Source organism: Pteronotus mesoamericanus, unplaced genomic scaffold (assembly GCF_021234165.1).
Source record: "Pteronotus mesoamericanus isolate MK-2021 breed Mesoamerican mustached bat unplaced genomic scaffold, CSHL_Meso_final contig_22, whole genome shotgun sequence".
In the NCBI taxonomy this organism is placed as follows: domain Eukaryota; kingdom Metazoa; phylum Chordata; class Mammalia; order Chiroptera; family Mormoopidae; genus Pteronotus; species Pteronotus mesoamericanus.
In genome coordinates, this window is record NW_026555090.1 from 9,295,004 (window position 1) to 9,557,500 (window position 262,497).

The following is a 262,497-nucleotide window of genomic DNA, read 5'->3' on the forward strand; positions in this document are numbered from 1 at the left end:
TTGGGGTGGTGGTTTGGCCGGACTCGCTCAGCCCAACTGGGGCCTGAGAATTCACAGTTCTCCTCACGTCCCCTTCTCCCTAACCACACACGGGCCGCAGGTGCGGCCCCTCCTGCGCGGTTCTGCGCCAGTCCCTGGGGCCCAGGTCAGTCTGCCCCGCCCCCGCCACGGCGACCCCGCCTGGCCCTAGGGAAGCGCGTCCCTGCTCTGGAAGGAGCCCGTGAGGTAGCTAAGTCTCGTCCTCATTTCTCCAGGGCCTGGCCTGCTGCGCACCCCTCCCGGAGCGCGGCTCCCGCCGGAGGCGCGCAGGGTGGGGTGAGGGGCGGGGCCGCCAGGAGAGGCGCCGCCGAGGGCCCCGCCCTCGTGCCGGCCGTGGCCCCGCCCCCACCCTCCCCCCACCTGGGAAAGCCCTCGCGGGCCAAGTCCACGCCGCTGCGGTGGCGCGCCGCGCCCGCTTGCGCTCGCCCGGCCCGCGCCCCGCCCGCCCGCCCGCCCGGCGCGCTGCTGCCTCCGCGCTAGGCCTTCTTGCACTTGCCCTTCTTCTCGCGCTGCTGGAACTTGCGCAGCCGCCGCGCCCACGTGTCCCGCCACTGGATCACCAGGCTGCTCTTGTCCGCCACGATGCCGCTTTGGTCCGGCGAGTCCTCTGCGTTGCCCAGCAGCAGGTACTTCTTGAGGGGCTTGATTTTGGGGCACTTGCAAGCGATGTCTCGCGACCGGATCCACAAGCTCTGATCACCACGTCGAATGCGGCTCGTGCCCTGCTTGTACACGGAGATGATGTTCACCGTGAACTTCCACCAGTCCCCCGCCTTGTCTGCCTTCAGGATGTGGATCTGGACGGCTGCAAGGAAGCACAAACAGGCGGTGGGCCACGGGACGGGCAGTGCCACCGGAGTCCCCAGCTCCTGTGGCCAGGTCAGTCCTGCCTGCCTGCACCCTCTCCGAGGCTGATGACGGGGCAGCCTGTTTGATGGAGGAGGAAGACGAAGCGCAGAGCTAGGAAGTGGCTGCACAGGCTGTCCCTCCGAGGACTGGCTGAATGGTGGCAAAACTAAACTGGAACCCACCGCCTGATACCTGGGCCAAGGCCGCCACTTCGAGAAGCCTTACCTCATGCCTATTTTGAAGGTGCCACCTAGCACTGCCTTTGGGGTCAAGCCCCCCTCTTAGGGTCCAGGAAGGCAAGAAGAAACCTACAGAAACTGCCCCCCACCCTCCAGCACTCCGGGTAGAGTCCATCTGCCCAAGGCAGGTGCCCTCAGAGCTGTGTTGGGTATTGGGGAAGGGGGGACAGAACACAGGACACCGGACCTCTTCTTGTCCCCACCCCCCTCGACATTTCCAAAGGCCCCAATCACTTAATACCAAGCCTCATGATACCTCCAGACACACAACCTGGCACTTGACTCAGTTTCAGAAAACCATAATGGGATCAGTGCCCAGGCACAGTGCACCCCGAAGGCGCCCACAGCACCTCTTCCCGAGTCCAGAGGTCTCGGACTGCCCGCTTCCCATCCCTGCCAGGCCGCCCGCCCGCCCCCCCGCGCCGCCGCCCCCCGCACCTCCCAAATGCCCCAGGCCGTTCCCCTTCCTCCCAATTCTTCACCAACAGCTCCCCTAGAACAGGGGGGCTCTCAGACCGGAGGTCTTGTGAAAGCATGAGCTTCTGATTCAAAAGGTCGGGGGAGGAGCGGGGAGAAGCAGCATCTCTCACAGAGTCCGAGGCGCTGCTGAGGCTGCCGCCCGGACGCACTGAGAGTCGTGCCCCGTCTGTGCTACCAAACGTTATTTCCGCAGGAACGTAAGAGGTTTCGTTGTTTTTTGTTTTGTTTTTTTTTTATAAAGGGGGAGGAAATGCTTTAGAAAAACAAAAAGAAGGGAAACCTTGCTCAAATATATTTTTCAAACTGGATTAAACAAAGTCAAGGAATTTCCTGACTGCAGGGCTTTTCAGAGCCTTCAATCTATGAGTGCGCGCATGCGCATGCACGTGTTGGCTTCCCAAACAACCCTGACTGCGGAACCTTTTGGTTGGTGCACTTCAGGTCACCAGAGCCCCATGGGGTCTCCTTGGGGGACTGCCGGTCGGGGGACAGCCGTCCAGGGGATAAATGGAGAGGCCTCTGCCGCAAAGGCCTCGGTGCGTGGACTCAGACCCTGCTTTCCTGGGGTCCAGGAAGACTTGTGCAAGGCTCCAGGGGCTGACCACACCCCCGGGTCAAGGGCTGTCCGCCCACGGCCACACGTCCCACCCCCCTGGTCAGAACAGAGCGCCTTCCCCTTGCTGAGCCCACCCAGCACACCCTGTACCCTCCCCGCCAGGCCAGGCCCAGGACTGCCCTGGCCGCGGAGTGGGCTGGAGCCCTCCTGGGAACGGAGCAGCGGCTGTCGCTCCGGATTGCAGGTGAAGACCCTGGGTCCCAGGCAGGCTCAAGGGCCTCAGCAACCAGGAGGACATGTCCCCAGGGAGCGTGTGGAGCTCACCCCCTGCCCACCTGCGCCTCCGGCCGCCCGCCCTCGCGCTCTGGCCGGTTTCTCCAGGACCCTGGGGCCACTCCACGCCCTTCACCCCCAGGGCCCTCCCTGTCCCCCTCCTGCGCCCGGGGCTGGGGAGGGGCAGGGACGGCTGGGCCCAGGGGAGCGGCAAGCGCAATCCAACTCATCCTTCTGGAGTGAGGAAAGTGGCAGATTTTCCCATATTTTCATTTCAGCTGTTCCTGGGCATCCTGAACTTTGCACTCCAGTCTGAGGGCTCCAAAGAATGGCTGCCATGGCAACCGTTTCCATGTTTTTGTCACCAAGGGACTCAACACTCAGTGTGAACTCTGGTGGGGGGTGGGGAACCCTCCAGCCCAAGAGAAGTGGCTGGGTTGTGTGTGTTTGACTGTGCAGACAGAGGTCACCGTGGCAACTGAGTGCCCCTTAGCTAAGCAACGGGGAGCCACCCCCCGCTTCCCAGAGAGCCCTGGTTTCCTCTCCTCAGGACTGAGCTGAATACAGAATGAGCCTCCCTCAGGATGAGGCTCTTTCCCTGCATGGGACCACAGCCCCCCGGTCTGGCCAGTGTCCCCCAACCCGGGTGGGCAGGGGTGGCCCGATGAGGATGCTGCAGAAGGCGCCTCTGGCTGGGGCCCCTGGGAACTTGGCCTTGATCTTAGGCACTGAGCATCTGTCGGTGTTATGTGCTGAATTGTGACCCCCTCCCAAATTATATGTTAAAGTCCTAACTCCCAGTACTTCAGAATGTGACAGTATTTGGACATAGTCTTTAAAGAGGTGATTAAGATGAAGTTATTAGCATGGGCCCTAATCCAATATGACTGCTGTCCTTGTAAGACGAGGAGACGGGACGCAGACACACACAGAGGGACCACGTGCAGACCCAGCAAGAATGTGCCATCTGCACGCCAGGGGGAGAGGCCTCAGCAGCAACCCACCCTGCCGGCACCGTGACCCGGTACTTCAACCGCTGTGTCTGTTGTTTAAGCACCCCAGTCCAGGGTGCTTTGCCCTGGCAGCCCAAATAAGCTAACACAGTTGGAACCAGTGACGAGATGCTGGGCCCCAGCTGCAAGCCAGGGGGCGGGGGCAGACCTGGTGAGGGCCCCCAGCCGTCCTGAGGAGGCCCGGCTGGGCAAGGCCAGGCCTTCTTATTCCCTGGACTTGCAAGAACATGGCCTTTCACAGGACTTGACATCCGCTCCACCTTCCCTGGTCTGAAGCCCCCTCCCTTGCTTCAAGGAACGCCCTGGAACGCCAGGCAGGGCCCAAGGCGGCTCCCGCCCCACTTCCTCAGGCTCGGCCAGCACTGGCCAGAAGGGTAAGGGTACCTGCTCGGCACTGAGCACACAGCCCAGGGCGCCCACCGCGGACACTGCGCTGTTCTCGAGAACCCCGGGGTCAAAGCAGGGACGCCGGTCAGTTGGGACAGAGCGCTGGCCCTCGTCCTGCTCCCGCCCCAGCCGCCCCTGGCAGCTCCCTCGCCATAGGGTGAGACAGCACAGGCCGGGGCAGGGGCAGGGGCGGGTGGTGGTAGAATTCGCGTGATTACTCTGGAAAAAATCCACATTTCCGCTGCCCTTGGCAACGCCTCCGCACATTACACAGCCCACCAAGTATGAGCTGCACACGCAGTGCACGGGCCAAGTCCCCGCAGTGCACATACAGCTGAAAATATTCAAAATACACATTGAAACAGTGACCTCAGGCAGAGCGGCTCAGCACGCGGCAGGCGCACTCAGCACGGCACAGCGTGGCCTTGGCCAGCACCGCGCCGGGGCCGTGCCACCGCCGACGGGCCTGCTGGGAGCCGGGGGCAACTGAGCTCTCCTGGCGCCGTGCGCAGTGACCTTGGCAGCTCTGCCCGCCCCAGGACCACGGCCCCGAGGGCGGGGCCCTCCACCCACACCACATTCACCCCAGGCCAGTTCGTCTCAGACCTTAGGACACCTAAGCCCCCGGGGCTTGATGGCCTAAATGGACCCCACGAGGCCAGAACATGCGCTCGGGGAGGGTCCCCCAGCCTGCATTCAGGGTGAGGGAGGTGAAACGGCCCTCAGGAAGGCCAGTTACGAGGTCAGACGAGGACAATGACAGGCGCGCTGAGGGCCCTTAGAGACTGGTCTACAGGAAGACCGTCCCAGCTCGAAGGCCAAGTGGCTGTCCCTGAAGCAGGGATGAGGGAGTGCCTGAGGCAGACGCTGGCCAGAAAGGTACGCCTGGGCCCCAGCCTGTGGCTGCTGTGGGCCCACCCTGTCCCCTCTCAGGGTCCACACCTTGAAGGCCCTCCCTGCCTAGGAGCCCTGGTCCACATGAGAAAATGAGGCTCGGGCTGGGCGGCGGCTGCCTGTGTCCCACAGGTGCAAGCAGGCAGCGGGGCGCGGGCACTGGGGCCCAGCAGGCGGGATGGCGAGGCTGGCCCCAGAGGGCCCAACAGAGCCGTGGTGCCTGGGAGCCCCAACAGGCTACGGAGGAGGCGTCTACAGGACTGATCAGACACCCACAGAAAAGCAAGAAGAGAAGTGGCAGCTCTGGAGAGCAAGGCCTCCGGGGCCCAGGGCCCGGCTGCACGTGTCTCCCGGCCCGAGTTCCTGAGCTGCCTGTACCTGTGCAGTACATGCTCTTGTCCTGCAGCTGGGTGGCCACACAGCCCTGTTAATGAGACTGCAGGCCCACCAGGGCAGCAGCCACCCGCCCCCAGCAACTCTGGGGCTCACAGGAAGGCCTTGCATGCAAGTAACCCTCCTCCGACCCAAGCAGGGCCTGAGGACCGACATCCCCCGCTCTAACTGAGGCCTGCCGCTCTGGCTGGCAGGAACACACGCCTCTCTGCCCCTTGGTGGAAGCCTGTGCCTGGCTCTGGAGGGACGCTATGATCCCAAGAGAACAAGATGGGGACTGAGGGCCAGGCCCATGGAGGCCAGAGTCCACAAGAACAGCCTGTGCCAGTGTGGGGCGGAGGGGCAGGCGCCCAGGAGGCAGGCACCAGGCAGCCTGGGGGCCTTGCCCAGCGCTGGGGGTCCTCTCAGGTGCCATTTACTGCGCCCCCCGCTGAAGTGGGAGGCACCTGTTTGTCTTTCTGTAGCAGCAGACCTCTGGCCATCCTTCCCAGGGCGCCTCCACCACAGCGATCTGAGAAGGGGGAAGCTCCAGGCCCCTTTCTGTGCTCGGATTCCTCTGAAGTGGGACGTGCAGTCCTGTCTTGTGCCCCGTCACTCAAAACCTGCCGCGCTCCTGCCCGGCCCCGCCCCGGCCCCGGAAGCCTGGGGCCTGCTAGCTCCGGGCCCTCGGAGGACCTGGCATCGCCGCCACCTTGGGCAGTTTAGTGGCAGGAGGCAGCTTCTAGCAGACAGGGGTGCCCCTGCAGATTCTGAAGACCTCCTGCAGGGATCAAGCTGCGGCCCTGGGGCCAGGTTCTGGGAGGGCTGCTAGGCCGGCGAGGAGTCCACGGTTCCCGCTCATTCACCGTCTGCTGGCCCACCTGAGACAGACGACTGGCTGGGGACAGCCTGGGGGCGTGGCCCTGGCACAGGCCGCTGGGGGCTGCCGCCTGCGTCCCTCTCCCCGCAAGCCGGAGTGCTGGGACACCTCCGCAGGGAGGCTTCCTGCCTCCTGGAGGTCTCCTAGATTTACAGTCTGCTTGCAGCGGGCCCCCAGGGGCTTCCCAGCAGCTGCCCCTCCCAGGGAGGCCTGGGTGGTCAGCCCCCGCCCGCCCCCGCCATACCTTCCTGTTGGGCCAGTCCAGCAAGGGAAGGCTTGTCACCCATCTGCCTCAGAGACAGCGGCCAGGATGAATGGGGGGAGGACACTAACCCCACAGAAAACATTAAAACCATGCAGCCCCATAAATCTCCCGGCACAGAAAGCACGTCATGAGCTGCAGCTGCTTTCATAAAACGCAGCTCTGACCACGTGTTTCCCAGTCCCCTGTGAAGGTAAGGAACTGCTGAGCGGAGCCAAGTCTCGTTCTCGGGGAAACTAACGTGCCACGGGGCTGGGCCGGCTCCCGGGACGAGCAGGCCGCACGCACGAGGCTTGCGGGGCAGGGCAGCGCCGACACGGCTGCGACGGGGGTCACAGCGGCCCCCGCCCAGGTTTTATTCAACGAAGGAGAGAGCTGGAGGCTCACTGTGGCCAGGCCCAGCCACCGGCCACGCGCACCCACCCCTGGGAATCCTCAGGAATCGGAGTGGGGGGGGGGCTGCCACCTCCTCCCACACCCCCAAGGCCTTCCCGCACACCCTCAACAAAGTGGGGACACCCAGTTTAGAGCTGGCTCAAGGTTCCCCCCTTTCCCCCCAGCCAAGGGAGAAATGGTAGGCCCCTGTCTCTCAGGACCAACAGGACCATGGAGGCTGCCTCATTTCCCCTGCCGGGCCTGGCGCTTAGGCTCTGCTCTTGGGAGGGGATGGGGTGAGGTGCCTGAGCCCATCCAATTGCAGGGGATCCCAGGGGAAGAGACGGGATGGGGGGCCAAACTCAAAAAGACATCAGCGCCGTTCCCCGGGAGACAGTCGTGGTCTGGCCACCCGGCTTCGCCAAGGGCTCAGGTAGGACAGTGGACCGGATGGGCCCTGTCCTGCCCCAGCGAGGCGCCCTCATACCCGGGGCTGGTCCCTCTAGGAAAGCAGCCCAAGGGACAGAGCCTGCCACCTGGGAGGATCTGAGACAGCCTGAGGGGCTCCTAGTCCAGTGCTTGTCCCCGCCCCACCCCCCACCGGCATGGACATGGCCCATAGGAGCGAGACCCCCCCACCCCAGGGCCTCACGCGGTCTCAGGAGAGGCCCCGCCACCCACCTCTGCCTCCCATGCTGGCTGGAGCAGCCCAACCTGCTCCCCACCCACCCACACACAGGGGGCAAGGCCCACCACCAGCTGGGGACCGCCAAGCTGGAAGGGCAAGCCACATGTGCCCCCCACCCCTTAGCGTCAGTGGGCTCCCAGACTCTGGAAAGGAAGGCGAGAGGGTGGGCTTTCCCCAAGGCAGCACCAGTTCAGACCCCGACCCCCCCCACGCCCCTCAGGGCCCCGGCCTCCAGCGCTCACAGAAAGCCTGGGGCAGCACATGCTCCTGCTGCGAGCCTACACCTGCCCCGTGGTGGGCGTGTGGCCCATCCGAGAGCCCCCAGGCGGCAGCTCTGGCTGCGGCCCATCTCCCCAGCAGGCCCCCGGCCTCCAGGGAGCCCCTGTGCGGGACAGCGACCAGCAGCCCCTCCTCCTGGCTGGGCTGGCGCATCCAGCCCCCGCCCAGGACACCCTGCATGCACCCGGTGGCCCCCTTTGTCCCCTCATTCACCCCTGAATACCACACTCCACACTCAGCTCTAGCTCCTCACAGTCAAACCACCCCCAAAGGATGAAACTGCTTCTCCGCGGGCTTCAGGTCCAGAAACAGAAACCAAAGCAGGATCCCAACCAGATGTCAGCACTGCTGGGGGCCACAGCCCTGGGGGTGGGGGATGGTGACCCTTAGCCGCCACATTCACCTTGGGGGGGTCCACTCAGGTGTCTGCACGCACTGGAAAGGTGCTCCGGACCTTGGTCACACCTCCACAGCTCCTGGCTGCGGGGACGGGGGGGCCGGTGTGGTGCCTGCCCCTAGCATCTCCCGCCCAGGCCTGTGCCCAGCATGTGGGTGAAGCTGACAGGCGTGTGAGGGCTGCCTCCCAGGTACAGGCAGGTCTCGGGGAGGACACTCCAGGAACAGTGACTGGGGAGCTGGGGCCCTTAGCGCCCAAGGCACTAGTCTCAGGGGGGAGGGGGCACCTGGGCCCAGAAGACCCCCCCCCCAGGGGAGCATGCCCGTCCAGTCCAGCAGGTGTGAGAGGTGCTCTGTGGCTCCAGAGACAGGTCCTGGTGAGCGGGGAAGAGGACACATGTTGTCTTGCTGTCAGAGAAGCATGACCTGTGTCCCCAGCCCCAACAGCACCAGCTCTCTGGGCACCCTGGACAGATCCCCAGCTCCCCCAGCCTCACTCGGAGCCTCAGTGGCCACATCTGTGAAATGGGAGGAGATACCACTCATCAGATGGCTTTTGTGGCCCTTTAACGCCCTCCCTACCCACTCCTCCTTCCTAAAAACAGGCTGTTCAGAGTGGGGAACAGAGACAGGAGGACGCTCTAGAGGACAGGTGAGGGCTGGGAGCAGCCAGACCCTCAGGGCGGGCCTCACTGGAGCCCCCTGCCCCCCTCCCCGGAGCCCGCTGGGAGGGGCAGAGGCGGGAGCCGCTGTGCTGGGAAGGGCTGCAGTGCACCCCACCTGCCGTGGCAGAAGGCCCGTCAACCCAGCGCCCCGCGGGCTTTTATGTCCCGCCGCCACTGGAGCCCCCAGCCCTCCCTGCCCAACCTGGTCACCCGCATTCCGAGACCCTGGGCTGACTCAGGCGGACCCAGCTCCACATCTGGCCTCCATATGGGGCTGGTACTCCCAGGGGGCGGGGGGAGGTCACATCTGGCGGGGAAATCGGAGGACCCCAGGGGAGCAGCGACCCCCAGGAAAGGGTCAGGGAGCCGCTGAAACACCACGCCACGTGCTGCTGGCTGGCCTGCATCCTGCTCCCTGGAGCTCCGGGCACGGCTTGGGGGTAGGGGCTGGCCTCCGCCAGGGTCCCGCCCACCACCCGGCCCCCCAAGCAGCCCTCCCCTTGGGGGCACAGCCCCCGAAGTGCTCCTCTAACACCCGTACTCACACCCCGGCCCCAGGTCGCAGCCTGCTGCGGCCGCAGGGACTCCTGCCTCTAAGTCGAGGGTGGTAACCACCCGGTCCTCCACACTTGAAGCAATCGGTCTTGATCAGCATAGCCACTGACCCCAAGGTCAGGAAAAGGAAGGGGAAGGGGTGTAGAGAGGAGAGGCCATCCTTTGCTGAGGGGCCCCCTGTGCCCGGGGCTAGTTGGAGAAAGGCAGGCCTGAGTGGGAGGCTCTCCAGACCGTCGGGTTCCCGGTCTGAGTAGCTGAACAAGGGCTGGGCAACATCGGCCACCTCCACCAGCGTCGCGCCCGGTAACCCAGGACATCTCCAGGTGCTCTGCCGGCACGCCCACCCCAGCCCCTGCCCGCCCCCTCCGCTCGGTGCGCTCCTGGGTGGTTCTGCCCAGGCCCCTCCCCTCCCCCAAAGCCACACCCCTCACCAGGAGGGCTGCGCCAAGCCCACCTCGGCCACCACCCCACCACCGGTGACACCCTGCTAGGAAACCCCTCCCCTCGACTCATCATCTCCCGCGGCCTCCCCGCCACGACAGTCACCTCAACAGCACGGAGGCCCCAGTGAAGCGGCCTCCATGGCCTCCACAGCCTCCGCTCTGAGGCTCCCCCCGGGGCGGAGCGTCAAGGGTCCCGTGAGGGAACCGGCTCTGGGCCTCCTGCGGGCCGCTGTGCCCATGCTGTGCTGCCGAGGGCTCAGGGCCCCGGCACAGGGGAGGACGACCTTGGCCCGGGGGGGGTCCCGACCTTGGCCATGTCATTTCATCTTGTTGAGTCTCGACCTCCCATTGACAGAATCCAATTCTAGCCTCACAGGTGTTTCGAGGGCTCAGTGGGGATGAAAATGAAGGTATGAGGTGCTCGGTCCAGGGCATACGGGGGAGGGACAGTCGCTGGTCTGGCGGGGCCTTTCTCGGGCCTCTGCTGCCCGGGAGGCACGAGGGCACACAGGTTGCTACAAACCGGGCTTCCCCGTAGTCCCCAGGCCGCCTCCACCACAGCCCGAGACAGCACACACGGCCGCACAAACCCAGCTTCTCCCCACAGAACTTCTTCCCCTTTGAGCTGTATCCTCAGAAATAATCCTTGTGGGATCTCAGGAGGAATACTTGAGACAAATCATCTTGTGAAAGGCATTCTGATTTTTCCATCTGGTGGTGCCAAAATGTCTTTCAACAAAAGGGGTGACTAATAAACATTTCTGGGAACGAATAATTTTTCCAAGAACTGGCAAAAGTGAGATGATCTCACCTTTCAGAATGTGAGCTGTCTGTCTGTCTTCCCCCCTTTCTGAGTCGCAGAGAGCGAAGAGGCAGGCGGCGGCACCTGGGGGAGCGGGTGGGAGCCACCGGGGCTAACGGGAGCTGACCTGGCCTGCGCCGGTCAAAGCACCTTCTGGACTTCAGCACCGGTCCGGCCGCCGGGGCCCACGCTGGCCTCGCCCTGGCCCCACTGCGCACCCGGCACCCCGCACTCGCTCTTCTCCCTCCCCCAGCCTGTTTCTACTTCTGTGCTTGGAGACCTTTCTCCCTTGGCCCGGGAGCCCTGCTTTGCCCAGTGAGCACTGGCCACTGTGGCTCCCTCCTGCAGGAAGCCCTCCGGCCCACCCTGTTCACAGGATGGTCTATGTCCTGTTTATGTCCGCCTCAGGCTGGACCCCGGCCGCACATCTGCCTTCTGTGTTCTCTCCCATGCGTCTGTGCCCCCCCGAGACTGTAAGCTCCTTGGGGGCTAAGCCTGTGTCCCCTCCATGTCTGTAAGCTTAGCACCCAGAACAGGGCGGGCACACAGAGGGCAGACAGCTGAGTTTACAAGGAGGGAAGGAGGACTGGGGGTGGGGACGGGTGTGCGAGGGAGCAGGACTTCTGTGGTACGCGCTGTGCACGTGTGGGCGTGCCTATGCACAGCGGCCGTGCGAGGTGGGCGGACGCTGTGCAAACAGGAGTGGGTGAGTGAGGACTGGACGGGGCACCTCTGAAGGAGCACAGGGACAAGGTGGAGTGAAGAGGAAGGAAGGGAGAAGGGGAAAGAGAAAGTCAGAAGGCTGAGGGGCACGGCGGGGAGGAGGGGGAGGGGGCCTGTGGGGCCAGTGGGCTGGACGGCCCAGTCGGGAGGGGCGGGGGCGTGAGGCTACTCACAGTGGAAGGTCAGGGGAGCGGGAGGTCAGGCCCTCTTGCCCCCTTCCACGGCACACCAGTGGGGAGGCCGCAAGGGGGTGTTTCCCACGCCAGCCAAGGTGCCCAGGCCTAACCAAGATGCTTGGGAACAAAGTGTCATCTGTCACCCTCGTCACCTTGACTCTGTGGCAGAGGGTCCGGAGCCCGGCTTCCAGGCCGTGTGCTGCAGGCAGGTGATGCCCACAGAGAGGCGCCCTGCCTGCACGGAGCGGCGCGGCGCAGGCTCTGTGGGAGCACCACACACTCACGCGCACGCGGTCGCACAAGCACACTCGCTCGGGGCTCATGCAGGGGGAGCGCCTGTCCGAGGCCGGGTTTCCTGAGACCGTGGCAGGAATTGCTGACACACTTGAAAATGATAAAAACTGCCTTCCGTGGACAACCGCCCAGCACTTGGCATTCTCAGGGCGCCAAATGAGGCATTTGCAAGGTGAGCTGATTCCCCTAGAGGGCAACAGAGGGCTGAGGCGGCCCCAGGAGAGGTGGGGTTGCGACGGCCTGTGGACCCCTGCCCCTGGCCCCGGGCATGGTAGAGGCGTGGCCTGTCTCATCTAGAAGGGTGGCAGGTCCCCTTGGTCACACCTCCATGAGGAGCCTGAGGCCCAGGCTGGTGAGGCTCCCTGACCAAGTCACAGAACAAATTAGGAGTCCGAGTCCACGTTCCAGGGCCAGTGCCCCGTTCGCTCCAGACAGAAATGGGACAGGCCTTCCTCCTGTCTTGAGGTCTCTCCCGACAAACGTGGGCAGCACGGCAGGGTCCATGCGCCCCCCCCCTCCACCGCCACCCTAGCGCCTTCTTGCCTCAGTTGCCTCTCGCCACTCCAATCCCACCCAGGCTGGGCCCTCCCTCGCTGGCAAACGTGCCCGAGAGAACACAGGACAGGACCTGCCCACCGCAAGCCAGTCCCGGGCACTCCTCATTCTCCCACTTCCCCCAGCCCTTCGCCCACTGGCCACAGCCCAGGTCACAGGGCCCCCACCCATGCTCCGCAGCAGCACAGCGTCAAGACTCAAGAGCTGGCCTTGGCGGAGGGGCCTGCTCCTCACCCAGCAGGGGCAGCAAACCCAAGGTTCCAATTAGCAGCTCCCGGAACATCCAAGTGCCCTGGCTGTACGTGAAGGAAATGTGTTTCCTAATTGGCTCCCCGCCGGGTGTCAGTCAGAGCGCCGAGACTGCGCAGCCCTCCGACCGCCCTCCCTGCCGCCTGCCCGCCGTGCCTGGCCTGCTCTGGCCGGCTTCACCTCCTCGCCAGCCCCCAGCCAGCACCCGCCTCGTCCTCTTCCTGCTCGTCTTCCCCCGCTGGCCCAGGCCGGCGCCCCGTGTGGGAGGGACACCCCTCCTTACACAAAGGAGGGGGACTAGGGTCCCAACAAGATACAGGGGAGATTCTCCACCAGGAGAACCTCGGACCTGAGCCAAGGCCTGGCCCGCGGCCTCAGAGCCAGGCCTGCAGCCGCTGCGGGGCTGACCCTCTGCTGCGCGCGGGGGCCCAGCCCCGACCCTGGAGGCGCCCCCTTCCTCCGCGAGCCCCTCTGGGAGGCCTGCCCACCCCGCCCTGCTGGGCTTTGTGAGCCACGGCCCCCGCAAGTCCCTGCGATCCTCTTCCTCATACCCCTTTGTCCTGCCTCCTGACTGAACACACAGGCCTAGATCCTGGGACGGGTGGGGATGCTCCCCAGCTTTCGGGCGATGCCAAGAGTAACAGGGACAGTCCTGGGGACCAGCCCTGCAATGTTTCGGGGGGATGGGAGGGGCAGTGCCAGTCCTGGCCTTGGGGCAGCAGGCTGGGGGGCACGGTGAGCAGGACAGCAGAGCAACGGCACAGCGGCTTCAGGCCTCGTCGGACCACCGCACTTCTCTCCCGCACGTGCTGCTCCCCGCGCCTTGCCCGGCCCAGGAATGTGGAGCAGCCGCGCAGTGGACAGGTAGTGGGCACGTAGTGGGCTGGGACTCCCCTGGGGCTAAATGTGGTGTGGGGAGGCGGGGCACCCAGGGAAGGACCTGAGGAAGGAGCAGGAGGCCAGGCCACAGTCCCCCGTGACAGGAGGGAGCTAAGCTCCGCCTCCTTTCACACCTGCCTCATTGTGACAACCCGCGGGGGAGGCAGGTGTGAGGGGAAGACAAGGGCTGCGTCGTCGTAGGAGCCCAAAGACTGTGCCCCACCAACCCCACCAGCGGGAGGGGAGGGCCTGGGGCCCTTCTGGGTCCACGAACAGAGAGAGGGGCCTGCCAGCTGGAGGTGAGGAAGCCAGGGGAGCCCTGAGGGGGCCCAAGTGTCCCCAGGAATATCGGGGTGGGGAGGGCAGAATCCCACGGTGGACAAGACGCCAGAAGACAGCAAAACAGGACCGAGCCAAGTGGAACCAGGGGGAAAACAGGATCTATTTGGGTAACTGTTAAATCAAAGTCCAATTTTCTCTTTTCTTTGTTTCACTAGAAGAACAGAACGGGGGCAGCGGGGCAGCGCCTCACAGAAAGACTGCGCAGCCTGTGCCCTCTCCCAGCCCCTCTCCGCTGCGCCTGCTTAAGGATGCTTTGAGACTAACATTAAAACTCCCCTTCCCCACACAGGCCCCCGGTTCCTTTCCCTTCCTGCCCTGTTCTGGGCGGGGGCAGGGGGTGGCGAGGGGAGGTGTGGCAAGAGGCCGGGGGCTCTCCCCACGACCCCGGCTCTCTGGGCCTGCAAGGGCCCGTGGCCCAGCCGGCACCCCGCCGGGACGTGGCAGGCCCCTCGGGCTCTCTTGCCTGAGTCCTCATCCCATGGGGGGTCACCTCTACGTCCCCAGCAAACCCGCACGCCTGGGGCTGGGACGACGAGGCCCTGCAGCTCGGGGATACACGAGCTTCATCTGAAACAACCTGGGGCCCCTCCGTGTGGCTGTGGCTCAAAGACAGGGCATCCTTTTGCTTGAAGCCACTTCAAAGTCTGTTTTCAAAATCAAGGCTTGTTTTCCAGAGGGAGCTGGAAGTGTCTGCACTGCCACGGGAGGCGAACACTTTACGCGGCCTTAGGAACTGCTGTGGAAGCCCAGAGGGGTCTCAACAGGGATATACGTGATTTGGCCACTTCTGAACTGGTGTGAAAAGCCTGCCAGCTGGCCCAGCTTCCCTCTGCGGGAGGCCAGGCAGCCAAAGGGAGCACTGGCCCACTGCGATCGACTGATGGGTCGATCGATGGATCCATCAACCACGCCAGGGCGTCAGAGTCGGGTATGTGTGTGCGCACGTCTATCCACACACACGTAGTAAAATGGGAAAGTTTTAGAAGTTCTCAAAATTCCTTTGGGTTCCTTTGGGCCTCATCACTCATTTCACTCTGCTAAAAGGTCCTAACCATTGTCCTTATTAAAGAAAAAAATATCCTTACGTTTAGTTCAAACAGCTGGCCTAGTTAGGACCCCCGTGGGGCCAGGCTCCCAGACCCCTGAGTCAGGAGGGATGGAGTGCAGGACCTGGGCGACGGGGCATCTTCAAGGAGGCCTTCCTTCTCACCTCACTTGTTCCACCTCCGTTTCTCCTCCCTCCCTCCCTCCCCGCCCAGCTGCCTGTGGACAAGTGAGGTCGTCCACCCTGGGAGCCTATCAGACACCGGGCCTCGTGCTGGGCGCTTCCCATACATGCACAGTAGGTGCCTCACATCTGTGTTACAGACAAGGAAACAGAGGCTCAAATAAACAACTGATCGGAAAGAGCACGACCAGGGCAGACCTGGAAAACTGGGCAGGAAAAAAAGAGGCCCCTCCACTCCACTTTCCCAGACGAGGCCAGAGGGATGCTGGAATTGGCAGGGCCATGGAGACCTTGGTGGGGCATTCACCCCAGGGGCCAGCTGGAGAGGGGACAGGTGAGACCTGGCAGCATCCAGCTGGAATGAGGAGGTGGGCAGAGTGAGCTGTTGGGGGCTGGAAGGAGGACCCCCGCCAGCCCCATCAGCCAGGCCCAGCAGGTCAGGGAGAGGGCCCCCGGCGTCAGAGCCGCTCGGCCTGCCTCCAGGCCATGCTCCTTCCCAGCTGGGTGACCGGGGCCGCGGCTGCCCACGTGGACACCCAGTCTCTACACGGGGCCTCCCAGCTCTGCCCGTGGACGGCGGGGCGGTTCTCCCGGGACCTCCGTCTGCCCGTCCTGCTCTGAAGCGCCCCCTCAGCTCTTCGCACACAGCTGCGCGTGGGTCGGTAAGGCTCCCAGCCGGGCACCTCCCACTCGCCAGGAGAGAAGGTGTCTGCTAGTGAGAACACTCTCAGGGACCGGAAACCACGAAGTGGACGCCTCACCCCGCACTGGCACAGCAGGCACGAGGGGATTCTCAGCAAGTGTTACCAAGGGGCAGGAAAGGGGGCTCCGCAGAAGAGGGGTGCAGGGGCTTGCTGTCCCCAGGGTCCGGGAGAACAGCGTAGAGTCAGAGTAGTAAGTGGACAGGACACTCCCTTCCCAGTCTTGGGATCCTGAGGGCTCAGGTGACAGGGAGTCTCAGCAGGTGGCTCCCATGGCTGTCGGCCCCACACCTCTAGGCTGGAAGAGTCCCAAGGAGACACCCCTTTGGTTGTGTTTGGCCTTCGGGTGCATCAGAATTACCAGCGAGCTGTCTGAAAGGCAGGTTCCCCAAGCCACCTCAGCTCCTTCTCGAGTCAGCCCCCGAGGAGGTGGCTGCAGGGATCTGCACTGTAAACATGCCACAGACCAGATCTTAAGCAGCAGAGGCTCAGGCTGGACGTCCATGGAATGTTCGAGGGCACTGCAGGCCAGAGACAGCCTGGGAGTCCAAGCCAGGCGGCCCTGCTGGCCAGGGTGCCGCCTGCAGGGCTGGGGGTCAACCCGCCCTCACACCCCTCGGGCCCCTTGCCCCCAAGGACCAAGGTGGAAGAGATGAGAAATTCCTGGGCATGCGATCTGTCCAGCTCAGCTCCTGTTGGGTCACGGGGACTCGGTCGCCCACTCCCACACAGAGCCACGTGCACCCCAACTCCAGCTCCTCGCAGGTCCCGCGGTCCCTCCCCGCCTCCCCAGACATGGGGACCCTCACTCACCATAGTCCTTCTTGCAGTACTTTTTCATGTTAATCTTCAGCTTCCCTTTGGAGGCCTTGCAGTAAGAATCACAGTCTGCAGGGGAGGGGAGCACAGACAGAACCTAATTAGGCGGGCGCTGAATAGGCCGGCGGCGGAGGGGGCTGCCTCCCCACACACCCAGAGGCCTGTGATACCCACGGGCCAGGCCGGGCGGGCGGCCATTCAGGGCAGGCCTGGCTTCTAAAGAGGCGCTTGGGACAAAGGCCTCCGCCTGAACCGCCCCCGCCCACGTCTGATGAATCCTTTAGCTGCTGCCCGCAGCCCCCTTGGCCTCCCTGAGGGACTCTGGGGGCTCCCATTTTGTGCCACCCAGGGCTTCTGAGAGCCACATAAATTCCCCTGTTCTTAAGACACAACTGGGCCTGATTAAAGCCGATAGAGGCCTCATTGTCACCCTGCGCCCCGGGTCTGTGTCAGCCGCTGGCTTTCACGGCGCGAAGCCTCTGGCTGGGGTCAGGCCCTAACAAAAAAGGTCACGGAGGAAATTAGCAGCCCATGAAGTATTAGAAAACCCCTTTGGTGTCCACTCTACTGGAGTGTGCAAATAAAATGCCCCCCGAAGAAGAGTTCAGTTCTAATGGGCCCTACTGCTGAGACACGGGGCTGCCCGGCCTGCGTCCGCCAGGTATCACTTTGGGAGCTTCCCACAGTCCAAGTGTGAGCCAGGCAAGGTGTGGAGGGCCCTGGGGCCTGCTGCTCCCAGGGGCAGCCTGCGGCAGCCCACCAGACACGCACCTCCGAGCCCCGCCCACCTCTCCCTGCCAGCTCTCTCTGCTCTTTAGATGAGGTGGTACAATCCTTTCCCTAGGTCCCCACCGGGCGGCCGGCCCACCGCAGAAGCCCAATGAACCATCCCAGCCTGCCTTGCGTCCCTACTCGACCACATGCTGGATCTCATTCAATTCTCACAGCCATTCTTTGACATGGGGGTGTCTGCAGATATGAAAGCTGAGGCTGCCTGCCCAACCCGCCCCTGATGGCTAGCACCGAGACTAGGCCTTGAACAAGGGTCTGGGGCGTCAAAATCACTGCATCCGTGATTACGCCTGCTGTTGCTCAGTACACACCAACAGATTCCCCTCAGTGAGTCAGGTGTTAGGCTCAGGGCGGGCAACAAGGGACAGTGTGTGTCCCAGCAACTCCGGGACTGCTGGCGGGGACCGGACAGGCTGGCCTGGGCCAGGGAGAGCCCAGCCTGTTCTCGGAGCAGGAGCAGCACAGGGTTTGAGGAAGCGGGCTGGGTATGTGTCCTGGTGAGGGGTGGGGACAGGGGACTAAAAAGGTGAAGGGAATACGCATGTACACGCGCACGCACACGCGTGAGTGCCCAGGCAGGAGCAGTCGCCAGCCCCTAATTCTGCAGCATGGACAACGAAGGCCGAGTCAGGGGGAAGTACTGATGTTTGTAGGAGCACAGGACCAAGCCAGGGCATGAACTAGGGCTTCCCAGTGCCACCCTCCCTGTCCCCCAACCCACGGCTGAGGTCTCAGGGAATATTCAGAGATGACCCCAAGGTCATTCTCTGTCCCTGCAGGAAGTTGCTACCTCCTTCAAGGTCCTGAGATACGCTGACTGGAGACGCAATTAAAGTCACAGCAGCTCCATCCCATTGCCCTGGGAGTCACAGCCTGCAGCGCCCTGTGCCTCTGGAGCTGGCTTCCTGGGGGACCCGGTTAGGAACCAGTCTCAGGAATTGAGGAAAAAACAGCCCTCCTGCCTGCTCCCCTGTGGTCTGAGCCCTTGGCCCCACCCCCACCCCAGGAGGCCCTGCCCAGGAGCACGGAAGGCTACAGAGCCAGTCCCTCCTGCCAGCTGGACGGCTGGTGGGTTGGCTGGTTAGTTACTGGAGGAAGAGCCTCTTGGAATGCAGGGACTGGGTCGTCCAGGGAGAGCGGCCCGCCTTCTACCATGGCCAAGTCCGAGGGGTCGAGCTGAGAGGGGGTGGCAGCCTGGGCACACAGGTGCGTGGCACCGGCACCACCGCCGTCTCCCTGTACTTCGCTGTCGGAGCAGCCACTCTCAGCCACGTCTCTGCCAGCTCAGGGGCAGATGATGCTCACAGCAAAGCCGCTGCTGCGGCGCAGCCCAGGTTGAGCGCAAGTCCCCGTGGTCCTCCGCGGGCCGGCTGGAATCCCGCCCTGCTCTCTCCACTTAGGGAAGCGAGATGGAATGCAAGCGGCATCGGGTGACATTATTGCAGGGACAACCTCAAATCCACGAGCGCCGCTTGTGTTATTTTTTATGAAAGCCATTGGCCCATGTCAGTATTTGCATTCTCGTTGGGAGGAAATCACCCCCACCCCGCTCCTCTGCATGGGCCAAGCCTCGTCGCTGCGCCAGCCCCGAGCCGTCAGCCATCAGGGCCTCACGGCCGCCCCGCAAGGGAGGGACTGCGTCCCTCTGAAAGACAAGGAAACTAGAGGCCAGAGAGTTTCGCAGGTGCCCGTCCCACGGGAGCTCTGCACTGCGGAGCCAGAGACGAAGCGAAGGTGGCCGAGTCCTGCGACGACCTACCCTGCCCCTCCCGCTCCCCCTCGCTCCCCTCCCGCTCATCACCCTCCCAGTAACATCTACAGCTCTTCTTTTCAGAGCCAAGTACCATCCACCTGAGACAAAAACCGTACGTGGCTTCCATCACTGCCTAATTAGCACGAGCTCCAGACCCTGCCTGACGAATCACAGCGGTCCCCACCAACGTCCAGTCCGCACCTCAGGAACGGCAGCCACTCACAAGGCGCTAACAAGGCATGGAGAGCGGCTCCTCCCTGCCCACCGGCCAGTCCTGCAGAGGCGGCGGCCTGGCCGCAGGGCCTGCATGCCCAACCCCCGGCTCCCAGCCCGGGCTGTGCAGTGGAGCTACCCAGGAGCTGTGAAACACGCTGACACCCGAGTGCCACCCCCAAGACGTTACCGGGGAGCCCGAATATCCAGGTTTTTAAAGGTCCCCAGGTGACTGATTCTAACATGCCGACAGGGTTCGAAACCACTGTCAGAATCAACTGTAGCTGTGGGAGGAGGGGACAGAATCTCTGTCCCCATGACTCGCACAGAGCTCCCAGAGCTCTGGCGGAGGAAAGGCCAGCTAGGCGAGTGTGCACACAGACAAAACTGGGGGGCGCTCTCATGAAGAAACTCAAGCCGGCCGCCCCTGCACAAAACAGTGCCAGCCTCTGAACGTCTGTAGTTGCGATTGTGTGTGTGTTGCGGGGGCGGGGGGTCGGGGGGCGTCCTATATGTTTCCTTTCGGTCGGCCACAAATTCCTGTCAGGTCAGTGTGTTTTGTTGCCGTACAATGTCCCCATCTCACTTCAGATTTGCTGTTCCCAATGTAGCTCTGAGCTAGGAAAGCGGGAGGGCCCAGCTCGTTGGGATTACATGCAAGATAGGGGTGAACAGACTTGGAATAAGAGACCAAAATGCTCCCCTTTGGGTAAAGTGAATAACCTCCAGAACAAGGACACGGTGGCAGCTATCTGGCTGCGTGGGGACACTTTGTTTTGGTTGTGTTCCAGAGAGCTGAGGGCACTGGACAAGTGGTCCCTGGATAAAGAAAGTGTTCCTGCATTTCCTTCTTTTATCAAACACACACGGAGCTATAGACTGTTTCAAGATGGACAAACCGCAGCTTTAAATGCAGCTCTGACTCCTTCAAAATGGCATCTCCTTGGCAGTCACCCATGCAGCCCCTCCTTGTTTTGTTCCAAAATAGCTACAAAGACAATGAAAAAAAACTCACACTAATGCCAAAAACTAAACTGATAGATGACCCAATGTTGGAATCTGGGAGCAATCTCTATTAATTAAAGGCAGATGGCGGAGCAAGCTAAACCTGTCCAGGTTTTACCACCGGACGCAGTTCTTTGTCTGATGAGCAGAAAGGTCTTCAAAAAAGGCAAAACGACAGAGAGACAACAACCAGAAAACAAAGGGCAGGAAGCGGGTGGGGGCACCAGTGGCAGTGGCCTCCTCCAGGGAGGGGACGCCTAAGAAACGGGAGGTGCTGGAAGGACAGTGTTTGCAGTAGGTATTCGAACCTGCACTTTCCCCTAAGTCACAGACACAGAGAATGAGACAGTCAGGCAGCGGAGAGAGAAAAACCCCCCGTCCACAGAGCAGAGGTGAACGGAGGGAAAAGGCAGGCAAAAACTAGGAACTGGAGATGGAGCTGCACGCATTCCCCTGCCATCCAGCTTGGCGCTAAGACAGGGATCCAGCTGTCATGCTAGCCCAGGGATCTGTGATTTTTTTTTTTTTTTTGCAAAGTGCCAAAAGTAAATATTTTAGGCTTTATAGGCCATACGGTCTCCATCACAACTATTCAAATTCTGGTGCCATAACTGGAAAAGCCATAGACAATATGTAACTGAATGAGGATGGCAGACTAAAAAACTTCCAACAAGACACATCCTCTATGAAACGGGAAGAAAGCCATAAGGGAAAACTAGGCTAAGCTGAAAAGGTCCTATGACGACACAAAAAAGGTGACATACAAGAGAAAGAAGAGCTGGAAAAACCCCTAAAAACCCGGTAGCACAATTAAAATCCACTTTGGAAGCAGTAAAGAAAAATAATACTGTAGAAAACTGTCAGAAACATAAAGAATAAATTGGAGAAATTCTCCCGAGGTTTAGAGGAAAAGGGTAAAGACATGAAAACTGTGGAAGAGAAAATGATAGGGGTACAAGGAGGAGAGTGGTGAGGTGACATATAATTGGGAGAGAACTGCAGTGCAGGCCAAATGAAACAGAAACAATAATCAACGACAAGATTCCTGAGCTAAAGACAGACCTACATACATACAAGAGAAAGACGCACTGAATTTTTTTTTAATCAAGGAAAAGAGGCCAACACCCAGACACATCTTTGCAAACATGAAATACTAGGAGGAGGGAAAAAAAGCATACAGATCAAAAATCTCAAAGAAGAAGCTTACCAGATGACCATGGGGCCATGTCCATAGGTCTTGAGGTGGGAAAAGTTTGTAACCCAAGAATTTTATACCTAGCTAGACTATCTTACACGTACACAGGCCATGATAAACAAAAGGCATTCTCAAGTGTGCCAGGGTTCTGAAAACATTATCCTTTTAGAGAAACACTTGATGATGTTTTCCAACTATGAAATGCATCAAAAGTAAGAGTTTAAGAGGCAAAAGTCAAAGTATGAGCATACTGAGTGGTGAGTACTTAAACCAGAGAACAGAGAGGTTTCAAATTTGATTCTTAAACTGAAGACCAATATCAAAGTAATTTAAAAATGTTTCAAAGGGAACATTAGACAATGTATGTGTATGTATAGTAACTATAAAAATTTACTATACTAAAAATTACTAAATTTACTATTACTAAAAATTAACTATAACAAAGTTAATGTGATCTAACTATGATCTGAAACTTTAGATATTAACAAAGTTTAAGAAGTAAAATGAGGTAGGAAATACAACTCTTTGTCCTAAGTAGGTAGAATGCAAAAGATGCTATTTCAAGCTTTACTCTGACAAATAAGAGCTATTAGATCAAATAGTGATTTTTGAAAAAAACACAAAACACCAGAGAAGATTTAAGTAAATTATAGGTTATATGCCAAAAGGAAAAAAAAACAACAGGAAAAATAGAATATATAAAAAGCAATTGTGATAAATTAGTATTATAGAAGAGCAACTATCTAAAAACAAAACAATGACTATAAATGGATACAAGTCGATTGAAAAACTGATCAAAATACATTAAATAACTTTTTCAGAGGGACATAACTAAATAAAGCAAATTATTTAAGTTTACAACTTTTTTTTCCTAAAAAGAGGGGAAGGGAGAGAAACACAGATGTGTAAGAGACAGGTTGACTGGTTGGCTCTTGAACGCACCCCAGCCAGGGACCAAACCCGCAACCCAGGCATGTGCCCTGACTGGGAATGGAACCAGTGACCTTTCGCTTTGCTCTGGGGTATCAGGGCTTTTAAGTTTACAACTTTTAAAGAAGACGTTTTAAGCTTCTTTAAAAAAAATTTGTCACTAGGTAACAAAGAAGTTCATCTAGAGATTAAAAAAAAAAAAACCCATTTTGTGTGGAATAACATTGAAATATATTAAACAAATACTGTTAGAAATACAAAAAGGAACAGACAGAAACACATAAGTATGAAAGAATGCTAAATTAATTCCAAGGAGCTGAAATTGTACAGGCCACATTTCCTGACCACAATGTAATAAATACTATTTACTTTAAGCATAAAAAGAATGAAAATAAATGAAGTGTATTCAATTCTAGAAGTTAGAAATGAGCAAAACAAAAGATCTGAGGAAAGCAGAAGGAAAGAACTGATAACAGATGTAGATATTAATAAAGTGGAATACCGAAAAACCCAAAAGTTATAAATACACCCAAGAATTGATTCTCAAGACCAACAAACCAAAAACAACAACAGCAGACAGACAATACACTGTCATGTCTACTTATGAATAAAAGAAAACATGCACATTAGGGCATAAGGTTAAAAAGCAGAGCCACAACCTAAAGTTTTATTAATGATGAGGCTACTTTATACAGCTTTAGGCTGAAATCTTGGATACCTGAATGGAACACATCACATACATGACCAAGCTGAACTAAAGAAGAGAATCACATCTGAGTAAATAATCTTACGAGATCCCTGGATCCAGGCAGTTTCAAAGGCTGAGTCCATGTGAACATTTAAAAGACACATCCTTTTCATGCCCTTTGGTCTGGTCAGAAACAGAAAAAGATGGAGAGCTATTAGGATGAACCACATGAAAGTGCCCAAAATCAATCACTTTTCAACTTAAAAAAAAAAAAAAAAAGCAGTTTCATACGGTTCAACCCAAATATAAAAGCTAACATAAGCTATGCACACAGACCCTGCAGATCAGTTGATCGACCTCATTTACCAAATGGGGCCCAATATTCGATGCCCAGCAGGTGCCCATCCGTGCTGACCCGCCTGCCCCAGATCCACACAGGAGGGGGGAGTCGGGGTGAGCAGGAAGCTCCCTGCCCCCATGCTCTCAGGGGACCCTCTGGGGCTCCGACCAAGGTGCAGGTAAACACTGGAAGCTCCGCAGGGGCCTCTGCACAGCGTCACCCTCCACTCCCACCTTCCCCCCTACAAGATGGGAGCTGCCAGGAAGGGACGCAGGGACCGCCTGGCTCCCACTAGGACGGCTCCGTCCCGGGGCGAGCCGCTGAGGCCTGGAGGCCGCCATCTGCAGCTCGCAGCAGGCCCATCCTGGCTGGCTGGCGTCCTGGCTCCTCCTGGGAGCGGCCAGCCCTCCCTTTCGTTCCCCCCACCTGCTCCGCTGACCAACCCACAGCCAAGAACCAAGAGGGGGCCTTGCAGGCCCAATCCCAGCGGCCAAGCCCTCCCTCCTCTTCCTCCACCTTGGGTAGCGGGCCCCTCCGCTCTGCCTCCTGTGCCCAGGTGCCAAAAGTCCTGCTGGGCGGGCCTGCTCCGCAGATCGAAGCTCATCTCTGAGCATATGGCAGGCGGGGCCCAGCGTGCCCTGGTTGGAGCCAGGGGCGCTGCATCTGGCACCTCCCTTGGAGCAGGGCGGGGAGCTGGCCAAGGTCTCGCTCGCAGCAGCACCCCTGCGTCTCTGCTTCTGGGCTGTGGGACGCAGGAAGGCGGGGCCGTGCGGGTAGCGATCGAGGAACGCCCAGGGCCATGGTCCCTCCCAGGACAGAGACCTGAAGGGCTGGGTGGGTGTCAGACTCTACTGGCTGCGCACACGGGAGGGCTTCCTGGTCCCCCCCACCCTGCCCCACCCAGAGTAAAAGACCTCACAGCCCTGGGGCTAGGAGGGCTGCCCGGCTGGTTCCAGCCATTTTGGCTGGGCAGCTCTGCCCACCAGCAGGGGACAAAAGACAGGTTAGGTCAGTCTGCCCAGAGAGTGTTTTGGCTCCGTCGGACGTGGGGCCACCGAGCTGCCTGGAACTCCTCAGGCCAGGGTCCAGTTTTCGGTACATGCAGTTCTCAAGCTGCTGCACGGAGCCACAGACTCCATCCCAGCCACTGTGGAGTGAGGGGGAAGGAGGCACTTCCTGTGAGGCCGGCTCTCATCTCTCGGTCCCAGGGTACAGGGACCCTCGCTTGGGAAGACCACCCTGTTAGCACACTCACCCCCAAGCACTTTGCCCTGGACACAGCCACCACTCTGGGAGGGCGGGGGTCCCGGCGGCTCTTAGGCAGCCATGTCTCCAAGCCTGTGCTGGTCTCACCCACCCGCTCTACTGCCTGCAAGCCCTGAGCAGCATTTTGCCCATTTAACTCCGGGCTCTGGCACGGAAAGGCCGAGAACCCCCGCCTCCAAATGAGGCAGCCTCTCGCAACATATTGGCAGAGCAGCTGGGCGTGTGGTGCCTTGCAACCTGTGGGGGCAAATGACTGGAAAAAAGCCCCAAAGCGTTTGCAACATAGATGGCAAAGGACTAGTGTCTTTAATATATAAAGAGCTCTCTTGAATCAATAACACAAACAAGTGATCTAAAATTCAAAGGAGAGAAACAAGCAATTCACCAAAGAGGAAAAAAGGGGATAAGGAGAAGTAAAAATATCTAATATCAAATAATCAGAGAAACTCCAATCAACACAGGGCTTTTGTCTGGCAGGATGGCAAAGGCAAACGCGCTTGGACGGTGTGGCTCGGACGAAAAGTAATACGAACCCCCCTGCGCGCAACTGGCAGAGAACAGAGCAGCCCTTCCGAAATGAAAGCACTGAGCAGGCAGGCGACCGGGAGCAGCAGGTGAGGCGGGGGAGGAGAATCGCTTCGATACGAACGCCAGGCTTAGGAGGCGACATTTAGGACGACAAGGAGACAGTCCTGTGAAACACCCGGGCCAGGGGAGGGCCAGGCAGGTGTGAGGAACCAAAAGAAGGGGAGCCTGGGGCTGGTGAAAGGGGGGCCCAGCCAGCAACGAGGCTGCCTGATTTGCAGGGGTCCCTGGGCTTGCCAACCACGACAGGGGTTTGGATGTTACTCCAGAAATTGAGTAACGCGACATGTTGGATGGTGGGAGTCTTGTCTCCTCTTCACACTGTTGTTTTGCCTTACCTACCTTTTTAATTTTACTGCAATGAGGATACAATGTTGTGTTTGAAACCCTGAGGCGTTTCTTCTTCAGTGAGGATGGGAACCACACCCTTAAGGGTGGTGGGGGTGAACCCTACAATGAGATGCTGTCTGTATTCAACAAGGGGACACTTGTGTTCCTAGCCCATGGGGTTTCTGCTGCTGAGAAGTGCTGTGCGTACGTGCAGCTTCGCCCTCTCCTCTCCCCCCCGCCTCACATTAGCACCGAGGGGCAAAGGAGAGGTGAGTTGCCAGCTGACCCTGTGCACAGCACGGTGACATGGCGGGGAGGGAGGACGCTGCTCCAGCTGGGGAAAGGTCCCCGAGGAGGTGACCCAAGAACTAGACTGAAACAGCGCGGAGGACGCAGGGCTAAGCAGGTCCGAGGCCAGAGGGCTCTGAGCAGAAAGGGCAGCCCGTGCGGAGGCCTCACGGCAGGATGGGGCTGGCACAGCCCGCGGACCGGACGGAGGCTGCAGCGCGGCAGAGAGCGGGAGCACACGGCCTGAGTGGGCCGTGGGGGCTGCGTGCGGTCTGGATTCTACGGTGAATGTAACGCAAAGCCACCAGGGAGGCCTAGCCGGGCCGGGGTCACCCGGGCGGCAGGGGGCAGGGGCTTTAGTTGTGTGGGCTATGGGGGGCTTGCACCGTCTCTCTATCAGAGATGGGTGCCCGGGCCGCCCAGGCCCACCTCACACCTGAGGCTACGGGAACGTGGCCACCCCTACGCTGTGCTCTGGTTCCGAAGAACCAGTCTCCAAGCCCTTAGAAACCTACGTTCCCTGCTGCCACGGGAGCCTCAGCCCTCCTCGAGGACTGCGTACAAATGCTCGGGGGCAGACGTCCGACGTGGGTGCTTTCTGCTGGTGAACGGGACGCTCTTCCCGCACCCCGCAGGGCCCAGCGGCTCGGCTGGTCGGGGCAGGGGCTGGCACTGGCTGCCCAGTGCTCCCGTCTCACCCCTTCCCTCGGGAGCTGCTGCTGTGACAGCTCCAGGCATCGGGCCTGTGTCTGAGGTGGCGGCTGTGGCTGCCTCCAATTCCATCCTCCTCTCTTCCCAAAGAGCAAACTTCCACGTTCCCACCTCAAGCACCCTTCCTCAGAGACCCCCTGCAGCTCACCGTGGCCACGTCCCCACTGCGGCCCGAGGGTGGGCGTGTTGGTCCACTCAGAGAGGCTCCAGAGAAAGGGGTTGTTTCCTGTTTACACATCACCAGCCTATGACCTGACCGTTTGGAGCTTCAGTTTCCCCATCTGTGAAATGGGGGCAGTGGTAATAACAGCTGTCCTCCCTCTTCATGGGGTTTAGGAGGAAACAACTCTGGCGCAGCAAGAGTGATGAGGGACATCAGGAACGGTCTCCCCAGGAGATGACCTTTCAGCTGGGACCTGAAGGACGAGGAGCTCCGGCTAACCGGGCAGGGGGTGAGTGGTGGCAGAGCAGCGGGGAAGCGGGGCCCCCCAGCAGGCCTCAGGAGGAGGGGGAGCTTAGATCTGAGGCGGCGCGAGCTGGCCCACACCAGGAGGCGGCTGCTGTCGTGGGGGCTGAGCACTGGAGCTCCCAAGAGAAATACATCTGTCCCCGAGATCCTTTCTGGGCTACACAATGGACCCAGAGCCGGGCAGCGAGTCAGAGAGCAAGTGTCTGGGACAAGAGGTCATCGGATCCACAGTCGGGACCCTGTCTGTGCCCGAGGCCCAGGGCCTTGGGACATTTACACCGTATCTTCTCCACCGTTCCAGTGAATGGTGCCGGAAGCACACTGTCCGCAGAGTATCTGCAAAGAACAGAACCATGGCCCAAGGACACACAAGACGCCGGAGACTCTGGAGCGGGCCACTCGCAGGGTCAGCCACCCATGCCTTTCCCCTTGGCGACCTTCCTCGCACGCAGCCCACTCCTGGGTCATTTCCCTGCGTGTGCGGCCTTCCTCTCTGCTCCCGAGCACAGCCGGGCCCCTCTATGTTCCCAGCAGCCTCTGTCTGCCCGCCTCCTCTCCCAGCAGGGAACCAAATTCTGGTCCCTGGCACAGGGTGGGGTCACCCCTGGAATGTGAACTCTGGGTCCCACGAGCATCCATGAGTACAGTGGTGGGAGACAGGACAGCTGCTCGGACCAAGGAGCCCCCCGAGACAGACTTCCAAAATGAAGGACACAGCAATTGTGGGGACACCTGCGAGAAAGCCCAGGGGAAGGGCTTGGGCATCTTTTAAACCTGCCCAGCTTTCTGACAGCAGAGGGCATGATCCGGAGAGGACTCGAGTGGCACTTGGAATCAGGAGGCCCTGACACCTGTGTCGGGCACACAGGTGACACCTGAAACGCGGCACCCTGGAGCTGGGGACCTCACGGCTCCTCTGCATGTTACAGCTTGCTGCGTGGGGGTTCTGGAGTGTCCGCGGGACAGACGGCTGTACATGGACCCAGGACACAATTCACTGCACCGGTGGGAGGGGTCGGTCTCGCCCAGTGCTCCCTTCTTACACCTCCGCTCGGGTGTGACGAACTTCCACAGCGAGTGACAAACTGTGGGCCTGAGGGTGCCCGGCAGAGGTCGGCAGGCAGGCGACGAGGAGTCCAGGTGCCGGTCCCGTGCCCGTCGAGCTGTGTACCCGCGGGCACACTACCGCACCTCTCTGGGCCTCAGACTCCTCACTCATCAAACAGAGGTTAGAGAGTGCAATTATCTCAAGTTCCAGCGAGACGAACTTGACGTGGTTAAGCTCTAAAAAATGTCAGCAATCCTTACTTTTACTATAATTTATGAGCCATGAAAAGGAAACCAATCTCACTGTATGCCTGGCACACCCAAATAAAAAAAAATTTTTAATTCGTCACTCAAGTCTGCGCTGACCGACCTCTGGCTGTCCTGAACGGCGAGCCCGTCTTTAGGGGCTGCGGCCTCTTCCCAGCGCGTGTGGCAGGGCGCAGGTATGCATCTTCCAGTTTGGTTTATTTTCTGCCTCCCTCCCTGAAGGCAGAGGCCACACTGCCTTGCTGACTCCCCAGGGCCCTGGACACACACAAGCTCTCAAAAATATCTGTTGAATGAGTTGACCAAGAGGGGGCTCGGCTCCACCACTAGCCGCTGGCAGAGACCTGTGGCCCCCGCAATTCCTTCACTGCCTTAGGCCAAGGGCAGAAGACGCCAGGCCCTGCACGGGGCCTGCCCAGGGGAGCGGGTCTGGATCCACGGCAGGAAAGCCAGGGCCCGAAGCAGGACTCTGAGGAGAGGGCAGAAAAAGACAATTTTGGAAAATGCTGCGAGACAAAAAGCTGACACTTGGGGAGAGCAGCAGGGGCTGAGAAATCTCCCCTCTCCGCGCAGGTCTGAAGGGCTTTGGTGTTTTGTTTGGACTTCAATAACACAGATTCTAAATCGCCTGCCTTATTATGAAAAATAGATTTGCAGATTGAAAATACTGGGCCTGGAATTCTGAGGGCAGCTCGTACAGGAGGAGCCAGAGGGCCCTGAGCTGGGGCGGCCCGGGGAAAGAGCGGTCCCGCCCGGGTCGCTGCCCTGGCTGCCCAGCCTGTTTCAGCCCTGCCTGGCTCGCTGGGCCTCCGCGAGGAACAGGAACGGGCACCTGGGCCGGGCTTTCTGCAGGGGGGACCAGCAAGCCCGGTTTTTCCTCTGGAGCGGATGAAAGTGGCGGACCGCCCCAGCACCCTCCTGCGGGCCAGGGAGGCCGGGCCGGGAGAGGTCAGGGCAGCACTGGCCACGTGAGGCGGGACAGCAGCCCCCTTCTCCCCTTGGAGCCAGAGGGTGCCGTGAGTCCCCAGCATGTTCTTTCTTCTTGCTGAACAAGATGGATTGGAAAACAAATTGGCTCAAATAAAGCATGTAATTAGATTAAAGCCTCTTGCCCAGAGCCTTCGGGGCTGCAAAAAGCCCTCCTGACTGGAGGCAGGAGACCTCGGTGGGCTGAACCAGCTCCTGGACATCCAGAATTTTCTCTGGACCCTCGGCCGCCCACCTCAGCCCTCCCAGCCAGAGAGGATTAATTCTACCACAAAGGCGGGTGCAGACACGGCCCCGCCACGGGCCACACGAGCCTTGGGCTCACCCTGTTCCCTGCCTGCAGAATCCGCCTCCTCTTCAGAGGGAGACCGTGTCCGATCCACGCGGCCCAGCTGGCACTCAGCCTATCTCTCGGGGACAGTGATGGGTCCACACCTGGGCGGCCCTCACCTAAGCACTGTGCACCCACAGCCCCACGTGAGCAGCACAGGGACCTGGGAGGAGGCCAGCCAGGTAGTATCAGGGCCACCCTGAATGTTCAGCATCCAAGGTCACCTGCCAGTGGGGGCAGTTTTGCTAACACCAGCTGCCCTTCATTCCAGATCAGGGCCACCCAGAGGGGTCTTTGTCCCCAAAGCCATGGATAACCTGGTGACCATTAAGCACTGACCTTTAACCTCCCCCCACTCTAATGCAGGGGCTGTCCCCTCTCCGGGGACCTCCTCTGGGCTGCGCATGCTCAGAAGAACCTCCCCCTGCCCTCCCCCCACCACCAGACTCAGCCTGAGATCACAGGCTGCCAGGGACAGGGAGGGGCAGGGATGCCACTCAGGGTTCCTACTCTGAAAGGCTTGATGATGAGTAACTTATCTCCGGGTGGAGGAAAGATGGTTACCTAAGGAGATGCTCATCGGGAGCGAGTGTGGAGGCAGGAAAAGCAAACAGGCAGCACACAAGCCACCAGACTTCCCGACCAAGCTCACGGCAGACATTCCTCATCAACCTCAGGGCCCAAGGGAGCCCGGAACTCACCGAAGCGCTCCTGGGCGACCGTGGGAAAGCTGACACATTCTTGCCATCCCTGTTTACTCTGTCCTTTGCCAGCAGCTGATAGCCTGGACACAGGCCACGGAATCTGCCTTCTCGGAGCTGAAAGGGTGCGTGGGGGCCGGGCCTTGCTGGCGGGGCCTCGCCAGTGTCCCCCAAGGTGGCCTTGGTCCCACCTTCTGGGACAACCCAGCAAAAGCCTGTTTAGCCAACAGATCAGCCCTCAGGACTTTCAGAGAAGGTACCCGCCCCCCCCAGCCTTTCTGGTTCCCCGAGATCCAAGCACATGGCTTTTAGAACCCCCAGTGGGCTGGCCGCTCTCCTTAACCTCTCTGTTCCCCAGTCATCTGACGTGAGAATTGGAAAGACGAATCCTGTCTCCCCTTTGCCTGATAGACATCTATGCTGAGTACGGATAAAATCCTACCTAACCGGAGGCCACTTACCTGCTTCTCTCGAGTCTCAGGAACACAGGTGAGGACCAGGAAGGAAGGGGTCTGAGCAGCCAAACTGCCATCACAAAGGAAAGCCCTTCAGGCTTTCCTTCATGGCTCTAGTATCCAGGACTTACAAACACTGGCAAAAAATGTTATCGCCATTCCCCGAACATGGTGTCTTACAGTTGGTCTGTGTACTTAAAGAGTAGAGGGACTCTCCAGATTGACCCACTGGCTGAAAGAAGGAATCTTTAGCAAACCGAGGACAAAGAAGAAGCAGAAAACCATGGAACTGCGAAGACCAGACACAGAACACCTACGGGCCACTTTGGACACAGGCAAACGGAACTAGAGCAGCTGAGCGAGCTTCAGGACCGTGACCGTGTCAGAGCCCAGGCTGTTGTTGCAATGGCTATATTATCCTAACGGGGAATCATGCTCCGTGCGCACAGCTTAGGAAGGTAGGGGAACTGTGGTACCTTTGGGAAGGATTTCCACCCAAAATGGTTAAAATAGAAAAAGGTACATGGCAGTCAATGAATTACGCCTCTGGTGTCTGAAAACAGTTATTTGTGGGGGCTGCTCACTCCACAACAAGAGCAAGTGGCAGACCCTGAAACCCCCTGTCCCAACTCCACTACCTTCTCACGCAAAGAATAATGGCACTATGTTTGCTCTGCAAAGTAAAGGATCCTCTACACACTCCAGGTCGCCACGGACCCCAGGCCCCACTGCAGAAGGCGTGAGGAGTCTTCACATTCCAGGCAGGGCCTGGCTGTCCTCCCCGCGAGTCGCCGAGACACATCCTACGAGATGGCCAATGGCATCTTTTCCATCAGTCTTCCGTTTCTTAACCATCTCTCCTGTCTCCAGGATCCCCAAACACAGGACTTCCAGCCGGTGCTCCACGAGTCTCCCAGTCTTAGGGCCACCCTCAGAGTCAGTTCCCCGGACTCCCACCCACCACGCACAGACGGGGCATGAGGGAACGGTGTGCCTACGGGGCTCAGGCCCGGCTGTGCGTCCCACAGACGCCCCGCCGGTGCTGCACCCGACCTGCGGCAACAAGGCTGGCACGCAGGCCGCCTGGACGGGCTTCCACGCCAACTCTGGACACAGGACTGACCAGCTTCTACCCGCCAAAGAGGCGGCAGGTGTGGGAGGTGCCATTTAGCCCATTCCCAGTGCCCAAAAGCACCAGCTCCCATTAGAAACTGGGGAACAGCCACCAGGACCTCTGGGACAAGTCACCCCCCCGCAAGCCTCTGCCCTTGATCCTTACGGTAGCCCTGAAGTCCCCGCCAAGCCCCTTCATCCACCTCCTTGCTATAAACGCTCGTCGGAACCTTGAGCCATAGCGCAGATTCAAACGTCTGTTGTCAGAGTCAACGATCAGAACCCTTGCACCGCACCCTGTGAACGTCAGCGGAGGCACGGACAGAGGCTCCTGCTCACTGGAGACAAGGCAAGCTGGGCGAAGGGTGTCTGAGGGGGGCGGGGTGGGGTGGGGGGGTCCTGCCTCTACGAGGGAAAGACACAGAGTCCGGATCTACATCAGAGCCCAGGAACACAGTCCCCTAAGCTTCCTTCAAGATGCCGATTCTCCCGCAGAAGACAGGCTTTGTAGAGGTTGTGCTGCTGGACCCCAAATTATTTCCAGCTTCGGCACTGGCTCTCCTTACCTGCCATTAGGCAACAGCAGCCTACTGGGAGGGCTGACGAGCCACCGTGCACACAGAGCTTGAGTGGGGGCAGAACAGGCAGGGCCGGCCCTTAGCCAAGCCTGCCACTAGAAGGCCACGTGGGCATCTGCCGACGCCTGCTCATAGCATCTGCTTTAACAGGGGACATCTGAATTAGAATAGCAGTTGATGCTTTCTTCTTGCTTAGTAAACCATGGGCCCTTGAACTCAGGGCTCCATGTGTTACAGCCATCTCTGTAACCCCAGCACCTAACACAAGCCCTCAGTAAATGAGCAACTGATGAACGAATGAAGAGAAAACGGACAGACAAGTGTACAAATCCTCGGACCAGAATTTCCAAGGAACGCTGGGAGCTGGGTCGGGAGGGGTGTACTCAAAACCACAACCAAGCCTGGATGAACAAGAAATCCCCATTTTCAGCCCATAGCCCAGATGAGGCCAAGGGAAGGATTTACAGAGCACAAGATGAGTATTTCATAAACCCGTCCAAACGGCAGAAAAGGCTGCACCTGCCTCCGTCAGTCTGCGGCTGCTAATCCGCTGTAACAGCTCTGTGCCCTGCATTCTGTCCCCGCTCAGAGGGCAGAGTTAGCCTGTGTATTTGCCTTTAATAAGCTGAAGCCATCCGGGCGCTGTATTCACTGGTGTCTGCTCCCACAGGGCCAGCCCCACGGGGTCTCCTTGTCGGCTCTCCAAGTGAACAGGGGATTTTGTGTTCAGCAGGGAAAACAAAGCTGTCCCAATGGGGATCCAGTTGGCTCTGGATACGCTCTTCCAGCGAGAGCCAACGGTGGACACAGCCTAGACTTGCTGTCAACACTACGGGGTGGTTCAGCGAAGCGGAAGAGAGGGAGACTAAGCTGGGGCTCGCTGCGAAGGTCATGAAAGACAGGGATGCTTGTAGCCCTGTAGCGTCCACCCAGCTGCTCGGTTGGCCAGTTAGCCCCGCTGGTTACGCCAGTGCCAACGAGGTAATGCCTTGGAACCCAGTGTCACCTTTACTTAGTTCCCTGGGGGCCTACACCCCCAGCCCAGGCAGCTGTCATGCAGGATGCACATCCCTCAGCCAGGACTGCTTCCTACACAGAGAAAAGACCCTCAACATTCACCATCCCCTTCTGGTGCCAGTAACTGCGGCTCCACAGTGAGAGGAGGCCATAGATGCCTGTGGAGTCAGCAGAGCGAACAGAGAGGTCTACGGCGGAGGCTGTATATCATTACCAAACTCCTCCCGGGCTGACAGACTACATTACCCAGCATGCGTTGTGGTTAGCTGTGGTCATGTGATGCAGTTCTGGCCAACGGGACGTGGGGAGAAGTGCGTGACACTTTCAGGCCCAGCCAGGAGAAGTCCCCAGTTTATTCCCCTGGGCTTCCTCTCTCCGCACCAGCAAGGAGTCCAGGGCCCTCAAAGATGGCAGAGCCACACAACAGGAGAAGCCCGGACCCCTGACTCACTGCTTGGGAGGGAGCCACCCAAGCAGGACACCGCGATCCTGTGATGGCCACTGGGCCGCGTGTTACACACGTAGCCTGCGCCTGCCCCAGCAGGGGTGCTGAAAAGCAAGCAGAGTGTGACTTAGGACACGGCCAGCAGCGCCGTGCGTGGCAGTGAAGAGGGTATGAGCGATATCCTAGGACTGTCATGGCTGAGTGACTGGCTGGACAGCAGGGGAGGCACAAGGGGCCCCAAAGAACCACCACCGGCCGGGTCTGTCTACAGCACAGGGCTGCGGGAGAGCGGACAAATGGGAATCCACAGATGGTCTCTAAAGCCCAGTAAAACTTGCCTTCCCTCAAATGACTACCAAGGACAGCAGATGTGGCTGGTGCCCCGCCCGGGGCCCCTGTGCTGGGCCCGCACGCCCACCTCCAGCTGCTGCGGGCCAGGGCCTGCGGCTCACGCTTGCACTTCCGCTGAAGGCTCGCCCTTGGCTGATAACACATCCCCCTCCCCCGGGGGGCAGTCCATAGTCAACGGCCAACAGCATGAGCAGGTAGAACTGCCCAGCCCTCTTGCTTTGAAGCAGGACCGCTGTGGCACAATTCACTCTCCAGCGCTTCCCACGGGATCACGCTGAGACCTGACTCCCCCTGAGCCCCCTTTCCCAGCCTCCTCCCCTGCCCTGTCCTGCGTCCCTCACTCCCTCACTAGTTTCCCCTGAGAACACCCCCTCAAAAAATCATCTGCACAGGAATCCCTGTCTTGGGGCTCAGGGCCCCCAGTATTGGAATTTCACGTCCCGTCCCATCCACAGCAGTACATCTGCCACAGAGAGGAGGTAGGGCAGGGGTGAAGTCCAGGCCTGGGGCAATCGCAGACCATCGGGCCTAAGCAGATCACCACCTTCTCGGACGTCTCTGCGTCCAGTGAGGATTGCGGCTACTGTACTGACGTCATGGCCTGCAGGGGTGACCTCAGGGGACAGAAAGGAAGCCTGGCCAGGCAACCAGGGAAGTAGCGTAACCCACTTGGTGCCGGGGGAGGGGAGGCAGGATGGCAGTGGGCGGAAACCTATCCCAGTTTGGCTTGAAGGAAACTCTAAAGTAGCTCCCCTGAAGGTGCTGCCTCAAACATTCATGAACTTCTAGCCTCTCTTCAGCAGGAGGGATCTTTTCCAAGCCCCCAGGTCTGATTTCTCTCCACAACCTACCACTTGAAAGGATGCTTTCCCGAGGCACTGTGGGTAACAAGGCTGGGAAACTGGGTTCTCACAGTGCTGCCATCAGCCCGAGGGCAAGTCACCATGCTCCTCCGGGCCGCGTCTCCCCATCCGTCAGGTGTGGCGGCCATATTGTATGAACTCTCTCTGGGTTTCCTACTCATATCAAGATCCGAAATCCCACTCCCAGGATGCCTTTTGGGAGAAATGCTGAGATTTATTTAACAAGCAGCTCTCTGGGAAGGAAAGCGTTGATTTATAGCATGTGCCAATTTCTAAGGTGTAAATATTCCCGTCGTGTCCAATAGCAAACTACCAGCACGGTGCCCTGAAGGCAGGGCGGGGAAGAGATGCCCACAGCCCGCTCTCCAGGGTCAGTGTGGGCCGGCGCACGCTGGCTCCCGCACACCCCAGGTTTCCAGATACCTCGCTGCCCAAAACACATTCATTTCAGACCCTGGCTCACTTCAACCCCTACAGACAAAAAGGCTTTCTCCTTTCCTCCATCCTGCAAGACACTTTCCTCTTGAACAGAGACCGCAAAGCAGTACAAATGACACTCGCCGCCACCACCTCCTGGGAGAAGCCGACCTCCCGGGTGGAAGGAACAGGAAAGGGACACGGCCCCTCCCGAGACGCAGACCCGGGGCTCTTACTGAATTCAAGCTCCGTGCTCTGTCCTGGGGGCAAAAGCACCAGGGCCACAGTCTGCAAGGTCACGCCTTGGGGCAGAGCGGGGCCTTGTGTCATGTGGGCGTGACACAAGGGAGCACCGGGACAGTGGAGAGGAGCGCTGAGTTCTGTTCAACAGGAGGTGGGGCTGGGGCTGGGGCCAGGGCCAGGCTGAGCATCACACGTGACACGGTAGGAGGCAGGTGGTAGCCTCCCGGCCTTCAGGCCACGCGGGCCCTTCCAGCCCTGGAAGCCCACGTCCACAGCAGGAAGGACACCTGGTAAATGGGCAGAGAATGTCCCCCGTCCATCCCCTTCTCCTTCCTTCCCCTGCGTCTGGGGACCCTTCGGGGCCCAAATCGCCCACAGACCCCTCAACACAGCCTGAAAGAGTCCCTAGCGGGGGCATCCAACCTGCCGGCGACTCCCGGCCACATGGAGAAGCGTCGTCTTGGGCCACGTGTTAAATACACAAACACTAACAAAAACCGATGAGCAAAAAAAAGGTTTTAAGTATATTTATGAGTTTGTGTTGGGCGCAGAGCCATCTGGGCCGCATGCTGGACACCGGTGCAAGGCAAGGGTTCTGTGGCCACCAGGCCCTGTAACCGGTCGGCCTCCCAACCAGCGAGGACCCAGGGAATTCTGAGATGGGAGGGAAACAAAGAGGCCATTTAGCCCTACTCTCTCTTTTCACTGAGATGGCTGAGCCCAAAGCTACAAGTGGCCTTCAGGACACTTTAACTGGGGTGGGGGGAGGGTCATGAGATACTCAAAATCCATGCTCTTAAGTAAATGGCTAGATTTAAGATTGCTGCTATCGCTGCTTGCTATGGGCAGAATCGTATCCCATCAAAATGCCTCTGTTGAAGCTCTACCCTCCAGTGAGATGGTATTTGGAGGCGGGGCCTTGGAGGTAAGCAGGGTTAGATGAGGTCAAGAGGGTGGGGCCCAGGAGGAAGGAATTAGGGCCCTCGGCAGAAGAGACCTGAGAGAGCTCTCGCTCACCCCCAAGGACAGGAAGGGAGCGGGCTGCCAGCCGGCAAGGGCGCCTTCGCTAGACCCCAGCCACCCTGGGACCCCGGCATTGCACTTTTCTCCAGAACAGTGAGAAAATAAATGTCTGCTGCTTAAGCCACCAGCCTGTGGTGTGTTGTTATGCAGACTGGGCAGACTCACATAGGTTCAGTCTGGCTGGGTGTTTAGGAAATCGGAGGGGCCACTGCGGGTGCTGCCCAACCCCCACCGCTGGGCTTGGGGACGTCACGCACGACCGTTCAGTGGCCACTGAGGTCCCAGCCGAGCCCGACGGCAACCCTAACAGGAGAGGGGCTGTCTGTGCGCCGAGGGCCAGGGGCCGGGGAGCCTGGCCCAGCCTGCCACGGCGCCCGGCCTGCCCAGGATCTCGATGGGAATCCCCAAAACGGGGTCAGGCACATCCTCGGCGGGGAGGGGCCATTCTGGGGGGGGGCGTGTCCCCGCATCCACCCTGCCTCAGCCCAGTTCTGCAGCCTGCACTCCTCTCTCCTCTGCCACCAAGGACCTTGAGACAGTGTGTCACACGGGGGCGGGTCCTGTGGATTCCAATCCTCTCACTGACACCTGTCACTTGTCCCATTCCCATCAGCCACCCCTCTTCAATGCCCAGTGGGAAAAAGCGCTAAATATTCCACCCCTACTCGCCCCTCTGGCCTCCCGGCTCATCCCTTTATCCTCCTCCAGGCGGGTGGCAGCTCCACCTGCAAGCCCCCCACCCCCGGCAAACAATGGGGGGCCTGGGACACGCCATGCGAATGGTTCCTTTGTGCTCCCTGGGGTGACCAGGCCCCTGGCAGGGGGTGGGGGCCGCTGAGCCCTCCCAGCCCTGCGCAGCCCCAGCCTGACCTCTGCCCCGGCCCTTTGTGCAGCCCCCACAAAGGGGAGAGGAAGGGGGCGGGGAGGGGGAGTGAGGGGTAAGGCAGGTGGTGGAGGGGCGTGGAGAAGAGAGACAGGGGACGAGGACACAGGCGGGCAGAGTTGGAGAGAGAGACAGACAGAGAGCGAGGAAGGAGAGCGGGGTCCCCGGGCCCAGGGGCAGTCAACAGTGAGTCGCATCATGTGAAACAGCCATTTTTGTGGGTCACAGTCGGGCAAATAAAAGGCAATTCCATTCAGTCCCACCTAAGAGATATGGGATCAGCCTGGTCCCCAGCTGCGGAGTGAGCAGGTCCCACGCACCGGCCCCTCGTCCCCCTGCCTCGGTCTCTGGTCTCCTTCCCTGGGGCCCTCCAGGGGACCCGGCGGACGTCAGGCAATCTGAGGGCGGAGGCTAGAGACGCCGCACAACATCCCAAATGCGCAGGACAGCCTCCCTCAAAAAACTAAGGACCCCCAGCCCCGCCACTAGCAGTGCCAGGGTCGCGAAACCCTGCTTCCCACCCTGGATGTCCCGTCCCCATCAGCCATGATGGGCGCCTTAAATCGCTGCTGGATGTCCTCCGGCTTCTGTCCCCTCTGCTCCCCCTGGAGAAGTGTGGCAAGGGTTTACTGCGGTGTCTCGCTCCCTTGTCCCCTCTGCTGCGGAGGTGCCCTGCCTCTTCTTTAAGGGCATGAGACTAATGATGATGACACGTAACATGTGGGTAGCACGTTTCGTTTGACACGCCACTCCAGGTGCATTATATCCTCAAAAGCAGCCCGCGCCTGGGAACCCTGATGCACGTCCACATCCAGGGCTGTGTGGAGCACATCGCTGCGCAACGCCTTAGTAATTAAACTCTCGCACAAACCAGCTGTAAAAGGCATTTGGCGGGTAACCAAGAACGTTTGACGATGGACTGGTGTCCAATATTAAAGAACTGTTCGTTTCGTTAGGGGTACTGATGCTGTGGAGAAGATGTAGGAATATGTCCTTTTTCGGAGATGGCGTTCTGAAAGATTTAGGGGTGAAATGTCACAATGTCAGCTTTTCTTTAAAATATTTCAGCCAAAAAACCTGTTGAAGAAAATGGAACACCATGTTGACTGTTAAGCCCAGGTGAGAGGCGTAGGTGGGCCCCCCACCCGCCGCGACTCTCTCCACTTCTCTGAGAGTTTTCAGAGTAAAAAAGTTAAACAATCAGTTACATCAAATTAATTCAAAATATAGTAATTCATAGTAAAACTCAGAATTTGGGATAAATTTCCTTTTAGGGTGGGCTAAGTTTCGCCATGGAAAAAGACCAGGCAAACATTTCCTGTGTGAACACAGAGTTTCCTAGGGTCACATAGAAATTGCCTGCTGATTTGAGAAAACACAGCTTTCTAAACCCTCAGCTACATCCGTTTCCATATAATGCGTAACCCACAAATGATCTGGTTATCTATGGATATAGTGGCATCTCGCCTTAGTACTTTGAGAGAGAACACAAAGACTTTATCCTGTATAAATATACAGTTTCTCAGCCTCAGCACTAGTAGCACTGGGGGTCGGACAATTCTTTGTTGTGGGTGGGTGGTCCCGTGCGTTGCACAGTGTTTAGCAGCGTCCCTGGCCTCCACCTGCCAGATGCCAGTAGTGCCTTGCCTGAGTTGTGACAATCGAAAATGTCTCCAGAAATGGCCAAGTGTCCGTTGGAGGCAAAACAGCCACTGGCTGAGAACCACAAAAATATATGAGCATAGTAATTTATTTGAAATACTCTGTAAACCAGTCTTTTCACCATCCCAAATTGACCCGCCATTTGTAATCTGTTGCGTAATCTGCTTTGGCAATATATTGCATATTTCTATTTTCTCCAACAACATAATTTTATGGATCTCCCATAATTGAGTAAAACTCTCCTGAAAGACATTGAGTTGTTTTGCTCTTTTGTTATTGCAAACAATGTTGCAGGGAGCAACTTTGTAGCTAAACCTTGGCACACAGCACTGTTTCCTTAGCCTAAATTCCTAGAAGCAAAACGATAGGGTCAGAGATACATCTTGATACAAAATGTCAAATCACCCTTCACAAAGGCGGTATTACCAAATTACCCCTCCATCACCAGAGTACCTGAGTGTCTCTTTCTCCAACTCTTTCAACACTGGGAATGACTGTTTTCTAAATAGTGTCGCTCGAATGTTTTTTTAATGGTATTCTTGCCAATGTTATTTCTTTACTACTAGATGCTACTGTAATACTTAAGATGCTAATTGCCATTTGTACAAATTCCCTAAATTTCTAGTCCATTTTCTCAGCCTAATTTTGTATTAGGAGCTGTCTTTCTTATTGAACTGTAAATGCTCTTTATTAAAGATATTACTCTTTGGTCATCCACATCACCGATATTTTCCTCCGCTTTTCACTTGGCTTTCATGTTTGTAATAGAGATTTTTGAAGTATAGAAGTTTTTTGTTTCCATCTGCTTAAAATATTTCCCTTTATTATGTCTGACCTTTGCATCATATCTAGAAAGTTTCCCTCACCCCAAGATTACATTAATGCTAACATGTTTTATTCTATAACTTTTAAGGATTCATTAAAATATTTCCATTGGGATTTATGTTGGTTTACAGCATCAAGTAGAAACCTAATTCTGTTTTTTGGAAATAGAATGACCGGTTTCCTCAGCACCATTCACTGTTTATCCCTTTCTCAATCTGTCACCGCTTTCTCACACTAAGTTCTTAGGTTTATACTTGAATCTATTTCTGGCCTTTTTACTCAGCTTTTGTGATTTCTCTATGCCTATGCAAATATCACAGTAATTTAAATGCCCTGTTTACAATATTTTAAAAATCTGGGAGAGCAAGTCACCCTTTATTACTCTGGTTTAACAAAAATTCTTGGCCGTTCTCACTCATTCATTTTTCTAGCTGAATTTAAGAATCCTGTCCATCCAACTGGGATTTTTGACTAGAATTATGTTAAACTTATAGATTATTTCAAGAACTGACATTTTACAATTTTAGGTCTTGCTCTCCCTGAACATGGTAAGACCTTCCATTTTTTTCCTGGTCTTCTTTAGTGTCCTTGGGAAAGTTTTATCCTTTCTTTTAATATACATTCTGTACTTTTATTGCTACATTTATTTGTGTGTAACTGATTGATGTTACTATTCTAACTGGAATTTTGTTTCCATTGTAATAAAAATGCTGTGCATTCCCTGAGCACTTAGTACAGGCCAGGTAAGTCCATCACATGCTTTTCTGTCGCTAAGACACCGTTTTCTAACTAGCTATTGCTGACGTTTAAGTTCCTGGCCTTCATATGTTAATTTTGCAATGGCCGCCCTGCAGAATTCTTAGCAATTTCCAGCTGACTCTCTACAGGCGCGTTTTTACAGTGTGAGGGCTCTCCTGCGTGTGAAGGAGGCACCACGCCTCTCCCCCTTCCACCCTGCCTCCTCTCACTAGGTGTCTGGTATAAGCTGATGCATCTGCCCTCTGTCTCTCAGCTGCCTCATGACCAAAGGGACAGGGCCCTGCTAACTGGTCCTCCCAAGCCCCGGTGCTGTGGCCTCAGCCAGGCCAGCCCCACATACCAACCAGCCTCACTCCCGGGAGCCACTTTAGCTGCACCTGCTGAGCACACTGGCTTTTAACTCGCTGCCCCTTGTCTCTGCCGTGGTTTCAGGTCCCCTGTGGACACATGAGTTTGTCCTGGGAGGACATTACCACTCAGTCAGAAATACTAAAAAATGATCCCAAACTGACCAACCCGCGTACCTACTGCGAGGCAGAACGACACAGAGGTCAGTGCCGTGCACAGACTCTGAGGCCGAAGACCTCGGCTGGGACCCCCGCGGCGCCAGCCATGTATTGTCAGGGCCCGCTGACCAACCTGCGCCCGATCCCCGGAAGGCAGGGACGAGAGGTGCCTGCCGCGTGTGGGAAGAAGAGACGGCTGCGCAGCTAATAATGAAGGAGAGTGGCTAGCAGAGAGCAAGCAGTGTGTAAACGGCATCCCTTCTCCTTCATTTAGCCAGAACGATCTACTTCTCTTTTATCGTGGGTCTGGGTATCTCCTCAGGATAATAATCACCTGATGGTCATTTCCTGAGCAGCTGATGCTGGACAGCCTAACATCCTGTGTCACGCCATGCTCTGAAAACCAGGCCTCCGCCAACGAGCAGCCCGCCCTCTCGCGGGAGGCCTGGGTAATCCGCACGATAACCCAGCGGTCCCCGCTCCAGCCAGCAGCCCTCTCCCCACCCCCTGCATGGACCCACAGGCCCCCTTCTCCTATGCCAGCAGTGCCCGTGACCCGAGAGGGGGACGAGGCTGTAGGCTGTGCAGCCGGACCCCTTCTTCTTCACACAAGGCCACATGGCCCCTGCAACGTGTCTGGGAGACACAGAGGATGCCGGCCACTTCCTGTGCTGGCTGAGCCATTCTTGCTGAAGATGGGATTGGGGGATGGGGGGTGACGCTAAGAGACATCCCTGCCCTCGAGGCTCTCCCAGTGACAAGGGGACAGGAGGTACGGCCGTGCCCCAGCCCCCTGGCCCCATCGCTGCGTCTCTTCACTCACCCCAACTCAACAAGCCAAATTCACTTCACCCTTGGTCTCTGGCCTCAAGCACTTGACTTTTTAGCTGTTTTTAAATAGTCCAATTCACTGGCATTAAGTACATTCACAATGTGGCACAATACGTTACCCCTGCCTAGTTCCAGAGCATGACCGTCACCCCAAAAGGAAAGCCTGTGCCCATCCCGCGGTTGCTCTCACTCCTCCTTCCTCCCAGCCCCTGGCAACTGCCAATCTAGTCTCTGCCCCTGGATTTGCCTTCTCTGGGCATCTCATTCTCTGTGGCCTGTTGCACCTGGCTTCTTTCACTCGCATGATGTTCTCAAGGTTCATCCAAGTGGCAGCGTGCGTTGGACCTTCATTCCTCTTTGTGACTGAATGCTATTCTATTGTATGAATACGACACACTGGGTTTATCCATTCTTCACTGACGGACATTTGAGCTGCTTCCACCTTTTGGCTGTCGTGGGTCCAGCCCTTGACCTTTAATTGATTTGGGCTATTGTGAAGCCCAGCCTTTGACCTTCAATTGATTTCTAGTCTTCAACTCTCTGCTGGATTCAGGTCTAACATCAGCTGCTGGGAAGGAGGTGACGAGGCCACAAGCAGTCCCCTCAGCTGCCCTGTTCCCTCCCAAGGTCTCCTCAAGAGCTGCCCACTTCTACTCTGCACACTGGTCCGCCTGCTGACCCCTCCCGCTGCCAGTGCCACCTTCCCAGCAAGGAGGTGACGGAGACCTTAACTCAGCTCAAACCCTCGGTGCCCTGTGGCGCCTGTGCTTTCCATATGGGTCCATTGGCTTTTCTGCTGGGTTTTAATTGAGCATTTACGGTAACCCCATCACTGAACAAAAGCTGCATCTGATCATCCCATCTAATCCCACAACGACCCTACAAGGCAGGGTTATCATCACCCTGTTTTAGGGAGGAGGGACACCATGAGGCAGAACTCAGGTTGCCGGCTCTGACTCAGTGTCCTCTCCGCCCCCATCCTGCACCCAGCCTGCCCCCCAGCACTGGCCAACGCTGCATACAAGTCTCATCAGCTTGTTTTCCGTAATCACCCACCTATTCCTTATCCCGGAAAACAAGAGTCTAAAACAAGAATAATTCAAGCTTAACCAGGTTGCAGGTCTCCATAAACCCAATTTTCTTCCATGAAAAAACATGGAGGCGCCGAGAGGCCACCAGGTGTGACATCTGTAAAGTCCCCCCACCCTGGACCCCCAGGGTGGGGCACAGGTGGCAGAAGGCACAGCGCAGGGCCCCACACGGGGTGAGTGCCACAGGGAGACAGGCCCAGAGAGAGGACCCAAGACACTGCAGAGAGAGAGATGGGAGCCCCGGAGCTGGCTCCTTGCTCTCACACCTTCACCCTGAGTCTACCTTCCACTCAAAAGACAGTCGAGCGCCTGGCACCAAGGGACCCAGTGAAAGACCAACCACCTCGGGCCGTGCTGAGAGGAGCCCTTCCCCCCTTGCAGTTTCGTGTCCCTACGCCTACGCTCCATTTCCGGGGAAGCCCACGGGCAGTGCTGGGTGGAGTCGGCTCACATGGGCTCCAAGGGCCAATCATACGAGTCTCTTCCCAACCCTACATTCAGTGACATCAGAGGGGGCATCTGAAACCAGCCACAAAGGAGCATTTACACCAGGGAAAGTGGCAAATGCTAGGCGTCAGGCCCTACCCCAGCCAGGTATTAACCACCCACCAGCGCCTCTGCCCACAGAGACCTGTGCAAGGGACTGTGGGAGAACTGGGCATCGGGGGCAGAGGGGAGCAGGCAAGCACTTCTGAAGAGGAAGAAAGCTTACTCGGGGGCGAAAGGAGTCATTCCTACCCTCAGAAGCAGGGCCAGGAAGTCATCACCCCACCCTGGGGAGAGAAGGGCAGAAAGGAGAAGTCTTTGCCGTCGGAGGCCTCACAGCCAGTAGAGAAGCAACCCTGGATCCCCTGGCCCAAACTGGGGCTCGTCCCACTGAACCAAGCAGCTCCACAAACCCAAACAATGTGCGATCCACGGCTACCACGGAGCCACTGAAGGCCAATGGGAGGAAGGAACTCTCTTTTAGCCCAGAGGGTAAAGGGCTCTACAACCAGAAGTGGGTGGGTTTGGAGTGTGTGGTCCCTATTGACTGTCTTCCAGCCGGTCCCCATCCTGGCCCCTGGCCCCAGACCTCCCACGGGCACGGCAGCCTCGCCTCCCGCCCGTGACGGGGCTCCAGCCAGCTCCGACAGCAGGTGGACGGCATTCCCTGAGTGAGCTGGCCCTTCAAGGCGATGGGTTCAGGGCGAGGTTATGTCCATCAGCTTTCAGGACAAATTCTCGGTTTATTAATTCTCCTCTGTTATGCAGGCAAAAGTAAATAAGCTTTTCTCAGGCACCCTGGCACAGAGGCCTTCCCTATTCAAACACTGCAAGAATTGACAGGCTTGCAAGCGCTGTGCTCCCAGGCCTGGCTTCCCAGGGGCCCCCTGGCCTCCTGCCCGCATTGTCCCGCCTCCTGAGACAGGCGAGTCCCGGTGGCGGCAGGCCAGAGGCCAGCGCTGGAGGCCCAGGCATGGCCCTATTCCCTGGCGTGAGCGTCCCGAGACCCCGGCATCCACAGACCACAGAGAAGGTCCCAAAGGCTCCGGGCAAACCTCTAAGCATCATACCTGCTCGCTTAGCCGGTCTGTGAGCAAAGTGCTTTGTGAGGGTTTGTTTACCGCTTACTTCCGTTTAAATCATGTTTTTAAAGCTTCAGAAGGAAAAAAGGAAATAAACAGTAGCAATACCAAAGGGAGTCAGAAGAGTTAATTAACTAGCCAAGAACTGCTAGAGAAGGCCGCTCCAGGGGGATCCTGCAAGTGTCCGTAAGGACTCGCTCAGGAATCTTTCGCCTGGTGGAACGAAGATCGCCGCGTGCTTTCTACTAACTTCTTGTGGCCTATACAGCAATCTCCTATTTGTTCTTCTTGTCCCCTCTTCCATTTTCCTTGCCCATTTCTGATTGGCGAGGGAAACAGCCAAAAACCCCTGCAAGCAATCGGAAGTGAAGTTGCCTGGACTGGAAAAATGGGAGCCGAGAGGGAGGTGACGGAGACCCACCTCGGCCTCGGGGGCGCTGGAGCGCTGCCGCAGGGGCCCGCCCAGGTGAGTTCTCGCGAGACCGATGTCCCATCAAGGAAGCGAGAGGCCAGCCTCCAGGAAATGGAAGTGTCTTCTCGCTTCAAAACTGCTCTACCCTAGAGCTGAACTGGGAGAGCTTCCTCATCCCTCACGTTGGCTTCCGTCACCCCACCTCCCAGGTACCCGCGAGGCGGCTTCCCCCACCACCATTTCTCCTCTAAGCGTCCCTTGAAGCTCACCCAAAGGTGACTGAAGTCCCTTTGTTGACTGTGCATACACGCAAGTTTGAAATCTTTTTCCTCTCAAGTTCCCAATGTACTGCCAATACGCAAAAGTTCGAGTCTCTATTCTACAACAGTCAGGCAGCCACACAGGTGTGCATGACACCTCCGCACCTCCCTCCAGGCCTCCCTGGAGGGGAGGAAAGGGGTCCCGAGAGCCGGCACTGGTGTCCACTGGGCCCACGTCACTCTTCCTGCCCCCACCCCCACTCCTGCTCCCACTGCTAGTACACAAGGCCGGTGGGGCCCCCGGCAAGAACACTGGGTACCGGCCAGCCTGCTCTCCCCAGGGCGCCCCGGCCAGCCAGGCTCTGAGCCCTGTGTAACCTCTTTTGTGCCAAGGGTGGGTGACACCCATAGACCCTTTCTCACAGTAACATCTTTAAATACAAAAATAAAATACATGGGGTCCTGGCAGGTGTGGCTCAGTTGGTTGGAGCATCATCCCATAGACTGAAAGGTCACGGGCTCGGTTCCCCATCAGAGCACAAACCCAGGTTGCAGGTTCAATCCCGTCGGGACGCATATAAGAAGCAACCAATCGATGTTTTCCTTTCACATTGATATGTCTTGTCTGCCTGTCTTCCTCCCTCCCTCCCTCCCTCCCTCCCTCTCTAAAAGCAATGGAAAAATGTTCTCAGGTGAGGATAAAAATTTTTTTAATAAAATAAAATACATAGGGCTACTGTGGATGAAAGAGAGACCACACACTAAATCTGGCAGTTCAGGGAGGCCTGCCTGGTGGACCTCACAAACCCAGAGACCGAAAATAACCATGTAGGATGGTCCAGATGAACATACGAGTCCCAACTAAAAGCAGCTCGTGGGAGGCAGTTACATCCTAGGCCCGTAGCTTCCTCGATAAAGATCAATTTTTACCTTAAGCGAGCCCGTCTATTGTCTGTCCGCACCTAAGGCAACGGCCCTCAGAGCTGTCGGGGTGACCCCTTTTCCAGACCCCTCAGGGCACACTCGCCCCCAGGGACCACAGAGCCCCTCACTGTTCTGTGGTTCACGCTGTACCACCTCCGCGTGCTCTGCGTGCTAATTATTAGCTGTCCTGCATCCACCCATGTAAAAGTACGTGTGTCTCTGTTCTACTTCTCATCCAGTCCCAGAGACTTTCCCCCGTTTGCTTTCTCCTGGCCCCTTAATCTACCACCAGTGGATTTCATGTGTCCTCGTTACAACTTCTTTGATTCTAATGTATAACATAGGCTGCAAAACTGCCCTTCTCCAGAGCATTGGCATTTTGCATCCCAGAGACTTGTCGTCAGTTCGGCTCAAATAAACTCTTACAGGACTTTTTCTTAGGCTGGACAGTCTTTCGCCGGCATTACAAAGGAAACTGATACACTAAAATATTTTGAAATATTTTCAAAAACTGAGATTTATGGAACAGTTACGCAATGTGCACACTCTTTATTAATGATCAGAAATCAGAATGTAGCCGCAGGCCTGGGGGCTTCCGTAATGTGGAAGCAGCAGTAGACACACCCGCTGGATTTCATGGCATCTGCCCCAGCTCTGACGAGACATGGACACAGCTGTGACCTCTGCCGGTGGCCACGTCGCAGGTGCAGCTGGCCCTGCTGGGGTCCGCGGGCCACCCCCGTGGTGGAGGAAGTGCTCCACTCCCCAGGGAGGTGAGGGACAGGGAATGCGTGGCTCTCTCCCTGTTCCAGGTCACTGCCCCCTACCGCCCCGATTTCTGGTGTTGGGCTGGCAGGCGGTGTCCTGCCTTTGGTGGGCAAGCAGGAGGGGCAGCCCTGCGAGTCCAGGGCTCGGGAGAGACGCAGCCCTGGGCCCGAGTACGCCCCTCTCATTGCTGGAGGCGGCCCACAGGAAAATGCCCTGGGGCACCCCTCAGGTCCAGCAGCGCCCGGAGGGTGGTTCCAGCTGCTACTGTCCCTCCCCTTCCCACCATACCGCCCCCCGCAACCCACCCCCAAAAAGCAAGAAGTGAGCAGGAAGGGGAAAGTCTACCTTCTGGCTCCTCCACGCTGCTGGCTGCGGTGGTCGGTGGTGCCACAGGGATCTCTGTGCGGTTCAGGGCGGGAGGAGGAGAAAGCAGGTGAGATGCTGTTATTTTTGACCTTAGAGAAGCATGAGCCCACCACAGCCCCCTCCCAGCCTTCTTGCAGCAGCCCCATGGCCAGCGCTCCAGAGGCGGAGGGGCAGGGGGAGGGGAAAGCTGCACACCTCCCCCACCCCCGTCTCCTATGGGGGCTGTACCCCCGTCTCCTATGGGGGCTGTCCCTCCATGTGGCAGGAAGGGCGACACTCCTCGTTGTTGAGGAGGGATGAAGGGACGGGAGCGGGGAGAAAGCAGATGGGCAGCCGGCGGGGAGAGTGGGCCTCGCCCAAGCCAGGGCCGGCTGGGAGTGTGTGTGAGCCCCGGCCCCACTTCCTGCCCGGGGCCTCTCCCCCAGGCCCCCTGCTCATCAGGTGTGGCTGCCTAGGCCCTGCTCAACTCTGGCCTCACTCACTGGTGGGGAAGGTGCCCCCAGCAAGAGCAGCTTGCAAGGGGGCTGGGAGGTGCAGAGCAGGGTCTGCCCCCTGCCAAGGCTCCCCCGGGCACTCGTCATGAGCTAAGGCGCCGTCTCGCTGGGCAGCAGAGGCGGACGGTGTGGAGGACCACGGGGGGCCGACGGGAACGTGCCCGTATCGGAATCGCTCCGTGTCTGCCGAGGATGGCCGTGAGCACCTGCAAGCTCTGGCTCCAATCCCGTGCTCCGGAAAGGGGAGGGGTTCGGCCAGCCTCCGGGAAAGGCCAGGTATCACAGCTCCGGCTTCACCTCATCCCTGAGAGGCGGGGCCCCCCTGGTGAGGGACCGCATGAACAAGTAGTCACAGAGGCCTCCAAGCCCAGAGGATCCTGGCTCCATCTGACTGTTGGAGGCGAGGCCGCCCTCGGAGCCCCTGCTCTGGACCCGCGGGGCCTGGAGCCCTGGTGGGCAGAGATGGACGCGCAGGCCTGGGGCAAACCTCAGTCACCAGGGCGGGTGCCTTCAGGAACGAGCAGGCAGAGGACCCAGCACTCGACTGAGAGGCCAACCTTGCTCTTCAGGGGTTTTGCCAGCCGCACCCACAGGTGCCCTGTTGCAGCGGCTTGTTAAAGAGGCCAGACCTTACACCAGGCTCTCTCTTGGTCCTTATGAGCCACCTGGTCCCAGCAGAAACATTCCAGAGGGAACATCGGAGCAGCCCAGCCTAATCCTGCGAGTCCACAGGTGGACTGAGGCCAGTGGCCATGGGGCCACGCTGGCCATAGGCCTGGCACCGGGTGTGCGCCGAGGGCCTGTGGCTCCCAGGGCTGTGACAGAGCCAGGCACGAGCCCCCAGGCACTGTCAGGGTGCCTGGACTGGGACCCTCAGGGGGAGCCCAGGATGGAGACCCCAGCACCCCGGTTAGGGGAGGGAAGGTCCTCCGGGCAACCCCCGCCCTCATGGGAGGACGGGAGAAGGTGCAGGGCGCATCCGGGAACAAGAGCTCCTGCTCCCCAGGTCTCTGTCTCTGACTCGGAAACATCAGCCCCCGTCCGAGGTCTGCCCCCCACGGCTGCACAGGGTGGTCCCCGCCATTTCCAAGCAACCTAACAGCCCTTGACTCCCTTCAAAAGGGGGGCCTCTTTTTCCCCCATATTCATAACCCCAGATGGCTGCACTACACAGCTTTTTGGATGAATGGAAAAGAAGAATTTTTCCACTAGATGTAGTTGGGTAAACCATTTCACCTTCCCTGCCCTGGCTGAAGACTGGGCTCAACCTCTCGAAGCCGGGGTTTGGGTAACCTGCGGTTCCTGGACCCCTGCAAACACCGGCGGACACATCTGGTTCGGAAACCAACGCAGCCCAGTGTGTCTGGAAGTGGAGGCCACACCCAGCTGGGCGGGTGAGGCGCAGCGTCTAAAGCTCCCACCAGGCGTCGGTGTGTGTACGGGAAGGGGTTCCCTCCAAGGTCCCCATGGACCATTCCAAGGACCCCAGGGGCTGCTGAGGTGAGGGACTCTGGCCTCTTGCTTGTGTCTAAGATTGTCAAGTGCCTTGCGACTGACCAGGAAGCCGGCGCCCTCCTGCAGCCAAGGGGCGCCGAAACCCTAAAGCGGGGACTACCGGCTTCCGCAAAGCGCCAGTTGGAAAACGGTTCAGGCTCTGCAGGTCACAGGGCCTCTGCCGGGGCCGCTCAGTGCGGCGGCTGAAAAACAGCCGTAGGTGCGTGTGAACAGCAGGCACGGCTGGGTCCCCATAAAACGTTACTCATGGACGCTGAACTTTCATATCGTTTTCACATGCCATGAAACAGTATCCTCGTGTTTTTGTTTCAATCGATTTAAAAAAGTAAAACAAACAAACAGAAACCCCACAACTTTGAGCCGCGCAGGACCAGGTGGTGGGCCAAGCTCCCAGGCCAGGCGTGCTGACCCAGCTCTAGGGGAGCAGACTCCCCACGGGGTCTGCCCCCCTTTCTGGGTTTGGGCCAGCCCCGCGCAGAGCACCCGCAGGCCGAGGCTGGGGCTGGCTCGTGGCCAGGCCTGACTTCCACCCAGGGCTGTCTCTGCTCATGACACCCGCGTGATCCTACCTGTTGTAAGGTATCAACACCGTCCGAGTTAAGGCCCGAGTGACCCCTGCCTCCTTGCTCACCCCCTTCCAAGTTCCAGCAACTAAGAGGGAATGGCTGGCCCGAAAGGGCCTCTGGGGCCCTTGGGGACGCTCCCATCCTTCCGAAGGGCCATCGGAGCCCTGCCCAGCTTCCCTCAAAGGCCATGTGCTGTCGGTCCTTCCTGTTCTCGATCTGCCAGGGGCAGCGGGGGCTGGAATTCCCACAGCAATGGTGGTCCTGGATACAGGCCTGCCCCAGGTCCAAGGTCCAAGATCAAGGTGGCATATGGAAACAGGACCCAGGCTTAGGCGGGGGCTTGCTTCCACCGAGGAGCAGGAGACTTGCTTTTTGTCAGGACAGAGAGTCACAGACAGGCTGGCTCTGCTGAGCTCTAGCTGCTTCTGCAAGAACCCCACAGGCTGGGGGTCCCCCACAGGTTCCCACTGTGCGCCGAGACTGGCATCCACAAGCGCCACACTCACTGTTGTCAGTGACTGACCTCTGGAAAGGGGCCTCCACCCGCGCCCAAGCCAGGGCCCCGAGGAACAGGGGCCCGCACATACTTATGCAGGGGGCGATGGGAGAGCGGCTCTGCTGGTAGCCTTTGGCGCAGCGGTTGCAGGTGATGCCGGTCACGCCGTCCTTGCAGGGACACTGGCCAGTGGTTTGGTTGCAGGTTTTGCCAGCAGCGCCCACGGGGTGGCAATCGCAGGCTGTGGAGGACACACAACAGGAGGGTCAGAAGCCAGGATGGGGCCGGTGCACACCCACCTCGGGGGCCTCCCCGCCCAGCGGCACCCCACGGACACCACCCCAGGGGAAGGGCATGGATGGGGGAGCAGGCCCAGCCAAGCCCGCACACACTCCAGAAACTCTGGTGCCTGGCCACCTGCCTACCTGGAAATGGGGAATGGAAATCACAATGGACTGACTGGAAAGGACTGTTTGGCAGCGGCACAGTGAAGGTGGGGAGCCCTTCCAAGAACCAGAGAGGAAGGCGACATTCAAGTACGTTTTCAGGAGCGCAGAGTCTGGTCGTGAGGGCAGGAGTCAGAACTGCGGGGTGCCCTGCTCTCCACAGGGCAAGTCTGCACCTTCTCATTCCTCCAGCCCTGCCAGCAGCTGGCCCCCAAGTGTCCTTGGGGACCCTCTGGGCAGGAGGCTCAGGGTTTGGAGCCTGACGGAGCCCTGGGGTTTGCCAGGCCAACGGGGTCACCAGGGAGGTGCAACCCTCTGGGCTGCCACCCCCGTCTGCGCTGCCCGCCCACCCTGTGCGGCCGGGCTCAGGCTTCTGGTCACGAAGCCCAGGGGCTGTAGCCCTGGGGAGAGTCACAGTCATCACTTATTGAAACGCCCGACTAAATGTGCAAAGGCTGGGAGGTGAAGGAACCTCCACCAAGGGTCTCACAGAAAGGGAATGGCCAGGCTCGGCAGGCAAGTGAGGCCCCAGGCCTCAGACCAGCGGCCGCTGCATGGGGGAGCATGCCTCACGCCCACCCTGCTGGCGAGCAAAGGGCTGGAGAGCAGGGGCTGCCCATTCGTTTGGTCATGCTGCATCCTGAAGCCCCTCCCTGTGCCCCAAGGACCCAATTCCAGCAAAGCAGCGGCCAGAGGACACTGGGGGGTGTCCCCACTGCCGTGGACTGAATGTTCGTATCCCCCCAACTCATCTGTTCAAGCCCTAACCACCAATACAACGGTATTGGGCAGCAGGCCCTCGGGAGGTCATTAGGTTTAGATGAGGTCACGGGGTGGAGCCCTCCCGGAAGGATGGGCTCCTCTGTGAGAGGAAGGAGAGCGACCTCCCCAAGCCCAGAGCAAGAAGGCAGCCAGCCCTCTGCCAACCCAGAAGCAGGCCATCACTGCACCCTGAATCCGCAGGCACCGCAACCTTGGACTTCTCAGCCTCCGGCACTGTGAGACGTACTGTCTGTTGCCTAGCTCTCCCAGTCTGTGGTGTTTTGTGACAGCAGCCGAGCTGACCAAGACACCCACCAACTCCTGATGCTTGGTCAAGAACGGCTTCACCCAACACAGGGCCCCTGAGTCCCCCGCTCGGTGCGGTGTCCCTGAACCCAGGCAGTGGACTCGGAGTGGGAGCGGGAAGGGATGCCAGCACGACGCAGGCAGTGTTTTGCCCCTCCCCTTCCTCCTTCCCCCTCATTCTCCCAAGGAAAGGGCATGTGTGTTGTGGGGGGCTCTTCTCTTCAGGGAGACACCCCACAGCAATTTCATTTGGTGCCACAAGCTGCTCTGTGCTTCTGTTCCGAATGGGAAAAACATAGCCAAGGAAGTAAATGAAAAAGGAGCTCCTCGGAGAGCTGGACCGGAGCTCCCCGGCCAGCACCGCTCTCCGCACAGGCACGAGCCTGCCGCTGGAGCCCCGCCGCCCACAGCCAGCCCTGCGCCGGCCGGCTGATGAGAATTAGGAAGAGGAAGGGGGCGGGCGGGGAGAGCAGAAAGGACAGGAATGTGAGGAATTGTTTGTTGAAGTTGGGTCTGGACATGTGAGAGCTTCCCAGAACTCTTGGAGGGGGTGGGTGCCTTGGTCGTGGGCGCTCCCTGACAGGTGAGAGGAGGACAGAAGGCCCTGGGTGCCGGCCGGCGGCCTGGCGGGCCTGTCGCGGGGTCTCACACCGCCAGACCCATGGAGGAAGATGACGTCCCAGTCTCGCCGCTGGAGATGGCAGTTATTCCTTCTGGTAGCAACTTGTCTTCTTAAATCTACCCCAAATTCAAGGGCCTTCCCCATTGTTTTTTCTTTTTTTCTCAGTTTTTGTTGTTTTTCACTCAGAAAAAGACTAGGCCTTGGTGTAACTTACGGATGATGTGAGGAGGGGACGGCTGGGGAGTACAACACCGCTGACCCCTCCCTCCGGCCCTCCGACTCCGCCCCCAGATCGGACGGCCCATCAAGCAAGGGCAGTGTCCCTCACTCGGCCACGAGAAGGCCAAGGCCACAGCACGGGCTCCTGCTGTCCCCAGGCGCTGTGGCCTCCCGACAGCCGTTGGCCAGCTTTCACATGCCTGCTGGTGATGCTAAGTGCACACCAGGACGTCCACGCCCCACCCCTGCCCAACGACAGAACAGAGTTGCACACCCTTAACCTCAGGACCCTTCGGCTTGGCTGGATGGAGGTCACCAGAAGATGCTTGGTCAAGGAAGGGTCTCAGCGAAGTCGCCCCGGGTACCACCAAGGGTGCAGGTCATCCTTACCATGACGGGCTGGCCCAGAGCAGAGCTGAGGGAGCAGTGGAAGGGCTGTGTGTCCCTCCCTTATGGCCCCTCGCAGCTGGTGACCTCTCAGCTGCGCCAGCTGAGGTCGGATGGAGCTGAGGGCCACCCTCTGCGACGGTGGGGCAGCTCTGTCAGCTGAGGGGGCAGGTGCTTCCCAAGGACCCACCCTTTGATGCAAGCTGGGGATGCTTTATCTTGGTTTCCAAATCTTCCTCCTGGGATTCTGCAAAGACTGACCAGCTGGCCTCTCGGCCCGGTCTACGGGGAGCAGGCGGCTAACTATGCTTCCACACAAATCGGTGTTCCAGGAAGAGAGGCCATCAGGGTGCCAGAGAGGGGGTGTGGAGGACAGTGCTCTGGAAGCCAGTCACGTCACCTCCAGGACAGTGGGGCCACCAAGAGGAGGAGAGTTCCCCCAACGTAGCGCCACCACCCAGATACCTGTGCACACCTCCGCGCGTCCACATTCTCATACAGCTGTCAGCCCTGGTCCTCACGCCTGCCCGGGAAACTCGCGTAACCTCACAGAGGATGAGTGTGCGGACTGGCAGGGAAACTGCAGGCAGCCCCGGCCACTGTGGCTCAGCGGGCTGCGCATCATCCCGCAAACTGAAGGCCGTCGGTCCGATGCCCAGCCTGGGCCCGCGCCTGGGTTGCGGGCCAAGCCCCCTGGCTCAGGATGTGCCAGAGGCAACTGATCAGTGTTTCTCTTGCACACTGATGTTTCTTTCCCCCTCTTCTCCCTTCCTTCCTCTCTCTCTAAAAACATTAATAAACTTTTAAAAGAAAACAAACCCTGCAGACAGACAGAGGCCACGTGGGGAGCAGAGAGGCTCAATCTCTGAGGAAGGCATCATGGAGCCCTCCCCTTCTGCGGAACGCCCCCCACTTCCTTCTTATCCTGCAAGGAGACATTCATACTTAAACCTGTTGAAACCAAGGCTACATGGGTTTTGTTATGCACAGTCAAACACAATCCTAACAGACAGACTTGAATGGCATTTAAAGTAAGGACTTTTCCCAAAATCCTATTTATAAGGAAAGTCCAAATTATCCCTCTCTGCAGAGGAGAGTGGGGAGAATGGATGAATGGCAGCATCCTATGGTGGGTTCCTCTACACCCTGGGACGAGGGAATCTCGCACGCAGTGTGCAGGGCGGGGGTCTGAGCCACCCGCCCGAAGCCAAGGGGGCCCCAGCCCTGACCCTTAGGGAGAGACCGCCCAAGGGATCCTGCTGTGTTTCCTCAACACGAACACACACAGAGGAACACACGTGAGCGCAGACTCACATTCACACAGTAAGCGGCGGGGGGCGGGCGGGTGCTGAGCTGAAGAGAACAAAGGACCGCGAACTGCAGTTGCGTGGAGGTCTTCCCCTTTGCAGGGGCTCTGGTGAGGGGACGAAGAGAACCTCCCTGATCCTGAGGACGTGGTCTGGCTCAGAGCGGCTTCCGCCACAGGAAGCCCAGTGCCGCCTCCCATTTCCCTGGAAGTCAGCCACCTTTTCCAGCAGAGGTCAATCCCTTCCAAGGCAGGTCACCGCGTTTGCACAGAGCAGGCAGCACCTGGTCATGGGAAACACTCTACCCCAGGGCTTTCCCATCAAGAGGAAGGTGAGACCAGACGGAAGCCCGGGGCCCTGAGAGGGCGGCAGGATTAAGTTTCTCAGGAACGAGGTGGGCTGGAGGGCCTCCAGGTGCGGAGGAGAAGCCCAACCGTCCTTGCTCTGGGCCACCAGACAGGGGCAGGGGCTCAGGGCACACAGACGGCTTTAGGTGGCGCCAGGAGGCCCACGTCTGGGTCTGTACTGCCAGTAAGGCTGTGTGACCGTGGGTGGGTGCCTCGCTTGCTCTCGGCCTCAGGTGGCTCACCTGTTAAGGGCAGAGGTCTACTCTCCCACTATAGTCACTTCCAACGTGACAGCCTACGGCTTGGTGTCTCTATGGCGCCAAGGACCCCGGGTGGTAGCCTGGGCTGTGGGCCTTGGCCCGCGGCGGCAGGGGAAGCGCCCGCGTACACTGCCAGGACACGTCAGGGCTTCCGCTTGCACCCACTGACCGCCCTGCCCAACTGTCTACCGAGTAGTGCTGGGTCACCTCGCTGAGACTCGGTGTCCCTGTCAGCTGGGAGCAGCACATCCAGGGTTCCCGAGAGCCCTGGCAGAGCCGGCCCGGCAGGCGCACAGCCCTGCCCCCAGGCTGCTGGTTGCCGGCAGCTGCCCCGCCCCGTTCCCTGGGCCGCTCTCTGTCCTGGGCTCCTGAGGGCCCACAAGCCCATCCAGGGATGCACCCTGAGACGGGCCCCCCTCACCACGGCTCACGCCATGGCGTCAGGGAATCCATCCTGGGCTCCTATCAGGAGGTCTGGCTGCTTTTCCTGAAGACCTGGCTCTAGGGGCCTTTGGGGTCAGGCAGGACCTTTGAATGGCAGTCATCCCAGGACACATGAGAGGGGAGCTGGCTTGGGCCCAGACCCCCCCGAGTAGCCTCGGGCAGGAGGGTGGGAGATGGAACAACCACAGCACCCATCCTCACTTTGACATCATCCAAGGCTGCCACCCAGGCCGCCTGCCAGGCCTGAGGGATAGCTTTGGGCCTGAACGCATGCTGTGGACCAAATCACGTCCCCTGCCAGAATTCAGGTGTTTCAGCTCCTAACCCCAGTGTCTCAGAGCATGGCTCTACTTCAAGATAGGGTCTTTAAAGAGGTTATTAAGATAAAGACATTGGGGTGGGTCCCAATCCCATGTGATCAGTGTTTCACCTGCCCTCTAAGAAGGAAGTGCCCAAACACCAGGTGGGGTAGGCAGTCCCTTCCCTAGCACGGACCAGCGGGGAGATGCCCTTTCTGGTCCTCCCAAGGCCTCCAAAGTGCAGAGGGGCCAGGCCAAGAAACCACCTGGCCCTGAATCCTAGGACAGGGCTGTCAGTAAGTGTGCTGCTCCCCGGGGCCACCCCAGAGGCCTCCTGGGACTCCTGGCCTGCAGGTCCCTGCGAGGAGGCGCATCCACCTGTGTCACTCCATCAGGGGCAAACACCTTCTCTGCTTTGGGTAACACTGACCTGTGCACTTGGACCCCAACCACAAAGAAAGCAGGAGTATGCCACGGGCTCGGGGCAAACCCGGCAACCCCACATCCCACCTCCCTCCCGCCACCCCATGAACTGGAGCCAAGGAGGTGGAATGAGCAGGGAAGATCATCCCCTCACCTCCTAGATCGACCGGACTAGGAACACTGCCCGGCTAAACTCCCCTCACCAAGGACGGAGAGAGAGGCATTCACATCCACAGATAATCCGCGGACTGCATCTCAGCCGCCTGCGTCAGCCTCCTCCGCAGCTATGCTTTCCTTTCTCCCAGCAGTTGCTAACGAGGCACAAAAGAATAAATGTTTCAAGTTGCACGACCTCTCCTTTCCCCTGCCACTCTCGGATCAAGGTGCAGACAGCAGGAAGTGGAAGGGGAGGGGAGCCCCATAATCCCAAACTGGGTTATTTGACCCTCCTCATCTAGTTAACTATAGTCTTCCTGCACCTGATTTACAGCTGAGGGGAAAGGCACAGCTCCTACAGAGGGTTCCCAAGGGGGGCGGGGGGCGGGGGCGGGGGCGGGCCAGGGCCGGGGCCAGGGCGTGAGTCTGCAGGCACAGGCCGCAGATGGGCAGAGGCCAGATCTCTCTCAGCGGCACGTTCACAGCCACGTTTACACACACGCAGCCCGTCCCCACCTCTCCGCTCCGGGCCTCCACAAGCAGCTGCCAGACACTCATCTCTGCCATTCAACTCGTTTGTCATTTTTGCTCCCAAAGTGTGTAAATCCTTTATCCAGATTGTGCAATAGCATGAGGACAAATCCCCGGGGCCTTGCCCAGTCCTGTGGGAATCAGTCTCAAAGTCCAGGCTACAGCCAAACCCTTCAAGCGAGAGGGGCCCGGTTCTCCTGTGCTCCACCGCTCGCTGAAAGAACCCAGGCAACTGGAGAGCCCAGGGAGCCGTCTCTGCCGTGTGTGGATGCTGGCACGGCAGGGCCTTCCGGTTAGTACATTTTCCTCTAATTGCACAAGTAATCCTAGCAGCTAAAAGGTATGGAGTGACGCCACGTGCCAGGAACCTCCCCTACATCATTTCATTTAACCTACACCATAATCCCAGGAGGCAGGAGGAACTATTATTAACTCCATTTTCAGATGAGGAAACTGAAGCATCCAAGAGTATGCACCTTGCTCAGGGATGGAACTTGAATGAGGGACGGGTCATGTTTAATTCCAAGATCCCTGCTTTTAAAAGCTATTCACCCCAGGGCTGTTGGCTGGAGCCCACCTGCTGCTCTTCTGGTAGCAAAAGCTCTTTCCCAAGTGAAATGCCCTCCACTAAAAGAGAGGCTCGAGATCTGCAGGCTCCTCCGCTCACGACCGGGGAACTGGAAAGAGAGTAGGCTTCAGAGACAGGGGCGTGGCACCAAAGGGTGAGGAAGTGGCCAAGGATGCCCAGGGGAATGAGACAACGGGCTGGCCCTGAAGATCCAACTTTCGAGCAGGGAGGGCCTGCGTGGGCCGGGTCACAGGGCAGGGGCTCTTGCTTTGTAAGGAGCTTTGAACAAAACCACCTCTGCCTGAGTTCGGCCAGCTTGTCCAAGGTCTCAGGTCACAAACTTCCCCGACATCAGACACTTTCCTGCTGCATCAGCGACTGACAAAATTTTCACTGTTTAAAAAGGACACATGGCGTGTGTAACGTCAAAGCTGGGCGAGACTCATAGATGAGGAGACTGAGGTCCAGAGAGGTCACGTGACTTGCCTGATGCTCTATAGGCTTCCACCCTAGAGTCAAACCTGGAGATCAGATTTCTGAATCCCACCCCCCTCCAAATCCCCAGGGAACAGGAAAAGGATGCACCCCCAGAGGCCGCAGCGGGGGCTGAGCTTCCATGGGGATTTTCTCATCTTCTGACTTCTTCTCTCCAGGGGCACCGGCCTTCACTGCGCCCCAACAGGGTCCCCTTCTTGGGTCATGGTCTCCGCCCTCTGAGCTGAAGCTGCTCCAGCCACTGAGTGGCTTCCCTGCCTAAGGTGACCGGCCCTTTTCCCTGCACCCCAGAAATGACAACAGGAAATGGAAATGTGACAAGAGACCCACAAAGTGAAGGGGCACTCCTGACTCTGAGGCTTTTGTGGGCCTGTGGACGCCACCTGGGAGTCAGGAAGGGGAGCAGTCCCAGGTTCCCAGCTCTGTCCTGAGTAAACACTCAGACGATCAGACCTAGACACACGCACGCGTGCATGCACACATGCACACACGCACACGCACGCAGTCCAGCAGCCATGTCCACCCACGCTTCCATCTGGATGCTGGAACATCAGGCTGCACTAGCTAAGCTCCCAGCCTTACCCGGCAAGACTTAAATCTTTGAAAAATTTTAAATACACACCCCCTCCACTCAGTTTTCATCAAGAGACCCATAAAATTTTTTTTTTACTTCATTGATAATAAATGTCTCCCCTCAAAAGAACAAACCCTGGGGCCTAGGCCGCCTTTCTCGAGCCAAGAATGGCTGACTGCCCTCATCTCTTATTCTGCCACTGCCCTGGTTCTCAGCCTTGGCCACACACTGGACCCACCTTGGGAAGCTTTTTAGGGCCTCGGGACCCAAGTCTCACGGGAACCCATGAACTGAACCAGCATCTCTGGGGGCAGGACTCAGGCCTCAGCATTTTTGAACCTCCAGGGGGTTCCAAAGTACAGCCAAGGACAAGAACCTTGCCCAAGTTAGAGACCAAGGCACACACATCTTCGATAGCTTCTGCAACTTTAAGCAAAATGTGCATAACGAAACCATTTTTACTGGAGGCTAATTGATAAAAGCAAGTTAAGTTCCTAGGACATCTTGTCAACCTACCAAAATGAAGCTGAACGAAATGCATATTCGAGAACCCGCTGTACTGAGGATGCCCAAATGTGAAGGAAAAGAATTGGGAGCGAGAAAGAAATGTCAAGCAGCACACAGTGGGCAGGGAGCTGCAGCGGGGAGCCCGTGGTGCTGGCTTCCTCCCCGACCCCGGGCCGAGCTGCCTGAAGAGCCGGGGTGGGTGAGAGGCACAAGTGTGTGCACTGGCCAAGACGGCGAGGACCATCGCAGGCCTCTGCTCCGCCGCAGCCTGCATCTTCCAAGGACTCTGCACCTTCTTGGCAGCCTGCATTCAGCCACGTTGACTGTGGACTTGAAGGGGGCGGGGCAATGAGTGAAAGGAAAAGGCTGCTCAGTGGGATGGAAAGAAAGCCCTTTGTGCGGGGATGCTAGATGTGGTGGTTAATTTCTTCATTCTCATGGCAATTCGGCTCACGGAAGACTCCTGGAATGTCTTTATCCATCACAGATGGTTTGGGAAGATGATAAATTAATATCATTTAAATGGAGGCATGGCTGAAATGGTTAAACGGCAACGTCTTCTTTGCTGGCTCCAAAGAGAAAGCGCCCCCCAGTCCATAAAGAAGACAAATGGTAAACAAAACCGCCTATCTTTTGACAGATTCCAAGACGAGTATCATTCACAAACCATTCTGCGGAGAAAAGAGAGAAATTCATCTCATCTGACTCTGTATAGGACAACAGCCCACGCCATAATGAGGCCGTCCCAGGGCTGTGAAATTGCGCTGAATAGCCGGAGAGTGCAGCCGCCTGTTCCCCGGGCATGTTTATTACAGCCCTTTGTACACACCAGCCCTGCCAGCCCCGGCTTGGTTCTAACCCACGGGAGAGGAGAAAGAACCCAACAAATTTGTTGCTACGAAACTTCCCAAATGGGGGACTGCATAACAACACTTGGAATCTAATGCCTTCGCTCCAAGCAGTTCTTGTCTGGGTCCACCCCTGCTCTAAACTGAACAAGGCTGGGAGCTGGCCAGCCCCCAGGAGTGTATGGGTGGCCTCAGCCCCCTGCCGGGCTTCCCCCACCGCCCACCCTGCCAGGCCCTGGGAAGTCGGGCGGTAAAGAGGGCCCCGAAGCCACTCCTAACCTTCCTCGGGTCAACTGCCACCCTGAGTCAAGAGCCACAGCCCGTTGTGTGGGGTGCCCCGTGAAATGCATCTGGAACAGAGCGAAGACGTGCAGCCTTCAACTGAGGGCTATGATGAAGCTCCCTGAGGTCAACCCCAGGAGACCAGGGCCTCGGGGGTAGCTCCTCAGCTCCAAGAGTTTGGAAGCCTCTAAGAGCAAACCATGAGAGATCAAAAGACTGGGCCAAATGCTCCCAGCAAAGGAACCATTTCCTGAAATCGTCCAACTCTGGGAAGACAAGACAGCGGACTCCATGGAAGTGAGGAAGAGACCCCTGACTGAAGATCTCAAGGGCACACACCCCCCAGCTGGCATCTGAACTGCGGCTGGCTCCAGACGAGATCTCCGGGTCTCTCCTTGGTGAGAAGTGTCCTGCGAGGGATCCGAGGATTCAAAGTTCCCACATCCCCCAAGGGGGTGACACCGGGCAGAGCAGAGCAGAGGGGAGAGATCTGGAACTTTCAACAGATGCCGTTCCTCACCAGTGAAATGGCGGGACCTTTCAGGTCACCTTCTTCCTGCTCACCACTCAGACAGCAGCTCTTTCAGGCAAGGTCTTTTTTCACCAATCGTGAAGCAGGGCCCTTCGGGCAATGCTCTTCCTCACCAATCAGTGTTAGGACCGGCCAGGTAGTGTTTCCCTCACCAACCGGGTGGCAGGACCCTGGAAGCATTGTTTTTCCGCACCAGTCGGGGCGTGCTGGGAGTCCCACCCTTTCCTGCCACGTGGCCCCTGCAGGATCCGCAGGTACCCCTCCGAGCAGAATCCGTGCACGCACGTCTCCTCTTCTGTGGGGCCTTCTCCCAGTGTTCCCACCAAGGCTGGGGGCAGCTGCTGCCCAGGGCTGAGAGGGAGGACACAGCCACCAAGGCTGGCCACAGAGCTTGAAATAATAAAGCAGGACCACACCCTTGTGTGCCTGTATCTCTTCCTTCTGGAGGCTGGGTGTCTCCACACCTTCTAACCAGAGTGGCAGAGCCCCAGAGGATGATCTACAGGTTCCCAGAATCCTGCAGATTCTCGACATGTCCCTCATAGCGGTAAGAGGCCACACCTGGCCCTCCCCCTCCCCCTGCAACAGCGGAGAGGGAGGGGGGCAAACGGCAAGATGGCCAAAGCCCTGCTCCTTCCTGTCTCTTCAGGGGACAGGCCTTTCCTGCAGAAACTGACAGGGCAATACATAGCCACCACCCTTCCACAGAGCCTGGACCCTCTCACCCATTGGCAGATTTCTCCATTTGGCCAGCTGAGTGGCTACTTTTGTTTTGTTTTTAAGATTTTATTTATTTATTTTTAGAGAGAGGGAAGAGAAAGGAAAAAGAGAGGGAGAGAAACAGCAATGTATGGTTGCCACTCATGCGCCCCCAACTGGGGACCTAACCCACAACCCAGGCATGTGCCCTGACTGGGAATCGAACCTGCGACCCTTTGGTTCCCAGGCCAGCACTCAATCCACTGAGCCACACCAGCCAGCGCAGAGTGGCCACTTTTGGTTAACATTTCTTGGCCAAGTCCTCAAGGACTCTATGTACAAGCAGTTGTTTACAAAACCCTGTCTTCAATTTCTTCCGTAAATGAACCATAATCAACACTTGGGCATAGGTGAAGGAGCTGGACACCTTCCAATTACATCCTCTGAAAACCCAAAGCCCTCTGTCCCTGGTCATGCGCCGGCTCACGCCTGCTTGACACTGTAGGTGTTTCTTGGGTCCCTTTGCCCAGGCCACCCTTCTCAGTCCCTGTTCAGTCTCCTGGAAGATTCTCACCTGCATGGATTGCTTTTTGGTGTGGAAAAAGCCCAACTACCTTTATGCTTAAATTTCTCTTGACAACCACCAGAGGCAGCCTTAAGTCCACAGATCTGAGAGGAGAGCCTGCTTGGAACCACCTGTTCATTTGGAATTGAAGGGATTTCTCCCGGAAGACGCAGACTGGGAACCTGTTTGCTTGGAGCAAAGTGTTCCATACAAGCAAGGCCGGCTTCAGGGGCCCCGTGCTCATGAGGACACGTGCTTGGCTGACGCTCTGCTGTGGCCATTTTGAAATTCTTAGTAATTCTTGAACCAGAAGCCCTGGCGTTTCATTTTGTTGGTCCTACGCACAAGTGCCCAACATCTGGTGGACTTCCTGTTAGGACGATGATCCTTTGGCTTCATCCAAAGGCTAAGCAGTGGCCACAGAAGGGCTCTCCACTGTAGCTCCTCATCTGGGCCTGAGTCCACCACGGCTTGGGTCTCTCAGGCGTCACCACCCTGTCCACGCTGGATTGTGGCCCAAGAGCCCTCAGAGACGTCGTCTTGGGGAGCCATGCTCACAGCAAGCCCTGGCTCCAGGCCCCCGATTCTGCGCCCACAGAGCCCTGATTCCTGGAACTCCCAAAAGCTTATGTGGGGTGGAGGGTCGTACTTCTCCCCCAGCGCCATTGAGTCCCCGGGCTTTGCAGCAGCTGCTCTGAGGCACCGCACCCGCGCTTCACATTTGTCAGTGGGAGAACACGGCAGAAAGCTAAAACATTAGTGCTTGCTTCAGTGAACGAAAACAGAGTCTCCCGGCTCCCTTTAATTTTTTGTCCTGAGAAGTAAAGCTGTTTGCAGGTGGATTAAATGTTCCTTCTGAGACCCTGCCCTTGAAGCTGCGCCTATGCAGCGCCTGTGTCTGCGCGGCTGTCGGGGCTGGGTGGGGGGAGGTGCGTGCACACAGCCAAAGAAATCTGTCTGCCTGGTTTTGGTAAAATAGAGCCCTTTGTGCCACGGTAAGCCTGGTGAACGTGACCCCCGCCCTGTGGTATGCGGCACACCTGTGCGGAGGGACCGGCAGCTGGGAGGGGGCGGGGCGCCGGGCCGGGCGCCCTGCACCCGCGCAGAGATCACACCTTCTCCTTTCTTCTCCTTGGAGTCATTGCTCCATCGCCCCTTTGTTTCAGCCCACACCTCCGAATACCAGGGGGGCCGTGCATGTGTGTGATCGTCCGAAAAAGAAAGAGAAGAGGAGAAGCGCTGAGGAAAGAGAGGGAGGCTGGTGTGGCCAAGGCCCCGCCCCCGCCGCCTACCTTTGCAGGCCTTCCGGTGGGTGATGGGCTTGCCCATGTCGCGGTAGTAGCCCTCCTTGCAGTAGTGGCAGTGGCGGCCGGCGGTGTTGTGGCGGCAGTTGAGGCAGACGCCCCCGCTCTTGCGCCCTGACAGCTTGTAGAGCTCCATGTTGAAGCGGCAGCGTCGGGCATGCAGGTTGCAGCTGCAGGCTGTGAGGAGGCAGGGAGAGCCGTCAGGCAGAGGCACCGCGGGTGAGCCAGGGAGACTCTGCCCCCCAACCCCGCTCCTTCCAGCAGGCCAGGGCGAGCTGCTCTTTGGCTCCCCTGCATGCATCTGTACCCTTATTGACCACCTGGCAGTACCTGAGCCATGGCTGAGGCTGCCGCTCCCTCCCAAGTGGACATTTCATTTCCCTCCGTGGAACACACCTCAGAGTGGGGAGGTGGAGCTGGCATCCTCGTTGTGCCCAAATCCTGCTTGCTGGGGGTTAAATCGTGCCCCCCCATTCATATGCTACCCCAACCCCAGGACCTCAGAATGTGACTGTATTTGGAGACAGGGCCTTGAAAGGGGTGATGAAGTTAAAGTGAAGCAGTTTAGGTGGGCCCTCATCCAATCTGACTGGTGTCCCTAGTAGAGGACATCTGGACACAGAGAGATCAGGGGGACACACGCGCAGAGAAAAGACAAGCGAGGACACAGGGAGAAGGTGGCTGTCTGCAAGCCAGGGAGAGGGGCTGCAGGGAACACTGGCCCGGCCACCACCGTGGCCTCAGACGGCCTGCAGCCCGCTCCTCCGCCCTGTCCCCTTGCACGCTCCTCAGGATCCAGTGTCCTTTCGCTCTGCCCCGACACCCTCCAGGTCCGCTTGCGGCCACAGGACGGCCTTTGTGCTCCTGACTCCCAAGTCCACATTTCCAGCTCCCACTTCGGGGCCTGCACTTGGACCCAGAGGCGACTGCTCCAAACGCAGCCACTCCTCTCCGGGCGGCCAGGCCTGGGCTGAGCCCTGCAGGCCTTCTGAACGCCGCAGCCAGAGCGCGTGTTCTGAGCACCAATCTGAGGATGCCCTTTACCTCCGGGACACCTTCCAATGGCTCCCAGTTTTCTTCTGGATTAAAACTGACATCATTTCACACGGCCTGCAAGGCTCTAAACACCTGACTCTGCTTCCTCCTCTCGCTCGTGCACTTCAGCAGCAGCAGACTCCTTCCAGCCTCCAGAGTGCGCCCTGGGTGACGACCCCTGCCTGCCCCTCCATGACTTGGCTTAGCCTCCTAGGTCCCTCTTCTCCCAGGCCCCCTCCTCATCCGCCTGCACCCTTCTCACCCTCCAGGTCTTGGTCACCACGTCACTTCCATGCCCACTTGCACCTCCTACCAGCCTGGCTTTGGCCAGAGGGCTGCGGGCTGCCCCGGCGCCCAGCGCAGCCGCACACAGGCCTCCTTGCACCCGCCGGAGGCCTGCCACTTGCCTCCTTCCTTAGATCTCTGACTGCAAGGCAACCCCAGCTTGGACGGGGCCAGTCCTGCTCACCCTGTAACATGATTTGCCCTGCTTCTGCACTAAGCTTGTTTTAAATCCCACTTTTGGGTAATATCTAAGGAAATACATGTTTAATGCCAGACACTTGAAAAACCAAAGCAGAAAGGAAAAAAACTGCACTCAGATTTCCACCAACTGCTGTCAACACCGGGGTCCGTCCTTGCGGGCTTTAATTAACAGTTGCTCAGCCGTGGAGCGCTTTAATTCTTTCCTACAGATAAGGGCGACACTTGTACATCTCAGGTTCATAGCCTGTTTCCTCATCACGGTGACTATTTTTTAGTGTCACATAACACTCTTCATAGTTTTGAAACATGGTCTATCGTACCAGTGCACGGGCATGTGTGATGAGCGGCTCGGATCCACTGTGGGCGCATTTAAAAGCAGGGCCTGCCGGGTTGGGTAGTTAGGTTGTTTCCAGTTTTTCACAGTTATAAACAACACGTTGATAAACCACCTTTGAACTCACGAATTCGTGCTCTGTTCTGATGGTTGCTGTATAGTAAATTTCTCACAACAGAACTGGTAGTTATATTTGGGGTCTACACGTTTTAAATTTTTAAAAAGTATGTTTATTTTAGAGAGAGAAGAAGGGAGGGAGGGAAAGAGAAACATTGGTTGGTTGCTTCCATACACACCCCTGCTGAGGATCGAATCTAAAACCTAAGTATGTACCCTGACCGGGAATCAAACTCCCAACCTTTTGGTGTATGGGAAGATACTCCAACGATCTGAGCCGCACCAGCCAAGGCGGGTCTACATGTCTTAACTAGGGATCCAAACTGCCAAATTCCCCTGCAGGAAGGCTGTCCTAGCTTACACTCCCATCAGCAGGATATGAGAGTTACTATTTCAACACACCCTTGAAAAGAATAACTATGCATTTGGTATCAGCATTCTTTTTTTTCCCCCAATCTTTGCCAATTAGTCTGGAAAACACACACACATACACACACAATTTTAATTTGCATGTCTTTGATTACCAGTGAGATTGAACATTTCCCCATGTTTGTTTTTCTATTCATATTTCATTTTTTGTGCATTGCCTGTTCACGCCATTTGCCCCGTTTTCAAATAAGGTGGTGTGGGTTTTTTTTTCCATAGTGTCTGGTGCTCTTAAATATAATGGATTAAAAACCGTTTGTCTTTTCTACTATTCAAGCTGCAAATATTTTTCACCAGTGCTTTATATATTACATTTTTGGTTTTAAAAAAACATTTGCCCCTTTAGTTTTTCTGTGATGATATGAGCTTCTTTAAATATTCTTCCTAAATTCACCTCTAAACCACGCACCCATTAGTCACTCAATTTACAAGTCGAGATGGACAAGTGCTTTAGCGGAGGCTCAGTAGGGAGCTGGCAGACTCAGCTCACGCCTTGAGTCCGGAAGCAGCTGGACACCACCTTAGGCTGTAGCCCAGGACCAGAACCCAGGCCTTTGGGCTCCTCTTCTACTGCCCCAGAGGAAAGGGCCGCACCACTGGAAGAAAGAGCGGCTGGGCCTAGAGTACGGGCTGGAACCAGGTCTTTCCTACTAGCACAGGAGTCACAGGGCCTGACACACCTGCCTGGGGACAGGGATCCAGAAAGGTTAGCCAGACCTCACTCCCGTAGGCCTCTCTTGTACTGGGAAAGGCCTCAGTGGCAGCATCTTCTTGGTCCTTCTTGGAGACAGATGCTAATCCTATGTCTTCTTCTCTCAGGATGGCTCCAGCTGTCCCCCATCCTCCCAGCAGGACCACCCCAGCCTCCGGGCCCCTCCTGGGAGCTCAGCCCCCATCCCCATCCCCAGGAAAACCCTGGGCTGGTATCTCTCTTCCACCTTCCACCGACAAAAGGTTCTTCCCAAACAACTGGTCACACAAAAGAAAACTCAGAGGCTGAACATCAAAAGGCAGGGCTCTCTCCCTCCCCCCTGCTCTCGGAGCTGTCAGGGGACATCAAGTGGCAATTGCCCACGCTCGACCTTCTGCAAAGTATTTTACAGCTTGTTTTCTTTTCTCTTTGTTTTATTTTCTCTGCACAAATGGAAAAATGCATCAGGCAAAGCCGCTCACATCTGGATCCCTCGGCTCCACACGAAGATGTCACCCAACTCCCAACCCGTCCCTAGCCCCTTTCTCAGAGAGACACCTTAATCCCTTGTGCCTTCCTGTTTATCTCCTGCCTCTCTTGGAGGCAAAAATATTGGGTATTAGTTTCATTATCAGATTTCAAGGCGGGAAGGAAAGGGCAGCTTTGTGAGAACAGAGAGGTCAGCCCTGGGGAGAGGCGCGGGGGCGGGGCAGCACAACTAACTTCTGAGGAACCTGCGTGGGCCGCCCTGTCCCAGGTTCCCCAGCCACCCAGAGCGGGCTGGCCCGGCCTGGACCCCAGCTCTATGCCCCACTTGACTGCCATGTGGGGATCACCAAGGATGCATCACGTGTGGCTGCATTTCAGACCCAGGGCCCTGACATGGGGCAGGAGGGAGGAGGAAGAGAACCCCGCACGCACACACACTTCTTAACCGGAAACCTGACAGGAAATGGGGCCCAAGAGATAAGGATCTATTTTCTTCTCCCACGAAGAGTTCTTCTCGGTCCTATTTTGCCAAACGCCGGTCACCACCCTTCCTTAGGCTTCTCCAAACCTCTTCCACCTGCCCAACACCTCACCACCCACAAGCCAGTTCAGTTCAACACACAGGGGGCCCTCCAATTACACGCCAGGCCCTGCGCCACGAGCCATGCCGGAGACAAGGGTGGACGGTGCACCCTCGGCTGTCCAGGGCTCCCCTCCTCATGGAGGGTGGAGGGACAGGTGAGCTCTCTCAGCAGCAAGCTCTTCGGTCAAGTGGCTCAAGTGCCCTCCTCAGCTGCGTGGGTTCCTGGAGCACAGGAACAGTGACTGCCCTTATATCCTCCAGCCCAGAGCAGACCTCAGTGTGTTCTTGTGGCACAAATGAGGGAGAGAAAGAGCAAGTCAGAGAGAACCTGGATGGATGGACGGATGGATGGAGGCATGATGGGTGCGTGGGTGGACAGATGAGTGGATGACCCATGGGTGTGTGGGTGAATGGATAGATTGGTGGGTGGGTGGGTGGATGGATGGATGGATGGGTGAGTGGGTAAGTGGATGGATGAGTGGATGGTGGGTGGCTGGCTGAGTGTAGATGGACAGGCGGATAAATGGGTGGGTGGGTGGGTGGGTGGGTGGGTGGATAGATGGATGGATGATGGATGGGGGAGTGGTTGGATGGATGGATCATTGAATGGATGAGCAGGTGGATGGGTGAATGGGTGGGTGAATGAGTGGATGGGTAGGGAGCAGGTAAGTAGGACGAAGGGCAGATTGCGTCCTCTGCCTAACCTACATCTTGACAAGGCATGGTCTTGTGATATGTGACATTTCTTTTATTGTTGCTTTGAAGTATTTAAAACTTGTTTTGCTACTTGAACTCATCGATTCAGCTTCTGCTGTTCGAGTATCCTGCAGCGCTTCAAGGAGAAGAACCCACCTCTAGGGTGCCCGAGCTCCTCCCAAGACCCTTGCACACAGTAGGGACTGACTCTGTATCCATGGGCTTGACGAGTTTACAAACACCGGGGTTGGCCCTCACCCAAAAGACCCTAGCGACCTAACCGCCAACCCCTCAGGGCTCCCCTAGGCCCAGACAGAATCCGCAGATGTGGTTAAGCCATATCCTGGCCCTGCCCTTCAGGATATCTGGGCCTGGCTCCTCCAAATGCCACGTGGAACAGGCAGGTCATTGGTGACGGGTTTCCTCAGGGGCCCTGTGCTTGGCCCGGGGACGCTGCTCCGGCCTTCGTGCGCACAGGACCACCCCCAGCACCCTTCCCTCCTTTCCGGGGCGGTTCTTTAGAGAAGGCCGACCCGGGTTATTTCTGCAGCGTTATCAGGGAGCTTTGGACTGACACATCTGCAGCTGAACTGTCCAAAATAACTGGCGCACATGTGCACCATCCACATGCTGGGAGCTCTGTGTGCCGGAAATCGGCCCCAGTCCCCGGGGTCCCTGTGCCCCCCAGTAATCACTGCTGAGGCTGCCATGGCTGGTGACCCATTTCCCTGCATCCAGGCCACAGGGGCAGGTCGGCGCTCAATGGGCACTCGCAGGCTGGGGGCGGGTGCTGCTTCTCTCACCAGTTCTTTTGCTCCCTTTGCCTGTGGCTGCTGAATTAAGGACCAAGAGGCCTGTTCACCGCAGCGTTCACAACTTCCGGGGGGCGGGGGAGTGGGCGGTGACAATTAGAGCAGTGGTTCTCAGCTGGGGGCGACTGTGCCCTGTGCAAACTTCTGGCAGTATCTTTAGTCACTCTCATTTATCACAACTGGGGGAGGAGGCGCTACCGGCATCGGCATCGAGGGGACAGAGACCAAGGATCCGCTCAACATGCACAGAACGGCCCCCTACCACAGAGTCATCGGCCCAAAGTGTCGACAGTATCAAGTCTGAGAGGCCCTGACATCACCCCCCCACCCCCGCCCAGGATGTGTGAATTTTTACACCCCTTCGTTGGGGTCTAAGGTGCCCTAAGTGCAACCCCAGCAGCTCTGAATGCAGCCCAGGGAGGTAGAAGTTTTCAACTTCCACAAATGCTGACTGCAGCCTTTGCGGGGACCGCAGGCTGGTGCCGAGTGCAGAGGAGGCAGCGGCGAAGGACAGAGGCCTGCCCTCAGAGCACGCCTGTCTCAGAGGGAGGGCGCGTGCGCAGCGCCTTAGTAACCACACAACACGTCCGACCAGGCCGAGAGCTGTCGGGACTGACAGCTCGAGAGGCCATTCCTCTTTGCTCCACTGGGGACAAGGTAGTGAGGACGGGGCCAGAGAAGAAAGTCAGAGCCCAGGCGGGACAGTCTCACCAGACCTGCTCCAACTGCAACGTGCCCAAGGGTCGCCTTGGCATCCAGTTCAAAGCAGATCCTGATTCTGGAGCTCTGGGCTGGGGCCTGGGAAGTCCCCGTTCCCAAAAAGCACCCAGGTGATGCTAGTGCTGCTGGCTGGCAGACCAGCGTAGGTTGGTGGCATTGGAACTAAACTGAAAAGGGCTCTCTGCGGTGGGAGTCCCCAGGAAAGTGAAGGGGAGAGTTTACGGTGGGGAGTCTGGTTTTAAAAGAAACGTCTCCTGAATAATTGTTTCAGAATAGTAAAAACATTTGAGAGTTATTTTTTAAAGTTTGGGGTCGTCTTTACTTCCTTTTAGTTATTACTTAGTTACTTTATTTGGTATACTATTTATTTAGAAATTGTTTGACCCTTGTTCATCAATTTTAAGAGACCCAGTGGGGTCTACTCTATACCCAGTTTTCAGCTTCTCCTGAAATGACTGAGCTAATCAGCCACCACTCCTCACGCACCTGGCTCCTGCCAGCACCTGGGGACACTCTGAGCTGGGCTCTCAAAGGACTCCTTTGGGAGAAGGGCTGAGGAAGGAGTGGCTCAAGAATTTCTAGGACCTGGGTCCTTTTGTATCTGCTGGCAAGCTGGGCAGAAGAGAAGTAAGTCATACATGTGGTGCATTTGCAAAGTCCACTTTACAAATGGCAAAGTGGTAGCACGTGGGTATATCTATTCATTCAACCAATATTTGCTGAGCACCTACTATGCTCCAGGCACTAGCCAAGGCACTGGGGATATAAGAGTAAGCAGGACAGACGTGGTCCCTGCCCCCAGAGAGTCTTCGGAGATAGTGGCGTGATAAAAGTCTGGTTAGCGCGCTGCCACTGACACCTCACTCCCAGGCCCAGCCCCACTGCCGAACACGGGGCTTAACGCTTGTCACTGGGGGCATCACCCACCCAGATGCAATACGGTGGTGACCAGGCAGGTAAGAGGCTGAGAGACCAGAAGCATCAGCCAGGGGCAGTTTGGTTCTAGTCAAGGCTCTAGGGTTTGCAAACATTTGAGGGATGCTGTGTCAATTTTAATTTTAAAACAACTGTTGAAAAGCATCGCCTGCCACAGCCAGGAGAACTGGACAACTCGTTTGTCTGAAAGAGGAGTCAGCAGTCCATGCTGAGTGCCCAGACGAGGTGAGCATGTCCTATGCGGCTGGCGGGGGTCCCAGAGAACATGTAAGGAGAGATATGGCGTGAGATGGGGCCACTGTGACATCCCCAGCAGGACCCGCCTCTGCATTACACACACACACACACACACCCCTCCCCCCCACCTCCCCCCACCCCCGACTAGCGAAGCACGGCGGCTCCAGGGTCAGCAACCCCCACGTTCCTCTCTCTCGGAACTCTGTTCCCCCCATTCCTTCTCTCCAGTCCTTCAGTTCAATTCAAGTAGCCGTTCACTCCCTCCGCAGACCCCAACATGTGATGGTTCCCAAACTCCGGCGCACAGAGTCACCAGGAGTGCCAACCAAACCATGGAGCGCGGAGCCCCGCCCCCAGTAGCCTCCGGCCGCAGGTCCTGGTGGGGCCGTAGCAGGGCCGTAGGGGGGTCGTGGGACTCCGCGCTGCTAACCAGTCCCAGGTGAGGCGGCGCTGCCTGGTGAAGGGCCGCGTTTTGGTAACAATAACCACTGATAGCGCAGGAGGCGGGCGGAGGTGGGGGAAGATGTCTGAAGATAAGGACCTCGGAGCCCACCTGTGATGTAATTATTAATAAATAAAAATCGAACGGCACACAAGGCAGCAAGGCCGAGAGGAGCGAGAGCCAGACCTGGTTTGGGAGACCCGGGACCTGGGCGCTACCCCTCGCCCTGTGCCCCGCCCACGTGTGAGACCCTGGAAAGCCCACAGGCCTCCCTCAGTCCCCAGGTTCTCATCTGAAAAACGAAAACATTGGGTCTGATGACCTCTGGGTTCTGTTCAGGCCTACAAGTTTGTAGCTGCAGGACGCTGCCAACTCCGGGGAGGTAAGGGTCGGATTCACGGTAAGGGTCAGGGAGGCTCTGGGGGCGGGGGCGGGGCGGACCTGGGAGTTCAGGAGGGGGGCGCTCCCAGCGTGAACACGCCACCGGGGTGGACTAGGCAGGCAGGTGACAGGGCCGAGCACCATCAGCCCCGGGAGTCAGAGGCCGGCAGGATGATACCGTGGCCCTGGGGGGGCATCCTGTAGGCTTCTGATCACTCCACGTGAAGGCAACACGGCCCACATCCCCGCCCCCCCGCCCCCGCCCCCCTCGCCCCGCCCTCCCGCAGAAAAACAGCCTCAGAAGGGCAGTGGCTGGCAGAACTGGTGACGCCTGGGTCTTCCAGAAGGACAGGGTGTGGCAAGGATCCCCTCTAGGGTACTGGGCAGAGGAAACCCATCTCAGGGAGAAAAAAGTAGTCCCCCTTTTAAGCATGTGGGGGGTGCTCCCAGGGGGGCTTGCTGAGAGGATTTCCAGGAGGTCAGTTAACAACCAGGAGCGGTCCGCTGGGCCTGGGAGCTCCTGAGGCCGAGTCCTGGAAGCGGGGAGCCCGCTGACCTCTCTGAGGGCGCCTCCTCTCTCGGGGGACAGAGGCCTGCAAAGCCGCAACCTTGTTTTTAAAAACTCCAACTTGAACACAAAACCTCTGACCCCAACCAGTGCTTTATCTCTGGTATCAGAAATAGAATCAACAAGAGGTGGATCAAGGTGGTAGGGAAAATGGATAAAAAAACAAAAACAAAAACGGGGAAGTGCTGTAGCAACCCAGCCCGGGCAGGCGTGAGTCAAGGAGGCTGGCGCTCCGGCCTGGCGGGCTTTAGATGGTTCCCGATAAAATCCTGGGAGATAAGTGGCCTGTGTTTGTTGAGGGCTTAGGGAGCTTTAGCCGAGTCCCACACAAAGGGGCCCTCTGTCAACAGTCCTTCAGGCCACTAATAGGGCTGAACAAACACTAGGGTAACAAGCTCTTCACACCTGTGGGGCTTGGGAAAGGCCTGACCCCTTTGTCAGGATGTCAGACAAAAGAGCCCGGACCGAGCCAGGCCCTCTGGGGCCTCTGGAGAAGGGGCTGCGGGTGGATCTGAGGCCTGTGAGTCTTGCCTCCCTCAAGCAGGTAGATGCGTGAACTCCATCCGGGCAGGGAGACCGGCTGACGATACTACGGTCCATTCGCGGGGCTGGGATCGGGAGGAGTAAGGGTAGCCGGGAGCCTCTATGGCAAACCACAGCCACAGCCACAGCCTGGTGGCTTTCTCTCGAGCTCTGTGGGGTGACCGGCCCCTCCCTGGTTGACGGCAGGACACCCTCCCCCCACAGTCCCCGCGTCCCGCATCGGCTTGACCTCACCATCATATTTTCCACTGACTTTTTTTCTCTGTAAACATCTCAGCCTTTCCTTTCCCCTACCCTTTTTTGGCCGCTGCACCGCCCCCTTCCCCCGCCCAGGCTGTGAAACAATCCCTTTCTAACGCCTCCCGGGCCTCTCACTGCGGAGGGATAACTGAGGCTCCTGCTGCGCGCAAACGCCCTGCTCCCGGCGGCGACGTCTCGCCAGGCCCAGAGCGCTCGGTGCCCCGTCTGCAGCGTCCTCCCCGCAAGGCCGCCGCAGACAGCCAGCCGGGGGTGGCCCTGCCCTGTCACCTCCCCAGGGACTTCAGCCCCCGCCCACTGTGTGGCATTCCCACTCCAATCTCCTCCATCCCTGGGCCCTCTTCAAGCGCTCCTCTCACCTCGGCACTGCCCTGTTCTGGAACTTTCGGTGGCTGTCTACTGACTACTAGATGTAAACGCTCTTGCCCTTGAGACTACTGGTTTCCACATAAAGGTTCAGACCTGGGTCTTGCTTCGTGCGTGTAACAGGACCCCGAGGAACAGCCCTGCCCTCTCCCATCCACACCCAGCCTCCTCAGCCAAAGGGCGGAAGCAGGCTCTTGGGCTGGGGCAGGCTTCCAGGGTGTCCAAGTTTATCCTCTTATCGAGGGAGAGAGGAGAAAAACGAGGCTCCAACAGTCAGAGCGACCTCGCCAAGCACCTGGCACGAGCGGGGGCACTCCTCACTCGGGGGCCCCAGAACCCGAGCACAGCAAAGTGAGGCTGGCGTGGCTGTGGGCAGAAGGAAGCTTGATAAACCTCCATGGCTGCTGGAATCCATTTTGGAAGGCCCAGAATTTTCCAAGTACAAGAGTCGTCTGAGCAAAGCTCCCCCCATGGCTTGCATTGCCATGAAATCACACTGCCTATGACTGGCCCACCCCTGCCCAGATGCCTGTCTGGCAGCACGCGGCTTCCTTCCGGCCATTTTCCCCAGAGGTGGCACACACTCCCTGTGCTTTATTAAACAGACCTACGAGCGCTGATTTGCCAGCCATGCCGGCCAAGCCTGGCCCCTGGCTCCCCGGAGTCAGTTCCCCTCTGTAAGGGGTCCCATTACTGAGCCCGGCACCGGCCAGGCTGGAGAAGCAAGGCCAGACTCCAGCAGGAGAGGGAGAGGCTGGCGGCGAGGGAGGTTTGATGACTCGCTGTCGGTTCTGTGCCCCTGGCCCCAGTTGGGAAAGCATGTGACTCCGAGGACACCGTTCCCATTCCCGTGACCACCGTCTCACGGCAGAGTCCCTTTCCACTTGACCAGTTATTTAATGCAATTCTTCAGTTAACTTTGACTTGGGCTTTCCACTAAGAGACAAGCTTCACCTGCAGCCTAAACTTCTCCGGAAATACGACTCCACACACACAGCCCGGTTAGCCCCAAAGCCCGAGGTTCTTGCCCGTGAATGGGGACAGGTGGAAACCGGGGTCCCCTGAGCCACTCCAGGTCAGCACTGACACGCCTTCTCACTTTCCCACTTCACTTGCCCACTGGGGTTGCCAGAGTTAGCAACTAAAGAGACAGGACGCCCAGTTACATTGGAATTTTAACAAACACTTTTTAGTAAAAGTGTGTTCAAGTGTGGCTTGGCAATCCTATCTACCAACACCGCGTAGACCCCGATCAAACGGGGGCTTTGCCTAAGATCTGTGATTTTACATGACGATTTTTAATTAAAGGGAATGCTAATCTCCTCAGCACCTGAAAGCCCCAGAAGAGGCAAAGAGGGCCCCCAGTTCAGCAGCACCAGCAGGGAAGAGGCCTTGAACGGCTCTTCTGAACCCCGAGCGCTATCTGATGCTCCAGTTCCTGTCTGGTCAGTGACACCTTGTCCTTCCTTAATCACTTTCCTTTCTCCACGCGCCCAGTGGGAACAGAAACCCCCGTCTGAGGCCACATGGAAATGTGAGAGAAGGGGATGCCCTGCCCACCTAAGGGCCCCAGGAGAGCTCTCCCGCTGCACGCCCCACCTCCTCGCTGTCCCCGGCGGGCTCTCCGGGGCCCCGGGAGCCCCCCGAATGCCTCCATCCCACACACAAGGGCCCCCAGGTGGAAACACACTGCTGTTTAGGCAGAAACAGGAAGAGGAAGGCCGTTATGACTAGAATGGCCCAAAATGTTTACCCAAAGAAGGCCATTTTCATCAGGACGCGCTTTGTGGTGAAACTGATCAAACTCGGGACCTCAGTTCTGAATCCAGTTAATTTAATCAAACCAGTAGGTACAATTTATTTATATATCAGTAAAGTGTTTGTGAGATGACAATTAATTATACATCACCCTATCACTGAAGAAGGCAGGTGGCCTGCCGCAGAACTGAGAAAGTGACAGCGAAAGGCAGATTGCAGCTGACCAGGAAGAGCACGGGCCACCGTGAGAGCGATCTTGCTGTTCCCACAGGCATGCGAGCAGAGGGACGCAGTACAAACTATAAAGTCCCTTCCATCTCCGAGAGCCTTCAAAGAGACACTGTTCCGCCTCTGGGCTGTGAGAGCTTCTAGGTGCGAGGCCAGGACTGCCCTTGTTCCTGTTCCTACACCCGAGTCTGTGGAAGAATCCTGGGAAGTCCTCCAGCCCGTAAATGAGCCCCTGTCCTGGGGGCAGGGGCTGTTTGTGTGGGGAAGACAGCAGGACTTACCTGTGGGCAAAAGTGGGGGATTTATTTGGAGAAAACAAACCAAGTGGTCCTTCTGGAGCGATGGCCTAAGTTACTGGCCAGAGTAAGAGGGCAGGGCCTGGGGACCACAGCCACCACTTCCTCACAGCAGAGTCCGTGCAGCCGCAGCTCCGACAGCAACAGCAGTGGGTCCGTTTAAAAACTAGCCAGTCTTTCTAGGTCTCAAAAGCTTTTACGGCAACAGTGCCCCAGGAGCACTGTGCGCCGAGGCACCTCTGGGGGCTCCGAGAAAGAGGGCAGAGCGGAGCCCAGGCACGGCCGGGAGGCTGAGGCGCACGGGCGCTGGGGAGCAGAGGGCCGAGGCAGGAGGTGAGGGCAGGGCTGCAGCTTACACCTGGCCGTCTCCGCCCACTGCAGCTGCCTCACAGCAGTGACAGGCGGCCCACCAGGGGCCGTCTCTGTGCACCGAGGTGAGCCCCGGACACGCAGGATCACATCTGCGCTTCACAGCCTCCCCGGAGGCGGGGATCGCCAGCGTCCCACCCTGCACCGTGCTACCGCCCTGTCTGCCCATCGTGAAGCGTCACCACTGCCCCCAAGGTAAGCCACAGAGACGGGGGAGGAAAGGCTGTGGGGCCTCCCGGAGCGGGGAAGGGGCTCCCGACTCTACACTGTGGAAGCCACCCTACCTGTGACTTTAGAAACCCCAAATCCTACCCGCCCCCGCCGCCGCCTTGGGAGACAGATAGAAAGCTGGTGCAAACCCATGTGCTCTCATAAACACCCCGCACTGCACAGCTTTACACGATTCTCACCCAAGGAGGACATTAAATTAAAAAAGCGAAGGCACCGGGGGCCTACTTTTAGATACGACATCCTCCCAGTGTGGTCACCGACAGCGGGCGAGGAGGACCCTGTCACGCCCCGTTTACAGGTGAGGACGGCGAGGCCGCTGGCTGCACCTAGACAGCTCTCAGAGGGGACTGGACTGGACTGGACTGGACCCCGGCTCGGCTCCGGCCCGGAACCCTGGCCCGGCGCTCCTTTTCCGGCTGCACACCGCGCGGTCAGCCCTCCCCCTGGACCTCCGCTGGAGACTTGGTTGGTTATGGAACCAGAGCAGAACTATTTAAGGCACAAGCTGGGCCAGGCAGGGGTTGTTTTATGGCAATAGTTCCCCTCAGGTAGAGTCTTTGAAAATGTCTTTTCTTGCCCTAAAATTAGGGGCTTTGGGAACCAGACAGGTTCCTTGTACAAGTGTGTGTGGGGGCAGGGGGAACCCACATGTGAACGCCCCACATTTCTTGGCCCTGGTACTTCTGCCTGCTTTGGATTTGGTTAATTCCCTGGGCGTCCTCTGTAATTCCACAGTAATATGGCTTTAATTGTCCCCAAAGCGGGCCATTCTCCCTTTATTGTGCAGTAAACTTCCCTCCAGAGTTCAGATTTCATTTTGTGCGCCTGCCCCAGCCAGGGAGCAAGGAGCCCAGCCAGGCTCCCTGTCCTCAGGGTCAGCCTCTCTTCTGGCCAGCTAGTCCCTACTTGTCCCTAAGCCCAGGACTAGGACACAGAGATGGCCTAGGGCGGATGCTAGGGCCCCCAGGGGCGCGGTGCACTGGGAAGGAGGCAGGGACACCGAGCTGTGGTTCTGTCTGGAAAACGAATTAACTTAACAAATGCAAACAAGCTGTAACAGCAGGATTCATTAGGCCCAGTGGGGACTTGGTTTCATCCATTTGCTGGTCTGTTTCATCAGCAAATGCCACTGAGGCAGGAGCAAGAAGTGTCAAGTGGGGGATCCAGGGCCTGTTAGAATCTTCCACCTGTTTGACCTGACCTCTCCCGGTGTCGAAAGAAACAGTCGTTACAAGCACCCCTTTATCAGATGAGATAAGGCTAGTAAAACGCAGTGCAGAAGGTAAGCCGGGAGCTGGGTGCATGAGGGGTGCAGTCGGGTCTGTGAAATACTAGCACAGTGAACTTGACCTTGGGCAGGACAGTTAATCTCTCTGTGCCTCCCAGTTTCCTTAGCTGGGAATGAGGACAATCATGGTGCCCACCTGTCCACAGCAGCTGACACAGGGGACAGGCACCGGGAGCCACTGTTACCATTCTGACAGCACAGGTCCAGGCCTCTGGGGAAGGCCTGCTGCGAGCGGACGACACAGGGCTGACAGGGTCTGTGCCCGGGATGGACCCCTCACGGGGCGACAGACCCCAGAGCAGGCAGCAGTCCACTCAGGACGCTCTGCTGGGTGACCACGACGAACAAGGGCACCTCGGGGAGACCCCTGACCTCCGTGGGCCGCCATCCCTGGGAGAGCAAGGCCAGCCCCGCTCTGAGGCCCTGGCAATTTAATATGCAGCTGACACGGTTGGTACCCAGAGTTCTAAGGGCTTCCCAGTGCAGCAATCTTTCCTTCCTAGAACCGGAACCATCCAGAACAGAGCCAGAACAGTTCGGAAGGGGAAAAAGTCTCTCTGAGCAGCCAAAGCGGTGGTCACCGGGTTTCCCCGCTGAGGCTGATGCTTTTAGCCCCACACGGGCCGCCTCCCAGCTCTCCTCACTCTTCGTTGGCACAGAATTCCAGCACAGCAAGGAGGGGGAGCTGAATGCGGGCAGTGACGCGGGGAACACAGGCAAGAGGCAGGGTTAGACCCGCACACAACACACAGCGTGGGGGCACCGTGGCAGGTCCCCCCGCGGCTCCCCTCTGGAGGCCTCCGCTGCAGGCGGGGGGCCTGGCGGAGCCTCAGAGCCCATCCCCACACCCCCGCATTCCAGCCCAAGGAAACAGCTTCCAGGGCATCTCTTCCCCCACCTACGGCCCAGGCCCTCCCCTGAGCCAGTCACCTGGCCACACCTCTGCTTTCTCTCCGCTCTTCACCCCGCTGCCTGCCCTTGTGGGCCACACCAGCATCCATCTGAACAAGTCAGTCAAGCCCCAGGCCCTTGGGAGTGTGGTGTCTTTATCGCCAGGACCTTCTCCCCTCTTCCCTACGCCCAGCCAACGCGGACCCTTCTGGAGGGGTCACGCCACCGGGAGGGCGGGCACGTCCATCAGTCTGCGGCCAGAGCCTCTCCAGCCCCACTTCAGCCCCTCGGCGCCTTCAGGCCTTAGCTCAGGGGCCCCTCCGTAGTGAGGCCTGCCCTGAGCACTCACCGCCACAGCTTCCCACTCCTCGCTTCTGCTTTCATTTCCACCATTGCATTTGTCATCTTCACGGCATGCACATACTTTACATACTTTGCTTAGTATATCATAGCCTATACTTTACATATTTATTTACTTACTCTGCCTCCCTCATCTAGAATGTAAGCTCTATGAGGGCAGGGAATTTTTCTTTTTTTTTGGTCTTTTCGTTCACTGATACACCCCCGGGGCCTAGACCACAGTGGCTGGGACACAGGAGGTACTATTTGTGAGTGAATGATTGAAAGAAGGAATGGATTCTTAAGACTTGTCAATGCTCCCACTCCTTGGAACGATTCCCTATTTCAAATACTCGCCACCCTCTTTAAACCTCCGGCACCTCTGCAATTGCAGTGTGTGGCCTCACCTTCCATCTCTCAGAGAAAACAGAAGTCATTAAATAAGAGTCCCTACAACCTGCTGCTCCCAACCTGGAAGCTGCCTTCATTGGGGCCAGCACAGCCCCGTGTAGAGAACCAGCCCCCACACCTCCGACTCCCCGCCGCCCCTTCAGGGAAAATCAACCATTCCCTAGCCCTCCTCACTCAGGTTCTCATTCTCTCCCTTTGTCCCCCTTCGTCCGCCCCTTCTCCTGGCAGTTACATTCAAATCGCTCCTCTTTGGAAGCCCTCCCTGCAGCCCCCTTCTCGCCCCAGCCACCCTCTCTCCTGGCCTCCCAGCTCAGCTTCTCCATTGCCTCCCCCACCCCGCTCCCTCCCCAGCCTCACCAGCTCTGCCTTCTCTGTGCCAGGATCCCTCCAGAAGAGCCACACTAAGGCCACCCGCACCACAGTGTTGCAAACTTCATCGGCCCTCTTAGGCCTCTCCGCAGTTTTGAGAGCGTTCGCCACATCCCGTCTGCAGCCCCCGCTTCCTTTGACGTTCCTAGCAGCCCTCATACCTGGCGCCCTCATACCTGGCGCCCTCCCTGCAGCCCTGCCTTCCTTCCCTGCTTGCCCTCAGTCAAAGCTGGAGTTCTTGCAGGGGACGTGGGCCTCCTCTCCTCTTCTTTGACTGTCTCCCTTGATAATCTCGCCCACTATCTCCAGTCCAGAAATCTGCTTTCAGCTTCTGACACACGTATCCAACTCAGATCTCTCAAAGGCACTTCAAACTTAACCCGGTCCAAGATCAAAGCCATGATAGTCCCTCCCAAGTCCAGGACAGCATGCTCCCATTCATCCACAAGTGCAAGCTGGAATCCTAGACGTCGCCTTTGTCACCTCCTGCTCCCTCAGGCCTGGTAGCCAACCCATCACCGAGTCCTGTTTACTTTTAAATCCCTAAATCTCTCCCGTGTCTCTCTACTCTTTCCCTAGTCCAAGTCACAAGCAGCCTTGAGCTGCACAGGGGTCATGAATGTGGGCTTTAAACCCATCCAAAAGCTGGCTCATGGTCCGGAACTCTGCAGACCGCCTCCCCCTCCCCGCCGCCGTCCAGCGAGAAGGTCAAACAATCCCGTGGTTGGCTTCTGTTGTTTTCGGAGGCAGGGCACCCACTGCACTGCATACCAGAAGCCGGGGTGCGGACGTTCCACTGGGTGCAACGCCCCCGTCCCTGCAGAGCTTGGTCCGGTCCCCGGCGATGACCCCCTTTTCCCGCAAACCAGAGCGCGCTGCCAGACGAGCCCTCAGCAGCGGTGTGCTGCTCCCCTAGCTGCCCACCCCCTGGTGTGGGGCGCTGTCTGCGCCTCTCCCGTGCGGCCAGCACTTAACAAAGCGAAGGTGACAGCCCTTGAGCAGGTCCTGAGATCTCTGAGTGGGCTGTGGGGCAGCATTTAAAAAACACAGAAGCAAACAGGGTGACCCACGCATGGTACAATTTTATTATTTATATTTTATATAAAAATACTTATCATATATTCATTAAAATTTTATTTTGCATGGACAGATAGATTGCTAGGTCATGATTCATCATGGTAAATACATTTTTACTGTATGTCATGATCCAAAAACATTTAATTTAAATTCCACTGAGTGTGGTTATGGTTGGTCCTTGAGGACAAGGGCCATGTCTTGGTTCTCCCCTGATGTCTTGCTGGACACAGAGGTCCGCTGGGCTCACAGGAGATCTTGGCGAACCCTGAGAGACATGGGACTGACTGAGTTTCGGGAGAGAGGGGAAGTCGTTTCTCTTGGGACTGAAGTCTGTTAGGTCCCAGCAAGCTCTCTGCCTGGACTTCGCAGGTGAAGGCCACGTCTGTCCTTGCCACACCTTCCACCCTGAAGCCAGTGTTTGGTGCAAATCGGTTTTCCTCCATGTTCCCCCAGGGGAGGCTGGTGAGTGCGGGTGGCCGGCGGCCGGTCTGAGGAATCGGGGCTGCCGGCTGCGGGCTCCCTCTGTCCCCATGGTGCCCGCTCCCGTCCGTGTGGCGTCAGGTCTGGGCTTCTGCCCCCAACTCCTTCCTCCTATACCCACACCACGGCCCAATCGCCAGGTCTGAAGCGCCTCTTTGACCAGGCCCCTTGTCTGATCAGAAACCTGCCCTGGCCCCCTGAGCCGGGACACACCTAGACTCCAGAGCTGGGCATTCGAGGCTCCCCCCACCCCCCCGTCCCTGGTCACTCCCGCAGCCCCCCTCCGCTGCAACCTGTGCTCCAGCCCTGCCCACCCGCTCACCCTCCAGACGCTGTGAAACCGCCCTTCACGGCACCCCCGACGGGACCCAGAGCCGTCGCCCAGCCTCCTCCACCACATGCCATGCACACTCGGGCGCCCCTGGGGGGCCGCGGCCTGGGACGGGCTGCTTACCGCGGGACACCGGCTGGGGCACGCCTGGGGGAAGCTCAGCCCCACAGAGATCCTGGCCAACCTCCACGACCTTCTTCAGGCCCCGTGTTCAGCCCTCAGGTCAGGCTCTCTCCCCGTCATGCCATCCCCCGCCCCCACCTGAGCTCTGCCTGCCCGTACCCCTGGCCTGGTCCCTAACACAGCTGCCTTGTCTCGTCCACACGGGCCCCCGCGGAGCACTCTTATCTCCCCCTGTCTTTCGCTTCTCCGTCTGCCCACGGCGGCACCCAGCGCCTGGCTGTCAGTACGCCAGCGGCGCTCAATAAGTCGGTGCGGACGGATTGACTGATGGGGCAGGGAGACCAGAGTCCAGGTGGGAGCGGGGGTCTGTCTGGCTCTGTCTCCCGCCTGGACAAGGACCTTGGTGACAACATGCAGAGAGAGGGGGACAGGTCAAGGCCAGGGCCAGGCGGGGCCGGGGCCCTGAGCCTCCTGGAAGCCGTGCGTTCTTGTCGTCCTTGCAGCCACCCTGGCAGGAGCCCTCGCAGAGGACAGGGCTGAGAAAATCGCAAGCGTGCAGGCCTCGGCCAGACTGGGCCCGGCCCCTCATCTCTGCTGCCCCATTAGAGGTCTATTTGAGCTTCCTAAGCCCGGGGCAATATCTCACCACTAAAATTTATGCAAATGAAATAATGAACAATTTGGGGAAAGGAATGAAATGCAGAGCAGGTTCCAAACCACCACAGACACCGCCGGCAGGGGTTTTCAAGTTGAGCAATCATTTTAAAGACGATTTAAAGTCACTCGAGGGGAAAAAACACACCGGGATTCCTGCAAACCAGCAGGCCTGTGGCTTCTGGAGGCTGCTGGCCTCCCTGTGGGGAACGGGGGAGGCTGGCTCGGGGAGGGACGTGGAGCCTGGCCTGTTGCTCACTGTTCTCCATGACGGGACTAGCGGAACTTCCGTGCGGCCCGCCCTGAGCAAACAGCCTCTGGCCTGGGCTCCTGAAACACCTATCTCCTTCCCGGAACCAGACAGGGGGGAAGCTCCAGGTCCAGCCCGGGACACCCCAAATGTTCACCAATTCTTACTAGTAAAACACGCCTGCCCCAGCAATAGGGCGTTCTGTGGATTCATTCGTTCGTTCGTTCATTCATTCACTCAACAAATCTTCACCCTCTTGCTCTGGCCGGGTTGCTCAGTTGGTTAGAGCATCGTCCCGATACACCAAGGTTGCGGGTTTGATCCCTGGTCAGGGCCCATACAAGAACCAACCATTGAATGCTTAAATAAGTGGAAAAAACAAATCCACATCTGTCTGTCTGTCCCTCTCTCTAAAAAAAAAAAAAAAAAAAAAAATCAATGAAAATATTTTGTTTAAATCTTCATGCCCCCGGGACGGAGCAAGGGGATGGGGGGATACAAAAATAAACAGCAGACTCAGTCACTGGCCTCCGGGAAATGACAGCCTGGTGGGAGGGAGGGACAGAGCGCGGGTGGAACCCCAAGGCCAGGCGCTGGTGTGTGTGAGAGGGCTCAGGAAACGCACCTCGGACGGGGCTGACGGGAACCCTCACAGAGGACGCGTGCCCTGAGCCGGGCCTTGAAGACTGGACCGCAGATGGGCTCAAGGGGGAGGGAGGAACGCTTTCCAGGCAGAGGAAATGCAGGAGGGCTCGGGAGTGTGGACCGTCAGCCTCTCTCCCCCGAGCCCTGAAGCACAGACTTTGCCTGAAGGAGGAGGAACCTTATTTTTTCTTACCATCCACGTATATTCTGTTTTGGATACGAAAGAGATGGGGCCTCCCGCTGCCCTCACTCCACCCACTTTCTGCCCACGAGCGAGAAGCAGGGCAGGGCTGAGAGGGAAGCAGAGGTTGGAGGGACAGGGGTCCCACGGCGGAAGAACCCTCACTTCCATAAGGAACATGCGGTGCGGCCAGAGGGAAGGGTTTGACCGCTGGTTCCTGTCTCCACACTGCACGCTCCCACTTTGCAAGGCTGAGGTGGGGAAGAGGGTGGGCCATCTTAAAGACCAATCTCTTTAAAAAAAAAAAAAGGGGGATGAAGAAAAAAGCATTATGTAGCAATTTGAGAAAGCTGGGGGTGGACACAGAGGCATTCACTACACTATCCTCTTAACTGCTGCTACTCTTGTGACTATTTCAGGAGAATGTGAATGTCAGTTTGGTTTGGGAGACTGAAGAACCAGGCAAGCGCTCATTGCACAGACCCTGGCTGCTGGCCTGGCGGGGAAGACGTCCTGCCGCTCCTCTCAGGGAAAAAAGCTGTCCCCTCCATGCAGGGCCTGTGACAGCTTCTCCTCAGTGGGGACTGACTAAAGAACTATTCCAGAAAGCAGCACGGTTCAGAGCACCAGGGAACTGTGAGGAGACCGGCTTAGAGTCTGCAGCAGGAGGCCGGGGGCACGGGTGTCGTGTGCGGGTGCACGTGGATTGGCGTGGGGCTATGACACAGAAGGCGCTTCGGCAGGGAGCGCACTCTGAGGGCGGCCCGGGCTCCGTCAATACTCATCCGCACCCGGCCTGGCATAGGCGGGCCCAGGGCTGGAACGCTAGTCTCCCACGAGCAAAGCCGGACCAGCGGCCTGTGAGCTCCAGAAGCCAAAGCGGACTGTCAGGGGGTGATCAAAGGGCAAGGGCCCCACGGCAACCCCTCCAGAGCCTCAATCTGTAGAGGACACGATGGCACCAGAGGTCAGAGTCTCATCTCTGCAGAAAGAACGGGCTCCACAATCTCCACCAGCGCCAACCAGTGCCAAGGCCTTTTGAATTCGGGAGGAATTCGACGGCCCTCAAGGAAGGTGGGACTTAGCCAATCCTCGGCTCCAGGGGTCAGGCAAGGGTCTGAGGGTTAGGAACAACTAAACAGTTGACCCCTGGGAGTGGCTAATGAACTAATACTGCTGGGAGCAGGAGACACACTGAGCCTTCCAAGAGCAGGAAGCAGGATGTGCAGAGGCTCAGAGGCGAGAAGAAGAGAAGAACCTCCCCTGAGGATGACAGCAGCGGGGCGGGGGCGGGAGTGGGGCCGGGCGGGGGGGGGGGGGGGGGGGGGGCCTGGAGACCAGCAGAGAAGTGGGCAAAGGTGCAGGGAGCGGGGACCTTTTAGATGCAGATATCAGCTGATCTCACGCACTTTGCACAGGACAGTGACCCTCTGAAAGCAAGGAAAGACCAGATCAGCGGGTGATGCAAAGACCTGGCAAAGGCGGGCAAAGACGAAGACCTCAGCTGAAGGCGTGGGACGGAGAGCTGGATGGGCCTGGGAGAGTCAGGGGTGGCGGGCGCAGTGCCTCCCTGGGCCCCTGGGGCGGACGGGAATGCCAGTTTCCAGGTAGAGAGCTCAGAGGGTTTGGGTCGGAGCAGCGGGGTTAGGGGTGCTGGGGGGCGTATGTGGGCGGGGTGCTCACTCAGAGGGCCGCACCCTCCGGGCCTGGGACCCAGGGACAGGCCTCCAAACTAGAACGTCAAGACTTCAAACAAGTTTCCTCCCCTCGCCCAGGACCCGGTACCCAGTGGTCCTGACGAGGTTCATGTCAGGTCTGTAAACACCTAGCAAGCAGCCCCCACGAAGAAGACCCAGGCCTCAGGCCTAAACTGGGCACTGCCGTGACCCAGGGGCTGTGCCCGCACACTCGCGCTGCCCCTGGACCGGTCCTGGCCGGACAACGAGCGTGAGCATCTGTACGCCAAGGGCGCCCCCGGAAGCACACGGCTGCACGCGAGGACCCGCTGGGCGTGGCCGCGCAGGGACGGTCCGGGCGAGCATTCTCCGCTCCTGCTGCACAGTAAACTCACCCGGAAGCTTTACAGAGAAAAGCACGGCTTCCCCACCCCCCAGAGAGGAACTGATCTGATTAATTAGTCCAAGTGAAGTCCTGGCTGGGCAGTTTTTTAAAAGATCTCTGGGTGATCATTAACATACAAGGAGTAAGATAAAGCCAATTTGTTATTCAAATAAGGTCCGGAAAGACAGGTCTGAGGAAGCAGGGGCCGCAACCCCAGAAGTATTAAGAACTTGGCAGGGTGGGTGGGGAGGATACACCCAGTTATCATTAAGGAGAAACTGGCAAAAACAAAAAAAACAAAAAAACAAAAAAAAAACCCCAGTCATCTGAGGGCAAAAGGGGAGTTATCATCAGCCCCAGAACTAGGGGTCCGTATTTTAGGGAGACCCCCATTTCTGTGATTAGTGGGGCTTTCCAACATTCATTCACAACTCAGGAGGAAGGCCTTTCCCAGGAAGGCCGGCCACAGCCGGCCCCCTTGCTTCTCAGCTCTGACAAGGATGAAACACGAGGGCCCCAGCTCACACACCCCACGGTCACTACGGGTCTAGACGCAACCTGCCGCATAGGCCTAAGGCCCAGGTTGAGATATGGCTGAACACTGGGGATCGCTCTGCCTGTGCTGCGCTGCCCGGCCCCCTGCAGCTCGTCCTCCGGCGGGCCCCTGACCTCCCGGCCGCGGCTCCGCAGGCCCAGCGAGCGAGGACTGCAGCCAGGCTACCTCTCCGAAGCACAGGTTGGGCGAGGCGTTACACCCAACGCTACCAGCTCAGGGCCTTACACCCGCCTTCCCAGAAGCCTCCAGGCGACGCATTAGCTGTGTCCCACAACTACCCCAGGGGTAGCCGCAGACCTCCCCGCTGGAGGCCGCTGGAGGGGCCGAACAGTTGCCCAGGGCTTGAGAGAAGTCGGCATGGCTCTGGGTGTGAACGTGTGGTCAGCAGTTACAGGGCAGAAAGAACTCATACAGGCTGTGGGCACTTAGTCCGTGCAGGGCCTTGACCAAGACCCTTAACCAGCGGCATTTAAAATACTCCAGGAGTCGGGCCGGACCACACTTGTTCCGACCCTCAGTCAAACGAGCTGCGCAGTGTTCGTGTGGACGAGCTGCTCATTCCCTCGCTGATTCACCTGATAAATGCACAGGTCAGCCTCATGCCAGAAAGTGTACTGGCCCAAGGGGCACAGGATTTAGTCACTGGCTTGAAAAGTTCACATACTAGCGCAAAAGGCAGGCCCGGTCGGGGGTGCGGGCCCCTGCCAGAGGGGAGGGGCACTCGGGGTCTGCCCAGGGCAGAAGGCTCAAAGCGAGTGAGGGATGCGTCGGACTTTTCCACGAGGCCAAGGGCCAAGGGCGAGGGCACCTGGCAGGTGGGCCAGCAGGGGCACAGGCTTGGAGGGGGGACTGCGTAATGTATGTGAAAGCACACAGCTCGTTAGTGGACAACGTGCAGGGATACTGAGCTCGGAGCGTGAGCATGAGGGGCTTGGGGAGAGGACGAAAGAGGGTCCATGGGTAGGTAACAATGGGATGAGTGGAGAAACCACCCAAAACGCTAGCCTTTTGTAGACCAAAGAGGCACGCACTAATAGTTTTATTTAGGGACAAGACAGAGGCTGAGATAACAGTCATTCATCAAAAAGGAACCAAGGAGACACTATGATCAAAACAAAAATAAATAGAACATGGCCCTGCCCTCTAGGGGGCCGGAATCTAGTGGAGAACAGACCAAAATGGACTATTTAAAACTGGGATAGATGCACTCTATTGATGCATCCGTTCATTCATTCATGTATTCATTCATTCAGCAAGTATTTATTGACAGCTACACTCCAGGCACAGTGCCAGGTACAGGAGGGGCAGCGGTGAACAGACAGACAAAAATCCCTGTGGTGAGTGAGGGAAGGCAAACAATCAACAAGGCACGAAAGAAGCCGTATGGCGTGCAGGAGGGTGATAAGTGTTATGGAGAAAAATAAGGCAGGAAAGGAGGAGGGGGCACTGAGTGTCACAGAGATAATCGGGGTACAATGCTCACGACAGCTAAGAATGATCACGGAGCCACAAGGCCTTACAAACTTGGGTGCGACAGTAGGGAGCTTGGAGGCCATTCAGGTGTGGGCTGGGGGCTTGAATCAGGGTTGGGGGGAGGGGGGAGGAGGGGGGGGAGGACTGGAGAGGTGCTAGGTAGACCTGGAGTCGCCAGCATGTGAAGAAAGGGAATGCTCTGAGCTATTTAGGGTCCAAAAGATGCCAGGGACTGAAGGGGAAAGCCAGAGTGGGAGCAGGTCTGGGGGTGCAGGCAGATTAGGCCCTGGGAGGTTGAGTTGAGGGGCAGCCAGTGGGAGCTGTCCCCTCCCAGGTGGCCGCCCAGCCAGCTGAGGCTTTGGGGAAAGAGAGATCGCCCAACGAGATCAGAAACTCCTGGAGGACAGCTTCTGAGCCACTTGCTTAGTCTTTGATCACCTCCCCCAGCACCTAGGAAAGAAGAGGAGGGGTCTCCCTGCCACCACCTTCCTTAGTCCTCAGGGTGACCTCGGTCTTAGAGCCAAGAGGACAAGCACCTGAAAACCTGACCTGTGGGAAAGATGGAGCTAAGAAGAGATGCACATCTGACACGCCCCCGAGGCTCTGCCCTTCCCACCCCATCACCGGCCTCCCACAGGTGAGAAATCCACACTTGCTAGCTAACTCACATCAAGGCAGAGCGCAGGGGAGACAGCCCTCGACCAGCCTGACCCAGGAGCCACCAGACTTCCATCATGGGTGTCAGAGCAAGCCCCTGATGGCTTTCAGGGACAAAGACATAACTTGTAGAGATTCTGAGCACCGGCACACCAAGACAGGTGACAGAGAGCCTGCTCCCAGACAGGTGCCTCCCTCCAGCGCCGACACCCGAGCAGCCAGCTGACCGGAGGAGGGGCAGGCACAACTGCCGGCCCCATGAGATCACGGCCTTCAAACTCTTTTGTTAACTGAGATTTCATCAATCCTCAGATGCACATTTTTCTACATTTTGCCATTTCTGGAATCAACGTCAGCCAGGCTGCCGGGGTGGCTCACTACTCACCGGCTGCAAACGAGTATAACCTGCAGCGTGGGAGGGGACGGCACAGAAAACCCTGACACTGGCGGCGACTCAGAAGCAACAGAGAATGGGGGAGCGGCAGATGCCGGGTGGCACATGATTTGGGGGCATTCCTGATTTATTCTTTTCTTTTACTGTAGGCACAAACCTTAGACTCGAAAGCACCTCAGCCATGATGAAATTCACTAGGTCACTTGGGGTACTGGCGCTCGAAGAGACTGTTTCCTCCCAGAGAGGAACAGTGATCCGGGCAAGGAAAGGACCCAGTGAGCGGCCGCGGTCAGAGCAGAAGGCGCAACTGAGACTCACAGTCCGGCATTGTTTCCACTGCATCAGGCAGCTCAGCGTGTCCGCCTCCGTTTCTGACGCTGCTCTTCCCTCCGCGCGGACGGCTCTCTGGGGCCTTCCAGATAAAGTGCCTTTTAATGAGGCCCACTGGCGTCTCCAATGAACGCCCTGTAAACCCAGTTCCATGCTGGCTGGAGTGTTTTTCAATTTCCTCAGGTCTGAGCTCTGCAAAGACGTAACTGAGGGTGTTAATCTCGGCCCTCGCTTTTTTGCTGGACTAAGTAATGAAAGCGAGCGCTGCACGGGGTAGTGTTACCGCCGAGAGGGGCCTGCAGACGAGAGCCAGCCACTGATTCTGCGAGCGAAGAAAGGGGGCCCTGGCCCGGTCACTCCGGGCGGCGTCCAAGACGGGGCGGCAGGCCCCCCGGTTCATTTCTAAATTCTTTCTTCTGTTCCGTAGCACCTCGGATAAACGTCAACTAAGATTTTTTGTTGTGTTTTTTTTTTAGCTCTAGGGACCACTTCCTTCTGTTCTCTCAGTGCCTGCAAATTCCAGGAAGGTTCTGATTTTGGTCACGACTCTGTACTCGGTTTAGGTAAACTTCATCCAGGCAGCCCTTCCAACGGGGCAGGGATGAAACATGCTGGAGGCCTTGAGAGACAGGTAAGAGGACTCCCTGGTAATAATATACCAAAGGGACAGCAGCTATGCCCAGGGCCCTGGGTTCTTCCTCCTGCCAAGATCTGAACGCAAGGAAATCATCCAGGTGCAGTCTTAGGTTTAGGTGAAGAACGTTAGTCTAAAAAGAGTCTGAAGCCAGGCAGGGGGAGTAGGAGAAAATGCAGGGCATTTCCTCCACTGTGCACTGGGGACAGGGAGCAATTCAAGATGTCAGGCTAGGGAGCTACCTCCACCTCCACCTCCCTCCAGCTGGTCTCCTCGGTCCAGGGCTGACTGCCAGAAGCGTCATGTTCATGGCCCAGCCTTCAATACTCTCCCACTTCACTGGTAAACCACAGGAAGGTTCTGGAGGGGGGTGGCTCGGATCGGAAGCTGTTGCTCCCAGACCACAGAGGCCATGAGAGCTTAGGATACCCTTAGATGAACTTGGAATTTTTTTTTCCTCATTCCTAGGAAGATTCACTCCACCCCCAAGCCACTCATGTCTCACTAATAAAATCACTGATGATAGCACAATTTCTCGGGAGACTTTCCACCATTTCCCCGGGGCTCGACTGCGGGTACACGGTACTTGCCTCTCCGGCCCCCTGAGCCCAAAGCAGTTTTTAAAGCCAAGTGAACCTGGCAGAGGCTGAGTGCACCCAGGGACATCAGGCAGCAGAGCCTGGTCCCTTCTCCCCGGCACCTGCCACCCCTCTGAACGTCCCACTCTCCAGCCTAAACCATGACCCCAAGGCCCCACACTGGGGACACAGAAACCACTGCTCTCACCCTTCCCCACAGCCCTGCGTCCTCCAACAAGTGGCACCAAGCTTCAGCGTCGTACAGCCACTTGAGGAAGACCCAGGGTTATATCTTTACTGTTGTTTCCACAAGGAGCCCACCGAGTTCTGGGGGCATCACCTCCCACGAGGATCCCAAAGGTGCCTATTTCTCTCTGTCACCCCACCCACATGGAAGCCTCCATCACCTCTGACCTGAAACTCCCGGGTCCTCCCCTGCCTCCTACAGAGCAGCCGGGTTGCTCTTACGAAAACGAAGACGGGACCATCCCACGCCTCAGCTCAGCACAACCCTCATACTCCCCCCCCCCAGCCCACTTCTAGCCGCTGCCCCACCTCTTCTCCCCCACCCCCACCCCGGCCGCCCTCCTCCCACTGACTCCACCCATGGCTGCCTTCCGGGGGTCCTTCTTCAGGATGCAATGGGACACAGGGCAGCCTGCTGCACAGCCCCGTCCCCAGGGGAAGCAAGCCCATTAGCCCCTCACATAAACACCCAACCCGGCTCCCCCCGGCTGGTGCCTGCGGCCCTCCACGGTGGGGTGCTCTCACGGCCACGACTCCCGGTGTGGCTGGATGTCCCCCCTGCATGCGCCTGCCTCCCGGGCTCCCGCCAGAGCCTCTGACCGCAGACCTCCTACCAGTCATTGGGAGCCAGATCCCCAAGCCCTCCTCCTCCTCCTGGGAACCCTCCCTGACAGCTCCAGGGCCCTGCGACCGGCAAGCCAGAGTGGGCAGGCAGAGCACCCCTGGGGCCCAACTGGGTGTCCAAGCTCCTTTAGGTGCCAAGTGTGTTCTCGTTTCCTTTAAAAACCAAATGTCAGGAAATCCACGCGGGACTGCCTATTCCTTCGGCTCTACATCACCCTATGAAATTTCTTAAAGGCTCTATTGTTCTCCAATTCTTTCGAATGCGTCTCCCTTGCTCCCATCCCATTCTTCCCTCATCCATTCATCCTGATTCTCCTCTGGGGTCAGGCTGCCAGAGTGGGGGGTGGGGTGACTCTTGGCCCTGCCACTGGTTGGCTGGACAGCTTCTGGCAAGTGCCTTAGGCTCCCTGGGCTGTGGGTTTCTCATCTGTAAAACTAACACAACGCCCACTGTAAAGGCTCTCTGAAGACCAGACCAGGCGACGTGACATAGAGCCCGGCACAAAGCGGGGCAAGAGTGATTCGCCCCGGGGCTCTCAGGGACAGATACTGACTGGGCGTCCCGTCTGCGGAGAGCTGTGCAGTGGGTAAGGCAAGAAAGAGCAGGAGGCTCTCGTGGAGGTACAGGGAAGACAGGCACACACACAGGAGCAACGATAATAACTGCAAACACACAGCCTGTGTCAGGCCCTGGAAAATGTTCAAATGTACTAGCTCATTCAGTCCTCACAACCACCCCGGGAAGCGTCATTCCCATCTGACAACTGAGGAAACTGAGGTCCAGGAGAGTTAGGTCATTTGTCCAAGCGTCACAGTAGTGGCAGAGCCAGGGTTCACACTGAGGCAAGGCAGGGGCCGAGGACTGGGAGCTGGAGGCCCAGCCACCTGGCTGTGGCCCTGGCGAGCAGAACGAGGGCAAGCGCTGCGAACACGGCTCCTTTTAACTCCCCACGGCGTCTACTGTCACGGAGGGCGCAAAGCAGGTAGGTGCTCAGTAGCTAAACTCCGATCTGTGAACAGGAGACCTCTGCAGGATTTCCACTTCACCATCCGGCTACCGCCCGGTGGTCACCAGCTCTTCCTCATCGTCACTATCACCAAAGGCATCGCTGGCAGAGGAAGCATGGCTGAGTGTGGTCTGAGGGCGGCCCAGGCCCACCTTAGACCTGGGTGTGGCCAAGGATCCTTTGGAAGCCGGGCAGACCACCCAGCAGGCTTCCCACCCACAGGCTCCCTCTGAGTCCAGGAAGTGGAATCAGAGAGAAGGTGGAGGGAGGGAAGCACCAGGAGGACACGTCTGTCTGACCGACTGTTCCGGCAACAGCCCCGCAACAGGAGGGAGGAAGGGGCTTCGTGTCCTCCATCACAGTTCCACCCTGAACTCCCACGCCCACGCCCGCCCCCGCCAAAGAAGGAAAAAGCAAAGACTGTGCCCGGCACGCCCACCTAGGGAAGGAAACCGTCTAGCAGTCAAAGAACATGAGTCAGCAGAGTGGGGCTGCTGATTTTTAAGAAAAACGGATGTGATTATGACCTGGCGGTGGAACTGAGGGACCTGGGCTGACACAGACCTGCCTCTCCCGGGCACTGGGCACTGTGGGCAGGGGACAAGCCAAACATTTATTAATAGACCTCAGCAGTCGCTGGTTCAAGTGACAAAGTCACTATACTCAAGATCCATGAAGAAAAGCTTTAAAAAAACACAGATTGTTTACTGTCACTAGGGAAGACAGTGGCCGTAACACACTCAGAGACTTGGGACAAGAACGTGAACAATCCTTGGCTTTCTGTGTGGTGCTGTGCCACTCACAAAGCGTCCCCGGGGCCTTAAAGAGTGTCACCAGCCACAAGAACCAAAACAGGTCAAACTGGACCTAAGAGTAGAGAGAGAATTTAATCAAATAGAAAGTCTAAGGTGAGACCTCTTTATTCCATAAAGCAAGGGGGAAACTGGGAAGGAAAGGGCGGAATGAGTAACAAGTATTGCGAAGGCAACTGGCTCACCATTCAAGAAATCTAACAGTTATGCCCCATTTTCATACCTTCTACCAAGATATTTCCGACAGATTAAAAAGCAGAACTGCAAAAATTACTAGAAGACGATGTAAGTAAATATTTCTATAATCTTGGTGTTAAGAAGGCCTTTCTACAGGATGACAGCAAAAACAAAAATTGTAAAACATGTATCTGGACACATGACAATTTTAAACCTTCTATGTCAAAAAGCACCACAAATTTTAAAATTTAAATAACAATAAAATCAGTAACAACCTGAGACAACTATCTGTAAGATAAAAGATGAACAAAAAGTTACAATCTTTAATACATAAAAAGTTCATTAAGGAAAACAATGAACTCTTACTAAAAAAAAATGTTTAAGTACTCCAATAGGGAATATACAAAACATAAACCTACAAAAATGTTCATTCTTCCTTGTTAGGTTTTAAAGACATACAAATTAAAACAACCGAATACCATTTTTTGCCTTCCAAGTTGGCCAATATTTTTTAGAGAAACTAATGCCTGCTGCATTTAAAGAAACCGGGACCAGCATTTTGGGGAGACCAATAATAAAGCACGTAGCAAAAGTCTTAACCACGTGCTTACTCTCGGACCTAGCAATCCCACCTCTAGGGATGTATCCTCAGTGACCACTGAGCACACCACCAAGGCCAACATAGAAGGATCCTCAACACAGCAAAGCTTACAATGCAGCAGATCTGAAAACAGCCCAAACGTGCAAATTTAATGCCTGATTAACTGAGTCATGGTACATCCACAGATGCAATGCTACACAGCCACACAAAACCAGAGGTTAGAAGACTATTCAATTATGTGGAAAGATGACAAAAATATATTAAGTAAAAACTCAGGTAACTGCATGCATAACGGAAACATACACACGTGGAAAACAGTCTATGAGGCAGCAGATGCTCTAGGCGTTACCTCCGTCACTCCGGTAGGCGGGATGAATTAACTGTACCTAGCATTCTCCTTTCTTTTTTTCCTAACCTATTACCTTCTAATTTTTCTACAACTAACAGGCACAGATTCTGTAACATGAGAAATAAAACAATAACAAAGTTTAATCAGAAACAAAAGCACAAGGTCAGGGGGCTGGAGCGAGGCCTGCCGCCTGACCACTCCTGGGTATGTAACGGTCCCCAAGACCCACCCCCTGGCTCGGGGTCCAAGGTTACAGGGGCCCCGCCACCTGGTCAGGAGGATCACTGGGAAATAAGAGCCCTGCCCGGACCCCAAAGCCTCCCCTCCAACTCACCATTTGCTAGTTATGGGTCCAACTTGAGGGGGCTTCAGGGTTTGTCGGGGGGATTGCTGCTAAAAAAAAAAAGTGGAATTCTGAAACTAATTACCCACAAATGCAAATGACTAAGATAACAATACCTTTTGGCACCAACCGGGTCACATTCCAGCTTTCCCTCATCAAGAAGAGGGTCACTGACCAACAGGAGGGTACGGCGGGGGCGGGGACTGAGACACCGAGAGGTCTGGGAATGGTGACAGGAGAGCTGGTTGAAGGAAGGGGGTGCTACCACCCGGTCGCAGCGGGAGGAAAAGACCGAGGCTGTGAAGGGGCGGGCGTTCTGCGGAAATGGAAGGGCTGCTGTTCCGTGTCCAGGGAGAAGTGTGTCACTGACCAGAGTTGCCGGCCCTGGGCTGGGCCCTGGTGCGGCTGACCAGGTGGGGATGCTGCAGACCACGTTCCTCGGAGGCGTGGGCAGGCGGGTGGGCCGGTGGCAGAGCCGCGGCAGCGCCCCTGAGAGCGAGCCCGAGTGACCCCAGCGCCAGAATAGTCATCGTTGTAGGTAGGTATGCACAGAAAAGCTGCGAGGTCCCAGGGAGGAAAGCAGCGCCTGGGCTGAGCAGAGGAAGTCACAGAGGAAGCGCATTCTGAGCAGGCACAGATTAACGGAGAAGACGGGGGCGGGGGGTGGGGGGGCAGGAAATCAAGAGTAGGATGAGGCGCCACTGCCAGATACTACATTGTGGGAGGAAAAATCAACTCCCCGTCCCCGCACCTGCCCAGCGGGAGAGGGAGCAGCCCGGAAGTTCAAGGGGAAAGAAGCAAAAGCGGGCCACAGGGAACTAGAACCAGGATGGCCTCTAGGATAAGAAGGAAAAGCCATCCTTTGGGAAGAGACCAGAGTTTTAGCACCAGCGAGGTTATTAAAAGGCTGGATGTGGGGACCCAGTTCCTGTATGACCGGCTCATCTCTCATGGGAATTTTAATTATGACACCCCGCTCTCTGTCCAGTGTGTCCATCTGGACCCTCGCGCCCCAGCTGTTCCTCGCCCTTCGTGGCCGTCTACTGAAACAAGGGCGACCTCCTTCCTAGTCCTGCCGCACACCGCACGGCGTGACGTATCCGCAAGGTTCTTAACTGTCTCTTCTCCTGGGGCTCACAGCGGGTCTCCAGGGAGAGCCACAGATGTCCTCGCTTCATGTCGGTAGGTACTTGGAAACTTCGAGTTTAAACAAAACGATGCATAACAAAACCAATTTTACCATAGGCCAACGGATATAAACAAGAGCTAAGTTCCTACAGCACATTCCTAGCCACAAATGTATCCACCCAACTTCTAAATATAGACTTCAAAGCACTTCTAATATTAAACACTGAAATAAATGTGAGCTATATATATATTTAGGAAATGTCCATAAAAACAAGTCAGATCATTATTTTTCCAACCTGCTTGTTCCAGTTCACGGGTGCCCGGAGCCCATCCCAGCAGCTCAGCTCGGGGCCCCAGGTGGGACCCACCGCCGACAGGACGCGCTTCCGTGGCAGGGCCACTCACCCACAGCCTCGCGCTCTGGGACTTGCCGACTCACCGCCCGCGCGCAGCTCCGGGACGGGGGAGGAAACCCGGGTCCCCGGGAGGCCGTGCGACGTGGGGAGAGCAGGCACGCTCCCCACACAGGGGCTCGGGCGGCCATGGGTTTCTTCTCATCGATGTTTTAACGATGTTGAACAAAACAACGTTCGTTATTTGAGGGCCTGCTGTACCTGAACTGCTGAGGTCAAACCAGAGCTTTGATCAATCATCACCAAGGTCTAATCGACTCCCGGAAAAATCCGAGCATTTTTAAGCAAAAAGAAAATGAAAAGGAAAACTTATACTGAGGCAGACAGCCACCTGAGCAGCAAGCAGCTGGTACAAAACAACGCGGAGCCCGTGCACACGCAGTGAATCCAGCAGCTGCGGAAGCCGCTGGGACCTGCGGGTGGGGCTAGGCGGGCCTCGCGCCATCCCCACGTGGCCCCCCTCAACACTGCCGGCCAGCACCCCGTCAGCAACCTCCCAGGGGCTTGTGGGTGTACAGAGTCCAAATCCTCCGTGGCTCTGAAGTCGTCACCAAAGGCATCCAGGTATGGGCAGGCCCGTGCTCTGTCAAAGGGACTTGGGGAAACCAGCCCCCGCAAAGTCTGGTGGGTGGCAAGTGTTCCAGCCTCTCCTCGGGGCGAGGGATGGAGATACAAAGCCATCAGCTTCTGCCTGCTTGGTCATTTATGCAGCACCGCGCCACCGCCCCCCCCCAAATCCTTAGGTGAGGAGTCGGGCATGCCAGCCCCTGGGGACTCTCCCTCACGGTAACTTACACAGCGCTGCAGCGGGCAAGGCCTTCCTCCAAGCCCTCCTATACCGATCCAAACAAGTGAAAGATCTGAGCAGACATTTCTCCAAAGAAGATATACAAACGGCCAATGAGCACGTGAAAAGAGGCTTATGTAGCACCACTCACCATCCGGGAAATGCAAACCAAAACCACACTGAGATACCCATGCACACCCACTAGAGCGTCTAGAATCAAAAGAGGCAACACCAGCAAGTGCTGGGGAGATGGTGGAGGGAGTGGGACCCCCGTGCCTTCCTGGTGGGGATGGAAAACAGTGCCGTCTCCTCGGAAACGGGCCGGCAGTTCCTCGAGAAGTGAAACACAGAGAGGAGAGTGAACACGCTGCTCCTGGTCTGGCCTGGGGGGAGGGGGAGTGAGGATGTGGGGGACAACGGGGAGCTATGAACTCGAGGGAGCTCCAGAAGGAACCTGGTATTTATTTATCAAGCACCTGCTATGCTGTGCCTGAGTCCTGACAGGCCACTCCGAGTTCAGGACGATCAAAACGAATGCTTGCTGTTGAACGAACCCCTTTGCCAGTGGCCCTGTAAAGGCTGTTAACACCCCGTCCCCCCACCAGGGCCACCAGGGCGTTTACTCCCCCGCTGCCCCCAGCGCCTGTGGAGCCCCCAGGAGAATCAAGGCTCGGCAAACCGGCTGGGCCTCTGCCGGCCCGCTGGACGCCCACCCTGGCCAGAGAGCTGTTTTGGTCTAAACCTGACTCACAAATTTTGTTTACAACAATCCCATGGCAAATTAGAAAGTTCCCCTGATTTTATTTTTTTAAATCAACTCACAGAGCTGTCTAATAAAGAACAGTTAAGTAATCACAGGATGTTTAAAATTGTACATGCATTGCGGGTTCGTGAGAAAATGTCTTACGCGGTAACACTCTGATTTGAAAAGGAGATGAACCGAGGAGGGTACATTAAACTATTATTGATACATTAGCTTCTGTAAAGCTGGGGAAATTAAAAGATAAATTCTTTTTTGGCTATAAATAAAATACTCACATTAAAAAAAGAATTAACTTAGTCCTCAGGTCCCTCTGAGGCAGGCACTGACATTAACCCCCTTTTCCTGGGGAGGAAGCTGAGGCACAGAGGATCACCTGCCGAGCGGCCGACCTGGGCCAGAGGCTGGCAGCCTGGCCCGCACTGCTGGAAACCGCCTGCCACCCGGGACAGAGCACCTGTCCCTCTTCCCTTGCAACGTGGAGGGGACAAACGGAGGGCTGATTCCATGCCTCTCAGTCCTTTCCAGGGTGTGCCTCGGGCAAGATGACTCCTTCCCCCACTGTGGACCCTGTTCCCCCACCCCAAACGTTTGGGGATCAAGATGAGAGGGCATATGTGCCTCCCGCGGGCACAGACCAAGGGCCACGGGCCCTGCCTTGAGGCTCTGCCTGTCCTCACGCCTCAGAAATGCACAGGCCGGCCCCTGGCCGCACCAGCCGCACCAGCGCTTCTGCGTCAGTTCCACCCCGACGCGCAGCCTTCCCAGGGGGAGCGGAGAACCTCTGCCATTTTCCCTCCCGTCAGCGGCACGGCCCCGCTCCCTAGCTCCCGATGACAATCTGTTTTATGTCCTCTCGGCCTCCCTGCCCCGTCTCTCGGCTTTCTCTCTATTCATGCGCTGTTTCCTTAGACGCTGCATTTTTTCCTATAACATCATGTCTGATCCAGACTTTCCTAAAAGCACCCTTTCACGCCTCGCAGCTTCCCCGGTGTCGCTCCCGGCCGGCCGGCCGGCGGGACCTGCACCGAGGCCCCTCCTCCACCCGGTGGGGCCCATCTCTGCCCCTCCACCCCCCATTCAGGGAGTCACAATACACATTTTCATATCAAAAGCCACCCCTTGTACCTCGACCACAAACTCTTCCTGCAACTAGACAAAATATACTCAAGCAACGATAAAGAAAATAAACAGGATGTGCACAATGCTGAAAAATATTTATATCCCATACTTGGAGTTCAATATAGCATAATAGTCTCCAAACTTCTACTTCTCGTCGACCTTCCCAATAATACATTTCTCATCACCTCTTCTGGGGAGGACAAGGGGTATTTTTCCGCTCGCTTTGTGAAAGGGCAGTCCCCAGGCAAGACAAACAAGACTCTGTGCTGAGAGGCAATTGGAAGCTGACCTTCTGGGACCTTCTAACGTGACAATGAGAACGTGATGGATGGCAGTGTTCTCTGGCCCCAGTCTTCAAGCTGAGGCAAGCACCATCTTCCTCGGCTCCATAGAAAGGCCTGGGGTCTCGGCTTTGGGAACAAAATAGGGCGAAGCCAGTGAGATGTGGAAGAGAAAGGGGGCAGGAAGGGAGGGGCCTCGGGAGGAAGCCCCCGCCACCACAGCGGTTCCTTCAAATGGTTCAAATGGACCAAGCAGCTAGGAGAGACTCCAGGGATCATCCGGCTTGACCTTCTGAAGCCAAAGATGGGCAGCTGAGGCCCAATGAAGTTAGGACTTGCAAAGGCCACCCAGCAAGTTGCGGGGAGAGGTGCGTCAAAACTGGAGGGGGCTTCCTGACCCCACGGGGGCTCCGCCCGCAATACCACACCATCTGCCCTCGCCACGACGCACCTGCTCCCTCATCCTGGGTTCTGGGTTCTGCTGAGCCACTTGCCTGTGTGCACAGGGATCTGAAAAGCTCACAGCCTCTTCTCCAAGAACAACAGGGCCCTCGCCAGCACCGGTTAACCAAGTAAGTTGATGAGACCCACAGGCGGCTTTCCGGGCCTCTAAGAAGCTTCCGCAATCTGCCCCCTGGAGAAACAAATGCAAAGACATTGAAGAAAGGGCCACCCAGCCTGTCTCTGGGGCCTCCACCCTATCAGCTCATGTTTGTTTTGTTTATGAGAGGGAAGTTCTCCAACTGCTCACAGAGAGGGAGGCGTGAGGTCCCTTCCTCTGAGGCCCAGCAGAGAGCAAGGACCTCACTCTTTCGCCTCATAGGCTCTCCTCCATCACACGCAGGGCAGTCAAGGGCAGCAGGCCCACCCAAGGCTGCCCCAGAGCCCTCAGGGACCTCACCACAGCCTGTCTGTTGTCTCCGGGGCTGCGGCCCCAGAAGACGTCAGCGCCTGTGTTACGGCCCCTGGGGGGGAGACGAGTCAGTGCAAAGAGCTCGCTCCTGCCTGCCTTTTCTCCTTCCGAGGCCTCCTTGTGTGCTGGCAAAGCTGGTGTTTAAATGAACTTTGACACACTCCAGTGCAAGCCTCTCTCACTTTTATGGAACCCTCCTCCAGACCTCGGCCGGGATCTGTCCAGCTCCAGGCACATGTGCACAAGGACACTGTTTTAACACAGAGATGCGGCTCTCTCCCTGACCCGAGCACTGTTTCATACTCTAGAGAAACACATGTGCGTTGCCTACTAAACGTAACATTTACCCTGCCCTGGACACCTTGACACGGTCGTCCACACCTTTTTGTATGTAACATGGTATTTTATCTTTTTTAAAAAATATTTTATCTATTTTTAGAGAGGGGGGAGGGAGGGAGAAAGAGAGGGAGAGAAACATCAATGTGTGGTTCCACTCATGCACCCCTTACTGGGGACCTAGCCTGTAACCGAGGCACGTGCCCTGACTGGAAAGTGAACCAGTGACCCTTTGGTTCACAGGCCGGCACTCAGTCCACTGAGCCGCACCAGCCAGGGCTATGGTATTTTAAATTAAAAACATCATATGCTCACGCCCTTTTAAATTTTGCTTTTTTCCTTACTCTTTTTAAGTCAATAAATAAGGCACAATATCTTAATAACTGAACCATACATAGTTCACTTTATGGCTCTATTAGTGTTTATTTAACTAATCTATTTTTGGACCCTTTTTCTGCTGTATGGATTTTGATCCTGCAAATTAACTATTTCGTTTTCTTGTAACCTTTCCCTATGTTTCATCCCCACTTCCATCTTTCCCTGATGCCTTCTAATCTCAAACTGTCCTCTGCTGAGGAAGGTTGGCTTCAGTTACACAGAGAATGTGTCTTGCAATTTGTGGGTACCAATTTCCTGGCAGGTGTTCCTGGGTCTTATGGTGTAATCATCTTCAGAGGTGGGCTCTTTCAGATCCGGTTGGTTCTCATTACTCACGGTAGTTGTAGCCTATAAAGCTGCTGGGAACACTGGATTAGCAAATTTTGAACCACTGCTCCTTAGGGAAATGCAGTTAGGTTGCTGCAAGCCTCTGGCCTCATTCCCATGACTTGATCAATACTGAACCTTGTTTTATGTGTGTGGCTGTTTAAAGACACCTTATTTTATATACATTGTTGATTCATTAACGATGAACTCATAGCCAACAGCACTATAACTCATGCCTGAAGGAAGCTTATCTAACACGTGTTTTCTCTGTAAGGCACATTGCAGCCTTCTGTTGCTTAGGGACACGAGACAGAGCTTCAGCGCTATACCTGGGGGCCATCTTAAACAGTGACATTGCCAAGAAAAAGCACAAAAATTCAAAAAATGTGGCACCACGTAAACCGCCAAAAAAAAAAAAAAAAAAAAAAAAAGTAAAGTAAAGAAACACTCCTTCACAGTAAGAGCTGAAAGAAGAAGGCAGAGCCCAGCCCTGCTCGCCTCATCTAGGGACGGGGACGCTGGGCGACTCACGTTCTTGGACTGCTCTGCTCCTGCCACCCTCGCTGTGAAAGGACCACGGGCATTGGTTTTGGGGTTTCAAATAAGTATTAGTCACTGGGTAAATTTGCAAATATGGGCTCCACAAATAATGAGGGTCCACAGTACTACTCCTCTTCCTCGATTCTGCTCTATTTTCTCCATGGGTCCTGGTTGTTTTCCCTTTACTTACCTTCAGAAGGGCGGAACCTATAAGGTTCAGTATCTGTTACTGGACAAAGTAGCCCACGCTTGGTCCCTTCTCAGCCCGCTTGGCAGGGGTACAGTCACCTGCTCAGCATCACAGCAGGGGAACAGGCTGAGAGCCACTGCCTAGTTTCCGGGACTCTGAACCTGATAAACTACATGCCCACACCTTTATTCCCCTCCGGAGGAAGGCACCTCGCAGAATGCATGGCCTGTCTCAAAGTGTGCTTTCCTGCTCCACGCCCTCCCAGCACTGCACCCCCGCCCCCCCACACACACCCCGTGCTTTTAGCCTCATTGTTCTCTGGGATCTAAGGAGTTTGCCTAACGTAGTGCGTTGAACAGCCCCCAAAATATAAGTCCATGTCCTGATTCCCAGGGCCTGTGAATGTGACCTTATTTAGAAAGGGAATCTTTGCCGATATAATTAAGTTAAGGCTCTTGGATATGAGATCATCCTGCATTTAGTATGGGCCCTAAATCCAGTGACGGGCGTTCTCACAAGACACAGAAAAGGAGAAGACACGGCAGCACACAGAAGGGAAGGCCATGCAAAGACGGAAGCAGAGACCGTAATCGGGCGTCTCCAAGGGTTGTCAGCCCCCCATGGACACTAAGAGGGGGCCTGGACCGCATTCTCCCTCAGAGCCTCCAGGGGAAACCAGCCCCGCCAACAGGTGGATTTCGGCCTCGCCTGCGGGAAAACAAACTTCTGCTGTCCTCAGCCAGCCAGGCTGTGGCGGCCTCTCACAGCCGTCCTAGGAAACGAACACACCTAGATGCGGGAAGGTGTACGAGGTAGGAGGTGGGGAAAGGGATCTTTCTCTTCCCACCTCGAGGGGCAGCAGCTAAAGGGATTTCGGGTTTCCTCAATGAGGTAGAAGCTGACGTTCAGGGTCGGCCAGCGTCCAGCATCCGGCACGGGAGCATTGTTCTGCCTCCACTCAAGCATCGGTAGGAAGCCCAACCAGGTCCGAGGGGAAAGTGACAATGACAGACTAGGAGAAAAAAACGGCACCACATATAACAAAGGATTGTATCTAGAATATATAAAGAACTACATCACGTAAACAAGAAAAAGACGACCCAACAGAACACACACACACACACACTCACACACATGAATATTCATGTTACAGAAAGGAAACCTAAAAGCCAATACACATGAAAAGATGCTCAACCTCACTAATAATCAGACATATGCAAATTAAAACAATGCATATGCACATTTAAACAATACACCCATTGGACTGGCAAAAATAGCCACGCCTGGTAGTATCAAGCGTTAGTTAAAATAGGGTAAGTGAAAACTTCCATGTAGAGCTGGGAGGAATTGGACCATCCTCTGACCTAGTGGTGGTGCTGGAAACAGCCAGACAATTCTGGGTCTTGGTGTCTACCCTCGAGAAACCTCACATATAACCCCAGGAAGGGGAGACAAAGCCGCTGATTGCAGCAATGTTTATAGGAAAAAACTGGGGCGGCAGGCTAAATGGCCACCAGCAGGAAACGGACAAATGAACTGCAGCTTGTTTATACAACGTCATATCATATGACCCTGAAAATGAATGAAGTAGAGCCCAATGAAGCAACATGGATCCATCTCAAAAACACAGCAATTGCAAAATGATACATCTGGTGTGACAGCCTTTTAGATAAACTCATTAACTCATACACAACATTCTGCATTGTGCATAGACACACATATGTAGTAAAAGCTGAAAAATATGGAAAGATAAATCAACAATACTATTTGTCTCTGGGAAGAAGAGAGTTTATTGGAATGGAAAAGAATGAAAGGTACCTCAAACGTACTGTATCAACAATGTTCTCTTTATTATTTCTTTTAAAAGTTTAAAAAAGTGGAAGAAAACAAGCAACCACCTAAATATAATATGAAGAATATCATAAGTTTCTGGAGAGTGGTCAGATACAGTGTTCTGAGAGTGCAGAAGACAGAGACTTCTACCTCTTTCTACATCTTTCTGAAGCTTTGAAAGATAAATGGGAGGTGGGAGGGGCAGCGAGGGCACCGGAGACTGAGAGATCTCTGCCGCTGCTCAGAACCTCCGTCCTGGGTGGTCTGCTCTGGGCCTTTTGTCCCCAGGTGCCATCCCAGCAGCACGGGCATGGGTTAAGAACACAGCACATGACCTAGAGCATATGACAGAACATCTAGAAAGTGTCATCAACAAACCAGAGGCAGAGATGTCCCCGCAAGAACTGCAGCTCCATTATTTCAAAATGCATGATTATGGTGGCAATTATTTTCTTGAAAGCCCAGCACGATCCACAGCCATCACTCACGTCTGTAAAGAGAAGGTATGAACAGGCACCGCCGACGAGTGAAGAGGAACTAATGAACTTAATGGCATTTTCAGAGACAAGAACAACGATGGATCCATGGACAATGCTGAATTTGCAAAATCACTGCAGGAGACACTTTTTGACCATCTCCTAGTTAGTATGCAAATGTGGCCCATTATAATGTGACTGAATACCTTCAGTAATGCAAGATAGCTTATTTCCAATGACTCCTGAAGTATTCTGGGAAAAACCTGTAGCCATCGTTACACTGGAGTAAGAAAGAGAAATAAAAAAGAGGAACGGGACATACTGCAGTCCCCAAGTACTGTTAAATCTCCCGTTGGACAAGGGCTTGAGTACAGAATCTTTTTAAGAACGTTGGATAATTGGAGCTGAGTGCTCAGGAATATGACTGCAAGTCTCTTGGTTTTAATTCTTGCTACCTGAAAAGTAAGGCAAAGCTTTGCCAAGTGAACACATTTTTCAGTAACAGTGAGGGAATGAAATGAATGCCAAATGTTCCCCCTTGTGGGTCCTGTCTCTTTCAGGTAAACGTGGTCAGCATTCCGTAAACTTCGCCGGGACTAAATGATTACTTGCTTTGGGCAAGTGAGTATTGATTAAATTATTTCAAAGCCACAGCATAACACGAATGTCAGACACCGAGTTAAGTTAACCACAGGTTCTGTGTCTTCTGGCACTTTGCATATGATCCACCACTGACCTAAGTCTTTCAGTTTTTCCATATTTTATAAAATTACTGCCATATCCTTATACTTTATTGCTTTTATGTCTTCTTCAACCTGGGAGAGACCTTGAATTTAAAAGTGTCCTCTACTCTAATCAATAGCAAATGCTTTAACTTTCTCTATATTTCTATTTAAGTCTTGTTTCTAGGGTTTCATTTCTGCAGTTTAGAAGCTTAGGAATGTGAGGATTTATCCCTTCTGCTTGATACAGAGGCAGTAAAACTACTAGCTGCTATTGCCTAAGTGAGAAGTGAAAAGGTCATTCACCAAGCACAGTGATCAGCCTGATACAAGCTACATTTAGAAGGAGTGTTGTTTAAATGATCTCTTCTAGCCTAAATACATGAATTCTTTCAGGTCAGGAAAGATTAGGAAAAAGGCCTAAAAATTCCTAGCAGTGTTAATTTCAACAATAGCTGAAAACAAAAAGCAACAGAAAATGTAATTTGGTTTATTGGATATGGTGGACACACTATGATAGAAAGCCTAAAATGATGATTCAATAAAGGATAAAATTGCTTAAATTTTTCTGTAAGAAGTACAGAGACTTATTTTCTTTATTAAAGTATTTTCATAAGAAAACATGTTTATTTATAAAAATGGATTCCTGTGTCAAGTATTTGTGCAATCAGAACTGAATTGTAAACTATTCTTGTAAAATCTAGTTATTTTGAAAGGTTTATATAATGAATTCTGAATATATGACCAATAAAACTGATGGAACAAAAAAAAAAAAAAGGTAAATAGATGGGTCTGAGAATAACTTTCACAGTACCTACTTCTCCTCACTTGGGTACTTGGGTATTCTGGGTTAGATTCATTTGCTATGTTTACTGAAAAATGTCTTAAGTTCTCAAATTTTAATATGAAAGTAAAGGAGTTAAACACTTTATATTTATCTTTCAGGGCAAAACTACAGAGGTAGTGGTTGTGTGGCTGTGGATTGTCTGATCAACATCCTGAGGCTGCAGAGCTGGAAACCCTTTTCAGACTCGCTTGCAGCTAGGCTCTGGGTATGATCTGTGCTTCACGTGACTCAGAGGGGACTGAGGCAGGATGTATCACGGTTTCATGGGCTGGGCTGTGTGGGAGCTGGCAGAAATGGCTCTACTATCTGGTTCTTCAACTTCTTGACTGTGACAGAAGCAGCAGCTCTCTTGGTAGCTTGTTCTGAGGGTGGTTTGGGGATTTTGTTCCTAGAAGTCCACCTTAAGTTTTTTCTTTAGTCCTCAACAATTCTGAAAGTTATCTAAATTACTAACAAATTAATCCCTTTCTGTTGGAGTTAGTGGATGCTGTTAATTACAGCTAAGAACCCTGACCACAGCAAGTTCACCAAATGGTTATTATCAGTCCCATGGTCTTGATTAAATCTTTTTTTCTCATAAGCACACAGCCTTTTGAGCTAAGATTTCTTACCACTATGATCAAACCACATTTGACAGATAAATTAACCAATGTATGAATAAGTTTCAAGCATTTATGACACACAACAGAAAGAAAACTTAGAAAACATCCAGAAGATAATACTAGACCAGGGTTTGACAAACTTTTTCATGTAAAGGACCAGAGAGTATAAACATTGTTGGCTTCAGGCCATATAGTTTCTGTCTCAGTGACTTAACTCAGCCATTTTAGAGTGAAAGCAACCATGGACAGAATGTAAACAAGTGAGCATGGCTGTGTTCCGATAAAACTTTATTTACAAACACAGCTGACTGGCTGGATTTAGCCCATGGACCACGGTTTGCCATTCACCACCCCCCATAAGCTAAAAATGCAATAAATCAATCACCAAAGTGACCCCAACCTGTACGAAGTTGGGAGAAGTCAGCCAGCTGCCGGTATCTATGGCCCATGCCCAGCAGAATGAGCCACAAATCTAATCCTATGTCCCCTGTGTACACAGGGCTCCTCCCCTACTTCAACCTTCTCTTTCTCTTCAAATGTAAAATCTGCAAACAATCATAACTAAGGAGATAGTACCCGCATGTCCTTCACCTTTTTATTTATTTTTTTGGCAACAGCATAAATGACACTTATTTGAGCAGTTAGGAATTCTTTTCTTTCTACTGGCTGAGATATATAGAATTTCCATTTCAGTCTTTATAATTAAAATACAATTAAAATGCCTATGGAAACTTAAACTGATACAGACCTTAGCATTTATACTATAAAATGTCTTCATATACTTTAACATATGGTAATAATAACTAAGCAGATTTGGCACTTATCAGGATAACTTCTCTCCCAGAACCATGAAATTTGGAAAGTGTCACAGATACAAAATGCACTGCAGTTTTACCTAGATCCCCAGTGTGACGGTGGAGTCACACAGGCCTTGGTCCAAGTCCCATCTCTCCTACCACCTCGCTGAGTGACTGAGCACATAACTTCCCTTTCTGGGCCCCAGGTTCCTGCGTTTTAAATGAGTATGTGGTTGGTGTGACAAGTGAGAAAACCAACATTTAAGCACAGGGCATAGATCCCAGTAAATGCTTGACAAACAGGGCTGTAAGGATGACAATGACGATGACAATGATGATGGTGACAGAACAAAGTATATTTTGAAATGCCAGCAACCAGATGGCAAATTGGTGATCAGAGCCAAGCCCCGAGCATCTGGGGCATTCACCTCTGGCGTTACTTCCAGGGCAGGTCCCCGCCTGCACCTTTCCACCATCTTCCCATGGTAATAGCTCACACAAAACTTCGGTCCCCGAGATACAAATACAACCGGGTTTACTTAGGCACAAATCCTTAGTGCCGAGTCAGGTGCAAACTCTTCCCCATCTCACCTACGCAGCAGGTAGAGAGGCCCACCTCTGCTGCGAGCCACCTGTGGGATCACAGCCAAGCCATTTCACGTCTCTGGGTCAGAAAGTGTGGCCCAATCAGTGCTTCTCAAGCTTCAAGGTGCATGTGAATCGCCTGAGGAATCTTGTGAAAGCTCGGGTTCTGATTCAGTGGGTCTGAGGAGGTGCCCAGTAACTCGCATTGGTAACAGGTTCCCAGGGGATGCTGATGCATCCTGAGGCCCCACTTTGGGAACCACTGCCCTAGAAGGTCTGTTGGTTCCCCCACCCCCAGCCTAGCTTGCTTTGATCAGAACACTAGGACATGTCTGCTCACCATCCATTCCTTTCTTTTCCCTTCTCCTCGACCCTCTCCCCTTAGGGATAAATCCTATTTCCCCTTAGCATGGAGCCCTCGCCCTCCTCTCCAAGCAGAAGTCAAGGATCATATCATGAACACTGAGGAAACTCCCACGTCACCACAGAGCTATAACAAAACCATCAGAGCAGCAAAGATTATTTGGGGTTAATGCCTCCTACATCCACCTGCCGACTGGGAACATTCTTTCCTTGGTTCAAAAATGTTCTTAAGCCTTTCCGGGCCACCATTCACACATACCAGGCTCCAGATCCTCTAGTGAAGGCCCGGAGAGGCGGCTGGCTGCCTAAAAGACCAGCCCCGGGCAGGGCAGGGGAGACGGAAGAGCCGATTTCCGACGACCCGGCAGACAGTAGCCTGAGCTGACCAGCCCAGGGCTGGCCCCAAAAGTCCAGGTATCAGGAGGAAGCTTTTCTGGGAACCCTGTCCCTGCTGGTAAATGAGTTAGCGCCATGCCTTCCCATTCCAAAATGGATACTGGGAACAGAACGCGTGACCACACAGTTCCCAGAGTCCTGCCCCAGACAGGAAGCAGGAGCTCTGCCCGCAACGGGTCCTGAACACACGGTGTTTCCCTGGGACCTCCGGTGCTGGGTCTCTCGCGGGCCCCACATGGTCCGCAGGGCCTCCGTGGCCACAGTGAGACCTGGCGACAGGTCACGCCACCCTTGCCCCACTTGGAGGCACTCCCTGTGATCTGGGCCTGGCCCCACCACGTGGAGGAATTCGACTATGACTCTGAAATGTCCTGTGGGCAACAGGCCCTGGCCATCCTGTCGGGGCTGTGGTGCCAACCTCTCTCCACAGACTAAAGCCCACGTGGGAAGTCCTGCCCTTCCGCTGGCCAAGTCGCCTCCTCCGAAGCCTCCCTGTCTCCAGGACCTGCCGGCAATGCGGCACTGAGTTCCCTGAACAGCCGGACCAGGGCGTTGTAGGGCAAACAGTCAGCCGGATGTGCCAGCATTCCGGCTGGCATGAGCACCCTCAGATGTGCCAGCTTCAACATGTCAGGCTGTTTGCCTGGCGGTTCTGATCCTATTGTTACCTCCAAGGTCACGCCGGGCCTCCTCCACCCCGAAGAACGGCTTCCATAGCCCTCTGCGCTTGAGCTCCCTTCCTGGGCTCAGCAGCAGCACTTCCTGTCAGAGCTTCTCACTGGTACTGTCAACAATTATTTACAATCATCTATTTTTTTGCTGTGGTAAAATATGAATAACAAAATCTACTATCTTCACCGTTTTTTAATGTTGCAGCTCAGCGGCATTAAGCGCATGCACACTGCTGAGCAGCTGTCACCAACGTCCACCTCCAGAGCTTCTTCGGCTTCCCAAGGGGAGTCTTCAGACCTGGTACACACTGGCCCCATCCCCCCGCCCCCAGCCCCTGGCAACTCCCATTCTACCCTGTCTCTATGAACTTGACTATGAACCTCATATAAGTGGAATCAGACTGTATTTATCCTCTTGTGTCTGGCTTATTTTACCTAGCATAATGTCTTTCAGTTTCCTCTGTGTTATAGCATATGCCAGAATTTCCTTCTTGTTCAAGTCTGAAATGTATGTGTGTGTGTGTAATCACGATTTGTTTATCTACTCATCTGTCAATGGATATTTGGGTTGCTTCCACTTTTGGCTATTGTGAATAACGCTGCTAAGAACATGGGTGCAAAAATACCTATTCAAGTCCCTGTTTTCAATTCCTTTGGGTATATACCCTGTCCATTACTTTTTAAGTTGTTCTTGACATATAATAATTGCCAGGGAATTGCTCAGCTAAATGTTCTGTTCGTGGAATTTTCTCATACCGAACACAACCATGTCATCAGCACCCCGATCAAGAACCAGGACACTGCCACCTTCCCCAGATGGCCCTTCGGGTCGCTTTCCTGCTACAGTGACTACCGTCCACCCCACCAGGGTGACCAAGATCCTGGCTTCTAACAGCACTCTTTGCTTGTTGTTATATTTTTTGTAAGTAGAGTCATCCAGTACCTGTCTGGCTTTTTTTTTACTCAGCATTATGTTTGTGAGGTTCAGCCAGCTGCTGCATGTAGCTGTGAGGTACACTCACTCCTCTGTGGTATTCCTCTGTGTGACACATCACAATTTATTTTTCTGTTTAATTGTCGGTGGCTATTTATGACTAGGGTCCAGGCTGGCACTATTACAGAGAAGGTTGCTATGACCATTATAACACATGTTTCTTGGTAAACACAGGTTCACATTTCTTACGCATATACACCTAGCAGGGCAATTACTGGGTTGTATGGTGTACACATACCGGTTAGTAGATTAAGCCCGTTTTCCAAAAATGGTTGTCCCACTTGACTCTCCTGCCAGCAGAGTATTTCACCAATACTCAACACTCTCTTTCTCCTTTTAGCCACTTTGGTGTGTAGCGCCTTGTGGCTTGGATTTGCAGTCGCCCTGATGACTAATGAAGTAGAGTACCTTGTCATGTTTGCTATTCTCTCCTTTTTAGGGACAGCTCACAAACCTCCCCACAGGAAGGCACAGCAGGGATCTCAGTGTCTTACAAGGCTGTCTCCAAGCCTCCCGTCCAGCCAGGTCTCATGACGAAATCCAGGCTCGAGCTATGTTACATAAGCTAAGGCTAAGCTCTCCACTCACCTGGCCAGGTCACTGTCAGGGGCCCCGGGCTGGATCAGACACGACTAGCCTGCTCTTCGAGCATTGTCTGTTCATAACAGTGTCCCAAGGGCCAGGCCTTTTGCCAAGAGAGCCAGATGTCACTGGGTCGGCATGTGTAAAAAGCCAACAAATAACAAGTGTGCAATTCTTAGGAATGACAAACCACAAATATGGAGAATTCCGCAATCAGTAAAGGAACTAAGAGGAACCCGTGTCTGGTCTTGCTTGAGTCATACCAACCAACTGCCTGAGCTAGACCTGATCTGTTGGTCCTTCCAAAGTCAATTTGACTCAACCCAGCTGGTATTTACGGAGGCCCTGCCATGGGCTAGGCTTTGAATTGGATGATGCCAGAGTCACAGGCATGGAAGACAGTCCTAGCCCTCAAAGAGCATATGGTCTACAAGAACACAACCGTTAGGAAAAACGCGATAAATGGCACAAGTAAGATAAGAACATAATGTAGGCATGACATCATGCATTCAGTGGAGAAAAAAAGCCTGGTTATGGAGAACCAGGGAGGCTTCGTGGAAGAAGAGGAGTTTGGGTGAACAGTAAATGGACAGGGTATCTCAACAGTTGGAAGCTGGAAGGGAAGGCCCTCCAGGCGGTGAACAACATGAACTAAAACCAATAGGCTGGGGAAGTAGAGGTTAGGTGGTTAGAGAAAGCTTCAGTTTGGCAGGAGAATGACAAAGGCAAAAACCCTTAAAAAAGAGATATTGACACTTCATACAAATTAACCTTTGGATTTAAAGAAAACCCACAAACATAATTAAAAGGCAAGTGCCACAATGGAAAAAAATTATTTGCATCATAAGGTAGACGAAGTTATTTGTTCACATGAATTCTAGCAATCCACATAATAAGCCATTAAAATAATGGTGTAGCGCTACCTACTTACTGACCGGTGCAGATATTTATGACATATTGCTAAGCAGAAATTGTAGGTTACTAAATGACACAGGGTAAAATGTATGCACAACTACATACAGCAAGATGTCTTGAAGGACTGTTATTAAAATGTTAGTGGTGATTATTTCTTTGTGGAAATAGGATTATTACTCATAACTTTTTCTTCTTATTGTTTCTGCATCACTTAATTTTGCAAAATAATGTAGACTTTAAATTTAACTTTTAAAAATATGATATGTGATCATTATTTTACCTAAAACACAGGTAAAAAAAATTTAAATAGTAACTGTTGTGGGCAAGAGTTCGAAGAATTCTCATACATTTCTGGTAGAAACATGATGTTTTGATCTTTTTGGAAAGCAAGTTGAAACTTAAAAAATGCTTATCCTTTAATCCAGAAATTCACCTACAAGAATTCATTATGAGGAAATTATGAATTTATACAAATGTACATCTAAAATTTTCCTTACAGAATTTTGTAATAGAGAGGGAGAAAGGAGGAGCAGAAAATTAGAGAAGGAGCACAAAGGTTCATATTTATACAGATGTTCGCTGTACCTGAGGATTGGGGAAACCTAAATACACTGAGGACTATATAAATAAATTATGTTACCTGCATTCAATGGCATAATAAGAGATCTGTATGTGCTGATTAGAAAGATTGCCCCTACATATTAAGTGGAAAAAAGCACTTAATTGTGGAAATAGTGTGCTTCCATTTGTATAAAAAAATACAAAGATGTATATTCATGTATGACCTGGCCTATGCATTGAATGTATCTGGAAGGATACAAAATGTTACCTTTCTCAACATGAACAAGCGTTTGGTGTAAAAGTGAGATACTTTTTATTGTAGTGTTTGAATTTTTTGCTTCTGAATGTTTACTTTTGTAGTACTTAAAATGTTCTCCACACTCAGTTAAAACAATGGTTTAGAAAAAGGAAGAAGGGGAGAGGGGTAAGTTTTGGAAGTAGATCCAGTGATAGCAGAAATAACTGATAACAGCTTGGGAAGAAGAGAAAAGATAGAAGCAAAGTTTCAGTAAGTCACTAGTGTTTAAGAGTGAAGGCACAAGGAAATAGACGTTTGGGACCCACAGTCAAATAGATGTGTAACACTCACTTATCCCTAGCAATATTAATGTATTATAGAATGATCTTTAATTATGTACTAACAATGCCTCTGAAACATCAAAATAAGATTAGCATAACACTCTGGAAGCAGAGACATTTGCAACACTAAATAGAGACATTCTCATCCAAGTCAAAATTAAGAAAACGTGCCTGCTGTCATCCTTACATTGTTCTGGGTGGTGTAGCCAATGCAACAAGACAAGAAAAGAGAATGAACAACGGAAATGCTGAGAAGAAAGGAACAGAAGATGCTATAATGGACTACCATAAAACCCAGGAAGACTGTCCCTCAGTTCAGAGAGCAAGCCAATTACTAAAAAATACATAAAAATCAATTTATTTTATACACACTAACAGCAAACAATTAGGAAATATACTGGGAAAAGGTACCATTCACCTTGGCTGCAAACATTTCAAAATACCCAAGAGTAAATTTAAGAAATGTACAGGGACCTATATGAGAAAACCATGTGAACATCTGATGGACATACTAAAGCTCCAGATGAGCAGATCCAATATTATAAAGATTCCAATTCCCTCAACATTCATCTACGAACTCAATGCAATTTCAATGAGAATCACACAGGAATTTTTTTTCCAAATGACCAAATCACTCTAAAATTAATTTGGAAATAAAATGTAAGAGAACAGCCAAGAAATTCTGTAATCATGGGATTCATGCCCTAAAATAATTAAAATATTAAAACAGTGTGGAACTGGCAAAAGAACAGAGATTCATATCATTGGACAGAAAAAACTCAAGGAACAGAACCAAGAATATGTGAGAATGAACAGATGACAAAGGGAGCATTTGGAACCAGCAGGAGAAGGACAGTGTTGGGAAAATGTAAGGTTGGATTCTTTACTCCCCGTGAGACATCAGGTCACTTTAGAAATAAATTCAAAATTTAAGGGTGAAAAAGTGTGAAAGGACTCAAAATTTAAGTATGAAAGTGCTAGAATATACTAAAATACAGGTGAAGATCTATAACATATTAGAGAAGCATAATTGCTAAGAATGACCCTCCACAAAGAACTTAAAAAGAAAACACTTAGAAATATCTCTGCATTTAAAAAAACAAAAACATTTTTATATTAATAAACACTAGTAGCAAAACTGAGAGGCAAAGGGTAAACTGGGGTAAAACTGTTTGCAAATGATAGAACAAACAATTTACAGCCTTGATATACAAAGATCTCTTATAAATTAATAAGAAAATATTAATCCCCCATGGAAAAATACACAAAGGGCATGAATAAACAATTCCCAAAAGGAATACAGACGACTAACAAACATGCTAAAAATGTTCAAAGAAATGCATACTTTTTCAACCAAGATGCTGTTTCTTGCCAATCAAATGTGCAAAGGATTTTTTAAATGACAAAACTTAGTGTCTATGAGGGGATGGGGAAAACACTACGCTTCCATGCTGCTGATTAAAATGCAAATAAATAAAACTCATCTGACAAGCAGTTTACCAATATGTCTAAAAGACTCCAGAAATTAAAAAATGTTCACACCCTCTAACCCACCAACTGTGATTCTAAGACTCTATCTCAAAGAAAGGACTAAAAACATACAAGAGGTCGAGCTACAAGGACGCATTTCACAAGCTGTTGGTGATAGGGAACAAGTGGAAAAGTAGTGAGAAACTGGTTAGGATTTGTGGTGCATCCGTGTACTAAAATGCTAAGCAATTATTAAAATTATGTTGCAGCAATAGAATCAAGATACTGGTAACAAAAAAGCAAGTTACAAAATAGTGTGTGCTTGAATATAAAATCTTGTTTTAGTAACTGAATATACATATGTACTAGTAAGTGAAATTGAAGTACATATATCAAAATGTAAACATATACACACCAACAGTTTCCCTAAATACTGAGATGATGGGTGACTTTTTTCTTTTCACTTGTCTACATTTGTTTTTACTCTCAAATTTCCATCTTTATTAAATAATTGCCCCTTTCATCTTTGATAATGATTACAACATACAATGTTTAGAGCTTTACAGGGTTTAATGACCTGTAATTGTCACTAAGTAATCTATTTTCTTTTTAAAAAATGTTTTTTATTTTTCAATCACAGTTGATGTTCAATATTATATTAGTTTCAGGTGTACAACCCACTTAGACATTTATATAATTTATAAAGTGATCACCCCAATAAATCTAGTACCTATCTGACACCATACATAGTAATTACAATATTGCTGACTATTTCCCTGTTATATTTTACATCTCCCTATTTTGTAACTACCAATCTGTGCTTCTTAACCCAGCAATTTTTTTCACCCAGTTCGCCCATCCCCCTTCATCACTAGCTACCTTAAAAGTGTTCTCTGTACCTATGAGTTTGTTTTGTTTCCTTAATTTTTTTGTTTAGATTCTACATTTATGTGAAATCGTAGGTATTTTTGTCTTTCCTGACTCACTCCACTCAGCACAATACCCTCTGGGTCCATCATGTTGCAAATGCAAGATTTCAATCTTTTTTATGACTGAGTAATATTCCATTGTATATATTGTACCAAATCATCTGTATTCATTCATCTATCATGGGCACTTAGATTGCATTCATATCTTGGCTACTGTAAATAATGCAACAATGAACATATGGATGCATGTCTTCTTAAATTAGTGTTTTGGATTTCTTCAGATAAATACCTGAAAGTGGAACTGCTGTCTCTTGATAGAGTCTTTGTCTCTTGATAGAGTCTTTGTTTTGAAGTGTATTTTGGCCCTGGCCAGTGTGGCTCAGTTGGCTGGAGCATCACCTGTAAACTGAAGGGCTGCAGGTTCAATTCCCCATCAGATCACATGCCTGGGTTTCAGGTTCGGCCCTTGGTTGGGTTGCATGAAGGAGGCAACTTACTGATGTTTGTCTCTTCTCCTCTCCCTCCCTTCCCCTCTCTCTGAAATCAATAAGCATGTCCTCAGGTGAGAATAATAATAATTAAAATAAAGTCTGTGTGGTATATGTATTACTACCCTAGCTTTTTTGTTTGTTTGTTCCCGTTTTCATGAAATATCTTTTCCCCTCCCTTTACTTTCAGTGTGTGTGTCTTTCGATCCGAAGTCTCTTATCCACACAGTATCTTTGGGTCTTGTATTCTTACCCATTTAATCATCCCATGTCTTTTGATGGAAACATTGAGTTCATTTGCATTTAAAGTAATTGTTGATAGATATGTATTTATTGCCACTTAATTACTTATTTTTATCTTTATTTTTTCTTCTATCAAAGAAGACCCTTTAATTTTTCTTCTAATACTAGTTTGGTGGTAAACTCCTTTAGCTTTACCTTGTCTGGGAAGCTCTTTAACTGTCCTTCGATTCTAAATGACACCTTTGCTGGGTAGAGTAATTTTGGTTGCAGGTCCTTGCTTTCTACCACTTTGAATATTTCTTGCCAATCCCTTCTGGCCTGCAAAGTTTCTTTTGAGAAATCAGCTGACTGTCTTATGGGAGTTCCCCTGTAGGTCACTAATTGCTTTTCCCTTGCTGCTTTTAAGATTCTCTGTCTTTAACCCTAGTGTTGTAGTTATGATGTGTCTTGGTGTGGGCCTCTTTGGGTTCATCTTTTTGGGGAACTCTCTGTGCTACCTAGACTTGTGTGTCTATTTCCTTCACCAAGTTACAAGAGTTTTCTGCCATTATTTTTTTCAAATAGGTTTTCAATTGCTTGCGCTCTCTTCTCCTTCCTGCACCCCCATGACGCAGATGTAGGTATGTTTGATGTTGTCTAAAATATTGTCATTTTTTGGTTTTTTATTCTTTTTTTCTTTTTGCTGTTCTAATTGGTTGTTTGTATGTTTCCTTATCTTCCAAACTGCTGATTCAATTCTTTCCTTCAGCTAATTTGTGGCTGATTCCTTCTAGGGTAGTCTTCATTTCCGTTATGGTATTCTTTTTTCTAACTAGCCCTTTTTTATTTTTTCTATCTGCTTAAGTTCTTGCCCCATTGATCTGTTCTTCCCCTGTTATTTTCCCCCTACTTGGTTTTTGTTTTTTCTCTATAAAAGTCTCTCTGTAAGCTCCTGTCAGTGGAGGGCTCCTAACCATGTCCTGTTTTTGACGCTGCTCAAATAAACTTTATGTTTTTTAATTTTATTGTTTTTATTTTTTATTGAATTTATTGGGGTGACACTGGTTAATAAAATCATATAGGTTTCAGTTGTACGATTCTATAAGACATCATCTGTATATTATATTGTGTGTCCATCACCCCAAGTGTTCTTCTATTTTTATTATTTATTTACTTACTTACTTACTTACTTACTTTAGAGAAGGGGGAAAGGAGGGAGAGAGGGAGAGAACCATTGACATGAGAGAGAAACAATGATAGGCTGCCTCTTGTAGATGCCCCAGCCAGGGACCGAACCCACAATCCAGACATGTGCCCTGTCCTGGGAATCAAACCAGCAACACTTTGTTTTGCGGAATGATGCCCAACCAACTGAGCACACTGGTCAGGACTCTGTTTTTTAAGCTTCCTTACAACCAGTGTCTTGAACTCTGCACCTAGTAGATTGCTTGTCTCCATTTTGTTTAGTTCATTTTCTGGAGTTCTGTCCTGTCCTTTCATTTGGGACGTTTCTTTTTCTCCTCATTTGGGCTACCGCCCTGTGTTTGTTTCTATGTATTAGTCAGAGCTGCTATGTTTCCCATTCTTGGTACCATGGCCTTATGTGGTAGATGTCCTGTGGGGCCCGGTGGCACAACCTTTCTAGTTGGTCACTCAAGTGAGGTGCTCCAGATGTGTCCCCTATGTGGGTTGTGTGTGATCTCCTGTTGTAGTTGAAGACTGATTATGGCTGGCAAGGCAATGGGAGGGACTGACCCCCAGGCTGATCTGCTGTGAGGACCAGCCACAATTACGAGGAAGGGGCTGCTGTGCGGGCCCCCCACCCCACAGAGCAGGACTGTCCTCAGCAGGGCTCTGGTGCCCACCAAGTTCACCCCTTCCTTGTGCCACTTGTGGAGGTGTTTGGGTGGCGCTCCAGTGTGGTCTGAAGTTGTCCACTGGGTACACTGGCTCTAGGGCCTCCCAGGAGGCACAGGCCAAGGTCAGCCACTGCTTGTGCCCTGCCCAGGGCCACCCAGCACGAACCACAAAGCAATCTGCATATGGCTGTCACTGTGCTGGGCTTGGAGGTGCCCCTTGGGAGAGGCCAAGCTGTGAATGGCGGCCGGCTGCCACTAGTGCAGGGCTTGGGGTTGTTGAGCAATAAATACAGGGCATGCTGAGGCCAGACGCTACTTGTTTGGGGTTTGTGGACCTTTGAGAGATTTGAGGAATGTCCACTGCATGAGAAAAGACAGGGCACTTTTATGGAAAAACCACTGGAAGGAGCAAGAAAGTTGGGCAGGTAGGGTCTCAGGGAATAATGGGGGGCGGGTGTGGGAAAAGACGGGGACAACACTGTCAGTCAGGTTGTAGAGACTCAGATACGACACCTGCCAGTGCCTGTAGCGGGGAGGGCTCAGCAAAGGAACAATGGCTTCTGCCAGCCATTCTGCCTGGGAGTAAGCTGCCCCATTAGCCATCTCCTGAAGGCAAATAATTCAGTTCCTCCCATGCGGTCCTGGCACCTTTCAAGTTGCTGCTCCAGTGCTAGAGCTGAGAGCAAGTGAGTCCGAGTAAGTCTGGGCACAGGCCCTTTAAGAGGAGTGCCTGGGACTCCAGAATCCTCCATCTCCCGCAGCCCCAATCTGGCTTTCACAGCCAGAAGTGATGGAGGCTTCTCTTCCGGAACCCTGGGCTGGGGAGCCAGATGTAGGTCTGGGACTCCTCACTCTTCAGGGGGGGCCTCCATAGCTGAGACTATCTCTGCCAATTTTTAACTGCCACACATGTGTGTGGAACCAGCCTCTTCTGCATCTCCACCTCGCCTACCATTCTCAATGTGGCTACTTTTGTATACCCGTATTGTAGGATTTCCCTTCAGCTAGACTTCAGGCAGTTCTCAGCAATGACCATTCTGTAGTTTGGTTGTAATTTTGATGTTAACTTGTCTACATTTTAAAAATGTTTTTAAATGAATACAATCTTGACATAAAAATTTTTTTTAAGTTGTTCGTAAAAGAAAGCTTGAGTATACCCATATTCGTAGCAGCACTATTCATAATAGCCAAGAGCTGGAAGCAACCCAAGCGTCCATCAATGGATGGATGGATAAACAAAATGTGGTCTATTCATGTAGTAGGATATTATTTAGTGTTTAAAATAAAGGACATTCTGACACATGCTACAACATAGATGAACCCTGGGGACACTGTGTTAGGTAAAATAAACCAGTTGCAATAGGACAAATACTGTGTGATTCCATTTATATGAGGTACCTAGAGACAGAAAGTAGAATGGTGGTGGCCAGGGGCTGGGGAGGGGGAAGAGGGGGTTAGTGTTTAATGGAAATTACAGTGCACCTTGTGATGATAAAAAAAGTTCTGGAAATCAATGGTGGCAATGGTTGCACAACAATAATGTAAATACAGTTAACACCACTGAACTGTACGCTTAAATATGGTTAATATGGTAATTTTATGTTGTTAGTATTTTACCACCAGTTTTTTGTAAAGCTTGACACACAAAATAGTTTGATTTTTAAAGTTTGGAGAAGGAGCTTCAGTTCTTTAGAAGTCACTTAGGAAGAACGGCTTACTCTCTGATAACACCAAATAAACGAGGTGTTACAGTACAAAGTGAGACATAACCAACACTCGAGAGACCTTTCATTTGGCACTGCCGCCTCCTCTGCCTGGCATCCAGTGCCCTTCTCAGGCTGGCACTTGTTCAACCCACCTCCCTTTGGTCGGCTCTGCCACACCAGCCTCGGGACTCGAGGACAAGGCGGGGGCGGCAGGGCCCCCTCCCGGCTCCTGGGCGCTCCCGCCCTCCCTGCACAGTCTCGGGTCGGACAAGCAGCCCGAGTGCAGCCGAGCCCCGCCAGGCCCTACCAGTCCCCCCTGCCCCCTTCTCTTGGCTCCCAGTCCTTAAGAGCATTTGACTTTCTAATTCTCCCCTCCTCACAACAAAAAGCTAAATGTTCCCCGGGCACTTGGCCTGGTTCCTGTGCGGGAGCGGAGATGGCCGGAGGAGGCAGGCAGCAAGAAGTCGGCCCCAGCAAGTTCTCGAGAGCTGCTGCCTCGCACACCAAGCGGACTCGTAAACCAGCACCAATACACCCATCTTTCCATTCATCAATGGCCAGAGACATTAAATGAGTCCCTTCGTCATTGTCACAGCCTAAGTCCTTAATTGCCCAGGAAAGAGACACAAATCAACAGTCCCCCTAGGGCACCGCCACCAGAAGATGAACCGATGCCTGAAGTTGGGAGGAAGCAGGTGTGAACACCATTCTCTGCTCACAACCCGTGGCCTGTGCTGTGGCCTTGGCAGATCCCCGTGTCCTCAGATGCCATCTCCCCACTGGACCTCAAAGGGATGGGCAGACACATGCGCCTCGGGATTTCTGGGTACAAAATGGAGCAGTGTTAATTTTGCTCAGTAACTATGCTGCTATGTCCAGATAGCTTTGTTAGCATTAAAAAAAAAAAAAAAATCTGGCCACTCTACCAAGAGCTCACCAGAAATTGCAGGAGGCTGGCGGCAGGAGCAGGTTATAAAAGGGAGATGAAACCCTGGCCTGGAAAAAGATGGTCACACGCAAGGGCTGCAGCTGTGAACACAAGCCCCGTCTCCAGCACTGTGGTGTCGGGGATGAGCGGAGGGAGAAGGGCCCAGAGAGCATGAGGGTGCTCCGGCTCAGGGGGCCTGGGTGGGCAGGGGAGGTGGCGGAGCAGGGGTTCTCAGAAGGGGCCATTAACCCTCAGGTTTGACCAACAGCGAGAAACCCACCAGGGACCCAGCTGAGAAAGCATCAGAGGGACTTACGTAAAACTTTCATGAAGGTGCACGTTCTCAACAAGAAATTACCATCTTCCAGAAGCTATTCGAACGTGTTTATCAAAAGCATAAAAAGTAAAAACTAGAAATCAAAATAGGTGCGTTAATTTAATAATAAAGAGAGTGCGAACCAGGCTCCTCGTGCCTGGTTTTCGCAGTTCCCCACAACCGATAAGTGCCTCCCCCTGGGCTGGGCGCACTGACCCCACATCCATCACCTCCGTTCCGATGGCCGCCACCCAAGGCCCAGGCATGGGGCTACAGAGAAATTAATCAGTCAACCCAGCCATTTAAATAGATCAGACACTTCATGCTTTGCAGGGTGAACAGGTGCGAGAGAGGGTTTCATGATGGTTGGCCACAAGGAACCCGGAGAGAGGCTGTTTCTCTGCATTTGAAATCATTCAAACTCTTGATAATGGAAGGAGAACAGATTTTCAACCCTGAGGTCATCCACGCAATGCTTCCAGCCAGCTCGGAAATAGTTACCGTAGCTCAGCCAAGCTGCCAACCCTTTCTAAAAACCCAAACCCTGCAAAGAAGAGAACTGAAGCAGAAAAATCCCGCATCTGCGACATCTGAACATGTTCCAGGCTTCCGGGTCTGCCCGAGGTCTCGGTCCCCAAATGCCCAGCCCACCTGGGAGTGCTGAAGAGTCAGACCTGGAGCCTGTCCACCCATCTGTCTGGGACCCCTGTTTAGCGTTGGTCACCGGGGTGTGAGGAGCTCTAGACAACCGGCCAGCCTCTCAGCTGAGAGGGACCTCAGATGACGTCTAAGGCCAGACCAACCCTTTGTTTCTTAAAAAGGAGACTTAGGCCCAGAGAAAGGAAGGGCTGGTCCTTCATTTCCCAGTGAACTGGTGATAAACCTGGGCCTGGGACCCCAACTCACTAGGGATCCCTCCAGATCTTCAAGAGCAGGGCAATGGGAAATTTCAAGTCACAGAACAGGTGGCCCAAGGACCCTGGAGGCCGATCTGCAGATGGATGCCCATCTGGGCGCCCACAGGACCCTCCCAGCATGGGCTTCAGCTGTTCCCCCTGCCTCCTGCCTGTCCCCATCGGGGCCACCTGTTCACCACCAACACCAGCTTGGTAGAGCCGGGGCTCTGCTTCACTCACCCAGGCTGGCGGTGCGGCCCTCAGCTCTGCACATGGCAGCTCCATCCTCCAAGAAAGTCACTAAAAGCCATAGTGCAGCCTCAGGGAAGGAGGGGGCAGCAGTTGGGAGCATGGGACAAAGTGGCTTCATTTAGCCTCCTGGCAGAGTTGCTGTTTCTACATCTGCTTCTGAGTAGATGATGCAGGGGTTACGGCAAGGGCTGGAGGGACTGCTCGTGATCCTTTGGGCACTGTACTATAGACGCAGGAACTGAGAGGCTCTAGGGCAGAGAAGCTAACTGTCCCTGGGACCCGTCCCACCCCATCCTTTTAGTTATGGGGGCACTTGGCCACCCACCTCGAGACCATACTTCTCAGGATACCTTACAGCCAGGCGTGGTCTTAACAAGTTCGAGGCAATGCAAAATGAGTGGAAATGATAACATGCAACTTCCGTATCACTTCCTTAGGGGAACTACTCTCTCCACTCTCTGGCAGGCTAGAATGAACCCAGGGTTCTGGAGAAGCAGCTTCTACCATGAAGATCAGGAAAGCACCCCAGAGGGTGATAGAGCAGCAAGACAGAGGCTGCGTCCTGTCCCGATGACGTCATGGAGCAGAGCTGCCTCCTCGCCCGGCTCCCCCCCTCCATTCGAGCTATTGAGCGAAAGAGAAATAAACATCCACTTTGCTTGGGCCAGTGTGTTTGGAGGTTTCTGTGGTACAGAAACAGCCGACAGCCAGCCAGGAGGCCCTTCCCAAGACACACAGCTCATTCCTTTTGTTTGTTTCCGCAGCGTCCTGGTACAAGGGAGAGAAGTTGCTGGCCTCGCTCCTGTTACTCTAAGCATCAGAAGGAAGTGTTAAAGCTGCGAAGGACAGAACCAGAGCCGAAGGAGCCCAGAGGAGGCTGCGGGGTGAGCTGCAGCATGTCCGGAGGTCCCCTGCCGCCTACGCGTGTAGCGAGGCCAGAGCAGGGAGCCAGCTCTCAGGGGATGTTGCTCCCCAGATGGAAATCTCCTGAACAAGTCATTCCACACTCCCTCAAGGGCCACCCTGTCACAGCCTCTTGTGAAAACAACACTCTGGTGGCTATTTCTATACTGGAATGATGACAATGTGGGATTTGGGTTTCCCTCCCACAGAATGACTAGACAAAACAGCTTCTTTTTATTCAAATCATCCTGTGCCTTTGAGAAAATATTCTCTTGCTATTCCCAGCATGTTCATGGAGGCTGCAAGCATATCTTATCGCAAACAGTACAAGTGCTTCTGAAAAATTAACAATTCCACATTTCTACAAAACCTCATCCTTTTAAAAAGTATATGTTGAGCTTTCCAATTAAAGGAGTGCTGTTATGAATTTGTACATAAATGTGAATCATTACCCCCATTGTATTTGCTACAAAAATCTGGTTCCACTTCCCTTCCAGAGCCTAGCAGGTCTTTACCAGCCACCCTGCAGCTCCTTGCTGTGCCTCTAAAAGGCCAAGACCCAGAAGCAAACGCAGTGTCCCAAGTGTAGGCACCTCTCCCTGAGGGAGCTGGGCTCTCATCTCCGCGGCAAACAAGATTCTTCGTGTACCAAGTAACAGAAAAGTCAAAATGGCTTAAGAGACTTTTCTGGCTTGGGTCACTGAAAGGTCTGGAGGTAGAACTGGTTTCATTGAGACATCATCAAGAACTTCCTATCTTCTGTCTGACCTCTAGGCCCGTGTGATATCAGTATCTTCCTAGGGTGGTTGTTCCTCATGGTGGCAAAATGGATGCAGCAGTTCCAGCCTCTGTATCCACATACCATCCAAGGTAAAAAGGGAGAGTTTGTTTCCAGAATCTGTTCCAGAAAAGTTAAGGTACTTTATTACAAAAGCCTCTAGCCAATAACCTCTTATGCATCTTTGGACCAAACTGGGTCATACATCTATTCCTGAACCAATTTCTGTAGCCAGGGAAATGCTGTGTGTTGATCAATCACATGGCAAAGAAGACAAAGTCGTCCTGATTGGATTATACAAATCACAGACTGAGCTGCTTGGCTGTACACAGAGGAGGGTGTAATGATGTTGGGGAGCTGACTGGTGTTTGAAGATTACAGTAGCTTCCTTTGGCAACCACACTGCATAGCTGGACTCATAAATTTTCCCTTCAACTAAAACCCACCGGTCTCTCTGATAATACAGTTACCCACTACACTGTAATAGTGCCACCCATTTTTTTGAACGTATGGCAAAGACTTTAGATTTTATCCCCACAAGTTTTTCATTGGATTAGCTCAGCTGACTCTGTCATCTCAACTTAGAAAACAAAACCTCTCATGACCAACCTCGACTCACAGCCCCCGCCAGCATAATGTACACTTCCCGCTCTCTCTACGCGACCCTCAGCCCCGCACCCACAGCAAGGCGAGTGCCGCTCAGAGCGGCCAGGCTCGCTGCTGCTCTCGCCAGGCAGCGGGGTCGGCTCCCCGCTCATTTAAAACAGCGTGAGAGGTGCTGTTGTTCCTACCAAAACTCAACTGGAAAGACTCAACAAAAGCAAGTCTCTAAATTTACAGAAGCGCTGTCAACTGAGATGCAAGGAGATATCTGGGAAAGACTGGAAAGAAGTTACAAAAAAAATAAGATGGTGAATTCAGATAACTTCACGAGTTTCTCCTAGGACTTGCTTTGCTTCGGTGAAACTGGAGACTGGAGACGACATATTGCAGGCGAGGTTTACGCTCAGGAAAGACCATGGAACCAACGAACACATCCGAACGCTAACAGAATGCCTTGGCCCTACATCAAAAGCTTGGCACATGGATGTACACTTACATGTCCTAAGTTAAAATGAAATATTTAAATGTTTATCTGACTTATTTGATTATCCAGCCAACCATCACCTTCCACTATGGGATATTAAAGGGCTTCCCGTATGGCGATCCCATGCCACACCCCCCCAGCTTCCTGCCAGGCGTAGCTTTCCCGCCCTGCCATCAATCTCTTCCTCGGAGGAAGAAAAATCTCGAGAAAGGCGGCCTGAGCTCAGAACCATCTCCGTGCCCGTAGGTCCGCTTCCCCGCTGATGTGTCCGGATGGAAGAAGGGACTCTATCACAGCGGGTGTGGATCTGCGAGACACGTGGGGCCTGACGAGAAGGGTGGCAGGCGATGAGACAAGTTGGGAGGGTAGTCAAGTCTCCAGGTGAAGAGAACATGGGTGTTGGCAACAAGGATGGAAGGGGACAGGGGCAGACGGGACACTCCAGAGGGGTACTCAGCAAGACCGGGTGACGGTGGAGAAATCAAAGATGAAGATGGGGTTCCTGAGGGCTCGCCTCAGCCTAAACAGAGGAGATGACAGAGGAGTACACCTCGGATCATGGGTGAGATTTCAAACGTTCCAAGTTTGAGATAACAATACTTAACATTGCCAAAAAGATGGGAACATAGGCGGACAACTCACAACCATTTGCATCTCACCTCTAAGAATAAATGACGTTACTGGGGTGAGAAGTGTAGAAGGCAGGGCTCACCTCAGAACGCACCCCCATTGCAGGCGCTGGGGAAGGAGGAAGAGAGGCCGGGCCTGAGCAGAAAGGTGGGGAGGGACCATGCTCCTGAAGACAAGGGAGAACAGCGTTTCAACGGGGGAAAAGGCCTTGGGGCCGAATGCTTCAGGGATGCCAAGCAGGGCCAGTGAATGGCATTATCAAGGTCACTGGTTGGCATAGGTAGAATGTTTTCATGGCATGCTGAAGAAACTGTGGGAGCCCGTGGAGATCCGGGTACCATGGCAGCTTGGGGGACCCCTCCTCTTTCTGGGACCAGGAGCAGCTAGAAGAAGCATTAGGGGAAGCGGGTGGTATTCAAGAAAAAAGAAACACTGCTTAGCCCTGAAGCCATCAGTACAGGGGGGAGGGGAGAGAAGATAAGCTCCCAGCCCATGTCATTGTGCAAGACACTTTCTGGAAAAGACTAGGAACAAGCCCAAAGCTCAGGAGGAAGTATGGCAGACACGGAAGAGGCAGTCGGGCTGCAGAAGAAGAGCACAGGCCACCCTGGCTCACCCTGTGTACACCTGCCTCCCCCAAGACTAACGACCCACCATCCTCAAGAGGGGTTCTGCTCCAACTGCGCGGTGACTGGTCTGCAGAGGGGCCCTTTCAGCAGGACCTCAGTTCTGGGCTACACAGGGAAGCCCAGGAGCTACGCACCCCCTGGCTTCTTCTGCTGTGCCATTCCAGGCCCTGCTTCCTGCAGTGGGTCTCCTCCCCAGGCCGGAAGGCTGACCTGCGCAAGAGGGAAATGTCCAGGAGACCTCAGAAGCCACTGGGCGCATCTCTAGATGTGTGAGGTCTTTCCAGCCGGATGTACCCCAGACTCCTGAGCCACTTTCTACATGCCCCAAAAAAAGGGTTCAAAGTAAAACAAGAGGGAAGGAGGGAAGGGCAAAAGAACAAACAGTACTCAGTGTGGACACAGAGTTTAACCACTGTCTGGGAACCGGAGCACCAACGTTGTGTGATGGCGATGCAGCCTGTCACGAAAAGCAGCGTTGGGTTGGCCTTCACACTCTCAACCTAGAGCCCAGGGCCCCACAAGCCCCACAAATACGATGACCAGCAGACAGTGACTGAGCCTCAGCCCTGCCCCGCCCCCACCGAGAGGAATTCTTAGCCCTCCTATGAGGTGTTGTGTACCTTGTCTAAAAGGAGATAAACAGGTGGTTCATACGTCATTTCTTCTGCCCTAAGTGTCCTCCAATGACCTCTCCACCATCTTTCCAGTCCTCCTGGATATTCCGCTAGCAGCTCCAAGTTTACCTTCCCAAACTTTCCCCATTTCATAGCTACCAGGTACACGCATCATCATCATCATCATCATAATATTGTAATACATTATTATTTATGCACCTGAAAAATAAAGTATGTCATCTTTATCTTAGCTCATTTACTCTTCACAATCACCTTGTGAGGGAGCTGGGGGTCATTAGCTCTATTTTTCAGCAAGGACATTGAGGCTCAGAAAGGTAAAGTGACTCGCTCAAAGTGCTAAAATGAGCTGCTGGTAGAGCCTGAATCAGAAACCAAGTCGTGTCTCCCAGTGCCGGGCTCCACCTCCAGTATCCTGTTGCCTCTGGATGCCCTCCCTCTCACCTCTAATGCATCTGAACTTGCGTCCTCCCGGGTCTGCTCCTCCAGCAACATGGAGCCCCAAACTCGGTTCCCTCTTCCTGGCCAAAACCTACATCATTTCTTCCATTTCTTTTCTTTAAAAAAAAAAAAATCTTTCCATTTCCATGGCCCACATTTTAGAGACATTTTATGTCTAGCTGTTATCAGTTCTTTTTTCTGTCTCTTCCTTTGTTGATTTCAAGATGCCCAAACAGGAAAAGAAATGATAACATGGCTGCGTTCACCCAACTGTCTGACCGTTACCTGCTGCAGAACAGGGCAGGGTGGGCCTCCAGGAAACAGGGGGAAAGCGGCACCATGGCCAAGGCTTCAGAAAAGTGTTTCCGCCCCCTCTGACTTCTATGCAATGTAAGCAAAACAACTAGGACTCACACTCTTGACCCAAAACTCAGAGCCAAGCTACTCTAAATCACCATCGCTTCGGAACATGATGAGGGTCTACACTGGATTTCCTAGAATCAGGGCAGGGGAGCCCACCTCCTCCAGCAAGGGAGCACCTCTGACAATGCAAAACCAGGACACCTGCGTCCTCCCTTCGGGACACTCCACCCTGGGTGGTGGTGGGTGGTTGATAAAGTCACACAGGATTGACAATAACTGATTGTCAAAATACTTAAATCACCGACCATAACACAAAATGCACGGTTCTGTGTGTTCATTGGGGACCCTGATTATTTGCTGGGCAGGCTGAAGGGTGAAAACCTGTGAACCAGCAGGAAAGAGGACATGTCTGAGCATTCCCGTCGCTATTCCTTGAAGTACTTCCCACCTGTGCCGGCTTGCGTGGGGATGGGATGGGCAGGGGACTCTGCCGGCTGCTCACCTGGGGCTGAGCCTGCTCCACTCCGGCATGGGGGCCCCTTTCATTAGTGGAGGTGGTGGCTGTCATGAGTATTCAAGGACACAGTGGCTTGTACATCTTCCACAGGGTGAGACTCTCCAACCAGCTCCTGTGATTGATACCAGCTGAGTGACATTGGGCAATCGCTTCATCTCTTTGACCAACAGTTTCTAAAATACCTCAAGGGGCCCCAGGCATCACCTCAAGGCCTCCCCTAGGGTTACAGGGTAGCCTCGCCCATGGGGCCTCCCTAACTTCAAGGTCATACCATCACTGGGTGATAGGGCTGGGATGTGAACTCCGGCAGTCTAGCTCCAGACTCCAGGCCCGCGACCGTTGTGCTACACCCCCTTCCAACGGGACTCATGTTATTACACAACCCAACTAAGTCTGACCGCAACATGGTGAGACTGACTTTTTAGCAGTCCAGAACGTTCCACATTCACACATTCTTTGAATAAGACCCTCGGGTGTTGGGCAAGGTGGGTGAGGACTGTTCATTGATTCCAACAATGACACCATCGTCCAAAACATTTCTGGGACTGGTCTCTGGGAGCTGCCCTGCAGAGTTTCTGAATATCCCAGGTGGTGGCAGCGCCTTGACCCCTGGATCCAGGCAGCACTTTCATATCCAGTCCCAGCCCTTGGGTGTCAAATTCAGTGCACCCAGGCCCCAGGATCGAGCCTGGGTGATGTTGTTTTTGGATAAAAACTAATCGTGACCATAAAGTAACGCAACTGGCTTTCCCCCAGGGGGCTGGTAAAACGGCTCTGCAGGCCAGTGGAAGAAATGTCTCTCCTCCCAAAGTGGCTACTAAAGTGGACAGGACACTCATCTGTTTGGTGAAAAACAAAAAACTCGGCTCCATCCTCTCCAGTCACACCTCTAACGCCAACGAGTCATGAACTTGGAGTTGTTTTTCCAGCGGTGGAGACGACTTTCCACTGATCTGCACACGCGCTCACCCACTCCACGATGCTGCCTTGTAAGAAATGACACACATTTTCGAGAAGGCTGGCCAGGTGAGGAGTTCAGCCCAAGGCCACGCACAGAGAGACGCTCAGTGACCCTCGATGAGAATGAGTCACAGCACGGAGCTCCAACAGAGTGAGCTGGCCGCGTCCCATCCCTAATCCTTCTGAAAAATGCAGCCGCCGACCTTCCACGCTGCCACCCTCACTACCGTTCCCCTCCTGCGCTAGTTTGAGTCCAACGCCGCCAGTGGCCAGCGCCAACGCCTTCTCTCAAATGCTCCTCTGTTGCCTAAGGGGCACCCTCTGGCTCTTGGTGCCAGCAGACCAACCTCCTAAAGTCTTCACGTATCCCCCAATTCCTGGTCCTCTTGGGCTGGTTTCTGTCCCCAAAGAGCTCAGCGTGCTGGGACGCTGGCAACAAGAATCACGCATCTCCCGGGTTCTTTCTCCAGACAGCTTCCCTCTTTCCTGTTTCCCTCGCAAGACCACTGAAAAATGGAGGAGAACCAGCTCAGGGACACACCCAAAGAGGGAGCGCTGAACCTGCTGCACCAAGAAGAGCTGATGATCCCAACAGCCTGCCCTGCTGAAGAGACAGCGACAGACACGCGCACTGCAAGCACTTTCAAACGCCTACCATGGAGCAAGCCGCGCTACCCTGTTCTCCATCCCTGGGAGGCACAAGCGGGATGAACAGGTGCAATTCTCAGAACATCGCTCCAAGAACTGGCCTTGCGAGAGGGTGGACGCCCGCCTCTGGAGGGGACGAAGCAGGGGCCGGGCGTTCTTTGTCAGGTTTAAGTGTAAAGAGGACTCCTGCATGGGGTGGGAGGTCAGATGCTGGAGAATCCCTGGAGTCCCTTTGACCCTTAAAATGTAATGAGAAAGAGACACACACAAGCACATGCGCCTCCAGTCTACCAGTGACGTTATGGCCTTCCTTGAGGAAACTGAGATTTCCATCCTAGACTATTCCGGTGGGAAAGCTGCCCTAAAAGCATGCCCTTCCCTGATGAACTCCCGGGCAGGACGTGGTGGAGAACTACCCCAGGGACTTGCTTTAAGAGCTCAGCTTCTTCCCAGGTGACTGGCTTTCAGGTTCTGCTCCCTGAACCACCCCGCACGCACCTTCGCCAGCTCCCGCCACCACTCCCCGTGCTCCTGAGGCAGGTGTCTAGGGCACAGGCGGGAGCCCCAGCTCCTCCGAGCCACTGCCACGGCCACCATTTGCAAAGCCAGGCCCCTGCGCAGCTGCCACCTCCTCACCGGCCTCGCCGGACACACTGAAGCACGGCTGCCAGCCTGCTTTCAATATCCGCTCGTCCCTCGCTGGCCTACCAGCCAGACGGTCCCCCCACCCTTTTCTCTTTGAAGAAAAGTGATTTAATTTCATGAGACTTGGGGTAATCATGTTATGATCTTCAACATTAACCAGAACCAACTCCCTGCTACAGGAGGGTGGGGAAGGAAAGGGGAAGAAAAAAGTAAACAGTCCCATTCGGCATTGCCAGGAATGAGAGGAAAAAGAAAATCACAGCAGCTGCTCTGCCGGTTCCCCCGATGAGGACGGGCCTCTGCCAGAAACGGGGCCTCTGTGCCAAGGTTTCTGGAAACAAGGAAGTTGGGCTTGGCAGGACCTCCACTTCTACAGGTTAATCAGCTCAGTTCTGGTGGGGGAGACACCGGTTTTCATTCCTTAGCCTCCTCTCCTATTCCCAGCCCACCCCTGCCGCCACCCCCGCCCCGCGGCTCTCTGCACCCCACCCTTGTCCCGCAGCTGAGGTTACCCGACATCCTTCCCCACCTGAGCTGGGGCCGCCCTGCCTCCGCTCTGAGGCCGAGCCCAGGATGCAGAGCGGCCTCAGAGGCCAGGTCAAGCGGCCTCTTTAAATTTCCCTGAAGGGCCTCACCCCTGCCGACCTCTGAGGGCTTTCTGGACAACAGCAGGCTTGACGAGAAGGTTGGGGTCAGAAACGAAAAGGGTAAGTCAGGAGGAAGGGCGCTTAAAAAAAGACAAGGAATAATTCAGGGCGCAACCCCGGAATAGTGCATCTAAGGGTTAGCTGGAGTCAGCGAGGAATTCTCATGAACAATGGTCCTTCTTGGCAGACAGTCCAAGGGTGTGGTGCTAGCTTGAAAAAACAGCAAATAACGCAGGCTCCAGGGCCACCGAGGAGGGGGCTGGTGTGAAGCTGGGGCGCTGGGGCAAGGGACTTCTTGCAGACACCCAGGAAATGATGGGTCACACAGAAGGTGCTCCCCTGGCCCCAGAGATGTCTTGGCAGAGCTTGGCTCTGGGATGGGCAAGCAGCTGTCTCCCAGCCCTGGCTCCCCTCCCGTCTCTCTGGGTTGCCTGTCTGCTCAGATCCCCCAAAGGCCAAGGCAGGTCCTCTGGCCCCTCCGTAGGGACGCTCAAACTGCAACATCTGCCAGGGACTGGGACACACAGGGACCACCGCGCCACATAAGGCAACCTCTCACACCCCCATCTCTCGGCCTCTCCAGCATCCATTCAGACTCCTCCTGGAGGGAAATGAGACCCTGGACGTGACTGTGGAGACATATGTTTGCAGTTTAAGTCCCTTTCTAGGGTGTAGGGGAAACAATTCAAGTGAAATTGGCCACCGCGTGACTGCCACATTGTCCCCAGGCCTCCATTCCAGGCTGCTGGCTGAAGGGCATGTGTGTGGGGTCTCCGCCGTCCAGGCGGGCAGGTGGGCACACCCTCAGACCCAGGGAAAGCTACGCCAAGCCCTGCAGTGCCAGACACAGAAACTATAATTCATTTTAATACATTTTTGTCTTTGCAAACTACATTTTTGGTTTGTTGGGTTTTTTCCCAACTTCACATAAAAAATTTAATTTAAGATAAAGGTCAAGCCGAGTAGAACCAGAGGGATTACAAAGTCTAATTACTGAGACTGTGAAGAGATATTATTATATTAGAAAAGTGATCAAAGCGGGCTTAGAGCGCGCCTTGGACCATGTCAGCTTAATGTGGCAGCCCCAGCAACTGCCCTTCAAACGCCTGAGAAACACCAAAGAAAACCGCTGCGTCCACGGGCATCGGTGTCCGGCAATCCGTGTTCCCTCACGATCACACCTGTGTCCCCCAGGAGGGCAGACTCCCCGAGCAGGTAACAGAGGCGGGAAGGTTCTGGTTCCCGAGCCCCGCAGCCTCTGTGGTCTGTGGCTCTTCTCGGAACACGGAAAGTCCCAGGAGGCTGGAGGAGCTGAGGTCTGGGGGAGCGGGGCGGGCTGAGGGCCAGAGAAGGGCTCTGGCAAGCAGCAACGTGGCAGTCACACATGGCAGGGACGGTTTGGAAACAGAGCATCCCAGGTCTTGGGGAGCCCCGGGTGTGGGTCTGACCCCTAAAACACATGCCTCTTACCTGTGAGCTCAAACCAGTGGCGACCTGGAGCCACGGTGGAAACACTGGACGAGGAGGTAGGAGATTGAGGTTCTAATTCCATCTTTTCATCACATGGTCCTTTTCCAAAGTCGGGCTAGAGGAGCTGTCGTTGCTCCGTGTCTGCTCACATGCGCCTCTATGACCTCTCTAAACAGCAAAGTGGGTTTAGACAGAACTTCCTTTCTGGGTGGGGGGAAACAACCACGGAAGACATTTTCTGAGTCGTCCTGACCGACAGCTTCAGAAATACCCACCCAGAAGGCTTAGCGCTAACTTTTTACTGATCACTTGCTATGAGCCAAACATGTGAATTTAACTAAGCACTTGAACCAACTCATTTAACTCACAGCCCTCCTAGGCGGGGGCATTAATATTACCCCCAATAGAGAAAAGGAGAACCTGAGTCACACGGTGGCTGAGTCACCTGTCCAATGTCACAGAATTAGCACGCAACAGAAGTTTGAGCCTAGACGCTCTGGCACGAAGTTCCCACCTCTTAGACCACTTGGCCACAGAGCCCACTAAGGAGAGGCAAGGGAAGGATTCCCATTGTGCTCTGGATATAAAAGCTCACAGCCATGTGCCTGGGAACAAACTAGACTCACTCACTACTCTTTTCCCCAAAAGGCTGCCTGCTCATATCTGGGTTCCCCACGACCACCTTCCCAGGGGGGCTGTGCATACGTGATTCATTTGGCCTGTAGCATGACCCTGGGTCTTGGTACACTCACCAGGGAAGCAAAGGGGAAACATACTAGAGCCACCAATAGGGGATTGAAAATTCAAACATTTTCTTAACACGGGGAGGAGGTCAGCCTCACCAGTGTTCCTTCCTGAGGAGCAAGGGGAAGCCCAATGCAACGCTCCATCTCGGACGCTTCGCATTCTTACTTGAAGTTGCTGTTTGGCCCTTCTGTCCCGAGATCCCAAGAAGTTAGGTCCGGAGACGCAAACAAGGCAAGACCTCCAACGTAGAGCGCATGGGAAGTTTAAGGATGGATGTCACTCAGAAGACTCAAACTCTTCTTAAAAAGAAAATGACCTTCTTGGCTCCACTATTTTGTTTTAACAAAGTGAAAGTGATTAATCCATAGTCAAACTAAAATAGTTTATATGCAGAGTCTGCTGAGGGCTTTTTAATTATGAAACATGAAAGAAAAAAATGTTCATTCTTCTGCTTTGGAATAACAAGCCAATAAAGTGGAAATTAAACTGATCTTTAAAGAAGACCAGAAAGAAATGTTCCTAAAACTTAATTTCCACTCATTTTTTTTTAATTCCCATAACTATAAACTACTTGAATAGACCTTTAAAATATTTTAATAGGAAAATTCCTGGGAGGGGGAGCGAGATCTTGGTGTCTAAGAGGTTCAAATTTAACAGTTGAGAAAAGTGTCTTAGCAGCCCGCAATCCCCACAGGATTGTGAAATTCATCAGCACAGGCCTCCTGGTACCCAGCCTTCACGAATGGTGGAAGGAGCCAGGCAGGGAAGCCAGAGGCCATGTGCACAGATAGGAAAATTCAGCGTACTACTTTTAAAAGCAGATGCGCTTATTCCTATACCGGCGGATGGGTGGAGGGGTGTCCGGACCGCAGGGCATCAGCCAGGAAGAGAGCTAGGGGCAGCTTGTATTGCCGCCTGCCATCTGGGAACCAGCCACTCCCCCTCCAGCGTCTTAGATCCCCCACTGAAAACTTGAGGTTGACGTGCTGTTCCCTTCCAAGTGAGAAAAGGCCTATAAAAAGGTCGGGGGGAACCACCTTAACTAGGGAACATAATCTGACTCTTCACACCAAGGAGGTACTTCCTAAGCTCATCAATCCCCGTTTAGCCTGGCCATTCTTTCACTTATCCAGCCAATAACGCTTTATTGTGTGTCTCATCAGAGGCACTGTGCTGTGGGGGCAGAAGCAGGTGTGAGTTTGCACCAGGATACCCAGCAGCTGAGCGGGTAGTATCCTGGCTGAAGAACGATGGGCGAGGCCTTCATCCCCCAAGCCCGGGGCCGCATCCCCACCTAGCTTGCCTGTCGCGGGGCGAGACAGGCAGAGAGACCTGGAAGAACTCCAGGCCCAGGCCCAGGCCCAGGGGCACTTGTGCAGCCCAAACCTAATGGGACACGGGAGGTGGCTGAAGAAGTTAGGAAGATGGAAGTTAGGGACACACTGAGAAGAGCCTCAAATCCCATGTGAAGGAACTTGGACTGGACTCTGTAAAGGACGGGGGTGAAGAAACAATCACAGAAGAGGGCCGACGGGTAGCACTTCGCCCAAGAACAATGGGGATGTGAACGAATGAATGCAACTGCAGTGTGGTCTCTACAATGCACCTTATTTCATGGGCAAATGTATTTACTATTGCGAAACCATTATTCTACGGTAGCAGGAAGCTCAAAGAAACAAGGATTGAAAATATTTATTATTTCCTTTGTCTTACGGTAAATTTCAGAGCACATATACCTTCTTCATACTCCACTTGCACCCTCTACTAAAGGTGTACTCAATCACTTGAAGAGTCAATGCCACGCCCACACCCCTGCCAGCCCCAACAGTGCCATTTTCAGTACTGTTTGCTTCCACAGTCCATGGCTGCAATTCAACCATCCTGAATAGCGACTTGTGAACTGCCTCTGTTTGAATGCAACCGATGTGAGCCTGTGTCTTTAATACAATTAGTGACTTTCTTATTCAGACAATGTTGTATGTTATTGCATTTGATCCATTGGTTAAAGTCTTACAAACACATCCAGATTGGGGTGTCCATTCATCATACATATATTTTATACCATTCTCCAGACACGTGACTGTATATAATCTCAAACTAAAGGTAAATATTCTTGCAGAGGAGCTAGGATGAGCAGAATGATAAATGAGGATTTTGTGCATTTATGCTTAACTCTGTTCATTATGATAATTTGTTTAAATTAAGCTTTCCTGCCTTCCTGGGAACTAGTCAGTAAATGGCGAAGTGTTTAAATTCCCACATACTTCCCTTACACGAGCACACCGTCCACACTTCGGTAGGAGCCCAGCACAGCGTCCACGTGTGATCACTTGGGCCTGCCCATCTCCCTTCACTCAGCGCGGACTTCTGCGAGCTCCCACTCTGAACCAAGCACTGGTCTGGGGACTCGGCGCGAGGTCTCAGAGCAGACTCGGTGCCTGCCCTAGTGGCAGCTACAGCCTCGTGTCAGGAGACAGGCATCAAATGAGTGAACAAATATCTAAACCAAGATCTTCCAGATGGTGAAAACATGACAGTAAGATGCTGTGGGCGTGTGGGGTCACTACTAGCCAGGGAAGGCCTCTGAGGAAGGCATCTGGGCTGAAACCTGAGAGATGAGGAAAGAAAACAGCCCAAGGGAGAGAGCGTGAGCAGGCTGGAGCGGAGGGAGGCCAGCGGGACTGCGGTGCGGGGCATGCGCCTGCGAGGCAGGCTGGCATGTCAACCGCAGGGGACATAAGGGAAGCCACTTAGGGTTTAAAGCAGAGGAGCCATGTTTTCCTTGCCACAGTGTGGAAATGAATCAACCCAGAAGCACGAGAAAGAGGTTTCAGTGGTAGCTTGAGAAATGACATGAAACAGACTGATCAGAAATATTTTGGAGAGTACTGATCAGACTCGGTGATAAACTGTTTGGGAAAGAGTGAGGGAAAGGAATGGAAGGCAACCCTCCTAGGTGTTTGGCCAGAGCAGTTTGAGGTCCCTATTAGATATCCCAGTGCAGGTGAGAAATAGGGGGATGGTGGGGGTGGGAGCTCCGAAGAGAGGCCAGGGCCAGGGACGGAAAACTGGGAGGCCCTGCCTAGTTTTATGAAAAGTCAAGAGAAAGGATGAGGTCACATACGGAGAGACTGTGTGGAAGGAAGAAAGGAGAGAACTCCATCCAGGGTCAGCTCCTAAATGCAAAGATCAGGAAGAGGGGGAGTAACCAGGAGAGAAGGCTGGACAAGAAATGGATGGATGCACAGATTTATCCACAAACAGCCCTAACCAATTACTATAATCAGCGAAGGAATAGGACTATTTACTCAACACACACATTGCCCCGCCTCCGCCACTGACTTGGTGTCTACATCGCTACAAGACAGGATAACCCTCCTTCCCACTTCTCCAAGGACAACACAGGCTACAGCCACCCACTTGATCTTGAACAAGAAATAGCCAAATAAGGGACTGGTGACTAGGATGTGCTGTATTGTTTACGTGATGATTTAAAAAGTACATAAATCATAGTGGACAACCCTGGGTAAAGGGATCCAGATGGGTTTCTCTCATTCCCAGAAGCAGTGGGCTATGGCCACAGCTCCCTCCCCGAGGCACATATGAGCCCTGGCTACGCGAGAATCTTCGCCCTGCTAGACTCCCATGCTGACCCCATTCAGGACACGTGTGCAGCCCTCAAGTCATGGTCTAAATCCTGCCTTTGAGCTTGGACCATGGAAAAACACTATTTCGGATGTATTGTGGCAAAAATACACACACAAAAAGGCTTTAAAAGTCATTAGTGATATCTACAAAAGGCTATAGGATGGGGGAAAATCAGCCTTTCCTTAAAAAAAGAAAGGTACTGACAGTCTCATCTCTGGGGCCGGATTTCTCAGTGGAAAACAGAACAGTAGAAGTTTAAGAAAATGTGCTTTCAGAGTTTAGAGAGGCATGTAACAAATTCTGAAAATATTGCCCACAACCCTGTACTTTTTCCTAACATAAAGCAATGCTGGCAAACCCATTCAATCTCTACAGTGAGTTGACGTTGTCACACCTGCAGATACACTGGGTATCAGAGCCCCTCACCACATGATACACATGAAATGTGATGCCTGAACATAATTTAATGTGCTATTTTCCTGAACATTCTCTTAAAAAGCAGGGTGACTTGTTGGGTAGCGGCAATTTCCCTTTCACGCTTCCGAGATAATCAAGGTGCCTGATTGCGCTGAACACCGTTAGGGCTGTCAGAACACTTGAGGGCTGTGGATTAGCATTTCAAAACCTTTTGAAACAGAGAGTAGGAGGGCTTCTCCCCTTAGCTCAAGACTTGGCTCGCTGCAAAGAAGCGAGTATTAAACGCGCACCTGGAGAGGCCATATTCCTGCAGGAGAGCACTGAATAGGGGTCGCAAAAAAGGTCTCCCAAAGCTTGAGAAACATTCTGGCTCCACAATCATATAGCCTGAAATTTCCAGAACGGATCTGAGTTCAAATAGTCTGTTCTTTGACATTATAGTTCATTAAAACATCCTGAATATCTCAACACTTCAGAAACAACGTTTTTCTACATGGCTTCTATAACCCACAAAGGGTCATACAAATCTTCTGTTAGGCCACACCCCTAATTTGGAGTTGGGGAAACGTCATACTGAGAATGTCTGTAGTCCTTAAAATACAAAGGCCTCAAAGATTTTTGGTTAGCAGGTTGAGCATCCAGGGCTAAAAGTCTGCTGAGATATGAGAGAGACTGAACAACAAACCCACCCGATTTAATGAGTTACCGCTCTCACAGTCCTATCCGGGGGCCGCTGTCTGCACGGTTCCATCGGACCTGACTTGACTCTGCTGAAAACTGCTCCCAGGCCCTCTGGCTCTCAGCAGTTCCCCAAGTATGGTCCCCAGACCAGGAGGCACCAGCACCACCTGGGAACTTGTTAGAAATACAAATTCTGGGGCCCTACCCGAGAGCTACTGAATCTCTGGGTAGGACCCCGGCAGCCTGTGACCCCGATGCGTGCTTCAGTGTGGCAACCACTTGCCTTTATAAACCCCCCATTCATTAACCCGACCCCCAGCCTGCCCTGCCACCTCTCCGCTCCACCCCCTGCTGCTCTCCCAGGCCAAGCCTAGGTTCCAGCCACTCTCATTGGCGGGACGTTCGCTGAAAGTACCAACTCCACGCTTTCCCTTTGGACCATCATCAGCCGTCGTACTTACCTGCCTAGACTCTGCCATCTTCCTCATCCCATTCTCCCCGTCCCATGTGGGTCCTCTTTTCTAGGGAAGAGAACCCAGCAACCCAGACCGAGCCCTCCCTACCTCTCCCACCAGGCCTTCTCCACCGCCCTGGGAACCCTGGGGCTCTGCTGGTTGGATGGGCGTATTCTACTGGCACAGCTGAACGTGGCAGTCTTTCCCCAGAGCAAAGTGGACCAACCTGAGGTGACTCAGTGACAGTAACTGTGGCAGAGTAACTGGTTGTAAAGTAATTTTCTCAATTTAATGCTTTTTCAGTTATACGTGTCTCTGACCTAAACCTTTGTTGCCTGCTCCTTGCAACCCCTTCTGAGTGCTGGCTAGTCAGCGCAGAACAGACAACCTGGTGTTCTGCAGAGAGCATGATGACTACCTGTCCTCTCTGCTGCACATGGCCCAGAGCCCACTGCTGGTACTGTACCTTGTAAAATATACTTCTATTCCTACACAGCCCACCCTAGTCATAATGGCCAGTGCCTGGAACAAATACGCAAACACACATGCATTTACACACACGCACCCTGAGTGTAGTGTGTCCTATTCCCTCTGACCAATGTCATTCTTGCCACCCTGCCAGCCCCTCCTTTGCCCTGAGCGCTCAGACATGGTCACTCAGCTGCACATGACCCCAGTGGGTTAGACGTGCCCTCTGGGGCCTTGCCATCTGCATGAGTCTTTTTTTAAAAACTGAGGTGAAATTCATGTAACATAAAATAAACCACTTAAAAGTGTACAATGCAGTGGCATTTAGTACATTCACAATGTTGTACAACCACCCCCAGTGGCTGGTTCCAAAACATTTTCATCGCCCCCAAAGGAGCCCCTATACCCAGTAAGCAGTCACTCTCCATTTCCCCCTCCCTCCAGAGGGCTTACTGTGTGCCAGGCATTTTGCTACGAGCTTTACGTGTATTAACCTATGTAATGCTCATAATACCTATTTTTCTGATGAGTAAACTGAGATGCAGAGAAATTAAGGAACCTGCTCAGGGTCAATGGCCAGGAAGTAGCAGAGCCAGGATTAGAACCCAGGCAGTCTGGCCCCAAAACATGGGCTCTTAAACCACTACACCTTCAGTCTCCCTCAATTCCTGAAAGATAACATTGGGGTGGAAAGAGTGGGGAAGGTACCTGATACCTGGGGCTCAAAAAACAAAATTAGACCAAACACAGTAAAAGAGCTCACAATGAACACAGCAGAGGAACTTACAATGGGAACTATCTAGCCTCCTTAGCATCTATTGCAAGTTTCCATTCATTTCTTAAAGCTACTTTTTTTAGTGCCTACCATAGGTCAAGTATCCTTTGTAGGCCCTAACCCTCACCAAAATCCTATAAAATAGGAATAGTTGTCCCCATTTTATTGTCAGGAAGAGTGAGACTTTCAGTATACAACGCTAATTTGTTAAGATTTGGTTGGTTGCGCAGGCCGGGTGGCTCAGTTGTTTGCAGCATCATTCCGTGCACCAAAAGGTTTCAGGTTCAGCTCCAGGTCTAGGTGTACATGGGAGGCAAGCAATCGATGTCTCTTTCTCAAATCAATTAAAAAAAAACACAACATATGTTTGGGTGAGGATTTTTTGGGGGGGGGGGGGGGGTAGCCCTGTCGGTCATCTGGAGCCATTTACAGCCAGGACCTAGAGTCCTACACAGTTCTGTAAACTACATTCAACACAATACAATAGCTGACGAGCCTCATACAGATGACCCGAGTCATTTAGAAAAAACTACACGATGTTTGGGACTCTGTTTAAGGCACAGAAGTATAAAATGCATTTCAGAAAGACTGCTATTTGAAATAAGTAAGATGATATAAAAAGTGTTGCACTTAAAGGAGCCATGTACAATTTTCTGGAAAATGTTCTTACATGGGGCCTCTCCAACTTGACCTTGGCTGGACGTCAGCGAGCCTGCTCTATGGGTCAACATCGCCTTCCCACCCGACGTCTTCATGGAGATGTTTTGTAAACTGCAATCAGCAGACGAATTATAAAAACAAGGAAGAAAGAGCAAAGTATTATGGAATGGAAAATACCTGAGAAATCAGTGAAAACGGAGATGAAGGTGCAGTAAGGAGAGTAAGAAGGGATCACCAAGCAAGAGGCGGACGGGTCAGACTCATGTCCCTGGAAAGCAGACTAGCAAGAGGAGCAGAAGCAGACAACACAGTGATAACAGGGGCAGGCACTAGGAAACAGACCCGGGGGTCACTCAGGTCTGTGTGCCACCAACCAATCATACACCACACTGAGGATTAAGTGATGAAATTACTTTGCCCTGGCCAGTGTGGCTCAGTTGGTTTTGGAGTGTCATCCCATAACCCAAAGGTTATGAGTTCGATTCCTGGTCAGGGTGTGTATGGGAGACAAACCAATAGATGTTTCTTCTCTCCCTAAAAGCAATGAAAAAAATGTCCTTCGGTGAGGATGTTAAAAAAAAAAAAAAAAGTGACGAAATTATTTCAGCCAACATACCTGATAGCTTGTTCTTTACGCAATAAATTCAGCGAGGTCAAAAATAAAAGGTTGTATAATTTGGTTCCAGGCCTCTCTTTACAGACCATTTCCCCCAGAGCCCTAGGGCTCCGTTGGTCCTGTGGTCTCTTGAGGCGACACCAGGGTACTGCACTCCAGCTGCCCCCCTTCTCCAATACCTCCTTCAGCCAGAGAAGCTCAACTTGTACCTGTCTTCCCCCCACTGAGCTTCCCTGTAAGATTTTATATGAAGACAGTCTTGAGAATAAAGAGCATCTGAAAAGCAAGGGAGGAAGAAGCAAGGCCAACGATACGTGGCGGGGGCGGGGGGCGGGGGGGGGGAGGCCAGGGCGGGGCACGCAGGATGCACGCGTGCATGGCATGTTCTCTTGCCTGCTTTGTCCGGCTTGTCTTCATCGTTCATCCTGGACAAGCCCCACATCTTACAATGTCTTCCTTCAGGAGACCAGCTCCCTTCTTTCCCATCCCCGAGGCCACCGACCCATGCTCGGCTGGCCCCTCTCCTGGATTCCAGCCCGGTCCACTCCACACCGTTCACTAGCACGAAGCACACTTTCCTGATGTCACCTGTGGCCCAGAGGGTTAAAGGGTCCTCGCTGGCCTCAGAGAGTGTCTCAGGGCACTCTGAACTCAGCCGGCTTACTCATTAACAGCAGCCTGGGCCACGAGGAGAGGCGCTCCCGGGCATTCCAACATCCCCGATTGCGGATCGTTTCATTTCTCCTGGTGCCCCCTGTCCAGACAATGAAGAGAATGTGTCCAAGGTACATTCTGAGGGCCCAGGAAGCGCCCCGAACCCCTCCGTACCGGCCCCTGTGGGTGCCCTGTAGGGCGGGGACAAGGAATGTCCGCTAGAGACACTGCTGAGGCACGAACGCAGACACAGGAAAGGGACAGGGCTGCAGGCCGGCCGCTGAAGCCGTGACCGCCCTGCCTTTTGCTTCAGCAAAAGGGTCCCAGCGTCAGTGCTCGGTAACTGCTCCTGCCAAGCTTGCCCTGGGGGCTCTGGGCCTCCTGCCCTGGCTCCCTTCCCCTAATCGCATGGGCAGGAATTTCTGTTTCTGGACTCTGAGCAGAGGCTGGGCACGCTGGGGTACCCATGCGCCTGTTGGAGACAGCGCTCTGGCCCCCGGACGTGTTCCCGATGAACAGGGCCCCGCCAGAGTGCGGGTGCTTGCCCTTCCTCTGCCCCAAACTGCACCCCCGCCCCCCGCCATCCCGCACCCGCCCACACTCTCTGCCTCAGGCAGGTGGGCAGCCCCTGGATCTCAGGTGTCCAGGCCGGGCCCTTCCCTGCATTATCCACCAGCAGCCAGACAGGCCACCAGCCAACCGGAAATCCTTCAAGGCCTCCCACGGTCCTCAGAATAAAATGGAACTAACCTCTCTACCGAGCCCACAAAACACTGTGCAGGGGGCAGCCCTCCTGCCCTCCTCCCTGCCGCCTCCCCCGCCTCTCCACCTTCCTTCGCATGGGCCTTTTCTCTGCTCCTCCAACACAGCAAGCTCCTTCCTGAGTCAGGACTTTGGCACTTTTTCTCAATAGGAAATGGCCTTACATCTGACCTCGGCGTGGCTGGCTCCTTCTCCTGGTTCAGATCTCAGCCCAAATGCACCTCGGCAGAGGCCTCCCCTGAGCCTCGTCTGTCGCTGCCCCCCAAGCACCCCCTGCTCTTATCTGTCACCATTTATTCATCTACTGTCTGTCTCCAGGAAAGGGCATCGGCTTCGGGAGAGGAGAGCCCCGGCTTGTCCACCATGGTGTTTGCAGCATTCAGAATTCTGCCTGGGCCCAGTGGGTCTTCAGCACCTGGCTGTAGGCAGGAGGGGCGGGTAACTGAACGGATGAATGAGAAGATGAGGAAGTGAACGAACGGATGGAGCGAATGAGCACAGGAATGAGTGAGCGCTTAAACCAATGCAGCAAGGCGGGCAGAAGGGTCTCAGGTCACACAGGCACCCACCTAGCAGCCCCGAACTGAACCTGTCGCCCTTTGCCCCCAGGAGGGCCGCAGGAGACCCAGCAAACTCCCGCCCGGCCTCTGCTGACCCACTCTGGGACCCATTTAACCCGACCGCGGGGCCGCCAGGAGGGCCGTGTGCACGCCGTTCTTCTTTTTCAGGACACAGATAAGACTTTTACACTGTCCATTTAAAACACCATTGTTTGGTCCTCCCCTAAGGAAACCTCAAACCTAAAATTCCTTTCTCCCCTCATTTTGCGCCTTTGTTGCGACAGAAATGCTTCATTTAGCATTCCTAAAGGGCCATTAGCATCCCAAAGCTCTCGTTGTGCAGCCCCGCTGGAGGCTGATGGACGGACTGCGGGCCAGGCGAGATGCGCGGCCCCTGAACGCTCCACCACTTGGCATACTCTCTCTCCTTGCTGGCCAAACTCAACTTGCCCTCTCGTTTCAGTTATTTAGAGTGTGTGCTCGCTCCCCGACTCTCGTTCCGAAGAATTTCGCTCCCCCACCCCGCCCTTTCTTTCTGCTTCACGAGGGCACCTTTTGATAAATACTGCATGCAGGACCTTTTCATTCTAATGAAAGACCCCCTCCACAAGGCAAGAAGAATATCCTCTTTATAGAACAAACAGGGGGCTTAATCCTTCCTGAGCCGCTCCTGTACTTTGCCCTCCACCCTGGTGCAAGGAGAAAGCAGGAGCCACCTCCCGTGAGGCAGGTGGGACGAACCTGGCACGGCTGTTCTGCTTCCCCACGCAGACAGGCCCGAATAAGTGATTCTTCCTCAAGTTCCCATTTCGGCTTGTCAGCGATGTCGCTCTGTGTGGCACACTGCTCTAGATAACCGCCCTGGTGCTGAAATTAGCTTGTGAATCAGGCAGCAACACTTCTGGAAATGCCAATCCAGTTGCTAGATTCTCTAGGGCAGAGAGACACGTTCCCATGTTCCCCTTAGTTCCCGTGGGGCCGGGTTCTCCCATCCCGTGGCAGCCTCGCATTTCCTACATTCGGCCTCAAAATACGATGTCAGGCAACCACCAGGGGATCTCCGCCAAAGCAAAAGGCTGCCACCCAGTCCCTGGGAAAACATCTCAGCAGCCACAAGACACACGATGGGTGTGAGGGTCCGTGGACCTGGTGGAGCCACGTCATTTGTGGCAAGATGGGCGGCTCCACACCACACCTAGCCACCCTCCACCTTCCTCAGTCCCCCGGGCAAGGAGGCAAAACACTCCCTTTCACCCATGAAGCACTAGACTCATGAGCCATTTGCTTGACATTCGTACAGCTGGTCATTTTATTAATGTGAATGGATTTCCTTAATTTCTGGTGGATACTCTCCAAGTAGGCCATCCCAGGGGGAGGAGCAGACTGAAGATGACGCTAGTTTAAAGAAATACTTTTCACGGATGCATTTATCACTGTATCTTTATTAAGCACCTGCTATGTGCCAGCATCCTGCTAGGCCCTGAAAACACAAAGACAACAGCCAGAGGCCTGCCCAGTCTGCAGGGGCGGGGGGTGGGCGTTGATAAGAAAGTGTTTCAGAAGTTCTCGAGCTAATGCCCACAGAGAGCCTCCATGCAACAGGACAGTGCTGCAGGACTTGGAGCGCTGGAGAGGGAAGGGGATGCAGCAACTCTCCGAACGAGAAGTTCATAACACAGCAACCTTTGGTCCATGCTTTCACTGAAAGCTCTTCCAAAGGCCACGGAGCCACGCGGTGGCGGTGGCGGTGGCGGTGGCGGCGGCGGCGGCGGCAGCAGCAGGAAGGGCAATGTCTTTCACTGTCCCCCAGGTATTAGAAGAAATGAGGCTGGTCTGGGGGAAGGATTTAGGGCAAGGTTCAACAAACTCTTTCAGTAAAAGGCCAGCTAATAGCTCTTCTAGGCTTTGCAGGCCACAGGGTCTCTTGCAACTACTCAACTCTGCTGTTGTAGGGAGAGCGGCCACAGACAATCCATAAACAAACGGGTGTGGCTGTGTTCCAATAGGAGTTTATTTACAACAACAGGCAACAGGCAGACTTTGGCCCATAGGCTGCAGTTTGCCAATTACATGGTCTAGTTCAGCACCGAGAAAGAATCAGCTCTGGGCCTAATTCTTTCCTGATCTTAACGAATTGAATTAATAACCCACATAATAATGACCAACTCAATTAAGTCACAAATCTCCTGAAACCAATGCTATTGCTAAAGCAGACAGGTGAGCGCTCACAGGTGCCAGAGCTGGGACGGGGGCAGAGAGATGAGGAGGACGGACGAAGCCTCTCTGCTCAGGGAGGCGCCGTGCATCTGCGAGAGACGAGGCGTGATGTTGTTTTGATGAATAAGGGGTATCGTGTTGTGTATATCATGGAGTCCTGTCCATACAGACTAAGGACTTTAGCTGCAGCACTGAATTCTATGGTGTGAATACCCCGGTGTATTCAGCCACTTCCTCACTGGTAGATACTCAGGCTGTATTCTCTGAGGGGGACGGTGTATGCGTGTGTATAATATAGAGACAATAAATAATAAAGGTAATCGAGACCGATCTATATTTATATAAATCTGTGACACACACGTTTGCGTGTGCCTTTTTGTGCACGCGTGTTTCTCTAGAGTGGGCACAGAGAGGTGGAATTGCCGCATCGGGGGTAAGCATGTTTAGAATGCATTCGGCCATTCAAATGTTCTACAGTTGTGCCTTTGACTCTGGCTCACCCTCTTGGATCCCTTTTGTCACATGGTGGTCCCAAGTGATAGGACACGGGAGGGGGTGGGAGGGGTGCCTAACTAAAAACACAACTGAAAAACTATCCCAAGTATTTGGACGAATGGAAAGCTAACACTACCTGCTTTGGTTTTTTTAAAAAAAGATGATACAAAGGTACAAACTTCCAGTTAAAAGATCAGTACTAGCCCCTGATTGGTGTGGCTCAGTGGGCTGGGCGTCGTCCCGCAAACATAAAGGTCACTGGTTTGATTCCCAGTCAGAGCACAAGCCTGTATTGAGGGCTAGGTGCCCAGTTGGGGGCGTGCGAGAGGCAACCGATGGATGTTTCTCTCCCTCTTTGTCCCTCCCTTCACCTCTAAAAATAAATAAAATCTTTTTTTTTAAAGGTAAGTACTAGGGATGCAATGTACGACATGATGACTGTAGCTAACTCCGCTTACACGGAGAAATCTTTTCTTTTCTTTCTAGTGTTACCTGTATAAGATTATGGGTGTGAACCAAGCCTATCGTGGTAATTATTTCACAATACTATATGTAAATCAAACCATCATGCTATAAGCCTTATATAGTGATTGCCAATTATTTCTTTAGAAAACTGGAAAAATAAATAAACCCAACAAATAATCAGTTAAGAAAACCACCGCAGCTCCCACACCCACAGCTGCTAAGTGGGGAGGAGGCCGAAGTGAAGGCAGGTGGAAGGACCACCACCTTTGGGCCTGCCGCCCAGGCTCAGCTGTCAGCAGAATGAACGCCGTGGGGGAACTGGCTCTTATTTAACTCTAATTAATTTGGACCCAGGGTCAACAATCAGAGCAGGCGCGGAGCAGAGCTCTACTGCCGGCTCTTGGCATTCCTGGAGCGGGGGCAGGAGAACTTCCAGGATGGTCTGGTCTGTCTGTGAGCACCGAGAACTTAGGATTTCTGAATGCAAATGCCAAGCCAGGCCTGGCACTGGCCAGGTTGAGCCTTTCTTTGTGTCTGAAAACTCTTTTTGTTTGAAGTTGGTGTAACTTTAAGCAGCCTGCCAAGGAAAGCCTGTGAGAAAGCTCCCAGGCCAGGCTGCTTTCCCCATCGCAGCCTCGGTCAAATCCCCCTCTCCCATGATGCACCTTTGCTCAGCTGCCAGGCCAGGAAGCTTAGATGGCTCCTTGCCAGGCCAAAAAGCCCAGCCCAGAGGACTGACTCCCTTCCTCCAAGGGACTTGAGGCTGATGAGTGGGAAGAATAACTGAGTGTAGAGCGCTGGGGAGGGTTGGCATTTCCTGAGCACCTGATATAAGCAGACGCTGCACATGGCCTTTTACATACACCGTTTCAGTTCGGCCATCCAACAATCCTTGGATATAGACATGACTAACTCCATTTCACGGGCAAGTAACTGAGGCTCACCGGCTCAAGGTCTGGCTGGTAGGTAATGGAGCTAGGTGTCCAGGTGAGGCTTGCCTGATTCCAAAGCCAGTTCTTTCTACAACGTCAGTGGTTTGAAAACTGGGAACCATGATTCTCTAGGACAGTGGTTTCTTTTCAATTTGAAATAATTTTGGACTTACAGAGAGTTGCAAAATGATGCAAAGAATTCCTGAATACCCTTCATGTAGCTTCCCCAAGTGTTTATATCAAACACAGCCATCCCACAATGATCAAATCCAGGACATTGAAATCTATAGACCTTACACAGATTTTGCCAGCTGTCCTACTAATGTCTTCTTTTGGTCCAGGATGGCTCCGATCCAGAATCCAGAACACTGCATCCAGGTTTTGTGTCTCCTTTGTCTCCTCCAGCCTGTGACAGTCTCTCATTCTGTCCTTAATGACCTTGATACTTTTTTTAAAGAATTTTATTTATTTTTAGAGAGAGGGGAAGGAAGGGAGAAAGAGAGCAAGAAAAACATCAACTGGATGCCTCTTGCACGCCCCAACCAGATACCTGGTCCACAGCCCAGGCGTGTGCTCCGACTGGGAATACAACTGGCGACCTTCAGGTTTGCAGAATGATGCCCAGTCTACTGAGCCACACCAGTTAGAGTGACCTTGATACTCTTGAAGAGTACTAGCCAGTCACTTTGTGGAATGTCTCTCATTCAGATCATGCATCGTTTCTTCAGGAATAAACTCAGGTTATGCATTTTTAGCATGATCCCACAGAAGCGATGCTGTGTCCTCCTCAGCAGATCCTACCAGGTGGCACCTGGTGTCCGTATGTGCCAGTGCTAATTCAGACCATTGGTTAAGGTGCTACCCGGTGCTATCCGCCTGGTTTCATCACTGTAGAGTCGCTATGTTTCCTTCTGAAATTGTGGGGAGATACTTTGACACTGTAAGTTTTCTATTCCTCATCATACTTTCACCAACCAACTTAAGCAGACACTGTGATTCTCTACAACTATTACTGGGATTGTTTCTTTCACTCAAATAGTGACATTTTATTTCCATTTTTCTTTTTACATTTACCATTGGAACTCTACTAACAGGAAAAGTGGGCAGTGATTCTTAGATCTCTGTGCACTGGTTTCATCTAAAGTATTCACCAAAGTGTAGATTTCTAGGCCCCACCCCCAAAGATGTGGCCTCATTAAGCAAGGGGAAGGCTCAGAAACACACATCTTAATAAGCATTTCCCACTCTCCATGAGGTTTTTTCCTAAGTTATAATTCATATACCATATAATTTACCCTTTAAAAGTGTACAATTCCATGGTTTTTAGTATATTCACATGGTTGTCCATCAACACTACCTAATTCCAGAACATTTTCATCATCTCAAAAAGAAAATCTATACCCATTAGTCACTCCCCATTCCTCCCCTTCCTTCAGACTCTGGCAACCACTAGTCTGCTTCCTGTGTGGATTTGCCAATGCTGGACATTTCATGTGAGTAGAATCACACAGTATGAGGTCTTCTATGATTGGCTTTCAATTATCAAGTTTTCAAGGCATATCCATGTTTAAACACGTGACAGTACTCCATCCTTTATATGGCAGAATAATATTCCACTGTGCGGATATACCAAACTTCATTTACCCATTCAGTAGCTGGGTTGTTTCCACTTTTTGGCTATTAAGAATAATGTTGACAAGGACATCTGTGTACAGGTTTTTGTGTGGGTATATCTTTTCACTTCTCTTTCATGTATACCAGGGAGGGAAGTGTTGAGTCACAGTGAGACTATTTAACCTTTGTGAGGAACTATTTCCTAAAACAGCTACGTTACTTTATATTCCCACCAGCAGTGAGCAGTATATGCATAAAGGTACCAATTTCTCCACATTCTTTCAACACTTGTTATTACCTGTCTTTTTGATTATTACCTGTCCTAGTGAGTGTGAAGTGATATCTCATTATGGTATTAATTTAAATTTCTCTGATGGCCTATGATGTTGACAATTTTTCGTGTGCTTATTGGCCACTTTTATGTCTTCCTTGGAGAAAGGTCTACTAAGTCCTTCGACTATTTTTAAGTTGGGCTGTCTTTTTGTTGTTTTTTTAAGATTTCTTTATAGATGAATATTATAATACTTATGTATTCTGGACCCTTATTGGTTATATGATGTTTAAACATTTTCCCATTCGGTGGGTTGTTTGTTCATTTCCTTGACAGAGCCCCATGAAGCACAGATTTTAAAATGAGATGATGTCTAAGTTGTGTGGGTTTATTTCATTCCACAGAAGGTTTTGATGCAGATCACCTATGGACAGCTCCATGAGAAGTACTCCAAGGGTTTAAAATTTATATAAAGTCGTTCACAGTATTATTTTTCTAGACTCTGCCAGATCTCTAGTTATGTCTCTTTTTCATTCTTAATGTGGTTTATTTGTGAATTCTCTTCTTGTTCTTGACCAATCTTTCCAGGTGTTAGTTTATTTTATTAGTCTTTCCAAACAACCAAATTTTTGGCTTTGGTTGATCCTCTCTTGAATGTTTGTTTTCCATTTCAGTGGCTTCTGCTTTTATTTTTATCCATCCCCCCCTGCCTTTTTTCTGGGTTATTTTGTCAATTTTTTTAACTTCTTAAATTAGATACCTAGCTCATTCTTTTCCAGTATGATTCTGGTATATGTGAAACACACACCTCTGTCTAGTGTCCCCACTTTCTTCCATGAATTAGTCACCCCCTGGCAGGAGGATGGGGAGAAATAGAGGCAAGTGTGGAGCTGGGTAGCCAGCCTGCTCTCATAGGAAGCCACCTACGGAAACGCTCTTTTGGAGAGCTGAGCTCCTGGGGGCGGGGTAGGGGGGCGCATAATTCCAGGGCCAAATGAAGCTATTTGGGGTCAAATTTCATCACAGGGGATGGCACCCCATATCAGTGAGTTCTTCTGGCCTCACCATCTTGTCCTTGCAGCCTGGCTTCTGTTTCAACAAATCTGCGTCGCGCGCCAAAAGGCAATGAGGCAGATGCTCGTGCAAGGACAGGGATGAGCCAAAGCAATAATCTCGGCCCCAGCTGTCAGCTCAAACTGCTCCAGTTTCAGCTAGGAGTCATCCTGACCTTTTCTTTGCTTCTAATCCTCATTCCCAGTTTACTCCTTCCCTGGCACCACGTGGTAGGAAACCCCAAAGTCATCACCGTGGAAGAGTGCTGGAAGGGGCTGGGAAATCACCTGTCCGACTCCCCTCTTCACCAAGGAGCAGACCGAAGCCAGGGGATGTCCATTCAAGCCGATGATACGCTGTATTTCTACTAATATCAGTGTAAAACAATGCAGCTTTGTCCTATCTGATGCACGGTGCTCTGAACTCTATAGTTCAGGTACTTTTTAGTGACCCCTGCTTTTATTTGGTGTTCATTTGCCTTATATGCTTTTGCACATTTCTTAATTTCGAAAAGGTTGGATGACCTGGTCACTTAACTTGTTAAATACTGACAGTGAGCCCTGACCGGTATAGTTCAGTTGGTTGGAGCTTTGTCCCACAGAGCAAAAAGACACTGGTTCAATTCCTGGTCAGGGCACATGCCTGGGTTGTGGGTTTGTTCCCCTGGCAGGGCATGTACAAGAGGCAACCAATCAATGTTTCTCTCCCTCTCTTTCTCCCTTCCTTCCCCTCTCTCTAAAAATAAATCCATAAAATCTTTTTTAAAAAATACTGAGAGTGATATGTGAGAGTCCTCCACTAATATTGTGTTTTTGCTCCAAGTAGGCAAAACTAAAAATGAGAAAGCAGAGTGCCTGAAGAATGTAATCAATAAAATTGATTTAATAAATATATTGAAGTCCATACTCTAAAAACAGAGTTCTCTTGTCAGTTCCCGTAGAATATCAAGAAAATGATCTTAAACCCAGAAGATCATTTTTTTAGAAAAGTGCCAGCAGCAATAAAATAAAATTGGAAATTAACAACAAGATATATACAGACTATTTTGAGGACCTAGTCTCCTACAAGTGAAACCCCAATTCATAAATAACTCCAGGGGCAGAGAGAAGATCAAAACTGCTGTGATGCCGTCACTGCGAAGCAGCGACAACAAGAACCGATCAAAACTAGTCTGAAGTGGCCAACGCCGACCCCAGGAAGAAAAAGTCATCGCCTTGAGCGGCTGTACTGCCCAACAGGAACAAGGAAGCAATGATACTAGTTGAACTTAGCATTCAACTAAAACTACTGGGACCACAAAAGACTAAATAAGAAGTTAACAAACATCAAACATAAATTAGAAAATTAAAAACAATAAAATCCTTGAGATTAAGTCGCAGCCTAAAATAGCAGATAAGATCCCCGGCTCTGAGAGCAGAAAGATCTTATTTGAATTACAGCTCTGGGCTTTGTGTGACATCAGGCAAGTAAAATGGCTAAATTTCTTGACCACCTGTAAAATGGGAATAATAGTACTTCACTCATAGAGTTGTAAAAATTTGAAAAATTAGATTATGTATGCAAAGCGCTCAGCCCAGGGCCTGGCACACAATGAGTGGTCAACAGGTATTATCAGGTGTTGCTATCACCACTTCCAAAAATGTCAAGAAAACAAACAAACTCAGGCAAAGAGAGAGTGAAAATAAATATATTCACTAATAGAAATTAGAAAGGTGATAGAGCCACATATGGAAGTTTTTAAAAATATCTCTAGTGGTTACTATACACAACTATGCTTTTAAAAAAAGTGACAATCTGGGCAAATGATTATTTTCTTGGAAAAGAAATTACCAGATTTCTCAAAAAAACAGTTGAAAAATTCCTGTATAAACATACAAGCATGCAAGAAATTGAAATGGTTATCAAATAACGACTTCCAAAAATGGCACAGGGCCCAGACAGGCTAATTCTAATAAATCTTCAAGAAACAGTTATTTCTCGTGCTACTTCTATTATTCCAGAGCATAGAAAAGAATGGAAACTTCTCACTTCATTTCATAAGATTAGAACAGCCCTGGGTTATTAAAGGCAAAAACAAACAAACAAACAAGCAAACAAACAACTCAGCCCCGGCTGGTGTGGCTCAGTAGGTTGGGCATTTGTCTCAGAAGCCAAAAGGCTGCCAGTTCGATTCCCAGTCAGAGCACACGTCTGGGTTACAGGCCAGATCCCTGGGTAGGTGCAGGTGAGAGGCGACCAATCTATATTTCTCTTACACATCCATGTTCCTCTCCCTCTCTTATTCTCTTTCTAAAAATAGGTAAATAAAATCTTTTTTTAAAAAGCTCAGATAAGTCTCACTTTTGAACAGACATAAAAATCAAAAATAAATATTGGCAAAGAATAATATATCACCAAATAGACTATATTCCAAGAATGCTAGGATAGTTCAAACTTAGAAAATCACAGTACCACAGTGCGATATAACTTCACACCCACCAGGAAGCTATGATTAAAAAAAAAAACAAATCAGAAGTATTGACGAGGATGTGGAGAAACTGGAATCCTCATATTTTGCTAATGGGAATATAAAATCGTACAGCTGCTGTGGGAAACAGTCTGACAATGCCGCAAAAGATTAAACAGAGTTGCCATATGACCCAGTAATTCCACTCCTAGGTATAAATCCAAGAGAAATAAAAACACATTTCCAAAGAAAAACCTGTACATCAATGTTCGTATGATCATTATTCATAATAGCCAAAAAGCTGAAACAACCCAAATATCCACCAATTGATGAATAAATAATTAACATGTGGCATATTCATACAACAGAGTATTATTCAGTCACACAAATAATGAAATACTGACACATGCTAAAACATGGATGGAACCATGAAAACATTAAACTAATTGAAAGATGTCAGTCACAAAAGGCCATATAGTCTATAATTTTATTTATAGGAAACATCCACAATAGGTAAATTCATGGAGATGGAAAGTAGAATAGTGATTGCCTACAGCTTGAGTGCGGTACCAGGGAGGGCATAGAAAGTGACCGCTAATGCGTACGAGGTTTCTTTTGGAAATGAGAAAAATGTTCTGAGGTTAATTTTAGTGAGGGTTGTACCATTCTAAGCATAATAAAAACCACTGAATTGTACTATTTTAAATGGATGAATTGTATGTTTTGTGAATTATATTTCAATAATGCTGTTAAAGAATTTAGGAAATCGATCAATATAATTCTTTACATTAATAGCCAAAGCAGAAGTACTGTATGATCATTTTGACTGACATCCAAAGGATTAACATTCCACATTTCTTGATTTAAAACAACAACAACAAATAAAAAGGAACAAGTCTCCCACTAAACCAAGACTAGAGATCACTCCATTGAGAACAATATGGAGCATCTGTCTGAAACTAGTAGCAAACAACATACTTAATGATGAGACTCTAGAACGTTCCCACTCAAGTCAGGACCAACCCAAGGGTTTAGCTTACCATTATTTTATACCATATCTTTGCAGTTCTAGCCAATGCAATAAGACAAGAAAAATAGAAAGGCAGGTATTAGAAAAGAACTAAAATATTCCTGACTTGTGGATTACAGCTCAACATGAAAAATGTCCAAGAGAAGAGAATTAATGGAAATACTATGTGAACTAATTTAAAGAGTTTATTAAAGTTGTAGGTTACAAAATACTTATGTAAAAATGAACACCCCATCAGAAAATAAAATGAGAAGGAAAAATCCCTTTCATAACAGTAATAAAAATTTTAAAAACACAGAAATACGTTCCTTAAGTGTGAGGCTAATTCAAAGAAATGTATATACTCTACATTTTAAACATTACATAAAATAAAACATAAACAAGTGGAAATGTTCACTTGTAGTATTACAATCCAGTGTTTCTGGATTGTAATACTTAAAATTGTAAAGCTATCTGCTATGTACCCACTGGAATGGGTAAAACTAAAGAAGACTGACCATATCAAATGTTGATAAGGAACTGGAACTGGAGAAACTGGAATTCTCATACACTGCTGGTAGAAATGTAAAATGGTTCAACCAATTTGGAAAACAGTTTTTTTAGGTAAGAGGAGGGTATCAAGTTCTAGGCAGTTCTAAATGTTATTACTAAATGTTATTCTTGCGAAAAGTTCAAATGTAGCACAGTATTTTGCAGACGCACCTATAAACAGGATGAGCTTGACAGGAATTCAACAGGTTAAGTGTAGCTAACAGGCAAAGGAGTGTAATTGGCTAAATATAAACATAAATACAAGCAATGGCTAGGCTCCTCTTCAGGGAGACAGAGTTTTGGGTGTGAATCCATCTCCTTTACTTGCTGCAAGTAAATAAAACTACCTTGCTACAGCCACCTGTCCTTGAATAGAGTACCCCCAGAGGCGAACCCTTTGAACTCATGAATAAACTTGAGGACTCAAGATTTGGGACTCTCCTAAAAAGGACTCTCTCGGCCTGGCAGGGACACTTGGTGAAGCAGGGGGCAGACGGCAGGGGCAGTCCGCAGTGGCATCCCATCTAGGGCTGACTCAGCTGCATCTCCACTGGACAGAGATCTGTGTGGAGGAGACTACCACTGGGCGCTCACCCCCGGGGAAAGGCTGCCTGCTCTGCTTCGGCAGGAAGCAGACGGCACCTGAGCCTGTGTCGCTCAGTGTTTTGGAAGGGAGGTAGCCAGCCCCTCTGGTCGTTGTAATTAGTGTTTCTGTTTCCATTTGGCATATAGGGTTGTCAGAAAAGTCATGTCAGTTCTGGTGCATGCTTGGGACACCAGATTCAGGGCCTGACCTAGGTCTAACTCTGAAGGGCTGAGAAAAGCGTGCAGGACAATCCAAGCTGTCCTGGGGGGACAATCTCTGGTCTGGCTGTCTGTCCTGCAGGAGTGGGATTTTGTTCTTTGTAAGTGCATTTGGGTTTCCCTTGTTTGTCTTATATGTAAATGTGCTCAAATTCTACCCTGAATGCAGCCCCTTGGGGTGCATACTCCTGAACTGGATCTGTCTATTTGACTTAAAGAAATTAAGGCCTTACATAAATTAAGAAATATAACAAATGGGTCCACGGTAGGAACCTGCCTGTCTTGTCCAAGGCAGCCTCACTCCAGGCCGGGAGTTTACTATGGATCTGGAAGGACTGCTTTCTAGTATTGTCCTTCAGATCATGTAGAATCATTCGGTTACACATAAGCTTGCTCACCCAGCCCCAGCCTTGCCTCTGTCCAAGGAGTGCACTCTCTGGAGCACCCACCACCAGGGTGGGGCTCCTGCTGGGGAACGGGAACAGCACCCCAGCAGTCTCCTGAACAACGGCGAGGTGCCTGTCACACAGGCCACACCATCTTCCCTGAGGACGAGCGAGTGAGCGTGTGGCTTCCAGTGGAGGTGATCTGGGATGGAAGAGAGGATCCCTTACGCGCAAGGCTGGGCAGCAAAGGTTTGACTGTGGGACTCGGGGGCCAGTCTATGGCAAATGGTGTAAAGATATATGCGTGGGGTTACCTAGAAAGCATTACCAGTTTCACCTATGAACTGTTTGAATAAGACTCCCGCTGCTTCCCTTCCTCTAAAGCAGGGAAGTCTCTGGGCCACACTGGAAGAAGAGTTGTCTTGGGCCACACGTTAAATACACTGCGACACATAATCACAAAAAAATCTCATGATGTTTTAAGTAAGTTTACAACTCTGTGTTGGGCCACATTCATAGCCATCCTGGGCCAGATGTGGCCCGTGGGCCACGGGTTGGACACCCCTGCAAAGGATAAAAATAATTACATGTCACCCCTCTTGAAAGAGTCTCACAAATATAAAGAGATGTTCTATTAACAAGTCAAGGTGAGAGAGCTTTGCTGTCTGTATCCACAAATCTGATGAGGTGCTTCTAAGCTGTGTCCCCTCCTTGGGGAGTGGCCCCCACTCAGCCTGGGCACAGTCCCCTATGTGCTGACTGGCAGTGGAACAGGCTGACCCAGCACTTGCCCTGCTGGAGAGCACTGGGTGGCACAGCCCCATGCTTTGTCACAACAGAGGCAGCCACGGAGGTTTACGGGCAGACACCGCACTGAGGAGAGTGAGCTGCAAGGGAGGCGGGCAGTGAGGCCACACCACCCAGAACCTTCCTCTGAGCATTTTCAATCATGTGAGCCATGACTGTTAAGCCAGACATCCTGGGCCTATCCTCTGCCTCACACAGTGCCTCCTGTGTGGGGGCAGGGAAGGACTGGCCTTGGGGAGGCCTTATCAGCCCATCCTCTCTAGCAGCTCAGAAGCCAGAGATCAGAAAGGAGCCAGGTCGTCACTGCCCGGGAAGAGGTGAGTGCTGTGCGGCCTATGCAGCGCGGCCTATGCAGCGAGAGAAAAGGTGCGACCGGAGAAAGAGGGGAGGCGGGGCAGCGCCTCCTGCAGGCAGCGCCTCATGCCATCGCCACAGTCTCTCCTTCCTTTTCTCTCCTGTTCCATCACAACCTATGCCTGCAGCTGTGTCCCATTTTCACTTTCAGTCTTGAGCTCCTAGTGTTTCCAACCTGGGGGCAAGGGGCAAAGGAGCCACAGTCTGTGAAAGCTGGAAACTGTGGATTACAGAGATCTCATCTCAGGACTTGTCCAAGCGCCTACTGGGCAGTGAGTTTGAGGGGAAAAAGGGGGCAAATGAGCCACAGCCAGGTAGCTTACTTGGTTAAAGCATCATCCTGATACACCAAGGTTGTGGGATCAATTCTTGGGCACATACAAGAATCAACCAATGAATTCATAAATAAGTGGAAAAACAAATTGATGTGTGTGTGTCTCTCTCTCCTCCTTCCTCTCTCTCTCTCTCAAAATCAGTTAAAAAATTGAGAGGGCAAGGGAGGGGGGGAAATGAAGGATATCTGTCGTAGTGTTGACAATAAAAAAATTAAAAGAATTAAATTTTTAAAAGGCTGTGTTTTCTCCTTTTATCCTGATTTTCAGAAGGGCTTTAGTCTCAGAGCTGCAGCTGTGTAGCTGGCTAACTAACTAGAGAATGGTGTTCTAACAGGACGTCTGGTCACAGAGGACCTTGTGCTGGGGTCTGAACAGCATGGCCTCCCGTGTTCAGCCTTACTCTTTACCCTCCTCCTCCTGTGGGTATTCCCCGGGAGTGCTTCCTGCCGTCACAGGAGGGGGTGGGGTTTCTGCGGTGCACTGTCCCCAGTGAGCAGATGCGCAGGCTGTGTCAGGACTTCCTCCCAAGCTGTCCTCCCTCCCCAGACTCAGCTTTTCACTCGGTCACATGGTAACAAGCATCACTGTGCTTGAGGAACCAGGGACACCAACTGGATCTTGCATGGAACTGTCCTATCTGATATCCCTTCCTCTGCTGTGGTTGCTGTGCTTCACCCTCTGGGCTCTCCCTTTCTACATAGTCACTTCTTGCCCAGGTCCTCTCTGTCCTTCAAAGTCCTGGGTAGACTTAGCAGGTGACTAAGTGATTCCTGACTAAAAATCATGGTTTGGTGTCCTGGATCATATAGGAAGAAGATTCAAGTATGACAGCACCTTCCCCCTTCTCTCCCTTGCTGGCATCTCTGTCCTGAAGGAAGCTGTCCCTCTGGGCCATCTTGCTCATTGGATCCCCACCAGAGTGAGTTTATGGGTGGCAGGGTCTCGGCCTCCTTGATTTTACCACTCCTGCCTCACCTCTTATGGTGCATAGCTTCTGTTAGACCAGTGCTCTCTTTATGCGCTCTTGTTCTCTGGAATCACCGTACCTAGGGGACCCCAAGATTTTCATAAATCAGGCAGCCAGAGAATTTTTCTCCTCTAACTCAAAGACATACTCCGTCCATGTTCAGCAGGAAGCAGTTACAGAAGTATGACCTTCATCCACGTTCCCTCAAGAATGTGGAATGAAAAAATCTCCGGGAGGCAGCGGTGGGGGGTAGAGGGGTGGAATTGTTAGAGAGGGCAAGAATCTCAACGGCTGGGCAGTTCTAAATGTTGTTAGTAAGTGTTATTCTTGCTAGATGTTAGTATATTGCAGATGCAGCTGTAAATAGGATGACTTTGCAGAAACTCAACAGGATAAGAATAGTACAGTTAACTGCAAAGAAGAAATCAATGTGTAATTGACTACATGGTGTATATAAGCAATAGCTAAGTCTTTCTTTGGGGAATACAGAGCTTTAGATATGCATCCCATCTCCTTTACTTGCTACAATAAAATTACCTTGTAGTATCACATCTGTTTTTTTAATGTCAACACCCCAAGCTACAAACCCCTTGAGTTCAGTAAGTTTGGCAGTTTCTTTAAAAGTTAAACATACCATATCATCTATCACTCCTCTTCCAGGCACTTAACCAAAAGAGATAAAAGCATGTGTCCATTCAAAAATGTGTATAGGAATGTTCATAGCTGCTTTATCTGTAATAGCCCAAAACTAAAAATAACCTAAATGTTCATCTTGAGGTGAATGGATAAATTGTGGTATATCCATGCAATGGAATTCTATGCCCAATAAAAAGGAATGAAAGATTGATGCATGTAACATCATGGATGAGTCTCCAAATACTATGCAGACTGAAAGAAACCAGACAAAAAAGAATATACACTATATGGTTCTATTTATATAAAAATCTAGAAAAGGCAAACTTACATAAAATGACAAAGAGTAGTACAATGGTAATAAAGGGTAAGAGGTGTAAAAGAAATTTACCAAGGATCATTCAGAAATATCTGAGGCTCCCCTGGTTGGTGTGGCTCAATGGATTGAGTGCCGACCTGTGAACCAAAGGGTCACCAGTTTGATTCCCAGTCAGGGCACGTGCCTGGGCTGCGGGCTGGGTCCCTGGTTGGGGGCGCGCAAGAGGCAACCAGTTAAAGCATCTCTCACACATTGATGTTTCTCTTCCTCTCTTTCTCCCTCCCTTTCCATCTCTCTAAAACTACATAAATAAAAATCTTTAAAAAAAAAGAAATATCTGAGGCTGATGAATATGTTCTTTATCGTTAGTGTGGTGATGGTGTCGTAGGTATATACATATGTCAAACTTACCAAGTAACACTCATTTAAATATGTGCAATTTACCGAGTTTCTATTATATCTGAATAAAATTTAAAATTTATCTGGAAGAACCAAAGAGAAACACACAATTTGTGATTTTACGCAGACTTGTATCCTGCACTTTTGATATCCTAATGACCCTAATGGAGACATCTGAACAATCTAATCACCAAGTACAACATTTGTACTGATACTGTTACAATTTAAAAAGTATAAGATTATCAATGATCAACAATTTATTTTAACAATACTATCATCAAATTACCAATGGCATTTGCATTGAAACTTGACAAATGCCTCTAAAGCCTATGCATAAATAAATAAAAATAGCAAACGAGAATAGCTGGAAAAGAACCAATGAAAAAGAATAAATGAGTAAATACTGATCCCATGAGATTTTGAAATGCACTATCCAGATAGGAAATGGCAGGAAAATACACAGTTCAGGGAAACAAAATGGAAAATCCAGAAAACAGATCCAAGTTTATACAATACTTAAGCATTTAATAAATGTGGCATCTCAAATCAATGAGAATAATTTTTTTTCTATAACTGTCACTGAATAACTGGCTAAATATTTGATGAAGAAAATGGAAATCTTTACCGTCGAACCATATGTTACAATTCCAGATGGATGAAGGATTAAATATACAACTTGAGTTCTGGTAACAAAGTGGCCTAAGCCAATCCAGAACTCCTCCTGCAAACATCTCAAAATACTAGATGAAATGTAATTTTTAAAATTATTTAATGTGTGGCAGATCTCACAAGAAATAAAAGGAAATCCCATGTATAAGAGGAAATAGGAATCTGAAGCCAAAGTGTTAAAGAAATACTAAGGCCGTGGTGATCATGAGGGGAGAGAAGGGGAAAGAAATGCCGGTTATTAGACCTGGAAACAGGCCTTGATGGCCATGTGCGTGGGTTCTGGTCCCCACACACAGATGCACATCGAGGCCTGGGTTCTTACAAGACCAGGAGTTAGAAATGAGATCCTAACATGCCAGGACCCGTGACCAAATCAGACAAGGAATCTGTCTTCACATAAATGTATATTCTAACAAGTGTTACAATAAAAAAAGTGAGAGGATGGGAAGACAGTTAATAAACATAATAAGTAAATTAAATGGTATGTTAGAATCTGACATTATGGGGATAGAAAATAGAGCAAGATAAGGGTGATCAAGTGTGTGGGGCGGGGTGGGAGGAGGAAACAACCACAGACAAGACAGGCACAAATAAGGAAGTTGTTTGAGGATATTAAATAGGAGAGTCAGGGCAGGCCGCACTGAGAAATAACAACTGATCAAAGACTAAGAGGCACTGAGGACGACATCCACTCAGCCAGCTGAGCAGACAGAACCGCCAGGAAGAACAGACTGAGGCTGGGGGACAAGGGCAGAGGCAGGGAGACCAGCCAGGGAGCTGCAGCAGTTATCCCGGCGGCACAAAGGCCTGGACCTTCCGAATGCACCCTCGGGGGAAGGGAGGCTCAACATCTTTGTCCATCAACCTCGGGTGACAACAAAACCCTTGGGTAAAGGGAGAAAAAGTCTTCCGTGGGAAAATGAAAGGTAGGCCTCCTAGAAATGAGAGGCAAAAATGCATATTCCTCATTTGACACAGGAATTTCCCAGATAATTAATTAATGGAAAAATCAGTCCCAAGCCAATGATAACTCTAGGGTATCTGGCAAAATCACTCAGTAGAAGCATTTCCAGAACTAAGACCAGTGGGATTTCCACAAAATCCCCAATAAAGATAAGCTCACAGGCAGACAGGACGAAACACACAAGGAACTCACTCACTAGGAAGAAAAGTCAGCAGACGAAACAAGCAGGAGGCTCGTCCCCGCCATGAAGTGGGGGTCATCCACCAAACTAAAGAGGACTAGGATAAGTTATGTTTAAGACTCTTTACAAGGAAATGATGCTGAGCAAAATAAGCCAGGTATTGAAAAGAATACACTATAATTTCATTGACAGGGAGTTCAAGGACCAGCAAAACAAAATTTATGGTTGGAAGTCAATATGGCAGTTAAAGTGCGTGCATGTGGGGCCGGGGAGGGCGGTTGGGAAGGGCATAACGAGGTCTTACGAAAATACTTTACTTACTGATGACTGAGTTAGTTACACAGGTGAGCGGCCTTTGTTGAACATGCATCCAGGTAAACACGCCAGAGGACAAAGAAGGAACAGATCCCATGTCTTCCGATACCCAGAGGGAAGAGCTGGTGGGGACATTCCCAGGTGTCTTGGAGGGCAGGCAACGTGAAGTCCCCCAGCCAGAGCCTGAGCAGTCTTCTGAGGGAGCCCCAGTGGAAGGAGGGGCTGGGAAAGATATCATTCCAGTTGAGAGCTGCTTCTGGTCGAGATGGGATGGGCGGGTAACACAGATTGGGAAAGTCCTCCGGAAGGAGGTGCATTCCCCTGCAGCAGAGCACATCAGGGCTGAGGATGGTCTTCATGGCCCCACCCCTCGTGTTACAGAAGAAGAGGCCGAGGCCCAGAGAAGCAGATGAACCTCCTCAAAGTCACCTCTGCCCCTCGGTGTTACCAGTTTTCCTTGACAGGGTATGTACGGATTAAAGATGAATGACAACCAGGGAGAGTGGTGCAAAAGCAAGACTCCAGGGCCACACCGCGGAAGACTGTAATCCAGCTCTACCACTTGCTAGCTGGCCCTGCGACGGTGTGACCTTGGGCAAGTTACGTATCCTGCGTGTGCCTCAATTTCTTCACCTGTAAAATGGTGTGTAAAACTTTCTACAAAATGTGTAGCCAACCTATAACCACCTTGTACTACGGCTGAACAGACACCTCCTCTAGGACCCAGTGATTCCACTTCTAAACACACACCCAACAGAAATGCATCCATATGTGCGTCACAGACGCACATGGCCACAGAAGCGTTATTTTTAACAGCTAAAATCTGGAAACAACCCAAATGTCCCCCATAAATGGAACAAACAAATAAATGTGTACATGAACATCATAGGGCGCTATAAAGCAATGGGAACGAATAAAACTATGACGACCTACGGGTAAATACCACAAATTGACTACTGAGCTAAAGAAGCCAGAATATGATTCAATTTATGTAAGTTCAAAACCAGTCAAAACCGCTGTATGGTGGGCAGGGAATGCGGTGACTGGAAGGGGACACAGGGCAGCTGCTGGGGTGCCAGTCTGTTCCTGATGCGGGTGCTGGTCGTGCAGGCGTGGTCACGTGGTGAGGTGTCTGGGAGCTGTACGCTTACGATTCACGGACTCTTCTGTATGCATGTTACTCTTCAAGAGAGTTTACTGTATACGCCATGGCTGGGGTGGCTCAATGGACTGAGTGCCAGCCTGGGAACCAAGGGGTCGCTGGTTTGATTCCTAGTCTAGGCATGTGCCTGGGTTGTGAGCCAGGTCTCCAGCTGGGGGCGATGGGAGGCAACAGATCAAGGCACTTCTCATGCATCGACATTTCCCTCCCCCTCTTTCTTCTTCCCTTCCCCTCTCTCTACAAATAAATAACTATTTTTTCAAGTTTATGAATAATAAGAGAATCTACCTCATAAGGCTGTTATGAGAACTAAACGAAGTGATGCCTGGAAAGTGTACAGCACAGAGCACGTGACGGGGAGGGAGCTATAGAAGCGGATGCTGACAGAAGCCCGAAGGTGCAGACGAGCACTTCGGCTCCGGGCCCCCTTCTTCCGCCCTCCCTCCGCCGCTGCCGAGCCCCTCCGCAGAGAAATGCAAGGGCTCCTCCCACTCCCCATCCTGCATCACATACCAAGCTGGTCTTGAGCACAGCTCTCAGGAAGATAAAACAGTGAATGCCCAGAGCAGATAATACGCCCAAGGAGCCGGGTTCCTCCCCAGGGACTCTGAAGCTGGACATGAGCTCTCATCCATACCCTTAATACGGATATCTTGGTATTTCCAAAATGAGCCAAAATGCCGCGCTCTCTGAGCTTGATTTGAGAAACTTCCTATGGATCAGAAAAACCCATACTTGCTTTTCACTTTCACTGGATCATATTCTTCTGCAGAGATCTTTGATTTAAAAACAAAAAACAAAAAAAAAACCCCAGCTGTCAAACCCTAGTTCCAACAATAAACAGGGTGAGAAATACAAGGGAATAACGCCCAGACCCTTCTTCTCTAGCATCTCTGCATATCAGGGTGGCAGATCTGCCCAACAATGTGGGTTACAAAGGATTGATTTCTGTGGATTGGAGTGAGGAGCGATTTCCTCCCTCGGGGCAGCTGGGAAGGCCGAGCACTTTCTCACCGTGAATTCTCTCCGGCTCTGAACTACGAAGTGAGACAGGGCTGGGTCTGGGAATAAAGAGTTGGCTGAGATCAACCTGCCCACCTCTGAGGTCTGGCTTCGAGCAGAGGAAACAAGTTGGCCGCAGGACTCCGAGCAAGGGGGCTGGTGTCCAACAGCCCTGCCCTGCGGCGCCCAACCCAAAGGTACTTTCATGTTTCAGATGCCAAATTCTGTATCTGTAAACACAATGTGTTTCCTTTTTCATGCTGAGGTTGGGCTGTTATTGTTCGGCGCTTTCTGCACCGGCCCAAGTGGAATCAGGGCGCTCAGGGAAGTGGCTGTGGGGAGTCCTCATTTCTCAGTGCCACAAAGACGTGGCCTGGGGTCAGGGGCCCAGCTTCTCAGGTGGAAAAACCTCGTGTGGGGGGCGGGGGGGGCCTGAGCCAAGCAGGTCACGTCTGGGGGCAGCCTGGAGCTCTCCCAGCCCAGGGCACTCCCACAGGAACTTCGGGGGGGACGCTCCCAGGGAGATCACTCCTTCCAGGGAGCTGTGGTCTCTAGACAACCTTGCACCGAGGAAAACAAAAACACCGTGACAGAACAAACGCAGGAGAAGCACGAAGTGAACCAGACTCCAATTCTCCCATGATACAGGAGCCAAATCAAACACCCGCTCCAAGACCCTCAGTTCCTCCCTAGTGTCCTGGGCACTTGGCAAATTTCCTCACTCTGGGGGCCCACCCATGTTTATGATGATGCAAGTATCCGTCCCTCCACATGACAACCTCCCAGATGAGAGCATGCCCCTCCTGCCGGCGGCAGCCACGTCACACCTCTCCGCATGCCAGAGCCAACCGAGCCACCTGGCCACTGACCGCTCCAGAAACATCCGCTTGCAGGGTACATCCTTGTCTGCTGGCTGGGGCAGCAGGGGAAAGTCTTCGGAGACAGAAAATGACATATGGTTTTCATCTCTTAGGCTAATTCTGAATAAGTAGTAATGGCTGCCTAGGGTATTATATTGAGAAGGATTCCAATGCCCGAAGACCATTTCTGGACTTAAGGGAGGAAAAAAAAAAAAAAAAAGAGTGCTGTGATTGATTAGCAATGTCTGCCCTGATTTCAGACTGGGGAGTGGCGGCACACCTACGAAGTACTCACCACGGCCGCTCCAAGCACTGGCCGCTCCAAGCACTGGCCGCTCCAAGCACTGACACCGGTCATGCGGCAGGCGGGACGTGGGCATCGTTTGAGGACCTCAAATGTGGAACACAGTGCAACACACAGGGCCCCAGAAACTAAAAGAGATATCTCATTTCCTTGTTACCTGGGACTCAGTTATTCAGATCCAGCCCCTTTAAAGATCCCTGGGGTCTTGCACACTGTCTAACACAGGTGCGGAGCCTCTGGAACAGGTAAAAATGGGGCATGACAACCCACAGTCTCTCATCTGTAGGCAGAAGAGGACTGGAGGAAAAATCTAGAAAATCTACCAATAGCACCAGGCAAGGAGCGGGTACGGATGAGCCCTCAACTAGAACACAACCGTCTGAGGAGGCCGGACACCTTGCACAGGCTGGTCCCGAGTGCCCCGCAGACACAGGTCTCCAGCAAGGTCTTCTCAGGCACTAGCTGAGGCCGGAAGGCTCGGTTACAGTTGATATAATGAACTACAGTGTTACTTTCTGCCTTCCAAGGCTCTCACCCAACAAATTTTCTCTGACCTCTGGAAAGCCACCCCTTTAAAAAGCCTGGAAGTCTACCATACATACAGACACCGTCCTCCTGGGTCGTCTTTACAGGCATAAATGCACTGCCATGTGAATTCGCTTCCACTGAACTGTAGCTACTACACTAATCCCAGTGGCAGAAGGATCAGTGACCTGTGGGGGCGACCTGAACACAGGAAAAGGCAGAGCACACGTCCCCATTTCTTGGCCGAACTCCTGGACACCTGTCCCCTCCGATGACCTCCCCTCGTTCTCCGAGGGCCGGCAGACGCCTCTGACAAAAATGTCCATCGCCAAGGAGGCCTGGGACAGGCACCGAAGTGCCAGGAGGGGCAGGCTCTGAGGAGAAGCACTTCTCACCTCATCCATCACCGGACCACAGTCTCTCCTCCCCGTCAGCGGGTAGAACTGGCACAAAATGATTTAGCCGGGGCTGAACACACACCTAGCTAAGGTCTCCCAGAAGTGGGGGATGGGACGGGAGCATTATCTCTTCAGGCCACAGACTGACAACTGAAATGGGTCTCTGCCTTCAGACATGAGGGCGTGCGAGGGCGTGGGGGGGGGGCACATAAATTACACAACATTTCAAAGGCAGCTTAAAATTTAATTCTGAGGTTACGATAGAGGTGCATCTTTGGAATAAGGGCATGGGAATGCAATGCTGAGCTCGCCGTGCTGTGCTGCACCAGGGAAACCTCAGGACAGCCGTCAGCACGAAGGCCGAGAGCCCCGCATCTGGGGGACTGTCCCGGGCAGCTCACTTATTTCAGGCGCTATTCAAAAACACCGCACCTCGGAGCTGGTTATAATAGGACACGGCTTTCACACTGATCGGCCTTCCAAACAAGCACTGCCGATCCCTCCGCGCCCTGCGGAGGCAGCGGTGTCTGTCACTGAATAAGCCAAGATGTGCCCTGCAGACCTGTCCGCACTTAATTCAGTCCATGTAAAGACTGCCCTTTGGTGGCGGGGACATCTGTTTTTGAAAAGCTTCCGTTCCTTGTGGCAATCTGATTAATTGAAACAAAGCACATATAAAGTACCTAGTACAATAGCTGGCATTAAGTAGGGGTCTGTAGTCTGTTTTCAGGATGCAACCTGACAACCACCGCGAACTAACACTCTAGACTCTGCAGCTCCCCAGCCGCGCCAGGCAATGCCACACCTTGTGGCTGTGTGTGTCTTTCCAGACGACAGGCAAACTGCTGGGGACTGCTTTGCAAGTGTTAGGTTTAAATCCTGACGGTTTCATAAACCCTCCTACACCTCAGGTCTCCCACCAATTTAAGGCACCGCAGAAATCCAAGGTATGATTATTGTTTCTAAAAGAAAGAAAAAAAATACTGGCTCATGGAATATCCATACTTGTGCTTTGACAGATAAGGCTGTTTTATAATCCAGTTCCCTAGAGAGCCGTTTATTTTGGGGAGGCCAGTGTGCATAGCAGAAACTATAGAAGCCATCAAGATAACACGAAAACCAACCCAGTGGACTTTTGAAGTGTAAACATAAAAGTCTATTAAGAATACAATGTTGGTTTAATCCCAAGACAAAAAATCTACTTAATGAAAAGCACAACTCATCTCAAGAAGGAAATATCGATACCAGCTGTGAGCAGAAAATGAGGGGATTCCTTCCAGGGAACATTTGAATTTCAACCCACTGCCTTTCCAATATTTTCTCTGGACATGAAGTCTCAAATACTTTTCCGAGGATCTCATTTTTCTACAGGAGGAGGAGGTCAGAGAGAAGACTGGGCAGGGCCGGAGCAGAGCTTGGCAGGGCCTGGAAGCGCAGCGACCCACCCCGCGAGGATTGCCCGACGCCACTCTGTTCCTCTTCTCTGCACACGGGAGGGAGCCGTCTCCCTGCCCACCGGGCGCTAAGGAGAACTCCCGTGAGACCCTCACTCCAGCTGCTACGGGACCATCAGAGATAAATGACAGCCCTGTGCTGCTGATGCACAAAAGCTGCCCCCACCAGCACCACGCTGGTGACCAGGACATGCCACTAAACTCCTCTCTTTAGGAACAACACGTCTTTGCTACTGACTGGATCCCCCCCGCCCCCCCCCCCCCCCCCCGCCCCCCAGTATGCTCCGGAGAAGCGAGGGGAATCCAATCATCAGGGAGAAAGGAGAAGGCCTTGATTCAAGAGGATTTTCTGATTACGACCTCTGCTCTCCCACCTTTGAGAGAGGTCACAAGCCCTGGAGTGAAAGCAGGCTGCGCCATCAGCAATGCCTGTGCACGCCGAGCACCCACACGAGAGAGTACTGAAACCCTTCCCGCTGATGTCCCTAACCCCCAGCTCCCACCAGGCCTGATGACTAAAATACAGGACAACTTAGTACTTACAATCTCATATTTAAGCACGTATAAACACAGTAACATATAATAATAGGACACAGTATTAGGTAACATAACACAGGAACCACCTGTAGTTCTATCAAGAAGTAACAGGTTGGGCCAACTTTTCTCCTATTCATGGATGTGTAACTGCTGTTCATCCACCCATCCATCCATCCATCCTCCATCCTGCTATACTATGGGTTGGGGGGGCAGCACGGAGGATGCAACACAAGCATAAACATCAGGTTGGAGTTCTAGCTCCACCACCTACCAGCTATATGTAGTACTAATAGCTAGAAGTAGCCTTTGGGTTAACCGTGACTGTCTCTAGGTTATGGCTTCCTCATCTGTAAAATAAAAACAATAACAGTGCCTGTTATTAGCATAGCCATAATGATTAAATGACTAAATGAATGTGAGCGCTTGGCAAAAAATAAGCCCTTGGGAGTTAATCATCACAATGACAATAATTATAATAATTACCATGACTATAAAAACATCCACTGATGTACAGCTATGTGCCAGACTCTGTACTAGGCAGCAAACCATGAGAACCTTCTGATTTTGCCGGAGTCTTTAGTGGGGCATTGGATTTCTCATGGCAACACCACCGATACATCCTCCTCTTGCTGGGGATGATGGTAGGCCCAAACGCTCGAGCCATTTGCAGCATGAAAAACTCCCTCACAAAGCCATGTTTAAACAATTACGGGCATCATGTTGCAGGTACCCATGACCAGAGGAGGCCGGCCTAGCACAGCGCTCATCTTGCAGAGATGTCTTTTGTGTGGGTTTTGGGTTTCAGCTGGGCAATGCAACACCATAGAGTGAGTCGCAAAACGAGTTTTCACAAGCTCACCCTGTCACAAACCAGGCAGGGGTTCACACTGACACCCCCACAGTACGATTAAACAGCATGCTTAGTCAGGCACTAAATACTAACACAGCTCCGACGTCAGAGGGACACTGATTAAAACTGATGTCAATAATTTACGAAACACAATATGGTCTTCAGATGCTCTTTTGGGGGTGCGGGGGGGAAGGAAGGGGGAAAAGGGCCTAGCAACCCAGGTGGTTTAAAACTGTTCATGCATTTTCCCTTGAATGTACACCCCCCCCCCACCATGCATGGATGCTTCTTTACACCATGAATGTAAATGCACATGTGTATAAAAGCATGTGAATACTGCTGATACATATGGGCGGAAGAAAGTATTTAGTTATTCCACTGAGAGCTGTCGAGGCTGTAACATTATACGTAGTCTTGTCTTTCATATTGTTTTGAGGGTTTGTTTTTTTTTTCCGGGAGAAATCCAAAATTGCATTTAAAATAAAATTGGGTTTTACAGAAGTTCACATTTATTCCATAGAGAATTCAACCTTGAAACGACACCAAAAAGAAAGCTTGACCAAAGGAAACCTATAGGATATACGCATTTCTTAGTAATCTGAAAGTATCCTGGCCCTATATAGAAGAGCCATTTAGTGAAATAGTAGCAAGATTCCTTTTAGAGTTTTAGGAATTGGGGTTAACCTGGGGAAGGATCCCATTTCAGTCTATTCTTAATCGTGTCTCATTTTATAAAGGCAAAGACAGAATAGCACTGTGACAGTGTGTTATTTTTATCAAGACCGATTTTTGGAATAAAATAGATATATACTTCTTTACTCTGCCTTAGTTGTAAATAATCTGGGTAGCTTGACTTTATATGTCAACAGTGTGAAATTCACAAGATGGGATTATGTTGGGGGGGAAAAATCTGAGCCGCTGATAGTACAAAAGTTAGTGTTTGAAGGATTTATTAATGCTTTTTCCTAGCACAGTGCCCTGTAGTGTCTCAGAACACCTGTCAAATACTAACTCATTCATGTATCTCCACTACGGGGCCTTTTCATAAAAACCTCGACCTTTAATTGTAAATCACTTTTAAATTGTCTTTGCTGGCTTTCTCTTTTGCAGAATGATGGAAAAATCACTAAGACTTCAACTCAGACTATGGGGAAACTTCAAACCAACTTTCCCATCTGTGTCTACAAGGTATCAGAACATCTATTCAAAAAGGAAACTATAAATAACTTTAACATAGTCGAATTGGCTTTGCTTTTATAAGATGACTGAGTAATTGGCAAAATTTAAAGATTCTTTAACTACTGAGAATTAAAGTAAGTTCAGTAAAAAAACAGAAAATATTGTTAGCCTATTATTTGTCATGTAGATTATGTACTTATTAGGCCTAATTAAACTTTTTGAGCAAAAAGGCTTACTAATTACATTAGTTAATATGTTGATTGCTCAATTTGGCCTAAAAAAAAAAACAGTCAATCCAATTTGTGCATAGTTAGTGCTTTAATCAAAATACAAAATCCTCAATGACAGAGGTTATTTCAAGTGCATAACCATTATTACAGCAAATGTGGGTTATGTCTTCACAGTGACAAGGGAAGATAGGGGTGGCTGATGAATCTGAACAACTCTAACACTGAGGAATCTTCAAACCAGTAAAATGTCACCACAAAGTCCAGTTTATCTGCCTCAATGTATTCACTCGCATTAGTCCAATTAGGCCCTGCTGGTGACAATTCAAAGGTATCTTTCATATGCACATACAAACTAAAACTGATAGCAAAACCCTGGGAGGCCCTTGGAATGTCAATACAGGGTTTTTACGCACAAAAGGAAGAAAAGAAAAGAGGAAAGAGAGAAAAGGGGAAGAGATGGGAAAAACCAACGTTTCTGAAGAAATTGACCAGATCAAAGGAATTTTATTCTCAAAGAGCACTAATTCCGGCTATAACTACTATCTCACTGGGGAATCCTGCAAAGTCTCTTCAAACTGGCGACCGGTTCCTTCTCTTCCAGGAGGGAGGAGAACAATTAGGTCTGCAAAATCGGGACACACTGAGTGCAAAAATGGAGGCCCCGCCACGCAACAGGAGGCCTTGCTGGGCCTCAGCGCGACCCGGCTCTCCAAGACATGTTTTCCATTCGATTGCTCAAAAGTCTGCATCCGCAGTCATGAGGCACAAACTATTCGACAACAACATGACACAATTAATCAGAACCAGACCTCAAAACGTGTGTTTGTGGGGACCAGCAAACTTTGCAATGTGCCTCAGAGGGCGAAGCAATTGAAGAGACTCACACTGGCTGTTTCGGGGGTGGAGAGAGGCGGGGGGGAAAAATCTATACGTTCACAAAAGATGCACACCAAATGGCACTTTACAAACGAAATAATTTCCATTAAAACAAAATGAGGGATTTGGAAATTTACCTCTCATACTGGAAAAGTAAAGTACTGTCTTACTATCTGCCCCCTCCTTCCCTCACCCCCAACCCGGTCGTGGGGGGCGGGGGGGGAACTGGTGTCTGAAAGTTTCTATAGCAGCAAAACTGTGCAATGCAGAAATAGAACGTATCCATTTTTTCAAGCCTCCTTTTTGACACAACGTATTCTCGCCAGTGCCGGTTTTATCAGTTTTCTCTTTCAGGAACTGAAACCCCATTAAAAAGCGAGAATCTGGACCCTTGGTTAATTCAAAACTGTTTAATTTCACCAAACTCTGACACTAACAAAAAATTCTAGTTTACTTCTTTTTTGAACCAGAACTGAATGAGTGTAAAATAGCTACCGAACTCTTCTTTGTAATCTGCAGATAGTAATTTAAATCACATCATTCTTTTGCTAACACAAACACGCTGTCCAAAAGAAAAAAATAATTTTTTTTCAAACCATAAACGACAATTCGTCGGGTAGAGAACTGGCCCCAAACTGCAAATCCCTCTGCCATCTCCCAAGGGATTTACGGTTGTGGGGCTGGAACTTCCCGGGAACCCGGCCGGGATCCCCAACTGCGCGCCCAGCTGCAGCCCTAGGAACGGGGGGAGGGGTGGGGCGGAGATGGTTCCCGGGGTCCCGCCAAACTACGGGTGAGGCAATGAGTGTTTGCATTTGGCTCCGAGGTTAGAGGGACCAGTCGGCAAATTTTCTGAAAAACCCTCTCCCCGTGGCATTTCTCGCGCTTCTTCTTGGCTTCACAGAGCGCACTAGGGGCAAACCCGAGGGTCCACGGCCAGCTCCACGCGAGCGAGTGGTCGTGCTCTCTGCCCTCTCTGGTCCACGATATCCCGGCACGCACCTCCCACCATTCCCGCGGCGTTACCGCAATGGACGATCCTCCGTGCAGCTGCCGCTGACGCTCCAGGGAACTCGTGGCTGCGAGGCCCGGGAGCAGCCCACCCGCGTCCCCGCCCGCTGCCCGCCGCCCGCCGCCCGCAGCCCCGCGGCGCTCCACTCACCCACACACTCGTTGGCCTCGCGGGCTGTGGCGCGCTGCCAGGGCCGGTCGTAGTGAAAGGGCTTGCAGCGGTCGCACTCGGGGCCGGCCGTGTTGTGCCTGCAGTCGCACACCAGGCTGTCGTCGCGGTCACGCACGCAACGGGCCGCGTGTCCGTTGCACTTGCAGCGGCCGCCCACCTGCAGGTCGGACACTGCATAGAAGTACGAGTCGCGCGCCAGCTCCGAGTCGTCCTCGTTCTCGTCGCCGAATGTGTGCAGGCGGCTGAAAGCCACGCGGATGTCGGTGGCCGTGACCCAGTCCTGCAGCACCGGCGAGTTGTCGAAGTCGTGTGCCGAGGGCCGCCCGTCCAGCGTGCTGAAGGCGATGAGGCCGCCCGAGAGCGGGCGCATGTCCGTGTGCGAGTCAGTACACACGGCCTCCTGCTCGTTCTGCTTGGTGATGGGCGCGCGATGTGGCCGGTTGTACATCTTGCGGCACTGCGTGGAGTAGAACTGGAAGGGCACCCACGTGCGCCCGTAGTCCATGGACTTGTAGATGGCCATGGACTCGGGCCGTGGAGAGCAGAACTGCAGGCTCACGTAAGTCACCTCGAACTTCTTGCCGAGCGACAGCGTGAGCGTGACGTTGTGCGGAAACTGCAGGTAGTTCTCCGACTGCCAACACGTCAGGTTGTGCGGGTTGTTGAGATCCGTGAGGAAGGCAGGTGGGTGCGCCTTCTTGGGGTCCGACGCGTTGCAGAGGTGGCAGGAGCGCAGCCGCTCCTCGCCGCGCTCGCTCACCACGCAGTAGCGCGCCGGGGGCCTGCCGCAGGTGCTGGACACGCGCACGTCCTTGCCGAAGGCCGCGTTGACAAAGTCAGGGATGCAGCGGCGGGGGTGGCCGTTCTCATCCGAGCAGGGGTCCGGCTGCGCCGCCTGGCCCGCGAACATGCTGAGCCCGGGCCCGCCGCGCACCGCGCCCACCAGGCACGCCACCGCCGCCAGCGCTGCCAGCGCCTCCCACACTGCGCGCATCATGCTGCGTCCAGCTTGCCCCGTCCCCGCCGCGCCGAGGAGTCGGTCCGCCCGCCGCAGAAGGCGCCTGCGGAGAAAGGGGAGCTGCACTCAGCCAGCCCGCCCCGCAACCTCCATCCCCCGCGGGGCAGAGAGCCGCGGCGCGGGCGAACGCCCGGCTTCTCCAGCACTAACCCCGCGCCCGATTGCCCGCCTCGCAGAGGAAGGCGAATCCGGAGCCCCCAAGCAAGAATCGCCCGCGCTTCTCCCCGGCCGAGCGGAGAACCGGGGCCACGGGCTAACGCTCGGCTTCCCAGCCACCACCGCCTCCACGCCGCCCGAGGGGCATGCCCGCGCCCGTCTGCCCGTCCGCAGCCAGCCCAGCCCGCCTAGCACCCAAGTCTCGGGTGCAGAAGAGCGTGAGGGCCTCCAACCCCGCACGACCCGCGCCCCTTTCTCCCGCACCCTGTGGATCCCTCTCCGGTGCCCCAGATCGCGTCCCCGCTGGAGACTCCGCACTCGGGACTTTACCTCTGGAGAGGGCAAAAGAGAAAGAAAAGTTTGCCCGCCCTGGCCCCGGCCGGGGAGCCCGCACGCCGGACGGCTAGAGCCTCTCACTCGCAGCTAGCAGACGCGTCCTGCCTCAGCGCGGGCTTGCCAGCTCCATGCCCGGCGCGGCCGCCGCTACCCAGCCCCGGCCCCGGCTCGGCCGCTGCCGCCGCCTCTCCCTCCCGAGTGACGAGGCGGCCGCCCGTCTCCCGCCGCGGTCCGAGTGCTGCCCAGCCCGCGCCCGGGGCGCACACACACTCACGCTCGCTGGCGCTTACTCACACACACGCACGCACGCCTCGGAAGGCTCCGCCGCTGCCGCCGCCGCCGCTCGAGCGGGGAGTGGGGGGCGGAGGGGAGCGCGGGGGCGGGGGGCGGGACCGCCGGGCGGGGCGCCGGCCAATAACGTCGGCGAGCAACCGCCCGCTCGCGAGCAAAGTTTTCACCCCGGGAAAGAAGAAAGTTAAACGGAACCGGCCTGGGACGCGGCGAGAGCCGAGAACGCGAGCGGGTGGGAACCCGGGAGCCCGAGAAAGCAAAGCAAAGACAAAGAGAAAGCTAGAAGAGCGCCCGGGGAAACCCCGGAGAGGGGGCTGGGCCCGCGCGCACCCCTTGGAGGGAGGAGGGGCGGCCGGGGACTGTCAGCCTCGCCCCGGCCCCGCGCTGCCCCGGGAGCCTCGCAGGTTTCCGCCGGCCCCACGCCTCTGGTAGCGCGCGGGCGGGGGGTGGGGTGGGGGAGGGGACGATTTTCTCTCTCCTGGTCCCATCCAAACACATCTGTGTTTGTTTTCATTGCTGCGCTGAGGTCGGGCCTTCCTCTAACCCAGCCTGATGGCCCCAGTGGCACCGCGTACAGCGCGGTGCTCCTCTCGGCAAACAGCCCGGGGTCAGAAGGAAGAGGAGGACGAAACCTCTGCCTGCCCACCACTCTTGCCCGAAGCCCCTGGCGTGTGGCGAGAACGGCCTGCCCCTCCGTCACCCCTCCACCCCCACCCAACACGCACACACGCAGTTGCGACTGTGCGGTTGGGCCTGCGGGGAACGTAGCTCCTTTCTTGCCGGGGGAGCCGAGGTGGGCAGGAAGAGATGCCGGACAGCACCTGGGCACTGGCCAGCGCCCCTCTAGAGAGGTCTGCGGAGCCTCAGGCAGGGAGAGGCCCAGCCTCCCCGGACCCCCTGGGGCAGGCTCCTCGTACTTCTCCCCGGCCCGGGTTTTTAAGGGTGCTGTACCCTAGCCTACCGCGCGGGAGCCCCACAGCAGCTCTACGAAGCAGGTACGAACTCCTGGTTGCAGAGGAGGACACTGAGGTCTCAGGAGGAGAAGAAACTTGCCCAAATCTCCCATCCAGTAAACATCAATTCCAAGACCAAAGACCTGGGCTCCTTCCTCTCCTCACGTTTGCCAAGTGGATATTCCCACGCCATTACAGTCTAATGGAACATCCTCGGGCCCACCCAGCTTCCCTCTCTTGCCTCATTCTCTGCCACCTTAAAAAAGACTGAGGACAGTGACAGCACCTTTGGCCATCTTGCAGCAGCAGCCAAAGGGCTTTGGAGAAAGAAAGGCACTGGGCTGAGAGTTTGGAACTAAATTTCTGTTGGTTTATTTGTTACTAGTAACAGATCTGGATTGAAAGCCCTGGGTCCTGGTTCTGGCCCAACAGCTGACTTGCTGCATTAGCTCCATTAAGTGCTTCGTTTTGTCTTATTGCCATTTTCATAAACTCTGAGACTCCAGGAAGGGGCCTCAGGGCTGCTCTGGCCCAGCTCGGTCTTGGAAGCGGCCTTCCCGGGCGTCCCTGGGAGACAGCCCCCCAGGCCAGCCCTCCAGACACGGGAGCTCGCCCCGCCCCGCGGGAAATACGTCCGGCGGAGCAGGGCTGCCTGGGCTCATCCTCTCCCCTGGGGAGGCACCTTAGCTTTGCCTTCTTGTGCCACTACCACTCTACACTGGTTATTTATGCCTTACCTTGTGGCAGGGAGGATTTCAGGTGACTTACAAGGGTACTTAAAGCATGGCAAAATAACATAAATTAGAAGGTGAGCCGAAAGGAGATAAACAAAATGTTTAACCACTGTGGACTGTGAAATTCCAATGGTATGAAAGGCAGCCTAGCAGTTAGGAGCACATACTTTGGAGCCAGAGTGTGACACTGGCAAGTTTTGCAACTTTCTGTGCCTTGTTTTCCTCATTTCCAAAAAGGGTACAATAATATCTACAAGGTAACCTATGAATATTATAACATATATACATATTGTACTTACGTAATCTATATGAATATACTTTCACATACCTGTATATGTAAATATACATAAAGCCAGGCACATAGTAAGTGGAGGTAGAAGCATTTGTTCTTAGTATTAAATTACTAAATCTTTATAGAGATTTTAAATTATTTAAATTATAAAGTGAGAAAAGCAAATTATATAACACTACTTTTATTTTTTTAAGGAGTATGCATACAAAGATAGTATTGTTAATTGTGGTTATCTCAATCCAGAGGGTCAGATTAGAGGCGCTTTTTATTTATTTTTGCATGTATGTTCTCTATTTTGTATAGTAAAATAAGAAGGAAAGCTAAGAGAAAAAAGAAAAACCAAGAGGGAAGACCAAATAGAGATGGGAATAAAACTAAAATGCATCCTGGAATGCCCTATTCCCGCCTGTGGGTGGGCCACAAATCTGTCCCTACGCTTTCCTCTCCCCCGGACGCCCACCCAGCAGCCAAAATGAAAAGGAGCCCATGTCAGTTACACAATCCCCTGTGTCCATGAGATAAAAAGACCTATTACTCAGGAGAATTACAACGACTCTTAGTACTCAACTCGAACAGGAATTTCTCCTGGGCGGCCTCATAAAGGCAGCTCCGTGTGAGGTGAGGAGCCATCGGCCTCAACAGCATCCCCCTAAGAGTCACGGCAGCGGCTCTGGGGCGGTCCTGGGGATAACCCGCAGCACAAGCTGATGGCGGCCCACCGAACACAGGGCAAGACACGCGGACCAGGCGAGGGCTGCAGGAGGCACATCAGAGCGTCCCACTGGTCGGGCGGGGCAGCAGGTTCGCCCCGCACTCCCCGGAGCGCAGCCTGAAGAAGCCAGCTGGGCTCAGGCCATTCTGGAGGGGCACTGGGGGAGGCAGCTTTCCACCTGCACTGTGGCGCCTTCGGCCTAAGCGCATCTCCTTTGGTCGTTCCTGGTGAGCAGGACTGCCTCGCCTTCATCTTGGGGGCCTGAAGCGCCCTGGGACGCAGCAGAGCCTGTCCACCTCCATTCAAGCCCACCTCCCTGTCACTCGTACAGCTGGCCTGACGCCAACGCCCCACAGCGGCCCTGACCGAGGTTCTGCCTCTTCCAATTTTGGAAATCAGCCGTCCATCATGCCTTCGTTTTATGTCTTCTAGGCTAAATACTCCTAAAGGTTTCTCAGAGGACATTGTTTTTTCACTACCCTGCGCACTCCCCCAGTGCCCTCTAATTTGTCAGTGTCCCTTCCGAAAGCATACTACCTTGTGAGGGGACAAATGAAAAAAACAGATGTCCAAGTGTCATGAGAGCTTCTCAAAGTAGGGGTTATAAATACACACCCGCAAAGGCATGTCAGGCTCTAAGCAGCAGGATCCATTGTACAAACTGGAGTTCAAAACACAACATTGTGGCTGTTGGGTGAGAAAGCAAAATTCCCAGGTGTTTCTGCGAGGAATGTGTCGGGAGGGGGAGCCACCCTCCTTGGCACCCAGCCTCACCTGGGGCCCGCGGATCACCCTAGGAAGAGGAGAACGTAGCAGTTACAAGAAAAAAGTATCCAGAATAGGAAGAAAACAGGAGACTCAGGTGTCCTAGAAACCACCAGGCAAGTTCACGGAAGCGGGGGGGGGGGGGGGGGGGGGGCAGTGAGCAGGGTCACATGCTTTCAAGGTCAAGATAAGATCTGAAAGGAGTCCTTTGGATTAAGCTACGAGGAAATCACCGGTGACCTTGACTGGCAGTGGCCGAGGAGTGATAAGGACAGAAGCCAGACCCCCTCGGGTTATGGAGTGAATGGGAGGTGAGAAAGTGGAAGATAGTGCGTGTAGACAACTTTCAAGAAGTGTGAAAACAAGTGGTTGGGAAGAGATAGGGTGAGAGCAGCAATAGGGTGATAGATAGGGTGACGCGGGATTGAGGGAAGACCGGGATTTTTATTGTTGTTTATAAGATAAGGCTATTTAAACACGCCTAAATGCTGATAGGAAGGAGCAGAAGGAGAAAAGCTGAAGACAGATAAAACCAGCCTTGTAAAACCTGTGGTCAGGTGGTCTGGAAGTTTCTCCAGTTACAAGGGAGTAGGAAGTGGCACCCCCTGCTGAGAGTGAGGGAGCAGCTGGGAGCTCTGGAGGTCTGAGAACAGGGGAGAAGGCTTGACTGGGTCATTACAGAAAAGAGGATAATGTTTGCAGGGCAGATAAAGGTCCTATTGAAGTTGGTGACTATCGATGAGAAAGAATGCAAACCAGCAGAGTCGCTGGGCTCCCCTCCCCCCAGAAGTGTTCAACGGCCCCCTGTGTAGACCTAGAAAAAGCAGAACAGTGGGATTAATCTAGAGTTGAGGATTTGTTCCAAGAGGTAGGACAGGAGGACAAGGGGAAGAGGGGGGCCGACGTGACGGACCATGGAGGCGAAGCTAAAGAGAGAAGGACGGGAAGACAGCACGCAGACAGAAGAGGAAATAACGATGCCAGGGGTCTAGGGCTCTGCCGCTGAACGCGACGGCCAGCAACCACACATAGCTGTTTCCATTTCAGCTTGACTGAATTAAAGTTAAATAAAATTTAAAGCTCAATTCCTCAAGTGCCCCTGATTTGGATAGTGCCAATAAAGAACACTTCTACCATTACAGAAGGTTTATTGGACAGAGCTGGTGCAGAGGATTCAGGAAAATGGAAGAAGAAATGTGGTGGGAAATAACATAGGAGACTGTGGTCCCAAGCCAGATGTCTGAATGGAGGATTCCAGAGTGGGGCGGCTCTGGGTGGGGCCAGGCCACTGAGGGGAAGCGGGGAGGGATGCTTCTGCCGGTCAGCGGCAGTGAAGGTGACAGGGGAGAAGGAGGTCGAGGTACTCCAGGGGCTGTGCGCCCGGGCACTGCCGACACTCCAGACCAACCTCAGGGCTTGGGGCAGAGAAGAAGGCTGAACCAGGTGCTGGTGTCTTCAAAGAAAGGGAAGTGACCTAGATCAGCGATTTTCAAACTGGTGTCCCGCAGCACACTGGTGTGCCTCAAGAATTCTTAAAACATGCAATACCTGAAGGCCGGCAGAGCATCGGTGAACAGGGTGAGGATGCAGGGACGGGCACATCCCAGGGACAGGGGCACCGCATGGCACAGGCTAATGGTTTGTGGGGAAAGAGGACAGGAAGAGAGTAAGGGCTCAGAAGAAATGAGATGACCGAGGGTCCTTCCCGTGGGACTTGACTGAGAGTTTTACTCTTTCCATCAAGCGTTTACATAATGCTTGCTCTGGGCCAAGTGCTCTTCTAAGGACTGTATCAATCGCTAACTCATAGTACTCATAACACCCTTGTGAGGTAAGTAGTATTAGCTCCATCTCACAGAGGAGGAAACTGAGACACAGAGAAGGAATTGGCTGAAGACGACATCGCGGGTAAGTGGAGGAGCAGAGATCTGAACTAATGGCCTGGTTCATGTTTGGAGCTCTTGGCTCCTATAGGCAAGATGGGCTTGGTTGCTGTAGCTTTCCAACATAAATGGGTCCCAGCCATCTTGAGACAGGAGAAGGGAGTCAGGTCTACCCGAAATATGAGCTGTGACCTGGCTCAGCTGTGCTTCTGAGCATGTCTGGTTCAGTTAAAAGGACAGACATTAAATGATTTGATTTCCAGGACTCCCAACAGAGACTGGAAACTGTAGCAGCAGAGGTGATCCCAGCGTCTGGCCCTTCCAAAAGGGTAGGTGGGGCCTGGATTGATTGTGTTTCTTTTGGAAATGGAAAGAACTTAGAGTTTGATTCCAAGTCACCACTAACTGATTGCATGACCTTGAACAAGTTGCTTGACCCGTCTGAGCATCAGTTTTCTCACAGTGAAATGGGGGTCATCACACTTACCTTACGGGTTTGTTAGGGTGAGTGCAAAGATGGATCTGAAAGGAAAGAAGCTGGAACAGAATAGAGGCTCAACATGTGATAGTTCAGAGGGGTTTTGCTTGTTTGTTTTTAAGATTTTATTTGTTTATTTTAGAGAGAGGGGAAGGGAGAGAGAAAGAGAAGGAGAGAAACATCAATGTGTGAGAGAAACACCAATCAGTTGCCTCTTGCACACACCCCAACTGGGGACCAGGCCTACTACCCAGGCATCGAACTGCTCTGACTGGGAATTGAACTGGCAACCTTCCGCTTCACAGGACAACACCCAGCCAGCTGGCCATGCCGGCCAGGGCTCAGTATTTTTTAATACTCATAATCCCCGGATCAGGCTCCCAGATCCCTCACCCTGGGAGAATTAGGGACACCCTCTCATTTTAAGGCTTCTAGGGCTCGGCCCACCTAACCAGCTTCCTGGAGATTGCTCGAGGGATCCATCCCAGGTCCCTGGGCAGGATTTCAAGAGCTGTGACTGTCCTGGAGAAGGTTTTAGAGCCAGGAGAAGATGTCAGGATAGCGTGTAGGGATCCTGGAGATTTATCGGTTTCCTCAATGTTGTTTATCCGCATCTCCAGCTCAGGCCTCCCTATTGCAGGCTTCTTGGCTGAGGATTCAGGAGTTGGGCACAGAAACCATACAAACCCCAAATCCAGCAAATCCTTTAATCTACCAGAGCTCTTTGAAGGGGTGAAATGCCTGTGGATAAGGGGAACCAGCAGATGTAATTTATTTTCATTTGCAAAAAGCTTTTGACAAGGTCCCACCCTGAACGCTCTATTAAAATAAAGAAAATGGGGCACCGTGGGGGAAGCTTTGTCATGGATGGAAGCCTGGCCTTGGAGGCAGGAAACAAAGGATGCAAATAAAAGGATGGCTCTCTAGGTGGAGAAAATAGTGTGTGGGTTGGGGGGCGGGGCTCAGAGCCCAAAATTGGGGCTCAATTCACTGAGCATTTAGACAATTCGAAGGATGGAGTCTCCTCAGTGAAACTTCAAAATTTAGAGGTGACACGGGAGCGATATCAAGAGGAAGGGGGTGAACTGGAGGATCTCGAGAGGCTGCGTGAATGGGCCGTGGAACACAGACGGGTGTAGCAGAAGGTGATGCATTTGGGGAGAAGTAATTGAAAATACTCTTATAGGATGAAAGGCTATCCGTTAAGGTTGAAAAAATACTATCTTGGTAATCAAATACCAACTACTTCCTTAAGATTGTTTCTCCACAGAAGTGCTGTTGGCATTGGGGATCAGAAATTCTTCACTGGGCGGGACAGTCCTGCCCACTACAGGACACTTAGCATCCTGACCCCTGTCCACTAAATGCCAGGAGATGCCACCTCCTACACACACCAGTCATTGTGACAGATGAAAAATGGTCCCTCACTTTTACAAATTCCCTGTAGAAGGGCCCAACCCCATTCTCATCCATTTGCAATAGAGCCCATGATGCCAGCAAGGCCAAAAAAGGCTCAATACATTCTCAGGAAGAGAACCGGAAGTAAACACTGAAAATAGTATGCATTTAGGATCTTCGAGGAAGTTCTAGTTATCACATCTCATAATGCTTGTGGAGGTAGAGATAGCCCAGACAGGGGTGCCTTGATTGTCATAAGTGCTAGGAGCACAAATAACGCAGAGGAGGGGACAGAGAGGGCCAGCAGGAAAGGTGGATTTTAGACAAGGTACTTGGTGGTGGGAGGCGGGGTGTCTCTGAGAAGGATCCAGTAGAACAGAGCTAAGTGAGGAAGTGAGCTGTGGGATATGGGGTTAGGGGCCGTGCATTCCCGGCACAGGAAACAGGAAGTGCAAAGATCCTGAGGCAGAGCTCGACTTATATGAGGAACAGGAAGGACGCCAACTTGGTGAGTCAAGTGGGGAGAGGTAGGAAGTGAAGACAGAGGCATAGGTACAGGCCAGGGTATGCAGGGCCTTACAGACGTTGATCAGTAAGTTGAACTCTTCAGGATCCATCCTGGGTTCCTCCAAGGCCCTGGAGTTGTTTTTCCGCATAACTCTTAATATTATATGGTTTCCCTGCCTAATCTGTGAGCTTCTTGAGGGAGGAACTGCGTCTTTTCCCTCTGAAATTTCAGTGATTAACAGACTGCCTAGCACAGAATAGAAGTGTGTACAAATTCATTAAAACTGATCAAAGACCACAAAATTATGGACAACTGATGGTAGTGACCAGTTATGTTAGGCTGAAAAATGCACCAACCACCCCCCCGCCCCCACCACCACTTGATATCCATGTCTTAATCCCTGGAGCCAATGAATGTTACTTTATATGAAAAAAAAAAAAAAAAAAGTCTTTGCAGATGCTATCAAGTTAAGGATCTTGAGATGGGGATATCATCATGGGTTACCTGGGTGGACGCTAAAGCCATCGCTAGTGTTCTTAAAAGCAAGAAGCAGAGGGAGATCTGATGAGATAGAAGAAGAGAAGGCCATGTGAAGAGAGAGAGGCATAGAGCAATGTGGCCAAAACCCAAGGAATGCTGGCAGCCACAAGCTGAAAGAGACAAGGAAGTCATTTCCTCCAGAGCCTGCAGAGGGAGCACATGCATTGATGTCAATCCAGTGACAGTGATTTCTAACTTCTGGCCTCTAGAACTGTGAAAAATAAATCTCTCTTGTTTTAAGCCACCCAATTTGTGGGAATTTGTTACAGTGGCCATGGGAAGCTAGTCCACCAACAACCCAGACATGGCAGAATTGAAAGGGTCCCCTGCAAATATTAAAAGGTACGCTCAGGGCAAATGAAAGGAACAAAAAGAGTTAACACTAATGCTTTGGGCTTGAACTGAGCTGTGGCCATGTCTCACTGCCCTTTACCTCCCACAATGCTGAGTTCAGTGCCTTCAACATAAGCTCGCCAAGTGCTTGCTGTAAATATTAAGGAATTGCAAACCCCCTTTCCTGGAGGGCGGGGCTACTGTACTGTTTACAATTCTGAACATATTGCAGAAGGAAGTCAATAGCCTCCTGAACATTTGAGAGAAGAGGAGCCACAATATCAGGGATTTTAGTCCACAGGAAAGCCCGAAGCTTTTCACTTAGAAATGTTGTAAGCTGAGGTTCAGGCATCTTCTTCTGGAGTCACAGAGAACCACAGATTAGGATCCCTGGGGGACTGCTGAACACTGTTATACTGAGAAGTGACAGCTGACAGTAGAATCGGCCCCCGTCACCACCCAGAGACTCAGGACAGGACCCACCCAGATTCATTACTGTATTAGAGCCCAGAAGGGACAGAGAGGACTGGAAGGAGTCCCTAGAGAGCATCCATCCAGTGCTCCCCAGTTTACAAGTAAGAAAACTGAGGCAAGGAGGCTGAGTAAATTGCTCCGAAACTGATGTTCCTAACAATGGCTACGAGTCATCGAAATAGGTTTTGGGTCACCCATTCAACCACACCTAGGGAACACCTGCTTCATAGTCAATCCTGCTGACTTAGGGGGAAAAATATCATGATTTTGATGGAAAAATGTTTTTAATAAAAAATTATTACATAAAATGTTTCTATGCTTAAAGAAGTAACCTTCTGTTAACTGCACACACACACAAAATCAACTATGTGAAACAGTTTATCTTCCCCAAATAGTACAATGAAGTATTACTGGTCTGCACATCACACAGGGAGAAAATTTAGCGGAGGCTTAATTCCAACAGGCGGTACAGGATGAAAACAGACATGGAACATTGATTCCAAAAAGATTGGGTAAGGACGTGAATTATTCAAGCACAATAAGATATTAAAGGAAAGTAGGATTTGAGGGAAGGGAGGGGATCCCTCTCTCACTGATGCTGCTAACATCAGTCAAGGACTGGCACCATGCTAGCCCCCAGGCTGATGCCAGAAACTAGACAGAGACTGGATGAGCATGGCCTAGCCTGGAAAGCTACTTCCTAGCTTCTTGCTGGGCCCCTCGCTTACGGGGTCTCCCAGGGAGCCCAGGCTGCTAGGCCTGCTGGCAGAGAGCTCCTTAGATGGTCGGCAGGATGGGGCAGGATGGAGAAGGCCGCTCGGACTGTGCTCCAGACACACACACTCTCCCCGCTCTTCACCCCTCTGAGCCTGCGGGGGGCTAGGGGCTAAGTGATCATGTCTCTCCCCATTCGTATGCTGAAGCCCTAATCGCCAATGGTGGGATTAGTGCCCTTCTAGGAGATGAGACAGGCATAATCTCTCTTTCCACCTTGTGAGGACATAGCAAGAAGGCAGCTAACTGTCTGAAAACCAGGAAGAGAGCTGTCACCAGGAACTGCATTGGCCAGCACCTTGAACTTGGACTTCCCAGTCTCCAGAACTATGAGAAATAAATGTTTGTTGCTCAAGCTACCCAGTGTATGGCACTGTGTTACAGCAGCCTGGACGAAGACAGGGGGTGAGTCCTTTCACCTCTTGAGCATCAGTTTCCTTTCCTGAAAAATGTGGATAAGAATATTATCTGTGTCCTTCCTTTCTTCCTTCCTGCTTCCTTCCTCCCTTTCTTCCCTCTCTCCCTCCCTCCCTTCCTTCCTTCCTTCCTTTCTTTCTTCCTTCTTTCCTTCCCTCCTTCCATCTGTCTCAGTCTCCCATGGATATCAGGGGTACTGAGTACATAAGTATATTCAAAACACCCTGAAGTGTCCAAAGCCCTCAACAAATGCAATCTTTATAAAGTTGTATGGAACCAGCTAACGCAGTGCCACTACCATTGCCATGATCCCCACAGGGACACCACCCTCTTGAGAGGAGAACAAGCTGTACCGTACAACTAGGGATCATGTGCAAGACAGTGACAGCTAGCGCTACAGAAAGAGTGGACTTGGTGTTAGTAATACTTTCCTAATTGCTAGATCATAATAAGTCAATGAGCATGAATAAAAAGTGTCAATAAAAAGTATTCCCTTCAGCTTGGGGTGGGGTAGATCCCTGGGAGCGGAGTCTACACTCACGGTCACAACCACAATCACAGTGACGACTCACGCCTGCAGCACACTGCCTGTCCTGGCCCCCAGGCTCAGCCCGGGAACTGACGCGTTGTCTCAGCCAGAGGCTTCGAGAGGCAATGGCGGTAGGAAAGCTGCTGGAGGTAAAATTGTGAGAAGACTCTCTTCTTCGGGAAAACGGGGGTGGGGGTGGTGGAGCCAGACTGTAGGCCCCATGACTGGGTGCAACATCTTTATCATTCCCTATTACCATATACTCAACACCTAGCAAATAGTAGGCGCTCAAAAAGTGTTTGCTAAATGAACAGAGAGGGGCCCAGCCAATGCATTCAAGTGTAAGGAACAGTGATTTCTTGGCGTCCAGGAACATATCTGGGCTTGGGTTTAGTGGGTCTAATTTGGTTCTGTATCCACGAACCTTCGTTTCCCATCAATTCTTCACCCACATAAAGAAGACTCACAATGCAGGTCATGTTGGCCTTGGCCCAGAACTTGGATGGTCCTTGGCATCCTCAGGATCTCATCCTCTGTGATATACACAACCATGCCTCCTGGCTCCAGAGCGGGAGCCAGCTCTTGCCAGTGGGAGCCAAGGACCCTCCCTGGGCTGCGTGCCCTCACCCTGCATCCACAGGGCTTGGGAGACAACCGCCTCCTGCCCGGGCCCCCTCAGCTGAGATCTGATTTTCTCATCATCTGGATAGTCTCAGCGACTTGCAGCAAAGGGATGAACCAGGCTGACCTTTCTGGAGGTTTGTTTAAAGCAGAACAATGTTTGTCTTGTCCAAACACTATGAATTACTCCAGAGAATCCTGCCTAGTTTTACAATCCACAGCTACAAACGGCTTACATAAATAGGGACTCGTCCCCTCCCCTGCCCCCTCTCTGTTCTTAACAGCTTTCCTCTCCCCACCCACTCTTCCAGACCTTTCCTCTGTCCCCCCTGTTCTCCTCTGAGCCCCAGCAAGGTGAAGGGGCAGGTGTTGGGTATTCTGGGCCACAGCACGCACCTGAGTTACTGCTGGCACGGACCCCCCATGGCGGGCTGCTCGGTCCCTGGTGTGGGCAGGGTCTGCCTTGCTAAGAGGCCCTCTGGGCACATATGTACTGTCTGGGAGGGGCCTGTGATGCACAGTGTTAGGTCCAGCTGTCAGTGTGTGTTAGTAAGAGGAGGCCCCTAGCTTTGGGGCTCAATGTCCAGTGAGCCTTCTGCCCACTTAGACCATCCCTCCTCTGCTCAGCTCACCTACAGCTGCTCCCTCAGAGCCCACACATTCAGGGGATCCAGAGATACGACTGGCTCCGCCCACTACAGGCCTCCAATAGGGACAGGAGGTAGTCCGGACTATTCAAGTCACAGAGAGAAAGCTGGGCCTGTGGTCCTGGGAGGGAAAGGGCTGCTGGGGAAAGCCCAGCCTGGGCCACATTTCCCTAAACACAGTGCCTAAACCTCCTACCTCAAACGCTTTAGGGAGCTTGTTTAAAAGGCAGATTCCTGAGCTCCTCCCCAGACCTAGGGACTGTGGCCCAGAGTCTGAGGTTCACACTGCTGTGAAATCCACTCTAGTTCAAGTCCTCTGACAAGCTGGATGACACTGGCAGGTCACTTAGGGTGTCAGTATCACCCCCTGTACAGTGGCCTTAGAATCTTCGAAAGGCCCCTTCCAGCTCTCGGAATGTTCAGTTTCCAGGAGAGGTGGACACCAAAACCCAGGAGCAGCAAAGGTGGGTAGAAGGAGCCGGAGGAAAAAAGTGGGGGAGTCACTAAAGCTCCAAGGAGAGGTGTTGGTGAAGGCTTGGAGAGGTGCCAGGGGCGGGAGCAGCTGGATTGGTGGGTGGGGGTGTGAGTGGCGCACGGGGTCCTTCCACTGAGGGCCCCTGCACTTGGAGCCAAATGTGATCTCATTTCATTCTTGCTTTGCAGACAAGGAACATGAGACTCAAGGGAGGTGCGACTTCCACTCAGGAGCTGTTGAGTGGCATGGGATTCGAGCCCCTACACACTCTGGGGCGCTGGTCTGGCCACCTCAGGAATGTCCCTTCTGACGAGCTGTTTCCCTTGTCATTCCAGTCTCTCAGCCAAGCTGAGCTTCTAGCTTAGAACCACAGCTCCTTCTCTTCCCCAGCAGGGAGGGCCCCTCGGCCCGGGGAGGTGGACACGCGGAGAGCACCTACCACAGGAAACCAAGTGCCTGGAGCTTCACCTTGGATAGAGCCAAGCCCACCCCGCTCAGCCGAGGCTCCCGGGTAGGGCTGCAGCTGCATCGCACGATGCGGCTTCGCCACAAGGCAGGGAGCGCCGCCAGGGAAAGGCCCTGGCTTTCAGAGGCCCAAGACCAGCTTGCAGACCATTGGTGTCCAACACTCGGGGCGACCCCAGGTCAAGAAGAGGTCAGAGGATAAAGCCGCAGTCACCCTCAGCTGATGCTCCGGGGCAGACCCTAGGGTCCGGGCAGGAGTGGTGAGTTGGAGGCCCGTTGTCACCTCCCCTGCCCCGCCGGAGAAAGAGCTGATATCGCGGAGAACCCGGAATTAAGCATCGGGGGAGGGTCAGAGCTGCCCCGGAGGGCCCTGTCTCTGCCATCCGTGCTTGTGCATTGGATTCCAGTTGCAGTTCAGGAGACCCACTAACTTGCTGTGTGGCCTCCCGCAAGCTATCGACCGCGCTGGGCCGCGCGGGTCCTTCCCTTTTGCGAACCGTGGAGTTTGGGACGGATGCTCCCCAAGCCCCAGCTCCAAAGTCCGCGCCTTGAATTAGCCGCCGTGCCTCCTTCTAGTTTAGTATTTGATTTTCTAATCAAGCTCTTTGTCCCCTGCGGCCTTAGCCCGAGCTCCCTGCCTTCCCGTTTCCCTTTGGCCCCTGCCCGGGTCTCGCTCTCGCCCGACCTTCCCGTCGAAGGCACTCGAGTGAGTGATTCCCGGGAGCCGGGACCGAGGCCGGCGCGTCCGCGGCGCGGACGGGGCTGTATGGAAATGGCCAGAGAAGCCGGCGGGCGCGGCGGCGATTTATTCTGGGAGTGACAGCCCCTTTGAGCGCTCGGCGAATGGCATTTTCTGTCTGTGAAAGCCTTTCTTCCCACCTCTGTTCAGATTAGCCCGGGGGATGAATGCGCCCATTATCCAGCCCGGTGACCATTCTGAAACGCCAAATTAATTACTAAGCACTGAATCAGGCGCCGGGGCCGGGGCACTGGGAGGTGTGAAAATAGCGAGCGGCTGGAGATGGGGAAGGCGAGGGGCGCAGCGCGGAGAGGCCGGGCGGGGTGGCCCGGGGCGCGGGCGCGGCGGGGCCAGGGCGGGTTTGGCCGACCGCCGAGCGCGACCAGCTGGCGTGACCGGGCGCGACCGCGGAGCGAGAGGGCAGCAAAGGTACCCGGGCGGGCAGGAAGGCGTGGAGCCGGGTGGTGGCTCCAGCAGGCTGGGGCTCGCTGGGACGCCGGCCAGAGCGCGCCAAGTGCTCAGCGCGCGGGGTCGGGGCTCGGGCGTGCGCCGCGCGCGGGTGTCTTTCTCCGAAGCCCTGCCGGGAAGGCCGCCCCCAGACGGCCTCAGCTCTCGCCCACCCGCGCCATCCCCGCCCCGGCACTGCGCCGCTCCAGCTGCCCTCCAAGGCCTTCAGAAAACTTGGGCTCCACCCTCCAACCGCAGCCCGAGCCAGGGCTTGGCGAGCGCGGGGCCGCTCCGGGCCGCCCACACCGGGCCCCGACTCCGGCCGGCGGACGGCACTTACCTCCCGAGGCGCCCGGTGGGAGAAGGAGGCGAGCTCTCGGCGGCTCCTGCTGGAGTGCGCTGGGCGCCGAGGAGCGCGGGCCTTTAAGACTCTTCCCCGAGACTCCGCCAGGTGGTGTCAGGCCGGCCCGGCTCTTGCGGCTCCTCACCCCCGCGGCCACCCTGCTTCCCAGGCCGCCCTGGGCGGAACCTCAACTCCTCGCTCCCACTTCGCGCCCTGCTGCGCCCGCTCCAGCAGAGTTAAGCCCAGGAATACAGGAGGCACAGGAGGACGGGATTGGTATCCTATAGGACACATGGGTACCCAAAAGAAAGCCGCCCATCCTACCCACTCTAGCGTTTGGTTGGCCTTAGGGAAGGAGGACTCTGTTTCCGAAAGCGGGCGGGGGAGGGGGGGCGGGCGGTGCTGGTGCTGGAGGTGAGGGTGGGGGAAGGGGCTGGAGAGGGTTGAGAAGTCTTGTCCAAGGACATGCGATTATGCCCCCCCCCCGCCCCCGCCATCATCTCAGGGACCGCGTCAAGTCCGTGTCAAACTGGTCCTCTCGCCCTTGATCCAAGATGGCTAGTGCCACGCCTCCTCCAGTCATCACTGAAATGACTGAAGTGATGGAGAACTGTCGCCACCGAGAACTAGAGAACTGTGTCATTCACACTCCTGGAACAGAAAAGTTTAAGAGGACCCCAAGGGAAGGGCGAAGGAACTCCACATTCCTCAGGCGAGAAGCAGGAGTCGGCCAGGGAAGAGCTTAGAGCAACCTGCTCCCCCGCGTGCCGCCGCCTCCAGGCTCAGGGCAGGGCGTCCTCACGCAGCGGGCCCTGGGACCTCGCAGAGCTCACCTGCTGCTGGGGGGGGGGGGGGGGGGGGCAGCCATAAACCACGACTGCAGCTTATTAATATTTTATATCGTCTGTCTTTTCTTTCAACAGTTATTTTTAATATTTGTATTGAGATTTCGAATTGCGTGTTTGTCTTACTGTTTACCATTTCTTTCAGATAAGCGTCTTCCTCATTCTTCAGTTGCTTATTTTAATTTCCCACACAACTGAAATGCCACTTGGAGTAATCCTTAGGGGAAGGGCACGTGGACGGTGGACTTTTTGAGTCTTTGCATACCCGAGAATGTCTCTGTTAACTTATATACAGACACTAGTTAGGCTTAGGACTTCATTGGCTCTAGGACCCAAAATTTTTTATTTACATGCACAACTGGGAGATGGGGATCTTGTCAGCTTTAAACAGGGAAGGGGAAGAGAAGTGCTTGCTTTGCTCTGTTCCTGAAACACATAGAGGATCCATGAACGGAACTACTTGTGACTGTTATTGATTCATTGTCCTTTGCTTTTTATAGTTGTAGAAACTTCTAGATTTAGAGAAAAATATGATTCACCTTTTTAAAAGACATCTGTCTTTAGAGTTCTTTACCTTTTAAAAGAAAAAGCTACATAGATTCTGTTACTGCCTCCTTTGCCAATTGTGAGTTTGGGTTAGTCCCTTCTCTCTTCGCCTCCACTGTTTCTCCTATAAAATGGACAAACCGAGCTACGTGACCGCTGTGGCCCCATCCAGCTCCAACAGTCTGGCCATCTATTAGTCTGTCATGAAAGAGCAACAGTCCAACCACAAGGACACCACTTCACACCACGAGGATGGCTATAATAAAAAGACAGTGCATCTGAGCATCAGGTGAGGATGTGGAGACATTAGAACCCTCAAGCCCTCCTGGTAGAAATGGAAAAACACAGTGCAGCCCCTGGAAAACAGTCTGGCAGCTCCTCAAAAAGTGAAACATACAGCTACCATATGGCCCAGCAATTCCACTCCTGGGTATTTACGTGCCCCAGAGAAATGACAGCATAAGTCCATGCAAAAAACATGTACACAAATGTTTGCAGTAGCATTATTCATAATAACCAAAAAGGGAGAGCAACCCAAATAACCGTCAACTGATGAATGAATAAATAAGGTGTGGCAATATAATGCAATATAATCCAGCATACAGAGAAATGAAGTACTAATAAATGCTACAACATGGATGGGACTTGAAAACAATATTTTACATGAAAGAAGGCACTCACAAAAGGCCACACAGTGTATGGTTCCATTTATTATGAAATGTCCAGAATAAGTAAATCCAAAGAGACAGAAAGTAGATTAGTGGTTGCCTGGAGCTGAGGTTGGAGGTTGGGTATAATGAGAAGTGAATGCTTATGAGACTGGGTTTTCTTTGGGGCATGATAAAAATTGATGGAGCCCTGGCTGGTGTGGCTCAGCGGACTGAGTGCCGGCCTGCAAACTAGAGGGACTCGGGTTGAATTCCCAGTCAGGGCACAGGCCTCGGTTTCAAGCCAGGTCCCCAGGAGGGGGCGCACGAGAGGCAACCACACGTTGATGTTTCTCTTCCTCTCTCCCTCCCCTCCCCCTCTCTGAAAATAAATAAAAATTTTTTTAAAATAACAAAAAATTGTTTGTGAGGATGGTTGCACAACTTTGTGAATATATGAAAAACCATCGTATTGTACATTTAAGATGGAGGAATTGCATGGTATGTGAATCCTATCTCAATGCAGATATTATACGAAAAAATACCTATTGAGCATTCACTGCATGTAAGGTACTGGAGTGAGTGCCTGTGATACAGAAGTAAACAAGATGTGGGCTCCATGCTCATGAGTGGGGGGTTTAGCCATTTCAGGGCCCTACAATCTGCCAGAAGAATGAAACACCCTCCTCCCACCTGGCACAAAGGTTCCCATGCTTCATAAAAAGGCGTGAGTTTTCTGGACCTTGCCATGTCCTAATACTTAGGTCTTAACTTGTTATTTTTCCTCTGCCTTAGCAGACGTCCTACTCTGGAGGAAATGGCTGCAGACGGCCCTACAGACTCAGTATAGTTTTTGACTCTCAAAATAGTGTCTTCCAATAGAAAAGACTTGCACAGCCAAAACATAGTGATTAAGAATAGCAACTGTGAAAAAGAATATCAAATGTGGAGCCAGACGCTGGTGTTCAAATCCCAGCCCTGCCTCGAATAGTCAAGCCACTTACCTCCACTGTGCCTCAATTTCTTCATGTGCAAATGGGGACAAACAGTGCCTATGTCCTAAGGATCGTGTAAGGATTAAATAGGTTAACATATATAAAATGATAGTCTCTGGTAGGCATCCCAGAAGCGTTAGCTGATGATATTATTCAGTTATTATTGTTAACAATCTGCAAATTAAAGCGCCGAACTTCTCACAGACCTGCTACTTTCCTGTGTCCCACTAGGTGGCGTCGGCGCAACACTTTGGGCAACGAAAACTACCCTAGGTCCCTTGCACAGTTACCTCCGGGCTTTGATAAACCAAGCAGATCGTTTGCTAGTGCTGTTGTTGTGGTTCTATCTGTGAGCTATATGTGGCGTATCACCTATAATTCAGCAACATTTTCTATTCAGTGCCACTGACTGGACAAAATTTTCTCCAATCCAGAGAAACCAGTACTTGTCTGCAAATGAAGTGCATGAGGTTAAGCTCAGAGGTTAGCTGCAGACCAGCTGATGTTCCACCATCCACCCAAGGCAGTGAAGGCCGCCTGAGTTCCCCACAGCACCCTCCTTGCCTTTATCATGAGTATTTTGTAATACCTCCCTGGATCATCCTGAAATGAAATTTATAGACAATATAGTTTTCCAGCACACATAATTTTCTCCTCCCTATCAACATAGTGGCCTGATGGTAATATAAGGAAGAACTAAAAACTTAAGCCACGTATAGTAAAATAACATGCATTTCAATATGTAAATGCATGGGCACAACTACATTAGATGATATAATTGAATGCTTCTCTCTATAAGTATAATTACCAAGAAGATCGCAGTAACAAAAGATGTCTGATAGAGGTGTGTCACTCTGGCTATCAAACATCCTGAGTGGCGTTGCACAAAGCAACATGATTTTCCAAGGTGGCCAACAGTCCTTGGTCAAGTTGCCATCCTGGAAATGTTAAGGTATGTTAAAACTATGCATCAAGACAAAACCAAACCACCCCTTTGTATTCATAGACAAAATAAAGTTAAACTCGGCATAGATGGTTTTTCATCTCTATGAATGTCCAGTGGGACTTTTAAAAGTTGTATGGGAAGTTGTGCTGTGTACAATGGTCCCCTGTGTGCATTGCAGACGCCCGGCACCTCTGCTGCTACTGCTGTGGAGTAGCGCTCCCCAGTCACTGCGGCGGTCAGACCTCTTCACCGCGAATTTTCACCTGAACAACAGCATCTCCTCTGAGGGTCCCTGGGCTGGGGTCAAAACTGCTGTGGGCATTTCTAGCAAAGTGGGCACTGGGTTTGCTAAGGGCTCGACTTTCAAAGGCAATGTGCTTTTCTCTAGTCCACACAAATAAACTTGTCTGGGACAGGAGCCGGGACTCACAGGGGCTTCCAGAGAGAAAGAGGCTTTGGGATGGGGTCCCCTCCTCTGACTCCCCTCGTGTTAGCTCTTTGCCCAGAAAGGGGAGGCCTGAGGGAGGACGGCCTCGCCTGCCAATCTCGGGCCTAACCCGGGGGTCTTTTCGAGGCTTTTCCTAAAACCCAGCTGGGAAGTAAATCAGCACAGACATAATCCTGATTTTAGCCAGAGGGGCCGGGGCCTCTGAGCAAACCCCTGGTCTGTGAATATTTCCTGCCGTCCATTTGCTTGGCATGTCAATCTAAAGCTATTCTTGCTCTGCTTTCTGAGGGAGGGGGCTAGCAAGACCAGGACTCCTTGGGACAAGATTTTGACAAGGCGGCATGTACGGGCTCGCTCGCTGGGCTCCATTAATTATGTCCACCTCCACCTGCTATGGGGCTTTTTCCGGTCCGTGCATCTGGCCCTTCCTTTCTCTCAGCAGTTATGGTACCTCCCCCCTACCCCGCCCCAACTGTCAGCTTGTTTGTCTTGAGAGGCAGGTAGGACATGACCCAATCTCCCCGCTGGTATTCCTGGAATTCAGCTGCTTTAGCAAACCAAGACTGGATCTTTCCTGAGCAGGCCAGCTGCGTGTTTCTGTACACATTCCATCACTTCTGCCAATTGATGTCTCAGGGCCAGCTGGTCATCTGCAACCCAGGTTTTGATGCCTCAAGAATTCCTTCTCAGACCCTTTGGTCTAAAAAGGGCAGCTGAAGGGCCCAGAAGCCTTCCCATCATCAAATGAAAAGGTCAGAAGCCTGTGACTCTGTGTATTTCTGCTCCTCACACCGAGGTCCAGATGGCTTCTCACAGAGGCATCTGTACACCTGCAGCTGTGAGCCCGTGTGACTCATCCAGCGCACTGACTGCGTCCTGTATGCCAGGCGCTGAGGGGGCAGTGGGAGGTGGGTCGACCCAGGCCCTGTTCTCACAGGGCTCACAGCCTGATGGGAAAGACAGGCATTCAGTAAACAGCACACAAACAGCTAAGATGTTAGTGCAACTACAGTAAGCTTTAAAAGGAACCCCGGAGCGCGGTAAGGGATTATTACCAAGGCTAGGCAGGACAGGAGGCTGGGACACCGGCCCCACTGGGGAAGTGACATTGAGGTTGAAACCTGAGGGATGTGAAGGGGTTATCCAGGCGACGAGAGCAGGTAAGACCCCTTCCCGTGGCAGTAGCAGCTGAGGCGAAAGCCCTGAGTCAGAAGGCAGCTCGATATGGTCAAGAAAGGATGATCATCAACATTGAGCGATCGCTCACCATGTGCCGCATGTGTCCTTACAGCTTTACAGGATTAGTTCTTCTAGTGCCACAGTGCTATAAAGTAAGGCACTATCAGCCCTGTTTTACAAGGCTAAGGAAGGTTAAACAATTGTCTCAAAGTCACACAGCTACAAAATGACAGAGCCAGCGTTTGGGCCCAGGTCATCTGACTCTGGAGACCGTACCCTCTTTTTTTAAAGAAAAATTTCCCCCAGCTTTCTTACGATATAATTGATATATAACATTATGTGAGCTTAAGGTGTGCTATGTCATGATCTGTTGAAATGTTTTTTGCCACCATAAGGTTAGTTTCCACAGGTTTCACCTCACAAAATTACCATCTTGTTGCTGTTGTTTTTGTTACAGTAAGGACATTAAAGCTCTACGGTCATGACAATGTTCATGTATGCAAATACAGTATTGTTAGCTATAGTCACCGCACTGTACGTTACATCCCCAGAACGTATTCATTTTATAACTGAAAGTCTTTACCTTGTGACCATCCTCATCTCTCTATTTCCCACACCCCTCAGCCCCTGGCAAGCACCATTTGACTCTTGGTGTCTATGAATTAAGCTGTTTTTAGATTCCATGTTTAAATGAGATCATATAGTATTTGTCCTTCTCTGTCGAATTATTTCACTTAGCATAATGCCCTCAGGGACCATCCATGTTGTTGCAAATGGCAGGATTTTCTTCTTTTTTTGTGGATGAATAATTTTTCACTAAGTTAACAAAGAAACATTTTGTTTACCCACTCATCTGTCAATGGACACTTAGGTTATGTCCATGTCTTGGCTGTTGTGAATAATGCTGCAATGAACATGGGAGAGCGTATATCTTTCTGAGATATTGATTTTATTTCCTTTGGCTGTATTTCCAGAAGTAGAATTGCTGAGTCATAAGGTAGTTATAGTTTTAATTTTTTGAGGAACTTCCACAATGTGTTCCATAGTGGCTGCACCTATTTATATTCCCACCAACAGTGCACGAGAGTTTGCTTTTCTCCCCGTCAACTTATTATTTCTTGCCTTTTTGAGAACAGCCATTCTAACAGGTGTGAGGTGGTATCACATTGTGGTTTTCATTTGCACTTCCCTGATGATTAGTGATGTGTAGCACCTTTTCATGTATCAATACCTGTTGGCCATCTGTATGTCTTCTTCGCAGAAATGTACAGTTAAGTCTTATGCTCATTTTTAAATCTGATTGTTTAGGTTATGTGTGTGTGTGTTTTTAAATTTTGTTTGGTTTTGTTTGTTGTTGAGTTGTATGAGTTCCTTGTATATTTTGGCTATTAACCCCTTACCAGAGTCCTTGCTATTCTTTTTCTTTTTGTCCCTCTGACTGGATAATTTAAATTAATCTGTCTTTTAACTCATTGATTCTTTCTTCTGCGTGGTCTAGTCTGTTGGTGTAGCTCTCTGTTGAATCCTTCAGTTCAGTCATTGAATTCTTCAGTTCCAATATTTCTGTGTGGTTCTTTTTTTATGTTTTCTACCTCTTTGTCGAACTTTTCATTTGGTTCTTGTATTGTTTTCATGATTTCATTAAAGAGTTTATGTGTTCTCTGAGCATCTTTAGAACAATTATTTTTCATTCTTTGCTGGGCAATTCAGGTATCTCCCTCTGTTTGGGGTCAGTTATGGGAAATGCACTGTGTTCCTTTGGGGGTGTTGTGTTTCCCTGCTTCTCCATGGCCCCTGTGGCCTTTATAGGCACATGCACAATTGAAGCAGTCACCTCTTCCAGATTTTGTGGACAGACTTCCACAGGGATAGACATTCCCCTGTGGTTGGACAGTGCTGGGGCATGCTGTGAGCCTGGGTCTAGCGGGGCGGGTCTCAGGTGCAGGACCACATGGGCGTTCTGGGTGGGGGGGCACGCGGTGTTTCATCAGCTCAGGCCACTGGGGTCCACAGCATCAACATCTACAAGGCTTTTGGTGAGTACTGTGTGGCATCTGCAGTGGCCGCAAGGGCTGTTGGGGTCCTCAGTGGAGTCTCTAGGCCCAGCAGTTAGGGACCAAGGTAGGCAGCAATGGTTGCTGGAGCCAGTGGTATGCATACAGCTGGCTGTGGGGGCAGCTATAGGTACTTGTGTAGTGGCAGAGGTCAGTTGCAGACACAAACACATGTTGTGGTGGGGCCAAGGCCAGCAGCAAGGGCCAGGGCCAACTGCAGGCCTGTGGGTGGCTGTGGGGACCCTAGCTCTGGGCATGCACCTCAGGGTCTCACCTTGGGCATGCACATAGCAGTAGGGAGGCCAGTGAAAGGGGTCAGGCCACTGGCACGCAGGCACACAGCTCAAGGGCCCAAAGCTTCTTAAATGAACTGAATTCTCCCAGAGCTATTTTTGTCTGGGGATGGCTGTCTAATTGTGGGTCTTTGTCAGGGGACAGAGGCTGGGGTCTCCTTCTTCGTCCTTGGTGATGTCACTCCCCAAGACTGTATCCTTAACCTCTATGTCAGAACAAAAGCCGTGGTCATAATAGAAATACGCATGTTGCACATGTATATCCACAGCAGAAGGGTGAGTCAACTATATTTTCTTATTTTCTGTACTCTTGAGGTTCTGGCATCTGGGGCCTTGCTGATTCTGGAAGGACTGGCCTCCCAGGGTTACCTCTAATTCCTAGAGATAGCAAACAACTCCCCTAGGAGCATGTCTTTGATATGCAAACCCACCAGTTCAGAGCCCATTCCCAAGAGATTTCTGGTTGGGCCGCTATCTCTTCAGTCCTAATTACCCTGGGGCCTTGTATCAGGCAATGAGAGACATCCCCTTTACCGCAACCGCTGAACTGATTCAAACTAGCCAATCCTGAGCTGCCTCACCCTGTCCCGCCTGCCTTTCCCATGAAAACCACAGTAGAGGCTCTTGGCCCGGTTTCCTTCCATTCCCACGTCTCCTGGCTGATCGCGGTGCTTCTCACGCGGCCCTGCGTGGCCTGGGAATGGTAACAAACGATCTTTTCAACAGCAGCAGTTGTCTCCAGATCTGTTGGCCTCACAGTTGCATTACAATGGAACCTACGTTTTAAACCAAAGGGACCCAAGACGGTTCATTGAGGCTTATGGAAGAGAAGCACAGAAGTAGGACGAAGTGCGGGCCTCTGGGTCCCCTCTCCTACCCTTGTTCCATGGCTCCGAAGAGACAATAGGGAGGGATGGGGCAAGTTTGAGGGGGGAGGGACTAAACTCTTAAGATAGGGGAAGAAAAGCCCTGGCTGGCGTGGCTCAGTTGGTTGGCACGTCATCCTATAACCAAAAGGTTGCCGGTCTGATTTCTAGTTGGGGCACATACCTGGGTTGTGTGTTCAACCCCCTACCTGGGAGCATGCAACCCCAGGTCAGGGCATGTACAGGAGGCAACCAACTGATGCTTTTCTCTCACATCGATGTTTCTTTCCCTTCCTCTCTCCCTGAAGCAGTGGAAGAAAGAAATGTCCTCAGGTGAGGATAAAAAGAAAAGTAGGGGAAGAGACTAATTTCTTGGATAAAAAGTCATGAAGGAAGGAAGAAATTGAAATGGATATTTGGGTAAGCGGACTTAAGGACAGAGGGAATAGCTGAAGTATTTTATTTACTTATTTTATAAAATTGATGCCAATTATTAATAATAGCAAAATCTCATCTGACACTTACTGTGACCTGGGCGTTCTTCTGGGTGCTTTCTGTGTAACACGTCATTTAATCTACATAACAACCTTATACGGTTGGGACTATTATTATCTCCATTTTGGAAACAAGGAAATGGAGGCACAGAGGTTAACTAACCCCTAAACTCACGTGGATGGCAGGCAGCAGGGCGTCTGACTCAGGCTGTCTGGACCGTGCTGCGTGACCACATCTCTCTGCCTCTCGATGACTGCAAAGCCAGCTCACACACCAACGGACCACGAGGTGGGGGAGCTGGCACTCTCCTCTGCTTTGTATATGGAGAATGGCAGCAACACAATCAAACTCGGCTCCGGAAGGAAGTTATTTCCATTCTCATCCTGCAAGACATTAGTCCGGGGGCACTGCCACGTTAGGCAGCTCTGACGCACACAGCATCATAGTGCAAGGTGTAGGCAACATGCAGATCACTGCTCTCTCCTGAGGGGCCCCTAAATATGAGCAGAGAACTTTCCAGAAACCTAGTGGCCCTCCTGAGATTTCATCTGAAGCTGCCCCCATGGGCCCTGGCTTCCCACCAGCCACAGAAGGAAGAATGACAGGACCCAGACGGGCGGCCTGTGACCGGAGTCTGTGACACTCCTGTGAGTTCCTGCTGGCTGGACTGACCCAGAGTCAGGAGACTTGCTGCCAAGGCCCCGGCCCTGGGCAGCTTGAGGGGTGTCCCCCACAAGGCAAACCCTCTGCCTGCTGGTGGGCAGATGATTCGCCCCGGGAAGCCTCTGTGTGAGTTACAGATGATTTCACAAGGAGTTACCCCGCCCCCGTCCGCAGGTGTGTGTGACGGGGGTGGGGGGCGGCAGGCGGAGGGAGGACGGTGCTGTGGGGCTGTGAGACCCGGGGCCCAGCAGAGCAAAGGCCAGGAGGCTCTGCCTTGGGTAGTTTCCTCTCCTGCAGCCAGAGGCGTCAAGGCTTCTTTCTAAAATACCCGCGCCCCCTGGTGGGAGCAAGTCTCCTTCCACATGTAAGGATTCTTCCACTAGAGTGGCTGAACGGAGGGAAAAACACACACACCTTAATTTTCACTGGCCTCTGACTGAAATTTAGCAATTCCTTTAAGAGTGAACGCATGCAACAAATCATAGTAGTGTCAACAAACAGTACCGGTGACTTTGTCGCAATGAACAGGTATTTTTATTTCACATACGGTTGTGGCAGATAACTTGCAATATCATTTATCACTATGTCACATTTATGCCAGCTGTTAGGTCTGCCACTGGATCATATTATTGAACACATTCATAAAGAAGCACATGTGTTACTGGATTTCCAATTTTTTAAAATGTATGTTAAAGCTGTAATTCAGTATAATTGTTTTCCTTTTTAGTCTTACATATTTTATCTTATGGATTTAAAACATTATTCCGAAATCGGGTTCACAGGCCTCATGGGGTTGCTAAAGGGGTCCATGACATAAACATGGTTGGAGACCCCTGCTTCAGAAGAAGCTGGTTTAACTAGATCCTCTTCCGTCACTGAGGTAGGGGCTGCTGATCCACGCTGCGGTGTGGGATTCAAGACCGCCAGGGTCGAGGAGAACGGAGTGGTGGGGAGTGGTGAATACAGGATTTTCCCTAGGCCATGCACAGTTGACACAGTGGTTTGAGCTGAGACATCAAAAATTGGAACTTCCAGGCCTGGCTGGTGTGGCTCAGTGGTCTGAGTGCCAGCCTGTGGACTGAAAGGTCACTGGTTCGATTCCCAGTCAGGGCAACCCATTGCTGTTTCTCTCCCTCTCTTTCTTCTCCCCTTCCACTCTGTCTAAAAGTAAATAAGTGAAATCTTTTCAAAAACAGAATCTCTAAATCCTGCTGGTGTTAGTGCACGAGGGTGGCAGTGGGGCTCCTCCCAGGTGCCAGCAAACACTGGTGACAAGGTTGCCTTTGAGAAAAACATGCGATAATATGATGAGACAGAGTTAGGTCTAAGAGAACTAGGTAGAATTATCTTCAGGAGAGAAAATGGCTTCCAGGTCTAAAAAGAACATAACATCGCTGTGCGGGTTGATATAATGAAACAAGACATCTACCTTTAAAGAACGTTAAAAATAGCACATGTGTACAACTTAATAAATAATTATTAAATGTGTTAACTACCACCAAGAAATAAAATATTACCCCATCCCCATCCAAGCCTGCATGGGCTTCGCGCTGATCACCTCTTTCCATCCACACTTCACCATTCTCCCCACTTTGTGTGTGATTTTTCTCTCACTACTAATAAGCTTGTGCATCTTATTTGATTATTGGCTACGCTCTTTTTTTCTATGAAATGCATGTTCATGTCTTTTACCCATTTTCTGCTCATGTTTTCCTAAACTTATTGATTTATATGAATACAGCATTCAGGGTATTAAGTGTTCATTACATATGTTGGAAATATATTCTCTATATCTTTCTTGAGGTTTGCCTTTTCATTTTATTTATAGTGTCTTTTAATTAATATAGATATTAACCTTAAGGTGGTTTAAATATTTTAATCTTATTTTATGATGAAGACTTTCTATCATGGTGAAGAAGGATGCAGGTTAACCCTTCTTTAACCTGTGGTCATAAAGATGTGCTCCTATGTTTTCTTTTCAAAGTTTTGTTTTCACATTTAAGTGTTTAATCTGCATGGGGATTTCTAGTTACAAGTAGAATGTAGTAAGTAGTGGTAAGCTTCTGTTGCAACAATTAGAAACAACTGGAGAAATTACAAAAATCATATTTTTAAACACATCAAAGAGCTGAGGGAGCAAAGAAAATTAGATTAGCTGAAATTTCAGAAAAGGAGGAACATTTCTCAGGTGAGCCAAGATCAACAACTTTTTTCTTCTAAAAGGACATTTGTTGAATCCGAGAAAGACTGAGGATCTGGCTTGCCACAGGGGGCGGTTTCTCATAGAAAGAGAAATGAGCATGTCTTCACCGGCTGCGTGGGCTGGCATGACGGTCTGGAATCTGGAAGGTTCTCAAACTGCACGTAGAATTTCCCCATGAGGTGTTTGTTGAGTACTGGGGCAGCAAGGAGGCTGGGCAGCTGGGCCATGAATGCACCATGAGACCTCCCGTAGTCTCACAGTGCTTAGAAGTCAAAGTTCTGCTGAAGAGAGTGGCATATCACAAATAAATGATAGGTCTCGCCAGGCAGACAGAGAAAGCAGCAGTGGACAGGGGGAACTAGGGCTGGGCCCCATTCCTGAACTAGCTCCTTTCTGATTGGACTGAGATGGTCAACCCCTCACTCTATGGGCCTAACCCAGGGAAGGACAAATCCTCACTGGAAGAAGTTAACATTGACTTCAGTGTTCATGAACAAGGTTTTTTAATAAACATTGTCCAGCATACAATAAAACTGAATGGAACAAGTATGGAGACAGGAAAACATGACCAATAATCAAGAGAAAAAAACACAGCAATAGCAAGCTTGCAGGTAATCCAGATGTTAGAGTAATCAGACAACTTTAAAATGAATATTACAAAAGTGTGTTAAAGGACACAGAGGGAAAGACAGGCAAAATGAATGAAAAGGTGGAAAACTTCAGTGAAGAATTGGATCTAAAAGAGAATCAAGTGGGCATTCCAGTATTAAGAAATATGATATCTGAAATTAAGAACATATGGATTTAACAGCACTCCTGGTAAACTCAAACACAGTCCAACAGAAAATAGACAGCTATAGCAAGAAGAAAAAGATAGGAAAGAAGTAAAAGAATTTTGATTCACAGACAGTATAACTGTCTATGTAGAAATCCCAAACAATGTATAAAAAACTATTCCACTAATAAGCAAGTTTAGCAATGTTTCAGGATATATGGTCAGCATTCAAAACCGATCATATCTCAATAGGCAACCAACAAATAATTGAAAATTGGAATTAAAAACAATATTTTTTATAATAACATCAGAAAATATGAAGTACCTAGAGATAAATCTGGTACAAATATTGAAGACCTATATACTAAAAACTACAAAACGTTGCTGAAATTAAAGAAGACCCACATAAGTGAAAAGACACATCATGTTGCTGGATCAAAAGACTCAAAACTTGTATGATATGAATTCTGCCCAAATTGACCTATAGAGTCTATGAAATCCCAAGTGAAATCCCAGTCAGCATCTTTTTGGTTTACATTGACAAAATGACCCTAAAATTTATCTGAAAATGTAAAGGACATAGAATAGCAAAACAACAGTAGAGTGGGAGCATTTATACTACCTGATTTCAAGACATTATCAAATTGCAGTAATCAAGACAGAGTGGTATTGGCATGAAGATATACACGTAGATCAGTTTAACAGAGAATCAAGAAATAGACCTACAGAGATTGCAAATTGATATAGCCACTATAGAAAAAGTTTGGAGGTTCCTCAAAAAATTAAAAATAGAACTACCATGTGACTCCTCAGTCCCACTACTGGGTATTTATTGAAAGAAATCCAAAACACTAATTCAAAAAGATATATGCATCTTTATGTTCATTGCAGCATCGTTTACAATAGCCAAAATATGGAGGCAACACAAGTGCCCATCAACAGACAATTAAATAAAGAAGATGTAGTTCATATACACAATGGGATATTATTCAGACATAAAAAGAATGAAATCTTGTCACTTGTGACAGCAAGGATGGACTTGGAGGTTATTAAAGTGAAATAAGTCAGTCAGAGAAAGACAAATACCATATGATTTCACTTATATTTGGAATATAAAACACAGAATAAATGATCAAACAAAACAGAAACAGACTCATAGATACAAAGAACAAATTGATGGTTGCCTGATGAAAGAGGGGGTCGGGGAGCTAGGTGAAAAAAGTGAAGGGATTAAGAAGTACAAATTGGCAGTTGCAAAATAGTCATGGGAATATAGAGTATAGCATAGGGAATATAGTCAATAATATTGTAATAATTATGTATAGTGCAAGGCAGGTACTAGACTTATTGGGGATCACTCAGTAAGTTATATTAATATCTAACTACTATGCTATAAACCTTCAACTAATATGATATTGAATGCCAGCTGTAATTGAAAAATTAAAAATATTGGAAATAGGAATCAAGACGGTGGAGGAGTGAGTGGAAGTCACACTGACCCCTTCCCAGGGCCAATCTGGAATTACAACTAAATTGTGGAGAAATCACCTGGAACAAACAACTGAACAATAGCAAGAGAGAAGCTGTATAACCTCAGGCACACAGAAGAACCAGCTTTAGCACAACCTAACTGGTAAGGAGTGTGGTAGAGACTTGAGAAGGTGGGTGGGGTGCCCATTGGCGCCAGCAGCAGAAGGACATTGAAATGGCCAGTGGGATCCCCTTGAGATGAGCGGAGGCTAAACTATATGCAGGGATCCCCAGCCCACAGCACCAGAGCCCAAAAAGTACACAGATAACAGCCAGCTGTGAAAAGCGGCAGGGTTGCTCTCTGCCAGAGACAGGTGGCTAGAGATGCAAAGAGCCATTTAAAGGGCCAATGCACAAATTTTTATTTGCAGCCACTTACCCTCGTCTCTGGCAAAGGCTGGGGCAGTGTGGGTTAGACACGCCTAAAGAGAGACTGGGGAAGGAGGCTTTGGGGAGAGAACTGAGAGAGTAGCCAGAGGGATCCTGGTGCTGACTCATCCCCCAGATGGCAGCAGCCATCTTGCTCAGACAGAGACCACTCCCCTGAGCAGCAACAGCGTGAGAGAACCCAGTAGCCCCGCCCCCACCTGGGCCCTGCTCTGGCCCAATAAGTGCCAAAGCCTGACTGCTGAGTACAGAGTGGCAGCTACAAACAGTAGTTCCTTGGCTAACGGGGATGCAGAGTGGTCTAGAGACACTTGAGGAGAGACTGGAGATGGAGGCTTTGGGGAGAGAACAGAGAGTAGCTGGCAGGATCCCAGTGCTGACTCCTCCTCCATACACAGCAGCCATCTGGCTCAGGCAGATCATTCCCCTGAGCGGCAGCAGCGTGAGAAGACCCAATAACCCCACCCCCAGGAGGGACTCTGCCCCACCCTGTAGTGTCTAAGCCGGCCTGCTGAGTGCAGCGTGAATAGATTAATACCTAAAGGAGACAGCCACAGACAATAGATTCCTGGAAGTCTCGAACAGACTGCCTAAGGTCATACAAGGTCAACATCTGACATCATCAGAGTCAGATCCAGAAAGAAAAAACAGCAGTCTCCTACTGTAGAAGTTCACGCCACAAAGTCAGGAAATCAAGACAGATCAATTTAAGAAGCAGAAACAAAAGAAAAGAGTCTCACAAATAATGGGAAGACAAAGAAATACACCCCACTCGAAGGGGGAAAGGAGGAATCCCCAGAAAGAGAACTAAATGACAAAGGGGCAAGTAAACTATCAGATATTCAGTTCCAAACAACGATTCTAAGGAAGCTCAATGAGCTCAGTGAGCTCAGAGAGAATTACCAAAAACTACAGGGAAACTATGAGGAACTTATTGCAAACTATATCAGCATGAAAGAGGACATAGAAACTATCCATAAGAGACAAGAGGAAATGAAGAATACAATTTCTGAATTGAAGAATACAGTAGAAGGAATCAAAAGCAGGCTAGATGAAGCACAGGAACGAATCAGCGACCTGGAGGATAAGGTAGAAAAAAGTTCCCAGAAAGAGCAAGAAAATGAAAAAAGACTCAAAAAGAATGAAGAGGCATTAAGGGAAATGCAGGGCAACCTGAAACATAGTAATATCCTTATAATGGGGATATCAGAAGGAGAAGAAGAGGAGGGAGGGATAGAGAACCTGTTTGAAAAAGTAATGGTGGAAAACTTCCCTAAGTTGAGGAAAGAAAAAGTCACACAAGTCCAAGAAGCAGAGAGGGTCCCATTCAAGAGGAACCCAATGAGGCCCACTCCAAGACACAACATAATTAAAATGGCAAATATCAAAGACAAACAGAGAATCCTAAAGGCAGCAAGGTGGGGAAACAGATAGTAACATATAATACAGCTAGTAGCTGACTTCTCAACAGAAACACTACAAGCCAGAAGGGAATGGCAAGGAATATTCTAAGTCATGAAAAGCAAAGGCCTGCAACCAAGACTGCTCTACCCCACAAGGCTCTCAATTAAAATGGAAGGTGAAATAAGGAGTTTCCCTGACAAAAGAAGGCTAAATAATACACCTCCATCAAACCAACATTGCAAGATATGCTAAAGAGATTGCTTTAAGAAGATGAAGAAAACGAGTCTATGAATACCCAGTTCCTTTCACAGTCACCAATATTTGATATTACCAATATTTTTAATACTTATAATCTGATCATGACAGTTATGTGTTATTTTAATTGTTCCTTTATTATTTGTTGAAACTAAACCTGTTTCTGTATATTTCTTGCCTATTTCTATTATCTTTAAAAAGCTTTAAATGACTTTTTGGTATTCTTTATCCATTTTTTGATTAAAGGTTTGTAGAATTTTTTCCCTAAAAACCCCCCACTATTAACCCTTTTTTAGATGTGTTGCAAATACTTTCCTATTCTATTACTTGTCCTTTAACTTTTTTATGTGTATATTACTATATAGTCTTAAATATTTAATATAGTCATATTGTCAACATTTTACTTTATGGCTTCTGGGTTTGAATATTTTACTTCAGGGTAAGAAAAATACTATTTTGTATTTTCTTCTAAAACTCCTTAGATACTACATATTCATTTTTAACTCACCTGAATATTTCTTGTATAATGTGTGAAATAGGGCTCTATATTTGTTTCATTTCAAGTCATAGTCGTCCATACACCTTATGTGTTGAGTAGCCCTTATTTTTCCTATTGATCTGAAATATCAATTTAATCACATATTACATTGTTATACAGATATATACATTTGTTTCTAGAATGCTCATTATATTTCATCAATCTATTTAAAGAAAAGAAATCATTGAAATAACTACACAAACTGTACATCATAGTAAGAGCTATAAAAATAATAGGATTATAAAAGAAAATTGGGGCAGAAGTGAACTGTAATTTAGATTAGGGATTCATTAAAGTATCCTGTTAAAAGTGACATTTATTGGAGTTAAAGGTTGACTAAAGAGCAAATATATTAAAATCATGGGAAAGAGAATGCCAGAAAGAAGAAATAATACGTATAAATGCTTTAAATTGGGAAACACTTCGGTCTTTGAAGAAAAGAGAGGGTTAGCACGGCTGACTGGGAGTGGCAGAGAGGCGGTTCTATGTTAAGTTGGAGAAGGATGCGGGGAGTTGGCTTAGTGTGGCCACGTTGCCTTGATGAGAATTAAACGCTGCATCCTAAGTGCTCAGTGAGTCAGTGAGGGGGTTAAAGAAATTGGGAATATTATCTAATTGATACTTTCTTTCTTTTTCTTTAGTTAAGCAGTTTACAGATAGAAAGTGCATAAATCATATATGAGTGTTTGTACTATTCAGGATTCTCGCGGGGTTGGGGGGAACAGTGGGAGAGAGAGAGAGATGATAATGGATAGGTAGATAGATAGACAGACAGATAGATGATAGACAGATAGATAAACGGACACACAGGCATATAGATGTATTGTGAGGAATTGGCTAACGTGATTATGGGGGCTGAGAATCTGAGAAGTCGAGGTCTCACGATCTGCCATTTGGAGAACTGGAGCCCGGGGAAGCCAGCAGCGTAGCTCAGTCTGAGCCTGAAAGTCTGAGAGCCAGGGGAGCCTCTGTGGCACAGATCCCAGGTCCGCAGTCAGAGGGTGGAGAAAATCAGTGGCGGAGTCACAGCCTGAGCAGGCAGGTGGGAAGCAAAAGGGACAAATTCTTCTTTCTTCCAGCCTTTGTTTTATTCCGACCCTGACAGGATTGGAGGGTGCCCTCCCCCATTGGGAAGGATAGCTGCTATGCTAGGTCCACTGATTCAAATGCTATCTTCTCCAGAAATATCTTTACAGACACACCCAGAACCTGAGTCCCCTAGGGTCAGTCAAAGTGACACATAAAATTAAACCATCACAGTATTCAAAGAATAATTATCAAATGAACACACCTTTGTAAACTGCACCTGTCACCAGAGACCACCCTCAAATTCGCTGCCTGCTTTAGCCCACCCTTCTCCTGGAGCTGATCATCCCCTTGACACCCAACAGTTTCCTTTTGCTTCTTTAAAACTTTATATAAATGATAATCAATATCCCGCATCTGGCTTATTTTGTTCTATGTTATGTCTAGTCCTGCAGCAACAGTAGTTTATTTATTTTCTGTAAAATATTCTGTATTCTGAGTATACCTCAGTTTATGTATTTATTCTGTTATTGATGGGCATTTAGGTTGCATATAGGTTTTGGTGCAAAGCTAATGCTTTTGTACATGTTATTTGTTTGTTTGTTTTGCATCTATGCCTACATTTCTATTGAATATATACAGAGGAGAGAAATTGGTAGACCAAAGGGAATGCGTGTTCAAATTTAATAATAATAATAAAACAGTTTCAAAATTTCCAGAAAAAAGAAAAAGAAATAAGTTTATGTAAATGTATTAAATTAATACACTGTATACCTTACACCATCTTATATGTCAAATATATTTCACTAAAAAAGTGAAAAAGAAGAAAAAAGTGAAAAGTAAAAGAAATATACCCACACATAAATAGTCCTTTTATTTTTGACAAAGAGGCAATGTTGCTAGAACAACTAAATATCCACATGAAAAACCAACAAAACAACCACCAAAAAACAGATCCATACCTCACAAAAATAAGGGAAAATGGATCACAGACCTGCGGGGAAACAGGGAGATTCTAGGGAAAGTAACCTCACAGGGAGACCTGATCATAAATTCCTAACTGGGCAGGACATAGTTGGTAGTCACACCCCAGACATATAACTTTTTCAGTAAAAGGCTTATCTTTGTCCTCAGTAAGCCCTGTCTGTTGTTTCTGTGCATCCAGATTAACACACCTTTGAAATGCCTTTTTTTTCAGACTTCTCCGAAGGGCGACCACCCTCAAGAGAGCACATAACTCTCTTGTAATCCAGTCATAGGTATTTCCCTGACTACCTTTCACATACATTCTTGTAACCTTCCTTACTACTCCTTCCTTAATTTCAAATGCATAAAAACAAAAACACCTGTGAACTGTTATCCTGGGAACCATTTTTCTCAGTCTATTGAGATCTTTCTTCCAGGCATATCCTCTGTTTGGCTCAAATAAACTCTAATAAACTCTTATACAAATATTCTACAGTTTTGGACATTCTTACATCAAAGCAGATGGCGAATAAAAAAGATGCCTAATACAATTAGCTACCCAGGAAATGCAAAGTGAATCCCTAAGTAGACACCACTACATACACAGTAGAGTGGATTAAACATATTTTAAGACAATACTAAATTGTCAAGCTAAGAAAGTCTCTTGAAGGTGGTTACACTTCTGAGGGGTCTAGGGAAAAAAAGCATTTCAAAGGTGAGTTAACTTATATGTACAGAAACAGTGGACAGGGCTTGCTTAAGGCAAAGATATCCTTTTATTAAGGAAATCAGAGGCCTGAGGTTACTATGTTTGGTTAGATTTGTCAGAGTCCCTTTTTTGTGCATAAAATGTTAGCAAGGATGGAACAAATGGAACAATTGAAACTCATACATATTGGTGGGAATGTAAAATAATAAAACCAGTTTGGAAAACAGTTTGACAGTTTCTTAAAATGTTAAACACATACTTACCATGTAATCCAGCCATTCCCTTCTAAGTATTTGTCCAAAAGAGATGAAAGCATACGTCCATGCAAAGGCTTGCAAACGAGTGATCACAGCAGGTTCATTTGCAATAAGCCCAAACTGGAAAAAGCCCAAATGTCCATCAAAGGTAAATTATGGTAAATCCATACAATGGAATATTATTTAGCAATAAAAAAGCAGTATGGAGAATCGACTGTGTCAGCACCATTTTATTGAAGGTGCTCCCCCTACCCCCACTAATCTGTAATGACGCCTCTCATAAATCACATTTCCACATATATGTAGATCGGTTTCTGCTGACCTATACCTGCAACAATACCAAACAGTCACAGCTTTAAATGCATGTTTACTTCTTGTAAGAAAATAACCCACCAGAACTTCTGCCTACCCACTTATACTTCTTCCCAAGGAATATCTCGTATATTCTTAGTCCTTTGCTAGTCCCATCAGTTTAGAGCACCTTAGCAAGTTCCAGTTGCAACTCTACTGGAATTTTTCTTGGCATTGCATTGAATCCTCCTCGCATTTGGTGAGACATGCCCTGACCAGTGTGGTGCAGTGGGTTGGGCATTAGTTCACAAAGCAAAAGATCGCTGGTTTGATTCCTGGTCAGGGCACATATCTGGTTTATGGACTCAGTTCCAGTCGGGGTGCATATGAGAGGCAACCAAGCAATGTTTTCTCATATTGATGTTTCTCTCTCTCTGTTTCTCTCTTCCTTCTACTCTCTCTAAAAAGAAATAAATAAAATCTTTTTAAAAATTTGGCGAGACATAATCCTCATACCTTCCTTTAACCCTTTAGACACGGTTTTCTTTAGTTCTTTGTGTACACGCATAATGGCTGATTTAAAGTTTTTGCCCAGTAAGCACAACACCTCGACTCCCTCAGAGACAGTTTTCACTGACTATGGTATTTCCCGTGAACGACCCATTCTCTCCTGTTTGAGTGTCATAATTTTCAGTCAAAAACAGGACATTTTAAATCTGGAAATAAAATTCATATCCCGGAATGTATTGTTGTTTCTGGTTATTGTTGCTGCTGTTGCTGCGTGTTTAGCAACTTTCCTGTGCTGATCTTGTAAAGTCTTACTATTTGTCGTGTATGGACATGGGAGTCAGCTAAGGATTAGACGGGGCTTTCCTTAAATGACTTCAACCAACAAGCATCTCACCCTTCGCCAGGGGTTATGTGTGTTGGGGTAACACCGCCAGTGCTCTGAAAATATGCAGCTCTGCCTGAGTTTTACTTCCCATTCGAGCAGATCCTTAAGGGCAGTCAGAGGTAAAAGATTAGGGCCCTCTCAGGTCTTTTGAGGGCACGCTCGTAGCTCTGCCCACATGCACGGTCTTCTAGATTGCCAGGAATTGGGCAGGGCTTTTCAAAACCCCCAGCAGACAGCTCATTCCTCAGATTTTCCTTTTAGGTTTTTTGGGCAGCCTTTTGTTTGCCACCACTGGTATTACTGCCTCAGGCAGCTGTGGTGTTAAATAATTGCTGATGATTTCTTTCAACAAATCCCTGGAAGTGAAGCAAGCTCTGAGTCAGGTAAAATAAAAACAATCCTTATGAGTGGCGCTTTTCTAGGGAGCTGTCAAACAGATCAAATGGTGACAATTCTCTGGTTGTGAGGTATTGGGCTGCCCCAAACCCATTCTACCTCCTTCACGGGCTGCAGGATTGATGGTTTTCACAGCTACCATGATTCTAAGGCTGCTGATTTTTAAGTCTACCCCAGAGCTCAGGACAGGGGGATGGAAACAGGGCAAGTTAAAAATGCCACAAAGCTTGTTGTTATTACTGAGGGTCGGACAGTTTTCTTGAATAAAAATGCTCCTCATATTGTCAAAATTTGAGAATTTAAACTTTGGTTAATTTCTAGAGTTCTGAAAAAGTTGCTTTTGGCAGGTTTTTACTTGTGCCCCCTCCAGTGATTCATAAAAGCACAAGAACACTGGCGGAAAAAAACAAAAACAAAAACAACCCTCAAACAAATCTGTCAGCCAGTCAGAGGAAGAAAACTACTACATTATCTCACTGACATGTAAAATCTAATGAACAAAATAAACTGAAGAACAAAATAGAACCAGAGGCATGGACACATGGAACAGATCGACAGATCTCAGTAGAGAGGGAGGTGGGGGAAGACCGGATCAAAGGAGGTGAAGAGATTCGCCAAAGAACACATCGCAGCCACGGACAGAGACCAGAGTGTGGGGGAGGCCAGGGAAGGGGTTAGGCAAAGGGGGAAAATGGGAGACATCTGTCATGGTGTCAACAATTAAAAAAAGAAAAACAGAGGTCTTACTCTGCTGTTTTGGAAGTGCTTCTCAGGGATCACATTAAATATTATAGATTAGTTTGGCAAGAGCTGATGCCTTTATAATCCTTTTTATTCACAAAAACGGGACATCTTGCCAAACTTTGGCTTTCTTAAGTGTCTTTCACTGCAGTTTTACAATATTTTTCATATTGCCTTACACATGTTTTTATCCTTACTTATTCTTTTTGCTTATGTTGCTGTTGTAAAAATTTTGAAAAGATACATGTTCTCTTAGTTGCTGGTTTATAGCAGCAGAGCCCATTTTTGGGCAGTGATCTGACAGCCAGGCACCTTGTTAGCATTTATTCTTATTTCTGTTGGTTTCTCTGTGTCTTCTTAGTTTTCTAGGTTGACAATAATATAATCTGCAAATAATGACCATTTTTTTCCTTCCTTTACAGTGTCTTTACATTGCATTGTTGTTATCTTTTAAAAATCATTTTTAATTGTTATTCTATTATCTTAATGTTCTGGCTAGAATCTCTCATACAATGTGCCTGATTCTTTTTATGAATCCAGTTGTTTCTATTCCGAATTCACTGCTCTTGGCAAGATCCCACAGCTCATTAACTGCTCCTTAAAAATAGTTTTATTGCGATAAAATTCACATACCAGACAACGCACCCTTTAAAGCACACAGTTAAAATGGTCCCTAGCACATTGAGCGCGGCGCCGCCGCCATTGCCTTCAATGCTTCTCCCACCTGCCACAGAAACCCGTTCCCATCGCAGCTGCTGCCCATCTCTGTCCAGCCAGCAAGCCTGTAGGCAGCTGCCCCTCTGCTTGCTGCCTCTATGGATTTGCCTGTTCTGAGCATTTCATAATAAAAATGGCACCATACAATATGCGGTCCTTTGTCACTGGCTATTTTTCACTTAGGATGATGTTTTCAAGGCTCATCTATGTTGTTGCTTGTGCCTGATTTTAGAGGATGCTTCCTCACTAAAACTGGTGTTAATCACAGATATTTGGCAGATGCCTTATTTCAGGACAAGGAGGTTGGGAGATGCCCTATCTCGGGACAAGGACAATTTTTCTAAATTGAGAATTTTATCAAATGCCTTCTTGGCATTCAATCAAATAATGACATGACGTTTCTCCTTTTACACCGTTAATATGATGAATGACACAATTTTCTAACGTCAAACTACCCTCTTGCATTCCTGGGGTAAGTCCAAGTGTAGAATCGGTTTGGCCTCCTAGTATCTGTGCATCTACATTCACAAATAAGATTGGCCTCTAAATTCTTTTACTGTTTTTCTTGAGTTTGGATATCAAGGTTATTGTACCTTCATTAAATGAGTTGGGGGCTATTCCTTCTTCGACTGTCTGAAAGGGTCTAGTAGGTGAGTAGAATGATTTGTTGCTTGGAAGTCTTCTAGAACTCACCTGTAACATGGCCTCATTCTGAGATAGTCTTTGTGAAAAGATTTTAATCACTGCTTCAGTGTTTTAATAAGTTATGAAATTATAAGCATTCTTTTTCTTCTTGAGTTGGTCCTATTATTATGTTTTATAGGACAAAACTCCCATTTCATCAAAGTTTTGAAATTCATTAGCGTAAAGTTGTTCATTGTATTATATTATTTTCATAATCTTCACTGTATGTCTAATTATGTCTTTTTTATCCCTAATATTATTTACTTGTGTTTTCTATTTCTTATCTATCTTGCAGATTTGTGTTTATCTTTTCAAAGAACCAGCTTTATTTGGTTTTTCTCTTATGAATATGGTTTTCTTTCATTATGTTGAGTCTCCAAATGTTTGAAAACTCTAGGTAATATAATTTATTTTTTATAAATAATTATAAAAAATTTTTGCTTAGTTGTCAGATGTAAGTTTATATATCAGTTTTAATTTACATTTTTTTCTTATACAGCTGAAATTTTTTATTTACTTATTATTACTTATATATCTTTGGTGGATTGTTGTCTATCTGCTCAGGCAACTTTTCTTTAGGGTTTGTAATTTTTTAAAGTAAAATGTATTTTATATTAAGGATGGTATACTTGCTATTTGTTGCAAACATTTTGTCCTAGTATGATAGTTGCCTTTTATTTAACATTTATGGTAACTTTTCATGTACAAGTTATTTTACTTTTACATATTCAAATTAATCTGTTTCTTCATGATTTCTTATTTTGGCCTCATGTTTTAAATGGCCTTCTACAATTCCAACATTATATACACATTTCCCTTTTTTCTTCTAAACTTCTCTTGTTTTATTTGAATTTTTAGATATGGATCTTTAATTAGTCAGGATTTTTTTTTGTGGTGTGAGATTTGAGGTAGAAACCACAATTGTATTTTTCTTCTAGTGGTTATTTAATTGTCCCAGTCCATTTATTGGATGGTCCATCCTATCTTTTTTACGATATTTTAAATTCATCCAGGTATTTGTGTTTGTTTCTGAGAGATCAATTTGGCTCCATTGATCTGTTACACTTTCTACCTCAGTACTATAGTGTTTTAAATCTGTGGCTTTGATTATTCTCAGACAATTATTTTTCATGATGAAATGTAAAATCATTTCATCAATCTTCTTCCTTCCAAAAAAGCCTTACTTGGCTATTGACTGAAACTGTATTACATTTATATATTCAGCTTGAGAATAATGGATATCTTTTATAATACCATTTTCCAATCCAAGAACATTAAATGTTTTCCATTTATGCAAGACTTCTTTTGTATCCCATAATATAGCCTATAGTTTTTAAATAACAGCTTTATTGGGTTATAATTCACAAACCATACAATTCACCCATTTAAAGTATGTAATTAGGAGAACCTCCCGTCAAGATGGTAGGTAAACATGGCTCGCCTCCTCGCACAACTAGAGCAAAAATTACAATTAGACTGCAAAACAAATATCACCCAGAATGGTCAGAAAATCGAGCTCTGGAAGTCCATCAACCAAGAAATTAAAGAAGCCACATTCACCCAGATGGACAGGAGATGTGGAGAGGCAGAATGCTGTGGAGAGGCATGGAGAGGCAGGATGGGCAGTCCCACACCCACGTGTGGTAGGTAAAAACCAGGAGGGACACCTCAGGAGCCAGGGATCCCAGCCCCAACCAGACCACGAAGCCCAGGGTTCAAGCACCAGGAAGATAAATCCTGTAACATCTGGCTGTAAAAACCAGGGGAGATTGGGGTAGCGGAAAAAACTGTGGAATTCTCAGGAGTCTCCTCTTAAAGGGCCTACAATGGACTTAGGACTTACACAGACTCACTCCCTCTGGGATTCAGCACCAGGGCAACAGCTTGAAGGGCACCAGCGGCACATGGGGAGAAACTGAAGCGACTGGCATCAGGGCAAGTGCGGGGAGATGGCTGCCTTCCAGACAAAACTCCAGAGGCCAAGCAGCTGCATTGTCCCCTCTCTGAGCCCTCCCCAACACAGAGCCACAGAGCGGGAACATGGGTTGCCCTATCCTGGCAATTACCTAAGGCTCCACTCCATCCAACTTACAGGTGTGCTTCTCTACAATAGGCCATGCTACTAAATAGGGAGCAATGAGCTCTACCTAATACACAGAGACAAACACAGGGAAGCTGTCAAAATGTGGAGACAAAAAAATATGGCCCAAATGAAAGAACAGAACAAAACTCCAGAAAAAGAACTAAACAAAATGGAGGTAAGCAATCTCTCAGATGCAGAGTTCAAAACACTGGTTATCAGGATGCTCAAGGAACTCATTGGGTACTTCAACAGCATAAAAAGGACCCAGGGAGAAATGAAGGCTGCATTAAGTGAAATAAAGAAATATCCACAGCGAACCATCAGTGGAGGGGATGAAGTTGAGAATCAAGTCAATGATTTGGAACATAAGGAAGAAAAAACATTCAATCAGAGCACCAAAAAGAAAAAAGAATCCCTCCCCAATGAGGATAGGCTAAGGAGCCTCTGGGACATCTTCAAATGTACCAATATATGAATCATAGTTGTGCCGGAAGGAGAAGAGGAAAAGCAAGAAATTGAAAACTTCTTTGAAAAAAATAATGAAAGAAAACTTCCCTAATTTGATGAAGGAACTAGACATACAAGTCTAGAAAGTACAGAGAGTCCCAAACAAGTTAAACCCAAAGAGGACCACACCAAGACACATCATAATTAAAATGCCAAAGGTTAAAGATAAAGAGAGAATCTTAAAAGCAGCAAGAGAAAAGCAGAGAGTTGCCTACAGAAGAGTTCCCATAAGACTGTCAGCTTATTTCTCAAAAGAAACTTTGCAGGCTAGAAGGGACTAACAAGAAATACTCAAAGTGATGAAAAGCAAGGACCTGCAACCTAGATTACTCTACCCAGCAAAGCTATCATTTAGAATGGAAGGGCAGATAAAGTGCTTCCCCAACAATGTACAGCTAAAGGAGTTCATTGTCGCTAAGTCATTATTACGTGAAATGTTAAAGGGACTTATTTAAGAAAAAGAAGATCAAAATGATGAACATTAAAATGGCAATACACAACTATCAACAACTGAATCTAAAAACAAACTAAGCAAACAAGCAGAACAGGAACAAAATCATAAATATGGAGATTATCTGAAGGCTTATCAGTTGAGAAGGGCAAGGGGGAGAAGAGGGGAAAAGGTACAGGGAATAAGAAGCACAAGTTGGTAAGTACAAAACAGGCAAGGGAATGTTAAGAACAATATAGGAAATGGAGTAGCCAAAGAACTTATACATATGACCCACGGACATAAACTAAGGGGGGGATTGCTGGAGGGAAGGGGTCTACCGGGCGGAGGAGGGCAAATGGGGAAAAATTGGGACAACTATAATAGCATAATCAATAAAATATATTAAAGTCAAAAAATAAAATATATAATGAAATAGCTTTTAATATGTCCAGAGTTGTGCAATCACCCTCACAATTTTTTAACATTACATCGCCCCCCACAAAATCCCACATCCATTGGCATTCCCCACTTTCCTCCAACCACCCCTGCCTTAGGCAACCACCGGTCTACTTTTTGCCTCTGTGTATTTGCCTATTCTGAACATTTCATATAAATGGAATCATACAGTATGTGGTCCTTTGTAACTGGCTTCTTTCACTTACCATGTTTTCATGGTTCACTTACCACGTTTTCATGGTTCATCAAGTTGTAGCATGTATTACTACCACATTTCTCTTTATGGCCAAATAATATGCAATTGTATAAATAGACCACATTTTATTTATCCATTCATTAGTTGATGGGCATTTGTGTTGTTTCCACCTTTTCGCTATTATGAATAATGCTGCTATGGATATGTGTGTGTAAGTTTTTGTGTGCACATATGTTTTCACTTCTCCTGGGTATATACCCAGGAGTGGAATTGCTGGGTCATATGGTTACTCTGTGTTTAGCCTTTTGAGGAACTGCCAGAATGTTTTTCCAAAGCAGCTGTTCCATTTACATTCCCATCAGCAGTGTATGTATAGAGGTTCCAAATTCTTTACATTCCTGTCAACACTTGTTATTATAGGTCTCTTTGATTATAGTGGATGTGAAGTAGTATTTCATTATGGTTTTGATTTGCATCTCTCTGATGACTAATGACATTGAGCGTGTTTTCAAATACTTTTTGACCATTTGTATATATCCTCTTTGGAGAAATATCTTTTCATGTTTTTGTCCATTTTTCAATTTACTTATGTCTTTTTATTATTGAGTTAAAGAATTCTTTATATAGTCTAGATTCAAATCCCTTATCATATGTATTATTTACAAAAAACTTATCCCATTCTGTGAGCTGTCTTTTGTTTCTCGATTGTGTCCTTGAAGCACGAAAGTTTTCAATTTTGTAATGCATATATTAGTTTTTTCGTTGCTTGTGATTTTGATGTTATATTTTAAAAACCATTGGCTAATTCAAGGTCACAAAGATTTACACCTATGTTTCCTTGTAAGAATTTCATATTTTTAACTCTTACATTTAGGTCTTGATCAGGTTTGAATTAATTTCCGTGTGTGGTGTGAGTTAGGAATGCAACTTCATTCTTTTTCATGTGGATATCCAATTATCTCAGCAATAGTTCTTTCCCCTTTTGAGTTGTTTTGCTAAACAATTCACCCTTGCTAAAAAAAAAAAAATCATTTGATTGTAAATTTGAGGGTTTTTTCCTGGAGTCTTAATTTTACTCCACTGATTGTATGTCTATCTGTAGCTTTGTGGAAAGTTTTAAGATCAGGGAATTTAAGTTCTCCAATTTTTTTTTTTTTCATTTTCAAGATGTCTTGGCTATTCTGGGTCCCTTGAAATTCCTATTCCTTGGCATTTTGTTGCTGGAGTGAACAGGCTGTATTTTCTGTTTGGTCATTGCTGGCATATAGAAAACTATTGAATTACACATATTTTTGCATCGAACTATTTATTGAACTGTCTTTTGAGTTCTAAACATTCCTCAGTCCATTAGCTAGTGTTTCTCAAGTAGACAGTCACATCTTTTGCAAATAATCATAAGCTTGACTCTTCCTTCCCAAATTTATGTTTCACTTATTTTTCTTATTGTTTTTCCTTATATTTCAGAATACTGTTGACATTATTCACACTGTGACATCCTTGTTTTGCTCCTTGTTTTTGTGGCAATGTCTTTGTTATGAAGGGCTATATTTGCTCTCCATTCCAGGTCATCGGCAAGTATCATATTGTCTGTTGGATTGAGATTATACATTTATCATCTTGACACCTTAGTCCCTAAGAGTCTTCACCAGGGTGCATCCTATTAGGATAATTACGCAGTATTTCTCCTGTGTCCTATTCATGTGATGAACAACATTAATAAACTTTTAACATTGACCCTTCTCGTGTAAACTGTCTCCCAAGCCAATGGGAGCACATTAGCTCACGGCGACAGAAATAACTCAGATCCCGCTGCTGCAGCTCCCACCTGAACAATGTGGAGCAGACGCCACAAACGGGGAGTCGATAGCTCATGTCTGGTTTGGCCTGTGAGGAGTTTTCAAATACTGTTTTCAGTTTCTCACATTTAAAAACCAGGAGGTTTCAGATTAAGAATTCCAATGTTCAGTTTTCTTTAAAAATTGTAAAATCTGACCACACCACTTCTGCGTTTCCACGTGGCTCCCGTGGGCTGAAGATGGGCCCTGGGGGGGGGGGCGGCCTCCCTTAGAGGCCCTCTCATTTGCATCCTTTCCAAACCTTATTGTCTCCATATCTTATTGTCTCCAGACATCGAGGTCAGGGGTCAGTTGCCGGTTTTTGTATTTGTGCAATTGTTTTTCTTATATTGAAATTAGGTGAAAGTGAAATATTTCTTGTAATCATGTCTGTACCCAATATGAAAAAATAAAAGAGGCCGAGAGGGATATATGCTCCAAGAGAAAGGAGAGGAAGCACATTCCTTGGTGGAAGTGAAGACTCTTTCTTTTTGTCTAATATACAAACTGTGCCTGTTGAAAGAGCACAATGTAAACGCCTCTGGAGAACAGAGCATAAGACGAATATGGAAAAGCCGTGTGGGGAAAGAAAGCCTTATTGAACTGGAGGAAAAAAGGAACTGAAATTTCAACATGGTTTGTTTCAGGAGGCACAGAGTACAGACAATGCTGTCATGAAATGTCATAATATAGTTAAGTGACTACAATACCATCTCACCAGTTCCGTCCAGTAGTTTGACCTGTTTGGTTCTTGGAGACATTTGAGTTTCTGACTGCTGCCTCAGTCCTCCAGCTTCTTTTATTGTGTGCTCCTCCCTCCCCAGATCCCCCGTGCTTCTGCTGCTGTGCCCCCAGTCCCCAATGGAAACTGCTTCTTTTGCTGCTCCCTGAAGCTCTTTCCTCCTTATGGTTCAGGCGCCAACCTGTGAGGCTGACCTGGGACAGTGGCCACACCTCTACCAGTAGAAACATCAATGGACTGGCTTGGGAGGGATGAGGCTGTGTTAAGGCTGACCCTCACCTTCATCAGCTCCTCCCAAAATGTGCAATCTAAATTTTAAAATGGTGATTGATCAGTGAGACCCTAAGTCTCCTGTATTGATCTTCTGGAGCTTCCACTGGTGACCATACCTCATCTTGCAACTGAGGACCCACGCATAAAGCCCTCCTTGCAGGCCCCCGACTTTTATCCATTGTTGCTGGTGGGCACCCAGGCCAGCTGAGCCGATGAATGTGCCTGAATCCCTCTAGGCTCATCTGAATGTAGGCATTCCTTGAACAAACTCTACTTTGTCACAACATATTACTATTTTAATTAAAGGCTGCACATAATTCGTGCTCACTTTAATTTAGACTTTCATATTTGCATCATAGAAAAGAGTAGTCTGTAGTTTTCTTTTTAAGTTTTAGTAAAAGGGAAAATGAAATGGGAAGTTCTTCAAAACTTTGTAAGATTTGCAACGTTTATTTTTTGCTTTTTTAAGTTTCTATTTTGAAATAATGTTGGGGTTATAAAAGAAGTTGCATAGGATTCCCCTAAAACTTTCACCCAGCCTCCCTGAATATTAGCATTGTACATTAAACACAGTACGATTATTGAAATCAAGAAATAATGTGGGTAAAATACTATTAATGGATCTACAGACTTCATTTCAGTTTGGCCAATTGTCCCACTGGTACCCTGTGTCTGGCCCAGGATCCAGTCCGGAACTGTTGTGTGACCACCTCTGACAGCCCCGCAATCTCTCTTTGCGTTTCCCAACCTTCACACTGCTCAGGATTGTATACTCTGCCCCTCAGCTTTGGGTGGTCTGATCTTTTCTCCTGATTAGATTGAAGTTTTTGACAAAAATACCGCAGAAATGATGTTGTGCTGTTCTTCGTGCAACAAATCAAGAGATAAGTAAGACTGCTGTGTCTCATTATGATACTGTTAACCTTTTCCACCTGGTTAAGGTAGAGTTAGCCTGGTTTATACACTGTAAATTTATTATTTGTTCCTTTGTAACTAGTAAGGATCTTGCGGGAGCTACTTTAAGTCTAAGCGAATATCCCATTCATCATAGTACCTTTGCCCACAATATCTAGCACCCACTGACGATCCTTGCCTGCAAAAATAATTATTATGATGTTTACCAAATGATTTTTCTAATTCTATCATTCCTTCTACATTGATTCGTTAGAATTCTACTGTTAAGGGTTGCCTCTTCTCTTCCATTTACTTATTCAATTTTTATACCTGTATGGGCTCATGGGTATTTATTTTATTCCACAGGCTATAATTCATAACTATTGCTATTTATTGCATCACACACATTTTTCTGGATTTGGCCTTCGGGAGTCCCTTCAAATTGGTTCCTGTCATTTTTGACAAGCCTCAGTCACTTTCGGAGCACTTCATTATTTTCTAGTACCACAAGATGTTCAAGATTTATCTCGTTCTTTTTAAATATATATTTTTAATGATTTGAGAGAGAAACAGAGGGAGGGAGGGAGAGAGAAGAGAGGGAAAGAGAAAGAGAGAGGGAGAGAGAGAGACCAACTTGTTGTTCCACTTATTTATGAATTCATTGGTTGCTTCTTGCATGTGCCCTGACAGGAGACAGAACTAACAACCTTGGCCTATTGGGATGAATCTCCAACCAACTGAGCTACCTGGCCAGTGCTCATGTTGTTCTTTCAATCATCCATTTCAGTCAGTTCTGTTCAATCAGCTATTTTCCTAGGAGTCCTTGTTCCTTTTGATTTCCTGATTTGTTTGTTTGTTTTTTTAAACCAAGACCTGGGAGCTAGGTGTTCTCATGACATTACTTCCAAGATCCCTCAGAAGATAGAGCTAGGAAGTACATACACATCACTATCTGTGTCTGTCTTTCTGCGTATATGTATCTAGAACTGCGAGTTCATACTGATACTTCCAATTCTAGTCTAATACCACAAGATTCATTCTGGCCTTTTACTTTTCCTTATTTGCAATTTCTTTCACCAACAGTGAGAAACCTGGCTCTCATTATTTACAATATATTTACTTATTTGTTCAGCCTTAGCATACATATACAAGAGTTTAAGAACTGCTAATTCACAGCCCTGTGAGAAACAGATGTACTAACTAAAGTACGGTTCTTGTTGTCTTTAGCCTCACCCTATGGTAGTCAAAACAGTTTTTCTATTTTAGTTTAGTTCTTCTGTCGCCACCTTCCTTGGTATAGTTATGTATTCATCTGTAGAGGGGTTAGGTTCATTTGCTACTGTTTGCTTTCAGTTTTGTGTTCCCATTGCATCCTGACTGACTTTTATTACGTATCCAGGACAGGGATGTGCGAAACATGATCATGGTTCTGAAAGTCAGAACCATGTGAAAAAGCAAAGTCAGAGAACTGCCGTGTGCCCCATCCTTTCTGTCCCTGTTCCTGCCCCCCTCCCTTCTTTCTACAACATTCCCGCCCACGCCCTAGGGAAAGCAAACCCGATAATTTTTCAAAAGATTTTATTGATTTTTAGAGAGAGAGGAAGGGAGGGAGAAAGAGAGGGAGGAAAACATCAATGTGTGAGAGATAAACATCGATCAGTTGCCTCTTGTGCCCTAACAAAGGACCTGGTCTGCAACTCAGGTGTATGGTCTGAGTGGGAATCAAACTGGCGACCTTTCGTTCTGCAAGACGCTGCTTGCCACCTGAGCCGCCTGGTCAGGGACAATCTTGATAATTTCTTGTCTGTTCTTCCTGGATGTCTTTTTGCACAAATGAGTAGATACGTATATATTTTCTTACCTCTTCTTCTTTCTCATATGAAAGGTGGCACACTCTACTCTTTACTGCAGTCTTGTTTTTAAAAGCATAACACAGTTCTGTCCTTTAAAGTTGGATAGCAATCAGCCATGTACCTATCAAGGCTTGAAGCCTCTCAAGAGAGAATTTCTTTGCTAATTTATAAAATTTCAGATGTTGTAACTTTTTAAAAGTCGTTTTTAGAATTCATATTTTATTGGAAAAGTTATGATTTTGAGTAGAGGATGCAAATCTTTCTTCAGTTCAGGGAAAATTTCTTTTGGCACATTTTATTTTTTCCCTCTCTCCGCATGAAATTACTATCATATGTATCTTACATTTTTTACTCTAAAGTCGCAGTTCATCTTTTGTCTCACTGTTTTAATCCTTTATCTTTTCTCCTCTAAATTCGAGCTGAGTTCTCAAGCTTTTAATCCACATATTTAGCTTTCTTCAATTCCCAATGTGCTGTTTATTATCTCTACTGATCTTAAAATTCAGCAATCCAAAAATGTTCCCTACTTTTAGCTTGTATTTTTAAAAAATAATTCAGTCAGGCGGGTGGAGGTGGAAGAGGGTATGGACGGGATAAATGGTGATGGAAAAAAATAAAATAAAATAAAAATAAAAAGTAATTCAGTCCACTACATTTATAAATGCAGTATCCTCCCAAGTATCCTTGAAACAAGTCTGAAAAATATTTCCTAAAAATTTCTTCATTTATGGAAATTTAAAGAATACTAATTTTCTCTGATCATGTGTCTTTTTTTGAAATTATGAATCTTTTCATGTTTTTCTTATTTTTTTTCCTATGTTTGCTCGTCTTTCCAGAGAGAGTCTGTGTACACCCAGTAATAGCAGTTGAGGGGGCTCTGCTGGTCACCAGGGATACAGAGTAATTAGTCATACACACAAATGGAGAAGGCACTCTAAGCAGAGGGATCAGGGTGAGGAGGGGCATGGAGGTACGCAAGCGCAACATGAACTTTCTTCCCCATATGTTTTGTGTACTGAGATAGTCTTTACAAAGAGTGGAAAACGCAACTTTTAAGTGAACATATCAATAACTTTTTCATATGTACACATAGTATAACCACCACCCAGATCAAGATAAAAAAATACCTATCTCCCCAGAAAGTTCGCTCATTTCCCCCTCGAGCTAAACTGCTTCCTCCCACAATATGACCACCATACGACACTTATCACTATAGATTAAATTGCTCTGGGACTTGATATAAATAAAATCACGTAGTAAGCTTTCTTCCGTGTCCTCCTTCTTTTGCTTAATATATGTTTGCTCAATGTTTTTGAAATTCATCCATATTTATACATGTATGAGTAATTTATTCTTTTTTATTGTTGAGTTTATAGCCTTAACCAGGTAGCTCAGGTGGTCAAAGCATTGTCTTCATACACCAAGTTCGGGGTTCAATCCCTGGTCAGGGCTCATACAAGAATCAACCTATGAATGCAGGATAACTAAAACACCAAACCAATGTTTCTCTCTCAGATCAATAAATTTAAAAAAAAAAGTAGGTTTACAGTTGTTCATATGGAAAATAATACTAATTAATAAATAATAATACAAGAATAAACTCTGTGTTTCGTGTACTCACAACTGTAAATCTACTTTTTGCCCCACCCTGTGTACCACAATTGTTTCTTACCTGTTATACTATTAACAGATATTTGGGTTGTTTCTGGTGTTGGGCTATTATAAATAAAGCTGGTATAATCATTCACATATATGTTTTTGTGTGAATGTATAAATTCATTTATCTTGGATATATGTCTAAGCATGGAATTGCTGGGCCAGAGGAAGATTTATATTCCATTTTATTAGATACTGCCAATCAGTTTTCCAAAGTAGTTGTGTTATTTTACTCTGCTAAAAGCATGTGTGCGAGTTCCAGTAGCTCCACATCCTTACCAAAATTTGGTGGTGTCAGTTTTAATTTTAGCTAGTCTAACTGCTGTAAGGTGATACTTTGTGGTTTCAATTTGCATTTCCCCGATGACTAATTATGTTGAACACCTTTTCATGCACTAATCAGCTTTTCGTAAGTCTTCTTTTATAAAGTATCTGTTCAAGTCTTTTGCTCATTTTAAAATTAGAGTGTCTTTTTTTATTTTTGAATTGTAGGGGTTCTTCACATACTCTGGATATGTTACTTGCACAGGAAGGTTTCTAGTTTTGAAACTGGCAGATAGTAAAGATATTAACTGATATAGAGAAGGCAACAGAAGTTTAGGGAAACATGCCACGTTCATTTCAGGACAGGGAGTGATTAAATTGCCTTTGGGCCATCCAGATATAGACGTGCAGTTAGCGCTTGGAATTCTAGATCTGGAGCTCAAGAAAGAAGCCTGTGCTATAGATTTGGAAGGGACCAGGGTGTCCAGGTAGAAAAGAAGCAGATTCAAATAAAACCTCATGCATTCCAATGTTTAAGAAATGATGAAGAAAATGAAGCCAGAAAGAGAAAACAGAAATAATTAGTCAGAGCCCTGGCTGGTGTGGCTCAGTGGACTGAGAGCCAGCCTGTGAATCAAAGGGTCACTGGTTTGATTCCCAGTCAGGGCACATGCCTGGGTTGTGGACCAGGCCCCCAGTAGGGGGCGTGCAAGAGACAACCACACATTGATGTTTCTCTCTTTCTTTCTCCTTCCTTTCCCCTCTCTAAAAATAAATAAATAAATAAAATCTTTTTAAAAAATTAGAGGAGAAGTCAAGGAGGGTTATTGTCAAGGAGAGGTAGCATCAAACACTACAGTGACGTAAGAAAATGAGGCCATTGGATTTGGCCTTTGACGCTTCCTTCCTCATATTCAGGGCATTGAAGAATAAGTGTAAGATGAGGAAGTGGAGATAGGTAGACTTGTTTTTGAAAACACAAGGCAGTGAAAGGCAGGAGAGAGATAACAAACAGACATGTTTTCAAAACGAGCAACAACAGAGCTGTACAAAGTATACTAAATCAAGTGCCACAAGAGTTACCAAAGACACCTTGAGTCTCACCAGCAGCTGCTTTGGGGAAGTAGGAGTCAAAGGTGCCCCACTGGCTGTAGTTCTAAGTTCTGGCCAATAGGTGTCACGTGTTGATCAGATCTCCTGGTTGGTGGTCTGCCTTGTGGGACAGGGAGACACAGGTGGAGCTAAGGGAGTGGGTGGGATAACATGAAAGCGCACCATCTGGGTCACACCTGCTGGTGGGGAAGAGAATGGCCCACCTCGGAGGGGTGCAGGACGGGCCCGAGTGGGCTTCCTGGGACGCTCAGCTCCCTGGTAGTGACCGCTAAGGGGCAACTGTGCTTCGGCTTTCCTCCATCTCCAGTTTCAGTAACACCAAGGGCATGGGAGAAGTCACAGATGCCATAACCTCTCCCGCATTTTCTTTTGCTTTCAAAGTGATCTCATCATCCGATAGGTCAGTCTGGTCCAACTGTGGCACTCTTGCGACTCTATTCCTCGTTCCAGAGCAGTCCTCCCCGTTTCTTCCCTACTCTGGCCATGTCTGGGCCACCTCCTTCTTCCCTCCTTCTCCTTTTTGTGGTGAAAAGGTAGACTAGAGCCCTCGCCCTCCCTCACCAAATCATATGACCTTAGGCATGTCCTCTCATGGTCTTTCACGGCTCTGGTTCCTTATTTGTAAAATGGTGATGTGGGGGGGTTCGGTGGCGAATGAGGAGAAGTGCTAGGTGTTTCTGCGCCCCTTACCACCTCGTGCTATGGGCTGGAACCAGTCCTCCACGTTCACCCAAGGGTACTTTCTGTTTCTGTGCCTTTGAGGAAGTTGCTTTTTCTTGGTATTTAGGGGACCAGGAACAAGAAAAGTCATTGGTGCTCACATCTCTCAAAGCCTCAGGTAGGGCTGTGGCTTTTGACCAACAATAACGTACAACCTTGTGGCAGATTTTGAACGCTTCTAACAGATATTGTGACACAGAGCCTCATTCAATAGTGGAAGTGAGAATTTCAGCCTTGCCCTTTGTTCACTCTGAAATAACAGTGCTCTTCTTTCATTGCGAGAGCTGCTTGCACAGCAGCCAACCTTCTTTATTCCCATTTTGTAAATGAGGAAACTGAGACACAGGGAGGCGTGTGCTTTGATTCCAGGATTCTGTGACCCAGCTCTTGGAATAACAGCATCTGCTACGTCGTTTGTGGGGAGAGAAGGGGAGGCCAAAAGAGGGCCTTCGCTCTGGAGAGGATTCCTCTCCCCGACCAGGGGCTGAGAAACGGATGAAGTGACAGCTACTGGAGAAGGAAGGTGGGAAGATCGGGCCAGAGGCTGGGCAGTAGCGCTGAAAGTCTGGACTGGCTGGTACTTTCAGGAAGGCTTCTGTCCAAGGGTGAGGGTGAAGGCGTCTGTGTGCACAGAAGTTGTGCGTTTTAAATGTTCAGAGTCCCGAAAGAAAATAGAAGTAGTAGAAGGAAGTGGGGCGCTGGGGCGCAGTGAGAGACGGAAGCAGCTCTTCGGAGCTTCCCCTTTCTCCTCCTTCCCCGAAGCCCCCACCCCAAGCCTCTCTTCTGCTCCGCCCACCTCCTCTGTCGGGGGCCAAAACCACGCTTCCGCTCCCCTGGCGGAACCGCACCTTTCTCCCGGGAGGGTGCTGGTGGAGGGTGCTGGCAGCCCTCCGACTGTGGCCGCCCACCCGTCAGGGCCGGTTCCTACCGAGGGCAGCCGGGCTCAGAGCTGAAGGCGGCTTCTCCGAAGCTCTGCAGGCTGCGGCAGTGCTCCGAGGGTACGCGGACTAGACTAGTACCTCGCCTACACTGCCCCACCACAAGGTGGCGGGAGAGGCCCGCTGGGAGGCCAGCCTCGCCCAGATCCCGCCCCAGGGCAAACCCCGCCCCCAGCCCATCGTTGGAGCCGATCTTAGGCAGATGCTGGGACCTGCCGGGCGGTTGCAGCCCGGGTGCGGTGATCCAGACCGTACTCCGAATCGCGGGGAGTCGTCACTGGAGAGGGGCTTGGAGCCCGGCGGGCACTGCAGGTATGTAGCCAGGCGGCCGAGGCGCTCCGAGGGCACGCGTGCGACTCGAGGCAGACCCGGAGCGGGCGGGTGTCGGTCGGGGAGCCCCGGGCTCTGAGAGCAGCGGCTGCAGCGGGTATAGGCTGGACAGATCCTGCTGCTGTCCTACGGCTCCGTGGACAGGAGCCACTGCCCGGGCACGGGGTCTGCGCACCCGCGTTTCCAATAATCCCGGAGACAGAAGACGCGTTCCAGGGACCGTCTGACGTTGTCTAGGTGGCCACTGCTGGATCTTCTGCCTCTGTGCGGTCCAAGTGTGGCCGAAGCTTCCTGCCTCCTACCCAGGCTGCTGTGTGTAGTGGAGATCTAGGGGTCTCACCCATCCGCCTGGGACCTGTCTCGCTGATCGTTGGCCTTAGGGGTCCTTCGCCATCAGCCCCTGGGCGCCGTGGGGGTGCCTGCCGCAGCCTACCCCTGCTCGCGAGCGTGGGCCCCCAGGCAGGGGCTGCCCTTCTAGACAACTGCACGCTTGTCGCTGTCAGAGCGTGGATTTGTGTTTACAACCTGGTTGTACCTTGCGTGACTCTGTGCAAGTGTTTGCGCGTGCGCACGCGGGCTGGCCCATCCCATCCTGGGGTAGATCAGCGAGAAGTTCAGGTCAGTAGGAGGAAGGAGGTTATTCAGAGGGAAAAGGAAGGCGAGATGAAAGCAGCAGGATGTGGTATCGAGTGAGTTAAGAAGCCCCTGCGCGGAGGGGAGGGGTGGGTTTAGGCAAAATGAGGACTAAAAGTAGGCCAGGTCTGCCTCCGAGGCCCCGTTCTAGATCGCTCTTCTCCGCCTCCCCCGGCCTCCGACTCCCTCTATGGGCTCTGATTCTCTCCATCCAGGCTTTCCTTCCTCCTGGCCTTGGACCATCTGGAAAGGAACAAGTTTCCAGAGCTTGTTAAAATGCACATCCTCTAGGTCCCCGCCCGACAGCACAGTTCTCTAGGGCGGGGCCTGGGATGCGTAGTATTCTACAATTTGACTAGGCTCCTTAAGTGATGATGCTGGAACCATTGCCTGGGGACTCCCTGTGACAGGGAAAGGAGACCTGAGTTCCAGCCAGGCCCAGCTGTGGGACCTGGAACATTTCACTGCCCTCTCTCTCAGCCTCTTTCCCTGTCTGTAAAATGGGCTCTAAGAACAACTTCACAGGGCTGTGGGGGAGGAAGGCTGCAGGCCATGGTGTGCTGGGCCTCACTGGGGTTTTAAGAAATCCTTCCCCCTTATCTCTAGCTTGGGTGGGTAGGGGTGTGTGATTAATATCTTCTGTCATCAAGCTGCAGTGGGAGCGGCCACCTCTGCCTCCCCTGCCTACTCGTTCTCCCTCCCTCCTTTTGTTTCTTAAAAAAATAATTGGTAGTACTGGGCAAAAGTGTGTTGGGGTTCCTGGGGTGGTAATGATGAGGAGGCTCCGCAGGGAAGGCTGTGGAGGCTGGCTGTCAGAGGCTGCTGCTCGCTCCTTGATCACCCGGCCTGCTGGCTGAGAGATGGGAGAAGAGGACAGCCCGTAGCTTTCTTTGCCTGGGCAGCCTGGAGCTGGAGGCCCCAGCTTGGGTTCAGCTGAGCACCCAAGCTGTGCAAACTTGGCCTTGGTTCAAGGTGGCTCACCCAAGAGGCTTAGCTGGTGGCTCTGTGGCACCCCTGTGAACCTGGGGACATTTGGCTGAAAGCCTGGATCAGCTTTTTGAGAGAGGAAGCTTCTGGAGGGGCAAGACAGAGTCATAAGCAGGAGGCCCAAGGAGAGGTTGTATGTTCAATTTGTGAGCCTCTGGAATAGATGTAAGTAGGGCGCTGGGTGAAGGAAAGAATGTATCCTCCTTCTGCCTGAGGAAGAAGAGACACTGTCACAGCAAACATATCGCATATTCACATTTCCACTGACTTGAAGGTATACATACTTTCACATTTTAACATCTCTGAAACCAAAGTGCATCTTATCATCTATGGCATCTTACCATCGTAATAGATAGCAATGTTTCTTTCTTAGTGTGGCACACAAAATAATGATGTTTCTTACAATCAATGACATCTTAGATTCTGTTAAGCACGATGTATGTTTTACAGATTTTTAGGGACACTTTAGATGTACAGAGGTACACAAAGAATGGTCATTTCCATAAGTAAATTTGTTCTACCTTCTAAACACCAAAACTTTTCAATATGTCTAGTTTAAAGGAAATCTTTGTAAAATATATTGCCTGCATTTATAAAGGTAGCACACTGTGCCTGATTTAATAAGTTCTTGAAAATACCACATGGTTCTACCTGCCGTTCTCTTTGTACCTTGGGTCTGCTCAGGACACATTTTCTGCCTTTGCCCCAGTATTTCATATTCTCTACTCTTCATGACCCCACCCTGAAGTAGCCACAACTGTGGCCCCCGTTCTGTGCTTGAGGAAACTGAGGGCCAAGGCCACGCGGCCTGAAAGCGGTAGAGCTGGGCTGACTCTGGCTGGCATCTCCTTTTGACCAGAGATTATTAAGCTTGAGTGGCAGCCTGCATGTGCCCTTGGGTGTGATGCGCATGCCCTGTAGGGCCTGGCTTTCGGGGCATAAACGTGGCTGCCCATGGGCCTTTCCCGTCTGCCTCCAGGCTAGCAGCTAGGTTCTGGGTAGTTGGGGTTATCCGTTCAGGGTCTTCTGGATAAGTGAGATATTGCCGCAGCAAGGTGCGCCCAATATGAGGGTGAGGGCAATGAATTGGAAGAAGTGGGTGACTTTGGTGGCACAAAGCCGACACTGGGTCCTCCTTGAGCCTACTGAGTTAGCAATTTGGGTACTAGGCTTTGGGCTTCAGAGTCTGGCTGCAGCAGGAGACGCCTGCCTCCAGCCTCAGGCGCCCCCCCCCACACCCCGTCTCCCACCCTGTCCCAGCCCAGCCCCTCTCCTGCTGCCATGGTGACCTAAGACAACAAACTGGAGCAGGTCGCTTTTCAACTGCAAACCCTGCAGAGCTGGCTCTGCCCTCTGGAGGAGACCAATACCGCCAGCGCAACTAGCAAGGCCTTCCGCCGCCGGCCTGCTTGTCTCCGGAGGCTCAGGCAAACCTCGGTGCCTTTGCTTGTGCTACCTCTTCTCCCGCCATTGCCCTTCGCTCCTTCTGCCTGCCTGGTAGACCTCGAATTCACCCTTGGATGCCCCGCTCAAACGTCATCGTCTTTGACGTCTTCCCCAACTCCTTCCTCACCCCATCGCACCAAACACCTCCTCCTTCCGTCCTCGCCATGCCTATTACATTCTCCTACCAGAGTGCTGACTGCCCTGGTCTACAGGGTCTGGCCGGTGACTTGGTGGCTTGCTCACCAGAGCCACCTGATGCTCAGTGTGGCTGTTAAGCTGTCACCATGAAGCTCTCTAGGGCCTCACAGGCACGAAGTCCATGTCCATTAACAGTGGAAGCTGCCCCAGCGCAGGATGGTGTCGGGGGCAGGAGGGTGGGGTCAGGAGGGAGTGGTGTGCTTTTCATTTTCGTGTCCTCCAGAGCCTTCTTGCTGCTGTTGTTGATCTAGGCAAATAAGCCCGTGTGGTTTCCTTGTAGGGGGCAGGGCTTGGGCCTGAGGGCTGAAGGTGGCTTCCAGGCCTCTGCCTCCCATGGAGTCAGGGGTTGCCGTTTCTGCCTGAACCCGTCTCTCCTAGTCATGGGACCTTGGGTCAGTAAGTCCGTGTATCCCTCTGGATGTCAGTGTCCCCGTCTGTACGGCAGCATGGCACCAGTTGCTTTCTGCGACCCATTCCTAACCTCCAACATTTCACGCACTGGTTCAGCATCTTGGCATGGAGCACTTTCTGTGTGCCAGGCATGTGCCGCACTCAGATCCTGAGCAGGACGTATAACACTCCCGCCCTCGTGGAAATTGCAGTCCAGGAGACAAGGCACTAGACACGTAATCATTTAATTACAATCCTGAGAATTATGGAGTCCTGTGAGATTATGTAAAGGGAGCCCAATATAGTTTGGGAGGTAAGGAAAGACTTCCTTAAAGAAGTCATAGTTGAGTGGAGACTTGAGGTATGAAATAAAGTAGTAATGCTAATAGTAGTAAAACCTAACATTGAGCAGACGTGTGTTAAGTGTTCCTTGGGTGCGTCATCTGAGGTATTCCTCTCAACGTCCCTGGGGTTATACAGACTTCCTGTCCTGTGAGAATCAGAGAAGACAGCTGCTGGCAAGCACAAGACCTCACCCAGTGTCTGGCATGGACCAGAGATGCACCCCTGCCTCCCCCAAGCCCCAAGGTCCAGCTGAACTGCACTGAGTCCGTAGACAGTATTACAGGGTTTCTCCCTTTTTCTCTCATGGCTCATGACACAGGCGGCTCTGAGCAGGAGTCCCCTGCCGGTGTGCTCTCATGCGGGCTGTCAACAGCCAACGGCACCCCATGCACAGAAGACCATCGCCTTGTGTGCCGGGCTTCCCTTATGTCCCTCTCAAGAGCTGTCCTTCTCTCAGGGATGGGAAACCCCGATTTTCTGTATCAGCAATGAAGTCGCCTGTTCAGCCCCCACATCCTTCTTCTTAATCCAAAGTTGTCACCCCAGAACCACCAAGTCCCTGCAGACGGATCTCTGGGTTTGTGTCTGAGCGTTTGTTCCTGAATGGCTTGGTGGTTTTGACTCTTGTCAGGCAAATCTTCCCACAGCTGCTTCCACGCAGCCTGGCTGAGGCGACCCGCCTCCTCTTTGCATTTTCTGGGTTTGTTAGGTCATGTCTACACTTAGAGCTCCTAAAGGTGAGTTTCAAACCCCCTCTAGATGATGGGCCTGATGAATGTGGCAGATCACCTTCTTCCTGTCTCCCCCAAAAGCTCTGTGTGTGTGTGTGTGTGTGTGTGTGTGTGTGTGTGTGTGTGTCTCAAATTTTTGGATAAAACTTCGGGTCTTCTGAGACCTTGCAGTCTGCCAAGTAACCCAGTTTAATAACGCCTCCTCTAGAAAACAGGACTCTCTCCACACCGATTTCTTTGACTGACCCCCAGCTGTCATGTCAGAGGCAAGTGGTGGGTGATGGTGGGTCATGGGAAGCCGCGGGCGGCAGAGGAGACCACAGGTGACTTGCCGGTGAGCTCTCCTGGCAGCTGCAGGCTGCAGGGCGCTGAGCTCGCTGACTACTCACTGAGCCACCGCAGCGCGGACACTCTCTGAATTTCTCATCAAGTCTCGAATTCAGCCCAGTTCCAAGTTGATTAAAGAGCGTCACTTTTGCTGGTGGCGTTCTTACAAGAAGCCCTCTGTCCCCACCCCCAACCCCCCAACCAAAGGACTAGGTTTAAGGCTAGGAATGAGAGTCAGAGAGAATGTGTGTTTGTGGCTATTCACATCAATACAGCTGGTCTAAGAGGCAAAGAGGCAACCACTGCTGTTCCTTTGCCACAGTTATTCGACGCGCCTCCCCCCCTGCCCCCCCTCCCCCGCCACCCAGGCCCTGTTCCCAGGGTCTGTCATTGGCTTGGGGCTTTGTTTCTCTGATGTGGTCACAGCTCTTTAGAGCCGGTGCCTTGAAGTCAGGTGCCATGTGTGAAGCCTGTTTGCTTCAATTCCTCATTTCTAAGGATTTTAAAAAGCAAGAATGGAAGTTGAGTTTGTCAAATACTTCTTTAAGCATTTACTAGGAAATTTTTTATAGTTTCACCTTGAGATTAGATTTATGTGACACCTTATTTCAACTTGCTTACACTGAACCCTCCTTGCGCTTCTGGAACAAACTCCATTTGATCACAGTGTTTTATTCTTTTAATACAGTTGGATTTGATTTGCTGTGATTCTCTGTAAGAGTTTTACATTGAGACTCACAAGTAAGGTGGGCCTGCATTTCCCTTTCCTGTCCTGCTGTTGCCAGGTTTTGAGGCGCTGGCTTTGCAAAGGGGTTTGGAGGTGTTTAGTTTCCTTCTGCACCCTGGGCCAGATTATAGTGCAAGGGAATGATCCGTCCCTTGAAAGCTGGGAGAATGGCTCTGGTCTTTAGCTCCTCCACTGCCAGATTCTTGGTCCCGGAGGCTCCCTTTTCTACCCTGGCTTCCTCAGTTCCCCCAGGCACCCCCTGTCACCTCAGTGCTCCGGAACCGGCGCCTGGGAACCATCTTTGACTCTCAATCCATTTCCACACTGAGCTGCTTAGAGCCGCCTGGAGTGCAGTTCAACCGCAGGCGCCGCACTTAGTGGGGGTGCTGATTAACCACTTCACATGGGAGGAAAGGTAACCAAGACGCTGATGCCATAGCGCCAAGTGATTAAAAAGGTAGAGGTGTTTTCCTCCAGGAAGAGGACACAAGGAAGTGTCCTCTCTCTTTTCAGATGCCTGAAGGGCAGCATCCTTTGGAAAAGGGGAAGACCTGCTCTGTGCAGGTCTTTCTCCAGAAGGAAAGGGACTAATGAAGGGAAATTGTAAGGAAATAGACATCACTTGGCTGCAAGGAAGATCTTGGAGAAATCCACAGCAGAACAACAGTGGAATAGGTGACCTTGTGGTAGTGAGTTTCCTTTGGGGGGAAGTATTCAGGGAAAATACAGATCAGATGCAGAAATGATAGCTGTGAGAATGAGGACCAAGATCGTTCCATTTTTAAGAGTCTCTAGTTCTCCAAATCATACCGGCTGTGCCTGATTGGTTGTATAAAAATTTATTGTTCTGAGAACAAAATTTGAATTTAAGTTCACTGACCTTGAATAAACAAATCCCAAAGCTGGGAAGTTCCCCCACAAATCCCACGGCCGTGCTTCACAGCCCACTCCCCCAAAGCAGGAGCACTTTGGTGGGTGGGAAAAATCATAGCTATTTGCCCTGGCTGGTGTGGCTCAGTGGATTGAGCGCCAGCCTGCGAACTAAAGGGTCGCCAGTTTGATTCCCAGTCAGAGCACGTGCCTGAGTTGTAGGCCGGGCCCCCTATCGGGGGCGCATGAGAGGCAACCACACATTGATATTTCTCGCCTTCTCTTTCTCCTTCTCTTCCCCTCTCTCTAAAAATAAATAAATAAAATCTTTTAAAAAATCATAGCTATCCATGGAGAAAGACCCTAGAACATGGGGACCTCCTTCCACATCCTGTGCTGGAGCGTGGGCCATTCTGGGGGTCTCTTGTTCTTGGCTCCTAACTGAGCTCCACTTCAGAATCACCTTCTCTGTGGCGGACCAAGATAAGTTCTCAAGGCCAACCTCCCCGACCGGCAGGTTGAGGTGGGAATTAATGGCCTCTTGTTCTTTGGGGCTTTCGAGCCAACGTTTCGCAGGCCTTTGCATTCTATACTCACTTCTATAGTGACATCTTGAGAGTTTCATTTTGAGAAAACTAAAAGCTCAGAGAGCATTCCCTGGCCTGCCATTGTGCCTAAGAGCGAACAGAGGGCTGTGTGCGATATTCGGGCTCCAGGACGGGAGTAGGAGGTGGCACCTCTACTCCGAGCTGTCCCTGCTTACCTCCTCATCCTCCTGAGCCTGTCCCCTCCTGGATCAAAGGGACGCCACTGCTCTGACATCCTGTGAGTTTCCAAAGTCTGCTCTTCGAGAGGGGGAGCTGCTCTGACGGGCTGAGCAGAGGGGGGCCCTGCTCCTCCTCCCCTGGGGCCCACTTTATGGCAGGGCTCTGGAGACAACCAGTCCTTCTTCCGACCCGAGTGGCGCCGTGCCCCCTCCTGCCCTACGCTTCCAGTGCTTCTCTATTGGATGGCTTCCGCTAAGGTCACTGGTGGCTCTGTAGTGGCGACGTCCAACAGCCTCCTCCCCACCTGCATCTCTCCGAAATTCCTGCAGCGTTTGATGCCCACCAGGTTCACCTGTGGCCTTCTTTCTCACCATTTGCACCTCCCGCTGCCGCCCTGCGGACTCCTGTCCTTGCCGTCTCCTGTGAGCCTGTCTCCCTCACGCAAACCCTTTCCCCCAAGTCCGAATCGTCTTCAACATGTGCCCAGAGCCCAGCTCTTCATCCACAAAGCAGGCTTCCTCTGCAGACTTCCCTGTTTTTCTTTAGTGAAATCAGACTCTTGGACGCTCAGGGTCCTCTCGGAGCCTCCCCTCCATCTTCCTGCTCTCCACTGTTGTTGTCACTATCCAGCCAGTTCTTTAAAAAAGTAAATTTATTCCAGGAACATTGGTCAATAACATCATACAGGTTTCAGGGGTACAATTCTACAATACGTCATCTGGGTATTGTATAGTGTGCTCACCACCCCGAGTCAGCCTCCTTCCGTCAGTTTCGATGGCGCTTCCTTTCCCTGGGGTTCTAGCTTCTCTCACTTCCCCATCATTCTCTCTGCCATCTAATTCAGCTTTCGTCACTGCATGCCTGCTCGTGGTGTCTTCTGGGCCACAGTCTCTTTCTTGCTTCACCAGGAGAGTTTTCTTATGAAAACTCCTCTGTCGTGTTTGGAAACCTTCGATGCTGCCCCGCTTCATGGGGAAAGTCCAAAGGCCTTCATCATCTATTCAAGTTTCAAAGGTGAGTGCTGCTCATTGAGTCTTCTCCATGAATTCTCTCTCGCTCCTCCAGCCAGACCGCCTGACTCAGTGACTCATTCCCCCAAGACCTAACGTGGAACTTCTCCCATCCTTCTCCTGATGAGGAAAACTTCCCTACCATTTTGTTCCGCACCGACTGCCCAGTGCCTGGAAGCGCCAGTGCTGGGTGGGGCCCAGCCAGCGTTTGCTGCGGGAAAGCCTGCTGCCTGGCCGGGCAGCCTGCACGTAGGAGACCTCTGCCTCCGCCTAGGACAGCTGCTGACCTGGTGGCTGGGCTGTGCCCCTTCTGCGATCACTGCAGGATTCAGTCAGCTTCCCCCTTAGGAACTGCACCCTGCAGGCCCCTCACTGGCCTTCTATGGGCATCTGAAGGGACAAAACCATTTGTCTTTGCCCTCCCGTACGGGGAAGGCAGGTGTCCTCCTCTGAGCTGCTTCAGGCCCCGTGAGTCCCTGGCGAACTGCAGAGCCCGAGCCTCCACCCTCTTGGGCTCTTCTTCCCACCCCTCCAGGTCAGTCAGATTTAAGATGAGCTGTTATCTAAGTCTGACCAGGGGGAGCCCTGGGGAACCGTCCCCAGACAAGCCACTCCCAGGCTGTGACCTCTGCTTTACAGGAGCCTGGGGAAGTGTCTGTTTGCGACACCGTGTTTACAAGGCAGAGGGGCTTCCTGTGCTGCCTGCCCGGCAGGCTGTGGGGCAATCAGGAGCTGTGTTTCAGGGGCAGTGGGGGAGAGAAAGGCCTGGAGGACTTCTGGGGAGTCTTCAGACATCTCCAGGGGGTGCCTGGCCAAGCAGGCCCTGGAAGAAACCAAGAAAGATGTAGAACTCAGGCTTAAAATTGGGAGAAAATATGATATTACTAATAATTATTATTAATTTGCATATTTCCCTTTACAGCTTGCAAACGCGTTCACCAGTGCAGCCCTACTAGTGTAAAGTGGAATCATTTAGAGCAAAAAGACACTCTGTTCTATGGCTCCCCGGCAGGGTGTGTGGGTTGGGCTCCGCAAGCACAGTACTCTTTTCTGAAGAAGAAGAATTATGCTCTGGAGAGGGAAGAGGGCTTACAGAGGGAGGGAGGGAGGGAATAGTGGAAAGGGCTCCCCAGGAGAGAGGACCCCGCATCCTGAGGCAGAGTGATGCCCCTCCCCGTGCCCACCTGAGAAATATGCCGAGGAGGCTGACGCTGGCCTCCTCGCTCCCTCAGAGGGCCGCAGCGGCCCTGGGGCACCCACCCGCTGGGCCGAAACCACTGCCACGGCCCCGCCACAGGCTCGTGTCCAGGGCCTCTTGCCACCTCTGGCCCCGGTGCTAGTCGCTGGAACGGCCTGGAAAAGCACCTCAGGCTCCCTTGGCCCTGGAGACAGGAATACTCCGTATTCCCTTTCTGGTGAGGGTGATCCAAGAGTGGGTGACCCAGCGATGGTGCTCACTGACTTCTAATGACCCGAGGTGGTTTTCTGAACCCATTAGAGAAAGGATGTGGAACAAGAGCTGACCAGCTGCAGGGCAGAGGTGCAAAGGCCGCCTGTGGCATCTGCACGTTAACCTGCAAGTCACGGCACAGTAACTTCGGTTTGTGCAGAGAGGTTTGCTGTAAATAAAATAAAGGCAGGGCCCTTTAAAGAGACTGATCATAAGAATCTACTTGAAAAAGAAAAAGGTTAGCCTGAGGGGTGGGGTTGAGAAGGTTGATGAGAAGTGAGGTTGAACAGGAACTAGCCTTGTGTAGCATCAAGAAAATGCGTTTCTGAACTAGTGAGCCTAAGGGGCTTAGGTCCAAGGCATATGAGCCGTTTAGGGGCCTGGAGAGGAGGTCGTTCTAGAAGACACCTGAGTCAGCTAGGAAAACAAGATGGTGGGGACTTGTGGGAGTTGACAGAAGTAAGCCCTCATTGCAGAGCGCTATTGGATGGAATGGATAAGGAAAGAGGTCCTACTCCTCCTGTTCTCCCACCCCTGGCCGCCCAAGGCAAGGCACCACTAGGGTCCAGCGTTCTCCTCTGAGAGGGACGTGGCTGAGAATGCGCCTTCCAAACTCTACTGGGTTTCCATCGTGGCTCCTGTACAGAGAATCCCAAAGGGATTGATTGGGTCGGGGCTACGGTTCAGTTCCACCTGTGTCCAGAGCTTGGTCCCCTCAGAGAATCCTCTTTTCAAAGATGAGGGATTACTTCTCATTGGTCTCATAGGTTCTAAGATCTGCTCAGTAGATAGAGGTGGAAACAGCATTTTTTTAAAAAAAAATTTTAATTTTTTTAGAAGAAATTTAGGTTTACAACAAAATTGAGAGGAAAGTACAGAGATTTCCCATAGACCCCTGCCCGTGCTCATGCATAACCTCCCCTTTATCAACATCACTCACCAGGATGGAACATTTTTTACCAACGATGAACCTACACTGACACATCATAATCACCCAATGTCCTTAAGTTACCTTAGGGTTCACTCTTGGTGTTGTATATTCTATATATGGGTCATGGTGTATATCTATCACTGTAATGGCATAGCATATTAATACCATAGCATAGCATAATAATAGCATATTTTTCGGCCCTAAAATTCTTCTGTGTCTTGCCTATTCATCTCTCCCTCTCTCACTCTCCCTGCTACCTGACAATCATTGATCTTTTTATTGTCTCCATAGTTTTGCCTTGAGAATATTATTTTTCACTAAACTATTTTATCTTGTTTAAGGAGGGAAAGTTTTGTAATGCCCAGTCTGTGTTTTTGTGGTACTCTTTTATTGACCAATAAGAGATTATCTCTAATTCATTTACCAAAACAGTACTCTCTCAACTCGAATGGCTTCAACACTAGCTGGCCAACCCAGTTTGTTCCAGAGAATATCTGACCCTTAAGACACTTAATCTCTGCTGTTCCTGCCCCATGGTTGGATACACAGAGATGGGCATGTCATGTAGAAACTATATGCTGTTTCTCCGGAGGATGACCTCAGCTTTTATGAGCTGTCCCCTTGCAAGGGAATTTTGGGTGTGCCATGTGGTCTCTATTTAAATCAGATTATGAAACGTACTCCACAAATTTGGGGAAAATCCCCCCAGCTGTATCTAAATGACACAGTAACTGACAAACAAAAACATCATTTTGATTCTTAGATTAACTCAGTGTTGACTGAAATATTAGTTAATATATTGGTTTGATGTTATATTGGAGAGACCTAAAATAGTAGTGGCTTAATCATCTGAGAATAAGTGATCCAGACCTTACGTGTCATCTTCATAGGTTGGGAACCTATGCTCCTTCTGTCTCGTTGCTCCTCCTGCTTCAACATGTAACTTTCATTTCATGGCCCAGGAGGGCTGCTCTTGCAATTGCATTACATCTGCATTCCAGCTAGCAGGAGGAGGAGAAAGGAAGGAGAAGGCAGGCCTCTTCCATTTAAAAGTATTTGGAAATTGTGATTGTCAATGTTTACTCTTATTCAGTTGGCCAGAATGTAGTCATATGACCACATTTAGTTACAAGAGAATCTGGGAGATGTAATCTAAAATTCCCCCAAATTGTATTACTATAGAAGAAGGGAGAATGGATAAAGAAGGACAATTATGTGTCTCATCCACATCTGAACTCTACCAGTTTGAGATCTTTGTGAATCTTCACTGTCATATAAATGTTCCTCATCCCTTTTGTCATACAGCAGGCATGCGTTCTAAGTTCCATTGAAAACCATTCGTTAAAAAAAAAGTGGCATGCTATGCCAAAAGAGGGAATCAGCCCAAATGTCTATCCATGGATGAATGAGTAAACAAAATATGGCATATACATACAATGGAATAATATAATTTAGCCTTAAAAGGAAGGAAATTACGACACATGCTACAACATGGAAGAAGCCTGAAGACATACTAAGTGAAATAAGCCAGACACAAAAGGACAAATACTGTAGGATTCCAGTTATATTAGGTACCTATGAGTCAAACTCATAGAGACAGAAAGTGGAAGAACGGTTGCAATGGACTGGGAGGAGGCGGGATGGGGAGTTAGGGTTTAATGGGTATGGAGTTTCCGTCTGGGAAGATGATGGTGGTGATGGTTGCTCAACAAAGTGAAAGTACTAAGTGCCACAGAACTGTACATTAGAAATGGCTAAACTGATAAATTTTATGTTATTTATATTTTGCCATGGTTTTTTAAGTGGCATATTCTAATGATCCCAAAGCAGAGTTCTCTGGCATTTTGAGAGAGCCGTCCTTGTAGATGAAGATTCTCAACACCCTTTGGGTGAGGTGATTAAGTCAGTGGGGAGTCCCTCTCTCTGTGTTGCCACTTCAGCTCACATTTTTCTCCATCGTCATGAGACAAGAGCAGGGCGTGCCAGATTCCAGATATGCTCCATTTGTGGCATTTTCTTGTCTTACCTGTTTTGTCAGTGAATCTAGTGTAGCACCTGGTGGTCCCTAGATCCTTGGCTGAGTGCTCATGAACTGCCTCTTAATTATGTGTAGAGAACACCCTTGGGGGCCGGTGGGCTCAGAGACTAGTTTCCAAGGTTCTACCTTTTTTATGGTCTCCAAAATTGGGCCAGCCTTTCCTAGTGTCTGTCTCTGTCTTTCTCTGTCTGTCTCCCTCTTTCTCTCTTACACATCTTTCATTTTCTCTGGTTTTTCAAAGCTTACTAGTAGCAGTTCCCTTCCACAAACTTCGGGTTTCTTTATGACTCGGAGATGTATTTCTCCTCATCTGCAATCCTCAACTCATTTTCAGCCAACCCCCTATTTGACTTCAGAGCCCTCCATATCGGACCCTTCTCCCCAGTCTCCCCTTACTCCCTGTGGTTGTGGTCTTTTATATCCAAGGCTGTGTCATTTCCACTTAGAAAGTGGATGTACCAGTTGACAATCTGCCAATGGTTCCATGTGGCCTGTGAGCAAACCCATAAGCACTTAGCTGGGCGCATAAAGCCATGTGCAATCTGCCCCTCCAACTCATGCAGCGTCACCTCCCAGCTTCCCCGTGTCCTGCTTCATCCTGCAGTGGGGCTGATCACCTGGCCGTCCCCTAAAGGAACCATGCTGGCTCACACCTCTTTCCTCTGTCTATTTCCCACCGCCATGCCTGAATCCCAGGGCAGCTTCTCCTTCCTGAGGAGTTACCTCAGGAGCCACCCTCTGGGAGAAGCTTTGCTAATTGACCTCCTCCCTCCTCCAAGTTCCTATTGCACCTGCCCCACATTAACCTCCACTGGGACAGCTCACCCATTGGGTGGTATCTGGGTTGAAGGTTATTTTGAGTGGTGCCGGTGTGAACGTTCTGATGCATGTCCTTTGAGTACACTTCTAGGAGCGGAATTGCTGTGTCATAGTGGCTTGCGCTTTGCCACTGCTACATGGTTTCCTGTTTGGGAAGCGGTTGTACCAGTTTATATTTTCACCTTCAGCCCTGAGGGTTCAAGCTGCTTCCCATGCTTACAGACAGAGTGTTCCATTTTTTTCATTTGAGCCATTCTGGTGGGTGTCTTGTGGTATTCCATCATGGTTTGAATTTGCATTTCTCTTATGACTAATGAAATTGGGCACCTTTTTGTGTTTATTGGCCATTTGGATATCCTCTTTTGTAAAGGATCTGTTCAAGTCTTTTGCCCATTTTTCTATTGGGTTGTCTGTCCTTTTTTGTATTTGTTGCAACTCCTAACACTTGGTATGGAGATCTCTGCCCGCCCCCACACCAGTAAAGGCCCTCCAATAAAGACCCTGTGTATATATCTATTGACTAAACAAACTGTCTTTGACCCGTGCTTTCCAGAAAGATAACCGTCGTCCTTGAGAAAGAAGATGGAGGAATGGCAGCGGGGCAGTTCTGCCCTCCCTCAGGCATCTGTGACTACTGCCCTACCTGTGCCGTCCTGAGCGGTTAGCCCAACCCCTCCAAGGTTCGGCTCTGAAAATAACTCTGTGGGCCCTTACATATGTTTCCAGTGTTTTTTCTCAAGGCTTCCTTTCATGCCTGCTCACTCTCGCTCTTTTGTGTCCATTCTATTTTGGGAACCTCCCTCCCATCTTTTGTGTATGCTCCCAAAAGTCACACGGGCCCCTCTCCAATCTCATGGCACTCTGCGTGCCTTCAGAATTTAATTTTCAGAGTTTTCCTTTCCTGTTAAGCCATCCTCTCTGATTCTGCATTCTTAAAGCCTAAGATGTGTGTCTGACTGTGTCTAGCATTTTCTTCCATGATTAGTCCAAACTTTGAGGTGGGAAGGTCATTTTCTCTCTTCCCCTCACTCCTATTTTACAAACCTTTCATTATTCCTGGTCAGAATCAAAGACACAAGATGGGATGGTTTTTCTCTTTGCTTCCTCAGCCTTCCAAGAGATGAAATGATCAGAGGCATGAGGGTTTATCAGACAACCTGGTTTTTACCTAATGAGACATCCAGGTACTGTCAGGGTGAATCATAGCATCCATAAGCCTTGCCGTGGGTCAGTTTTGTGATTCATATCAGAAAAGCATTTATATCTCAGTGAAGCTATGTGCATACAATCCCATGTGCTTCTCTGTTCTTTTACTTTCTGTCAAACCTCTGTGTCATTTACTTATTCATTCAGTGTCCGTTTGTTCATCAAGCAAACATGTGCCGAGCACTCCTCCAAGCCGTCGCAGAGTTTACAATCTAAGTGGGCTGCAGGAGAGAGACCGTAAGCACAATAAATAATAAGTTACATGTTTTATGTGTCAGTTGGTGGTAAGAGGGTGGAAAAATAAAGCAGGAGGTGCCAGAGGTGGGGTTTACCAGAAGTCCTTGATGAGAATGTAATATAAAAACTGGACAGAAGTGAGGGAGCGAGCCAAGTGGCATCTGGGAAAAGAGCACTCCAGGCAAGGGAACAGCAGGTGCCAAGGCCCCGAGGCAGGAGTGCGCCTGGTGTGCTCCTGTGGTCCCTCTAGCCCTCAGGATGTGATGCTTTCCATGCTGGCATCAGCAAAGCTTAATATCTGAAACGAAGGACAGTGTATTAGTCATCTTGATTTCTACCACAGCATCCGGCAAAGTACCTTCTGGTCATATTTGCTTAGTAAGTTTATTTATATATTTTTAGAATGTATTTATTTTTAGAGAGAAGGGAAGGGAGGGAGAAGGAGAGGGAGAGAGACATCGATGTACAAAAGGAGGTTGCCTTTGCCCCCCCAACTGGGGACCTGGCCTGAAACCCAGCACGTGCCCCGGCTGGGTATCAAACCAGAGACCCTTCAGTTCACAGGCTGGCACTCAATCCACTGAGCCACACCAGCCAGGGCATAAGACAACTTTTTGCTTGAATCAATGAATTTAAGTTAGACAACCTCGAAGCGCCATTTTACCTCTGAAGTGCCATGATTACCTTAGCTGCCTGGTAGATGGCATGCATCTGTTGTGGCTTTCTCTCTGGCTGTTCCATCTGTGCTCTTCTGAACACGTGGCTTTTGGCCATGTGGCCTGGTCTCTGTCAAGGTATGGGCCCTCTGCCAGTATGTGTGTTCCAGATACTACTGCTCTGCGACAAGCTACCCAACACATAGAGTAGAAGACTGCGGTTATTTTAGTGTGCTCATGGGTCCTATGAGTCAGGAATCTGGGCAGAGCACAGTGGGGATGGCGTGTCTGTGCTCAACAATATCGGAGCCTCAGCTGGGAAGACATGAACAGCTGGGGACTGGAACTGTAGTCAGAACACCTACAATGGCCTCGCCACATGACTTGGGCTTCCGTACCTCATGGCAGCCTCTAGACGGACAGTCAGTTTACTTACAGGACAGCTCAGAGCTCCAAGTGCAAGTGTTCCAGCAAATGAGGCGCTCACTGCATCATCTTAATGACCTAGCTTGGAAAGCCACACAGTGTCACTTCCACTGTCATCTCTGATTGAAGCAGTGGCAAGCCCCCCCAGATTTATGGGGAGGGGAATTAGATTCTACCCCTTGATGGGGAAATGGCAAGGCTGTGTTATAGAAGAGGCTGTGGGATGGGAGGTGTTGTGACCGCCTTTGGGAAATAAAATCTCATAATATACCTCCTATTTCCCTGGGGAGAAATTCTCATTTTGTGCTCTCATGGGGTTGTCGTGGATTTTCAGGTGTCTGCTTTGCGCCCTGTCCAGAGTAAACTCCCAGTGTAAGATGGTTGCTGGAACCAGCCGCCTCCCTCCTCCCACTGCTCGTCCCCTGTGTGGACTGTTGCACTGCGCGGCGGCTATAGGGGCGCGCCGCCACGGGGGAGCGCCGCAGAGAGCGCAGCGCTCCCTGAAACCCCGGGGAAACCGGCTGGGGCCCGCTGAGGTGGGAGCAGGGCACAGAGCCCGTCCTGGGGTTGTCACGGATGAGGGGGAATAAACACAAAACGTTGCAAACACTTCTCTTTTTGCCAGGAGAGCAGAGGGGGAACTTCCCTCCTATTGAAGAAGGCCGAGGCACATCCCCTTAGTGGGGAAGGCCCCTGTCGCCCTTTGTTTCAAGGCTTCTATTGAAAAACTTATCAATGGGCTAGGGAACAGGAATGCATACGTACACTTGTTACGTTAGCATGTTAAGGTTCACAGAGAATAGATACCTTTAATGAAACAAGTGACAGGAATTTACTGATTTACATGGGTCTGAGAGGAGACCAATCTAAACAAAAGAGAATGAAGACAAGGGCAAGCGCCTTAATGATAAAGGGTAAGGGGTAAATAATGTGAAGGTCCTTCGCAGCATGAGCTGACCAGAGATATGAGGGAGGAACAGAGCACACTCTAAAGAATTTACTTTTAGGCCTGATTACCCTGGCAACCGCCAGATCTGATTTAGGGCTGTTTTTCCTGCACTCTTTCAAGTCTGAGCCAGGCGGGAGGAGGGAACCACCAAGAGATAAGGAGACTGCTTCTCAGCTGCAAAGAGGACTCTGGCCGTGTCCAAGCCAAAAGGTGCGGGGGCCTCTTTGCCCCTTCTCCATGCCCCCCAATTTCTTATCTGCTGCCTTTATCGGCTAATACCTGTCTTAGGTGGCCCCTCCCCTGAGGGACCTTACCCATCATTGGCAAGGACCATCCCAAGGCAAAGCAGAGGGGACGCCCCTGCCCGGGGAAATAGGTCAAGTCGCCTCAGGAGCCTGTTTCTGCAAGGCCTCCTGATTATTTCAGCCTTGGGGTCCTCCAGCCTGTTGGCAGGGTTATAACTCCTGAAACCAGGCTGGGCGTTTCCCAACGGTGGACCAGGTCCCAAGGCGGCAGCGTGGGGCAGGGGGGTGTGCAGGCACAGAGCATGTGCCTTGCAAGAGCACATAAGCCCTGGGGAGCCGCAGATGATGTGTAGTTGTTATTCTTCTGCTTAGTGTGATAATGGTATCCTCAGGGTGGAGACCGCCCTCGTTCTCAAGGGATGCTTGCTGAAGTGTCAGATTGAACCGTATGAACTTGCTGATATCTGCTTGTGTTTGATATGGTTAAATCTAATATTTAGGAGTGACTTGTCATGATGTCTGCAACCTGCAATTTACTTTCAGATGACTCAGCAAAATACGTGTGTGTGGTGTTGGCCTGAGGGTCGGGTCTGCCCACTAGGGTAGCAGCCAAATACGAGTGAGCAACAGGCTGGTGAGGGTGGGCTCTCTGTCCCCCTCCTGTCCATCCACGATTCCCACCCACAGCCTGCCAGTGGGCCCGGCCCCGGGGACAGGGATGATGCTGGTGGGGCTCAGTGCGGTCTCCGCATGCCAGCTTGCGGGTCCACCTGGGGCTGAATTGCCCGAGCCTGAATGGGTGAGGCAAGACGCCCAGTTTTCTGGAAGAACCGGCTGGGAAAGTGGTGGCGAGGTGGTAGGAGAGGGGAGAGGGTTACAGAGAAGGCTCTGGTTACAGACAGAGGAGAGAAGAGGGCGTCTCCAGGGGCAGCTGTGTATTCCTGGGGGGGTGCGGGTCGAGCAGGCAGGGGCAGAGAGTGGTTCTTGGGGAGGCCAAGGAAGGAGCAGGTAGCCTGCTGAGGAGGGGTGGGGGTCCTGGGCTGAGGACACCGATCTTTAGCCCCAGTTCTGGGGTCTGCCTGTCACTCCGGGGGTGGAGGGCGGTGTTGAAAAAGCCCAGGACCCTGTGAGACGTTCTGCAGCAACAGGGAGAGAAGCTGAGTGGGGGCGGGGAGGGATGGCGGCTGGGGGCCCACTTCTGACGGTGCCTGTCCTCTGTGGGTGGCCTGCCTGCTCCCAGCCTCTCAGGACACCTGGCCCCGCTGGGCCTCCGTGGAGCCCCCGCACACTGGGCTGGAAATTCTCAGAGGACTCAGGCAGGCCCGGGGAAGCCTGTCTCATGAATCCACCGAAAGTGTCGTCTAAGTTCGGCAGGGAGGACCCTCCTGCATTCCGGGGGACCCGAGGAAACGGAGGCACAGACAGGCGGCCAGATCCCTGGGGAGCTCCTGGCCCGTGGCCCCACGCCTCCTCAAGCTGCAGACCTTTCGGGTGGCCCTGCCACATCCTGTGCCCGGTCCTGCCGCCCTCTCAAAGCACAGGCCAGATGTGCAAATTCTGCGGCTGTGCCGGGGACCGAGCACAGCACAGCTTGCTTTTCTTGGAAATCATCGGTGATTTGTTAGAAAAACAGGAAACATTGGGGCTGCTGTTGTACATTTTGACTTTTTTGTTTTTGTTTTTGAGCCCCTTTCATCTGCCTCAGCCTCAGGCTGTTTTAAGGGTATTTCTGCTCAGCCCTGCCTTTCAAGCCTGCTCCCTACCCTCGACCTCCTCCTGTGCCCCCTCTGTTTTCTGTCTGGCTGGTCTCAGCCCCGCCCCCCGGCTCCTCTCCCCGCCACCATCGCTGCTGTGGGGATGAGGCAGGTCTCGGGAACCATGGAAACAGGTGCTGTGTCTTGGTGACCTATGTAACTTGGAGCATGTGCTTCTGTGGAGCCGGGCTTCCCTGCATCTGTCATTGTCTCCCCGACCCTGGTGCCCCGCCCACCTTTGTCACCATGGTCAGGCAGGAAGCAGAGTGGTCACTGCAAACCAGGACCCGCTGCAGCTTGGGCAGCTGCCCTGCTGCTGGCAAACAGGGGTGGTGTGGCTGGAAGGGGAACCCTTCACCCCTCCGTCCCTCCTGGGTCAGACTGGAGCAGGAGGGACGCTCAGAAGTCACTTTATCTATGGAGTCACTGAGACTGAGAGGCTGGGGACTTTCCAAGGGCCCCAGATCAGACGGATGCCTTCATTAAAGGGGAGGAACGGGAAGGGGGTGCGGAGGTCCGGGTGCAAGCTCTGGCTCGGCCCCAGGCCGCCCGGCCCTGGCCGGGACTCCCAAATGCAGGGAGCGGGGGTGAAGGCGGGATGGGGGAGCTGCGGTCGTTCTGTGCCTTGGGCCTTCAGTGAGGTGTCAGAAAGCACCGCTGCTTCCTGATGTCCCTCGGAAAGCTTTTCCTGGGTCTCATGTTGTCAGGGGTGAACTGCGAGCAGGTGTGGGGATGCAGTCAGGTCTCCTTGCTGTTCACTCCCCACCCGTAATCCCACCATGGAGGGGCCCGTTTCCCATTTTATGGATGAAGAGACTGAGGTCCAGAGAGGCTGCATGGCCTAAGCTGCTGCTCCCGTGGCCCAGGCCGGCCCTCACAGGGAGAGAAGGCCAGTGGCTCTCCGCACAGGGGGCTGCTGCGCCCCGCCGTGGCCCCTTTGCCGCGCTGTGCCCTGGGTCCTCACGCAGCGCCTCTGCACCAGGCCTCCAGTGGGGGCCCCCCGCCTTGCAAGGGAACCACCTAAGGGACTGCCCTTCTGAAGTCATATAAGAAGTTTGATATGAGAGAGGAGAAACTCCCCACACCTCACAGGGGGTTGTTTCGAAAGGCATTAAACTGTTCAGAGAGGGATAGGATGTATAAGACCAAGACAGATGGAGACCAACCTGAGAAACTGAAACACTGTTTAGGGAGCGTCCCAGAAAAGCCCCAAATTTGAGGAATTACGGGCTAAGCAGAGCTGGTGGGTAGGAAGGTGACCCCTCCTCACACCAGGACTGCTGAAGGGGGTGGACATCCAAAGGCTCCAACAGCGCACGGCTCCCCGGCCACGTTCCCATTCCTCTGGGGAGCAGGGAGTCTAACCCAAGGGTCCGTGGTCTTGGAGGGCAGGCAACATGTGACATCTTTATTTGCACTCACCTCTAACTGAACTTTAGTGTTTCCTTCCATTATGAACGTAGGCAACAAACCTCCATCATATTACCGGCACCTGTGCCTTGGTCCAGATGTTTTCTCATCCAGGTGTTTTCATATTACTTTGCAGTGTGCATGTACCTCAATTGTCATTTATGCTTTTTACTATTTCAAAGTGATGGTAGTAGTTAGACCCACTGCTGAGTTTTGTTACTTAGTGTGTTAATGAGAAGAATATGCATTATCATTGCACAAAGCTGATTATTTAAAATATACATAATTGGTTTTTTGGTGTAATTCATTTCCTTTACAGTCCAGTGTGTTTCATTTCATACATTTGAAACATTATTCTAATGAGGCGCCTGTGAATTTCTCCAGATTGCCTCATGGGTCTAGGGTGTAAAAAAGTCAGGAATTTTGGCTCCTGGGGCAATTACGGAGGGCTTTGGTGCTCGGCAGGCCTGAGTTAGTGTCGCCGCTACAGACCCTGAGACCACGCATTGTCCCTCAGGGCCACGGCTGCCTTAGGGCGCAAGCGGGGACCATTTGGCGCGCGTGTGCCTGCCTGCTCTGGTGCCCAGCAGGAAGTGGCACCGTCGTGGGTAGTAGTTGGTGGCAGTGGCTGTGGTTTATTTAAGCCCATGAGGCTCAAGCAGAGTTCTTTTTTATTACAGAAGAAACTCCAGTCTAGGTTTGTTATGTACTGTCCCTCATGCAGAAGGAAAAACCACCTCCTGGGATGATGCCCATCATCTTTGTCTTTGGCTTTGGGCTGGGAGCAAGGAGCCCCCAGGTATCCAATGTGCATCTTAGTCCATAAATTGAAGTATTTAAGAAATAGCCATGGTATGCCCTTACAATGGAATATTATTCAGTCATAAAAGTACTGTTACACCCTACAACATGGATGAACTTAGAATGTTCATGGATGCTAAGTAAAAGAAAGCCAGGTGCCAAAGACCATATTTTGTATGATTCCATTTATATGAAAGACACAGAAAAAAGAAATTCATAGATACAGAGAGTAGATTAGTAGTTACCAGATGATGGGGGAAGAAGAATGCAAAGTGACTACAAATAGGTATGAGGTTTCTTTCTGGGTTGCTGGAAATATTCTGGATTTAGATAGATCTTGGTTATGGTTGCGCAACACAGTGAATGTGCTGAAAACCACTGATGCGTGCACTTTTAAACTGAACAATAAGATCTGAATCACTCATGAAAGAAGATATACAGATGACAAATAAGCATAGAAAAAGATGCTCAACACCATATGTCATTAGGGAATTGGAAGTTAAAACAATGAGGTACCTCTGAATATCTACTAGAATGGCCAAAAGCCCAAACACTGAAACACCAAGCGTCAGCGAGGGCATGGAGCAACGCCAGTGGGAATGCAAAATGGCACAGCCCCTTTAGGAGGCAATTTAGCAGCTTCTTAGAAAGCAAAGAAACCTTGTCACGCGATCCGGCAATTGTGCTTCTAGGTATTTACCCAAATGAATTGAAAACTTATTTCCACACAAAAAAACCCTGCATATGACTGTTTAATTGCCAAAAATGAGAAACAACCAAGATGTCCTTCAGTAGGTGAATGGATAAACAACCATGGTACATCCATAGACTAGAATATTATTTATTGGTAGAAGAAAATTAGCTATGAAGTCGTGAAAAGACATGGAGGAGCCTTAAATGCCTATTACTCAGTGAAAAAAAACCCCAGCCAGTCTGAAAAGTCGACATAACATATAATGCCAATCGTACGATATTCTGGAAAAGGCAAAACTACAGAGACCGTAAAAAGATCAGTGTCTGCCAGCGATGGGAGAGAGGGGAAGAGATGAACAGACAGAGCACAGGGGATTTTTTGGGCAGTGAAACTATTCTGTGTGATATTGTTGTGGTGGATATATGACATTTTGTATTTGGCAAAACCCGTCAAACTGTACAGCAAAGTAAAATGTGGGCTTTAATTAATACTGTTGTATCAACATTGATTCATCAGTTGTAACAAATACACCTCACTCATGGACAATATTAATAGGAGTGAAAACTGTGGGTGGGAGGGTGTAAAACCTGAAACTGCTCTAAGAATTAAAGTTAATAAAAAGAAAAGAAATAATCATTTATCTGTCTCCTTGCATCAGCTGAAACCCAGCTCTGTGTGCCATCCCTCCTGCCTGGAGCTGTGCAGGAGCTCAGAAATTTCTGTTTTCCTGCCACAAACCTTTGCCAAGGTGGTTGCCTTTTTAGCATGGGAACAGGGAGGGGAGGGAACAACGCACAGGAAGAAATAAATTAATAGCACCATAAATTGCCCCATGTCTGTACTCTGTGGCCTGAGGAGCAGCTCCTAGAAAGCTTGGGCTGTGGCCCAGATCCCATCCTTTGGCCTCTGGCAGAGCCAACCTGCCCCCACCCTCGGCAGCTGAAAATGACTCGGTCCACACCTCCAAGGTCTGATTCACCAGGAAGTTACAATAGACGTGATTTCCCCTTGAGGCCTGAGGAATCTCCCCTATTGCTCGCCTGGTCATAACAACACGGCCACATATTTGGGTGGGGCTTTTGGCTTGCAGAACACGTTCACACATTGACATAACCGTCCCGGGGTCTGGCACTGCCTCAGGCCGGGCGCCGGTGTCAGAGCAATTTGCATGGTGAAGGAGCCACTGTCAGCAAAGCCGAAAGTCCAGTTGAGAAGCCAGTTTCTACGCAGGCACAGGGGAAGCAGGGAAGGGCGGGGGGCACCCAACCCAGTCTGGGAGGGTTTGGGGGGCATTGTTAGGGGCCCTTCCCTGAAAGTGCAGTGGAAGGTGGAAAAATGCATCTTAGGAGCCACATCGAAAGCAGAGGCAGATGGTGGACACGTTCCAGGCAGAGGGAGCCCACGCAGGAAGAGGTTCATGGAAGGTAAAGTGAGCGCAACACTGGTCAGGGAAGGGGGTCCAGAGCTCTCAGGGCCACGCCAGCCGGGAACATTTTTGCACAAGCCTTTTTGTCAACATGTGTTTTCATTTATTTTGGGTAAAGAAGTGAAATTATTCGGTCAAAATGATAGGTATTTGCTAACTTTATGAAAAGGCCAGGCTGATTTTCCAAGTGGTTGCACCACTTTATGCTTCTACCAATGGTGTATGGTTGTTCCACATCCTCGCCAGCATGGTATATTGCTCATTTTAGTAATTTTAGCAGTTCTGGTGTAGTGTAATCTCATTATGGCTTTAGATCTGCATTTTCTTGATGACTAATAATGATGAGCATTTTTTCATGTGTTTATTGATATTGGATTTTTTTTGTGAAGTGGCTGTTCTTATTTGTCCATTTCTGGGATACAAGTTGATTGTCAGATCTATGTAGTGTGAATGTTTTCTCTTGGTTTGTGGTCATTCTATAATCTTGTCATTTCAAAAATGTTTTATAAGTGGAGTCATATAGTAGGTGATCTTTCGGGATCAGCTTTCTGATTCAGCATAATTCTCTGGATGTTGTATGTATTAGCAGACGTTTCCTTTTTGTTTCTGAGCACTATTCCATGGTGCAGAGATGTACTTGCCCACCGCAGGACATGGGCATTGTTTCCAGTTTGGGGCTATTCCATATAAAGCGGCTTCTTTTGCTTATGGTAATTTTCTTTGCTTTGAAGTCAGCTCTGTCTGATATGATATAGCCACTTCTGCTTTCTTTTGATTAACATTAACATGATATATCTTTGTACATTTATTACTTCCAACTTGCCCATATCATTAGGTATGGAAGTGAGTCTATTATAGACAGCAAATAATTGGCCATGCTTTGTAATCCACTACCAATCTCTGTCTTTTCATTGGTACACTCAGCCCAATAAATTTAATGTTATTATTGATAAATTGGAGCTTTACTCTGCTATTTTATTACTTGTTTTCTGGGGTTTTTCCCCGTTTCTGTGGTTCCTGGGGTTTTCTGCCTCCCTATAGATTACCTGAATATTTTTTAGAATTCGTTTTGATTTATCAATAATGTTTTTGTAGGTATCTCTTTATATAGAGTTTTTAGTGGTTCCTTTAGATATTACATTATATATACATAACTTGTCAGTCTAATAACGTCATACTTTTACCAGTTTTAATAAAGTATGGAAGCCTTACCTCCCCTCAGGCCCCATTGCCTTTCCCATATATAATATAATTGTCTTAAGTGTTAACTCTGCATACATTTTTTTAGAAATATTTTTTTATTTATTTTTAGAGAGGAAGAGAGGGAGAGAAACATCAATGTGTGGTTGCCTCTCATATGCCCCCTACTGGACACCTGGCCTGCAACCGAGGCACGTGCCCTGACTGGGAATCGAATCAGCAACCTTTTGGTTCGCAGACTGGCACTCAACCCACTGAGCCACACCAGCCAGGGTTACTCTGCATACATTTAAAACCACATCAGTGTTATAATTTTTTATTCAATCATCACACATAATTTAGAAAGCTCAAGAGAAAGAAAGTCTAATGTATTTACCCAGATTTTTGCTTGCCATGTTCTTCATTCCTGATGTTCCAAGATATTTTTATAACTTTATTTCTAATTTCCTCTAGCCATTCTTTTAGGGTAAGTATGACGATGGCAAATTCTCTTAGTTTTCCTTCATCTGAGAATGCCTTGATTCCCCTTGGTCATAGGACTCTGAGTTTGACAGTTCTTTTCTTTCAGCTCCTGAAAAATGTTGTTTCATTCCTTTTGGCCTTTGTAACTTCTGATGAGAAATTCGCTGTCACTTGAATTGTTTTTCCTCTAATGGAAGGTATTGTTCCTCTCTTGCTGCTTTCAAGACTTTTTTCTTTATCTTTAGTTTTCAGAAGTTTGACTATGATATGTCTTGGGGTGTATTTCTTGGCTTTATCCTGTTCGGGATTCACACGGCTTCTGGAGTCTGTAGTCATATATACTTGGCCAGATTTGCCAAGTTTTCTGTCATTATTTCTTTGACTACTTTTTCAGCTCTGTCCCCGTCTCACGGGTACTCAGATGACGTGAATGTTAGACCTTTTGTTGTGATCCCACAGGCCCCTGAGGCTCTGTTACTTTTTCTTCAGTTTATTTTCTCTCTGTTGTTCAGACTGGACAAGATTATTGTTTTATATTCAAGGTCATTGGTTACTCCCTCTGTCCCCGCCATTCTGCTGTTGATCCCCTTCACTGAGTTTTCATTTATTATACTTTTCAGTTCCAAAATTTCCATTTGGTACTTATTTCTCTCTTCTAGTTCTTTGCTGAGACTGTTCTAACTTTCTTTTGTTTATAATTGTTCATTGGAGTATTTTTAGTGATGGCTGCTTTAAAATCTTTGTCAGATCATTTTAACATCTGTTAACCGTTGTTGGTAGTGGCATCAATTGCTTGCCTTTTTTTACTCAGTTTGAGATCCTGCTTGGTCTTGATATGACAAGTTAACTTCTATTGAAGCCTAGACATTTTGGATATTATGAAAGTTATGAGGCTCTGGGTCTATTTAAACGTTTTATTTTAGCTGGCTTTCTCTAACATGCCCCTGAAAGGGGATGTGGAGGTAGGGGGCACCACCTCCTTACTGTCAGGTGAGGGTGGAAATCTACTTCTCATTCTCAGTTTCCATTGAAATCCGGGCAGTGCTCTGGGAATTCTGGCTTCCCATCAGGCCTCCACGAATAACTCCCTGGCTGGGAGGGACAGAGGTGCCTCGTTACTGTCCGTTGGCACCATGGGGTGGAGGAAATGATCTCATTACCGTTGGGCAGTGGTAAAAGCCCTGACTCCCTGACCAAGCTTCCTCTGACCCCGCCCTGGATTGGGGAGGGGTGCTCTTTACTGTCTGGAGGAGCTGACAGTCTGGGCTCCCCAGAGGTCTCTGATGATAACAGGGGGAAGGAGGGACTCCTTGCTGCCAGTGGGTATGAAAGGCTTGGCCCCTACGTGGCTTCCTCAGACAACACCCATGGCAAGGGCTCTCCGACCTCATCATGTGCAGCCTGGCCAGGACAAGGTCCAGCTTGGGCTGTGCTAGGGAAGATGGTGCCATCGTTTCTTCTGCAGTGTTTGGCTGGAGTAGAGAGATTATTGTCTTAAAGTTTTCTGTCTTGCTAAGCTCCCCCTTCCTGGCCCTTTGGCTAGAGAGAGCAGGCTTTTCTTCCTTCCTTCCTTCCTTCCTTCCTTCCTTCCTTCCTTCCTTCCTTCCTTCCTTTCTTTTTTGTTTGTTTTTTGTCTGCACCCACTGGTGTTTCCAGCTCGTTGGCTCTTTAGCTCCAAGCCTAGGATACACAAGACAAAACAAACAAACAAACAAAAGCCTCAGAAATTTCACCACCATGTCGATGCTTGTTCCCAAGGTCCCCACCTGGTCTGCCTTCTTTCCACCTTTCAGAGTCTTTTATGCAAGTTGTTTTTTTCTTTTAAATATGGTGTCCAGGGTTCATATTTGTCCTTAGCAGAAGGCATAAAGAAAAATACGTCTACTCCACTTTCCCAGAACCATTGTCCATTTTTATATACTTAACACCTATAATTTGTGTGATGAAAACAATGCATTAAATGTATTATTCACATGTTTGTAGAAAAATAAAAATTATATCTAATCTTGCCCCTCGAAGATGACCACTGTTAACATGGCGGCTGGTCATAGAGAGTCATTTTTTACATGTAGATATAGATCTTTAAAAAACATAATTGGGGGCATCTAAGGGTGCTTTTGGTCACAATTACGAGAAATGAACCTGTGCTATGTAAAGAAAAAAAGGAACTTAGAAAGGATACTCGATCATCTCATAAAACCCACTTCTAAGCAAAACTCAAAGGAGTTGCCTCTCTCCCACCTTCCTTGTCTCCTCTACCTGTTGTACTAGGTCTGTTGCCCTCTGCTTACTCTTCCCAGATCACCAAAACCTCCATGCCACCGAGTCCAGTGGCCATTTCTCTGCCCTCATTTCACAGATCTTGCTGCTGCGTTCCACACTCCCTCCTTGAAGCATTCTTGTCTTGAGTTTCTGTGATGTCATATCTTCCTCTTCCTTTATGAGTTGCACCTCCTTGGTGTCCTCTTGCTGATTCTTCATGTGCCACCTCTAAACACTGGACGCCCCAGGGCTGAGCCAGAGGTGCCACGCTCTCTCTTCACATAATTCATAGTCAGTGACCCCTAGACTCAACTGCCAAATTTAGAGTTGCCACCCAGAGCTCAATATTGGGGTCAATGTGAGGTATAACTTGGACAAAGCAGGACTTTCGTTCTCCCATCTCATACTGTCCTCTTTCCAAGTTCCCCATCTCAGCGAGGGGGACCCATCAATCTTCACTGAAGGAAGAGGCAGAAGGTCAAGTATCTGAAAAGGCTGCCCACCCAGCTTGAGTGCCAAACTTTAGTCAGCCACAATGCAAAGGCGGCTGCGCCCCTCCTAGAGAGATTTTGGCCAGAACCAAAGTCTAGATTTCCTTAATCCATTGCCCTCTGATTTAGACATAATGTGCGGCCTTGACTCTGGCCCGTCAGTACTGGTTTTCCGTTTGGATTGTGTGTGTATGTCTTCCTTGGTTCTAGTCGACGGGTATATTTGGTAAGAAGTTGGGAGATGCTACATCAATGCCTGCTGTCCTAATGTTGCAACAAACAGCCCCTAGGGAGTTCTCAACTGGGCTAAATGGAACTCTTGAAATCAGTGCCTGTTTTATAAAAAGTTGTTAAAAAATCACACCTGGCCAAGTATCAGGAGGAGCATCTGATTTCGGTTCTTGTTCAAAACATTGATGGTTTCTTTTCTTGTTAGAGAAGTTTTTCTTGCACTAATAAACCACATTTGTGAATGGGCTACACAGGGGAGAGGTGGGAGATTTCTCTTATTTAATTGAGCAAGGGTTTAAAGAGAAAAGGAGACTAAGGAAGATGGATATGCCTGTGTCTGAGAGCGATTACCTGCTCTTGGGCTAACAGAGAGGCAGTGGGTGCTAAATGATTTTCACTCTGGGAGGGAAGAAAAGATGGTGGAGGGAAGAGATGATGGACTGGGCCAGTCTATGCCCAGATTTTTCCACTGGTAAAGCATCTGGAAATCACAGTGCTCGATAAAGTCTTCTTTGCTGCAATCTAGGAAATATTCATGCCTGCCTTGCAAAGTGAAAATGATTCTGCAGAGAGTGTGCAGCCTGTAATGAATGCAATTTGCAACAACCACAATCTTTTTTCCACATCCAGAAAAACAGAAAGCTGCCAATATGTATTGGGCTGGCCAAAAAGTTCATTTGTTTTTTTCCATAAGATGGCTGTAGTCAGGCCTCCTTGCCTTTAGCTTCACGTAAAATGATTTTGTTACATTGTATTGTGACACTGTACATTTTTAAATCAAAACATCAAAATTGGTGAATTTTTGTGTAGACATTTTAATAATGAAGACAGAAGAAAATAAGCAACATGTTCGGCATATTATGCTTCGTTGTTTCAATAAAGGTAAAAACGTAACTGAAACAAAAAAAGAAAAGATTTGTGCAGTGTATGAAGAAGGTGTTGTGACTGACTGAACGTGTTAAAAGTGGTTTGCGAAGTTTCGTGCTGGAGATTTCTTGCTGGACAGTGCCCCACGGTCGGGTAGACCAGCTGAGGTTGGTAGTGATCAAATCGAGACATTGAGAACCATCAACGTTCAACCACACAGTAGAAAGCCGACATACTCAAAATATCCAAATCAATAAAGTTATTGGTGAAAACGAAAAATATGTCTTATTTTGCAGATAAAACTGCATGAATTTTTTGGCCAACCCAATAAATGTAATTGGCCTTTCTTGAGTTTTTACATCTACATTCTCCTTTTTTTTTTTTTTTTTTTTTTTTGTCCCCCTGTTAGTCTGAGAGCATTTGCTGGCAAACAAGACAGGCTCTACATTTGAAAGGAGGCAGATTCCACAGTTTCCAGGGCCAGGTGCCATTCTTCATCTTTCTCTGGTCCCCACCTTGGGAGTAATTTCAGTGTGCCAACTATGGGTTCCTTTAATGTGCATAGTGAAGCTAAGTTGCTCAGGACAGGCCAAGAAGGGACATACGTCATGTACCAACCAAGAGAACACACTGTGCCTCAGTCTCCTCCTCTTTAAAATGGGAATAAGAGCATCTGCTTCATATAGATTCAATGAGTTAGTTCATAGGAAACACCTAGAACAGTGCCTGGCACATAGCAAGCCCTTAATTAGCATCAGCTGCTATAGTTAGAGTTGTATGGGAAGGCAAGTTCACGCCTCCTGCTTTCTTTGCAGTACTCTTCCAGATGCTTACCTGGGTGAAGGGAGTCAGATAGACCTCGGCTCCAATTCCACCTACGCTACTTGTTCGTTGTGCAACCTTGGGAAAGTCATTTAGCCACTAGGAGCTGCTTCTTCCTCGTCCTTGTATGCTCAGAGTTTTAGAGGTTTCTTCAGAATCAATGAGATCGTGTGCTTCAAGCCCTGAGCACAATAACTAGCATAGAGTCAGCGCTGTATACACATTAGCGCCTTTCTCCTTCCCTTCTCCATTCCTTGTCTCATTTCTTTTTAGTCTTAACCACATCCTTGTCTTCCTGAGCATCCCTGGGCCCTTTCCTTGGTAAGAGCGTGGGCAAAGTTGGGAAGTAGGTAGAGGCTTATCTGTGCTCCCTTAGCGGTTCCCCCTTTTTGCACACTTCTACTTCACCCTGCTACTCCTGCCCGCCAATCCCCCACCGCCGTGCCATCTCCACCTACCTTTTCATATTTCCTCCTCCCCCAGCCCTGGAGCCCTTCCGCTGCCCACTGTCCACTGCCGCTGCCGTAACACACTCATTTGTTAGGTGAATGTCCGCCCCGGAATCTTACATCTTGAAAAAGAAGCTAGGACAGAGGAAGTGAGTAACCCTAACCCATGGGGAACGAATCACTGACAATGAGAATCCAGGTACTTTTTGTGCAGATGTCTTCCTTGGAAAGGAAATTATAACGCAGAGGTTTCGCCTCTGCCCAAATTATAACTCAGAGGTGAAACCGCATGCTTGGTCCTTTGTCTAGAAAACAGAAATGATTTCCTATGAACGTGGCATAGGAAAAAGCGTGGGCTTTGGGAGTCCGGCCAACTTTGGATGTGTTTCCCGCTCAGGCCGTAGGAACTAGTGCCCCAGAAACATGGGCAAATAAATGGCACACTCTCCCTGGACTGCGGGGATTGTGAAAAACTGTCATGATGTATGTGATTATGATGATTAAACAATGGCGGTGTGACATTCTTTTGCGTTAATAAAGCTGTTGTAACAATCATAACCTGCATGTCTTTTCCCATGTGAACAACTGTAAACCTACTTTTTGCCAACCCTGTATATCGTCTTTGCAGGAACGTTTATTCAAGTCTTTCATCCATTTTTAAATTGGGTTGTTTTGCGCTTGTTGAATTTAAGAGTTCTTTATAGATCCTGGTTATTAACTTCTTATCAGATATATAATTTGCAATATTTCTCCCATTCTGTAGGTTTCCTTTTCACTCTGTTGTTTCTTTTTGATACTCAGTTTTACATTTCGATGTTGTCCAGTCTCTCTATTCTTCTTTTGTTGCCTGCGCTTGTAGTGCCGTTGACAAATCTAACGTGACGAAGCTTTTCACTTACTTTTAAGAGTTTTATAGTTAAGCTCTGTATACTTTGTCTGTGATCTTTCTTGAATTAATTCTTTATAATATTAAAGCTTCTTGTCTAACAACAGGGTATGCATTTCCATTTATCTGCCGGCTTTTGTGTCCCTCCAAAGTTTTATTTCATTCAAACTTTGCACACTTGTAAAGTTTACTTTCTCTTCTTTTGCTCTTTTTGTTGCTATTATGTATGGGGTTTTCTTCTAACACAATTTCTGCTTTTTTTATTTGTATAATTGAATGATATCAATTTCTATTTTAATTTGTCTCCAACCACTTTACCTAATTCTATTTTTTGTTGTAACCATTTTTTTCAGTTGATTATTTTGAGTTTCCATAAACACTTTCAGGGTGAAAAAAGTGAATTATGCCAATATGATATTTGGCGAAGCTATAATGTATAGTGAGCCTCAGCGAATGACATATGACATGTGGTGTTAGAAAGTACCCAGCCCACACATTCATCTTGTTACTCGAAATACCCCAGCTGAGCAAGAAATGAATCACCATAAAGAACTAGTAAATAGGGGTGTAATGGCACAAAACAAAAAAACAGCAAGCAATGAAATAAATCAAATGTAGGGCCACTGTCCAAAACAAAAAATTCCTGTTATCAGAGTTATTAAATTTTCTATAAATGTCAAAAGTAATTATTTCAAGGATTGTGATGTAGTGTAAAAATATTTACTACAAACCAGACCTGTATTAAAGATAACATGATATTACAACATTAAGATTAAAAGAGGGGCTAAAATCACAGATTCAGATATGCTTTTAAAAGTTACGTAGGAATTCTAGATTCAGATCTTTGCTACTAAAATTTTAAATCTCAATTAAAATGAATGATATTGTCAAAAACCCAAATTCATGAAATGGACATGTGAGGAAGTCAAATACCTGAACAGCCCCAAGACTCTAGAAGAAATTCGCTTGAGGATCCTAAAAATAAACCCTGAGGAGAGAAGCTGCGGCCGCTCGCCGCGGGGCAGCGGAGCCCAGTGTCCAGCTCAGCCAGAAGCACCCTGACTCGCCCGGGGCTCTGGGCTCAGCTTCTCAGTATAGATTTGCCACTTTCTCACCTGAGCAAGTCACTGCACTGCTCAGGGTCAGCGCCGTATACACATTTTCATCTTCGTTTTTCCTCTGTCGCAGGGGAGAGCTGCACTAGGTGATCTCAAAGGTGCCCTCCTAATCTCCTAGGCCAGTGTATGGATATGGGTGTTTGTAAAACAGAAACGTTACTTTACAAGCCTGACGAGGCATCAGAATCATCCAGGGAGTGTTTTATTTTTTGGCCCCATCTCAACGGCATCTAGAGCTGGGCATGTTGCAGAATTGCGTATGTTAGGAAAGTACCCAGATAGTAAACAGTATTTATTGAAATGCTTGTGGTATGCCAGGAACTAAACATTTTCCATATATTAACTCATTTTGAACAAGCTTGAGCTCTCACAGGCCCCAAGAACACACCTGGCATGTCCTGGCCTCTTAAGTGACACCAAATCAGTGATAGTCAAAGGTGTCATCGAGATGTTCCAGATTAGATTAATTACTCTCTTTGTAGTGATCACCATCCAAATGAAAACACGACTTAACCATTCTAATGGAGAGCCCTCGGGAACCCTGGAGAACCCCAGAGACTGCCAACCCCAGTTTAGCAACATCGAGTCAGGGGATCTAAGGCAGGCAGCCTTGCACCGGTCTACTGACTAGCATTTAGGAACTATGCGTATACAGGAAATAACAACTTTAAATAAGTTTATGAAGGGCAGCAAGGCATAAGATAACCACCCAGAAAGGTATATAAAGGATATGTAAGGTTTGTAACTATTAAAAGGGCCTTAGAGCTATGTATACCCTCCACTTAGCTTCCCCTGATGGTTACAACCCACATAACCTGGTATAGTTATCAAAACAAGGAACAGCTGGTACCATACTGGACAACCCTGTAGACTTCATTTGGATTTTAGCTGCTCTCCCCAAATGTGCCCTTTTAGTTCCAAAATCCAGCCCAGGACCCCACCTCACATTTAGCTTTTCATGTCTCCTTAGTCTCCTCCAACCTGGGACAGTTCCTCAGTCTTTCCTTATCTTTTCTGACCTTGACACTTTGGTGAGTACTGGCCAGTTATTTTGTAGAATTTCTTTCAACTGGGTTTTGAAGGACCTTTTTTCATGTTTAGGTTGTGTGTTTTGGGAAGCGCCCCACAAAAGCGGTGTCATGTCCCTCTCAGTGCGTCCTGTCAAGGGGTGCACGATGTTGGCATGTCTTCTTCGTGGTGCTATTGGCTTTGATTGTGAGGTTGAAGTGGTGCTGGGTTTCTCCACTCTGCAGTCATTACTTGCCCCTGTGTAAATGGTCCATTTCTTGGGGGAAATACTCTGAGATTATACAAATATCCTGTTCCGCTCAGATTTTTACCCATAGATTTTAGCATTCATTGGTGACTCTTGCCTGCAAAACTATTACTGTGGTGTCTGCCTCATGGTGATTTTGTATTTCTCTCATTCATCCCAGATTTGTTAATTGGAATTCTTTTGTAAAGGAGACCTGTTCCTTTTCCTCTGTTTATTTTATTTTATTTTTTATAACAATACTGTAGGCTTTCATTATGTATTTTGTTTGACGCTCCTCATCCTTTTGCAAGTATTGACTTCTTTTCTGGCCTAACAGGCTGCTCCAGGTTTATCTTGTGCAATTTCTGCCCCAGCCCTAGAATCAGCCATTTCTCTAAGGAGCACCGGTTCCTTTGATTAGAGAATGGTACTTAGAAACCAATGTCTGGGCGCTAGGTGTGCTCATTGCCATTGCGACATTGTTGCTTCTTGGCTCTCTCAACAGACAGAGCTAGAAAATATATGTATGCATGTTAATCCAAGCATATACACATGTTTTACTTCCCTGTATATCTATCTGGATATACATTAAGACCATGAGTTCATACTGATTTATCCAGTTTCAGTCTAACACCATAAGTTTGGTTCATTCTAGACTTCCCCCTTTTCCTTATTTGTAACTTCTTTCTCCAACACTTTTGAGTGTTGAGAAACTGACTCTCGTTCTCGGCGATAGATTTACTTCTTCATTTAATCCGAGCACACACATACAGAAGTTTCAGGGGTTTTATGTAGCCCACATCCCTATGAGAAACAATATTTGTATATAGTTTTTTTTCTTTAGCTTTATAGTGTCCAGTCAAAATGCTAAAGCCACTGGGATTCTGTTGACAAGTCACAAAAAAAAAAAAAAAAGTCTATTTTCCAAGGTTACTCAGTTTGTTCCTTTCACGCCCCATCCCTTTCAATGAGGTTATGTTAATCCTTTATAATACATTTAGGTTAATTCGTTATTGTTTGCATTCCAATTTTTGCCCTCCCCCCATGTCCTGTTTCATTTGCGTTATTTATTTAATTTGGGGGGATGGAATATTGCTGTGGTCCCGAGAGTCCAAACAGTACACAGAGGTGTCCCAGGGAGGTGTCACTCCTCCTCACTCGCCCCCAGCCCTCTACCGTCCGCTTTCCACCCCTTTCTCACCCCAATCTCTAGCTTCTGGTATATATTTCCGGTATTGGAAATGAGAATTTTTAAAATTAGGTCTCAGAAGAGATTCTGCCATCAGCAGTCATGAGGACGGGAGTGGGGGCCGGGAGGGAGGCCAAGCCCCAGGGAGCAATAGGAAGGGGAGAGGGAGGAGCGGTCCAGGGACGGAAGCAGAGGGGTCAGAGCAGGTGGGCAGGCCTCTGTGTCTCTCTGTTCCCACCTGTGGGACTACGGCTTCAAAGCACGGGCCTGAAATATTTCAGAACTACAGGGGAGGCGAATGGGGTGCCCACTGGAGCCCAGAGGACCCTGCTTCCCTCCCTAAGAGATGTGGGCCCTCCACTGTTTGAGAAGTTCCCCAAGGAAAGAGGCCGTCTTCCCGCCCCACGCGGGGCTGGAAGCTGGGCCCAGGCGCACCCTGGCCCTCTGACTAGTCCTGCACGTCAGAGAAGAGGACCCCTGGTTTGCATCAACATGACCCTTTCCTGTTCAGGGCCCCCAGTAAAGACTCATCCTTCCTGGCTCAGAAGAGGAACTTGGAGGTGCAGGCCACGCCGCTGCTGGACATTTCAACCCTGCCCCACCGCGGATGCCGGGGCATTCCCATTCCGCAGGGGCATTCCCATTCCGGCAGCCGCTGGAATTTCACAACAGGCGCTCCTTTTAGCAGGGGGGAGGGGCGACGGAAGCGGGGTGCCAGGGGAAGCCAAGCCTTTGAAAAAAGCCAGTCATCCCTGGGGAGAAAGTGATGCCACCTTCTTCCCCCTTCATCTCTGCCCCAAAGCCATTGGAGTTCTGCTGACAAGTCACAAGGAACGGCTGATGACTGACTCATCAGACGGAAATGAGAGTAACAAAGGACCGGGCAGTGATTGAGCTGGGTTAGCCTCCAGGGCAGCTCCGTGGGCGTCCCGTGGGGTCCCGGCATCTTGGACGGCCCTGCCTCCCAGAGGAGCGAGGAGGGCGTGGGGAGGGGCAAGCTCTAGGTGGCCTGCGATGCCAGGGAGGCTGGCGTGCCGGGAACCCTGCCAGTGCCTGTCCGTGGAGCAAGCCCCGGTTCCCTCCTGTCGGGGGACCCTGAGCCAGGAGGTGGGAAAGTCCCAGGGGCCCGGAGAAGGCGAGAAGCGCGGGCCAGCAGGCATGGCCGGTGCCGAGCAGCCTTCCAGCCTTTCGCCTCTGTGCGCTGGCCCCTGAGGACATGGGTGGGGGGCGCAGGAAGGCAGAAGGGGTGTAGGCTGAGACTGTTCATTTGCATCTTGTGTTGGTATCAGTTAGAGTGGGACACAACAGAGCAGGGTGACTCATTTCGACCTCATGGCACAGCGGACTTAGCCATTGCAGCAGGGCTGGGCCGAGGGCGTCTTTATACCTGGTTCCCATGACAAGGCCCTTGCTTCAGACTAGAGACACTGGGCCCTGTGGCCACCGTGTTCATCGCCCAGGTCAGCCAAAAATGCTGCTTCTGCGAGCCCTGGTCCTCTGCTTGGCCTCCCAAACACGGGGAGTCTGGGTCGCTTAAAGCAAGATCATGTTCTGGTTAACTGAGGCTTCACTTGTGAGGCGGAAGCATGGATGGGTTTTGTTTTTGTCCCAGTAACTCCTTTTCGTGGTGCTGAGGGGCAGGGCAGTGTGTGGTCGTGGTCACGAGCCAGACCTCTGGGGTTCCTGTCCTGGCCTTGCCACCTCCTAGCTGTGTGACCTTAGGCCCGTGGCTTAACTTCTCTGCGCTACAGATTTTCTAGCTCTTCACCCTGTCCCCACCTCCAAAGGTGGTCCAACCTTCAGGCCTCTCCTGCTAAGCTCCCCTCACCTTGCTGGGGCCCCCCGGGGTAAAGTATCAACAAAACATCTCAAGTCCAGCTTCTGTTCCTAGTATCCACGCCCCGCCCCCACCAGCACATATGCACCTGGGGCTCCCATCTTTGCCTCAGCCAACAACGGGCCTGCCAGCTGCCCCTCTGCCCCTCCTCGCAGGAGGAAGCCTGCTGGCCACGTGGAGAGTGAACTGAGAACAGGATGGCAGCGACCCCACCTGGGAGCGTCAATACCTGGCCCTCATAAAGGCCCCCCCGCCCTTGGCTGACAACCCTGCTCCCTTCCCAGTGTTCCTTGCTGACGGGGCGACTGGGAGTGTGGGGCCTGGAGGGATCGTCTGTGCACCAGGGTCTCGGTCCTCAGCAGGCTTCTTCC

The 262,497-nt window shown here is 50.9% G+C and overlaps 1 protein-coding gene and 1 pseudogene across 1 annotated transcript; one reads left to right on the top strand and one right to left on the bottom strand.

Annotated features, from left to right (window-relative positions):
- Nucleotides 1-515: 515 nt before the first annotated feature.
- On the bottom strand, nt 516-172,857 carry NTN1 (netrin 1). Its single transcript, XM_054571254.1, has 7 exons — nt 172,717-172,857; nt 171,192-172,273; nt 63,614-63,802; nt 50,834-50,983; nt 47,651-47,704; nt 16,408-16,482; nt 516-844 (listed from the first exon to the last, which is right to left on the bottom strand). Exons 2-7 carry the CDS (start codon nt 172,207-172,209, stop codon nt 516-518), a joined length of 1,815 nt encoding a protein of 604 aa, XP_054427229.1. The 5' UTR covers nt 172,210-172,273; nt 172,717-172,857.
- LOC129068715 (multiple coagulation factor deficiency protein 2 homolog) lies at nt 73,021-104,576 on the top strand (annotated as a pseudogene).
- Nucleotides 172,858-262,497: the final 89,640 nt, after the last annotated feature.

Excerpts from the sequence above, each read along its gene's own strand:
- NTN1 (XM_054571254.1), bottom strand. The coding sequence starts at position 172,209 with ATGATGCGCGCAGTGTGGGAGGCGCTGGCAGCGCTGGCGGCGGTGGCG. Across the intron at positions 63,803-171,191 it reads CGAGGCCAACGAGTGTGTGG|CCTGCAGCTGCAACCTGCAT; the intron begins GTGAGTGGAGCG and ends GCCTCCTCACAG. Across the intron at positions 47,705-50,833 it reads TCCCATCGCCCCCTGCATAA|AGATCCCTGTGGCACCACCG; the intron begins GTATGTGCGGGC and ends TGAACCGCACAG.